The sequence below is a fragment of the Plectropomus leopardus genome, chromosome 5 (genome assembly GCF_026936395.1).
Source record: "Plectropomus leopardus strain MGB_pleo_1.0 chromosome 5, ASM2693639v1, whole genome shotgun sequence".
In the NCBI taxonomy this organism is placed as follows: Eukaryota; Metazoa; Chordata; class Actinopteri; order Perciformes; family Serranidae; genus Plectropomus; species Plectropomus leopardus.
Genome location: NC_142180.1, coordinates 12,949,549 through 13,237,906, shown reverse-complemented (window position 1 = coordinate 13,237,906; position 288,358 = coordinate 12,949,549). Strand labels below are relative to the sequence as shown.

The following is a 288,358-nucleotide window of genomic DNA, read 5'->3' as shown; positions in this document are numbered from 1 at the left end:
TAATAAGTGCTATTCATCCTCTATTATCAAACACCATTAAAAGCAGGGTCCTCCATGTAGTAACCATTTGAGCACCCTTCTGAAACAGCTTTGGAGAGAAAATATATCATAAAAGGCCTGAAATGTTTGAGAAAAAACAATGACTTTAAAGTGTTTACACTTGGACTTAAAGCTCAGGCATTTAATTAATATTCACAACCCTCATATATGCAAAAAAACGTATAGAAAAACACCTAATTTGCATTCATTAACACTCGAGTAAACCACAGGCGCACACAGAGTGTTTCACAAACATGTCAAGCGGAGCTCTTAGACAGCAGGCGGGCCTGTGCTGGATGTCAGCTGAATATGCATCAGGTTTCTTTCCTGTGCTGTCTAAACATCGGAAACCTCTCCTATTCAGATTCATGAGTCGATCATTGCTGTGTGCAGACGCTCAAGTGTGAGTGCTTTCAAAAGAGCGAGAGAGAGAGTGAGAGAGAGAGAGAGTTCCCCAAGGACATTCACAAGTTTCTGGTATGTAAATGACGAGCGGCTTTGGTGGGAGAGGGAGAGCAGTGTTTTCTGTTTTGATGTATGCTGGAGACATACGACAGCTCCTCTCAAAGAAGAGTCTTCCACATGGCGTCCCTGCTAGAACGGTCAATCAAAATGCCTGGTTTGGGACCTCATTAAACACTTAACAACATTCATATATTCACATTCTCAGCGCGGGTGAGGTGACAGCATGTCATTTGTATATAACATATATAAGTGAGACACTTTTGCTTTTGCTCCAATTTTTTGCAATTTTAAATTAAAGATTTAAGACTTTTTTCATGCATAAATTTATTTCTCTCAAATTGTTTGCAATTTTTTAATATTCCCTTTAGTGAAAACATCTCCTTTTTTCACTATAATCCATCTACCTGACGTGTGGCACATCAGGATGCTGAGTATAATAAGCATCATTATCACACAAGTGTGCCCTTGGGGTGTTAATCACAAGTTTCATCGCGATACAGTACCATGAATCTTTGGACAATGACACAATACTTGCTGATATCACAAAGTCTGTAATGATGTGATTTCTATTCAATTTCATTCAGGGGCCTCCGATTGATATGAGACAGTATCAGGAAATAACCTTATTGTTTTTTTCCTCACTGCTTACTATAATTTGCCTAGCTCGAGGCGCTAGGACTGTTTGAATGTTTAGAATGGAGGTGCACTTGGATGGAAATGGTGACACAGACTTGCCATGGGAATTTCAAAATGTGCATCAATGTTTGCACTTTGCAATGATAATATTTGATCATTGATTACTAGGTCAATATGTCAACTAAGAGTGTTTCATTGTTACACCCCTCGTGTGCTCTGTGCTGTTCCCAATAAAAGTCCACTGTTTTAAAAAATGAACCTGCAGAAAGTGCTGTATGCTTTATATGTATACTTTATTTAACAATAGCATTGTTGTGTCTATTTATTGTAATACACAGTATATGATGATGTAACAGAGTTGAGTTTCAATTAATTGGCTCAATCAAACTCTGGAATTTTATGGTGTACAAACCATAAAAAAATGACTGTTTTTCTTTTTGTTTCTACAGTCAGATATATTTAATTTGTTTTAAGGGAGAGACCGCTCACATGATATACACGGTGAATATCCAGCACATTGTCATATCAATGAACCTTATCACACATGCAAGCAAAAGAATGTAAACCAACTCACAACTACCTGTACAAACACACACACACACGCGCACGCGCACACACACACACACACACACACACACACACACACACACACACACACACACACACACACACACACACACACACACACACACACACACACACACACAGGTTCCTGTTCCCACAGAGCTCAGTATCGGTCTAAGAGCCCTTTCACACATAGACCAAATAACACTGTCAGATTAACGTTTCCGGAAAAGGTAAGAGATCTATTTCAAACAGGTTTACAGCTGCTGCATGCTTCTCTCAAAGGATTTAGTTCTGTATCCAAATACGGTTATACATTTATGCTGAAACTGTCTAAAACCTGGACACTGTCAAAAGTCCAGTGCCATTGTTTTAGTAGGTATTCACCAAATACCTGTTGTGCTGTTGTAATGATCACTTATTTGACTCTGTGTGAAGCTGATTTGAAGCTTCACACAGATTTAAGGAGCAGGAGACAAAACCTGATCCAGTAAAAATCATCCTGCTTAAATATTACTTTGTGGTAAAAAAAATAAAATCTGTCAGATTTAATGTGTCTGGTGTTTCCGAGTGTGGAAAAGTGACGATGTTGTTACTGTTATCTAACATAACAAGGGAAATGATCTGTGATATACCAAGCATGTATGAAATCTTAATTAGCGGCTAATAAACTAAACCAGCACTGACGCCTAACACAGAAATCTAAAGAAGATTCGATACGTCAAAAAGGTTTGAATTAAGTAAATGTGGAAAAAAGAAAACATTTTCTAATGCATTATCGCATTTTCTGGAATTTTTCATTGTAACATTTAATAACATGGAAATAAGCAAGTTCCTTAAAATGTAGGGAAAGGGCTGAATGTGTAGACGGCTTCGTCTCCTATTCAGCTGCCAAGAGATGCCAGCAGAAACCCCAGCTGTCTGACGGTGCCAGCACCAGGGCTAGACAGACAGACAGAGAGAAGCTGGCATGGGACCAGGCAGCCAAACCTGGCAGTGAGCAGGCCCTCTGGAAAGAAAAGAAAGTCTGGGAGATAGAAGTTTGGAAGGATAGCAGGGACTGGATATAATGTAGGTTTCTTGTAGAAATGCTTTACTGTGTGTCTGCTGGAGAAAGGCATAATTGAAAGCTTAAGAAATGAGACCGAGCTGCTTGCTATGCCTCTGGCTGAGCATTAGACCTCTCAGCTGGACTACCAGTGCTGATTTCAGTAGGCATACACGCACTCACGCACGCACGCACACACGTGCATGTGCACGTGCGCATGCACACACACACATTGGCAGTGGGGGTTCTTTTGGACAGGAAATATGAGGATGAAACGGATCCTGCCGCTGCCAGAAACATAAAAACACATATTTTCCTTGGTGCTGGAGATTTATCCTTAAAAAAATGTGATATTTCAGACAGCATCATTAATTGTTAACTGGGAGAAACTAATAAAAGGACTAATTACTGGTCTTCACAGGGAGCCCAATGCATGAATCAACAAGGTAATAAACAGAGAGCCCAGACGATCCTATCTGCCTATTTAACCAAACAACCAATTTTTTTTTTGTAACTAATCAAACCAGAAAGCAACACAAAGAGAACCGGCGCACACAGACTGAGACAGCCACAGAGAAAAATCACCGAATGAGAGGCCAAGATGTAAAATGTGCTGCAAGATGATTTCAAGACGGTCCCTGCGCAACAAGAGCAATATGTTTTTATGAGTCTGGGACCCATCGTGATGCATTATATGGTTATCATTTCGACACTAAGCTGAATATGTTAAAAAGCCTAAGGACTTAGTTATCATGTCTCACCTAAATGAGCTCTTTTTACTGCCAAGTGACATCCCACTGGGGAGGAAATCTCCACTGTGATGCTGAGTTGCTGATTGAGTGAAGAGTCAGCGAGTAAGTGTCCAGACTTTTTTGACTGGAGTGGCCCAAATGGGGCACTGACCTATGCCCCGCGTGGCATGAAGTAAGTGTGTAAGCATTTGTAAACCATTTCTGTCTCCACCACTCGTATTCATTTTGATTACTAACATCACCGTATAGAGGTGTAACAATACATGTATTTGTACTGAAGCTTTTCAGTACAAGACATCACCTGTGTATCAATGAGTGCAACTAGATGAAAACAACGAGCAAAACAAGCTACAAGCTAAGGTTATCACAGCATTTACTTAATCAAGCAGGGAAAAAGATGGTTAGATTTAAAACATTATATTTATTTATTTAAAATGTTTGTTAAAATCAAGGGAATTTATATGGCTTTTATCCTTTTTTGCTTTATTGAAAACGTACCGAAACTGTGACACTGTCATGTGGTATCAAACCAAACCGAACCATGAATTTTGTGAACCATTACACCCCTACTACTCTATCTTTCAATTACTATGTTTAAAATTTAAATTTAAAATAAAAAAAGCACCCACAAATCACAACACAACTGAGTGGCACCATTAATGTAATATAAAGCTTCCATGCTTCAATCCTGAAGTCCACAGAAAGACATTGTACCTCCAAAAGTAAGTTAAATATAAAAAAAAAACAATTATAAAGTAGAAACAAAACTTGAATAAATAAGCCTGTCCAGACAAAATATTGTTTTGACAACACTGTGTAGAACTTAAACTGGGTAAAACAACAACAAAATGCAAACAAAGGTCCCACCTTTGACCGGGCAAACAGCCAGTCATAAGGTTTAGGATGATGGACCACTGCCTGGTCTCGCCCCCTTTTCTGAATCTCTGCATTGCAAAAATCAATATTAATTCTGTCAAACCCATAAAGTTTTAAATAAACTATGATGGAAAGCATCTGGAGTTATGTTGACATGCCATCAGGAGAAAATGTGTTGAAGCGACTTGGCTTTCCTAATGCTCATCTTCCATTACTCGTGAGTCAGTCCAGATCAAATAAGCCACTTGTTTGGCAGAAACAAGTGGCTGAGCTCATAGACACTGATAGCTAAACACAGCTGTAGCTGCTCCGTACATTTGGCTTTACAAGAGCCGGTGTTTATGTGAGATATGTGTGTGTAGGTAGAGACAGAGATAGTGTGACATCAGGTGTTTACACATGTTTGGAACATTCAAAGTGTCTGAAGCAGTCTTCCAATTTTTTATCTCACTCTCAAAAGCCCAGACACTCCTCCCTGTCTCCTAATTAGCAAGCTGTATCACATTTTCCCCCTTTGCCTTTTTCTCTGCAAGAATAGAAAAAAATAAAAAACACTGCATCTCTTTTCATCTTCCAAGCCAGCCTCGTCTGACAGAGACAGAAGCAGAGAGTCAAAGTTCAACTCATTAGCCCGGGTCGCTTCCTGACTTATCTTCAAAAGAGATGAACCAGCAGAAGACAAAAGGTGCAGGACAGTTTCACATACAGTCGCCGGAGGACACAATTACGCTGAGAGATGGGAACCACGAGCAGAGAAGATGAGAAGATGAAGATGGAGAAAACAGACAAAAGATTAACTAGACAGTGCAGACACCGTCAACCTCAAGGTACAAAGAAAAACCAAAAGGAACAGAAACAGGTGACGATGGTTTATTAATCTCTTATTTTAACTTTATAGAAGATTTTTTTTCACTATGAAAAGGAGGGAACTAAGGATGGGAACTTACAAAGCCAGGGTAGCCATTCCCCCCTTGCTTCTAGCCTCTATGCTAAGCTGAGCTAATCACCTGTCAGCTTCAGCTCCATACTTCATGAACAGACACAAAAATGGGACCGATGTTGTGATAATGTCTGGGGGCAGCGAGGCCACAGTGTAAAAATATTCTTTAAGTGTAAACAGACAACTTTCAACTCCAAAGTGATATGCAAGTTCCCAGAATTTTTTTTATAAAATCAAGTGGAAATTTATATAAAAAATGAATAAATAAAATAGCTTCCTGAGGTTTACCGAAATAGAAGTCCCACCCATGCTGACACTTTCTTTGCACTTTTTAACTAATTAATTTAATCGTTAAGATAACGCCGGCACAGATAATTGGCAAAATGCCAAATATGGGCACCATCAATAAGCCAGGCCGACATAATCTGTCAACCCTAATTTTGACTATTACTTGTTTTGTACTGTAAATTTTAAGCATTTTTAGCAAACAACTGTGATAATCTCCGGTAGAATCAGCACTAAATGCAATCACCTCCCATTGGCTGCAAGCAGATACCAGGGGAGATCTTCCGACACGGGGGTAAGTTTGGGCTACTATTCTCCGAGGAGACATCAGTGGTGCTGGGGACGGCAGAAGCAAGAAACCTGAGCTAAAGGCTGACACAAATGTCCACTTTTTCAACAAGATAGACGAGCCTGAGACTGAGAGAAACAAAGCATCCATTGTTTTCCACTACCACTGAATAGATATAGTAATTTTAATTCTCTGTTTTTGGCATAAAACAGTACTATATTGAGTTTTAGTCATGCGATCATATCATATCGTTTTGCTGTCAATGAGCCCATATCGTTCTTGTATCATGTCGTCAACCATGTCAAGTAACATGCATTGTCTCATTGTTAAAATGTATCAGTACAACCCTATTATATAAGTCACCTGTAACATTTTATTGAGGCTTAAAATGACCCATATATAAGGTCGGGGCCACTTGACTGACAGGCTATCTGTGAGGCGTCACTACAGTCTGAGTCAGACTCCCCCCTCACTCATCCACAGCTCTACCCTCTCACCAAAACATGGTCACTTCTTTGTTTTTCTGCTTTCAACTGACCAATGTTAGTTACATCACATGCTGCTGATCTGTCTGAAAAAATACTCCAAATCTCTGTTCAAGCCTCCAGGGGCCAAAACTTCCTCTGTCTTCAATTTGCTTTTTAGCAACTAATCCACAATTCAGAGTTTGAAGGAAAGTAAAAAAGTACTCCAAAACAGCAGGAGCAAAACTCAATATCCCAGCAGCCACTGAAGTGACAGAACAGTGGCTGGATGTTTTGTGCTTATCATTACTTACTGCAACCAGCTGATGTCATTACGTTTATGAATGGCCGTGTGGACAGAAGTTAGACTAACTCAGCTGACCTCCACAACCCTGTGACTCTACAGCCTGAGAGGCGGCGTGTAATTCCTCCCCATCTGAGACAAAGACGCAAACAAAGTGTGTGTTTTGTGTATGAGACTCCACAATATGAGAGACCTGCTATTTCTTGGCTTCAACTGAGGCACACAATCTCTTCCAGTCTTCCCTCGCACCCTGAACAGCCCTTTGCCTCCAGGAAGAACCCTAAAGCTGCCGATTACATATCCACAGTCACATCTTTGCCCCAAAAATGCACCTACCCAAATACATAAATACTGCAAACAGGCATAAAAACATGGATGGAAATTGTAGACAACTTCCCAAACAACGCTTCCCAACAACTGTGAAGTTTGGGTTTACCGCCAGTTTACGTATGCAACCCAGAGCCCTGGGAGAGAGGCATGCACAGAGAGGAGAGGAAAAGAGAAAAGAGGCATGAAAAACAGTCTGATCTGCTTCTCCACAGTAGGAGCTCCAACTCTCTCCTCATCGAGAATGCAAAGCCTCTCCTGCAGGAGTGTGTGTGCATGAGTGTGTGCTCCACGAGGGGGATGGGGGCCTTACAAAATGGATGTTGTCTGGGGGAGGGAACTGGTCCCTCTACTCTCCTTGCCCTCCCAGTCGTGTATTTTGCTCACTGCCCCCTTGCCTTCACCACAAGCCCCCGCCTCTTTCCTTTCCCCCCTTTTCTCTCTTTCAGGGAGAGTTCATTTTGAGTCTTGCCCATTGTGGTGAGTGAAGGGACTGACTTGCTAAGGGGTGGCCTGGGGTCCCTTGGCTCACACTGCCAGGTCAGCCCTGTTGGAGCTAACTAAGTAACACTGGCAGGAATCTGGAGGAAAAAACACAAAGCCTGGATCACCAATAAAGATCCTTTTCTCTCGCTCATTGAGTGCATTTGTTATCACTTTGTGTGTGTGTGTGTGTGTGTGTGTGTGTGTGTGTGTGTGTGTGTGTGTGTGTGTGTGTGTGTGTGTGGCCGAGGGGGTGATAGTGAATGGGAGATAAAGAGTGAGCGAGGTAATGGAGAGAAGGAGAATCATTTTTTTTTAAAAAGTGAGAATGAGCTGATTAAACACGGCCAGTTAATTAGCTCTCCTCCTTAATAAGCAGAGGAAGACTTAGCTACTTTCTCTGAAAACCTGGAGGGTTGGTGCACAGGGCTCGGTTTAATACACAGAAAATGAGTGCTGAAAGGATGAGATGATTAATCAGCAGACTGAAAACCAATCAACAACTCCTTCGATATTCGATTCATCATTTAAATTCATTCGTGACACTAAAATGCCAATTATCTGCAGTGAAGATTGCTTTCTAGTTACTCTTTTTATGCCATCATGCAGTGAATATATTTGGGTTTTATGGCAATATGTGATGCCATGTTTCACTATTCCACTATTAATCAATTAACAGTAACAATCATTCAGTCCTTTGTTGTGATTGCAACAATCAACCGCAATTCAGCAGATCCCTGCAAATTCTGTGGGAAACACTGAATGCTAATAATGAAAAGAAGAATCCGACAGCACTGCAAATATTTTTCACTTGTCCCCTCAATTTCATTGCAAAAAAAATTGCAACAAGCATCGCTTTTTTCCTTTTCCTTTTTTTTTTTTTTTTTTTTTTTTTTTTTTAGAAATGCTGCTGTGAAATCAGGCATTTCTGGCCACAACAATCCCAAAAACAGCTGGCGAAATCCTGGAGGGACTGATCATTAGTTGCAAGTCTACAAAATGGAACAATGAAAATGGAGCAAGCAGACAAGAATTTCATCATAAATAAATTATGGGAATCAAAACTTGCCTTTGGGAACTGAGAATAAACTGCTCAAAATCTACATACAAGTTCCAATTATGTGACATGACTGTGGCTGTTACAAACTGTTGTTTTCTCAACTGATCGTTCATATAGACTATGAAATAAAATATCTTTTTAAAATCATATAATGCAATATAAATCCTTAATCGGTCTCAAATAGCTCAAATGATAGCTGCCCATCCCAAATTCCTTTAAATTTATACAGTTTTACCCTGATGACTTGAAACAGATAAATGCAGCAAAACCTTAAATTTAAGAAACTAAAACTGGTGAATATTTGGCATTTCTACTGGAAAATGACAAATGATTAATTTTAACTAATTATCTAATCGTTTTAGCTCCATACATGAATATGATACCCATGCATGCGTGCATGCATGTGTGCACACCTAAATGGGCTTCCTGATGTGTATCTCAGTTAAACTGAAAATAACAGGATGTTTACAGCTGGAAAAAACATTTGTTTGTTTTTTTCCCCTAATCTGACCATGTTTAATTATATTGAATTTAGATAGGAGCCGGGGACATGTTCAGACTAGATTCTCAACAGAAGCTGTAGAGCTCAACATGAGTTGCAAGCAGGGAGAGATCTAGAACGAGCAACAGCAGAGACAAAAAGGCAAAGGCTGAGGAGGCTGCAAATCACTGCAAAACCGATTTCAGTCAAGGCCAAACAGAGAGAGGCCTTCTTCAACTGGGAAATGTGGGAAACAGATCAAAAAGCGGTCAGATAAATGATCTGGCCACGACAGTACGGACAGATTTAAACCACAACAGCTGCTGCAGAAGGGGAAGAACATCAGTTTTATGCTTCGTCCCGACCGCAGTCCAGCAGGAGCCAAGAGACAGTGCACTAGGCTGTACTTACACAGGCAAAAGAAATTAAAGGGATTTGATTGAAATGAATGGGAGACATGTTGTTCAAAAGCTCTGGAGGGAAAAAAATACATCCCTGAAAATGTTTTTCTCCACAAGTCTTTCTTCCAGCAGGCTTTTAGCACAAGCGGACTGCAGGTAGATTCAAATAAAGATGGAGCCAGACTCCAAATGATGCATGATGTCTGTTCAGGTCTCTGCGGAGGTCATTTGGAAACTGTTAAAAACGGACATGGCCGAGTCAAAGAAAATCATAAATTGAAATTTCACAAACTTAACTCAAATTGATCCTAAAAGCCAGATATCTGACAACACTGCACCCTGCTGTTAACGAAACTAGTTTTTAGGGGTAGGGGAAAAATTGATTCAGCAGAGTATCATGATATTTTGCGTGACAGTATTGTATTGATACACAGACACTAAGTTAAGATTTTTCATTGCTATAACTTTTGGTAGCCTACTAGAATAATAAAATCAATTGCTTTAGAGACATAATTTGTGGTTTAAAAAAAGGTGATTTTTTTCAATATACGTAAATGCAATACATATTATTGTAATATCCAGCAAAAAACATTTAAAACAGCAATAATAATATTAAATTGTGACTTAAGTATCGTGATAACATCGTCTGGTGATTCCCACTCACTGCATTTAACTTTGGATAACCTTGACCTCAAATTAGGTTGTTACTGAGGATTAAATCTTTATAAACAAGATAAGCTGAGCTGGCCAATAAAGACAAAGAACAAAATGTAAACATCTTTTGGACACAAGTACAGTATTATTACAGTATTTTTTTTGTAAGATAGCAAAAATGACAAAAATACATGTAACAAGGCTGTGATCGATGGTGCAGTGGAGGGTATACAAAGATATACAGAGTAGCAGCCTCTTTTTCTGTTTGTTTATAGTATACCCACCTATCAGCAAAAAAGCAATTGGAGTATAGAGAGGACTATGCTCACTTCCTCTTCGGTGACCTGCTCATCCATCTAGTAGTGAACCTACTGCATAAACAACCACTACACCACCGGTTGTCATTATTATGCATATTCCTGAAACACAGATTATTCCACACAACTATGGTAGCAAAGGCCTCAACTAAGTAGCGCACAGACATCTGTCTAACAGCACATCAGTCTGATATCTGCAGACAGCTGGCTAGCGTTAGCTACCCTGCAGGGACAGACAGTCAGTACAGTCCTCTTTTTTTCTGTAACACCTCATCGACAAACATTAAATGAGAAACCTCTGTCCCTCTTGTTAATGTGACCATTAAATTCACTACAAGATAGCCAGAGCCAGCACGTCACCTGGAGTCACAATGGTCCCGTAAACTGTGGAAGGTGTGGATATAATTTAACTGTTCATATCCCAATTAACAGGACTCCAAACTAACGGTAAACAGATTATTGGCCTGGCCGGTTATTGGGGCCAATATTTGGAATTTTGCCGATTATCTGTGTCGGCATTTTATTAAATAATCACTGTTAAAATTAATTAAATTAAAAAGAAAGTGTCAGCATGGGAGGAACTTTTACTTTGTAAAAACACATGGAGCTATTTCTATTTATTCATTTTTTATTAAAAATTTCCCTTGACTTTATAAAAAATAAACAAAAGTTGCTCTAAACTTGCTGTATATGATATTGAATTTTTCGGTTTCGCTTATACATTTACTAAAGGCATTTAAACAAAGTTTTGTGTCCAAGTTCGTTATATTCCAAATTCTAAATATTGACAGACAGATTCTCAGAAAAAAAAGATTCTCTTCAGAAAGATTTTTATTGTAAATGCACATTGGTTCCTCATATCAGTTATTAGTCTCAATAACCACTAATATCAGTATCGGCCCTGTAAAACCAATATCGGTCGACCCCTACTCAAAACAACTAATCTAGCTGACTGAGTTAACCTTTCTTTGAATGTGTAATAACTGCACGTTGTCCATCTTGCAGAAACAACATATTAAAATATTTATGTTGGATCCAAAAATCAATGAGAGTACAGTAGAAAGGGCTAATCACACTCTAAAACCAGACATCCCTTAACTCTAAGCCCTTTGGCCCACTGTTCTGACTCTGGTTTTCTGAAGACCTACTTTCTATCAAAACATTGGTAACAGACCTTGAACAAGCCCTGATACTTATACCTTTCAATTATATTTTCATTAAATTAATCTGATGTAGAAGTTGCCTTTCAACATACCAAAGCTCACTTGGCCACCTAATGATGCCTTATATTAATTTAAATATCTAGCACTGACGAATTGGAAATAAGGTTGTTTTTCTTAAATCCGGATTCGACGAGGTTTCCATGCGAGAGAAGCACTTAAATCCCCAGTTTTGTCCAACAAGTCTGGGGACGTCACCGTGTCTGATGTGTGTTCACTTTAGAGGTTGGAGACACTGTTGGATACGAGGGGCGCCTGAGCCTCTCGGTGCCTGGACTTAGGCCAAAACATACAAGCTGCTCCACATTTAATGAAAACGTGGCCCTTTGCTCTGTTCTCTCCTGCATTGTGACGGATGATAAAGGTAATGCTCAACAGAACTGGGCTGTTTCCCCACGTTTTGGAAAGGCCAAGAAGTGTGGAGACTGATATCCAAGTCATTCCAAGTTTTAAAACATTGCAGATGTCGCTTTAAGACGTTGCAGCTGTAGGCAGGGACTCAAGAAACACAATTCTTCATTTCAATGTATCGATTGAACTTTTACATTATAGAAAAGTTTAGCTTGGAATAAAGTCATGCACACCAAACAGATTATCACATCAGTTACCATCTTACTTTTCAATTTAGCATTGGATAAAATTGAGAAACAAAAAGCATACCAAAGCACATACACAAGAAACAATAAAATTTGGAATTTTAAGTATTCCAGTATCAGCCACAAGTTGGCACCAAGAATAAATAACTGCGTGTGAAAGTGTTAAAAAAATGTTCCCTGCAACAAAAGTTTGGAAAAAAACGTTAAAAGTGGAAAAAAACGAGAGGTGCAGATAGTTCAGCACAGGCTCGTAAACCACTAAGGCACATCACGATTTACGGTTGGACTAAAAAGGAGCAGTTGTGCCGTCACAATGCAATATAGGGCAGACTAATGCAAAGCACCTGTAGCTCAGACAACCTGAACATCCCACGCAAGAAACAGAAGGAGGAAGAAATCCCTACAACATTTTTAAAACCTAACAGACCTTCAATACAGTGAGACAGCATTTAATCCAGAGTGGCTCCTGATGTCTACCACCACTCTCAACATGCTCAACTTTGATATAAAAATTTAAACACAGGTTATTAGATCTGCACTAAACTGTTCAATTAAAGCAGCTATAATAAATACTTTTAAGACGGTGTATGAACTCACCCTGTGTTATGTGAAAGGACTCAGAATTATCACTCAGTTGTGCAGCTCAACCGTTTTAACGTCTTTTAACTTATTGTTTTGATTTGAACTTCACTGATAAGGTTCACGCTTTCTCTTGATTTAGGTGAAAGAGCTCGAAAAACTCGATGTACACTACCTGCCTATCAAACAGAGGATAGAAAACATTGCAATCAGCTGTTGAACATAGTGAAGCATCGATTTTTGCATTTCCAACTAATTGCTCTCACCCAAAAGCAGCCAAAAAATTAAATTCATATTATTTCTGGGGGTTTTGCATTTGAAATTTGAGCAAATTTAGAAAAGAAATCCTTAAAAAGTAGGCTACTCCAGTTAATCAGAACCAGTATAAAACTTAGCAGCCAGCCACGTGAAGCAAAACATCACTGTTAAGCACATATAATCATACAAAATCTTGATGGGGTTGTTTAGCAGTGATATGGAGACCAGGGTCTTGAGCATGGGTGGATTATGAGACAGTGGGTCCCTGGGCACAGATACCCAAAAGGCCCCACCACTTGTCCTACATAGACATGAAGACTTTGTGGTTATTTTGTTTTTGTATTTTTTAGTTGGTGTTTTTTTGTTTCTAATATCAGAGGTGGATGTCACCAGAGGCCCCACAATACAATATCGCTGCGATATGCCTTGTACCATCATATCATGATAACATATGTTGTGATACACTGCAATTTATTACATTTTTCAACCTCTAAATTTTTCAAAATCTGTTTTATCAAGTAAGATACAGTCTGTTTATCCCACTTCAGTCATCACTGCAGCAAAAATTACCTCATTACCTCATTCTAGCAGGCAATCAAAAGATTAATCTTGGTTTCTAATGTTAACAATTAGGACTGTCTGATAATATCAGCACGTCATCAGTATCGGCAAATACTGGCTTTAAAATGAAATATCATCGGCTAACCGGGTGATTTCTGCTGCTAAAACAAACCAATACAGACTTCATTTTTTCTTATTTTCTTTTTTTCTTCTTCTTTTTTTCTTATTCTTTCTTATTTTGCACAATAAATTAATATTACAAACACCGAAAAGCATTGTATTTTATGTCTCCATCAGCTGGGAGGCCATGACAATGCATAATATGATGTTAATTTCAGAAAAGACTTGATGATCACTACATTTAGGTGGGGAAAAAAAGTGATTATATTGATTTCTGTATCGGTTATTGGCAAAATTAGTTGTTATGTATCGGCATATCAGATCTTGGCAATATGCATCCATACCTATTAATAATTTATCTATGCTGTGTCAATCCCCCTCCCTCATCATTATTCATCTTTTTTATAATGTGTACTTTTTAGTTGTTTTGTGTCTCTTTGTGGTTTTTCTGCCTGTTTTTTGTGTCACTGACCAGGGGGGCCCCTCACACTTTGGGCCCCAGGGCCTGTGCCCAGTAGGCCTGTTCAGTAATCCATCCACGGTCTTGAATTAAGCTTAAACCAAAGTTTAGCTCAGTATTCTACATCATACTCCTTTGAGCGTGAAAATGATAAACACAAGACAAAAGAGAGTATCCATCCTCCACTCAAGATATGTTTCTATATCCTATGATTTGAAATACTTGACTAGCTGAGAGGGAATATTTGGTTACGTTACGAAACCTCTCCGCCCTGAGGGGTGGGCAACAAAAAGAGCCCCATCTCATCCTCAACTAAAAGTGCAGGAATGTGCTCGGAGATATATTTAACACCTAAGTGTTCATTTGCCCTTTAGATGAGTGTTATTGTTATACATGTGCTCTTCTTTCATAGACTATAAATCCTAAAACCTGCTACTCAAGTGAACACACAGCCCTATATGGAGTGCTTTCACATGCGAGACTGGAGCAGATCATACATAAATTTAGCTTAATATTATTAATTTAACAGAATATCCTTGGACGTGAAAAATGTTGGACCACAAAACAAAAGAAGTAAAGACTCTAAAGGAAAAGAGAGAATGAATGAGAGATTGTAATAGTCCGACACGTAGCAGAGGGCCTGTGAGGCTCTTGGTAACCTTGACTGTTTGAGCACACAGCCATGCAGGCAATGCAGTAAGAAGTAACAGGGCTTTGAAGCCGTACTGCAGAGAACCTAGCATGAATTCTGATGTCCTGCTATATATCCGCCTCCTCCTCCTCGTCTGTCTCTGCAACTGATTCAATACAGAGTAAGGCAAAGAGAAGAAATACGGCAGCTGAGAGACACAAAATACAAAAGGGCAGAGAAGCAAGATTCAAATAAAAGCAGGTGGAAACAAAGAGAAACAGAAGAGAGAACATATATATAGATATGTTAAAAAAGCCCTCAACAAAAATATAGTCTGAGTGAGAAAAAGCAACAAAGCAGGGACCGGGGCTCTGTGATAGCCCCTCAACTGGTGTTGCCCTTGGACCAAACCCAGCCCAGAAAATCAGGGCCTAATGATAGTACCGGAGCTGCACCAATTTTCTCTTTTCCTGCACAAACCTCTATTGCCCTCAAATTACTATCAATATTCAATTAGGGGGGGCCGGGGATACTGGACGAGCCAGCCTCAATAACAAACCACACTTCTCCAAGGATTAAGGCCCTTAAAACTAACAAAGTGAAATTCCCTTTGTAAATAATCAGCCAACAGTGTGTAAATAGCCTCCCAGTAAAAGAAAGTGGGGTGGACCTTTCACACAGTGATGAGTGATCTCTTTCTGACAGTCTATGCACAGCAGTTTACTCCCAGCAGTGAACAAGTGTGTGTTACTGCAACTGTGGCTGGAAATATGCGCCATGGTCCTGGCTCTAGCCGTCTAAAGCACCAACCCAATGTTTAAGTAACATGGATTAAAAGAAAGGAGACTGAATTTCAAATTTAGATCCGAGATCAAACTGCTGTGTAAAACCCTCCTGCTTTAAGCTGCAGAAAATCTGACGTTAAATGCTCATTAGCTGCATATGAGTGAAGATTGTCTCCTCTCGAAACAACCACTGAGAGGCGCATGGCACAAAGCATTCAGGTATAAAATCGCTTCCTAACATCGGGGGATATTCTGTACCTGCTGATTTACACTCTAAGAGACAAAGCCAGAAGTTACAAAAAAAGTATGCAACAGCAACAACTTGACATAAGCCACGCTGTTGAAAATAAATAAAAATAATAAACAAGTACAACAAAAGACAGACCATGTCAGTGCTGGAAATTTAATGCAATACACTTAAACTGTTGTTTTAATGTTACAAGAGGCTACACTAATCAAGATACAACATCTACAAATTTACTGACACTGTGTGAAAGCGGATGATTAGAATTAATGCATTATTATGAACCTGTCGGTAGAACAGAGCTGAAAATAGACATTTATTTTCAACTATTTTGACATGTGATTCATTGACTTTTTTTTACTTTTTAAAAAAAATAAAATGCCACAAACATTTACTGGTTCCAACTTCTCAAGAATGAGATGTTGACGCTTTTCTTTGTCATTAATGACACTAAATTTCTCAATAGAAATTACCATGGAATATGTCTTTTACATATTAAATCTTACTCTGATCCGTGGACGATGGTATTTTGCTCTCATGTATGCCTAATGCATTATGGAAGTGACAAATAAACCTGATTTTGATGAATATCAATATGCAATACTGTTATCAATACCACAGCAAACAATACCACTGAGAGAAGACAATTTTAAAAAGTTCATCAAAATTCATAAAGTTCATAAATATTACAAGGCTGTATCACAACAGCAACGACTGTAACTGCAGTGAAAACATTATATCTTAATAAAATATATCTGTGATAGGTCAATATCAGCCAATAGATCAGTTATGCTTGGTTTGAAATTTTGAATGGGCACAACTGACATTTTATTGACTAAACCAATGAAAATTGAGAAACCGACAGAATAATCAATAACGAGAATAACAGTTAGTTGCAGCCCTGCAGCAATCTTTACAGTGTGCCGTTGCAACAATCAGATTGTAATCAACCAATTAAATAAAAATGACTAGACCTTAGTGCAGCAGGTTGAGGCAGAATACCTTTAAAAAAATCTTTAAACCTCACAGGGAATTGCCTTTACAACATACCTGAAAGAAGAACATCCTCTGAAAAGTTGACCTATCAGCTTAAACAGAGTGTCGACTGTACTCCCTCGTGTCCCCTGATAATAGAGTAACTCAATGACAGATTGAACAAGGTTGACCCAGTGACTCAGGAGCACTGACAAGGAAAGCCTCAAATTACACATCTGCAAGAGAATGAGGGGTGGAGCGGAAGAGGTAGAATTACGTTTTAAACTGAGATGCTGGGATGCTGGCTTGATAACAAAACCCTTTAGATCTTCACCGAAATAGTACAGCATAAACTTTTGCATGTTGAAGTCTCTGTGCAAAACAAGGACAAAAAAACTACCTCAAAGAGATAATGAATGAAAGCCGTGACACCAGAAATCCAAACTTGAGGGCAATGGTGTTGTTTGGATATAAACTCATTTTATGTGTGGAAAATCACTGCAAAGGCAAAAAAAGGACAAAATACCAAAGAGACAGAAAGATTAAGTGAAATCCAGTTCAACAGACACACCTGCAGACGGCGAGTCAGACCACATCTGAGCATCAGAGCAGGTGTCCACACGGACAGCATAGCCGACAGATTGCTGCAGTTGTTTTCACGGGCAGATGCCGACTATTTTTACTGGATGCACATCTCTCACATTTGTGGAGCGAAACCACTCTAACAAATCCATGAAATGTACCGCTTCAATCAAACTCACATTAGCCTCATGCCAAGTCAGATTTTCACAGCTTGTACAACAACATGATTGCCTCAAAGCGGTTTTCCCACGATACAGGGGGATGACGCCGAAATCTGTGCTTTCATAAATAATCTCAAATAGCGTCATTAAAAATAAAGTGAGTGAGAGAAGCCAAAATAATTCTGCATTAATTACATCTTTGCAGCTGATAGAGCAATTTTACACTGATATGAAAATAAAGACAGAAGGAACAAAACACAGAGAACAAGAAGGGCGATTATTTGGACTGCGTGCACCAAGAAAACAGGATTAATACAAAGCAAAATAACACAGCTGAGAAAATGATGGAGAGAACAGGAATGAGACACAAACTGGAGCTCAGGGAAGGATGAGCGGTGACAAAAGGCGGATCCAGGGGGATCAGAGGAAGTCCTCAAAGGCGACTCCCAGAGCCGGGATGAAGGCGGCTCAGTGTGGAAGCAGAGAAGATGAAACACCATTTGGGGGCAGGGCCCCCCCGCTGCCTCGCCTCTGTGTTCAGGGCCTGTGAGCTCCTCTGCCTCTGAAGTGCTAAACAACCCCCCTCGCACCCTGCAGCACCCAGCACTGCACCCTGCACCTCCTGCCATTTGGTGACTCAACGCAGGTCTGAATGCATGAACGTGGCAAAGAAATATTGCAGTTCACACGTTAAATACATCAGGGCTGCAGCAAAACATTATTTGCATTATTGATTAATCTGCTAATTATGTGCTCGATAATTACTTGGTCTAAAAAAAATGCCAGAAAAGAGCGAAAAATTTTTGTTTGTTCAACCGACAGTCCAAAAACTAAAGCGTTGAGTGTATGATCAAATAAGATAAATATAAACAGCATTAAAATAAATAAAAATGAATGAATTTAATTACTCCAATAGATGTAGCTTAATTTTCTGTTCAAACAACTGATTGATTCATTGACTTATCTTTTCAGCTCTAATTCAAGTCCAATTATTATCAGTTTACTGTCATGAAATACTAAGAAAAACAGCAGATATTAACATTTTATGAGCTAGAAACTGCTTCTTTTTTTTTTGCACATTTGCTTCTAAAATTCCTGAACTGACTGACCGTTACAGCTGTAAAATCAATGATCAGTCAAGGTTTACGTAATCTAACATGGGGACACACTCATCACCATAATAGGGTTACTGTTTGCTAGAAGAATGGGTGTTGTGTCTCGAACAGGGAAGAAAAAAGGCACACAAAGCATCTCACCTCTAATGAAACACTCAAATCATGTCAGCTGCAAGCAGAGTTGAGACAATAAATCGAGTGACAAAAAATTATCAAAATTTTAGTCGTAATTTGATACCTCTATCAAGCAAAAAAAAAAAAAGGTATTCTATTTGCTGCTTTTCTCCTTTATCATTGCAAACTGAATATCTTCTTGGATTGCTGGTCGAATTTAACAAGCACCGGACAACTTGTGCTTTTTTACCAGTTCTTCCACCAAGACTCCAGTTAAATCATGAGTATATCAACTAATAATGACATAATTGTTAGCTGCAGCACTGACGCTATGTTTCAGTCTAAATAATGTGCTTCACAAAAAAATGATTTATTGTTAGTATTTAATCTTGAGCAGCATCAGTTCTCCTTGAGTCCAGAAGCTGGTTTTCTCACTGGGTGTGTGAGCTGCAGCCAGCTCAGATCAAATGGATTTATTGCTGTTATTTGATTTATCAGGAGACCTACATAGCACATATTCTCAGACACACTGGAAGGCATGTGGACTTATAACCAGCTTTTTTTTCTTCATGTGCACAATGGCATGCGTGCATGTTTGTAAGCAGGCATCAGTGTATTGGCTTGGATGAGGGCCAGTCTACAATGAGATGTTGCTTCATAGCTGATTCCTCGTGATAAACATTACAGGTGACAGTTGATTCACCTGTTTTTAGTAAACACACACAGTGAAATGTGTTGATATGATTGCTGTTTTGTAATAGTTGGTCTTTTTGAGCAGATTAGGTGTGAATAAAAGGTGAAACACAAGCCTCCCAAAGCACAGCAAACCTCCAGCGTGTTGATGTCCCAGATAAATGCATCCCAACTTCAAAGCGCCTGTTGTTGCACTGCGACCAAAGAGCTGATTGTTTCGTAACACTTTAGCATTTCTGACAAAAAAAAAAAGTTTCCCTCTGTGATTATCAAATTATTTTTGACAATCCTGTTTGTGCCAGTTTGGATCTTTCAACTCCTGAACTACCTCCGTTTTCTATCACACAAGCGCAATTAAAAAACATTTCTCCTCCACGTTTACCTGCATCGTAAAGACTCCCAGCTCCTGAGAGGACAGCTTCTTCATCTGATCGGCCAAAACTTGCGCTTCTTCCAGGATGGAAAACTCCGTCTCGGCTCCGCAATATCCACAAGAAAGAGCCGAGCAGATTAAAACGAAGATCCAAGAAAAAGCCAACAAGCCCCTGTGAAAGTGAAGGTGTTTATCCCGGAAAGCAGCGCATGTATTCGGCGTCAAAAGCGGAGGTTTCTCCGCCGTCCGCCTCGCCATGATGGCTGTGGGTGTACAGGCTACAGAAACACCGAGTCTGAGCTGGTGGCGGAAAAAAAACTTCAAGGGAAACTACTTTTACAACTTTGCAGCGTAGAGGACGTGTGCCCTTTCTCTCCGGTACAAGTCTCCAACATTCACGGCAGCGCGAACCATTGCAGCTCCTTCAAACCCCTCGAGAGAAGAAAATAGATCCATGCGGAGAAGAAGACACGGTTTTATTTTTCTTTCTTTTTTTAACGTTGTCTGTGTTCCGTCTTCGGTCAGTCGTCCCAACTCCTGGAAGTCTGGCAAAGTGTGTGCGAGCCGGAGATTCACCACAATGGGGGTGAAAGTGGGAGGCGTGGAAACACAAGAGTCCTACCGGCGCCTGGATCTCCGGATCAATGGATCAGGCTCTCGCGATGACTTCAAGTACTGCTGGGAAAACAGCAAACACGAAAAACGGACGACTATGAGTGACTCTAAATGCACAAATTCGTCAATTCATTGTTCTGGCCTTTAATGTACTGATATGTAATACGTCTATAAAAGCAGAATTCAGCGGGACCATAGAAATTATTTCTTAAAAATCCGAGAAACTTCCTCCTTCAAACACTATTGTGAGCAGGCACCGAAAGGAAAGTCTGAAAAGTTACAGTAAAGTTTCTGCAAATGGTTGGATGCGTTTTTATTCATTATGTTAACTATATGTATTTCAGAACATAAAGGTCTGAATGTAGCTTAAAAGCCTTCACAGTGCAAGGAATACAAATGGTAGCAAAATAATAAATAATAAATAACACAACTTATATTTATTCGATTTATTATAAACATACCAACAAGGACAACAGCTAACGAGACATAAATTAGCTTATAAACATTAATAATCAATACACAACAAGAGAATAAGGTATGTGCAAATTTGCAAATTTTGTCCACTTGTTTTTTTTTCTGCAACCCCTTGTTTAATGCATATGTGTGTGTGTGTGTGTGTGTGTGTGTGTGTGTATGTGTGTGTATGTGTGCATGTGTGTTTATAAAAGAGGGATACACAAAGAGGTAGCCTACATTTCAACTGCTAATTGTGCCTGCCTGTGTGGCTTGACAAATAAAGAACATTAAATAGAAAATTAATAGAACATGGATAAATTGCCCTCAAAATTAATTTTAGTGACCTTTATGTGATTTCTTGTATTTTCTTTCTTTTTTTTTTTTTTTTTGCACAGGCACACAAATTAGTGGTGTATGGGATATCCCATTGTCGGTTGTGGTGAAAAAAGCAGCAACCAGCAGACTCCACTCCTGTAAGAGTCCAGTTCTTCTTTTTGTTGCAACTTCAATTTCACCTTGGCTGAGCAGCCTCGAGAAGGAGCAGAGGCTTATGTATTTGGATAAATCACATTTTGGTTTCTGACTGCAAAATAAAATCATACATTAAAGAATCTTGTTGTCAGTGATGTGAGGTTTTGAGGTGTAACAGTACTCCACCCTGTCCAACAGCTGGCCTCCAATCAGTGCTCTCTCAGTGTACATTGTTGGATTGCAGAGTGTATTTAATTTGCAGCTGCACAAGTTGGCCTCTCCTCATCCTTCACACTGCTTTTTGTAACTTTTGGGGTATTTTCTGGTTAAACATTGATTTGTTTTCTTGAAAAAAGTACACAATTTTGAATTTAAAACATTTGAGGACTAAAGCAGTGAAACTGATATTTGCTGTGTGTGTCACATGAAATAAAGTCCTAAAAATATTCACTCCTATAGGCAGACATGTTCTTGTTCATAAAGTTAACCACATAGGTAATAGAGTCAGTTTTTAAAAGTAGATGCCAAAGTTGATCTCAGTGCTTTGCACCATCAAGATTTTAATCAAAAAAGTAAATCATTCTTTACCAAATCTATCTATACATGTTTAGACAGACAGATGTAATGGAAGGTAAGCATAGGCGATCTTCCATGCAGTTCTGTTGGTCATTTAATAAGATTCTCTGCAGGTGGTGTCGTGTTGCTTGCTATGTATCATTCGCACTGGAATTGACAGGAAAGTCTTTTCAGGTCCTCAACCCATCAGCTCGTAATAAATCATCATCATCACAGACAGTCAGGGAAGGCTTTTGAAGGAATTTTTCAAAAGCTTATCACTGATGTAGTTGTGAAGTGCAAGAATAATCAAACACATTTCTATAACATAAAGGTTTTAAAAGTCTTTAAAGGAGTGGTTTGATTTTTGTGGAGTGGGGTTGTATGAGGTCCATTGTTAGTTTATTACAGATAGATGTCAGTCAGCACATCCCCAGTTTGGAGAAGCAGGCAGGAGTCCAACATGGATGCTAAGCGATGTACAGCGGAGGAGGGGTAAGCAAAAAAAAAAAAGGAAAGTATTTTAGCCGTCTAATAAAAGTCCCACCTCAAAAAAACCCAATATCAGTATAATTGTACACTATATTTAAAGTATTTACACAGTTACCCCTGCCATCAGATAGCAATTCCAGACCCAAAACTGAAGCTGGTACGTTGCTCTTTTCAAAGCCAGACTCCACTGATAAAAACATTGATTTAATATTTCCTTTGTCGTTACTGTGTGATTTTGGCATTTAAAAGGGTTAGTTTGGATTCACCAAAGTCACACAATAACACAAACTGATTGAGCAGAAGTAGACCAGCAGCTCCTGTGATCTGCGATGTTAAATCACTGGTTTCCTCAATGGAGTCTGGTGGCTTTGATGAGAGCATAGATTGAGAACTGAAGCCGTTAATGGCTTGTTGGAACGGGCTGTCTGATGGAAAGGTAAAGCAGTGAAAATATTCTCAAAGTAGAGTATACTTAAACTGTTACAGTTCTTATAGGTGTGACTTTTTTAGGTGGCTAAAATACATTTTCTGATGCATCTGTCCACAGCAGTACATTGTAAAGCTTTCCTATCTATTGTATGTAACACACTGACCAAGATTAGTACCCCATACAACCCATGAAAAATCCAGACTATCCCTTTAAGTTTGGTTTGAGACCCTGACAAGTAGCTAAAACATCTGTGAACTCGTTCTAGCATCAACTGTGAGATGGTTATTTTTCATTTTCATGTCATGATGCATCCACTTTCTGCAGAGTCTGCAAATATATATATAATTTTTATGTTTTAGTGAGTCAGTCAACCATGTTTAGTCACGCGTCTTGATCATAGTAAGTATAGAGCAGCCTGCCCACCATGATCGTTCCACATGGGAGCCAAAATAATTTCAATGCCTCTTAACTGAAATATCGCCTGTCAAATAAAGATGCGTTTTTGGCCTGTGGTGTCTGACAACCTCATATTGTTAAATGGGTTGCAAAGAAGTTTAGTATTGCAGTGGAAGAAGTCAATTTACTGAATATCCTAAGCTAACAATGTAGATGATGTGAATGATTTTTTAAAGAAAAACTATGATATTATGACCACCAATTGTATTTTTTCTGCAACTCATAATGTGAACCATTTCTTTCTTTCACCAAAATTTGTTTCCAATTGTCCTCTCAAGATTTAACTCATATGGATGGCTCCTCTTGTGAAATACAAGTGTGATGGATGCAGTGCGCCAACACCAGGGATCTGCAGCAGGAAAAGAGTTCCTGCCTCCAGACTCTGCTTGGCTCCTGAATGGCTCGTCTGTCTGCATCTTTGGCTGCAGACGCCATCAGATGTTTGCGTGCCCGTCAGTTTCTTTTAGACACTTAACAAACACAAGTGTGTTTGTTGAGTGGTCAGATGTAGTGTGTGCACCACATACATTATCACTTCCCCAGAAAAGCCTTGTTTTCTAGTGGTTTCACCTTCAACTCTGAGTTCAACAGGCAAAAGTTTATTTGAAAGCCGTTTTTGATTTATAAGGACACAAATGGAGACTGTGAAGCATGTTCATTTCCTGAATTGGTTGTGATATTTGCACAGGAGAAAATATATAAAGCTCCTTGTGCAAACATTAGAACGAGTGTATGAATTAACATAATCTGAAGCAGACTAAAATAACTCAAAGTAAATGTTAAATTCCTTTTTAAAATGATATGGTCAATTTCTCCTCTCAGCCACAGAGGCCCAGCTGACCTCATCAGAGTGCTGCTGTTGGTATTTATTAATTTTGACAATTTCTAAAACCTGTTTCTCTCTGCTCCACACCTGTTATTTGTGTGTGTGCGTGTGTGTGCGCGTGTGTGTGTGTGCCTGTGCATGCATGCGTGCGTGTGTGTGTGTGTAGTACTGCCACAAGATTTTTTGTGCTCTGTTCTGCACAGATCTTTCAAAAAAAGGAATCAAGGTCAGAAAAAGACTTGACATATCGACAGGCCCATTTGCACTCTAGATTTCCATTAAGACAAGGGTCCGTTTGTTAAATTCAATCCAATCCAGTATATTTATAAAGCACATAATGTGGCTTTTTTTTTTTCTAACCTGTCCTGTTCGGCAGCTTAGGCATGCAGTATGAGAGGTCTGGGTGCCTTGAGGTGCCATAACAGATTTGCTCTGCAATGTGGCAGATGTGGTGCAGGTAATAAATACATTTTTGAATTCAGTGATGACAGAGGATGCAATGCTATAGTTTGTAGTTTGGCAATGTGATTATAAAAATGGTGATAAAGCAGACTAAAATTATTTCTACATTCTACTTCTACATTTCCAAAAAAGTTTCCCCACACGCATGACTACGCACATGCTGGTTAGATCGCAGTCAAACAGGAAACAACCACTTGGATATTTGTAGGACAGAATACATAATGTGGGGCTAAATTACTGAAACACTTGCCCCTCTATCACCTGTTTCGTGCACCTAGAGAGAGCAGTAAAGGTTATTAGTGCATGGTCCCTCACTGGCTTCCCACCAGCAAACAGATTGCATTCCTTGAAAAGCACAACCAAGCCGGAGGTACTACTGCTGAGACTGTGGGCAGGTGGTTAGCCTCTCCACCACCGCGGGCTGTTCTCATGCACTGTACCAAAATTAATCCACCAAAATTCAAACACATTCCACATAATCAAGAGCCAGCAAATCATGTACAACCCATGCATTTTGGAAGGCTGCCATCACATGACCAATGCGCTGCTGGAATAAAGAGGGAAGCAGTCTCATAAGTAGAGGTGAGGGTAGTAGATGGATCACAAAATACAGGACTTTCCCCTGGAGACCAGTGTTTGGAAATATGTGGACTCTGAGTCATTTTAAGGTGTGTCGACATTATATTTTTTTGCCTACACCTAACCACGGTAACTTTACTTACCTAAACCTAACCTCTGTACCTTTATGTTAAGTTCATAACTTTACATTAGGTAAGTAACATAATTTGAGCAGTTGTGTTTGCGTTTTTGTAGGATAGCACACAAACCTGTGAATAAGGTTACATTTACCACCCATGTGCCATTACCAATATTATTTTCATCATCCTGCCAGGTAAACCTGTGACTGTGCCACTTGCTTTCAGCTTTCCTATTTAGAACCATAAATATCTGTTTAATTCAACAGCTTCACAAATGACAGCTTAGAAAATAGCAATTATGTTCAACCAAACACCCTCATGTAATTCTCAACAAAACCTGAATATAATAAGCGTCATGAAAGGTACGGATTATTGCAGAGCTGTTGAACTGAATTGAGTTAGCTACATGCAAAAAGACATTGCAGACAGAAGACAAAGAGGGAATTATTTAAAAATCTTTGATGGTATTATAGCCCAGATTTTTCATAGAAGTTAGTCATACACCTCACCAAGACAATAACAAAAAAAACTTGTGTTTTATTTATGAAAATGCACCATCAGGTATGATGAATACAATCAGTCTTTTCCTACAGAGACTGTTGGCCCGTGAAGCAGTAAAACACAGTATATGGCACCAGTTGGACTTGCTCTTATTGTTTTTATTTCACTCTATCTCTTGGATCATTTTCAGTCTGCAGCTCAGCCAAAGCAACACGTCTGTCTGCAAAACGACTAATCCTGACTGGCTGTCTTTCTGCCATGTCTCTGCGGAGAGAGCGCTGTCGGTTTATTCTGAGCAAAATATTTCATTACACAAGAAAGTGGGTAGGGGTCTTCATTAACACAGACGGATGGATTTGTTTTACAGGATTACCCCATTTGCATTATTTTAATTACAGCACTGACACACAAAGCCACCTGGTTTGGGAAGATAAAGGGGAGAAAGTGAGGCTGATTAGTCCAGGATTTGGGTTTTTGAATATATTAAATGAGATTTTGGGGTGAGATGCAGGGAGGTTCTGTTCAAAGCAAGAGACAGGAAGACTGGGGTTTCACATCTGGCTTCAAAGGCAGCTCTGACTGAGAGCCATTTTTATTACACGTGAACAGGAAATATTTGGCTTGAGATCTAATATTAGCCATTACCTGTGGAAGTCGACATTAGATTTGAAGCCAGATTCAGCAAGGTTGTACGGCTTCTGTTCGTGAAACTGTCTCTGTGTGTAAGAAGGAGGCAATGCTACAACTGGAGTTTCTTTTGCTGTGTAAAGAAAGCCAGATGCAACTGACTGAGTATGACAATTCCCCACTGCCGTAATCAGGACACATAGGGGTTGATAGTGACACATAGAGGCTTGTTAGGCTTTTACAGCAACACTCCTCCTGGCAAAACAAGGCCCTAACATAACACAGTAGGTATAGTACATAGGTAAGATATGACAGGTAGAAATAAACAGCGATACACAAGAAGCTCACCGAATATCTGCTGGAGGAGTCACTCTTAAAAAGAAAGAACACAAATTCTGCTCTCTTCAGGGCGACATAATTTTGCTTATGTTCTCTTTTCATGGTTCTCTAATACCAATTTCCCACCAAAATTAGCACGTGCACACAGGTTTTTCAACTACAGGTAAACCTGCTAACAATAGGCTTTAGACTGCTGTCCCATTGTCAGTAGAGCAGAGTTGTGTACATGGAGCTAGAGCAGATGAGTGTACCTTTTTTGTATGTGTGTGGCCTTATTTTGGTGTGTCCGTGCGATGTCATGGACAAAATGGAGAACATGTAAACAGTAGAAAGCAGTTCTTTGAAAACTTAAAGGTGGTTCCTTCTCTTTATATATCTCTTACTTATTCAGTCTCTCTTTCAAACTCAGTTCAGACTAATTTGAATCTATGTTTTTGCATTGCTTAGGAGGAAAAGGACAGTAAGTAGTGGCACCACGTCATGGAATCTTGCCGAATGAGGAGCCAGAATTAGTGTATTCACCCAGGTGTTGTGTTCCCATCAACTGGCTATTGGAGCTGGAGGCGACAAATCCCTGTGACTACTGCAGAATCATTTGATCTAGGTGTGAATGCTAATTGTACTCATTCCCATTGCATTAAAAAGCCAGATGTTAGTGGTTGTTAGAAGTTTTTTTGTGCAATGGGAATGAGGTATAATGTAGATTCTTACTGTTGGAATATTACTTTAACTCTGGCTTAATATTTGTATCTGTTGATCAGTAGGTGTCGTCCCTTTAAAGGTTGAGTTTTTAGGATTTAGGGGAATATATTGAGAACAGATACAGAAATGGAATATAATTAGGGCTGTCAGCATTAATGCGTTAATCGCCATGCAATTAAGGTTCATCCATAACGCGTTTTTAAATTTTTTAAAATCACATTAATTGCTGGATAACATTTCTGTCTTTAAGAGGCTGTACAGGGCTGATACTGGTGCCATGTTTTCTTAAGTGTAAAATCACCTGGAAATGAACATAAATGTTACCTCAGAATGTTTCTGTAATAGCCCAGAGTGGACAAGAAACTGTCGAGGTATGATACGTAAACCCGTCTGGTATTTGGAAAAGGGCATTCTGAGCCGTACTCCTGGACATGCATGCCGAAGAAACAAACGTCCACTCCATCTCTTTCCTCAAATGCAAAAAGTGCTTTGGTTCTGTAAGGGAAGCTCTCCACCATCTCGCCTGAGTTTACAAACCTAGACTTCATGCCAGGCTTAATCTCAACAGTTTTGTCAGAGCTGGCCACCACTCGTACAAATACCTCACCGGCCTCTGGGTGGTTCTGCCTTTTCAAGTACTTATTTACTCCACTGGCTCTAGATAGGGCAATTTAATTGCCCTATCTAGAGGGCAATTTAATTGCCCTATCTAGGCAAAAGCTTCAGAATAACACTGATTTTTTTTTTAGAATGTGAAACTGCTTTATTCAGTGTTTTCACCAGTTTTAATCACCGGCTCTGCTGGTTTTGGAGAGGAGGAGACCTCTGCAGATAATCTGGCTCATGGTAAAATCCTCCTAAATGTCTGTATCAGAATTAAGATGAGAATACATTCAGTCATAAGAGAAGATAGGTAAGCATATATTTGCAGATGCAATCTGTGTCATGCCAAACAGCATTGAAGAAACACAAATTTGCCACGAAAAACAGCTTTATTCAGTGTTTTTACCACTTAAATCATCTGGTCCTTTTGTTTTAGAGAGGAGGAGACCTCTGTGGATTATGTGGCTCATCCTGAAACCTCCTGAACAATGAGCACTGAGGAAATTCTTACCAGGAGAAGATTCAGCTGGTTGCAATCTGCAATCCTCACCACTAGATGCCACGAAATCCCCCTAAATCTTATATGCTGTTCCTTTAACTGACCAACAGATGAAAATGTTTCAGCAAAAACTGAGATGAAACATTAAACAACACTCAATCCCTGTGTGCCTTCCTGTATCGCGAAATTTAGGTTTTGCTCTTGATTGACTTTTTGCTCTTTAGATGTTGATGCTGTAGTCTTGTTTGTTACTATGTACTACATGTGGACTACAGCCCCACAAATATCCCTTTGATGAAGAGTGTCTGGTTACTTTCCGTGTTTAAACAGATTAATAACACAAGTCACACCTTGTGGCAGTAAAATAACATAACAATCCGCTATCTGTTCAAAGCTGGAACTATGTTATTTAACACTGAAATCATTGTTTTCATTAAGTGTTGGTAAGATTTCTGACTTGGTTGCATGACATTGGTTGCGATGCATTGCATGACTGTCCTCACTGTTTGCCATCTCTTTCTTCCCAGCTGGTCCTGGGTCAGCCTCAAAACCACTCGGAGGAAATGTTTTGGGTACAGCTGCTCCTAATACTCCTCTCTGGTTTAGACAACAACATTATCATGTTGAGGGAAATCATCATTCATCTTCTTTCAATGTCTAATTAGAGACAAACAAAGGAGAACAAAAACAGCACAACAAACCAGAGAGTTAGAAAAAGTTCATCTGACTTATCTGTGACATACAGTCTCAAGTGACAGCAAAATAGATCCTGACTGACTAAGCTGATTTTTCTTTCTTGATTACCGTGGCGCCTCGGTTAAAACTGAAATCATTTTAGATGTAAACAACCTCCCAGTTCCAAGCAGGCCCGAACTCACTGGCAGCATCAGAGCTTCAGATGCAGAGCTCCAGGGACGTATCGGCTCGATCCAGTTCTTCTTAATGCATGACAGAACCCACTGATCGCACGGCCATTGAAGAAGGACAGAGGCAGAGGAAGGAAAAAAAATGGAAAGAAATGGATAATAAAGGCAGACTCATTGTTGAGGGGTAACACAGCTGTACATTAAGGTTATTGACCCTTGTGACCTTTACAGCGTGACATTACCGATGGCCACCAGGACAATAATGCTAATAAAATTAGATTTTCATCTTTGAACAGGGTTGTGGCATTCAAATTTCGGCCCTTTGCACAGCCTTTCTGCCCCCCTTTACCTACTTAATATGTTGATTGACAAACATGTACAAATAATATAACTAAAGGTTATTAACATCAGCTTTACTGGCTAAGTATGTGTACACATAAAACAAATATAACTCTGGTTTGAAGTTACTCCCTGAGTACTTACATACATTTCGAAGAACATTTTTTAGGAAGATAGAAACAGACACACAGCGGACAAAAGACAAATATATTCAAAATAAAAGCGTCATGCGATGTCTCTATACAAAAATTTCTGTAAATCTTAAACTAATTAACAGTTGTCAAAAGAAGTAGTCAAAAGAAAACACATGCACCGCATGGGAATTGTACCCAGGTCATAAGAATGGCAACAAAACATCACCATAATGTACAATTAGTATGTAATACTTTTACGGTGAGATCTGGTTGAAGAAATATTAAAGAATTATTATAGATCATTTTCCATGCTTGTTTGATTCTGTATTATGCTTTGACACAAGGCATAAAAAGATATTTTGCATACATCTATGTGTGGCGAAATTATGGCTTATAGTAAAGAATTGGGTAAGTTGAAATTTGGATCTGACGTTGATATAAATGTCTATAGTGTTATGCATCACTGTGCTTAATGGGGAACATTCATTAAATGAACTCATGTTTTTGGTGAACAGTGAGTGAATTTTTGTTTCCTAAGATAGCAAAGGCACGACCCACCCTACTCTGACTTAATCTGCATCTGATTTATAAGACCATGTGTGCCGATACTTGTGTGCACGAAACACCAGCAGCAGTGACAGGCACTTCAGACAATGCAGCTACAGGTGATGCTAAAGCCAGTTCATGTGGATATTTGAAGGGCAGTGATAAAAAACAACAACACAGATTTCAATAGGAAAAATCTCAGATCTATATGCAAGTTATGCCCGTCAGGAATCTCAGTTAAATCAATAACGACTTTGAAATGGCACATCAAGTAGAAGCATCCAAACAGGAAATATCTGAGTGAGTGATGACTACAAGATTTTAAAATCAAATCAAATAAAATAAAAGGAACACATGATCATAAACTACTTCATTTTTTGGTGTTGTATACTTAGTTCAAAATTCAAATAGTGAATTATGAACATGAACTAGTTCTTGTTAAATCTGTATGAACTAAACTTTGAACTAGCTCTTGTAAAGTGCAAACGTGGACAACACTGAACGTCTGTACCAAATTTATTTAACAATAGATTGAGATATTTCAGTATGGACCATCCAATTTATCAAATTGCCCCAAAGCAGATCAAATAAATCTAAATGAAATTTAACCTGTTCACTCAGCAGCTTCCTACCCTTGGTACTTTATCTCGGAATGTTTAAGTTATGCTTAAAAAATCCATTGAAATGTCAATAAAAGTGAAGCAACACTTACCAAACTGAGTCTACACAAACATAAAAAACGGAAAGACGGACTGGGACATGGATCTGATTACAACTGGTATGAGATCCAATATAGCAATGAAGTGATAGCATGTCGTAATTACAGGGAACAAACCTCGAAACATCAGTACTGAAAGATACATGAAGAGGCTTTCAGATAAGACTAAACCATTCATTTCACACAAGGAATCTGAGGCATTTGCTGCTAACCCTATTGGGTTTTAATTAGCTGCAGCAGTGCCCATCAGTACACACATCAATATGATGTGTGCTGGATACGTGAAGAAGAAGACGACCACAAAGAACAAAGACAGGGATGGAGATGGAAAAATATTAAAGTACTAGGGAGTAGCACCCAGAGCACACTGCCACCAATTTTTATGAATACATTTGCCTCAGTACATGTATGTGTGTTTGAGCGCACGGGGGGGTGGGTCTTTAGAGCAGGCACCATACAGTTACCATGGCAACGTGAGTCTTTGAAGTTTTTTTGCCCCTTTTTTTTTTTTTTTTTTTACAGCTGGATATAAGAACCAGATCTGCTCTGTTCTCCCCTCAGCCACCCCCCCTCCTCCTCTCTCACTCTTTCACTCCCTTTGCTAAATCAAAATTTTTCTCTTTGAAGACTTAAGCCGATTCCAAGTCAAACCCAATGCTATTTCTGGCTCTATTCAAGACTGGGGCTGTGGCTTTGTGCAGTGCTGTGTTTGACATCTGGGTGAGACAGAAAAAAATATGACTCAGTGCGCTTGTGTATGAAATATGAGTGTGGAAAACAAGAAGAGATAGGTATACGTGTGTGTGTTTTTGCAGCACAACACACATAAACAAACTGTGTGATTACAAAGCCGCCTGCTGGCCGGGACCGATAATGAGAAATGTTGTTTCATGTGTGTTTGACTGTGTGTGTGTGTATGCATGTGTGTGTTAAATGCAAGTGCAGACACAGACTTCAAAAAAAAAAATCAAAAGGGAAGGAGGGCAGAGAGGAGATGAAAAGAGCGGGGGGGAGGACAGGAAGAGGGAGATGGGCGGAGGTGAAGAAAAGAAGAGAGGAGTACTAAAACCGTGTTGTGTCACCGTGTTCTCACAAGGTTAAGATAAAATATTAATCACAACATCTATATAAAGCTCACACCAAACCTATACACACAGAAATCTCTGATTTTCAAAGCCTGGTGTCATTCCTAGACATCAAACAAGGCCCGATTTTATTCAGAAAGCCATTCAGTGTTCACAGTAAAACAGTACTAATATATAGCTCAAGCCAACAGTTTATAGAATGAGAAAATACTCAGTGACACAGCAAAAATGCACATGTAATGAATTTTATGGTTTAACCCTTTGAAACATGGAGCGACATAACCTTTCTTAGACATCCTTCACAAATGTATAAACCCTTACATCCTGAGCAAATTTGGGCAATTCCTTTCAAAAAGGGCAACAAGTAATTTGGAGAGAATTGTTCCTAAAAATTGCAAGAAATTAGTAGATACAGAAAATTATTTAACTTCCTCCTGTGCAGAAGAAAATGCCACAGTCCTTTTTTTCTTTTCTCTGGTCATATGGCACCAATATCTATTGCCTTGTTTTATGAAAAGACCGTCTTTACAGCAGGTAAATACTTTATAACACATTACATCTTATCAGTTTGATCTGCAAAAAATACAAAATGTAACAAGAGACCATCTGGTGATGGGATCACTCAAGCTGGGATACGGCAAGTCATGACTTAAAATGAATGTGGGCACAGGGCGTAAACCACTTCACTACTTCCTATCCATCTACTTCCAGACCCCTTGCTCAGACTGCATATTTTAACTCAGCTTTCAATTTTATGTCACCTGCAAAGTTTTGTGACTGCATCTTGCATTGCTATGATGTTAATGCAATGACAAAATCTGTCTAACACCTGGCAAAGTACGCACAAGAGCGAGAATAAGCGTATTTCCCGAAATTTCATACTATTCCTTTTAGAGTAACACAAGACTCTCTTTGAACACTGCAAAGACATCCATTCACACCTCCATCACCAGGAAACGGGAAAGCGATCCTAATCACACATCTGATCTCAACAGTGATTCTGCACAGTGGGGTTTAAAGAAACCTTGAGCCTAATGTGCACAACACACTCGCCGCCTTTAATCCAAATCAGGACTTTTCCACAAAGGCAGTTTTGTTGAGACTGCAGTATCGCGTCGGTCACAGTGTAAGAGGGGAGATAAAAGAAGGAGCATTTCTCAGAGCACAGCACTGTATGGACGTCTCAATGCCAGCTATACAAAGCAAAACTTCCCTCAAACCATTTCTTCCATTAATTTGCTAAAATGGATGACTTCTGTTGCCACACAATTACTGCAGAATTCCACCCTAAACAAAAATGCCCATGCACATTTTTCATTAAAAATTTAAACAAAGGCTGATGTTGAAGTCCAGCTGAAGTTTCATCATCATCACAGTCTCAACTTTTCCCTCTCAGGCTTCATGTAAATACTTAAATGTTCAAAAGCTCAGACTAAAGTGAAGAGGAACATCATGATGCGGCATTCAGTTTTCGGGTGGATCTTCACTTTGATGGCACTGGTGCATTCCTCCACCATGACAAGATGTATTATACTGTAAAATCTCCTGCAGAGTTCGGGCTGCCCACTATACAATTAGTCTTTCTTTCATCACTGTCATAGTCCACATGCCACGTGTAGTCTCACTGGGTGGCCTCATCAAACTGCTATCATGTATTGTACAAGACCAGCAAATTTATGAAGCTTTTATTTGGACAAAAACCTGAAATTGAAAAAAGAATTTGGTTTTCTGCATGCAGCTCACCCAGAGTAAAAACAGCATTGACACTGCATGCTGTAAAATGCTTAAGGTCTGTTAAGTGTTTGTTTATGCAGATTAGGGCAGCAAACATCGCCTATTATGGAGAAGGGCGGGGTGTCCAAAAATGGTTGAAAAAAATAAAAAATTAATACATAAAAAACAAAATTTTTAAGCTGAGAACTGTAAAACACTTATTTTGTCTGATCAATGGGTCAAAATCACAAGATATTTCATTTACATGGCATAAAACTGAGAATGACAGCAATTCCTCCCATGTGAGAAGCCAAAACAGAGATTGTTTGATATCTTTACATGATACATGACAAATAAATAACATACAATCACTGATTTATTGAGGACTTTTCAGGTATGATGGGAAGTAACACATTTTTTTCACAGCTGTATGAAATAAAAGCAACAGAGTAAACAAATATTAAAGAAATAAAATTTGCAGTAAAATAAACTAGACATTTATTAATGTAAAATATTCAAGTAAAGACAAAAGATAAATGATTAAAATACAAAGGCCATGCAGTAAAAGTGTTTTTTTAAGGTGAAATTCAAAAGACTGAAATGATTGACTTATCAGTTAACTGACTTAAATTGACTGATTGATTTCATGAGAATTTTAGATACAGTCAGTATGTAGACAATAATCCATGGAGTCTTTTTCAGTGTGACTGTTCTTTTCTCTAAAGGCCAGAAATCCATCCAGAATATAATATAACCAGAGAACAACTTGTGAAAACACAAGGAAGCTTTATGTGTTCTTTTTGTATTATATGAAACAATTTTTTTTTTAAATACCATTTCTCTTTTTGTTGTGTTAGGGTTAGGGTCTATTAGAGATAAAATATCAAACAAAAAGGCAAAATTGGGTAGTTTAAAAAAGGAAATAATGCACCTTTCTGTTTTTCACATTTGATACAAAAGTATAGAGAGATTTAAAAAGATTAAAATTAAAATTTAGAATAATTTAATTAAATTTAGAATAATTTAATTAAATTTAAGATATTTAATTACAACAATTTCCCATTATTTTTTTTCTAATAATCCCCCCCCCCCTTTTAAAGCAGCTTTTCAGGTCATATTTCTTGTCACCTTTAACTGATTTCTAGCATTTTTGGGACATTTCTTGCCAAGTTGTTAGTTGCCTTTTCCGCATGTTTTTTAAAGAAATTAAACCACTTTGCTCAGGTTTCAAAAGGGTTAAATAGCTTGCGAAAGGCATCTGAACGTAGCACAAGAAAACTGATGTTGATCCAGGTTTTAAAGGGTTAAATATCTAGTTTCTAATCTGAGGATAGTTAAAAAATGTTTCATTTTGTTTTGCTTCTATGATTTGTAAGTGATGTGGGCCGGGAAACTTTACGTATGTGATTAATTGACTCATTCACTCATTTTAGAGTGACCCAGAATCTCCAAGATCCAGGGGCCTGGCCGACCTCTCCCTGCTGCCTCAGGCCAGGAGGGGCCCCAGCGTGGAGAGAGATCTTAGACTTTAAGGCTGAGTGGAACCAGACTTGGAGGTTTTGTTGGAAAGGAGCTGAAGTGGATGGGGGGGGGGGGTATAAAGAGTGGCAGGCCTTGCCCTTGGAGCCCCACCACTGACGCACACAGATGGAAAGCATTAGAGCACCATTCCAGCGCAGAGATGGATGGATTATTAGATAGAGAGTCTGCGTGGAGTGGGAAGAGAGGGGAGGAGAACAGAAGAGGAAGACGAAGGAGCGCAGGGTAAGAGATTGAGAGGAGAGTGAGGAAAGAGTGAAGGGGGGAGGAAGAAAAGGAAAAAAAAAAGAAAGGAGCTTTTTCACATATTGTGTTGCTAATTGAATTTCTTTAAAGTGCACGCAATGAATACATTGCAGATTTGATGATATGGAGGAACTGACATTGTCTAATTTTCTTAATTGTCAGTGAAGAAGAAGTAAAATTCACTGCATGATTTACTAGCTAAAAGTTCAGCAAATAGCAAATAGTTTTGCTCCAGTTTGAGTAGTTTTTTGGCTATCTGTGTTCGGCTTTTCAGCGCTCTTTTGAATTTTTACCAGCATGGCATCCCTTCATAGTGCTTTTTTTTTTTTTTTTTTTTACCCGAGACTTTCCTTTACTCAAGTGCAGGAGAAATAGCATCAATAACATTTGTAATTTTAGAACTAAAATCATCCACAAGATCACTGACTGAGACTCAAGCGGCAGCAGGTGTAGAAGAGTGAGACTGGTGGTGCACAAGGTCGAGGTCAAACGATACAGCTCAACAGGATTCCAGTAATATATTCAAAAGCAGCACATTTTCCAAAAGACATCTGCTTTAGCTAGAGAGAATTATTAAATAAAATGTCAACTCCACATCATCTTTTGCTTACTCTGGTTTTGCTCATAAAACTGAAGTTAGGAGGGGTTGACTCAATAAGAACCGCCACACTGTTGCAGTTATAACATACAGATTGTGTTTGATAACTAAACCACTAATTAAAAATGTTTTGCTGGCCAAGTTAATGAGTTTAAAAGCATTCTTTGCCAATTGAAATCTTTTTTTGTGAAGGGTGACTGTGGCTGACTGATAATTGATATCATTTTTTGATAAATCTGCAGATTTAGTTGGGTATTCGCTCGTATTTATCAAAACAGAAATAGGGACATGAATAACAGAGGAGAAGTCTGTTTCTTGGTTTTGGTAGGGATCACAGTACAAGTCAGGAGGTCTGTGCCCAAAATGAGAAAGAGGAGGCATATTGGGGGTAAAATAAGTGTTGCAAGACCCTGACTGTCCAGATTTTTTTTTTCCTCCTGTCTGCATTGATGCCAGGCAGATTGCCTTTCTGTTGATTTAAACTGCTGTAATTTTAAGATGCAACTTTGTGGCATCCATTTAAGGCATTGTTTGCATTTTTTTTAAAGTGGGGCTGTTTGGAGTGCAGAATTTCTCACACATTCATTTATATGAGTTGTCCCGTCATGTATTGATTTTATAATATCGGAGCTGGACTGGTAATAGGAACGCTATTGAAATATATATGCAGTTCAAATATTTATTTCACTCATTTCACCAGACTCTCAGAGCGCAGGGCGTATTCTGGCTATAGATGGAGCAGCAAAACGGCAGGCACAGTGAAAATGAAACGTTCATTGCACTGGGTCTAAAAGTTTGCTCTGAGACAACACAACCCTCTAGAGTGAGTGCTCAGCTGACAGGCTAAAGGTAATGGATGAGGGCCTACCTGTAAACATGCTGGTCTTCCCCAGATCAGATCACTCAGCCCGCTCTCCATGGTGCAGCCCTACTTAGCATTGGTATTCCATTGACAGTTTATTTGTAGACATTAAACACACGGACAACAACTTTAATACACTAGGAAAGGAGGAACCTCCAACTTGTCTTCCTCGCAGCTCCCAGAAACATCTCTCATCAACTGTGGTCCTCCACCTGGTCTGAATGTATCTCTTAATTACTTTGGCACACCCCCTTTTAAACTAACACAGGGGCTGCGGTCGAATACCTCTTTTTACTTAGGAAGGTTCCTAACTGAGTGAGATGAACCAGAAGTACCTGAGCGGCTACCATGATAAGAGCTGTTTGAATTCTTCTAATATTAAGGAAAGGTGCATCAATGCTTCCTTTATAATCTCCTTTAGTATAGGATACACCAGACCATCCAGAGAATCCGCCCAAAAATTCTTTGCGGCAACAACTTTTAAAGTGACGTGCAACATCTACCGTTATCTGGGGAATCAGCTGTTTCATGACATCAAAGATCCACAGTCTGTATGAGCCCAAACAATACAGTGCACGGTAGAGCTGCCCTTTTGCATAGGAATATAGATGTTGAGAGTTGAGAAAATGTAGCACTTAAGGAAGGGGCTGTCTGACAGGTAAAGGGGCGCAGATATTTTCATTAGTGTCCACTTAGACTGATACAGATTTTTTAGGCAGGCCTTTTTTTTAAGTAGCTATAGAATGTTTTACTGAGAACCCTCATCCACAGGGATGCTTCTGGGGTGCGAGTCCTTTCTGCTTCTCCAAACAGCCATCTACTGTATGCATTACACTGATTATAGACAAGCACCTCATACAGCCCCACTTCAAAAAAATCGAAACTATTAATTAAACATCAAATCCAGTTTCTTAATCTCTGATCTTAATTTGTTAGACATATCCCTAAGAGGGGAGCTGGGAGTGGGGACTCATGAGGAAAACGTTTTGTTTGCATGTGTGCAGGTATGTTTTTTCCTCTTTGCTCCACATGAAATTTTCATGTATTTTTTGACTTCTCTCTCTGCTGGCACTCTTCATAATACTCCCATGTCCTCATTTATCAGAGGCCATTTCCAATTCTAGCTCACAGAGATTTATTAACGGTTCAAAGCTGTTTTCCAGTTGTAATGTCCAGGTGATTGCAGTTTGTGTTTATGCCCATTTGTGACCGTTTGTCTGAGGGGGGCAAAGTTGGCTGAACAAATCCATAAATTTTGCCCTCCACGAGAAAATAGTGTTGCATTTATCCTCTTTATCCCAGCAGGTAAAAATCCCAATCACAGTACGAGAATTCACTGTTTTAGTGTCAGTGAGTCTTAGAAAGGTTATGGTGTCATATATTGGATTTAAATCTTGTCAAGTTAAATTCTGATGATTTCAAATCTTAATTGCAGATTCAGTATATAAAAATACAGTATATATGTACAGTACATAAAAATATATCTATATAAACTAAAAATGTGCAAATCGTTGAGATCATGCAGCAATGATTTTTTTTTTCCGAATCTTGCAGAGAAATATATGTACACATCACTCTTTGTGCACATGCCCCATTTAAAGGTATGGTAGTTGCTGTAGGCTATTTATGTCCTTAATCCCAGAACTGTTTATACACTAGCTCTCTGTATATAAATAGACGCACGCGCAGACACACATTAGTACCAAATACCCCAAGTCTCAAGATATCCATCTCTTAATTCCTAACAGAAGTTTGTTCTCTGAGTCTGCATTATACACACACCCAGTCTAACAATCCACAAATTCTCTCAAGTCATTTAAATCTCATTAAGGTCTAATACAGTTTTTGAAGATGTTCCGAGTAGGAAATGATCTCCATTTAGACGTCACTAAAGGAATCACACTTACTCAAAACATTAAGCTCAAGTTAGTGCCATTAAAGTAAAGGAACACGTACATAAAATAATGTACAGATATTGAGTATGCTGATGTAAGAGCCAGTTTGCTTAGCAGAAGCTTGGCTCTGTCCAAAGTTGAAAATAATCAACAAATTAAAAAAAAAAACCTGAATTGTAAAAATATATTAACTTTTGTCACAGCCACCTCTAGCTGTATACATATCATACAATAAGAGTAATACTGATCCTTTTATATAACTAAAAAAAATCTCAAAAGTCTATTTTTTAAGCTTCATCCAGCAGGAAATTCAATTTGAGTCTTTTCAACTGAGCTGAAATAGTATCCATTTACCAACATTTCATTGTTATTAAATTACAGAATTAATCTCACCATTTGCTTCCCACTCCAGTACTCATCAGACAAAGTTCATTTTCATGTTAAGCTGATATGACAAATGTTATCGCTGCACACTGGCCACTTTTTTGGGGGAGTGGTCATGTGATCTCAGACCTGTGAGGCATGAATAGAGAGAAGGAATGCGGATCCATCTTTCACTCGATTGTTCTCCTCCAATGTTTCCAACTCTGCGGCCTTTGGAGTATCTGTCTGACAATAAACAGGACTGTTAATGTTTAAAACAGCTCAATGCTTTCCACCCGAACAATGAGACTCAGCTGTCAAACCTCGTACAAGGTCGTGCTTCAGCACTTCAGCAGATGATGTGACTGACAGGGAGTCAGGGACTGAATATTATGTATGCAGCCTTACGTGACTAGTTTTCAGACACAGCAACAGTGTGGCTCTGTGGATGGCAACGTCCGTCTCTCTGTCCACCACTTCTGCTCAGACTACCTTGAAATTTTGAGCATTCATCCTGAGGATGAATCCCACTAACTTTGGTGATCGCCTTACTTTTCTTCAAATGCAATCATCTGATCAAAATAGTAATTTCTCCAAAATTATGGTTTTGCAAATACCTGCAGAATTTATGACATTGCATACTTGGGTTTAATTAGAAAATCTTAGCATGCAGATGTTAGTATTTAGCTTTAGAGAGCAGCTAGTGTGGCTGTGGACTCTTAGACTTGTTCAAATAAAACTGTCTTTAAAATAAATGAACCTAAGATAAAAAATAGATCAAAATTTGAGATCTGTTTTTGGGTAAAAGCCACTGGGTATATTTGTTATGGTTTCTGTTATTTAACACTTTGAACTCCAGGTCGAAACACATTTTCTTGTGTTGCATTCAGACACCCTTCAAAAGTACATAAACCTTTGAACCCTGAACAAATTAGTTATTTCAAGACTATGATAAAAGGCAATACGGACCTTGCGAGAAATAAGTAGATTTAGAACATTATTTTAATGTCCAGCAAACTATATTTATTATTATTATCATAATTATATATTAAAATTCTGTCACAGCATAATTACTATTTTTGAAAGAAATCAAGTCAATTTGCTTAGGTTTCAAAAGGTTAAAGCCTTGGTTAAGTACAACAATGGGTGTCAAAATGAGATTTAAAAAGCAGATGAAGAAGTGGCAACTTTTTATTTCATTCAAATAAATAAAATTTTCAAATTCATAAATTTACACATATATCAATAAAATATGTGTCAAATATGTTTCTAATAAACTTAAAACAAACCAGTGATTTAAAGCCACAGGGACAAGAAACATTTTAGTACATTTCTCTGGGGAAACAGTTTGCATGAACCAGGCAGATTACTGAAGAGTCCATATGACCTATCTCAGCTGTGTCGAGGCCCGTGGGGGAAATTTAACAAGGCAGTGACAGTTCACTTGACGGCGTTCAAAGGCTTCACTACACTTCCTCTCTTCAAGGTCAGTGTGTGGCAGCACGGACAGCAGAGGTCAAGCGCCTGTCAGCCCCTCAACAAAAACAGCTCATGTTCCCCAACAATCAGGGGCTTGTTGGAGGTTTCCACAAGCGCTGCCATGACAGAGCGAGAGGACGGTGAAACTGTATCCTCCTCTCTGCCGCTCTCTCCCTCAGACATCTGTACCCTTCCTCTCAATCATCGTCTCGTCAAAGTGGAAGCCTTCATTTGATACAACCAGGAGCTTTCTGCATGAGTAACTGTCCTCAAGTACAATTTTAAAAGACCTTTATGACACTCCACTACATTAATAAGACAGCTGCATTGAAGTCACTAGTTCCTTTTGTATCCAATGATTTTACATATGATGAAAACATAAAAGATTAAACTACCCAAAGGAATATAAAGAAATTAAAAAGTAGCTCCACTACACTGATGCATTAGTATTAACAATCAAATAATGTCATATATATCATATCATATCATATACTAATATATCACTCACAGGACCCATTCCTCTGCAGAAAAGTACTTTGATACTTTAAGTATACCTTGCTGATACCCAGCTAGCAGTGAATGTTCCCACAACATGGGCTAACGTTACCTAGAAGTTACAATAATGTTTTTTAAAAAAAACATTTTGTATTCGAAGAACATTTAAAGGATGTTTATCATTTCAAATACCGTCCCTGTAAGGTTAAATGTTGGTGATGTTGAGAGGTGACAGATTATAGAATGTTCTTTTATAAACATGCCCACAATGTTATATGAGAACAAAGGAAGAACATTTTAACTTACATTTTTTTTCATTTTTTAAATGAAAATTTAATTACTTGTGATATGTTAACAAAATGAAATTTAAAAAAAAATTAAAAATTTTTTTTTTACATTCTTTAAAAAAGTTTATAGAGAATGTGACTTGTAACTTTAAGAAGAACATTCTGGGAACTAAAAAAAACTTGCCGCTGAAAACATTACTAAAACATTGCATGGGTTGCATTGTACCATTCTCAGAATGTTTTTAGAACCAAAAATTGCTAGCTGGGAATACATCTGTACCATTCTGATTTTAATGACAAATATCTAAATTAAGACTCACTTGAAATGGAAAATTGAGCTTTTCTTTCAAGGTAATTCCTTCCTTTTATGGTTCAAGAAAACTCACTCAATAAATCATGTAAGTGTCACATGGAGTTATAAAAAGTACGACTCCTGCAGGAACAGGACAGCACCTCACATTTCCAACATCACACCAGTCCTTATTCGCCATAAAGCATACGCCTGTTCTCGTTCTCCTGCCAGAGACCTCTGCTCTGTCAGATTGGCATATGGAGAAAGAGCCTCCTGGCAGAAAGGCACTGTCCAGGATTTAGCCAAGTTCCAGTGAATCAAAGCATACTGAAGCTCCTAATATTCCCTCAGAAAATGATGCAGCATGGAGGTCATCCAGTTTATTTCCAATGTCTGTATAATCGCTAGAAGGCAGTTCAGCTGCTTTGCATCTTCTCCATCTTTTCTTCTATGTTTACTGAGGTTTACATTTGGAAACCTCAAATTGGCTAGTAAGCAGAAGTTGGCAGAAGGAGAGTTCATAGAGAGTTGATTTTCTCGTCCTGATTAGTGACACACAGCCACACGCCAACATTGTCTAAAGCCAACCACAAAAAGCACCACCAACTCTAGCAAAACATACATGAAAGCATAAATTCAATCTGAATTTAGTGGAACTGACAGAGACACAACTAGTAACATCCATGCCTTCAACTGCCTAAAGCTTCATGTTTTTCTTGTTTCATGAAACCTGGGGTCTTCTTTAATCATATTCACTTTGACATTTGTACCTCAAGCCTCTGAACATTTCACATTCACATCCATCTTCACAACTCTCTTGTTCCTCCCCGTGAGCCCAGATGAAGCCAGATCCCACTCCTCCCTGACTTTTTACAAGTTGTGTCCAATAAAGACCTCACAGTAAAGCTGATACATTTCACCCCGATGACCCCTCTATACTTTCAAGTCACACAAAATCCCTTGCAGCCATTCAGTGCACTTTACCTGTATCGCTCTACTTCCACCCTTTATTCATCCATCTCTTTCTCTTAAAGCCAAATGCACACTCATTCTCTTCTTCGGCCTCTCCTTTACTTTCAAAGCCCATTACAGCCCATTACACCCTGAACTCAAGAGGCTTAATGAGGCTCCTTTAGCAGAGAGCGCCCTGGGGCTCTACTGTCATGGGAGTGGTCGTCCTCAGTTACACCTTCTGGTCGCAGGAAGTAACCCCACATTTCAGCATTGAGACAAGACACACCCGTCCCCACTCCACCTATCATTCAGAGTGAGAGACTGGTCTGCCTATGATCATCTAAGAGTGGTGGAAAATAACTCTAAGTACATTTACTCATCTTGTACTCAGTACAATTTTCAGGTACTTGAAGTGAGTATTTCCATTTTAATACTTTCCAAGTTTCAGAGGAAAATATTGTACTTTATACTACATTACATTCATCTGACAGAAAATATGAGATTATAAAATGCAACACAAAATCACTTTGGCTTGTGTTCCATTAAAAAAAGCAGCATCTATTAGCTCCAGCAGTGACTTCCACTCTTTACTTCTCATATGATTCTAGTACAACAGTTTGAGGCAAAATCCTAGCAAATTTCACAATGCAGCACAACTTAAAGAAAAATGAAAAAGGCTTAAATCTAAAAAAAAATGCACCATGTCAGCTTTCACACACAGTAAACACAGGTGATAATCTGCCTTGGTATACCCTCTGTTCTCTTCAATTTGCTGTTATACTGCTGAATACCCTGTTTGCATGCGCTGTCTGTTAGGGTAGTTATGTTTTGCACATTTTCACTGTGTTGTCCTGCTGCTTTTATGTTTGGTAAAGCTTTCATCTAAAAAAACAACAACTACCAGTGCTGATCAGACTTAATCCAAGATTCTGTTGCTGCGTTGCTTATTTCTCGCCTAAAATATTTTCAGAGAAATATTTAAGCTTACCGTTTAACTGCAATTTCAGATTGTTTGCTACTAGCTGGCTGCCATGTTGGTTCCTGTGTCAAAATGGACAAACATTACATCACCCACTGTTTTAATTGGTTCGCTGTGATGAAGTGCATTCTGGTAGCTGTAGTTTTTCTACCTCGAGCAAAAGTGAATGTCACAGCCCCTTTTCTCCATTTTCTCTGTTCATGTAGCACCAATTTCAAAAGAAATTGCTTTTTATGGCATAAACAGTCTAGTTTAATGAAAAGACCATCCCTCCAGTGTTAAAATACTTCCTTGTTAGCTTTAATAAAAGAAAGTGAATATTGAGTTTAGGGGAGCTAACATATCCCAGATATAAACCAAATCTGGCATATTCTGGATGAAAAGCCTGACCTTTTTCATACGATCAACTTACATATGATTTTGACTTTAAAAGATCTTAAATAACTCAATGTACTTCATGTCCTGGACTACACTGAAATAAAGCCTTGAGCTGAAATAATTAGTCAATTAATTGATTAATCAATCCACGGAAAATGAATCAACAACAATTCTGATTACTGATTAATCCTTTCATTAATTTACCAAGAAAAACAGACTTAGGCTGTTTGCTAGATGTATGTGAGAGAAATGGAATTTTTTTCTTTAAAAATGTTACTTTGCATTTTTACATATTTATTACTTACATTATAAATACAAAAACATTTAAAACTGACAAATGAATCAGTAATGAAAATGATAATTAGCCACAACACTAATACAGTAATTTAAAAATTGTGAAATAAAAGTTGTATGTGAGCTAGATCTCTACAAACTACATTTAGGTCATTTAAAACCACAAGTCTTCTGACCTGCAAATTTCCAAAAGTTCAGATTTTCTATCTGACACAATCTGCTCAGCCATGACAAAAAAAAAAGCAGCAGCAGACTCAGTTTCAGTGCTGGATGTGAATGTCTTCCAGGATGTGAGTGACTCCGAGTGTCTGACATGATCCTGACAGCTCAGATCAGAGCAGATGTGTGTCTCTTGCTCCACCAGTCTATCAACTACAGATGCCTCCTTTTTCTTCTCCTCCTTCTTCTCTCTCGCAAATTATTATAGCTCTTGCCTTGGGAGAAATTATATCCAATTGTATCAGAGCTCTACGTCTGTAATGAGCAAGTCATGAGATTTTACTAGCCTGCTGCTGCTGCTCGCAAAACATATTCATAATACAAACTGTTCCACAAAGGCAGCAGAAAACTCCAGGAGTTCATTCTGTTTTACTACTAACAGCTTCTCTAGACTAAAGTTTTGCTTTTAGACGCTCACACAGAACTTAATTACCAGAAGGTCCTGTGCACAAACACCCATCTCCACATATGTACAGCAATTACATCTTTTTTGGCATGTATACACTGTACATACTCACAGCCACTCATGGTTCACTTTAAGCTGTTTTGGCTCATTCAATGTACAAAATGAGATTTTGAGCAGGAAATGAGAGAAAGCACACACTGACACACAAGCATGACTACACTACAGTCATTTTTACATTTTCGCCCAGTTTTTAGCTGGACTAATATTATTTCCAGCTGTTAGGAAGCTCATAATAAAGCTACACTATGAGGCTAAAGGGCACCACCACCTGGTCAACAATGGTCCCTACCACTTTAAGGCACACAAGTGACAGAAAATCCACAGAAATGGTGATTTGGTGATACCCAGTGGATACATGCTGCCATTGCAATTCTGATCACTAAGTCAAAGCTCATTATGAAAAAAACAAATCAACAAAAACAAAAGACAAAACAAACAAAACTCAAGAAAATTCCCACAAATGAAAGATCATATAGACTCCATCTTTAACCAAACGACATCATTTAATAAATGATTTTGCAATACAAAAGATCTGTGCAAAAATGTTCAGACAAAATACAAAAGACAAGGCCTCTCTTGGTCAAAAGGATAAGCATGTAAACCTTCTGTCATGGGTACACTGTTATTAAGAAATAAATGCACTTGTATTTTGTTTGTTTTTTAAATGGATCTAGAATTAAAAATGCCAAAAACAAAAAATACCTAGACTTGATTACGATTCACAGTCTTGTGTACAAGTGGTTTTTGCACTGCTATATTAGTACACTTAAATCCTTTAATGCTGGATGGAACATGTACAAACTTAAACGCAAAGGTAGCTCGATCTGCTTCAGAGGAACAAAAAGATAAAGAGACAAAAGACAGCAAGATGACTGAAACAATTTTGGACTAGATTTGACACGAGGATCAAACCACAATCTTTTCCCTTCATTTTGCTAACGGCAGACTATCACCTTCTTTTAACCAAAGTTAGTTTGAATAAATTATCTCAGGGTAAACTAAAGCTATAGTCTAAAGTCTAATGTACATTTGATTGATTTTTTCTGTCTGCAGTGAACTGAAGCTGCTGCTCGTCTTGTAGTGACTTAAGACAGTAGCCGGGATTTGAAAGGTTTAAGGGAACATGAACTAAATACTGAACAGAATACAGACTTGTCCATCTACATTCCACAAATGTCAACTCAAATAATTTTACAATTAAAAAAAAAGCAACACGCCATCTTCGCTGCATTTATGCTCTTCACATCCATAGTGAAATATTATCAGTGTACCCTTGTGTCATACTAGATTAGCAAATACAGCTCACTGACCGTTTGTTAAAGGAAAAGTGTGTAAGATTTTGAGGGATTTAGTGGCACCTAGGACTAGAAATTGCAAACAGCTGAAACTTCTCCCAGTTAGAATTCCTGTTCTTTGTTAGGAGGTTTTTAATGGGAGCCGAACTTTCTGCAGAGGTCTCTTCCTCTCCAAAACAAACTCAGGTGATTGACACCACTAAAAAGAATAAATAAAGCAGGGTCGCGTTACAAATCAGTGTTTCTCTGACGCCGTTTGACATGACAGAGACAGGCTACTATCCTCGCAACTGCTAATGTCATGTCCATACATTTTCTCTGACTGCTTAAGATTATATCCATAGAGGTCTCTTCCTTTTCAGAACAAATCGACCTAGTGATTTAAACCAGTAAAACACTAAACAAAGCAGTTTCTTGTTAAAAAAAAAAAGTTTATCCCACAGTCTTGTCATGGAAGGGCTGTGAATTTTTTTCAGCTTATGCGAAACTGCGAAAATATGAATGGCCTTATCTGGAGCCAGTGTTTCGTTTGTCCGTTCTGGGCTCCTGTAGAAAAATGGCTGTGCAACATGACGATCTTTGTAGACTCCTTATGTAGATAAAAATGGCTCATTGTAATGTTACGAAAGCACAACACATCTTATTTTCAGGTGACTATACGCTAAAGAAAATACACTTATTACAATACATTTGAATTCTGCCAATAAATCCCCCTAAATCCTACACACTGGATCTTTAAAAACAACAGAGTGCAACACCTGGGACATTTTTACGACCTTTTAAACGCAACGATTGTCTACTACACAGAAAGTATCGGAGAAGGTCACCAAAATAACAAACTGTTCTGTTACTGCAGCTGTTTCTGTGGCTTTCTTTACATAGCAAAAGCTTCATATTTAGCTGTGCTTCTAATCAGCTATCGTCAAATAATAACAGATAGCTGAGGCATCATTTGTGTGATTAAAGGACTGAGAATCAATCATCATTTACCAACATCTTCACATCAAAATGACATTCTTGTGAATATACGATTAGCTGCTGCTGGACATGTTGACATATGAATACAGCTGTAATATTAGAGTCTCACAAGGGAACAGCATGGGCATATTCATTGTGTTCTTTTTCTTTTAAAGCTGCACTTGACCATTCACTGATGTAGAACCAATTTAAAGCAACATATAACTCTCTCTGCACACAGTGATACAGTCTGTACTCAACTAATGAAATTGATCCTTATTGTAGGTCTTCTGTTCAGGCACAGAGTGGACATAAATTTAAGCACCTCAAACATAGTATTCATCATTCATAGTAGACATAAGCCCTTTAGATAAAATCTGTAAGTTCCTTCAAAATTAAAATACTGGAAAAACTCCATATCCAATTTACAATAAAAATGTTCTTTTGTGAAGGTGAAATTTTAGCTTCATATCACTGACAGTAAAATGACCCCAGCCCTTGCGTGGTGAGTAAAGTGCCCTGAGACCGGTACAGTTTAACTGTGGAGGTTATGAGCGCTGCGTGGTTTGATTTGTAGATCTGCAGGGGGTCGTCTGTGGCCAGCTTTTGAAGTTAAATGCCATGTCCACTTGGAGGCTGGAAAACGGTGTGAGAGGAGAAAAGGGGGTGAGCGGGAATGATAAAAGGATTGCCTATGTAGGTGAGAGGGGGAAAGATGGAGAAGGAAAGGCTCTATTGTCCAATAACATTTATGTTCTTGTTTCTCAGAACAACAAGTTGTTGAAGTTACATGCTGAGATTTGAAAATAGGAAAAGAGGCTTGTGTCCATGTTATAAAAGTCGCAGATTATAATGTTCCGGTTGCACAAAAACATTCAGGTGTCATGTCTGAAGGAATTTTGTGTGAAAATGCTAAATCTCAGTGCCTGGACAACTATTTGTAGCCAACTTATCATCTGTATCTGTTTTAATTCAAGCTGCTTTGATGTGGAGCTGTCACACAGTTGTAGCTGTCTGCCTGCAAAAGGCAGGCCACCTGTACCCCTCATATGCTGCTGTACGTGAGCAGATCCGTGCTGGTTTTCTCAGTAAAAGCTGCTTAACTACTGCTTTGTTCAGTCTCCTTCCTTTTTTTGCTCAATCGATTATTGTTTGCTAAATGTTGTATCTTTTGCTGTATAAGCAAATGTACACACACACACTGCTGTGTTCTAATACGTCCAGAAACAAGCAAGTCACATCACTGCTGAAATGCATCATAAAATCATGGTATGAGTGTCATTGTTTCCTTCACATCCTGCATGAAACAGTCTGTTAACTCGATTGTTGACACAGGAACTCATTGTCAGACTGTGATACAAACGCAGGATGGACTTGCTGCCTTTTCACCTTTAAAGTTTCTTCCATAATAAAAAAGTTCTTTTGAATATATATCTTTGTATTTCACTCATTCATTCAGGACTTATGTACCGTATTTACAAAGAGGTTAAAATAATAACATTTTCACACCATGGTGGTAAGTACACATGCTTTAAACAATAAGGCATCAAAGAGTCGGCCGTGTATATGCTCGTGTAGCTGCGGCAGTGTTTCTTGCACACTCAAATGTGCGCACAGGCCAGTCTCTGTTGTAGGTCCATGTGACCAGAGTTGTTAGACTGGGTCCCTGGGTGAGAGGCTACACCTCTAATGTGGGTCCCAAGCAGTGAGTGTATCTATCTATCTATCTATCTACAGGTCTGCAGTGATGACCGAGTCGTTGTACATCAGTACGTCAGAATCAGCAGCGAGCAGTGCCGTTTGTGATGCGTGGTCCAGCTGTCCCACTCCCTTCTGAGAAACTTGTCCGTACACCTGAACCTGCCCTCCCCCACTCATGATGCAGTGAGAGAGCAGCGGCGTGTTGGCATCATGGTTGGAGCCCGTGGTAGAGGGCACCCCGCTAACGTGACCCGTGCTGGTGGAGCCGCTGGCGCTGCTGGGTGAGCGACTTTTGGGAGGTGGCAGGTGGTGCTGGATGACCCTGGTCGGTGGGGCCGGGGGAGGGAAGTGAGCTGGGAAAGCTGCGTATCCTGGCGGAATGGGGTATCCATTGACAGGGATAAAGCGCTGGTGGGTTTGCGTCACAGCCATGGGCGTCCAGGCTTGAATCGGGCCCATCTGGCCCGGTGAGGGAATAGCCTGGGCCGGGTAGAGGTACCCTGCAGCTGCGGCGGCAGCAGCGTAGCGGGGGTTGCTGAGGTTGCTGACTGGGCTGGCACTGAGCGAGGTGGTCTGGGTGGTTGCATTTCCTCCACCACCAGAGGGCGTGCTGGAGCTGGCGTGGGATGACAGCCCCTCCCAGGCTCGCAGGCGGGCGTGGATGTCCTTGAAGCGTGTTCGACGTGACGGTCCCTCCTGCCAGCATTCAGTCATCAAAGCATAAAACCTGAGAGACAACAGTGTTAGTTATCAGGCAATTGTGTGGATTTATTAAAAAGCCTGTTCTAATTTAATAAACTAAATTCAGTAACTAAAACTGTGAATACAGACTTTTATCCACATTTTTCTACATTTATTTTCACATGGGTTTTGGGTAAGGTGATTGAATACTAATAAAATTCAACATTATTTCACAAAACTTTGTAAATCTGTATTTCTGTTTCAGTGTGACAAAGGCAGAAGTGCCCTCCCAATTAAGATTTTTTAAAAAAAGGATCTCTGAATGTAATGGTAATAGTGTTAAAGTACTCGTGCTTTGCTTTTTTTCTTCATTTAAGGCTAATTTATGCTCAACATGGACAGAGCCCTCTCAGTACTTTGCATTGATTTCCTCCGTATTTGTACACGTTTTCTCTGACATGAACTTAACAGAGTAGTAATGATGAAGAAGAAGAAGAAGAAGATAAAGAATGTGGATAAGAGCATTTGAGGGGGAAACTGCTGGCAAAAGTTGTTGCTGAAGCAAAGCACACTATAATAGCTGTGGCCTTTGAGACTCAACAGTGTAAGGGCTTTTGAGAGGAAACTAAAGATGGAAATGTGTTGCCACGCTGGCCGTCTTAACTTCAGAAAAAGCTGAAGATACAGTGCAGAAAATTGTGGGCTTTGTACTACAAGTTACACCATGTATGTATCACCTCCTCATTTTATACTTCATACCTTGGCGGACAGTCCTCGGGGCAGGGCAGCAGCTGCCTCTTTCTCACCATCTCCATCACTTCCTGGTTGGAGAAACCGTAGTATGGCTGCAGACCGTAGCTAAAGATCTCCCACAGCACAACTCCGAATGACCAGATGTCAGAGTCTGTGGTGAACTTGCCATAAGCAATGGCCTCTGGGGGCATCCAGCGGATGGGCAGCAGAGTTTTGGGCTGGATGCAGTAGTAGTCTGAGGAGTAGATCTCTCTGGAGAGACCCAGGTCTGAGATCTTGACGTGGAGCTGATCACCTACGAGGATGTTCCGAGCAGCAAGGTCTTTATGGGTGTAAAAGTGGCTGGCCAAGTACTCCATCCCAGCAGCCACCTAGGTTTGATTAGTCAGAAAAAAACATTAATTCAAGGAGGAAGTAGCTATGAAGTATGTTTGCTGTAAAAATAAATCCAGAGATTCCAGAGTTACAGCTGCTTTGATATCCCACCTGTATGGACATATGCAGGAAGTCTCCATGATCCAGGCTGGATTTCACCGTGCCATCCTCATCACTGCTGCAGCCAACATCAGAGTGTGGTGAACGCATGATGAGGAACTCATGAAGGTCGCCTAGGGGTAAAAACTCAAACAGCATACAGACAGGCTGCTCCTGGATCACTACACCCAGAAGGCACACCACGTTTGGGTGCTGCAGCTCTGTCAGCACTGTGGCCTCCTGCGATGGAAACACAAAATATATCTAATTAGGAGCTTCATTTAAACAAACATGACTGGGGAAAGACTTTTCACATGCTGGTACCATTAAGTGATACTCCAGTTTAAAGGATCAGTGTGTAAGATTTAGGAAGATTTAGTGACATCTAGTGGTGAGGATGGAAAATTGCAAACAGCTGAAACGTCTCCAGGTTATTATTCCGTCAGCGTTCGCTGTTCATGAGGTTTTAACCACAAGCTGAATTATCCACAAAGATCTCTTCTTCTACAAAACAAACAGACCCAGTAATTTTGGTGGGTGAAAAAACTGAATTAAGCAGTTTCAAATTACGAATCAGTGTTTCTCTGATGCTGTTTGGCCTGTTGGAGACAACCATCAGCCCAGCACCTGCTAATGTTTGTTCATCCTGATAACTTAAGATCCAGATGTTCCAGAGGTCTCTTTCTCTCTAAAACAAATTGACTCAAAAATTAAACTGAATAATGTGGCTTTACATAAACACAATCAATGTTTTTGTGACACTTTTGTCACAGAGGGAATGCAAAGCCCTATATAGAGCCAGTGTCTGGTTTGTTTGCTCTAGGCTACTGTAGAAACACGGCAGAGCAACATGATTGCAAATTCTCTATGTAGATAAAACCAGCTCATTCTAAAGTAATGAAAACATTATGATTCTTATTTTCAGGTTATTATACACAAGAGAAAACATACTTATTGGGTTTGGGCAGTATCATGGTTTTACAGTATACTATGGTATTAAGAGGAGGAGGTATGTTTTTTAATACTTACTATTTACTGACTTACTAACTAGATTAGATTATTAACTAGACGAGTAATCAAGACGTTTCTGGTGAGTTTCATTTTGTTTAAGCTCTGAATGAAGTGTATTTTGTGATGAGTTTAGGAGGCAATAAAGCCTCATCAGTCTTCCATGACCGAGAGAAAGTTAATTCAAAATGTGCATAGTTGTATTTCTCTGTTTAATAAGAAAAACAAGTGTGAACATATTACTTTTCTTAACATTACTTTCCTGGATAAAAAACACAGTGGCTTTGAAAACTGGCTGCAGGGGTTGAGTGTATTGAAATCAAAGTGATACAACCAATTTTGGGGTGTATCACTTTAAATGCTGGCAGTTCCGGTCTGCCTTATTCTCTGTACATGGAAAGGTAGGCTTATGTTTTTATAAGTCATCTGTTTTAATCCTCCTCAACATCTAAATTTACCTGAACAGTTTATTTTTTGATCTATTTCAGGTGAAAAATGTGACTTTTAGCCATATACAGTCTGCCATCACCCACCATGTTTCCCTTCTGTGAAAATACAGTCATGCTTCAGGTCTTGTGGGAAGAGGGATCTTTCCACTGGGAGAGTCATCCCTTCTATTTTAAAGCAGCAGATTATTTCAGTACCATATCCACACTCAACTGCAAGTTAGAAGCCTGTCTTGTCTAAAATGATTTAGACTTAGAGGTTCCATACAGGTCATACATGGTTGACTTTTGAGTCTGTGTCCTGTCCAATAATATAAAAATATGGGGTGTTTTTTAAGCTTTGGAGCAAGGGCTCTGCTCTGTACCTGCTGGAAGTCGCTCCACTGTTGAGCATTGGAAACATCCTTCAGAGTCTTTATAGCCACAAGCTGTGCCTGGTCCATGCCTGGCAGGTACAGGTGACCCTTGTAGATCTTCCCCAAAGGGCACTCTCCTAGCTCCTCCATAAAACGCACAGCTGACAGGGGAAGCTCTTTGGCCTTACTCTGCAGAGAGAAGAAGAGGAGGTGGAAAAGAAAAAAAGGAAGAAGTGAGATCAGTGGGTAGAGAGATGTGACAGAAAAAATTAGATCATTATTTTCTTTGTACTCTTTCCTCGCCATTATCCTTGAACGGAAAAGTGAAATGTTGACATGAAGCTTACACTGGTGCGCCTAAATCGACGCAGGCGAGCTGCCTAATGTAACATCTAATATGTGTGAGTTGTGAAAAAAAACGGATAGCCCAGAGAGTTGATAATTGTCATAATCAGACTCAACCCATTACATCACCTCCTAATGACTCTCTCTAAGCCTTTGGAACGCGATGTGGGAAAATTGTGAAGTCTGGCAACACATTCTCAGCTTAAAAATGCCATTTTACTGACAGGTTAGCAGCTTTTAGGAAGACTTAGCAATTAAGTTTCCTGCCAGTAAAACTGTGAAATCAGCTGCAGAAATAACAGAAAGCCGCAGCTGTCTTTGTGAGTGGGGACGTTTTAGTGTTTTATTCTTACTGAGGAGGACATAGACTGGTGTTTTTTTTTTGAACAGCTAAATCCAATGAGACAAACTTTTTATGATTTAGCTGAGCTTGATGAAATCTATGTCTTAATTAAAAAGCAACTTAACACCTTGTATTAGCTTGAATGCACCCTTGTAAAATATTCAGCACCGGAATTCAAACCCAGACTTTCTGTATTTATGGTTCTTTTAATGGACACGATAGACTGGGACCAGCTGCAATTGATAGTATAATAAAGTCACTTACTAATTATAAACAGGTGAATTGGATGTGAGGCTACTCTTAAAAACTAATGTAAGAGAAGTATTTTATTTGATTATTACACAGAGGTGGGACCAAGTCAATGTTTTGTTTTTTAAATCCTGAGTTCTAAACTTTGAGTTTCAAGTCCTAAACAAGTCACAATGCGCTCGTCATTAAATGTTATGCCATTTTAACAACAGAGTAATAACACATGATTTTTTAAAAAAAATCCTGAATACTTTCTAAATGTACATCTTTTTGTTAAACAAGTTTGTCAAACAAGTGCAACTAAACTTAATCATAAAAAAGTGGTGCTGACTTTGTACTTTCATACCACAACAAATGTCTTGTTGTATAATGTAAACATAAATACTCTAAAACTGTAAACATAGTACTTTGATGTTGTACTTTTTAATCTTTGGGCTTCTACAAAGTTATTACGTATTTTCAAAGCAAAACATTCAGGTCCAAGTAAAGTCATGAGTCACTGGTGTTAAATTCCATGTCGAATTGCAAGTCTTTGTTCAATTTTGTCAAGTCTAGTCTAAAGTCATTAGTCAAGTTATGACGCCAGTCTGACTTGAGCCCAAGTTATCCGACTCTAGTCAACATCTTTGTTATGAAGTCATAGGAAATAATGATGCGGTATATGTGAGCATCAATGAGAAAACTAATATGCCACTGTCAGTGCAAAGTCAAACACCCTTATACAATAAAGACTATATATAAATGCAATTAAACTGACTTACAAAGTTTTTATTTACTCTGTAACAGATGCAAAGCAGCAGTAAATATTCTAAATAAAAAAGAACCTATACTATCAAGAGATTGCCACCAAACTCTCTGCCTGTGTGTGTGTGTGTGTGTGTGTGTGAGCTTAAATAAGTGTGTGGAAATTATTTGTCTTGTTTTGTACCGTTGTTTACCCTTCAGGACTTTAGCTAAACTCCAATATCATCGAGCTGCCCAAATGATCTCACTCTTTCTGAGATCACCTGGACTGCTCTAAGACATGAGAGTAGTGGTATTTCTATGTATGTGTGTGTGTGTGTGTGTGTGTGTGTGTGAGTGAGAGAGAGAGAAAGATGGAGAGCTACAGTAGGCATGTGCATTTCTGTGTGTGTATGTGTGTGTGTAGCTGTAGTTGAAGATAAAAGGTGAAGTGAGGTTGGCAAAGTTTTCCAGATTCCAGGAACTCTGAGACGAATAATGAAATTCCTCTGTGAGCAAGAGGGAGAGACACACAGGTCTGTGTGAGCTCTGAGGGGGGTGGTGTGTGTGTGTGTGCGTGTGTGTGTATAGAGCAAGTATGGGGGCCTGCTGATGTTATGAGAGGCACAGATGTTTTTAGTTATGGGTTTGTTTCACCCCTTCTTTCCTCCCCACACCCAAACCCTCAGATCCTCCTCACACCACCGCGGGTTTGTGTGTGTGTTTGGTGTATGTGTGTCTAAATGGATTATCACGGGCGATGGCCCTTGGGTGACCCTGCAGCAAAGCATGCTGGGTAACAGCCTAACCAAGACAAAGTAGAAGATAAGAGCGGTAGGGAAGAGTGACAGTCAGTTTTGCAATAAAATAGTGTATAATTTGAGGTTTAAACACTAACTAAAATGGTTTTAAAGGATAGAAATCATAAACAAACCCTCACTTACCTACATTGTCTTGCTTCCAGATTAGATGCATGCACCAATGTGAGAACTGCATTTCTGGAAGAGCCTTTTATTTTTTTGAAAGGTTAAAATGGATGGTGATGGCATCTGATATGTGTGAACCATATTTCAGGCGCTTGTTGTCCACAAAGACCATTTAAAATTCACCATATAATGCCATAACTGCATGGTTGTCACTCTGAAGAGATTTCTTTGATCTCCTGTTTTCTTCACTCTTTGCAGATACAAGGCAGTCATATAAACACAGCCAGGAGAGGCTCCCTTTTTCAGTCGGTGAAACATTTTGTTCCATTGCAAAATAAAATCAAGCCCAGATATTAATGGCTTCTGGCTCTTCTGTAACCCTATTATACACATCACCTTGAGCATCGGCCTGCTTTGCTCAGACACACTGTCTATAAAACCCTCCCACCACCAAAATTATGTGCAAAAAGATAAACAGACATGATATGACTGAGTGTACAACCTTGAAAGAAATATGATACAGATCCTAGTGTGAACTATGTGTTGGCTGGCAGTGGCTCGATGATCTACATTACAAAGAGGTTCTGTGACAGAGGGAGGAGAGGAAGGAGAGAGCGAAGGAGGTGAAAGGGATGGAGGGAGAGACAGAAGAAGAGCAACAAAGCGAGATGGATTAAGTGAGACGGAGAGATGTGGAAAAAGAGACAGTGGGAGAGAAATAAACAGAGAGGAAAAGAGCTGCAGTTGAACATTCCTGGACCTGCTGAGCTCAGATGATAGACATCTGAAGCTCTGTCTGAGACAGGTCATTTACACACACACACACACACACACACACGAACTGAAGCCAGTAACCCCAGCATGCTGCAACATATCCCAGTTGACACACACCGGGGTTGTGCCAGTGTTTTGACTCCTGCCTCAGTGCTCTCATGACTTAAAAAAGTCAAACACAGCAACAGAACACTGATATAGATTCACCACGGGGGAGTTCAAAATGCTAGGTGAGTATATGTAAGTGTGTTTTAGCTGAACTAAGGCAATGACATGATCGTGAAAAGCCTTTCCTTCAGATATTTTCTGCAAAAATGCTGCAGAAAAGTGATAGAGAGAGCAAGGGAGAGGTGGACGACTAACATCTCAGAGGCATTTTTTGCAAAAATGTACTTGCTTAGTTAGTTTGGTTTGTGATGACTCTGATGTAAACCGGACAACTGAACCCTTCCATGTAAACTCTGCTGTGTTTTATGTGGCGTAAATACAAACCAACAACATTAACTTAAAATGTGAAATATTGCTGAAATTATCTGCTGATTGTGAACTGAAAAGGCTTTTTCTATAATACATTAGAGTGAAAAGGAAACAAGAGTGTGTCCTGCTTTTCTTATTTTGACAATCCTTGTTAAAAAGTGGGTGAAATGTACAATAACTATCACCCCATCATAATATAAATGTAAGATATAAATGTTTCTGTCTACTTGTCTTTATACGTGGCATACATTTTATTCATCCATCCATTTTCATTCGCTTATCCAGGGCTGGGCTGCGGGGACAACAGATGCTTCAGATGTCCCAGCAACATTTGTCAGTTATATATAATCATATATAATCCCTCCAACATGTCCTGGGTCTGCCCCAGGAACTCTTACCAGTTGAATGTGCCCAGAAAACCTCTTATGGATTGCACCCAGGAGGTATCCTTATCAAAGCCTAAACAGCCTTAACTGTCACCTTTCGCACTGCCATACGGCAAGAGGTAACCCGGAGGTAATCAATCATGTCTTTCTGAGCTCTTGTGATTCCAAAGAACATTAAATACACACATAAGAATCATAATAATACCACATGACTCTCAGACCACAGGACTCTCTGTCAGTCTCAGGAATTCGATTCATAGATCCAGCGCTGATTATGCAGTATGACATGAAATCAGGACTACCTGTCAGTCCATATTATTATTATATATTACATATTTCAAATGTTATATATATATATATGATTGATTGTATGTGTCATCCAATCATATATACTCATACTATTTATTTATTTTCTTGGAATACGGAAGAATGTATGTTTGTTTTTAGCCTAACTTCTTCCTTTCGTTATACAAGCATGGGTGCAGAAGGTAAAAGCACATAAAAGGGATGAAAGGGGAGGGAAAATATGGCACCACCCAAAGTGTCAAGTGCTGTGACTGATCTACCTTTGGCTTGTATGCAGTCGTGAGCATGGACATCTCAACGTTCTGTCCTCGGACCGGTTTGGGCTGGCGAGGTGCAGGAGGCCTGGGGGATTTCTGGTTGTTGCGGCACACGCAAATAAAAAAGAAGAGTAAGGCGATGGCTAACGGGATCGCCACACTGGGAACCAGGATGTACAAGATCTCCATGTTGCTGCCGCCAGACTTGTCTTTATGGTCTGTAGAAATAGATGGAGACAGTGAAAACATCAGCTTATTGTATGACTGGGCAATAAAACGTGATGAAGACAATCCCGAAAATAATCATCAGTTGCAACTCGATCATTTTTGACAACTTCAATGATACAGTGAGAATGATAATCCAAAAAAAAAGGCAAAAAGAAGAACTTATAGTGGAAAAACAACATGTTACAAAAGATTTTGCATAATGGCACATTTGGACAGCAGATAAAGATCTTAAAATGAACATAAAAGCTCTAAACCTTTTTAGGAAACATATTCCAGTCTCTTACCACAGACAGGTATGTCACAGAGCTCCATACGGACACCCTCGTCCAGCGTGAGGCACCAGGGGGCCTCGAGTTTATTCCCAGGGTTACGGCAGTATGAGTGTCCTCCGTTCAGCTCCGGGTAGCGGACGGCCAGGTAAGTGTGGCTGTGAGGATACTGCGAGTTCCACGGCTGACACTGGCGGCCTGACTTGGTCATACTGACTGTCCCTCTGTAGTCCGCCCCGCTGTTGTTGTAACACTTGTGATCTAAAGGAAAGAAGGACGTGGTTGGTTAGGACTGACAGAGAGTCTACACGTTTGATTACTTTTTTTATATTAACTTTTAAGCAGACTACCACAAGATCTGTGTCCTATTTTTACCAACCACAGACAACTAAACTTTCACAAGAATGTCTTTGACAAACTCCAGCTGCTCAGTGGGCCTGCGCTCGCCAAGTCCTAATCAACCCCCTGCAAGGCAACCTTAAATTTCTTTCCTTTAGTCATCACCATTTTCTTTCACACGTGTACGCACGTGAACACACACACACACACACACACACACACACACACACACACACACACACTTTACTGGATAATTTCCTAGACACTAATAAAAAGCTGATTTCTAGTCATTCTCCTAACAGTTTGTTTGTGTGTATGAGTGTATTGAGGTTTTCTTTTAGAAATATTTGTTATTATGGCATATTATTACAATGAGACATGTCTGATTGCAGAAATACAGCAAACCATTTTCCAAAGGGCACTTTTTTTTTTATAGTTTCCTAAATTAAAGCCAAACGGGTTATTTTAATTCATATATGTAAACAGTGAAAATTAACTTTGAAAGATGAAACTATGACTTATCTCAAGTAAAATAAACTTGCTAGAAATGGAAAATGTGTTGCAGGGAAGATTTACTCTCTCCTTTGTTAAAGTGTTAAATCTGAAATGTGTTGGACGGATTCAAAAAATCTTTGTTGTGAAAGGGTCAGTATGAATTCTTACATCATGTTTTCTACTCTGCATTTAAATTTGAAATTTGATTTGAGCTGCCATGATTAGTTGATCCATAAGAAATTGTCAACTATTTTGATAATCAATTAATTGAATAAGACAAGTTTCAAGCATGCCTGTCTATTCCACAGATGACAGTAAAATAAATATCTTTTGTTTTTGAACATGCTGTTGGACAAAAATAGCAATTTGAAGGTGTTTCTTTGGGCTCTGGGAAGTTGTGATGGATGTGTTTTTCTCTACTTTTTGGCATTTAAATGACTATATTATTTCTAAATAATTAAAACACGAGGAGATTAATCTATAATAATAAAAACTGTAGTTGCAAGCGAAAGTTTAATCACACTTTACCAATTGTTTCAATATCGCAGTGTGGGTGACCCAACTAATAAGCAGAGTTATCTAAACAGCTCCTGTTAGCACTTACATACAGCTTACAATAGGGCCCAAAGGGATTCCTCTAATAATTAGTTCTATTAGCAGTGATGATAATAATAATAATAATAATGATGATGATGATGATGCAATAAGCAGGTGACCATGTCTTACTCTTGTTTATGGGCTCAGCCATGGGGATGCCAATCCTCAGACAGTTGGCAGCCTCGGGGCTGTCAGAGGCGGCCAGGTCATCACAGTTGGGCAGCTTCAGTCTCTTCAGGATGATGGGGTTTGAGCGGGCGATGATGTACTCTGTCTTACACAAGTCGTTCTCCAGGATCTCACACTCGTCCTTACACAGGTCTCGAGGTTTGTCGGTTCCAGAGCTGCGGTCACACGTCGGGAAGGCAAAGTGGCAGAGAGAAGGGATGGCAAACTGGGAGCAACGATCAGACAAATGGTTTGACGTCCCGATCATGGTGAAGGCCGCTGGAAGGAGAAGAGACAAAGAGTAATCATATAATAGAGATTTATTTCAAACAACACAGTCTGGCATTAATTCATCAATAATTTGGCATTGATATGAAGGTTGTTTAAGCGATAGGACACTGAAAAAAATAAATTATTTCATACATTATTCTCTTCTTTCTTTCATTAAAAAGACAAAAAAAGACAAGGGTTTAAAACATTTCTTTGCCTATGCTGCTAACTTTTGAGCATCTAAACACATGGAAGATCAAAGAGAGAGACTGACAATGAAAGCTGTAGCTGTTAATGTATGATTTATGGTCATACTGTACAGTTATTGTAAACATATGCGTTTCTTTGGCTGTGATTATCAGTAAAGCAGCTCTGTGGGGGGTGAGGAAGAAGACAAGCCATTAGAATGTGGATAACTTCAGTTGGCTGTTATCCAAATGCTCCTACAGCACATGTTGCGCGAGTAAAATGAAGATTTGAAAATCAAGATAGTGAATGGCTACTGAATGTGGATGTCCGGGATATGAAATGTTTGATTTACACTCCAGCTGTGGGCTCATTATGACGCTGTGGCTTCATAAATCTTAATTATCACTCGTACTTGATGTTTCCGATTAGAGTCGCAATTCAGGGCCTCTTTGTCCCTGAAGTGCTCAGGGGAGACGCTGACAGCTGCATGGATGTAATCAATAACATCCACATTAAACTGACCTCTAAGGACATGTGCATGCAAACACACACACACACACACAAAAGCACAGAAGCAGAGACACGGACATGTATGAAACAGTATGTGGGCCATTTGTGCTCCGAACAGAGCGGTGACCCTGCTGAACTTCCTCTGAACCCCGTAAGTAACGTCCTGTTTTCTTCCTACAACACAGTATCAATTAAGGTTCCCGATTTAAACAGTCTTTATTCACAGGAGGTTTTCATTGATTTAGTCGAGGCAGAGAAGGCAGCTTTACAAAGGCGCTGTATCAGCTCCGGGTACTGAAGAAATACAGTATGTGAGCAGGGTTTGGCTCGTCAACACAGAATTGCTAAGTGGTGGTTGAACTAGTGAACTCGCTGGATGAAAGCAAGCTGTCAGGTTTTCCCGGGCCGACAGACACAAGAGAGGGAAAAACGCGTTTATCCTTAAAAACAATGTAAGGCCTTGCTGATCTGGCAGCATTCAATATACGTAGATGTATGCAATTGTAACTTAATGTATAGATGTTTTTTGAAGTGAGGTTGCATGAGGTAATTATCTAAAGACAGTATTTTACATGCAGTAGGTGTTAGTCAGCATGACTGGGTTTGACATGAAAGCTACGCAATGCACTGCTGAGGACAGGAGCAGACACCTAAAACAAGAATATTTTCACTGCTTGACTTTAATGTCAGACAGAGATTTACACTTGGAAAATGTTATATCGCTCTCTTTACAGCCAGACTTTATTTAGAAAAACAGTGATTTCACTTTGCGAAACACAGGAGCTGCTGGTCTACTGCTGCCTTACACAGTTACTTTGTTTACTTTATCTTGTGACTTTGGCATTTAAAAGGGATAGTTCAGATTGACCAAAGTCATACATTAATGCAAACTAACTGATCGAAGCAGCAGAAGGCCAGCAGCTTCCATGTTCAGCGAGCTGAAGTGACTTTTTCTTAATCGAGTGGGGTGGCTTTGAACTGAGGCCAGTAACGGCTTCCCCGATGGAATCTGCTGTCTGACAGAAAGGCAAAGCAGAAAATACTCTCAATATAGTCTACACTTAAACTGATACAGATTTTTTTAGGTGGAAAAATTACGTTTTGTTGCAGACCTCCATCCACATAAGCTTCCGTATTGGACTCCAGCCTGCTTCTTCAAACTGGGGGTATGCTGACTGACATATACCGCATGTATCACACTGACTATGGATAAGTACTCTACTCCATACAACCCCACTTCAAAAAACCTGAACCATCCTTTTAAGTGAATCTTCACCAAAAGCTTTAGAAAATGTATGGTATAAATGAATGCCATCTACTGTAAAAATGTAAGTATATGTAGACCTTTCTTAAGATTCTACGGTGTGAACAAAATTGTTTTTCTGCAGTCAAACCCACCTCTACACATCACCTGTTTCTCACCTGTTATCTGGGTCTCGATCTCACCCTGCATCTGCAATGAGTCAACGAAGATGCTGCGGTTACCGATGAAGCGGGCGCAGGCTATACCTCTGTACGGTTGGCAGAATCCCTCGTCATCAATATCATCCCTGACACACAGAAACATAGACACAGAGACAGAGGAAAGAGTGTAGAGAGAGTTACAGTTTATTTAAAGAGTTTCCCAACAGTTAAAACACTTATACAGTACATTTTTGATCTTTGTGCAACAGAACTAGATGAAAATGTAAAAAGTAAAATATAAAAATATGTGTTTGTGCTCAAGCCTTTACATACCAGAGTTATGTATTGTGCTACAATGCACATGTTTTCATTCCTTAATGTTCTTCTTTGTACTCTCTTATTATTCTCTATGCTATATATCAGAGAGTGTGTAAGGTATCACAATTTACCCTCAGGGATCAATAAAGCACTTCAGATCTGATCTGATGACTTTTGCAGAGAGCATTACAGAAGCCCAAATGTAATGCAATACATACAACTTCCACTAGAGGGCAGTCTATGTTTGAATATTACACAGGACCAACAAGTTGCACTTCAGTGGAAGAATGGGACTGTTTCTTCTTGCTGGTCCTAAACCAAAAAAGAGGTCTCCCTTTGCTTGGCTAAAGATAAATCATATGCAAGTCAAAGGCAGATCTCTCTCTCTCTCTCTCTCTCTCTCTCTCTCTCTCTCTCTCTCTCTCTCTCTTTCTCACACACACACACACACACACACACACACACACACACCCCAATTCACAGCACAGATGTAAACCGCATTAGGAATTAATGTTTGGCTGTTTGACTTTATTCCTGTTTATGGCAGAGAGATGTCATCATAAGCCCTAATCTGAAACATATGTGTAGAGAGAGAGAGAGAGAGGGAAAGAGAAAGAGAGAGAGAGAGAGAGAGAGAGAGAGAGAGAGAGAGAGAGAGAGAGAGAGAGTGTTGATGACACTTTCACAACTTTTCCTTCCTTTGGTGACTATTGTTTTCTGTTCTCGCCCTTCTTTTCAAATCCATTTATCTCTGTCTCTCTTTCTTGTTCTGCACCAATCTCCCACCTTTCACATTCCACACACACACACACACACACACACACACACACACACACACACACACACACACACACACACACACACACACACACACACACACACACAAACCACATGCTGAGTAGCAGGCGATTTGCTCAGTGTGAGATCACTGTGTCATGTGCTTTAAATTGTGCCATATGGGGACTTTAAGACCAGGCATAACCACAATATATAGGGGAGTGCATGATGCCACTGCGCATGCACGCACAAAACCAAGCAGAGAGGAGCCATATTGTAGCTAATGCCTGATTGAAAGTCCTCATGCTTCAGATACTACTGGTTGAGTAATGGCAAACAGAAGCACTCCATTTGTTACTGACCAGACTGTGAAATTTGGAAAATACTTGATACATTCAATTATAAAGTGGACAGATGCTGTCATCGAAGTAATCAGGGTTTTCCACACATTCATTTATTTGTGGCAGGTCACCACAATCAAAACATCTGCCACCATAAATAGATTTTCTTTTTTTGGAGTTGGGACGTTCATTAGGAGCACTATTGAAATATATATACTGTTCGGTTATTGATTGCATCAAAATCTAAAAGCGCAAAGCACACTCTGGGTACAGATGGAGCAGCAGAATGTCTGGCACATTGATAGTGAAACTTAAGTGTTAATTCTGCAGGGCCTAATAGTTTGTATTCATTACCAGTAGCCACTCTCTCACCTATTGATCTGATCTGAGCAGCTCTGAACAGATTGCCAGATCAATTATCCACCCCGCGAGTCACAAACTGCTGCTGAGGAAAAAGAAACTCATGGAGAGCTCCACTGATTTGCAAAAATGTCCAAATTTAGAGAGGGGACACAGAATGATAAAAAAAAAGGGACATACGCGTATTTAAGAGGAGAAGAAAAAGTTGAAATGACAAATTAAAGTTTGCCATCACTCGCCATGTTGTCAGCTACCACCAAACATACACACTAATCTTGTGGGAAACACTGTTAATGATAACAAAAATACTCTTTGTATTCTGTATGTATTTTGATTCTGCCCTCTTAATATTATCATTGTGATTTACATCATTGTTTTCAAGTAAACTGAACAATATTCTACTTCATTTAAAACAAAAAATGTTCTGATACCATTTTATAAGAACACACCGCTTCATCTCACTTTGTGTTTAACTGTAAAATAAATCCTCTTGAGGTTTAATGCATCATTATCATTCAACCATGCAAGGCTATGATTGTGAACGAGAGTCAGGTAGTTTACAAGGGACGTAACAACGTGTGAATTACACTAATTACTCTAAAACTGCACTTAAAAGCTTTAAAGATGCAACTAATAACAAGGTGACAATGACGCATGCACACAACACAAACACACACACATACTGTACATAAGCAAATAAATGAACAATGAACAAACACACAGTCTTTGTAACGCCAAGTGTGTGTAAGTTTGGTGGGGTCATTAGGTTCCCTCTCTCTGAGGAGTGTTAAGTGACTGAAGGGCCAAGGTCAGCTCTCTCGCTCTACCCCTGTCTGTACAGATCTAAATGGGCTTTCCAGACATGGACACACACAAACACACACACACACACAGAACTACACAGCAGTGGCCTGCATACTGCCGATTCCATGGAGATATGGTAACATTACATTTACTGCTTAACACAGGTTCAAGCAGATTTTATCCTTGCGATATGTAATTTCCTACTAAATGCGGAAATCAGTAATAATGAGTTCATGTTGCGGTGTGCCTGCAGACGGCTTAGCACCCCTTCATCAAGCCACAAACTCACAAACTGCTACATCTTCAGATATTTTTCCTTTGGCAAAGAGCTTCATCTCTTTAGGTGAAAATCATATTTGGCATTAACGCTGTAAGAGGAGTCTTTAAAGAAAAAAGCTGCCACTGAAAAGTTTTGAGGCGATTTGAGGGATCGATGATTGATTGGGCTGCAATGAATGAAATGAAGCAGAATATGAAAAGGCAGAGCATGAGAGAAAACACACACACACAGGATACAAAGTGAGGCCTGGAGTGTGTCCAGGCGGCCGAGAGGTTAGTCTGGTTGTGCGTCACAGGAGGATGGCGGACACACACATCCACACAAACGTCAAGCCACACACAGACAAGTAAATGACAAGGGAGAGAAGACGATCCGCCACAATGCAGCCGGATCCCCGCAGGCAAATTACAACTCTGGCCAGTCAGAACGGCCTCGACCGAACCAGCTAAGCCCAAAGCAGAAATCGGCCCTTGCTGCTTTCTATATTTTAATTCCATTTCACTCAAGTCGACTCAGATTGAAAACCATGTCTAAGAGGCATGTTAAAGTGTCTGTATCCTGTCCAGTACAGCAGAAATGACTTATGTCCAAAGAGAGTAGTGGGTAGGAAAGACACATCTACAGTAACATAATTGCTGTGAGACATTTGAGGTTTTCCAAAAACCTTGCTCAAGTTTTGTTTTTGTGTATCCGTTTGTTTCTGTGTGTGTTTGTGTGTGTAAGCTATCCCAGGCAGGCAGAGCCAAGTGCGGTTGCTATTTGTGTAAACAGTGGATGGCTGTTCAGGCCTTTTATTTTACACACCAACGCCACGGGCCCTCTGTGTAATGTTTTATAATAGTTAATTACAAGGAGAGGCTTTTCCCTCCGAGACCCGATATATAATCCAGATCTAAACAGAAAGGCGAGCCTCACCGCAGAACTTAAACAAGGTATCGAGGACATTGATTCATTGTCCAATTACATTTTTTCCAACCTCATTATTTATTCAGAGAAGCGCTTGCTAAGCAGCCATGCTCTTTTTCCAGCACCACCCTGATTCACATCCATATGGTTGCATACATTCACACCTGGGTGGTGCCAGCGCAGTAAGAACCAGACTGCAGCTCCAGCGCTGGAGACACTTTCAATGCAAGCTGTTTTGGAGGAGATGAAAGAGTAAGCAAGCCAGCAGGAAAAGTAAAATATAAATGCTTTAATGTGACTTTAACCCTTTGAAACCTGGATGAACATCAGTTTTCTTGTGCTGCATTCAGATGACTTTCACAAGCTGTATGACCCTGGAAACAAGACACTAGCAAAAGGTGACAAGAAAATGACCTAAAAATTTGTTATGAAAAAGAGGGGAGAATGATTAGATAATGATCAAAAAATAGGGAAAAAATTCCAGATTATAATAATTTTATAATTAAAATTATGTGACAAAATGTGATATAGTATATCATATATATATATATATATATATATATATATATATGTGTGTGTGTGTGTGTGTATATATATATATATACACACATACATATATTGATCTTCAGCACTTTTTAGGTCACCTTTATTCTTTTTTTTCTATCCATTTTTATGGATTTTTTTTCCAGGTTATTTTCTTGTAACCTTTTCAGAAATTTCTCACTAATATTTGGGCAGATCTTGTTAAGTTGCTTGTTGCCATTTCCACATGCTTTTAAAAGAAATCAAACCAATTGGCTCAGGTTTTAAAGGGTTTAACTCAGGTTTTCCTGATTTGATAACTTTAAAGAAAGTCAAAAAGACAAGTTAGGGAACATCTGAATACTATCCATCCCACCAGAGATGCACATAAATACAAGATCTATAAAATTTTCCTTTGATTCATGTGGGTGTTGATGGAGAATAGAAAAAGGCCTGAATCAACCCAAAGATAATAAAAACCTAGATAATATAAAAATTAGAAAAAGTGAAATATATCTGCAAGGTACCGACAGCACAGTATTTAGTTATCTGTAGGCCTTAAACTCACACAAAACAGCTGTATAAACACTAGCTTGTATATTGCCTTATTTACTTATCATATACACACATGGGCATGGGCACAAAAAAGAGGCTAAGACGGTCAACTGATAACCCAGACACTAATGACAGGACGAAGCAGGCTGATTTGAGTGTGTTTTGACTGCAACACTGAGACATAACTGAACATTTGAAGATAGCTCTATGTTAACAGTGTTGTAGTTCTCAAGATCAGCTTTGGTCTTACGGCCACGTTTTGAAGGTCTTGGTCTCAGTTTTACTCAGTCTTGTCTCGGTCTCAGACAGAGAGGACTCTGGATTCTATTTCAAGTCATGACCACTACTGTGGGGATATCACTAAATCCTGTTTGAGTGTTGAATTAAGGGGTAAATTTGATTTTATGGAAAATTCCCATACATAAAATTAACCCCTGCAATGTCTTTTGATGATTTTATCAAGACATGTCTCAGGGTGCACTTCTACATACACACATATGTCAGCTACAGTAGGGCAATTACAAGAGAAGCATGCAGAGGAATCTTCATTTGTTTTCTGTGAGTGTTTTCATGGGAATGTGGATCTTTCAGCTCAATTTCAGGAGTGCCTATGGTTTGCATGTTCCACATTTTATCAGAAGTGTGTCATGCAGTGTGGGACTCACACTGGTCTGGTCTTGGTCATGACTTGGTTTTAGGTGGTCTTGACTGCAACACTGTTAAAGAAGTATTTCACTGCTGGAAAGATGATTTTTATTTTCATGAAACTGGACTGTCAATGCAGTAGAAAGATGTAAATACTTAAGAAATTGGTGCTACATGACCAGAGAAAGCAGAGAAAAACTACTGAGGCGTATGCTTTTGCTCAAGAGGTAGAAAACCTACAACTACCAGAAAGCATTGCGCCACACAGGACCAATAAACGCTCCCATTGCAAGCTTGCCAGTTTTGATAGAACAAGCATCATGGTGGCCAACTGATGAACAACAATCTCCAGTTACAATTAAAGGGTAAGCTAAAATAGGTTTCTGAAAACATTTTGGGCAAGAAATAGGCAATGCAGCAACAGGATCTTGGTTTGTATTTCATCAGCACTGCTTAGTTTTACAGATTTTAAGAGAGAGAAAGAGAGAAGGGCAGCTCTTTTTCTCTTTACACTTCTATTCTTTGTGTCCGTGGTGGCGCGCATGTGAAAATGGGAATGTACAATCTGTAGTTCAAGCAGCAGCCTGAAAACAAGTTTACTGGGAAGTTTACCACAGTTCATTTACACATTCTACCCACACTGTAATAAAAGCTGGTTGAAAATCGGCAAAGTAGTCCTTTAACTAAAATACTTCTTTAATGTATACACAGAAACAGACACTTCGACACACACTTGCTTAGAGAAAAGGTTTGAAGACTCTTGACAAATGAATCATTCACAGGAAAGGGAGAGTTTTCAGGGAAAGTGGAGGAGGTTGAATGTTGAGCCCACAAAAATGGATGATTCATTCAGAGTCTAACTCTACAGTTAATCATCCTCAAAAAGAAGCTCAATTTGGCAAAAAGACTGGATTCCTCTGAAAATCATAATCAATCAAAATGATGAGTCTCTCTTTTCTCACTATTTCTCTGCAGGGACTGTTAACGCTTCCCGACCCAACACCTTCCCTCGCTTTCTATCCATCCATCTGTCTCTCAACACAAGGCTCTCTCCTGCATATATGACTCTTTGAAACCTTCTGACCGCAAAAAAGGAAAGACAAAACTTCTACATAAAGAAAAAGTAGAAAGAGAACTCCACAAAGCATCAGCTTTGTGACAAAGTCTATGATTTGTTGGTTTATGCCAAAGCATCCACACTTAAAACAAAATGAGGCATCATTGTTAAACTTAAAGAATGCAGGTAAGAATTATTTGAAAGATGTAAAAGATACAGAGCACATTTCCTAAATAATTAAGCTATTTGCATCTTTAAAAGTAACTTAAAATACCTTCAACAACACCTTTAAAAGTGTGAAACATTACCATTACAGCGCATGCTCTGTGTATCCCAGAATAAACAAATGTTGTTTTAGGATTTCATTGTTGGGTTTATTCTTTGCTTCATGTTTTGAGGCTTTCTGCATGTAAACTGGGGTATTCCTCATCAAGAAGCTGTGGGCTGGGATGACGGGTTTGTGTTGAGTTTTGGGGTTAAAGGGATGTGAAACTCAACGCTCTTTGTTGGAGGGGATATAGAAAGGATGGGATTTTAAGGGTGAGGAAGCAAGGGGGTGGATCCCGATGACATTTTAGATTTCAGGGTTTGGTTTGCAGGAGCTGCTGTGGGTGCTGAGTGAAGAGGAGATGAGCTGCCGGCAAGAGGAGGCCACAAATGTTGGATCCTGATGGGGGATGCCCCTCAGCGTGTGCTATATGTGTTTTGATGTTTGAAACTGTGGTGACTTTAACTAACAATGAGCTAGGAGAGAATTTGGGAGTATGAGGGCACTATGCAATACTTAAATAAAATCAGGAAGTGTGGTTTTTCACAGGACCCTGCCAGTGGTTTTGCAAGTTTTAGCCCTAAAATAAAAATGCATGGATGAAGTTGTACTGTATCATTTTGTTCATGATACCTACTGTGTTGTTTACTAATAATTTTACAAGATTTGTTGCTTTAGTCTGTTTTTAGGATGCTTTTCTAACATGTGGTCAGGAACAACAGATAGAAATTGGCTCTTTGAAACTGATCAGAATTTCCAAAAACAAAATGACCATAATGGCAAAATATACATGATGTAAAGGTAAGGTGATGTATAGCGCATTCGCTGAATGTGCAGAAACAATGGCATATTTTTGAGTACTTGATGTATCATTTTACTGTATGGTTATTTTGGATACTTTTTATATATTTTTTTGTGGTGAATATTTCCTGAGCTCAGTGTCTAAAAGAGAAACTTCACTATTGCGCCTTTTTCAGAGAGTATTTGTGAACATGTGTACGTTGTTAGATGGATTAGATGTGTGTGTTTACAGGGAAGGTGTCCAACAAAACAAATCAAAGACACTTGTAGGTCTGGAAAGGAGTGGATGGACATGGGAGGATGAGAGGAAGAAAACAAAAGACAATCGTGCGGTCCCTATCCTCACGAGACCACATTTCCTGCCTGGAAGTGAGTCTGCCACAGATCATAAAAAAAGACAATGAGCTAACAAAACCTGCTCAGCATTATTTAGCCTGCTTACAATTACAAAAGGCACCACAGAATTAGTTCTCAGCAAAACAAAAATACAACATGTTGCAAAAGATTTATCAGAAGTAATTCTAGTGAAATACACAGTGATATTTTGCAACAGCCAGCAATAACTGCGGCTTTGTGATTTGTACTGGTGTCCACTTCTAGACAATGTACTTTAATTATCATAGGAAAATTGCAGGCATGTGTGGTTGCAGTGTGCAATGATCTCTTGCTGACAGAGAGCCAAAATGGCCACCAGAGGCTGAGGTTGACTGGGGTCTGTGGCTGCCAGTGGCCCGTGACCGCACTGGGAATGAACAGCGAGCGAGGGCAACTAGGCACTGCATCAGGATACAATGGAGAAAGAACAAGCCCTCCTGGGTCGTCGTGTTACTACTGCTCACCGACTGCAACAATAGAGGCTTCTGTCAGAGAGGAGGATGGACAGATTCAAAGTGTACTGAAAGAGGAAGGAAGCAAGAAGGGATAAGAGATGATATTTAGAAGACATCATGGGTAGATTTAAACTTTTCTAATTTTTTGAAATCTTTTAAAATAAAACTTTTTTATCATGGCAGTATCTTTTTATTAACTTTGTTTGTTAGTCTTCCTTGTTCTCAGTGTTATGCTTTCCCCGCTGCATTAAAAAAAATCTGCTGCACTGATCTGTGTACTTTGCTTCAGGTAATGGTGAGAAGACATAAGTCTATCCAGGAAGTCCAGTTTACATACAACATACAACTACTATGAAAGCTTCACAGTTTACTACACTACAAAGTATTATGACTAAATGAAAAGTTATCAAATCAGCAATTATTTGTCTTCTGGAGAATAACTACATATTTCAATGCGTTTTGGGGAGGCTGCGTTTGATGTCGTGCTGTTGTTGGTCTGAACACAGTCTGTAGTGGTGAAAAGGTGACAAAAATGCTTTGGTGGGGAAGTGATGCCTTAGTTAAAAGTGAGAAGCTGGCCACCAATGTTGTTATACATTGATATGTAGTTGAATTTAGGTAAAGATGTCAGGTGACCAAATTTTAATGTCAGGACAACAGCTAATGCCAACATCAATTTGATGTACAAAACTGACTACAAATGATGTTGGTTTTAAGTTGTGTTAAGGGTGGCTATGGCTCAGAGGTAGAGACGACCTGTCTACTTATCGAAAGATCGGCAGTTTGATCCCCGGATCCTGATCCAGTTTACATGTCATAACATTCTTGTGTAAGATACAATATTGCTCTTGATGGCTCTGCCATGTGATTGCCACGTGTGTGATTGTTTATGAATGTTTAGCTGTGTAACTGGCACCTTGTATGGTAGCCTCGGCAACCAGTGTTTCTGAATGTGCATGTGAATGGAAAGTGCAAGTCCAAGTTTTTTCATTCAAAATCCAACATCGTCTAACTGCCAACATTATCTTGACATTGAATATGAAGATTTAGTCAGAGGGAATGGAGAATGAAACCTCTGCAAGAAGTCATAATATTTACACACAACTAATCCTAACATCAATAGACATTTAAAATACTATCAACACAATTTTCATTCCATCTAAAATTCAACTTTTGTCCAATGTAGGAGTCCAACATCTTTCTGATGTCCTATTGACGTCCAGTGCCAGCTGGTCAGTCTAAGTGAAACGTGCATTAGTTTGAAAGTTTATCAGGTGCCAAACAGCCCAAAACAGTTTAAAACACAACAAGGAAGAATTCTACTGCTCTGGAAAGTTACCACGGCTGGTTCAGAGTGTTTGCAGGACAATCCTGTGATTTTCTTTATTTGGTCTGAACATGGTTTACAGTCATGGTGGCTCTCTCTGCCCATGATAAATGACTGTTCTTGTATCTATTTCAAACAAGATATTGTTGCATCACTTCCTGTGAGTCTGAGGCATTTTCTCAGAGAAGATGGAGCAGACATGGGTTTGTTCAAAAAGTAAATGCTAAATTTTTTATGAAACTGATTGTGGTTGAAATGCTTGATCGAGATATAAAGTAAGCATACTGTATATTAATGTTGGCATTTCACTGAGTGTAACTTTAATGCTAATCTTAACGAAACAGTAGAATGCCTTCAAGATATAGATTCTGTCGCTGTACTCTGTTGAAGTATTTGTTGTACGGCCCTATCTTTCATGACTGCGGATACTACTAAAGAGTTTTAATAATAGGGTTAACACATACTTGGTGAGTCGACATGCAGGGAAGTACCCTACATCAATCCCATCACTCCTCACAACGCCCCTGACCTGGTGACATCACTTCCCCACGAGAACTGCAGATATCGGAGGTGAGGGGGGAGGGTTTGGGGAGTATGGGCGTCAATTAGCAGGATAAGGGGGGCAACGTGTCTTTTAAAACCTAACATAAACCCAGTGGTGTTTAGACAGACACATACACACACAAACAATGGAGCACAGGGGTTACACAGTGAAATCCATTGCTAAAGAGGTGAATTAGAGGAGGAGGAAGAGGGTGGGAGGGTTTTGCTTGACAAATAACTGACCCACTGGGTGTAGAGGTCCCTGGAAAGAAATAACAGACTGAAGCATAAAAAAACAATAAACTGAAAGTAAAAAAAATGTAGGAGAAAGAGGAGGGAGTGAAAAGTTAAGTCAGAGAGAAAACTGGGAGGAAGAGAGATTGAGAGATAATTGAGGAAAAGAAAGTTGAGGACTGGAAATAGTTAGGAGCTCTGGGCATTACATCCAACTCCTGTTGAACAATGTCATATGTGTGCAGCCCCAAAAACATTGTTATGCAAAAAAAATTATTGATCAAGTTCATCATGCCTCAGTTAGGCAGGGTTCAATTGGATATGAAAAATACTTTGATTTTAAATGCTGACAAAGGAGTGTCACAAATGTAGCGGTTTTTGATTTATTTTTATACAACTTTTGTTCCCCCCCTGGAGCAGTATTACAAACTCCAAGCTTGTTTTCCATTTTTTTGTGGCTGTAAAAATTCCTGCCTTTAGTTTTTCTTATTAGCATTCCTTGAATTGACTCCAGGCTGCCTTGAAACATCCGTGTGGAAATAATAATAACAGGAAAAGCAAAGAAAGCACTAAAGAAAGAACATGGGAAAGAGATAGCCGAGAGCGAAGCTACTTCTTCTGTGATTTAGACAGCATGTAACCCCCCAGCCCCACACACGCAGACACACACCCACGCTCACACACTTTCCTGCATGATTTACGACAGCTTATTGCCTAGATCACAGATCCCAATCTGAACACACAAAGGCAGACACTTAAAAAAGACAGGAGGACACATGTTTTGGCTGACTGGCTACTGACAGTACTGAAAGGACAAGAATGCACATGTTTCAACACAAGCTGGGTTTTCTGAGGAAAGTAGAATAATCCTTGATGAGAGTGATTAAGAGTCACTAAAGGCATTCATTGTGGGGAAGGAAAACACTGTCGCATGATGGAGCCCATAAATAATCCCTCTTTACACATACTGCTGTCAAAGGTGTCTGTAGGACACAGAAAACAAACAAAAAGGGATCAAGTCTGATTAAGGGATATCCATCTCAACACATTCACAGAAACTTTGTAAATAAAAGATGACAATATGCTCATATGTCTTTGTCCGATGATCAAATTTCGGTTATGTCAAAGTATTAGTGAATAACTTTGATGCCGGTGGGTGAATTTCACGGCTGTCATGAATTCATCCATTGTCAGCAGCCTCATCATACCAGAATGAAATGCAGCTGCAACTTACTGATGACTTACTGATGACTATACACTAGCTAGTCTTTTTCACATTAAACCCACATCCGACATTCAGAGAATTCAGCCGTGTTGTGTGAAGTTTCTGGGGAATTTGGGTAAGATAAGTTGCTTGATGAAGCTCAAACAGAAATGCCAAGCTGAAGGGATGTGGGCACAACAGAAAGGTAAATCAAAAAACTCAACACCCCATAGTGGAACTAAAGAGTCCTAGAGACAAGGCTCTGGATCTTCCAATAAAAGATAATTTACAGGCTCCTGCACTCTTAAAAACGAAGGGGGCTAACTGGCACATTATTCAGTTGTAACAAGGACCTGACATACACTCTCAGAGTTGTCACCGCTATTTACAACACAGACTATAAGTATGTGTTTATGTTAAAGCTGCTCTTCTGTGTATTCATTGACTTCCTGCCTAGAGTCGTCTCAGAGTGGAAAAACTGCTGTAAAGTGATTGCAGGAAAGGAAAAGAAATACAACAGAGGGATGATGATGCAAACTGTAAACTGAAATTACCACCCTGCAGTTGTATGTCTCCAAAAACCAGTCCAGTTGCAGATACAGTTTACATCCAGATGCACATGAAGCCATGACAGTTGCTTCAAATATGGATGTTTCTCTAAAGAAGCTACAAATTCTAAAACATGAATGCTTCACACAACATACTCAATCTGGCTGCATAGAGGTTCTATACAGTCAGCACAAGGTGGACAACCGAGATTAGTGTCACCAACTAAGTATCTGACCAAACGTCTGTCCCTCTGCTGCTGAGTTATGGCATAGAATAATGGCCCACAGGGTGCTTTTGCAGAACAATATGTCACAGTGAAGTTGACCTTTTGGATATAAAATGTCCTCATTTCATCATTTTATAAAATTAGACATTCATGTGATATTTTGTCATCATTAGCATATGAATGAAGTATTGACCAACACAAGTTTTTTAAGATCACTTTGACCTTTGACCACCAGATTTTAATCATTTCCCTATTGAGTCAAAGTGAAGGTTTGTGCCAAATTTGAAGAAATTCCCTCATGGTCTTCTTAAAAAAATCACATTCACAAAAATGAGATGGACGCAAGGTCACAGTGACCTTAAACTTCAACCACCAAATCTAACCAGTTCACCCTTGAGTCCTAGTGGACGTTTGTGCCAAATTTAAGGACATTCCCTCAAGGTGTTCTTGAAATATTGCATTTACAAGAATGGGGTGGTGCATGGATGTATGGATGGATGGAGAACCCAAGAACGTAATGCTTCCAGCCACGGCTGTCGCAGGCGCGGAGGCAAAAAATTTTTATGCCATCAGTATATCGGCCTGTTGACGTGTTTGATTGACAATGGGTCTTTGACTGGGAAAAAAACAAACGAAACAAACGAAACTAACTAAACTCCTTTTGTTTAGCTTTTTAAGGTTTCTTATGCTACAAACTTCTGGTACTTGACAGAAGTACCTGGCAGAAGTACTTGGCAGTTTGTTTGAAGCTTGAAGTTCTTTCTCGTGTAAACACGGTGGGAAATAAAAAAAAATATTATATTCAAGTATAACATTAACACACACACACACACACACACACACACACACACACACACACACACACACACACACACACACACACACACACACCATCTCCCCTTCAATGCACTCTGTCTCGTTGCCATCATTTGATCTGTCCTCTGGTTGGCCGTGTGGCGTGGCGCACAAAGTGCAGGACCTTTAACCAGGATTCACATCCAGAGTCCTGTCTTAGGTGTATTAAATGTCTGTCTATATTATGTAATCAGTGTTTATCCCATTTTTATTGTTAAATTTTTATAACCAATCTTCATTTGAGCTGTTCAGTTTGGTTTGAACTTGATATCCAAATGTGTTGCTGGTGAAATCTTTCTTTAAAGAAAAGCTGGGAACTAAATTTAGATTACTGACTTGCTATATGCTTCCACAACCCAAAATGTCCTCTAGTCATACTGTATGCATGCTGTTTGGTAGGCCATGATCAACACATCAAACTGCATTGATCCTGTTAAGCTCTACAAATTGTTCAACATCCCCTGCCTCAGACACACAGGATACAAAAGCCTCTATATATACCTGGAAATACACTCGGTACACTGTGCTTCCCTCTGTTTCTCTCACACTCCCGACATCACCATTAAAGGCAAAGAAAGAACACTTTCTGTGTGCATGTATGTGTGTGTTCTTTTTCTATGCAGGAGTGTGTGTGAGTATGTATGTGTTCATGGGAGGTTTGGGGCAAAGTTCATGGAAACCCCACAAACCCCATCTAGGCCTTCAGGGAGAAACCCTGAATCACACACACATACACACACTTTCTTACCAGACCTGACCTTGACCAGACCTGCCAACAGGATCACCAACAGACAGACACAGGGGATTCTGGGAAACAGGAAACAGGAAGTGGGCCCTGTCCAAGCTGAGTGTGAAAGCCTTGTTCATAATGAGTTGTGTATGAAACTTGCGGTGTGCGGTAAAGTGTGTAAACACAGACTTACACCCATACTAATGCCTAATAATGTAAATTGCTTAAATGGTTTAAGCCGACTACAAATCATGACAGTCTCCACGAGTGTGTGTGTCCACATGTGTCCGCCTGTATGTGTGTGGAGCCGCCCGAACTGTTCAGCATTTAGCAGAGAGGCATCCAGGCTTGTGGGAGGGGGCTGCAGTGGGATCTCTGATTTCAAACAGTGTCAGTGCCCTGGGACCAGGCCGTGTCAAAAGGGCCTGTCCCCAATGAGCCATATTAGGGCCCTGATCCCCAATCAATCAGCACTGCACTAAAAAGAATCCACAACAAGACGGCAATTAAGACCCACCAAGGGCTTAACTAAACACGTGTGAGAGATAGGGTTTGTAAGAGTAACTGCGTGTGCACTTCTTTGTGTTTTATGTAGATCTGCAAGTGTGCATATGTGTGACTGCGTGTGGGTAAAAGCCTTTGGAGACAGAAGGGAGAAAAAAAAAAAGCCCCAGTCTACTCCGGACGTGCAAAGTAACAGAGGACAGAGGTGAGGAAAGTCTCAGTAGACCATCTTTGTTTTCACTTGTGTATCAGTGAATGTAAAACACTGACAGAATGCCCTTTTTACCTTTTGCCAAGAAGGTTTAATCCATTTTCCATGTTTGGCAGTCAACAGGAATGCTAAGCAATTTGGGAAGACTAAAACAGTTATTGCTGTTGGTTAAACTACGGGTTGAGAAAGCTCCACTGGTGCAGAGCCTGTTGTTGGCAGGTCCGAGTAGTGTCTGAGAGTTCCAGAATTAAATATATTTTCTTTAACTGGATCCCAAATTGAAACAAGTTTAGCAAACCCCCCCTGCGTTGGTCTGATGTAGAGTGCTCAAGTGGATCAGTATGTGGCAGAGGAGTAGTGCATCCAAAAATTGAGTGGGCCTGTCATCCCCTCAGTCTGAATGGGTACGATGCTTGTGGTGCAGAGCAAATCATCATCAATCCTGGCCAGCATCTGAGAACCACAGCAGTGTTGACACTGGCACTGAGGTGAGGAGAAGTGAAACCAAAATCCAAAGTTTCTCAATACAGCGCACACAAATTCACAGACTGAGCTAAGAGCCTATTGTGACTAAAACAGCACACACTGTACGCTGAGAGCAGCATTGCAAAATGAGAGGAGAGATGGGTTTTTAAGTGGTGGACCTGCCTGTAACCTGCACATTGCTTTCGCTAAAGCAGGGCTATCCAAGGTTGGTTTTTTTTTTTGTTTGTTTTTTTTTTAATGGGGATCAGATTAGACAATGTGAAAACACCTGGCATCAACTGGTTACTTACAAAAACAACAACAACAAAAAAAAAAACACACAAGCAAATGAGACAGCTGCAATTGTTTCATCTCGTAGTGCAAAAGATCACCAAATTCTAATCAGTTCATTCCTGAGTTCAAAAGGATGTTTGTGCCAAATTTGAGGAAATTCCCTAAAGGCCTTTTTCAGATATCGCATTCATAAGAAGGAGGTGGACACAAGGTCTCAGTGACCTTGACCTTTTACTTATAACAAAACAAAGTCTAATCAGTTAGTCCTTGACTCAGAGTGGACGTTTGTGCCAATTTTAAAAAAAGAGACCCTTAGGATGTTGTTGAGATATCACATTTACAAGAATTAGACAGACAGATGGACAACCTGAAAACATAATGCCTTTGGCTTCAGCGATCACCAGCGCTTCTCTCTCCCCCTCCATGCCAAGTCTCCTCTGTGCCGCAGCTGCTTGAATCACAAAGTAGTTATAAAGTCAAGAGCACTCACTCTGCAGCAAAATTCGACTGCTCGACATGAAGTAATCTCAGTTGACAGAGGAGTCTCCACCTGATGATTCAAATCTCCGACTTTAAAGGGGCAGCCCCAAAAACGAGGTTCCTTCTCATCTAACTTTCAGTCAGAGAGTATTTTCTAAATCATCAAAGTATTTCTACAAAGAGCGATCAGGGAGAAATGAGAGAAAATAATTAGTTTTTCTAGTGAAATCATCACAAGCAGGTGATTAAAATATGTCGGTATTTGAAAGGATTGTGGTTGGAATGCTAAAATTTAATTACCTGCAATTTAAAAAGAAGACAGTAGATAAAAAGTGAAGTCACCACAAAGAAGACTCCAGGGGATCCGCACTAAATGTAAAAAAAACAAAAACTAAAAAAACAAACAAAAAAACAATAATATAAGGACACAACATTTGTCAATAAGCGACATTGTTTGTACAGGGAGCTGTGCTTATGCGCTCATTAAAAAAATGTTATATTCATGTTATATTCATTAAGCAGCTAATGTACAGTAGCAATCACCTTAAATCAATAAGACAAGTACCCTGCAGTAACCTGTAGCTACTTATGCCACACAGTCAGATCAGTCAGCGTGTTAGTTTGCCCGTCTGTCTAGACCCTAATAGAATATAGCTGAGAGCAAAATATCTGCAACCCTAAATAATTATCTCAGTTGAGAGCTTAATTGCAGTTGAAGTTAATGCTTTGACATGCTGTTACTTCATTAATGAGGATTTTGGATGCTTTGCTGATGTTTGCCAGATAAAACCTTTTGACGGCATCCTTTCATCCTGCTACGCTCACACCTAGAAGGCAGTCGGAGGCACTGCTTGTGCAATTACCTGACGTCCTAATAAATCAGACGCTAATCACACAGACATGATAAGTACAAGCCTTCGACAACAGCTGCTGTAGAGCAGAAAGGACAAGAGAAAAGAGCTTTCAGGGTATCAATAAAACTTTTATGATTACTGTAAACAAGTATTTCAGTGCCTGATACTTTTGAGCGAGCCCGAGCAAGCATCGAGATTAATGTAGAGGGACATCTTCAAGTCATTATACATTGTGGAAATGACTTCCTTGAACTAATTTGTCAATCAACCCATGCTGTTTTTAACTCTTTTATGTCTCAACTGTAACTAAATTACTGAGGCTGATGGCAGCATGGGCCTCGCGGTCCTGTCACGTCAACTCAGGTCAATTTAATCCAGTGTGATGACAGCTGGCTTATTACACACACACATACACACACAGACACACATAAAAGCACACACACACACACACACACACACACATTTATACAGGATATACATACACAAACGAGTTGCAGGAAAAGTTATTAATGTTGGTGTGTTTATACTGTATTAAAGTTAAACATGCTTGATTAGAGTAACCACTGTGTGTCATCAAATTACACCCAAACACTCAACAGGCATATTAACTTCAAACTTACATAAAGTATATAAAGGTCTCACTGTAATGCAGATGTAGACATACACGTAGAGAGAAACATATAAATCCAAAAAAGCAGCAACTTCAGACACATGCAATTGTTGGAATTACTGTCAACATTGGTTTGAATTAGGGATGCACAATATAAAATGGGCTGAGAGATAATTAAAGGATGAAGGGAAATTTATATTATTTACTAATTGGCATTTTTCACAGTTTTAGAGGAGGACAACACAATTGTGCCTGGGGTCTGAAGGACCACTGCCTTACCGGCAAATGACTGCCCCGTTAACTTGAGCTAACACAGCAGCAGCGCCTAACATCCATAACTGTGCTCTTAAACGGTCCCAAACCACGTCGACAATGAAATGGCATAACTCGTTAGCCATGTGATGCAAACAGTTAGCCCTGTCACTGTGTGTATGTTTGTGTGTGTGTGCTATAAACTTTAAAAAAATAAATAAAATACAAAAACATGAAATTGTCACTTGTCTTATTCATATCAGTTTGGCTGGAAAGAAAATCCATATTTTGCATCTGTAGTTTGAATTAACATATAAGAGTAAAATATTGCTGTAATAAGGTCTTTTCATGTTAAAAAGGAGAATAATGAAGAGAAGAAAGCTGGAGAACGCCTTCCACCAAATACTGACAATCGTCAATTTAAAAATGGGGAATATGTCGAAGCAAATGACAGGAAGACTGAAGATAAGCAAGCAACAGAAAGGTCACCACATAGATAAAAAGAAGCCAGAAAAATTCAGTACAGAGTCAATCTGTTCTTTGTTAAACCTGTCCTCTTTATTCTCCTGTGCAGACGTCCAGAGGACAGAGCAGAGAGGCACGTCGGAGGGAAAAGGGAAGGAAAAAAAAAGGCAGCTATTTTTGTAATTGCTTTTTTTTGCCAGTGCTGAGAGAAAAGGGGGGAAAGTTTTGAGAAATTTAAACAGCCTTGACAGCCAGGGTGTAGTGGTATTAATCTTTTCAAACAGGGAGAAAACCCCTGTATTATAAACACAGACAGAGATTCAGAGATCAGCGGCAGCATTGCATAAAGTCTGTTTATTGTTGCTGACAGATTAAAAAAACGTACATATCCAGAAAGTTTTTCAGAAATATAAAAACTGCTGGAATTTTTTTTTTAATTAAATAATAAGGTTCGGCCTCCATTTTTGGCAGAAACAAGCCAGGAACACAACACTGACATATCGCTTTTTAAGTTGATGTTGCCCATGTACAAACTCTGCAGACATAAAGCAACATTAGCATTCAATAAGAGTGTTGTTTCGGACACCTGTTGAATGTAAGTCCAGTATTCACTCTCCTTGTAGCTCTGCTGCTGATCTCCAACACCAGAATGTAGCTATTTAAGTCTCACAAAGTTTACCAGATAAGACAAGGGAGCATACAGAGGGTGTATCAGAGCTTTTCCACTGAAACAGCTGCCTGCTGCGGCCAAAAATTACAACAGAAGAGCAGATGGAACCAAAACAGTAAAGTTGTGCTGCAAGGCAAAAACAATGAACTGAAAGACGCTAAAACTCTGATGCTGAACAGTACCAAAAAGCGGTTCTTTGGCTCATAATCATAATGGAACCTGTTTTTGTGCTAAATGGCATCCGGTCTTTTCAAGGTGCTACACAGCACTTTGTCAAATATAGAACCATCAGAGGTGCCATTGTTTTTACATTTCTTAGCCTCTTGAATGTTGCCAGGTAATATAATGGAGGAGTCATTATGCTTCTAAATCACTCTTAATCAAGTCAATCTTAAAATATAAATAGTTATTCATTATTTCTAATGAAATGTTGGCTTAAAAGATTCAGAATCTTGTACTAAATGCCTACTTGGGAAAATTTGTTCTTTTTAAACCTGGAATATTTCAGTGCACATGAGGGCATAAAGTCTGTAAGCAACTGCTTTTAATGTGTTATCATCTGGAAATACTCAATTTGCAGGCTGTTTTAAAGTTGTGCTTTTATTCTTTCCCCAGTAAAAAAAAACAATCAAAACTAAACTAAAAGACAGGTAGAGAACCTCGAAAGAACTACACAAGGACAAAAAAAAAGTTCTCTACTGTTCCTTCAGCTTAGTTTCATTACTAAGGAAAGAACCAGCAGATAACCTCTAAAAAGTTCTTTTTGTGGCAGTGCTATATAGCACCTCAACTCACACCAAAGAATTGCTAAGGGAGCAGCAATTTTCTGTTTTTATTAGTAAAATACTAAAGCTGCTTTAATAATATATTTGACACAACACAGAAGAGGCTTTTGAAACCCGTGGACCATGTGTCAAATTTTACCAACTCCCAACATGAGTACAATATCCTACTGTAGTGCTATATTAAAGTTATCAATTAATTCATTTTCTGTGATAGGTTTGCTCAATCAAACCGCTCTAACAGACAGAAAGAAAAAACACTCAAACAAGTGATTTGAAGTTCAGCTGCATATCAAAATTGTTTCTGATTAAGAGCTAATTAATACTATTGATTAATTAAATTGAAAAAGGACTCTAGGAAAAAAATACAGAAAGAAATAAAAGCGTGTAATTTAATCATGGATAGTTTTAGGCTGCTCCGTGTGTTTGCAGTGTGCACCCAGGCCTCAGTTTGGAGTTACTGGTTGCCTTTGCTCTGAGCACACAGCCAAACCTCCAGTCACACAACCAATCACACCTGAACACCGCCAACCCTGCAAGAACCCGGGAATCAAAGAACAACATGCAACCCAGAGTGTTAATGGTACCATCCTCCTCCTTCTCTGCTAACACTGTTTTTCTTTCACTCCCTTCACTCTCCCGCCGTCTCCATCTTTTTTTTTCTGCAAATGAAGGAAGTGTGGCAGCGTACAGAGAGAGAGAGAGAGAGAGAGAGACGGGGAAAGTTGGGGGTCTAATTTTGGCAGGCGAGACTTTTTCCCCTCACCCTGTGTTTATTTTGGCTCTATTAAAACATCTCCAAGGAGGGGAAGGGAAGGAAAGGGGAATACGGAGGGAGGAGAATGAAGAGGAGGAGGACGGGCACAGTGTTCACAGATCTTTCTCTAAGTGAGTGATAACTGGTGGCACACTGATGAACTTTGGATTTAAAATGTAATTGAGAGTTGTAGATGTGACACTCTGAACTAAGACTTGAGTCAGACTTACATAAGTCACAAAAATGGGGACTTGTGACTTGACTTGCACTGCTGTAAGTGTCAAAAAAGTGTAAGTTTTACAATTCAATTTATGGATTAAAAAATTGGGGCATATTGTGTTAAATAATGAACTTTAGAGGTGCTAGTCTAAGGATTTTATTCCTTTGAATAGGGCCAGGCTAATGTAGCAGTTTCCCCCGTTTTTAGTTTTTATTCTGAGCTAAGCTAACTGGCTTCTCTCTCCAGCTATTATCTTCTCATTTAACTCCCAGCAAAAACATGAATAAGTGTACTTCTGAAAATGTCAAACTATTTATTTAATTAAAACTGAACTTTTTCTGCACTAAAGTCTTAAGTTTTGTATTGACAAGAATGAGATGGACGAGAGGTCACAGTGGCCTTGACCCTTGAACACAAATCAAATCTCACAAATCTCACTAGTTTAACATAAAGCCTGAGTGGACGATTGTGCCAAATTTGAAGAAATTTCCTCAAGGCGCTCTTGAAATATTGCTTTTAAGAGAATGGAATGAGCACGAGGTCACAGTGACCTTTGACCACCAAAATCTAATCAGTTCATTGAGGAGTCCCAATGGACATTTGTACCAAATTTGACAAAATTACCTCATGGTGGTTTTGAGATAATGCATTCACAAGAATGACAGACAGACCTTAACCCTAACCCAAAAACACAAGAATAAAGTAATTAAAAAAACAGCAACTTGACTTGAAATCTTAGGTTTAATCTTGTCTTGAATGACTTGTGACTTCAGATGCATGGGCTTTAAAAGACTTTTTAGAAACAGCAAGGCGGAAATACTTGGAGATCCAAAATTGCCTGTTCTTAAGGAAAAGTTCATGCTTCAAACTTTCCGCACATCTCTTCTGTCCTCATCCTCCTATCTCCTCCTTCCTGTGCTTTTGCTCTGCTGTAGTTTTCTGCTCTGGTCTTAAGCAACCACATTGGACACAAGCTGGCTGAATCGTAGTTGAAACCTCCGAATTTGCCTGTGGCTACTCTCAAAAACCCAACCCTGAGGATATATCCGAACACACACACACATACACACAGTGTAATGTCCCGCACACCACAGAGTGTATACTTAAGCCCAGTGTAGAGGGAATGGAAATCAGAGCACAGACCGAAGCAAAGACAACACTGAGGACATGAAGTTCATGTTATGTTCAGGTTCAAGGTGGGTGGCAAGAAATTTTCCCCCAAATTTGTGACTAACATTTGTGGCTAATTTATCCCAAGAAAACGGAAGTCACTGGAACTCTCTGTAACGCGCTCTGCTGAACAAGGAGATGATGGGAGAGAGTGGGAGGTACAAGAAAGTATATTTCACTTAAACTGACAAGCGTCTGAACCAGATGTCTTTCCGAAAACTTTGAGTCAAGGAACAGAAGTTTTGGCGTTTGAACAGCTGCAGCATGAGGTAAGCGGGTTGCAGGTCATCACGTGTCATCATTAGGTGACCCTGTCTTCTTGACGGCCTGCCACCATACTTTACGGCTAATAAGTTTGCCGTGGCACTAATGATGAGCAGCAGTGACGATCAGCCCACCACCACCGCAGCACTGCCGCTGTCAAAGGAGGCCCCTGTCTGTTTAAATGAAGTCTGTAATGACTGTAATGAGACTCAAGATTGTACGCTGGTCTTCGGTTGACTATAGCACTTTTCTTTACAAGTTGGCAGAAAGAAGGAAAAAAAAAACACAAGGTGAACTTAATTTATCCGAACTGACAGGGTGTAACGTCTGGTGTGTTAAAAGCTGTGTGTCTCAATAAGTTTCAATCTTTCAGATTTTTAAATTAAAGCAGTACTAATAACAAGGCGAAAAGCTTCTGCTGGGTTTAGTCAGCTGGAGCATCACATAAATCATCAGCCAAAATTCATCACGAAGATGAAGAAGTATCAAGTTCCATTTCAAGTCCCAAGTCAAGACAAGCAAATCTCAAGTTAAAGTGCTTGTTATGACTGACAGGCCCCTAGTCAAGTCCCAAGCTTGAGTTTCGAGTCCTGAATAAGTCATGATGCACTCTTCATAAAATGTAATGCAATACAAACAACAAATCATCAGCAATCATAAATACCATTAATGTAAAAAAATGTATTTGTTAAAGCAAGTATGACTGAATTTAATTTTAAAAAATTGCTAAAGTAGCCCCTTTATAGCACACAGAGTCATTAAAGAGGAACAACAGAATGAATTTTGTATATTTCTGTCCTGTCTTGTTGTATTTAACTCATCTCATATTGGAAACATGTCTACAACTTTCTCTTCCCAAATTAGCTTCATGGAAGCAAGTGTTTTCAAGTTAAAAGGCTCAAGTCCAAGTAAAATCACAAGTCATTGGTGTTTAAGTCCAAGTCATGCTGCAAGTCTTTTTTGATTGTGTCAAGTTGAGTCTTAAGTCATCAAATTTGTGACTTGAGTCTGCATCAAGTCCAAGTCATGTAAGTCCAAGTCATTTATGAAATCACACAGGCTTCAAAATTTCCAGATGGGGTTGATAGAAGGAATCTGGGAGGTGAGTATTGAATCATGTTATATTTTAAAACTACTACTACAAAAAAAATTGGATTAGCAATGTCATCCTGGTAATCTCTTACATTGCCTACATTGCTTACTTTGCCAAAATCACATCCTCACATTTTATAATCTTGATTTTTTTTTTCCATTTTAGATTATTTCCAGTGTTGTGGTTTCAAACCTCTTTGATTTTTCCTTTTTATTTATAACTCCCTTGAGAAAATTGTGATTTCTTTGTGAGCCAACTGTCTCGTCTATGAAACAAACTTCCCGAGGAAAAAAAAAAAAAAAATCACAACATGTAAACAAAGGAATGGCAAAAGCAGATGTTTGAAACAGAGCACGCGTACACTCAAGTATGTGCGTATGTGCATGCAGTCGCCTCAGTGTGTGAGTGGATTTAGTAAGTGTCTGATATCCGCTCGGTGCCAGCAGTTTTGATTCACAGAACGCCGCATGGAACATGGCAGCGGGCCTTGCCATAATGTCACTGGGGAAAATCATCCAGCTTAACTCCTTTGATCCTGCGAGAATCAAACGAACTGAGAAAGCTCTTAGAGTTTTATCCCACAACACTGCGGAGACGTCAAAACAAAGCAGAGGAAACTCGCCAGACTCAAACTAAATTTTGATTTGGGCAGCAGTATTGCTCTTGCCAAGAACATGAAAATGGTTGACGTGAATTTATTTATGGATACTTTCTTAAAACATTTTGTATCGTTTGGTTTTATTGGCTACTCTCAGTACTATTTTATTTGATGTGCATGGTCATGTTAAGAGATTAGGATTGTGGTTGGTTCTGCTGTACATTCAGACAGCTGGTATCTAATTATGTGACTATAAAAGGTTATACAACAGGAAACCACTGAGACAGATGTACGTCATCTTTCTATACTCCACATTTCAGGGGGCAATATTTTAGGCAGACTTAAGTTAATCAATTTAACTCACTAGTAGATGCAGAGCATTCACTCTTAATTATAATAATTTCATTAAAGCAGCAAAACAGATGAATGTCTCATTATTGCCCTAAAAATAAATGACTTGCACAGGTTTTAAATTCGTCAACGTTTCCAGTTACGTCTTGTTTTCTGATTAGAATTGGCTGAAAGTAAATTAACCCTGTTTCTCCAATATTATGAGTATCGGCATGTTATGGACACTATGTAGTGTTTTATAGACGTCAACATCTGCTTTTAGATTGGTGAACAGTCTTGTTCCCACCCAACAGAGTCCACATGGTTCACATTCACAACTGTGGCCCACGGCTGAGTGTACACAGTCCATATTCAAATGTGAACCATGTGAGCTGTGATGGTTGTGAAGAAACAGCAGCACAGAGCATCAGACTTCAGGGATTTAAAGGCTTATATTAAATATTAATTCAGCCACATTGAGACCTGCACCAATAAAATGGAAAATTACAGACCAAGCCGTGTTATGATGTGAGATATTACTCAAATGAATATGCTGTGGAGCACTCTTAAGAATAGTGGCTCTATGCAAGCAGCAGTATAAGATAAAAACAATGCTGCATTTTCTGGGTTTTTCAGACTGTATCAGCAGAAAATATGTCAACAAGCATTGGAAATGTTGTTACATGTATAAATTCTGTTCACCGAACTGCAACTTTCTCTTTAGGTTACCTAAGAAGACATGATGTTTGTATTTTCTATAATGAAATTTTGTCAATTGTGCACACTGGAAACAACCCCAATGATGAGAATCAGTAAAAATAGAAAATCTTAATTAGCTAGTTATCTCTTTCTCTGAGTGATCCGGGGTAGAAATTGCAAACAATTACAAACAGGAAGCTGTTATTTTGACGCTTGGCGAAAATAATTGGAGCCCAATATTATTGTGTTTACGAGGCTGTGGCATACCTATTTTTTAAGATAACGCAAAGGCGGTGGTATCTTATGAAACTGGATAACCTTAGGCATCCATTAGAATGAACCATGTAGGCATAGCAGAATATGGGCAGAATAAATGCTTCAAATTTATGCTAAATTTTGCCAAGGGAAAAACTTGAACGGCATTTTCAAAGGTGGTCCCTTGAGTTCTCACCTCAGGATATCTGAATGAACCTATGAGTCTCCCCTAAACGTCAGTAGGCTTCTTCACAGTAAAAGTTTTGATCCTTACAATCAGATTAACCCTTCAAATTAAACTTATACATAACATATTAAAACAGGGTTGTTGCAGAACTCAGAATCTTAATAGTACTGGTATTAGACTATGCACATCAGATAATTGGTCATATTAACTGTAAAAGAAAAAAAAAAGTATTGATTTCTTAACTGACATATTGACATTCAACTAGGCTAAATGCTTCAACAGCTTAAATCCCTGAAAATAAACTTCTTGTCTTTTGATTACGGTTTGCCACCTCAAGAATTTCATTGGCCCCCTCTGGACACCTCTACGAAAAATTTCTTGGGGCACCACTGGCAAGAGCTCTCTTGAATGTCCTCCATGTTACTTTCCGGTAAAGTACAGCATAAATAGAATGACAGTGAGAAAAATGGATGGAGGAAAAGAAACTTACGTTGGTCTTCCTGGCAGAGGTGTAGGGAGTGGATCTGGAAAAGAAGACAAGGGGATTTCTTTTTACAACAGGATAAACAATATTGCTCCCAGATTTTTCTCGGCACAAGCTGCCAGCTACAAGCGAGAATCAGCAGAGAGGAGAGTTGCTGAAAGGATCCAGATCTCCAGTAGGAAAAGATGAGTCGGAAAAAATGTCTTTGTTTGTCACAGTAAGTGCATGAAACACTCGTCACAAAGCCACTTTATTGTGACATCTGCATGCCACTAAGTTTTTAAATCCTTGGCACATGCTACTGTCACTACACATCTCCTCTTACCAAATTTGACAAACAGCACGCCTGTCGTGGACACGGTGCCCTGGGTGTTGGTGGCCATGCACTGGAAATAGCCCGTGTCGGTAGTGTCCAGGTTGCGGATGCGGAGGCGTGATCCATAAGGTGTGGATCTGTACGAGACCCGTCTTGGCTCCTGCACCACGGGGGCGTCGTTCTTCAGCCAGCGCACAGTTGGCGGCGGGTTTCCGGACACACGGCAGAAAAGCTCGGCTGTGTGGCCCAGAGAGGTGGTGATGTTATTCATGGGAGCTTCGAGACGAATGAAGAAGGGCCCTGGAAGACATAAAAGAAGAGGAGAAATGAGGGAAATGAATACAAGTGAGTTTAAGAAAGAGGAGAGGTAGGAAAAAATACTTAGAAAAGTGGGGCAAGTGAGAGGAAATGTCAGGAGTGAGATGATTGAGAGAGAAAAAGACAAAAGGAGAGCGTATTACACAAGGCCAAGAATAAGACATAAATCAAACAACACTAACTGCACTACATCAGAGCAAGATATCAAAAAAACATGCTGCTGTATAAAAATAGTGGTAAAACAACATTTAGACACACATATTCAAAGCCTGGCTTTGCAAGCTATTTTGTGGTTGCCACTGCAGTGACACTTAATTTCACTTTTCATCACGGGTGTATGTTGCCAGAGGATTTTCCCCGACTTGTGTATGAGCTTATGAAGCAACGTCACCTATGTTGTGGGTAGAAATTTAAAAGAAGCTGTCACTGTAATAGGCTCAGATGGTGTTGGAAAAGACAAAGCGAGACAGTTTAGTATGATTATCTCCAGGACCACGTTTTTTTACTCAACCTGGTCGGGAAAAAAACAATCTTGAGGGCCACCTAAGAGTTTAATGTGCAGGAAAAACATTGGTGTTAATGTCATGAAAAACTTCTGGAAAGTTCCTCCAACCCCAAAACCCATCTTAGGTATGCAGAAATGCTCCTGGTTACACGAACCAGCCAAAACAAACAAAGGAGGAAAAACACATACAGGGGAATCTCATACACTAGTCAGACAAACTTCAATTTGTGTGAATGAAGAGGCTGAGGAGTAAAAATAGAGGCGCACACTCACATATGCAAGGACACCCACACATTTAAATCTTTACTATGCCATGTAAATTCATTAAAAAAGTATTTCACTGCTGGAAAGATGGCCGTTTAATAAAACTAGGATGTGTATCCATTAGAGGAAAGGTAAATACTTTTGAAATGTGGTGCTACATGACCAGAGAAAATAGAGAAAAAGGATGTTTTTGCTCAAGAGCTAGAAATACCAGAATGCACAGCACTGCAACAGACCAATATACGGCCATGCTGGCGGACAATGCAATATGAACTTGTTTGAGGAAAACAATGGCGGCTGGCCGGCAAGAAATGATCTCATATTCTAGTTAGACTGTAAGCTAAAATGTGTTTCTTAAAACATTTTAATAGGCAGTGCAGTAAAATAATCTTGATTTATGTTTAATTGGCACTGCCTAGTTTTACTGTTTGATCGGATTTTGGTCCAAGTTTGAGAGCTACCCATATTGTTTTGATACAAAGCTGGTTGAAAATCTGCAAAGTATCCTTTTAATTTGGGCTTTTCTACACTGGATACATTTTATGTTTAAGTTTTGTTTTTGTTTTTTTACCCAAATCAAACTATTTAGCTTTCTGATTTGTCGTCACACACACGTCTGATAAAGTCAAATTACCATTCTGGTAGAGTTGTTGGAGGATTAACACTTAACACGACAAAAACATTTTACAGTTGCCAGCTCAGGCAATGCTGTGTTTTCCAAAGCTGCTCTCTGTCTTGCTCTCTCCTCGTATAACTGTTTATCCTCTGTTGTTTATTAAGACATACATAAAGTTTATTTGAGACAGAAAATTATTGCAAGTCAGCAGGAAAAACATAAAAACTGCAAGATAATCATTATAAAGGAATGCAATAGTTTTGGTAAGAGGAAAAATACAATTCAGATACAATCCTGTTACAGCAAAATAAAAATGCGTGTGTGAAAGTATCTTTAATGCTCAGAATTAGGCCTGTTAGGCAGGTATCCCTCTCAGTCATGAGACCGAGTGACTGCTGCCTGAGAAGAAAGATTTGGGGCAAAGAATAGACCTGAAAATAAAGTTTGATTTAGTTTGAGGTGACATCCTAACAGTTTTGGTGTGGCAAAGAAATTGTTGCACTCGTGCAACGGCGTGAATGAAAAAAAAAAAACGAGTCTACATATTTTCTTGCTTGCTCACAGCTGGTCAATCACGGCCTGAAGTCGGCTCTGGAAAGTTACAAAACTTGTCGGATGCAATCTTCTAATTTTAATGTAGGAAAAGAGTGGGGTGAGAGGTTTTAGACCATTTGACAAGCACTTTGGCTGGAGCATGCTGGTGCCCTTACTTGATACTCTCTGTCACCCTAGCAACCCTTGTGGTTGTGTGTGGAGTTCATCTGACGCCAGCATCTAACACATTGTCATGAGGGGTGTAAAATAAGGGCCTGAGACATGTTTGTGAAAAAGAGAAGTGGGCACATTTGTCTTGGCATACAGCCTCTGTGTGTATGTGTGTACATGTGTGTGTGTATGTGAGTACTCAACCCTCTTATGGAGTGCACAACAACGCACGCACTCACACTGTCCTCCCTAAAGCCCCAGGCTTAACATAGCAATGTGGTACTAACAAGTGTGTGACAATATGAGGAGACTCCCACCATTGACCGTACCACCTCCACTACCACTTTTTATCTGTCCTTCTTTCTCTATATACACAACAGTCTCCTGTATGTGTACAGTCCTGTCTCTCCACATGACACCCCTACAGACAGAACAAAATGTCAAGCAGGTCAATGTTTTAGTTAATAATGAAATGATATTAATTAAAACATCTGGACAGGGATATCTGTGTGTCTGTGTAAGACGTCATGCGTGTACAAGCCCCATAATTTATTCTTATATTATTGCTCTTCTGTAGAGTCTAAGAGCGACACAGACCCCGTGTCCCCTGTTAGCTTTAAAAAGAAATAGATTCTAAAGGCAAAATATAATGAAATGTAATTGGTGGTTTAATGAGCTGTAGCTACCTGATAGCCAGGTCACTTGGGGTGTCTTTTTTTAATCTTGTGTGTATTCTTTTTTAACCATTTTGTGTCCTCCTTTTTCTCCTGTTTGTGATATTAACCCACTCAAAGTCCTTACTACATGGACATTTTACATCTTACATCTACATACAAGTGTGAAACAGTCTGCAAGTAGTGTTCAGTGAATAGACATGAATCCAGAATCTAAATCTTTTCAGGAATCCCCTTTCACGCTTGAAAACAATGTTTTTAGACCTCTGATAGGTTTCTCAAAGGGTTTTAGAAATCTATTTGGTAGGGCAAATTTTCTAGAACCATAAGGAAGCAATTTTGGTATATTAAAATACAACAAAAAACAATTTCTTTCATGCCACATAGCTCAAAACGTGAGAGGGTAATCTTTTTTTTTTTGCATCACTTTACTTCTTTTCCTAGCTTGAACTGAACTGAATTCCAAAATGCTCCTGATGGTCAGGTGTGTGTGTGTGTGTGTGTGTGTGTGTGTGTGTGTGTGTGTGTGTGTGTGTGTGTGTGTGTGTAAGGTAAATTATAAAGCTCTTTTGGAAAAAATAGCTATATTAATGCAGTGCATATAGAAGCATGTCATCTGAAAAAGTGAAAATCACCAAACCTGAAGGTACATAGTTTTAGGTCTGCTCCAGGTGTGTGAAATGTGTGACTCAACCTGGAGAAGCTCTGGTAGGAAAAAATGTTGCAACACTCTCTCATAGTCACAGGTCATCACCTCTTGTAACCACACACAAGAAAAACAATCATGCTCAATATGCTATGCTGACACCAATCGCAGAGGCACGCAAATACACACCGGTAACACCTGAGGTCATTGCTACTGGTGATACATTTGTCTTAATGAGGGTGCATGGCAGTTTGTCTGTGCATGCTCACATGTGTTTTCATTTTGATTTGACTTTCAGAGCATCAACACAAAGTCATGAGGGCTCTGTTGAGAATCTGTTATGAGAGCAGTGGACCAAATCTGGCCTACATAGCTGATGCAACGCTTCACAGGCTTAAAGGGATAGTTCAAAAAAATTTTTAGTGGGCTTATATGGGGTATTTATCCATATTTAGTCTATTACATACAGTAGACTTGTCCTTCCTTTCTTTTTCTCCCCCAGTTAGGAGAAGCAAGGAGGAGTCCTTCGATGTAGAAGCTAAGCAATGTATTGCTGTAGATGGGGGCCTAAGACAAAAAAATCTATAGCAATTAACGTCTATGCTATATTGAAAATATTTTCCATTAGACAGTCTGTTTCTAACAGGAAGCCATTAAGGCTTTCAGTTCCCAGTCTAACAGTAAAGCAGTGAAAATACTCTAAACGTAGCATAAACCTCACCTGACTTTTTGTAGGTGGTTAAAATATGTTTTGCTGCTACCCACACCCACTGCAGTACTCTGCTGAGCTTCTTAATGTTGGAACACGGCCCGTGTCTCCAAACGGGGGTGTGGCAACTGACATCTACTGTATGTAATACACTGACTATGTAAAAGTACCTCATACAATCCCAATTCAAAAGACATAAACTAACCATTTAATGTGCCAGTTGAGTCTGACTATATTATCTAATAACAAAAAGTACTTTATATATTAAACGAGAACAGACTCGCTCTTAAAAACATGTCTGTTCTGCCAAAGGTACGAAGGTCACACACAAACTGAGTCACTTTATCACCGTCTCATTAGCTGAGTTGATGGAAAAGAAAATGGTTTTTGGAGCTGTGTGCCTGCACACTTCATTAGCTGTTATAATAACTGACAATAAAGCAGTGGGGAGCAGAAGAAAGAAAAAGAGGAGACAAGAGGAGACGTGAAGAGGAGAAAGATGTCCTTCCAATGTCTGTGTAACAAAGCCGCTCTGTATGTAATTGTCTTGTGGTGAGTGTTGTGGTATTTGGCACTGGGGACACTGTGAAACTCAAACCATTGCTGCGGACTGTCCCTTTAATGTGGCAGGCGACTAAACGGTGCCCTGTCATCAGCGCACATTTGCTTGCAGTGGCTTTGTACAATCAAACACTCACACGCAGGCACACAAACGTAAACACGCGCACACCCACACAACCGCAACGCACATAAACTATACATGTCCCAAGTTACACAATACCTTTTCATCTCGCCCGAAACAATGTATTTTTATATGTGGATATATGCCTACATTCAATTACATACACACGAGAGTAAAGCTGCACTTAGGAAGTTGCTCTCAGCAAGACACAGGCGCAGAAACCTGAGTGGCTGCACAGCTAACTAAACACACTCGGCAGATACGCTGAGGAGCTGGGACTGTAGCATTGCCAGCTAGAGCTAAAGGTGAATTTCATTAAAGTTGGGTCCCTCTCCAACAGAGAAAGAAAGAGAGAGGAAGTAGAATGGATAAAACGGAGCAGTGAACAGAAGAATGAAAGAAAGCCCCGGGGAAAATGACTTCAGTAAACTATCATCACCCCTGATTTCAGCCCAATAATGAGCCTCTTTCAGCATGATAACTTCCTGCTACTGATGCATACTGATAGAGCCACGCTACCTGAATGCTGTCTGCTTGGTCAATCAAAACCATTCCCTGCCTGCAGACAAAACAAGTGGTGCAATCACCATCCATCCATCAGATAAGAAACAGATGTTAGTCATGGGGTTGAGCTAAAATTGACACACACACACACACACACTGCTACAAACACATGGGTGCACACACACACACACACACACACACACACACACACACACACACACACACACACACACACACACACACACACACACACACACACACACACACACGCAAGCCTTTGTAGGTTTTTATATTTCATGTTGTTGTGGAAAAATAAAGCTGTCTCTCTATGATTTGTTTGGAACTACTCCTCATTGTATTTATGACTTTTTAAACATCCTTGATTGGTCACCATAATCATTATCTTGACTTAACTCCTCAATCACGTCCAGAAACTACCGTCTTCGTTCTTGCCATGTGTGTTTAACAATGTCTGTTTTTGTGTACACAGAATCTGCTGTGGGGCGGATGTTGTGGGAGATTCAGCTTTGCAAGAGATGACTTAAATAAACCAGACAAAATGAGAGAGCAAAAATAAAGGTCAAGTTCAATAAAGTCTCATGTCGAGGGTCTTCCAAGTCAGGGTATCTTTGTGGGGGATAATGCGGATGTTGGCTCTCCTAGCACAGGGGAAACGGAGAAGAGGGGGCGAGATTTGACTGATAACTCTCGGCAACAGTGTTCAGAATATATCTACAAAACCTTCTGCATCTGACTCAGCTATTCTTCCAGCGCTGACAGGAGAACAGCAGTTTTAAAAGCTTCCTCCGTCAAGATCTGCTGATCTAAACCTGGGCAGCTCCAGGAGAGGCGACCATCCTCACCACAGAATAAATCATTTCACTAAACTGGAAAGAATCCTTATTGATCGAGGAAGGGAAGGAGAAACACGGCCAAGTCTATGTGGGCGAACCAAGCAGGCTTTTAGCCATTTTAATCTCCATATTGCATCCCACAGACAATTTCCTTGGGGTTTTGGACCAGGTAGGGTGCATGTCAAAACTGACTTGTTGACAAGTTTGTTTCCTACAAGCTTGTCAAATGCAGAAGCCATTATTGGACTGTTTCTGAGCACATCAGTCAGTGCAGGTTCCTGTGTGAGTGGGCAGCTCTCTCTTGCACATAGAAATCTTGGTGAAACAAATGGAAAATGCCACTGTATTATTTTAACAATGAATTCATGTGTGCGTGTCAGCTACACTATGTATCCAGTGTTCCTTTGAAATGTTGGATGTGTACAGTGTGAGAGCACATAACTGTTGATAAGTGCTGTAGGCATGAATCAAATCAAACTCTTTTCACATAGCACCTTTCATACAATAATATTAATAATATCTGGACGTCAAGCAAGGCCAGCAGCAAGCAACAAAGAACAACAACTGATTATTAGTTATCAGTTATGGAGAAGCACTCTGATGTAATAATAAGGAAAGCTTAGTTTTAAATGACTGAAACTCTGCCACAAATCTTTGATCCTTGCAATCCATTTGATTGTTTGATCCATTCATAACCGGTCTTTTAAAGGCATTAACAAAATCAACACTGAGCAAGCAAAGCATTCTGCTTCTGAAATGCTCCCAGTATTGAATGTTGGACAAACAAAATGGAGTCAAAGCCATGGCAGCCAGAACATGGCGCATATTGGGTATGGATTTTATCTGCTGATGCTCCAGTTCAAAATGAAATTTTTCTATATCAGTTTCAGAGCCACAACAAATGCCAACATGTGGCTTGCACCAAGTAAGGCTTGTTGATTTTAGCCGAGCTGATTTCCAAAAAATGTAAGTTAAGAGTCAGCAGTCAATGACGATATAAAACAGACAATAAATCAAGTTTTTCAACAATTGTGAATCACCACAACCACAAAAGGTCCTTGTGCATAAAGTCATAAATGTGCACAAAAAATTTGAGGCTGAGAGTAATTTAGGATATTAGCTGTGGACAGACGGATATACACACACACTCACACATGGACACGCTGAAGGCCTCATTCCCACTGCATAAAAATACCGACCAATACCCGCCAACATCTTGCTTTTTAATACAATGGGAATGCGTACATTTTAGCATTCACACTGGAGATTTACACTCTGGTCAAATGAGTATTTATTGCCTCCAGCCCCTATCAGCATTGATGAGAACATAAAACCTGAGTGAACGCACTAATTTCAGCTCCTTAACTGGAATGATGCAATGACGCACAGACACCAATGACCCTCCGTCTGCTCCTACGCAGTTCTAAAACATCAATCCAAATTAGTCTTCTCCAAGTTTTAAAGACACTTTTTAGTGGGAAAAGAGTATGATACACGTAGCCAAACAAAAAAACCATCGACCGTTGAGATCCAGTGATCTTTGCTGGTCATTTTCCTGTACTGGAGAAACAGTCAACCCATCAAAGCCTTGTATGTGGGATTAGGAATGGGGAAGTCATCCTCCTACATAGCTAGCTACCCAACTTCAAGTGGCCACAAAAATGACAATAAGCACGGATGACGGTGATGCAGCTGCACTAGTTGTTGTTAATAGATTTACAAGAACAACAACATAATCCTCGCTTGAATTAAGTGAAATTAAATGCTGGTCTGATTATCAGGCTAATTCTGGTGTCGGCCAGGAGTAATGCAGCCCTGATCTGCCCTCCAGACATTTTATAAGGCACATTTATGATCAGTGCAATCTGTGTTACTCTGGACTGTTAAAAAGCAACTTCTGTGTGCTGTTTCAGAAGGCAATCTGAGAAATGAAGGAAATTCCTTCCCGAAACAGAAAAACAAGGAGTGTGCTTAATCGACTTTGTGAAAATTCTGCGATTATAGCTGCATTACAGTCTCGCACATGTGATCTGCTTCTGCAGATTACAGTTATTCTGTCAAACTGAGCAAAATAAGCGGGTCGCCGTAGAAGTCAGGCTGAAAGATGAATATGAAGCAAAGTGTCTGAAGATGTCGTGAGAGCACCAGCGCATTTTGAAGGTCCACTGTTAGATTTTGCCTAAGAGAGGACTAAAAGTAGGTCAGTGGAAATTAGGGAAATGCAGTGCACCTGTGGTTGTATTCCCACATGTTGAGTAGATCAATGTGTAACTCGTTCCATCAATTATCCTCCACAGTGGCCTACGCTGGGACAATGGGTGTTGCCTGGGTTGCTGAAGGTGACTGAGGATGTGTAACTTTTAACACATCATTGAATGTAATTTCAGACAGCACATGCAGGGTTACAGTTCAGCGCACCATGTGTTAATTGCACTGTGAACATATCATCATGTAACAGATGTGTTCACAGCTATAACACAGAGCCCTGCTTTGTGTGTGTGTGTTTATGTGTGTCTTTACCATCACTAGAGGTGTTCCATGAAGTGGTAGCTATCACACTGGGGTCTTGGGGAAACTCAGACCCTGTAAACAAGAGGAAATGGAGAAGACTATTAGCATCTTTCTGACTATTGGGCTCTACCACTTTTAATTTTTGTTTCACCAGCTGGATCATGAACTGTTCAATAATAATAAATGTGGAACAGCGAGTGAAAAAATGGCAAGCTGTGAGCTTCAGCACCATTCACAAATACAAACACCAGATACGTGACAAGATACCATCCATTGTGAAATGAATCTTAAATAGACTACTGCTGCTCACAGAGTCAAAAGCGGCCCAGTGGTGCTAAGTGGGAAAGTTGGGAAAGGTTCTCTTTATGCAAATGTCCTCTGATACAAGGAAATGACAACCAATCGTTCTGATTAGTCTAGAGCTGTGATCTACCAAGCAACTACTTCAAAACCTAAAATAGGAAAAAAAAACCTGATTGTTACGAGTCAGGTTTTCATCCAAATGTAGCCCGAATTTTAAATGATTTTCAGAAAATTGGCTGAATAAAATCTGAACTTATACGGTTTTTCACCCACTACTTTTACATGAATACTGGGAGTTGATTCAAGACAATCAGTAAGTGGGCTAATATAGGCTACGACTCAGATGCCATTATACCACTGCATAAAACGAGGGCACAAAGTAAGATACCAATGGATGTATACAGGAGTGCGCAAAAACATAATTGAGAATTTCGAACAACTAATATTACATTATTATTTGCTCTTATAAGAGTTCTAAGCCCTAATAGCCCTTTGTACAGACATACGTGTGGTAAAAGCCACGCAGACACAACAGAGTAAGTTAGTAAAAGTAAGTTATTATTATTTTAAATTTACTAATACTCAGTAATAAATATTGCGTAAAATTTTTCATCTTCACCTCCCCATTACTGTTTCAGTGTAAAAGACTGCAAACACAAGCACACACTGCTTTAAGAGTTATCCCATCTTAAATCTGGTGGTAGCATTGTATTTGCTGGTGCAGATCAAAGGTTTGAATGTATAACAGGCAGCCTATCAGTGAGCCATGTGGACCTAATGCTGCATTATTACCAGCTGACGACAGAGCGGCTCTCTGCTTTTCATTACAGGAGAGAAGAGACAGAAAATGGGCTTCAGTGTGCACCGCCACAGGTCACAAGGTGAGTCCTGACAAATGAAACAGCCTGCAGGACTTACAGGACTGACATGGATGGGACCTGAAACTGTTTTATCTCTACTGATTCTTTGGAAACCAGACAACTGACAAACACAGATGTGTATTCACGGATTTACAATGAGTTGTGCTTTTCAAACTGACCCAGTGTGTGTGTGTGTGAGTCTGTGTTTTGTGTGTGTGTGTGTCTTAATGCAGGCTAGGATAGTTTAACATGATGAATGAGCAAATGCAAAGACTCAAGCATGTGCACTGATGCAACTGCCCACACACATATTTATCTCTAAAACTTCCCGGTACATACTTCACTTAGTATGATTCAGAAACAAATTTTAAAAGAGTTTCTTTATGAATTCACAACTTGAAAACATTGTTATGTGTTTGGCGTGCAGGGTGACAGTCGGAGAGAAAGTCTGCAGTCAAATAAGACCAGGCGCCTGACACAGGGTCACGCTAATTGGGTGATAATGTGTTGTTTCACACGTGCTGTGTCAGGATGGTAACGACTGTGTGGTGGTGCTTGTGAAATGAGCTGTGTTAATGAGCGGCTCTCTGGGCCTCTGCACCTGTTACTGTGGGAGTCTGGAGGCTTGGCAACAGTCTCACAACAACAGGCAGCCAGCTTTATGAGTTCGGGTCAAGATTGTTACAGATATGGAGCAACATAAGAGGGGTGATCTACAATTAGCGTGTGTGCTCCTTATGTTATCTCTTTATCAAACTGATTTTTATTTTCCTTTTAACTAAGAGTACTACACTGAGATTCTGACTTGTGTTACTGGACCCAAAATAACTCAGTCGGTCATTCCAATTTGAGAAAATGTATTTTTCATGAATAGCAGCACCAATGATTTTATTGGCCTTACCTTTCCAGGTGAGACAGTTTTCCAACTAGACCAGAGGTTATCCCCTGTAATTATTCTCCTCTTTCTCTTCCACTTTATCTATTTTCTATTTAGGTCACATCTGTTAGTTCTCTTTCATTGAGACAATCATCTGGAATATCTGCAATGAACTGCGAGTAATTTTGAGATTAGCTTTCTAATGTTTCTCAGCAACAGAGGGAAGCAATTGTGTAAGGCCCACTTGTTAACAAGAGCCTAAAAATAGGCACCTTCACAGTGCTTGTGTCAGTTTAGATCAATGGCTCTCGCTGTTGTGGGTCTGGAACCTTGAGTGGATCATGATCTTGATTCTGATGGCCTCCTATATGTTAACTGGATGTATGCATTATATAAAAGATGCCCATCTGGCAGTGCACAGAAAAAGATCGAAGGTTTAGATGATGGTAGAAAAGGGAAGAACTATTGCTGTGAATTCAGTCTGAGCTGAAAAAGTAACTCGTACTTGCACAAAGTGTTCAACAGAGAGTCTGACTTTGACTCTACTGCAACAGTCAACACTAGTGTTTTCCAACTATGACCAGAACATTTGGCCAACCTGACCCAAGCAGTTCTAGCTGCCTTAACTCTACCAAAACTTTACTATTTTGAGGTGGTAGACCACAAAATAATCAAATATATTGTTTTTTATAAAGTTAACATGGGTTGTTTTTAAGGTAACAGACGAACCACTATATTTTAGGCAGATAACATAATGACGTATGAGCACCTTTTAGGAACATCACCCTGCTGATAGGGTCGCCACACTGGAAAATGCTCATAGGGGTCCATCTGGAAGGCTCCCAACTTAGTTTGTTATTTAGGTAAAATGACTTTGTAGACTCAATAGTATACTAGCTCCAATTCAGATGCCCATACTGTATTCATAAATCGTAAAATAATACATTCAAATTGATGTAAGTATGCAAGTTTATTGAAAATTCTGGGCCTTTATCCTTGCATTCAAATTTTGGCACTTTTTTTTTTTTTTTTTTTACTAGTTATTAGTTATTTTTTACTAGTTTTTAAAACTCTGCAAGACTTAGGACCACAATAAATTTCTAGTGTCTTTAAATGCTTCATGGTTTCAAGAGAGGTAGCGTTTTTTCTATACTTGTATCAAAGTAAAAATTCCGGTATTGAGACAACCCTGGTGTCAGTCTCGTTAAATAAAATCAGTTCACGTGGGAATGTGTCCCCTATTTCATACTGGCTGTTGATAACATTACTGCCATCACTTCATATGTATGTGGTTCACACCTGCAACACCCCCTGAATTTCCCATTTCATCACATTTTCTTAGAGAATTTATCAGCACCGGTCAAAGTCCGTTTCGTGCCGTCTCTTCAGCCAATAGCCAAGGTACCTTTAACTGCCTGTCTGCCAATTCACATCACTTCTATTTTAACAGCTACAAGTCAGCTTTCCAGGACTATTAGCACTCTGATACCATCTCTGCCCAATGGTTTTTATTAAAATGACGATTATCTCAACTGTAAAAAACCCAAATTTTACAGTCATTTCCAAAGAAAAGCAATATAACCTGGATCACAGAGCCGTGCACATATTTCCATAGCATGTCAGGAGTGATATGCTGGATGGATGTTCTGGGTGTTTGACAATCATTTATCATAGTATCACTTTACCGCTCTTGGCCAGTTTTGCATACATCTGAGAGTTTTGGAACTTCTTGTTTGACACTCAATTGCCATCCAAGTGGCAAAATATACAGAAAATGCTGAACATTTAGGTGCCCTCGAGAGGTCCAGACATCAGATCTCCACACAGAAAGTTCCATGAGAGCAGCCTCTGATCCTCATCCAGCTGTATTTGGCTTATGATGATAAAAATCACGCAGGGACACGAGCTTCACCCCTATAAAGCTCTGAGAATTTGGTGTGACTTTACTGTGACAGCAGCATGTGGGAATTAGTGCCGAACTTCAAACTCATGGGAACGGGAATGAATGAGAGGCCTGAGGTAAAGTAAAAGGGGAAAGTGAGAAAGAGGGAGCCTTAGAGGGTAAAGCTGAACCAAATCAGAAATGTTCAATTTGAGCGGTTATGCATAGCAACTAATATGCTGTTATATGGTCTGGGGGGCTGTGTTTGGAGCCAGAGTGGTTGGTGTGGTGAGTGAGACTGATGTATGAGCTCTCCCGCTCTGTTATTAGGGCCTCTCCCAAGGTCCTCTTCCATCCCTATTAGCTGGAAAACTGACCTAACTCAGGGGTTATCTGGAAGAACTGCAAACCCTCCATTTTCACAATATAGCTACAATTCTGTTTTAAAGAGGTGAGAGATTGATATGCATAGAGGAGAAAAATTTAGAAATGATAATAATTTCCTTTTCCAATTTGTCTTCATCAGATTAATCTTTCCATCCAACTAGTTTCTTTTTTTCTTTGTGTGTCCTTGCATGTTTTTTGTATAAATTTAAGATCTTCCTCTTAAGCTTTTAATGAAAGAAAAAAATATTTCTCAATCCTGCTTTTCCAACTAACCCACATCCCATCTTACTTCCCTCCTGAATGCTCACCTAAAGGATGTAGTTTAAGTATTCATGTAAACATCTATCCATCTTGTATAACAGATTGGGCAGTTACAGACATAGAAAAAAGTGAGATAAGCAGCTAATGTCCCTCTTTTACATGCATCCAAAACCAGACAAAGCACCATATAGGGCTCAAGCTGATTTAATGAATTATTTGCGCAATTAGGCTCAAGATTGGAAAACGAGTGGAAAGTTATAGTCTTGGCGAAAGGATAGAGATTTTAGAAAATAAAGATTATTTCATGCCAAGAGTAAAAAGAAAAACAAGTGAGGGAAAGTGAGGAAGGACTGCAAAGGAGAGGGCTTTGAGATAAATGGAGGGAAGAAGATTTGGAAAATGTGAGAGCGCAGAAAAAAGACAGCAAGGGGGAGAGAAAAAAAAGAGACATACTGAAGACACTCGTAAAAATCTGCTTTTTAAGAAGTGGGCTTCTGTCCCACCAGGCAGAGCGCCGGTTTGTGTTGGCAGGAGAGTTTATTCATTGTGTCAGCTGTAAATAACTCTTACACTGGTCATACATGGGCGTCACAGATTCACGGGACTGATGGACAGCCAAAGGGAAAGAAGAGACAGAAAATAAGTAGGTAGATGGTAATTCTAGTAGCTCAAGTTTATGAGGTAAAACCTGCCAGACTTATTTTATCATGGGGTTTATTTTTTATTTTTTATTTTTTATTTTTTTTAGTTTTGTACATTTCAACAAGATTCGATGATATTGTATTTGCCAAAGTAAGAGATAGTAAGTAAGAGATCTGGGAAAATGACAACAGGCTCTACAAAAAAGTCTTCTGGGCAAAATATGCAAAAGGTGATTTGAAATATTGTAAACACAGCCCACCCTTACTCCAAAAAGCAGCCGTATAGGTTGTCTGTGCCAGCAGCTTATTACAACCCGTGTATTGTTTAATTATGACCATAGCAAAGAAGGAAGTAGGTGACATATCAAGAGCAACAAAGTCCATATAGGTGGTGGACGGTCAAACATATACAGGACTTTTACCCAGGAGAATTCTGTTTGTGTCCTGTGCAAGCAACAGTCAACACAACAAGCACACTTATTTTAACTCTAACTAACTAACTAACTAACCAACTAACTAACTAACTAACTAACCCTAACCCTTACCACATAGTTTTGTTGCCTGACTGCAACCATTTAACAATGGTAACCAAATCTTTAAAACTGCGAACATTAGTATGTATTCCAGTCACTAATACATGGCACTGGTCATAAGTTGTTTTGGAAGTCATTGCCATGAACAAGCGTAAAAAAGCTGGAAACATTCATATTATCTTAAAAGTCAGAAAAATGTTTGTGCCTGCATAACTACACTAAGTGAAGTAGATAAAAACAGGACCCGAAAGTTAGTCTAGTAAGCAAATTTGCATTTCCTAGGATAGCGAAGGCATGACCCACCAGACTCCCTCTGATTGGCTATAACTTGTTGCCTTTATTGGTTGGTTGGTCAGATGTAGTTAAGAGTTTTGAGACTGGTTAAGATAAGTCAATCAGAGGGAGAGTAGGGTTAGTCATGCCTTCTCTATCCTAGGAAATGCAAATTTGCATCCACTAAACTGTGGTGGAGGTAAAACATACTGTTGAAACTTTGGGAAACAACTGTTTGCCTTTGTTTTCCTTTCAAGATTTTTTAAAATGCATGTGATTTTCTAAATTCCAATCTAAATTCTCTGATTTATAAACTACCACCAAAATTGCACTAAACCTGAGTAGAAATAAACTGAAGTTATCCTTTAATGAGTAAGACAAGACTGAGAGAGAGGGGACAAGACTGAGAGAGCTGAAAGAGCTGAAAGAGGATAATGACGGCTGTGTCTGAAACCACTCCCTTTTTACTCATTCTCTAAAGACACTCTGTAGTTTACTCTATAGTGAGCAGTAAATCGAGATTTCAGACAGTAAATATAATGCAGTATGTGCTGATGTGAACCACCTGTGAATGTTTGTGTGTGCATGCTTTTAAAGCTGCACCTGTGTGTGTGCAGGTGTTTGTTCCCAGGCTCAACTGGAGCATATAGAGGAATAAAAGCAGGCCCAGTTCGGGGACTGAGTGTTCACCTGAGGACATCATGGACCAAAGAACACAGGAACCACTAACACACATACACACCCACAGTCCTGTATCGCCTCAGAAAGTTCTGCTCTGTAACCTTATAAGACCACAGAAGGGGGTGAGTGAGAAAGAGAGAGGCAGGAGGGGGAGCAGGGGGGAGAGGGATGTGAGCAGGATAGATGACAGGAGGCTGCATGACAAGGCTCTCTTTTGGATCAGAACAATAGACAAGAGAAAGAAAGAGCTCAAGTTGCAACAGACATTTGCTCAGACATGAAAAAGCACATTTAAAAAAACAAAACAAACTTTGCTTCTTCTCCAAAAATCACACACAGCTGAGCAGGGAGGATGTTTTATGCAATTTATACATGTTTTGTAGTGCTGCATAGCATTTGGAACTATAATTTGGCTTACTTACAGTTGTTTAGTAAATGTTGGAGGAAACTTTGGAGCTTTAGTGGTATTTTAAATCATTTTTTAGATATAATGGGGCTCGATCAAGGTACGTACTTTCTGAAGACACTGTTCAGAGACATGGGCACCTTTGGAAGTACATCATGTACGCTTTAACCCTTTGAAACCTGGAGCAACATGACTTTTCTTGTGCTGTGTTTGGATACTTTTCACAAACCCTTGAAACCTCAGCAAGTTGGTGCTATTTCTATTAAAACACAGGAAAAAAAAAGTGTTGCACAAATTAAAAGAAATTGGTAGATTTAGAAATTGATTTTAAATAGCTAGGAAAAGATGTCTGGGGAAAAAAGAAAAAAAATCCAGGGAAGAACTGTATACATCATTATCATAATTACATGAATTAAAACAATGTTACAGAATTATCATTTAATCATTTTTTTCCAGGTCAAACCACTGTTATTGTTTCTTTAACCTTACTTTGAAACTTTTACTTACTTTTACTTACTTTTTTTTTTGCAACTTATTTTCAGGTAATTTTCATGTACTTTTTACTAATTTCTTGCTAATTTTGGGTCGACTCTTTTTTTTCGTTACCTATTGCTGTCTTCCCATGTTTTTGACTGAAATCAAGCCAATTTGCTCAGATTTTAAAGGGTTAAATAGAAACCAAACACTAATTTGAATATGTAGCTGAATTATAGCATAAACCTACTGAAAATTAAATCTGAACGCATAACCACCCACAGAGGGCTTTTAAACTGCTGCAGCTACTTCAGAGGAAACCTGAGTACACCATGAATAAAGCTGACACAGACCAACAAGTGCGAGAAGATTCCTTCATACAGCAGCTTGTCACTTCCCAGAAAATTATCTCACAGCGTCAGGCTCACACGAACAACTGTCACTACCCAGCATTCCTCAGTGCATGGTTGGTGACGTCCTTAAGAAAGACACTGAATCTTTATAACCTCTTGAGATGCTGGTCTGTAGCACACTATGACCTCTGGTTTCACTCTATCAAAGTGAGAATTTCCATAGGAGGCATTAATAGGGATTTTTTGTGTAGTTTTAATCTAAACCAGTAGTTCAAAGCCATCTCCCTGTCTCCACTACCACGCTGTCTCACCATATGCAACACAAACCGAGGGCAGGGGTTCTCTCTTTACGTGCTGAAACCTTATAGTAGCTTCTCTCCGCCACAAGACGGAATTTAGGAAGCATAGGTTACACTGAAATTTATCGTGATCATCCATACCAGTATGAAGGCTACATATCCTTTAACATTTATACCATACTAAGATATCATTTAAGTCTGCACAAGTCAATATTAGGCTAATTCTTGACTTTCAGTATAATTTTATTAACATGATATGAGTTAGTATATATTGCGTTTTTATTTATTAATTTATTCATTATCCATAACCACTTATCCTTTTCAGGATTGCGGGGGGCTGGAGCCTATCCTTGCTGAAGGTTGGACAAAATTCATCAAATTTAACATTAGTGAAAATTTGCCATATAGGGATTTACATGGAAATTACGAATACACTTCCTAAAATATTATGATATTATTTCAGCCACATAGGCTAGCTGACAACTCGATAACTGCTAGTCGTCTTACTGGTCAGGTCCACTCACACATTTATACTTATGAGCAAATTAAAGTTTCCACTCCACCAGACTACTTGCATGTCTTTGAAATATGGGAGGAAACCTGAGAGTGCCAAGGAAACCGACACAAACACACAGAGCTGGAGCTTGGGAATGAAGTTCAGTGTAATGAGGGTTTTGTGGATTTATATACAGTGACGGCAATTTCCACATCTTTTTGCTTGCAAAGGCTTGCTATGTGTTATGAATTTCAGTTTATATTAAGCTACAGTCTATCGTACACATTTGTCAGTTTCATCATGACAGAAACTGTGCTCATGGAGTAAATTCATGCTGTGCTGATGGCTCTGCAGAATCCTGCCGTGCCCGGTTTGGCCCTATACGTTTGGCCTCGTAGGTTCAACAGGCTGATGCACAAGCCCCCCTGCTGTCCCTGCGCGGCTCTGCAATGGAAACCACGCTGATGTAAGGCCTGGTTAGCCCATTTTGGGTGAGGCTCCCCTCAGCTCCTGTTACCAGCGATGTAAGCAGACTAGTGAGGAATGTGCACAAGCATGTTACCACCTACTGTGCAGCTCATCTGTTTTCACCTGACAGGTCCAGGACAAGTGTGTGTATGTGTGTGTGTGTGTATGTGTGTGTGTGTGTAAGCGCTCAGCTTTCGGGAAAACCTGATCGCTTCCAAGGAGATAGACTGAGCGCAGAGACCTTGACGTAATCTGCAGAGGTAGCCGTCTGTCTGTTCATCTGTCTGTGGAATGTGAATAGAGTCATCACACCTGCATGTTAGTGTGTCATTTTACTGCAGAGGATGTGCTAGTTAAGAGTCCTGCAGAAATTAAACATAGCATTTAATGATGTGAATATGGTGCACGTTAACATCTGTGTTGGGGTCTGGCTGTGTCATGGGGTCAGGTGTGGAATGTAAGATTTAAGACCTAAAGCCAAAGTCAGTCAGGCTGTCTGTGTGTGGTGACATGAATATAGTCATCTCGCTTGGCTTTTCGTACGTGACTTTTCTGTAAATAGTGTATCATGTGTGCCAACAGTGTGAATAAGACACGTCATGTTTGCATGCCTGCTGGTGCTTGTACGTTGGACAAAAATCTGTGTGTGCGTCTGCTCAGGTGCAGTCAGGGACACGTACACACTCCATAAGCTTACTGCAAGCATTCCCAGATTCCTCAAGGATGACAAATTCAAAAGGAGAGGCCCCAGCAGATGGAATCTGGGAATGCCAGGATAATGCTGCTGAATTTCAAACGTGACTCGGATTTAGACATCATGTGACAACAGTGGAGCTGGGCGCCATTCCAAAACCATTCTTTATGTCTGTTGGTATTTCCTCATTCGCCAGGCTGAATCTCGCCTTGTCTGCAGGATCTATAATGACCGAAAAGTGCTGGCAGGCTAGATTAAATCAATGAGAACATTTAGGCCAGACACTATTAATGAAACTCAGAGCGTGACAAGCTAAAGATGTTAAATTTAAATGACACGTCAAGCACAGCGATGGTGTCATTTGTGTCATTTTGCCCGTCAGGTCAGAGTTACTAAAGTTTACATCTATGTCTGTGAAAACATGGATGCTTCACACACATCTTCGACCCGGCAGCACAGAAAATCTATACAATCAGCACAGTTTCAAGGTGGACACCCCTGTTTTGTGAGGTCACAGTGACCTTTGACCTTTGTGCACCAAATTATAATCAGTTCATTCTTGAGACCCAGAGGACATTTGACTTTAAGAAAATTCCCAGAGGGCCTTCTTGAGAAATGGCGTTTACAAGAATAAGACGGATGCAAAGTGATAGTGACATTGACCACCAAATTTTAAACAGTTAACCCTTAACACAAAGCGAATGTTTGTGCCAAATTTGAAAATATTTCTTTATGGTGTTTTGAGATGAGAGAATGAGACAGACAAGGTCACTTGCGACCTTTGACCCCTAAAATCAAATTAGTTCAAGTCCAAGTGGATGTTTGGCCAAATTTTGGTAAATTACCTCACGGTATTCTTGAAAATGTGACATATATTTGTATGGACGGACAACCCCAAAACATAGTGCCTCCAGCCACATTTATCGCTGGTGCAGAGGCATAATAAAACAAACTGTCAAAGTATTTTAAGCTCCGTAAGAGAGTTTTCCGCCAAGAACTCCATTCATACAACAACTGTGGTTTCTCTTTACTTCCACTGTTCTTACTGCACTGACTGACCTGATGTGTAACACAGGCAACTATTTACTGGCTTTAACTGCACAGATAAACTGTGCTGAATAACTTTGGGATGCTTCTGGGAAACTGGGTGTGAGACATCGTGTCTCCATCAACTCATGACTCTAGCTTTCAGCGACTGACGCTGTAGGATAGAGTACAAGCCACAAGAAATCTGACTCCAGGCTAGAGAGAAATTGCAAGAAAGAGAGAGCAAGAAGTGGGAGAAATGAGAGACGGGAGATATACTGTAGAGACTACAACAGAGAGAGTTGAAAGTGAGAAAGGAACGCCATGCACTGAGAAATATTCTTTCCAGTAAAAATGTCCCGTGTTATTCTTATTCTTTGATTTTCCAACTCTATACTGGAGACCAAGTCTGGGCTGCCAACAGCGAGACTCTGAAGCAAACAGAGAACCTGTGAGCCTTTCCAGCACGCTTCCCTGTCAATCACACCGATGCTCTACATGAACCTCTCCTCATCCCAGGTTAAGAAAATAAGCATCAGCATTCCTCCACTTGTTTAGAGGAAAAGGTAGCTGGCTAATGAGGAAGACAGGAGGATGGCAGAGAGAAAAAGACAGGATGAGGGAAAGATGAGTGGTGGGAAGGGAGAAGTGAACGCTTTGTGTCCCCAAAGAGAGAGCTGAAAACGAGCCAGAGACAATCCCACTATGTCGGCGTCCAAAACACTTTCCGCTACTGCAGAAAAAATTATCTCGAGTCAGGGAACTGGACTGAAGCATTTCAACATACCATACCACAAAAACCTGATTCAACATACATTTCAGAATGTGCTGAGATATACAGAACGATCTAGAGTTCGCAAACACTGGTCGATAAATGTATTTAACAAAACTGATGGGAACCATTCCAGATATGACATGCCTGACACGACTTAAGATAGAACTTTTTTTTGAACACTTCAAAGTAGTAATGTGCAGTGATCGATCTGTAATAGAATGTATTAACACACATAAAGTATATTGATGTTAATCTGTAGTCACATCTAGAAGTACATCTAGAAGCAAAAACACATAAAACAAATACAAAACATCCAAAAAAGACCAATAAATTACCTACAGAAAGATGTCCAACGACTAATGAAAAATGCAAAACACAAACAAAAGAGGCAACACCACCATAAAGTCTTTGTGTCCCGCTCCTGTGTTTAGAAATGATATGCTTTTGCATATCAAGTACAGTAACTACATTCAACTCTGGCATCTATAATGATAAAGTAAAAATTATACAGACTAATAAAAAAAGGTAGAGGAATGGCTGTAGTTCTGTTGGTTTTCTCATAAAATATCTCTAATTGTAGATCTTCATTATTTAATGAGCTGTTCTCTACTATATGGGTTATATTTCTGGCATAAAAATAGTGAGACAAAAATGAGCTTTATATATATATATATATATATATATATATATATATATATATATATATATATTTCAAGACAGCTCCTAAAATACTATGACTACTTGGTAAAAAAAAAACAAACTCTATACAATATGTTTCCACTTTCCACCCAAAGCGAAATTAGTACAAGATTTCCTTGGTAAAAATGGAAACACTGTGTTATTAGCCAAGATGGGGAGTCCAGCACTGTCAGTCAAATCTGTATTTATATGCCGTCACAAGGAAATTTTGAAGTCTGGTTTGCAGAACGATTTGAATATTTCACTGAATTTTTTACAACAGTGCCAACTAATGACACTAAGTTAAACATAAATAAGCAGCAAAAAATGAATAGGAATACAGCTTTTTATACATTTGAAGAAAGATTTAGGTGATTCAGGGGCCAAAAGGTCTCTGTCACTAATATGGATTTGTCAAAAGGGATTCTGTTATATTGAAATGCTCATAAAGTAAAGAACCAGATGAACCATACGTTCAGAGGGGACTGAGGAGGAATGGGGAAACACCTGCTCTGAATCTGCCTCGGTTTGGGGAAAAGAAAAAGGCAACAGTATGTAAAATAAGAACAAAAGGGGAAAAAGAGGGAGAAATGGTAGGCAGATGTAAGCGATGAAAAGTATGGAGATGATAAAAGGTAAATTTGACATTGTCAGAAACTCGTTGAATGGAAACAGACTGGAAGGTTTTTAAAGTGTATGTTGGTAATCATCAGCGTTTGAGGAGGAGAAAAATAACGTTTGAAGAAAAAAAAACGGAGCAATGAGAAGACAAAGGGATGAGTGATTGAAAAAACACCAAGCGAGCTGGATGTCGGTCTAAAGAAAAAAATAGTAGCAAAAAAAAAAAAAGAAAAAGGAAAACAAACAAACAAACAAAAACATGAACAAACAAAAAGCAATGGTAAAAATGTATATAAATCTGGCTTCACCCTACTAAAACGTGTGGGAAGAGCTTGATTTAATCAGCAAGCCATAAAAGTGGATAAATTGTGCTTAAAATGTGAATTATTTTTGAGTACATTACATAATAAAATACACACACCCATTTTGCAGTTTTCTGCTGAAACCCAAAGTGTAAATCCTGTTTCAGTACGTTTATCTTCTTCCCATTTTTAAAGTCTCATTATTTGCAGTTTGCACCAAAGGACTATTTATTATCATATTTTATGATGCATGAGGCCTCACAGACACAGTTCAAAACAAATATTCATGCTGGGTGGAACATCATGCCTGATCTCACTTTTATTTGACGTAGTTTCATTGGCTGCAACTGTGTGTTGATTATAAAAACACTTCCACCCAATGTCATCTTTGTGGATTAAACATGGAAGACTTCAAAAAAGGTTAAGGAGTTGGGGATGGTGGAGGGATTACGAAAGCCTGGATTTTATTAAAGTGGGCAAAAATACAGAAAAGAGCAAAGAGTGCCAGTGAGAGAGACACAAAATCATCCATGAGAAACAAAGACGATCACAGTTCCTCTCACATTTCCAAAGCTTGTAATTTCCATCTCATTTCACCAGATGACTGGTGCGGGGGCTGACTAAGCACACCTTGTAAAGCATCCCAGCTTGCTTCTCCAAACAGAGTCTCACCTCACCTCCCATAAACCCTGTTCTCTCAAACACACACACCATAAGCGATCCACCTCCACCCCAGACGATGGAAAGGAGGATAGGCAGATGGTGGCGCAGAGAAGAAAGAGGTGTTAAAGGACTACTAAATGCACAAAGATCTCGATTGTATTACCTCATTTCCTGTTCAGATGCTTTCAGGTTGCAGAGATGAAATCTGTTAGATCCCTCTGAGCGCAGGATCTCACAGCCTGCTATGCACCTTCATATGTTATTTCTGCTCCTTACTTCTCAGCAATGTGCCAGACCTTTGAACCCGAGACAGTTTTTTTTTTTTTTTTGCTTTGTTACTCCTTTTTTTACAGACAGCAAAGTCACTTCATATAGGTACTTTCCCAGGCTACCTAGAAATTGCATTATTTATCATATCATTCAGTGGAACTAACTAACATTCAATTCAGTTTTTGTTGACTTTTTTTACATAATGTTGATGTCAACAAGTTTCTCAACACACAAGTATAGGGGACAACGAGGTTGGCTGTCACATGGGTTACATGTCGCATTAATTAGACGTCACTCAGGGCACTGTTGAAAAGTTCAGGTATAAGGCCTAACACGAGACATGTCTAGCTGCAGCCACACTCCTTTTGAAGCCTATACATCATGCCCCCTACAAACCGCACCCACCACTGGTATAAGACAAACCCACTACTGCCACGGTTAGTTGAAATCTACTATAACACCAATTCAAAGGACTAAATATGAGGCCAAACACAGTAACAGTCCGCTTTATCCTTTTACTTTACTCATTATACACAAAGACCTGATTTACCCAGTGTTTCCCGCAGAATGTCAGTGTATGTGTGGCATTTCTTTTTCTTTTTAAGCATTATCATATAATCATATCGTTCTGTGGACTCGCTCTAAACGTCATTTTAACGCCCTGAATGCAGCTTAGCAGGCATGAGTTTCTCCCCTCCTCCACATCTGTCATTCGATGGGAGGATAATTGATCTGCTTGCATCTGATCAGATCACATCAATGGGTTAGAGAAGCTGTTTGTAGATTTTGTGAGTGAAAGTAAAGTTTTGAACAACATTTCACTTTCAATGCGCCTGATGTTCTACTGTGATGTCTCTGCCGCAAGTGCACTATAAAAAACAGAATGGTATATATATTACAGAAGTGCTCCTAATTAACAGTCCAATTCCAAAAACCTAGTTGTGTCGGTGGATGAGTTGGTTGTTGCAGTCTGACGCAAATAAATGAATGTGTGGGAACTATGTTTTATGTAACAAGATTTAAGTCTTACCCTTACCATAATCTTCAACTTAACCTTAACGCTTCAGAGCTAGCTTAACACTAACAAAACATTTTTTACAGGACCTCTGCCTCTGCAACACCAAGCGGAGGGGGCTGATCACTGACTGATGGTAGGCGAGTCATGTAGCTTGTGGACGGCTCAAAACACAGCTATACGTACTCAAGTAAGACACTCGACATTGAAGTGAGAAGAATGTTTTTCATGTTAAAATGTAAATATCCAACTCCTCTCTTATTCTCTTCTAGGCTTTTGCACGATGGGTTTATAAAATCAACAACCATTTCCATTAAAAAAGTACAGAGGGAGAAGTATAGTTTAAGTTTTTCCTTTGCTGGCTACAAAATGTAGTTTTTAGCTTAACTGATACAGCAAAAAAATCCCAGTAGGGGTTGCTTGTCACATTCTCTTTGGGGTTGGTCGTCACATTAATTGTACTTTATACTGTTCCATGATGATAAATACAGGAGATGTTTTAGTTTGTTCCATTTCAAAGAGAATTTTCAATGAAATAAAGCATTATGAATTATTTTTTACGATTCCCTCCATTTTTTCATTTTCCGTCCTTAATAACATAAGGACAATCAACAACTTTGTGTGTGACCGCCAACCCACAATGGGTTGCTTGTCAGGAGTGCACAAGACGTATTTGCTAGTCCGTATCTTTTTAACAGAATAGGCTTACAAAGAGTGGGTAACTCTATTTCTCCATTCATACCTGACACTATAGGTGTCCATTACACATTGAAAGAAAAACTATTAAAGATACTATTTTTGAGGTATTCAAATAAAAGTAAGAAGTGTGACAACCAACCCTGTTATGTCTGATACATGTGAATGGATAGGATCTTAGTGACACTGATAGAACAGCCATTTAATATATTGATTGTATACAAACGAGATTATTCAAATTCTGTGCTTGTCTTTTCCTTATTTGTGGCATGCAAACATTTTTTTAACTTTAGCACCCCCAAATGTATGTATACATGATGATTATGATTAATTAGCATGCTAGGTGAAGCAAACAGGAAATACAATGTTGCCATGAAGTCAGATGTTAGATGTGGGCTGCAGATTTTATTCAGCGTGAAGTTGTTTACACTTGCACCAGGATGAGTTACGCTACGTTGGTTGTTATCCGTTTCTGTTTGTACTGTAACCATGGATGTGCAGACAACACTCAACTGAGTTTGATATTTTTGTAGGGAAATCAATTTGGTTAACTTTTAAGTATGGATCATGAGCTGCAGTGACAAGTAGATGAAGTTTTCAAGTTTCTTATTTATTATCGATTTTTATGAGACTGCTTTGGAGGGAAGTTAAAGAGAAAGGGTGGAGCAGCAAAATGTGAGCAATATAAGCTTTCAAATGTGGTGAGCTGTGTGAAGGCTCTCGTCATGAGCAAGCCTCTGTGTGTGTGTGTGTGTGTGTGTGTGTGTGTGTGTGTGTGTGTGTTAGAGTCATGCATGTGCAGTGTCTATGTACGTGTTAGAATTGGCAGCAGGTTAGGGTACTCTGGCCTTGATTAGGCGTCTCTTTCCCGTCCACCAGTCGCTGAGTGAAGCAGTGAATTACGCTGCCATCTCAGCGGTGTAATTGGGGACACATGCAGCCTTAAATCCCTCCTATCTCCCGCCCTCCCTCCATCTTTAGGTCAAAGCAGCAGCAAGATCAAATGCTCTCCTCAGTGGAGCATTCCTCAATAAAACAACAAGCGGGCAGGAGAGAAGGGGGAAGACAGACAAGGAGTGAGAAAAAGGAGAAAGAGAGGAAATCAAAAGAGATGGGGCGAGACAGGCAGAGAGCAGAAAAGAAGGAGACAGAGGTGGAGACAGTAGAGCATATGGAACATGTTTACAGTAATATCGCTGGGCCCTGATGTTATCGTGGCGCTTCATTTGGTGGATCTGAACTTCTCATCAAATTGCAGTATCGTCTGTCCCTTCCTCCTCCCCACTTCGTCACTTTTTCTCTCCTCTCTTTGCAAGAGACACCCGCAGACACATACTTTATTACCTTTGCAGCAATATCCCTTTTTCTCCAAGTCTTTCCTACCAGCATATACTGTACACTGTGTCTCTCTTCTGTACGCATCACGCAGTGCCCCTGGTCCTTGAAGCAATAAAGACATGATGGGCTCGGGTCTGACTCATGCCAACATAAACAATCCTCCCTCCTCTTCAAAAAGCAGCTAGAACGAGAGGTTAAGAAATAGGCTGATAGGCTACTGAAAGTCCACTCACTCGAGAGCCGCAGTGACAAATGTGGACACAGAAATAGTTTGGATCAAAGCAACTGCGTAGTTTGTGAGAGAACGAAACTATTCATCATGAGTGCAGGACAAAGATGGAGGAATTTTCTCCCAGTTCTATCCAAGTCTTTGATGATACAGTTAGTCTAATGACGCACCCAGTTCTGCAATGTCTGACTGATTTCACAGGTTTCTTTTCTGTTTTATGAAGGGCATGAAACTGATGTCTAAAGAGGAGGAAGCCATTAGGGTATAAACTGAACCAAGGCCTTGGATATCAGGATGATAGATTGTGAGATGGTCAATAGGAGCAATTGTGTAAAAGAAAAAGACCTAAAAACAGACAGAGAAAGATGAGCAATGAAGAGCTAAGCTTTCTATGATGGAGTAGAGCGATATAATTCTACTGTTTCATGTCTGTGTGTATATATATGTTACCCGCTAGTGAGTGTGTGTATTGTGTAGCTGCAGGCTGCATACGGACAGCACAGAAACTGGAGTGTGTCAGACTCCACATCTGGTGGATAGGCTCTGTTAGCTCCATCTGTCTGCCTATTATTATATAGTATGAAGCCTTTGAACTGAGCAGTCACTGCTGACAATCACCAGACTCCAACCCACCGGGGTCATTCACTGATTTTAAAAAGGGAGACTGAGTGCAATCCTTTCTCACTAAGTGTTTTCGTGCTGTAAAGCCACAGTACAGTATGTTCATTTTCCTTCAACGTCAGAAAATGTGACAGCCGAGAGAAAAGTAGCAGGATTGTTTGCTCATTTTCTGGAAAAGTTTCTCAGTTTCATACTGTATTGTGGAGGACAATCCACAGTTTACTGCAGTTTCCAATGGAGGTAGGGGAGACAGAAATTTAAATTACTGCCTTGCTGTTGAATGCCTCCACAATTTAATCAAATTGTAGTTAACATTCATGTCTGCCCAGATATGAATATAAAATGGCATCACTTAATCTTATTCAATTAGACATTTGTGTGAAATTTGATCATAATTATCATATGAATTGTTTGAACATGTCTGGTCACAGTGACCTCTGACTTTTGACGGATCATTTCATTCATGAGTTCTAGTGGACGTTTGTGCCAAATTTGAAGAAATCCCCTCAAGGCCTTCTTAAAATATCATCTTAACAAGTATGAGATGGACACAAGGTCACAGTGACCTTTGACCATCAAATTCTAAACAGTTTATTCCGCGAGTTCAAGTGTGCGTTTGTGCCAAATTTGAGGAAATTTGCTTGTGTTCACAAGAATGAAATGGACATGTGAGACCTTGACTTGTGAACACCAAAATCGAATTACTTAATTCGTTTCAGCCAAATTTGAGAAAATTCTCTCAAGGCCTTTTTAAAATAATCCCGTTCAAGACAATGACACAGATATAAGGTCACAGCGACCTTAACCACTGACCACCAAAATTCAATAAGTTCCAAGTGCACATTTGTGCCACATTTATTAAAAAAAATTCCTTGAGGCCTTTTGAGATGTCACATTCACAAGAATGAGACAGATGGACAAAGAGACATACATAAGGATGTAAAACTCGATAACACAATGCCTCCAGCCATGGCCATCGCTGATGCAGAGGCCTACAAAGCAGGCAGTTAATTATCCTTCAAACTAACTGCAATATTGTACTACAGTTGTGAATGAAAACTGGAGGGGAAAACTGTTGCTTCACAAAAAGCTGCTGACCAGCTGGATACAACAACTATTCCTTGATGTGCACCTGTCATCACTTTGTATGGAATGGCCTTGATATATTGATGAAGTGCCTCCGCACATTTTGATACACACAAGGCCTCCATCAGTCTCTCTCAATGGGAAACTAAAGGTGGTGTTACTGGGTGGTTCAAAATATGGAGGCATTCAGTTCTTCCTGCTGTTTCTACAATCAGTCATTCCCCAATGACAGTTTACTTACTAGAACTTTAAGACCCACCACCAACATTTCAAAGACTTGTTTCTGGTGCTGACAAAGAATTTGAGAGTTTAAGTTTAAAGATGTGTCATTCAAAAACCACACACAGAGAGATCTACCAAAACTAATTTTTTTTAGTGTGCTGCCCTTTATGTGCTGCCAGTGTAACAGTCTGGCTTATTCATGTTTTTAATCGTTTTTGGAGAAAAGTGAAGGTAGAATCAAGGCTCCTCCCGATGACTGAGCACAAAAGCTATGTTAAAAAAATTACTGGAGAATCCAACCAGTGCTGATGACATTAACAGCCCCACTCTGTGTTTTAGAGATAGCAAGAAACTAAAAACTACAAATATCATAAAAAAGTGTCTCAGAGGTTTACTTTATCCACATGCATATCATATATGTGTACACTCCTATGTGCACTGCTCAGCATGCTTACTTTTGGGTTTAACAGGTGAAGTAATATCAAATAGCAAGTGTGTATGCTAAAATCCTGCAACCATGTATGTGAGGGAGCTGTTACATTACTCAGTCAGTTTAAACAAGCAGAGCCATAACAGCAGCAAGCAGATCACCCTCAGAAAGCTGTTTTATGTTGTTTCTTAAGGTAAGATTAAATACAATAAACATACAAAAATACATTTTAGAAAACAGTAAATTAAAGGATTAAAATGACATCTATAAAATCAGAATTTTGTGATAATTAAGGGCCTTGGTAACCTGTAAGGCACTTTGTAGCCTAATTAAGTTGTATAAAGATAATTACTGTTATTTTCACTTTATGTTTGTGTTTTTTTTCTTTTATATGGTGTGTTAAGCTGTAGATGCAGTCAAGGTACATGAAAACTAAATCTAAACTGGGAGCTGACATTCAGTTCAGTCACTTTTCACTAGCAGCCAAAGAGTAAGGTTTATATACAGTATATATATATATACATAATATGCTTACTTTGATATGAAACTAGATATTGTTTTAATATCTTAAGTGTTGTTTGCTGGTATAAATGATGGATTACAGTAATGTAATTCTATTAACGTACCAGACTGTTCTAGCTGTTCTATTATTTCCCTTTACCCGCTTAGTCATTATATCCACATTACTGATGACTATTTAGCAAAAGTCTTATAGTGTATATTTTGTATCATCAAGCTCTATATTGAGGCATTTAGCCAAAAATATAGTGATATTTGATTTCTCCAGGTCCCATAATAACTATGTTGGCATTTACTAACATAACATCTTTTGTTGCACCAGTGCAATCTGTGCCTAATCACACTATCCTTTCCCAAATCAATATAATTTTCAAAAATTCTCTAACATGTTAGAATCTTCCAACAAAGGACTACAAAATGTTACTTTTACAGAGGCCTCCTAGTTTAGCCCACTAGCGCTTTGACATCGGTTCTAAACGGTTGACATCATCTTAATTTCTTTTACCATCCTGACTAAAGCCTTTTACAGCACTCAAAGGGAGCACCTCACATACATGAACACAAACAGAATCTCACATAGCACACATATAAGATTTACCATATCCTACAATAGAGAGAAAAGAATACAATAGTACCTCTAAAAACTTTCAAATTCAACGTTTTACTCAAAGCTACCAAAAACAATGCTTGTTATTATGCATGCTTTTACTCTGTAATAGTGGAAATGAAAACAAAATTATAGAGAGTAAAGTTTGTCAGCTTCTAGTTTTCAGCTGATTACAATATATCTACAGTCATTTTTTTTGGAATAATCCAGTACATCACAGTATTATTTCCACATGTGCAGGGATGAAGCTGAACAGAGTTAAACTGAAATCTGAAAACAGTTTACTTGTCAATATCACCAGCCAACCCCTCCAGCTGTAGTTCTACACAGATAGTTGGAGGGCAGCATATGTTTTTCTTTTTTGCCTGTCTGTATACTCACACAACCTACCACACCAGGTCTAAGAAACCATATAATGCAGTGAAATGACTGTGAAACAAGCACACGCAAAGATAGAAACACACACGAACTTGGTCACACGAATATCTTTGGATAACAGAGCCTTTATTCCTCCGCTTGCACTACATACAACCGCATACACAAACTACAAGCGCCAACACATGCATGCACACGAACACACAAAAACCCACACACCACACTGTATTGTCAGCCCCCTGATTTAAATCACTTGCAGGCTTTTAGTTTTCCTGCTCTCGAAATGCCTTATTACTCCTCCTTTGTTTGACTGGAGCGTGATTTGAGCTCAGGCCCTTTTTACATTCTTTCATTACTCTCCAGTCAACACACAGGCATGCCAGAGGGACTCTATGATCCACACTTCACTTACTTTGATTGTTTTTGGTAGAAATTGCTATTCTGGCTGGCACTCTCCTATTGGTGTAGCACGCTCGGGGTCTGGTGAGTGGGACGGTCTGTGCACGTGGAGGTCTGTTCCAAAGCGTATCACTGTTGCATGATGAAAACCTCCTCAGATTTTTGTGATGGTTGTATTTTAAACTAAATTGTAGGATTTCATGCTTCTCTAAAAGTAATAAATTCCACAAGCCCTTGGCCTATTAACATAAAAGACTGCTTTTCTTTCAAGGCTGTTTCTGAAAAGATGATATTTCAGTTATGTGACACTTTTAGGCATGCTAAGCAACGTGGCTCTAGGGTTGTCAATGTCTGTCTGTCTGCTGGACCACCACATTAGTACAGATGGAAATATCGCAACACATATTAGATGGAAGGCCATGAAATTTTGTAAAGACATTCATAGTCCCCAGATGATGAACTCTACTGACTTCAATCATCCCCTGACTCCTCTAGCACCAGTAGATTATATTGGCATAAAACGTTGCACAGGCATTCATGATTCCTAGACCATGCATAATAATGACCCTTTACTTATCCCCTTACTTTCCCCCCAGCGCTACAGTGAGGTTCGCATTAATGGCTTTCAATAAAATAACTATTGGATGGTATGGTAAATGTACCTGCATTTGTATAGCAAATATAGTCATTTTAACCACTCAAAGCACTTTCAGACTACATGTCACCCATTCACAAACACGTTCATAAACTGGTGGCTGAGGCTACCATACATGGTGCCACCTGCTACTCAGTTTTTATATATTTACATGCACTCACACACTGATGGAACAGCCATCAGGAGCAATTAGGGTTTAGTATCTTGCCCAAAGATACTTCGACGTGTTGACTAGAGGAACTGCGGATCAAACAGCCAACTTTACAATTAGAGGAAGACCCGCTCTACCTCTGAGCCACAGCTACTCATGGTTTGTCATGACATTTAGTACGCACGTGTCCTCAGAATGAATTGCAACAACTTTGGTAATCCATTAGCATTTTATTTTATTACTTTATTTTCCATCTTGCAACATCATCAAACCAAAAAAGGCTCCAATACTTTGGTTAATGCTTGAAAACTAATTGCATTCCCATCAGTCTCAGCTGTAGTAGTGTAGTGTTCAGTGTTAACACTTCTTAACATCATCATGCTTACATTGACATTGTGAGCACGTAGTGTGCCATTGTTAGCATCTGGCATAGCCTCAAAGACCCACACTGCTCTCCATTCTGTGCCGATGACTATTTATTATCAAAGCACATTCTCACTTGTGTCATTGTTGTAATATTCTGTGTGTCAAATTAGAGTATTCAACCCTTCTTCATTTAGTTGGTGGGCCCCATGAGGCCACTGCAATAACCAAAGAGCTGTCCAGCTGGACTGAGAATCCAATATCTGTCAAGGTCAGTGCAAGGACAAACCATTACACATTGAGACCCCTGGTGCTCTGTTTTTGCTTTCAGAGCAGATGACAAAACAGCAGATATAACTGTCATCTGTAAAGGCACAATGGCAGTGACTGTACCATCCGTGACCATCTGACCTTTCATTAGAACCAGAGAGACAGTGAGGCAAGACAGCTGGGCAGAGAGGAGAAAATGAGCAGTCACTCAGACCATGAATAGACCTTTGTGCCATCTCCATCTAGAGGAGAGCAATTAGGTAGATGAAGATCTCAAAAAAGAGAATCATAGACAAGTAGAAAGGAGAACAAGGGGAAAGAAGTGGCCTGAATGGTGTTAGCAGATAGTAGGAAGGTTCTCCAGAGTCTCGTTTAACCAGTTGGGATCTGAGGGACGCTTACTGCTGTAAATCCACTGGAATTCCGAGCGTACCCGCTGCCTAGAAAACAAAGTTTGTGTTTTCCTTCGGCCCTGTCGTTTAATCACTTGCACATGAGGGGAGGAACAACAAAGCTGCAACAGTGGAGGCTAAAAGACAGAGAAGAAGAAGGGAAGCATGGGGATGAGAGGAGGAGGCCACTAGGGGCTACAGCCTTTGATGCCCTCCATGTCTTTGAAGCTTTCCTGTCGCGGAGGACCGAGAAGAAGACTAGCTGCACAGCAAGAATAATATTGCAAATATGGCAAAAGGGACAGTGAATTGAAAGAAACAGAATGTGAGATCATCTTTAATAAATGATACAACAGTAGTCTCTGGACTAAAGGCATGCATAGATACTGTATCCCCTTGGCTAACTATTGAGATGAACCAGCAAACTTCTCAACATGTTGCATCTAGAACTGTCACCTTATTCTAACACTGTCCCTATAGTATAGCCTCTCTAATTAAATCATGAGGTGAAATTTGCACGACCCTGAACCCCCAACTCTCCATCATGCACTTCTTAAATAATAAAATTGTGTATGGTAAACCTGAAAACAGTCCCTGTGCAGGGGTTAAACACTGCAGACTATAAATCGACTCCACCCCAGGAGATCTCATCCCCCTCTGTTCTTCCACAACATGTAACTCCTACTTTTTATTCTCACTTGGCTCCCTCCACTCATATCTATCCCAAGGATAACATTGCAAAAAAATAACAAGCACAGCAAACCATGAACATTGTCGTGCTTATCGGGTTCATTTGTCATACTTTACTTTCTTTTCGTCACTTATTAAAACTTGGGTTTTCTTGTTCTAATTGTGGACTGTTTTGTTTCACTGTAATGCAGTGTCTTTCAGCATATCTATTTGCAAAGTTTTCTCTTTTTAGATGTTTCCCATCATCATGACAAAGTGATGAAGTAAGTAATGTCATATCTGAAGGGAATTAATTGGACTTGACATATCTCAAAAGAAGCGTAATGTGTATTTTGTGTCATGTTTTCAACTGCAGACATAAAGGTCAGATTCGTTTTTAAACCTGACAGTTTAATTGATTGAGTCAACTCCCAGAGGCAACTATGGCGCAGACTGTATGTGAATTTGCAAACAGGAAGCAACTGCTGCTGGCTACGACTGGTGGTGAAAATACTGCACATGTAATGTGTATTTAAAAAACAAAAAAAAAGAAACAAGTGAGCAAAACTTGCACTGTGAAATAAGTTTGAAATACTGCAGTTGGAATACTAAAACGTGGCTGTAACAATGAATTATAACTATATTGTGTTACAGTATTCCCTAAACACCTTTCAGGCCTTATTTCTTATTTTATTTGTGTGTCTGCAATGCCTCCTCCCCTCTCGTTGCAATAATCCACTTAGGAGGAGTCTCCTTCCATTTTTATTACTATTCCTTCATTATATTGGACATTTCACTCGGCACTTTTGCAAATCGTCACCTTACATGAAATTCTAGAGAAGCAAAAGTGTAATTTATAATGGCAGTCCACCATAATGACAAGAGCCATGGTCCTGAATTCTGGGGAATGTGAAAGACTAAACACAACAGCTGAGGCTCAGAAATGGATTTCATCTTCTCCACACACGCAGACACATAAAACATCTCAAATATTCAACCCAAGCTTTCCATTGCGCACACACACTTTATTACTTTTCATTATCTTTGATGGCTATCTGTGCTGCCAAATCCAGCTCTGTGTTGTTCTTTTGGCCGTGCAGCACAACGCTAATCCAGTCTCTTGAAAGATAATTCCTCCAGCGATTCAGTTTTTACTTCATCTTTTATTTCACTTCAAAATAAATGTTTATGTTGAGCAATACAAGCCAAAATTATGCTCACAAACTGCCACTTTCTGTCTCGCTCTTAATTCAACATCACCAAGAACTTTCTTAATCAGTCATAGCCTTGCTACTACTTCGAATGATGAAAGATTAATGCCACTAATGGCAAGCTAAGTAAAATTCATCAACAACGAGGATTAATACATTTCACCGCATAATTTGACTGCCATTGCATATTATCTTTCAACTATTTCTAAATAGTATAATGACTACTTAAAGTCCTAGTTGAAACAGCAGCCAAGACATTCAAATCCAACTTCTCTTCTGACCCAAACAGGAAAATGTGGCATGCCCACTTCATGCGATAAGGGATTTTCATGAGGGCTTATCAATGGGTACTGCATTCTTTGTTCATCCCGATGTTCCTAAGCCTTCTGTTTGTTTGAGTCTTCAGTCCTCAATCCCCATGGAAAATGCTCTCTCCGTGGGTAGGGTGGGATGTTCTGACACTGCATCAGAGGCCAAACTAGGCCACTGACCGGGGCTGAGCACGCCAGCCGTAACACTAACAATGTTGGATTCGCACCATTAACCCTCCTCAAGTGCAAAATGACATTGTGGCCAATAAAGCAAACTTGTCTTTGAGGAGCTTATCCAGCATTATTAGAAAGTAGTCAGCCTTGGCCTCTGCCCTGCTGACCCATTGTTCTGGCAAAGTCCACATTATCCACCACTGCTGCATTTATACACTTTGGTGCGCTTGACCGCAAAGCCTTATTGTTCCTATTAGAGAGATGGCCATTGTTCCACATCAAGCATCTGTGCTAAATTAATCCTGCAATCCTCCATTAATACTCTACTTACTTCAATGTGTTTTCTCAGTGACATTAAGTTCAGTGCTGCACAATATCCGTACTTCAATGCCTATTGAAGGTCAAAGAACAAAACATCCGTCCCTTTATTATTTATACCTGCTCATCCGGTAAAGACTTTTACTGAGACAAATTTGCCTTAATATATTTTGTACTGACAGTGTCTAGGAGTTACCACGTTCAATAGATTTCATTGGTCTATGTTTCTATCTTACAGCTGTGCATAAAATCATTCACTCTTCTTCCATAAGATAAGCATGCTGAGGCCAAACACTGACTGAAAGTAACAAAGGGAGAGATCAATCCATCCATCCATTTTCATTTGCTTATCAGGGGCCGTGTAGCAGGAGGATCTCAAGGTGTTACTAGGCCATGTGAGATATATAATCCAACCAGTATGTTCTGGGTCTCGGGGCCTCCTACCAGTTGAACGTACCCAAAAACCTCTCAGAGGAGGCGCCCAGGAAGCATCCAGGGCGGATGTCCGAACCACTTCAACTGGCCACTTTCAACGCAAAAGAGCAGTGGCTCTTCTCTGAGCGGCCTCTGGATGTCTGAGCTCCTAACCCTATCTCTAAAGGCCATGACACACAACCATCAACCATCGACTCATGTTGGGATGAAAGCAAATGCCTCGGCCCTCATCGCTACAGTGTGTCCCGCACTGTTGGCCCTCGTCATCCCTCATTAGCCTTTGTTTGGCCAATTCAGCAAGTTGAATCAGTGGCTGTGGCCGTGGTGCCTGACAGCGAATGAAATCACTCTGATTGGCCTTTCAACTCTGTACACAAGAAGAAAAACACAGAAGCGAAAAATGCAAACAAACAGCGAAAGTGAAGAGGTAGGGAGGTCGAAACAAACTTGTCATTTGCGGTAAGATTGTTTTTCTTTAGCCATTGAGCTCTTAACGGAAATGTTTCTTGATGGTTTGTGTTGTTGTTCACTGGCGCACAGTAATTATGTTTTATTCTTTTAGTTTTGGGTTGTGCCGTTAATGTGCTAACTGGCTAACTATCGTTAGCTGGCAAACAGGTCTTACGGTTTCCTGTTTTGAATGATGAATACAGACGACTGCTGACTGCTGGTATGGAGGCATATTTCGTCTCATACAGGTGCACAATATACGTGCTGGTTGGGTATCGGTTTGGTGTGTTTATGTGCAGCTTTTTGGCTAAGGCACTTCAACATAAGGTAACGCAGCATAGGGCTTTCGTCGCTGCTAGTTCTTTGATGTTGGCTTGGTGTATCGCAGCATTGAGGCTGAGCCCAGCTACCCACCCAAGTGAACTCATAACGTAGAGCTTTACATTCTTTTAGGATTACACCCCAGACCGCTTTTATCAAGTCAAACTAAGACCAAAGCAAACAAAATTAAACTTAAAAACCAAACAACAAAGTAAATGTCTATGTCTCCTTCAAATGTAAAGCTGATGCCTTGCAAGACTCAACTGATGAGCAGATCTCTGTGAGAGCTCTAGACAGTAACGTCAGTGAATAAATCTATGGATTTTGGAGTAGTAGTGGCTGAGACAGAGAGGATTTCAAGACAAACCAGACAAACGAGTGAGACAAGTCCAAAACTTAAGAGAAAAGACCCAGACAGGGTTCAAGTAATATAGTACCTCTGCACTACAGCTTTCTGTATGTACAGTATCATAAGCAACAAAAACTCCACATAATGAGAGTGCTGCTGTAATCTACACCCAATCGTCTACCCACCCATAACTCTTCATCCAGTAACATTAGAAGACCTGGACCATTTAAAAGCTAAGACCTGATCTCACTATTTATGTATCTTTGCCACTGCCAGATGTTATGAGGTCCTAAAAAAATCCTTCAGCTTCCTATGTGATGTTGGGTAATGTGGATTTTTGACGGGCAAACACAGGTAGTTAGGCTGTAAAAAAAATAGTCCAAACAACAGAGCTGGGGCCTGTGGAGCATATTGTGGGCTGTTAATGTTGCTCATAGGACCTTTCTACCCTTTCGCCCCTCGGATGGTGCCCTGGATATTTTCTGGTGTTGCTGGCAAAGTCTTACAATTCATGCCCATTTGTCTGGGTGTGGAAGTGAATGTCTTGTTAAATTGTTTAATCTTACAATACGCTGTATTCATAGCTGTATGTGAGTATAAACATCATAAAGTTTGTTCTGGTTTAGTAATATTTTCTTATTTTCCATTTTGCCTCATGTAGAGAGGTGTGACAGCAACGAGCCTCGAGTCCAACAAGGACAGTCCCAGTTCTCAGCACAGTCCCATAAAGAGAGGTCTCCTAAACTTTTACAGGCTGACAACAGCCTGGCTTCCACTAGCAGCCACCGTCAGGTTTATACTATTTCTATGCAACAGTTTCAGCAGTAACTTCAGTGACTATAAGACCAAACTGAAACCCAAAAATCAACTGGTAGAGCTGTCTTATCAACACCACAAAAGCACAAAGTGAAACCAGGCTTGTGCAGCACCTTTTGGAGTTAAACTGTAATGCACATTAAAACACAATACACATTACCTTAGATGCCGCTGCACTAGCAGCTACTTTACACTTGAGCTCCTGCTGAGTAGTAATAATGATTGAAAATGTGCCACTCCAGTAGAAAGACCTATAAAAATAGGACATAATCACCAGTCTGAGTCGCCTAACTTGTGGAAAAGCACCGTCTTTCAGGCCGCTGTCTAACAGATCTGGCATCGCTCTGCGTCCGTCTGCTCAGACATACAGCCTGGCAACACTGGGCAGCATGGAGCCAGATCCGATTGCAGGGTTTACGCATGTTACTAACATTGTCATTATCCCCGGAGGCCTTCGGAAATGCCGTGCCCTGGAATAACTGCAAATAATAGGCAGGAATAACTGAGAACGGCTGGTCATTCCTATGGTGATTTATGAATGGCGGTTGACAGTGTGTGCCATCTGAGGGTGATTGTATATCCGTATTTATAACTGTATTTTCCTAGCTGATCAACACGTTGGCCATCTATCTCTCTCTCGGTCTCTGGGGTAAAGTAGAACCTTGAGCAGCTCTTTGATGGGAGCTTTTCACGTCATTTAGAGCATCTTGTCAAAAGGTCGGTTTTCATCCAGGTTGCGTACTGCAGAGTGAATCATCTTGGTTTAATGGGCCGTTGAAAATGGGATCAGAGAATTGAGACAGAGAGAAATCTGAACTGTAAACTATATCAGGGGAGAACAGAGCAAGAGGAGAAAGTAAAAGAGAGAAACAGGCACAGAGCACAGAGAAGATTGTAATGACTAATCAAACCGAGCTATGTGTCACAAAGCACTTTCATGCTCACAGCGGGAGATGGAGAAAGCAAAGACAGAAGCATGGAAGAAGGGGGTAAAGAGACCCAAAAGAAATGTAATAAAAGCAGCATGCATCTCTTTAATTTTTGCACTCGCCGTGACTTTTACAAGCTGCTGTGGCAGAGCTGGGAAGCGGGTGAGTAAATGGGGCAGGAGCAAGGCCCCAGGCGCCAACATTGCACTGTTGCAGCACACCACCAAGCTCAGGCTACGTGATGTGATCACAGGTGGACGGTGGGGAGGGGGGGTGGCAGGTTCATTCCTGAGCAGAAATGATCCAAATGCAGCAATGTGTAAAAGCATGTGTCATTTTTAACACTTCTGCAAAGAGGTGTGTGATGGCTATGACGTCAATACACATGCTCGTGTTAAGAACAACTAATGAAGACATGGAAAATGTGCCTACCTAAAAATTTAGCTTATCTCTTAATGCTCCACTTGATCTACTCTTATCAACAAAGAGGACATGCTTTTCCAATAAGCAGGCATCCCTGAGCTGAGTGTGCAGATGCTTGTAGCTGCGTGTGTTGGGAGGTGTGTCAGGGTAAGTAGATTTTGTGAGTGGGGGATGGCGAGTTGTGTGGTATTTAAGGGAGGAGTGTGTGAGCTCATTGAGGTTTGGCAGTGTGATTTGATGTGTTTACAGGTGTGTGCATGTGAGAGAGAAAGAGAGACGGGCATTTGATTCAGATGTGTGTGTGTAGAAAACAGCTCTCTGTTCTGTTGATGATATTCAGTTTTAAAGTTGCTGACTCAGAATACCTTTCTCTTGAATAACCTGCAATTTCATGCTCTTAAAAAAGAACATTACAGATTAATTTGGTGTGTGTGTGTGTGTGTGTGTGTGTGTGTGTGTGTGTGTGTGTGTACAGCAGATAAAGAGAACAAAAGCTTCATGGATTGTGTGTGCATGACTGCATCTAGTTATGTATGACTACCTTTCTGTGAGATAAGAACTACTTCAGGAAAAAAGCCTTGAGGCAGTTCGGGGCCCATAAACCAACGCGTGTGTCTGTTGGTGGTGTGTGTCAATCTGAGGGCTCTTTGGTGGGTGGAGGATGAGACACTGATGTCAAACATGATACAGGAACAGCTGGAAAGTTCAATCTACCTCCGCCCTCTGCATGCTCTCTCTCTCCCTCACCCGACTCCCCTCGGGGCATTTGTTGAGGTTGGCATGTGGCTAATTTGGCAAAGTTCTGCTGTCCGTCTGCTTTTCAGCGTGTGCGTATTTCATGTGCGTGTGTATGTTTCAGTGTGTATTTTTATTTTATTATCTCGGTACCTTCAGTGTACATCAGGGCTATTCAATTACAGATTCATTCGGTCCAGATTTTAAAAGCAGGAAATGTAGATGGGTCAGGCATTTCCAGCTGCCTATTTCAGGGTTTCCGACACATTAATTTACTTGTGACTGGCTCCCATGATTAAATGATCTGCTGCCACAAATTAGTTTTATACTTTCAGAGCTTGACCATTCATTAGGAGCACTACTGAAATAAATACGCCGTTTGGTTATTGACTGCACCACACTCTTGGAGCTAAGAGTGTACTCTAAGCACAAACGGAGCAGTAAAACTCCAGGCGCAGTGAAAGTGAAATTTAACTGTTCATTGGAATAGATGTAAAAGTTTAGCAGCAGCTACTCCTCTCATTATTTAATCTGATCAGATTACCTCTGAAAAGATCAACAGCTCAGTGATCAACTATGCAATCCACACACTGCTGCTGAGGAAAAAAAGGACTCATGGAGAGCTCTACCTGCACTGTGGTCATGGACTTGCAAAAAAAGTCCAAATTTAGAGAGAAGAGGGTACACAGAATGATACAAAGGCACACACAAGCATTTTAAATGAAAAAAAAAGTTTGCCATTTTCTTTCCTTTACACTTAATAATTTAAGTTGGCAGTTTTACACTTTCAACACACTGCAGTTCAAATTCAGCACATATACATGCTTTCTTTTCTGGGTGTGTTCAGACACAATAAAATAGATAATTACCTCTTCTACATGAGTTAACTTTGGACATCATTACCTTCATGTGTTTTTTTCTGCTGGACCCCTTGTGAGAACTATGGGGAAATCCAAACACTATGATGACACAATACCACAACAACGTTGTGAAAACTGAGCTGTTTCATTTGATTTGTGCATGATGAAACCTAATTAACACCCATAATACAATTTTAAAAAACTGTCAATCTTTCTTCTCTTTTTTTAAATTTCCTCTCACTCAACAATGTCTAGACATCTTAAGCCACTTTTTGGTGACCAAAGAGCCTTACAGACAAAAACCAATCAGACAGTTATTTACTGCCTTGTTGGGCTTCTCCTCACCACCACTCTGCTGATACCGTTGATAAGTGCAGGTGGAGATATCACTGGATTCCTCTTTTATCTTCACTATCTCTGTACATCTTACAAACTACAGGGCAAGCTGCGTCTCTGAACTCTGCTATTTTCTGCCACTCCTTTATTTAGTCTCAGTGTCTACTTAAAGAGTTTAGATCAAGGACATCCTGACAGACTGTTAGTCGACCGTCTACTCATTTAAAGATCCAAACTTGTGACTACAAGGTGATACAATGATCTCTGTTGTGGAATTCACCCGTTAGCTATTATGTCTAATCTATGTACATTTTCTACCTATTGAGCCGTTGTTCATCTCTTTGCTGCTCTTCAAGTCTTCCCTCTGTGTTTTCCTTTAGGGGAACCCTTGTTGCTGTCATTAAAACCTCCCACCCTGATGAAAACCTCACAGGACCCAGCAGCAACATTCCTGTTTGTTTTACAACCGTCTTTCGACTAATGGCTAAGTATCCAGCTGCCTTCAAATTGAGCCTCTGTCATTTTCACCCTGCCTGCCGCTGCCATGCACACACACACACACACACACACACACACACACACACACACACACACACACGAACATAAAGGGTGTAAATGCAAAAGAGAATTTACACACCCTTTTATTATCTGTGTGTTTATTCTTCTATCTTTTCTTGGCAAAGCAACTTATTATTAATTGTCAGTCAGGGTTTTCTGTGTCTTCTACATAGGAAAAATGTACAAAAACAAGATGGTGTTACACATCTGGGAGGTACACGGTAATTTATATGGAAGAAAACAATAGTTCTTCTTGACCAGTGCATACACTCAGACTGGTGACAGCAGGGCTGGAGACTTACGGTTGAACGCAGCCCAAAGATTACAAACCAACTTGTTGTTACGTAAAGTTCAGTATAATTAAGTTAAGCTGATGTCCAGCTAATGAATCATCAGATTCCCAACTTCCCAGCCGATAGACTCGCTCAGTGTCCCAGAACAATCAGTTCTTTATTCGCTGCATTATTGTCACAAATCTGTCTCCAGTTTGCATTAAACACTGATGGAGGAGGCATTCAAATACTTAACATATCTCAAAGTGACAATACAACATGAGCTGCAGCAAACAGTAATTTTTTATTGTCCATTAATCTTCCAGCTATTTTCTCAGTTTAATCAGTCTATTAATTGTTTAGTTTTTTTTAAAGGTTATGTAAGCGACATTCAGAGAATAAACATAGCTGCAGACTAATGTTTGCTGTGTAAAGATAAAGTAAAGTTATGGTATCTTGAGCAGAGACTGAAGTCACGCTGCCTCTGATTGTGTGTGTTGTAATCCGAGCTTCTCTGTTCTTTGTTGTGATAATAGGTCCAGCTACATATGCAGGGCACTGGCTAGCTCATCGCTGCTGCTTTGCACTACGCTCATACAGCTGATAAAAAAGCATTACGAATGCATAGTGCCCACACTCTGGTTCCCCCTTATTAACACCATTAACTGTGACAGCACTGTTGCCGTTGTTTAGTGCTGTTTATGGAGTTAGCTGCTGGCTGCCATCTCAGCTGTCTTCATTTTTAAAACCACATGCAGAGAAATCGTGCGCTCTGTATTTCAGAGTCCCTCTCATCATTAGAAAAACTTAAAAAACAAAAAAACAACTTACAATATACGAGAGCTAAAAGGTCTGTCCAGTAGTCTAAAACATCAACATATTACATTTATTAAAATGTTAAACCAAAAAAGGCAGATGATGTTCATATTTTAGAACCTGTAACTAACCTTTTGGGTCTAATTTAATCACTTAAATTAAACAAATAATGGATGATCAAAACACGTGCCAATTAATTTCCTGTCGATAAACTCATTAAAGCTCTAAATACCATAAAGACTTAAATATTATTATTACACTACTATAGTTTGATCATTTGAGTTACTTTTCAAGTGAATGTTGGACATTTGCTGGTTCCAGCTTGGGTTTTCTGCTCGTCTTTGTTTAGTACAATAGTAAAATAATAATCTGGACTGTTAGTTGGAGAGGTCATCTGAAAATGTCAGCCCTAAGAGGACTTAACTCTTGCAACTCCTATGAGCTCTATTTTAACAGACTAATTGATCAATGCCAGGAACAATGCCAACTTTCAATTTCACGCACACAACTTTGAAGCATTATCAGTGTCACATGTGTCTTCTGTTTCTACTTGCAGAATAATTCACATCAATGTTGTATATCATTATCTAAAGAAGAAACGGTGTGTCTCCACGGTCACAAAAATACTGCAGTACAGATGACAATGTTTCATTCTGTCACATACACTGATGCACACACGCCCACACACACATGCACACACACACACACACACACACACACACACACACACACACACACACGCACACGCACACAACAAAGGGCCTATTGAATGCAATAAGGTAACAGCCCTTCATAATAAAGGCAAGCTGGAGCAGACTGAAAGAGAGAGCACACAGCCAGCTCGAAAGTCTGCATGAAACTGGACATTCGATAGCTACTCGCGGGGCTGTTTGTGTGAGATTGTGACACTGATACCTTCTAATAAAACAGCCAACTGCATCCATGCATCCAGCCAGTCGAAAGGTCACTCCTAATAGGTCAACCTCGGACAGATGGGCATGGACACGGGGGGGGTGTCAGTGTGTGTGTGTTTAGGGGTTTATTCCCACAGACATACTACACTCCACCACACTTCTCTCCATCTTACTCCATTGCTGCACACTGATGTTGAAGGTTACACACCTTGTTAAGGAGACCACAGTCACCTCTGATTATTACAAGCAAAGAAACAACAGGGGAACCTGCAGTCTACAGGGTTGATGCCTGTGTCGCAATCTTAGACTTCAAGTAAAAGGTGGCTGTTTTGTGTGTGTGTGTGTGTGTGTGTGTGTGTGTGTGTGTGTGTGTGTGTGTGTGTGTGTGTGTGTGTACACCATGTGTGTGGTAGGTGGGCAATTTTGAGCCATGCTGCGTTTACCATCTTTTCCTGGACTGCCCGTGTTTGTTCCTACGACTTGGTTAAATTACTCCCAGATTTGGGATCAGTTCAACACACAAACACACACACACACACACACACACACACACACACACACACACACACACACACACACGCACACGAACACACAAACACAGCCCTATGTACAATATAGCATGCTTGGAGAGGGTGTGTTATGCTCATCCACATCCCTTTGCCAAGTTCTGAGTGGAGATATATATCTATTAAATCCTTCCATGGACTACGCCTGGACTTTCTTTGCGAAATGAGAAGAGATGTTGCTTTGAATCGCATATTTTGCGAGAAGGGAAGTCCTGAATGCTTCAGCTGCCTCTACCTTAAGATATGCATAACTTGAGTTGCACGTCATGTCATTTATTTTACATATGCTAAGGAAGAATTTATATAACACACAATTTTACAATTCTCCCATGAAATGATGCTTTTAGAAAAAGAATAAAGTACCTACACAAACTAGAACACACACACACACACACACACACACACACACACACACACACACACACACACACACAAACACAGTTTTGTTCAACACAACAATAACAGAACAGGTGGGAGGTTTTATCATGCAACATACCCTAAAGACCAAGTCCAAACACACATGATACATGTTTTTGCCTTGCCTCACCACACCACAGGGTGCCCTCCACCTCATCGTTTCCCCTCTTCATCTTAGTGGAGCATGAACGAATGATGCTGTGGTGGAGGCAAGGGGGGCGTTTAAAGCAAGATTTGGTTCAGGTGGAACATTTCGCTGGAGTGAAGAGCGCTATGGCAAATTACACATCCAGAAAGACTGGAGTTTGGGGTAAATACCGAGAAGGGAGAGAAGAAAAAACAGAGGTAAGACAGAGAGGAAGAGGGAGTTCTCCACAGGGAACTGTTGCTCATTCTGACAGGGAAGCTGCTTTTTGTCGTTAAAGCCAGAGAACACCAACATGTTGACTCTCTTTGTCAGTGAAGAAATACACATTCAGAAGAAAGTCGCTCTCTTACTTTTGCATGTAGGTGTAGTCTGTATGGGTACATTCTTCTATCATGGTAAATATGTGACTTTATATGATGAAAGAAGGGTATGGCATTTTGAGAAATGGTCTTTTTTCTTTAAGTTCAATTGAAACATTTTTTTCAAAATAAGAGGATAAAAATACATGGTTCTGTATCCAAATTTGTATCAAACACCCATTAATGCATGTACATATAAAACCTTTTTGCAATAATCTCTTACTAACTTAAGCTAGGTCCAAAAAAAAAAAACTGCACTGTTCACATTACACAATTTGTCTTGTAATCGGGAGTCTTGAAGTCATTGAGGTTTTCACACTACATGACTGAATGGCAACACACCACAAGATCTTTCACCAGAAAGAATCCCCAGTGAGTATGTCATGTGATGCCCGGGTCAAACCACATCCTGAGGTTGGAGGGGTGCTTACTAGAAAATACCACAGTCAAAAGTGTCAAAGCAGCATCCCAAGTATGTTATAGGCTAATAACTTACAGAAACATGGTGTGCAATAGTCCACCTTCCATGTTTTTTCTCTCTCTGTCACTTTCTCTCTCCATCTCAGACACTCACACCATGGGAAACATCGCAGCTCTGCTTCTCTGCTCTCTCACTGGCTGTAGCTAGCCAACCAGGTCCCCAACAGGTCCAGATATTTAGCCTGCTAGATATCTGAGGAGCATTTGTGATGCACTGGGGCCTTGAGCACCAATTTGTGTGAGTGCCATGCCAAAGACCATTGGTCTGTGATCTGGGGCTTTTGTTTAGGAGCTCCAAAAATTGCTGACAAGCAGAAAATCAGGGCTAAAGTCATGTAGTGTGGACTAAGCATAATATAATTTTGTGTCTGTATGTTAAACAAGAATACTTTCACTTCTTACACTTGAAAATGCTGTTTTGACTTTTGTCAAACACTATGTCTCCTTTCCACCTTCCCCATTTTAAAAAGGACCAAACTAGCTATTCAGAATACATACAATGTCTTATCTGTTGGGTCATCGTGAGCAAAATTATGGATCAGTATGCGCTTCAGCCACAGCTAATGCTTCTGGGGACATGAGTCTAGAGGGATTTCAATGAAACAGATAAGACAAATCTTGAACATATGAACAGAGACCATGCCTTTTATCTCAATACACAAGGTCCTCATAGTAAAAGTGTGTATTATCAGTTCTCCATCTCCACGTACTTTAAGACATGTTCTGGCAGAGGCCTTTGCTGATATTATCCTCTCTGTCGAACCCCCACACATAAACAAATGTGTGAAAAACCAATGTTATGTTCATGCACTGCACTGAGTCGACTAAAAGACTAAAAGAACTGAATTGAATACTGCCACACTACTAATGGCCAAAGACTTCCTTATGAGGATTTCACTTCTCTGAAAGCCAAAGCTCAAAAAAGAACACAAGGACAAAACCCAAATTAAACCTTCAGTGAGTCACTGTAACAGTACAAAAGATCTGACGCCACTAACAAGCCCTGCTAGATGCCAAAATACCACGTCAACACAATCACATTACCAGTTTCCAGCACCTTAAACAAGCTAAAAGAGAACAGCACACATGGACACATAATGTAAGGATCTATTAAAGCCCATCTCAGGTTCAAGAATGGGCCACTTACAGCACCATTTGGCTGGATGAGGTTTTTGCAAGCGGATGGGGCAATGAGGCATTTTCTCTGTTGCTGGCTACGGTCAACAAGCATCTGGTTGCAAGCAGGCAGAAAACCAAGCCCTCAGAGCATTTGAATGCAGCAATGACGTTCAATTAATTAAAGGTTAATCGTTCCCGGATCTCTCTCTAGCCAACCTGTGAGGGTTGAGGAGAAGCAGGAGGATGTGGGTTGGCTACGGGGGGGAGAGTAAACGTGAGGAAAGGAGGAGGCAGCAGTTAAGGGAAAGATAAAGTAGAGAGAGTAATGCAAGAGAACACTTACGAATAGAAAAAGATGGATGAGGAAATTCTTAGTATCTTCACTGGACAGTCGTAATACGCCTTTAAAAGAACACTATTCACTTCTGAATGCAGGTGGTTGAATGTATGTGGGATCTAAACAATGTATGGGAAAGTTTCCAGGTAAGTCCAGGGCCAGCGACCGTGGCAGGGCTAGTCTCTCGTGTCAGCCTGCTTCAGTCTGGGTCACGAGTTTAAGGCAAAGGTTGAACGTTTCCTTTAAAGACCTTATGGAAAAAAAATGTTGGGAGTTGTTAGACTGTGTTTGTACCTCACCATACAATATTTAAAAGGTAGATAAGGTTACTCTTTACTTTGTTGCAAATGAAATATCACTATATCATTGTTGACAGAAATGTATACAAGGATTATAATTAAGTAAAACACCATTTTACACATTTTTGTGATGTTTGGAACACACACATTTATACATTGCTTTTGACTGTATGCCTGTGTACCTGGAGAAGGAACACAGATCTGTGATTACATTTCTATGCGCGCATGTAAGCATCATATCTCCACTACATCTTGGCATGCATGAAAATATAACAGTTTTTGTGTCTCTATATTGGGATGGAAAAAAAGCGTGCTCAAACGGCACCACAACTGCAAAGCTGACTGAAAATAATGTGAATGAGCACTAGATTGCAACAAACAAAATACTTATAACTGTTTGCTGAAAGACAATGAAAAAGCATAACACGGTGAGAAAAAACACTCATCATCAAGACATTTATAAAACAGTCATGACACGACTATTTTCATCACACTGCTGGAGTGGAACGCAGGAACAAAGAGATGCAGGCTAAGAACAAGCAGACAAAGATAAAGACATTTCAAAGCTTTCAACTGCGAGTGCCGTTATCTGCTCATCATATCACAGCCCAGAGCAGCAGGACGGCTTCAATCACATACACAGAGCTCTTCTTCTCTGGCCTGCATGGACACGGCATACCTGGGATTCCTTTGCGCTTGTGTTTGTGTGTGTGTGTGTGTGTGTGTCAGAGGAGATGAGCGAGAGCAAAGATAAAGAGAGAGAAGGAAACAAAAACAGGGAGATGTGTTCCTTCAGGACATTCAGGCTACAACTAATTATGTTTTTGTCATTATGGATTTAAATCATTTTTATTTTTTCAAGAATCAAATAGTTTATATTATAACTTCGTAACAATGCAAGAAGTAAAAACATGGCAGCTTCAAATTGCTTATTTTAACATTTCTGAAGCTGGTAGGCGCAGCTTTTGGGAATATTTGCTTGAATGAATGACTTAAATGTTTGATCCAATATTAAAATTGTTGTTAATTAACCCTTTTATCTCTGAAACAGAAGTGGTCTGCTAGTGTCTACATTGGGGTTTTTTTTCTTATTGTGGTGTCATTTCCTGGAAAATCATCAATTGCGTCATATCCCTAAAATCTGTAAAACCTAAGAAGGTTATGTTAGTCTATATATCATAACAATTGATAAAATTAGTGAAATTGCGTCAATAAAAAATAATACAAACACTGGACACGTTAGACTTTATAAACTAAAACCAAAAGAAACAAGTTGTTAAACAAGTTATTTCTTAACACTACAAGGCATTCGATCTATAAACATTCTTTTTTTGAGATATGCTTAATTTTATGAGCAGAGTGTAAAGGTGCTGTGATGGATTCATCATTTATTCATCCTCTCATCATTATAGCCTTTGCTATTATGATTCTTATTTTAAACAAAACAAACTGGACGTCCGTTTTTAAATGGTTTATTCTAGGGTATGTGCTGATATATTTCACCAGGTCGGTATTGGTGTACTGCAATGCGGCACTGGCCGAACACAAGAGATCCACATCTATTTTTTTTTGTCTTAGGTAAATCTTAAATAGCTCTGTATATATGCGTGTTTATGTTTGTGTGAAAGCCAGAGGAGAATATATGCAGAGGCTTGTCTGTTACACCTCTCAGATGGCACCTGAGGGTCGGATATGATTTCTCACTAACACACACCTTTGATTTACTGCTCCCAGACAGATTTCACAGATTACTCGGGCAATATACAAATCTTCCCCTCAAGGTTTTAAACCAGGCAGAGTTCAGTGAGCGGGAGGTGAAGACCATGTCATAGCACTCATAACCAAACATCAGGAACCTGGAAGCTCTTAAGACGCTTCAGGCGAGGAACACATGCCAGTTATCCTGCATGGTGTTTGAGATTTTAGATGTTGCAGATGTTTTATGGGTAAAAAGAAAGAAAATCCTGTAGGCTTAAATAGAACACACTCAGCTCTGACATCTGTGGTAATACATCAGACAATTCAGAATACATTTTGTAGTAGGAAAGTATTTTTTAAAGGGATAGTTACGATTTTTTGAGCAGGGCTGCGAAGGGTACTAAAACAGTGTATTACATACAATAGAAGTCAGCCAGCAGGCCCCCAGGAGCTGCTGGCTGATTGGTTTGTTAGTTTATGCAACTGTGTAACTTCAGTGTTTAAAAAGGATTAGTTCAGATTCACCAAAGTCACACAATGAAGTAATAATAATAAACTAACGGTTCAAAGCAATAGAGAACCAGCAGTTAATGTTTTCAGCAAGTTAAAAATACTATTTCTGTCAATGGAGTCGCTTTGATGGCAAAGAAAACAGTTACAAGAAGTTTTGTTATGTAACTTTATATCATAACAAATTGCAATTAGAGCAAGTGATAACATTAAGTCACTGTTTATCTCTCACCTCCAACTGTTATTAAAGATTTAAGCACCACATCAGTACAAAACACCTGTATTGTTTTTCCTTTTTCTCCCACTTTTGTTTACAGTAAACAAAATACTTTTGTGAAAAGGGGAACTTTGAAAATGTTCCAGGAAAGAGATTAAAAAACACCAACTGGGCAACAATGCAAATGTACTACTGAGTATGTACCAAAGTCTCTCTGAATGGGCAAAAATTTAAAAAAAACAAAAACTCACCCTTTTATCATTTATTTTTATGTTGTCCAATTTATATTTTATTATTAATTATTTATCAAATTTGACTCATTTTCTGCAGGTATTTTAATATTCAAAATAAACACAAATATTTCCTTGATTTTTTTTCACCTTAAGCATAAGTCCTTATCATGTTCCTTTTCAGTGTTACTCCCTCTACTATCCCTAAACCGCAGCCTGACATTGGCATAATTAGCACAGTGAAAATACATTAATCTAAACCTCAGAATTCCCACATGCCCATGTAACTGAATAGGTAAGCACCAAACAAAAGGATAGGGTTTTCCACTGCAGTGCTCCATCTGTGGCGCTCCACAGAAAACCTGAGACGGGAAAAAGTGTGGAGGAACAAAGAGAAGGTGGAAAAGAAAGAGTGAGGGAGCGATGAGGGAACAGAAAGACGGAGGGAGATGAATGGTTGTGTTTTCGCTTAGAGTAGAGCTTTTCCAGGCTACTTTTTTTTTCTTCATTTTTTTTTTTTTTTTGCAACTGTGGTGTAAGGTATCCCGCTGTATAATCCTCTGGTGGTGACAGACACAGAAAGATGGAGGGAGTGAGGGATGGAGGTGGAGGCGAGTGTGTGTGAGTGTGGTTGTATGTGTGCGTGAGAGTCCACATGCTTGCAATAATGCTCATTTGTCACCGTGTGCCTTCTGTATGTCGATACAGCATGTGTACATGAGTGTGTGTGTGCGCGTGCATGCATGATTTGACAAGCCATCTATCCCCCTCTGAGAGTAAATTAGTCTTGTTCACCTTCAGTCTCCTGCTCTCTCTCCATTACACTGTAAAAGCCATTTACACTCACTCTGCACTGTAAAAGCCTCTGGTTCAACTTCAAGTTTTGCAGCTGCACAAATACTCTATTTAAATCACTTGTGACCGTAAGCTGATTAAGTGGTTTTTGGAGTCTAAGTACACCTGGGGATATCATGGCTGGACTGACATGGCTATTACACTGAGGATGCATCTCCAAGATGGATAACTTTATCTTTTGGTTCTGGCACAAGCATGCACAATTCATGGCATGATGAGGAGAGCAGGTTAAGTCAGCTGAAACAAGCTGTAGATTCAAAGTGTTAACTCATATGACTTGCATTTAATTTATTAAAGGAGTGCTTCACCTGTACATCACTTAGTCATGCTGTGTGACCATGAGGTTGTGGAGAATTTTTTTTTTCAAATGCCTCCATAGAAAATGGCAAACATATTGATTTATTTTTTGACTGATTGGGGATCACCTTTCAGAACAGCAAAACTATATCAAAACATTCATTTACAAACTCTCACAACACTTGTGTAGTAAAATCCAAGTCTTATTTATCCAGTTGTATGCCCTGTACACCCAAAACACATGCATCTTTGCCAAAACCTTACTATTTAAAACTGAACCAAAAGTAAAATCTATCAATGGAGGGGGGGCATAGTCTTGGTTAGAATAATGGGAAACACTGCTGCTGTAAATTTGGGCGTTTTGACAAGAGGATCTATAAGCGTTTACTCTGTTTTGGAGCAAGCCTGAAGTGGCCATTAGATAAACTGCATTTTTTTGGACTTCTGCAGTGGCTTCATTTTTCAGCCTCAAAGGCTACCGCTTGGGCACGACTAATTGATTTACAGCTGGTCATTGTGTGAGTGAAGTATTCCTTTAGGTGGCCACTGCTGTATTTCTTTGGCTGAGATATTTTTCCATCAAGCAGTGTATTTCATGATGTGATATCAGTTGTGTTGGATCGTTTTAGAGTCATCAAGATTATGTATCAAATTAAGTGAGAAATCAAAGAAATGTCAAAAATGCTGACAAATCCCCACTATGGTTTAATGGAGGTCAGAGTGATAGAAAAACTACATAGACATTAAAACACTACATGGACAGTGTCCTTGCAAAACCACAAAGACTTTCATTTATCTGTGCCTTGTCACCTTTTAGGTGACCCCTCTGCTTCCCACATCCCATCCATTCTGCCCCAATCTATTGTGCCTTTATCTCTGTGTTCTCCCCAGGAGACGTCAATCCCACACAACTGCCAGTTCAGTCGCCTCAGGACTAGGAGCCTTATTCAGTGTGTCTGTTCACAAATGCAGCAAGTCACAAACTTAGCAGGCTCCTCTGCACTATCAGCGAGTGTGAGGGGGAGGGGGGATGGCCAAAGGGAAAGATCGGAGCCCTCCAGTTCTGTGAAGTCTGCCACCGCAGGTTAGTCGGGGTCAGGGGGGACAAATTGTCAAAGACTTGCTGCTCTCAGTGTCTTCTGCGGGGCCTGAGGCATCTTGCCGCTCCACTGAGAATCTTTGCAGAGCCAAAAGGAAACAGCAAAGTAGAAAGCTTTTCCTCCCAATGCTTCAGCTCAAATGGGGTGGGGAAACAGCAGATGCAACAGGCGCCAATATTAACCCAGGGTTAGGGTTAGGGACAGTCTAGATATATATACTTTAATATCTATACTTTAATTCAAAAGAGGAGAGTCATAGCTGGTATCCTGGATGCTTTTTTTTTTTAAAAATGCAGCTGATTGTACAGAATTGATATGAACAGAACTAAAAAAGCATTTATCCCAGCAGATCATTTCTGGTGTTTGGACACAGACTCTGCGGTGAATCTCTATTTATCCGTCTCAGGTTTGGAGGTAACAGGATCATGGTAGACACTGATATTCCATCTGCTTGTCTGTGTTTATGTGTATGCTATGTGGTCTATGTGTCTCTATGTCTGAAGTGTGGCCAACAGGTGGTCTGGTATTCTTTAACTTCAACCATGGACTGAGAAACTGAAAGCAGTCTCTACCAGACTAGAGCAGGAAAAGGACTGAGACTTGTAAAAAGTGTACTTTGTGTACTTTTGTTGTTGTACTTTTCTTTAAAGGCCCTAATAAACTATTTTCTCAACGGGCTTCTTACTATGAGAGAGAGAGTCGTGAATAAAAACAGTATTTTCTAGCAAGGCTAAAACTGTTTCTGTTATTTTACATTAGAGATTTTTGCATTTGTACTTTTCTCAGAGCTTTTTTTTGTAGGCAAAGGTGACGTCACAGATCCATGTGCACTTATCAGAATTGAGCAACACTTGAACAGTTAAACTTTTAATTAACAATGCCTATTGGTTATTTTGCCATTTCAGGTTACAGATTCCAATTAATATTGCGTTTTCTGGGGCTTCAACACAGCAAAGAGGACAGAGGAGTCTCTTTTGTTAATCTTTACTTATTCAGAACAATGCCAAATGATCCGAAGATCTTAACAGTTCGCTTGAAGATCAAAAATTGAGTTTATTACATCTGGTCAGAGTGGGTCGATTTCAGAGGATTTTATACTGCCTGCAGCATTCTGGGCGTTTAATCTCACCCCACATCACTAAGCAGACATGCAGCAAACTCCCAGACTACAATCCCATCTCCATTAAGACTGCGCTTTTTTTCTGAATGGGTAGAGGAGGTGTACAGGACGGGGGCATTAATCACTGACTTGAGCACGGAGGTCAGCAGCAGTTCACTGTTAAGAGAAGATCGAGGAAGAAAGGAGTACGGAGATAAGGAAAGAGGTAGAGAGTGAGCGTGAGGCAGAGTGGATTAGAGGTCGACAGCTTCAGACGGAGCAGCAAAGACAGATTTTAAAAAAGTATAGAGCAACATTAAGCTGTTGGGGCAAGAAGCATGAGCTGATTTTAGACTTCTAAGGAGTCTACAGTAATTACATAAATCCAATAAAATAAGTAGACCTAAACCTTGAAAATTGCTTGTAAATCTGTGCCTCTCTTGCATGCGGCACTCATACACAGTCAGTATATTACATACAATACAGTTCAGTTGGCACACCACAGTTTGGAGAAATGTACTGCTGTGGATGGGGGTCGGCAACAAAACGTATTTTAGCCACCTTAAAACAGTCCCACCTAAAGTAATCAACATCAGTTGAAGTGTGTGCTGTGTTAAGAGTATTTTTACTGTTTTACCTTGATGTCAGACAGTGATTTCCAACAGGAAACTGAAGTTGTTATATTCCTCTCATCAAAGCCAGAATCCACTGAGAAAAACAGTGACTTAACATTGCTAACAGGAGCTGCTGGTTTACCGCTGCCTCAAACAGTTATTTCGTTTGTGTTATTGTGTGATGTTGGTGTTTAAAAGGGTTAATTCGGATTCACCAGCTTCCCTGTTAGAATGGGCTGTCTAATGGAAAGGTAAAACAGTGAAAATACATTTTATACACTGACGTTTTATACAAATACGTTTTATACAATGTATGGTAGCATAAGGCATAGTTTTATATTTTACACAGTTTACACACTCAGCGCAACTTTTTTTTTTGTAGCACATTCTGTTGCTGACCCCCATTCACAGCAGTATGTTGCTTATCTCCTCTGTCTGACTCCAGCCTGCTTCTCCAAACTGGGGTCATGCCGACTGACATATTCTCTATATCATATACTGTCTAGGATAAGTACTCCATACAACCCCACTCCAAAAAATCTCAGCTATCCCTTTAAAGTGTGGCGTCCCTGCACATAATAAAATCTACAGAAGCATGCATGCATGTTTGAAAATGAGCTGTATTTCAAAGCATGGTATGTACAATGGAGAGAACCATAGTAACGCTACTGTAGTATGTCTGATATGTCAGAGTTGCTCTAAACCACATGTACTTCTCTGCAAACACACACACAGACACACATACACACACAGTGTGGCTGAGAGGGTCCCTGTGTGTCTCCTCTCGCTGGTTTGCTATGAGCTATCTCCCCGCTGAGGTGTATTTATTTGTTGGTTCGTTCCCAGAGTTCCTGTTTGCCGAGGTGAAATTCGGCACGCAGCTCTCAGAGCAGCACTGAGGATCTACTCACACAGCCGGCTGTGATTTAAAGCAGGATAAGAGGATGGCGTCCCCTTGTTAGAGTAATTTACTACATGCACTCTCCTTATTTTCCAGAAACTAATTTTAGAGAGAAAAAACTTTTCCCTCCACACCGTTTTTCACCTTGTTAAACGTGAGAGCAAAGCAGCCTGGCTTTGTGTTTTCCTGCACAACAAAGGTCGCCAGGGATAAGTTATAGACCTGTGAGGGAAAATCATATACAGTATCAGCAGTGGAGGTTATTTGGTGCTGCTTTTCTTGTTTTACTGCACAAAGATTTTTTAGAGAGAACACCCTACTACTATACCTGGAGCATGCTTTAAACTTTGTATGAGATGAAATGAGTATGTTTCAGGCAACTGTGCTTTAGTAATCCTCCCCCGGGAGTCTGACTGTTCCTGGATCAGTGACCATAGCAGACTCCATGAGACCAATATGAGTGGGCTATAAGTTAGAGTGGAGCGGTGGGATTTCTCTGTACAGTCTGAAAAATGGCAGGGATAAATATGAGTGGAGCCTTTCTAAGTCTGACGCTCGCAGACGCGCGCGCACACACACACACAACACAGGGCAGGGCTGTCCATTGGTCTGTGCTGGATCAAATTAGGCTTTGAGCACCTAGATTTATCAATATATGAACCATAAGACATTTGAAAGAAAACTCTGACAGGTATGTCAGACTGTTCCAGATCCAGGCTCGCTCAGGCTAACTGTGAGTTGAGGAGCTTTCATTGTAGAAAAAAGCTCAGAAATTATGTCCAGTAAATAAGTGAGTGCAGAGTTAAGGCTGGGGGAACTACAGTATACTCAACCTGGCTTAGAGAAGAAAAAAAGACAATGTTTCCATATAGATAGTGACATACTGTCCCAAAATGCACTCAAAACATGTAGCTTTTTACTGTATATGTAGAAAAGGAAACGCCAGCTAGAAAAAGTTATATCATTTTTAAGCACAAGTACTTGAATAATTGTACTCTCTACCACTGCTACTCTGTAAGCCAAAAACATCTTGAATAATGGATGAGGATGTAAATCAAACTGCAGAAAAGAGGTTAACTATAAAAATGTGTTCAATTACAAAAGCTTTACCTACACACTTAAGTTCTACTAATGCATTTAATATGAGAAACACCTGCTCTCGTTTCATTCACGTTACCTGCCGGAGCCTTGATGAATGAGTGTGTGAGAAAGTGCTGGTCAAGCGGACACTTGCTTAAAACAATGGATGGAAAAAAGGGGGGGGTGCGCTCATATTTAATCTGGTATGAATTAGACGGGAAGAAAGCGGGGTGAATGTGTGTGTGTGTGTTTGTGTGTGTGTTTTAAAGGCCAGCTGACCCAGCCTGAGGCTTTGGAGCTGGGGTTGACGAGGGGAGCAGAGCCCCGGAGAAGAGAATCTGGATGGCTACAGTATGCAAAGGTTGTAAAAGAGCCATAAAACAGGGTCAAACAGAGGGGACAACTAGAGGTCTGGGAAAACACACCCTGACACACTCCCTAACTCCCTTCTCCACTCCTCAGTCACTCATCCACATCCCTACGCTGTCTCTTAGTGTGTCTGTCTCTCTTTCCCTCAAACTGCTGCATCTCTCATCATCCTAGCTGTCTGCTTGCACTCTGTCCATCTCTCACTGTACTCATCCGTCCTTATTCCTTTTATTTTACAATGCCAGAAGCCGGATTAGTGTTTTCTATTTAGTCATTTGGATCAAATGCTTCCAGGTGGATTAAAGATGTTTCCAGGCAGATGTTTAAAGAGTCAATACAAAAAACCAATTACAGCCCGATGGCCTTAGTATCATATCAAATTGAGATGCCCTTCTATCAACAAAATCTATAGAAACCGAACCTGGAATGTGCTAAAATACCAAATATATGCTTGTTTCAACTTCTCAAACTGTTGTTCTGTGTCTGTCTGTCTGTCTGTGGTCTTTTGTATCTCTTTGAGGCAATGTGTCTTTGTGGTTGTTTTGTCTCTCCGTAGTTCCTCTGTGTCTTGTTGAGGTCATTTGTGTCTTTTTCTTTCCTTTTGTCTCTTTTTGGTTGTTTTGCCAGTTTTGTCATCATTTTGTGTCTCTTTGCAGTTTCTTTGCATCTTTTTTGTGGTCATTTTGAGTCTCTCCTTGGTCCTTACATGTTAATTTGAGTGACGTTTTGCAGGTGGAGGCCGGGGGGGGGGCTGAAACTTTGGGCTCCTGGGCCTTTGCCTGGAAGACCCATTCAGTAATCCATCCATGGATGCTGCAAATCTAAAATGCGAACTCAGTTTTCTTTGGCTAAAGCTGAGAGAAAAACCTCACTGGGACGAACCCTGACCTCTGTGTTGCCTTGTTCACTCACCCATCATATTATGTGCCGTCCCTCTCTCCCTAAATCCATCTTTCCGTCCTCTCCTCCCTCCCTCTCTCTCTGCGCCTCCTTCCCATATGTAGATCCAGAGACTGATAAATGCTGCTACTCCATTATCCCTGACAGCCCTTTCTCCCTCTCTTCTTCCTTTCATCCCTCCCTCTTGCATTCCTTTCCCACTCATCCTCAAGTCTCTGTCCTGAAGCCCACTCTGATTACCCATAATCCACCATATTCCCCGTCCGCCCCCTAGATGATGTGTGGGCTGCCTTCAGCCCAGTACTGTCTTAAGTCCATGTTGATGAATGGTGATTTGACATCACATCAAGATAAGCAGGTAAAAAGATGCCAAAGGAGGTGTGGAGTGCCTGACTCAAACCTGCCTGCCTGTCATGGATAGTTCTTGGATGACAGTGCGGGCCTGGATGTACTATAAAATGCATGTGTGAGTGTGTGTGTGTGTGTGTGTATGTGTGGATTTAGTCTGCTTCACTTCATTAATCTCTCCTGTGATTCTATTCAATCCACACTTACTGTCTGTTTTTCCAGATATCTTTCTCTGAATATGGCTAAATAATCAACCAAGGCTTTTCTCTGCTGGCTTGAGTCAGAACTGACGACTTCAGCTTTACACTGCATTACATCACACACACAATTTTACACCGTCCCACATCTTTAATAAACATTTACGATGCACCATACCCACGTATACAAGCTTAGCTTTCAAAGGTATGGACCTGGAAAAAAGTGTTGAGCTGCACCTTCAATACAGACATTTTTTAACAGTCCCAAATGACTTTCCAGCAGGGCAATAAGCACATATAACCCTTTTTAATATTATAAAAAAGACAGTACGTCACTAGATGATAACATGGGAAACGGAATTGTAATGTCAGTTGTCACATGCTCCTGATAAGTCTCCATGAGCTTTTGTTTCTAGTCTTTATTCGCAAATCTCTAACCTCTGGGGCTGAAAAATGACGACAATGTTTAAGTGCCAAACACAGTTCCTCCGACAGCCACTTGAGTCTGGCTCTAGAAGTGAGTGAATCCCCATGGACCTCCATGTTAAAATGCCCAAATTTACATTTGAAATAAACATGTTTATACTGGTGCTAAAAGTAGTTTTGGTCTCTATAGCTAATTTTAACATTCATGACAACTGTACAAAGAGTGAATTTTTATATAACGCATTCGTTTACATTTTATTAAGGCTTAAAGTTATGCATAATTGAGGATGGGCCACTTTGAGTGACAGGTTGTCTGCTGTATCCATTATTATGATCAGTCTGAGCGCACATATGCACATGCACATGCATGGAAAAGTGACAGATGGAAAAGCTGCAAAAATAAGCTATACATTAATCTCAGCTCCTTGTGATAATTCTGCTCCTAACAACCAACTGGAGCCAAAGTTGGACTGGACAAAAAATGTATATCAGATAACATTAGGACTGTCTTACTGACCTACATTTATTGATATCCCAGTTATTATTTAATGTCAAATTCAACAATGGATGACATCAAACCAGAAGTTCAAATAATAAACTAACCAACCAGCCAGAAGCCTCCTTTGACTCCTAAACTCGTATCACTGTAATTTAAAACAGCAAACACAACGGAGGTGAGCCAAAAGTAAATGTGTTACACTTAAGCTGCATTACGAGGATCACTTTGGTTAGAAGAGCCTTTCCAACAAACCACAAGTTTGGTTTGTGATTAAAGGTTACTGTGAAAACACTGGAGGCCAATGAGAAAAGGTTACTCTGCAGCTTTACCCCAGCACCCTCACATAAGACGCGGTGAAGTTGAGTGTGCTTATTTTAGCTCTGTTTATTTCACACGCTGGGATCTAAAACTGCTACTTAGAAAGTCCACGGCCGCAGTTTTGGAAAGAGCTGACACGGACACAAATCTTTGAACGCTGTAACCGTGGGGAAAGGGACTGAGGGGACACTTTGGCTGCACCAAAACACTCACCCAGTAGCTCCCACCTGCCCCAGGTGGCCTTCACCAAGAGACGGCGCGTTCAGCACACAGTCCTGCTTTTGCCACCTGCTTGAGGAATGTTCCATGTGTGCAGCTGTGAATGTACGAGGCTCTCTAATTGGTCGGCACCAGCTCAGATTGGCTTGCCGAGAACTCTAATTGACTGTTGTAGTGACCCTGGGGTGGGGGACTGAAAGTTCATTAGTCCCTGAGCACTACTGGCCCCATGACCTGACAGGGCCAAGCAGCTCATATGAGGCACTGATGATAGAAAATACACAGACAGGGACAAATACAAAAACAAGGACAAGGCGGACAATATTACTGTGTTCCATTCTGGTTTGCAGCACACTGTTCCAATTTTCCATTCATGTGAGGTCTTGTGTCACTGTGTGACTTAATTTTGTGTAACTCTGTATCCAAGCATCACATTTCTTGTTTGTTTTTTGTGGGGAGTTTGGTAAAAGAAAAGCATTCACATTTTTTTTAAAAAAAAGTTCCTTTTCAGTGACTTTAACTGTAGCAACTAGTGTCGGGCTCCGTTAGCCAGATCTTTTTTTTGGATTTGGTTAGAAGCAAAATAACCAGATTTGTTAAGCTCAGAATTTGAAAATCAATTTATTTTTTTTTAGCTCTTTGCCTTTTAAATGTTTATTTATAATTTTTGTATAAAGTTGAACATAAATGCATTTAAAATAAAGAGATTTGAAATTGTTAGGATTTGAAACACAGATTCAACAATGCAGCCAAATTCAATAATGATCCAACCTAAGTAGCCACACCTTTCCAAAACAATATCTGTTTATTATTGGTATTGTTGATTAGAGAAAACTGAAGTATTTTTTCCAAACTAGATCCTACTTTTCAGGTTTTTGTGTCTAAGTGACTAATGGAGCCAACTTTTCATACCGGTCAAGTATTGAGAGAGTGCTTTAAGCCAGCAGCCGCTGCAGTGTAAACACTCACAGCAATTGTGCACCATCAATGCCCCGAATTGGTGACACTACAGCCTTTTCACAGCTGCTGGCTTCAGTGCTCTGAATACTGGACTAATTTCAAAAGTACCTGTCTCCATTAGTCACCGAGACTCAAAAAACATGGGTGAATAGGGTCCAGTTTAAAAAATACCCAAGTTTGCCTTTAAACATCACTTTGCAAGCCGTCTCACTTTCATATCATTTTTAACTTCTACTTTTTCTTTGGAAACAAATATAAATATATATTTAACTATCTACAAGAGGAAATTCAAACTCATATTTCTGTTTCATTTCTTCCTCCTCTCATCATTCAGCACCCAGGGGCCACACTAACCCACTGACGTCATGCTGAAAGCCAGGCTACTTATTCCCATATTTCTTTCCTTGGGGCTCACCTGCCTCATTACCACTGATAAAATGCAGACTCTCCTTGTACCATTCAAGCAAATAAATAATTAATGCAAAAGATAATGATCACAGCTTCTGACTTCATATTCTGAGACTTAATACAATCCCTCAGTGTCCCATGGCTGGACCCTCACCATATTTAACTACAAAAGCAGATGCAAAAAACATTATAACCCACCGATATCTTTATATACTCACACAGTTCTTCAGATTCTAGCTCGACACTTGTGCATCATAAAGGGCTGAAAGCAATGCATCTGTGTTAACCCTAACTCTGCTTAATGGCAATGTGTGTGTGAATGAGCCAACCTGTGAGGAATGTGGGTCACACATGATGCAAGTCAGCATGCAAGCCTGAGTGCACACGCACACGCACACACACACACACACACACACACACACTCACTTCACACTCTCTTTTCACCAACCCACAAACAAACTCAACCCACAAGTGCTGTCGACCACTGGATATGCATGCGCATGTGTGTGTTCAGCCTATTTGTACTTGTATGAAGTGGGTTGAGTTTCATATCGGGCGCTATTTGTAAGCCATCCTGTTTTCAGCACTTTGAATTTGACATGCTAACTAGATACTTTTAACTTCTATGCTCCCCGCCAACAGCCAGCTGCTGAGTAGACCGAGCCCGCTGCCAGATTTAGACTCATTAATGACAGCTGTCACTAACACCATCAATAGAGGGAAGGAGCGAGGGAGGCGGGAGTCAATGGAGGACCCAAATGTAGTGGAAGAAAGAGAAGTTGATAAGAAGGAGATTAAGTGGATGCATAAAGGGGGAGTAGAACTAAATAAAAAATAGGACATGGAAAACTGAATATTTAAAATAGCCTTTTGAAAATCCAATTTAATAACTTGTCTCTAGTGATTTAAGTCAGGAAATTGTCATAATATCTTCCTGTGGAAAACAAGTGGACATGTTAAAAAGCTAATTGCCTTTGGGCCTGGCGGTTTTCTGAGCCGGGACTTAGAGGAAGGTAGCGGTGTAGAGGAGTAACAGTGCAGCGCAGAGAGGGACAGAGAGCATGAATGGACACTTTGTGGAGTGTGCGCTCAGTAATGACATGCAAATACAAGGTCCAGGCCACAAAATGAGAAGACAAATATCCTCCGTTTGCCTTACGCCTACTTCAGCTGTCCGTCAATGCAAGTTTGTCTCATTGCTTAAATCTATCACAGGAGGTGTCAGCAGGCAGGTAAAACGCCACTCTTCATCAGTGTATTGGTTGATGTGTCATGTTTTAAAAGTCTAGAAACTTTGCCCATCCTTCATGAAAGGGCTCTGATAGGTTTGTCATGAACTCTTCAAAAACAAACCACAGCACACTTGTGTTTTAACTCACACTTTTTGCACCACTATATTCTATCTTTCCATGCCCCCCCACCCAGAAATGATCGATCAAACACACAACCACTACAGCTTTAATCCTGGATTTTCCGACATGTTAAATTTCTGTGGCACATGAACAATGTGAATGGCTTTTAATAGACCTTTTTGCTGACAGATAGCGGTTATGTGCGCTCTTTTATGGGGCTTCTGTTGGACAACGCACACGTTTGTGACCAACACTCAGGAGGCCAGGAGGGAGCGGGAGGACAGATGACACCCCTGTCAGCGCTGCCACCACAAACACTATGAAAATACACAGACGACCATCGTACTCCCACAGGCTTCCCCTGTTCTACGTTTCACATCTGTGTTGTTCTGTGCCGCGTAGAGCAACTCCCATAAAAACAGAGATATGGAACATGTTAAGACCTTTGAGACTGTATTTTGGGACTGTATTATTTTCCATTGCACAGACGAAAAACACAAAACTGATCGCGGCTCAACATTTTACGATTTTGTATAATGCAGCGAGAAAAACTGGTTCCAGAAACCATCGCCAAAGGTTTTTTATGCTATTTATTGGGGAACTGGAAAAGTGAGCGGAGGGGTGAAGTGGTGGATTATGAGGGCAACCAAGAGGCCTCCGTGGTTACATAAGAGACACAGGTACAGTATGCGAGGAAAGAGACTAGTAGAGTCAGATATTATGTGTCCGGTGTGGTGGAGCAGAAGCTCTCTGGAGCTGGGACTGAAGATTAATAAATGTGCTGACAACTTGTGTGAAAACAAAAGATTTTTAGTACTGTGGTGGTGAGATCACGGACACACTGTGACTTGTATGACTTAATTTTTTCCAAAATTGAAATCAGACTCAAAACACAATCTTATTATTGGGTTAAAAAAACGACAAAAAATGTAATCTTTTCATTCCGGTAACAGAGGTAGCCTTTACCATATCCCACCTTTCTTGTAAAACCAGTCCTTAAACATACATATGAGAGAAAGAATGAGCAACTCTATTGAAATGCGGTTTGTACTGTTGCTTCCCAGCCAGATTCTCACCATACAAGAAGTTTTTATCCCTTAATATGGGGGCTGTTAAATTTTCTCAGCCTGAGACTGAGAGGAGACACTTAGTCTCTTGCCTTCTGTCCAGAACCATGAAAGCATATTTCTACTTGTCATGTGTGGAAAGGGACCCGAAGAAGGTAGGCCTGTGGCCAAGTGTATGTCTTCAACCCAAAGTTTCAGAAACAGCATTCAATGCAATCCCCTGTCTGTCAGAGAGGAAGTCTGCTGAGGCAGTTAATGTTCAATATCAACACATTTACTTCGAATATTCCAGCTTTCTTTATGATACAATGTGTTTTTCAGCTATTCTTGCATCTCTTAGTGTCAACAGATGTGCAAGTTATGTTCATTGGGGATCAAAACCTTCATCCAAGGTTATTTTTTATTTTATTTATTTTTTTATTTTTTTGCCTTTTACGGATAGCTTACATTAGAGAGAAGACAAAATGAATACAGATAGGGCGGATAACATCCAACAAAGGCCCCTGCACTGACTCAAACAAGATATGTTGCAATAACAAGGTCAGAGCATTGATGTATTAAGAGGACTGGACACTTAGTTGGATCCAGGACCCCATTCATTCCTATAAAAGCTGCTCAGTGACACATACAGACAGTGAAATCTGTCATTTTGTGGGAATTTTAATGCTCAAAAAAATGTATTTACTGGATCGCAGACGTCTCATTTACAATATAAGTCGATGGGTAAAAGTCTTTTCAGCTCAGTGGCATCATTTGTAAGACTGAGGAGTTGTAATTCCACTTTTTGGCCATTATGAAATTCAGCTTCAAAACCAGGCACACTTCCTGGGGGCCTGGGTCAGAGTCTTCACTGTTTTTAAGTGAACATGTCTACACACAGAAAGTTGATACCACAAACCTAACCACATCAGCTTACGAAAATATAAAAAACTCTAAAAAATAAATAGTAATCTTCCCGGAGTGGACTTCCTGGACTACCAACATCACGGTCCAGTGTGGCCAATAATTTAGTTTTGGTGTGAATCATTAATTTATTTAACAGTCTGCCAAACCAGGAAATACTGTGCCTGCCTGCTTTGATACAATCCTTCTCAATTGCAATCTCCTAATTTGTGGTCATTACTTTCTATGTCAGTATGCTTTAGGATACATAAAAAGCTGCCAACACTTTGTAAATTTAGTCTGTATTAAAAAGTTCACATATACAGATGGATTAATGTGTGCCGTGTAAATTGCGTTGAGCTTTAGTTCCCATGAGCAGGAGTGGCCTCCTGAAGCTCTGCTCTCATGTGAGCATGGTATTAGAGGTTCATTCCCCAGCGATAGTCCTGCTCGCCTCTCATTAACATCCCATCCATCAAACAGCCTGCTGTCATCCTGCGCTGCCACCCTGTCATTTAGCTCACAGCAGAGCTAAAACACACTCACACTCATTACTCCCTTTTTACCAAAGCCTGAAAGTGAAAGTGCATTTTTGGACAGGCGGGTTGTGTTTTGTTAATCACAGTTTTGGGAACAAATCCATGTGGAATTTGTGTATGTGTGGTTTCTAAAGCATACTCTCACTTTCATTACATACCTTTGCAACGATAACCTCAATATTGTCTTAACCAAAAAGAAGGGGAAAAAAAAACAGGTTGTATAAAAACAACTGCTGGTAAAAAGCCCAACGTCTAATTCATGGAGAATGTGAAGCATTTTGAAGTGGCTTGTAAATGTGGTCATGTGTGGTTTATGTGAGCGAGGCTGCTTTTCCCCTGTAAAGGTTGAGGCTTCGTTTAGGTTGAGCAGAGTAAGGTGCTCCCCATGTGTTCACGCAGATTTCAAATCCAGCTTATGACCTGTATCGCATTCCTCCCTCCCACATCATATTCTCAATCATACTCAATCTGATGAAACACACAATAAAAACACACTCCTTTTCTCTGACTAATGTCCTACAGTTCCCTTTTCCCCACACAGAGCACAGCCGTCTGTGTCAAGGAGAACGTGTGTGCGCCTCTTCGACTAAGTTGAGAGTGATATAAAACAGAATAGTGTGATGGTGAATTAATGCGGGTCTTTTTCTCTACAACTCCGGCCAATAAGCGAGTTAAAGAATGATCAGTCTGTATGGGAGACCTCGTCGTGCTCTCTGACCGAGACAGGAGTGAGAATATGGGAAATCACACACACATACACAAGGTCAGGCCTATCTCACTCTCACCCACACAAACATTCAGGGACACAATGCACCTGGTCTCTCTCTCTCTCACAGTGACACACTGCAGGTCTCAGACTCCAAAGTCCAACAAAAACAGCAGTGTGTGTGTGTGTGTGTGTAGCAGTACACTGTGCTGTGTAAGACGTGCACAGCAATGTCAATAAACTGCGAGACGATGCGAAACCAAACAGAGAGGGCTCAGATTGAATCTACAGTTCAGTGTGTCTATGAACCTCCGAGAAATGTCTCAAGACTGAGCTTCGTCACAGTGTCCAGACTCAGGCCAAACACAACCTATTACATTTTTTTCTGTCTAAAATAATACCGTAATGTCATATAATTTGCATCTGATGCCAGAACAGTAAAAAGAACAGTTGAAAGGAAAACACAGTGCAGTTTGTTTATGAAAACATATACTTCATGTATGTTTTGGCATGTCTCTCTTCATTTTAATCAACACATAAATCATTTTGTCCACTTGCAGCTATGAGGAAACTTTTTAAAGAATACAGAAATAAGCAACACTCAGGTAACTGAGATGCATGTGATAGTGGAAGAAGGTGCTGAGATTTCACTGGCCAGAGTGACAAAATAAACAAGGTGACTTCCAAATATACAGTATATTCCGGACCTGAGCCTCCTGTAACGCTGAAAACGCCAGTGATGCATGATTCTGCAGAAAAGTGCATCCAAACTAAAAATTGGGAGTAGTTTAACTTTTGAACTGCAGCCAGAGAATACCTGCAGCCAATCAGTAAAAGGATGGACCTGCATTTGTATAGAACCTTTGTACTGAAAATGTACTTACTTCAATCTTTTTGAGCAAGTTCCCAAAAAGGTAAAAGCATTTATAAAAGACATGGAAAATGCAGGCCAAGAAATGAAGTCACAGCATGCAGTTAATGTCAATTCTTTTTGGTCCTATAAAACATTTAGCCACTTACGAAACACCTGAGAATTAACAAAATACTCTGCGATTTAAATAAAAAAAATCTTTCTCAATCCTTACTCACTGTGACTCTCAACAAGTATTCAGGATGACGGAGGGAATAACTTCCTTCTGAAACACAAATATGACGCCTCTTCAATTGAAAACAGTGACAGATCTGGAATACACTTGACCCGCTTGTGTTGAAAATTGTTTTATGCCTTTTAATGTTGAAGCCAAGCCCCTGTGTCTTTTTCTCTCCCCCCTCCCCTCTCTTCATGGTTTCAGTTAGCCAGAGATGCCTGCATTTGATTAGAGCTTCAATGTCAATAACGCCTGTTTTGAAAAACACCCTCAAAGGGCCCTGGAACAAAGATGAAGAAGAGGGCAAGTGGGTGAGAGGGAGACAGACGAGAGGGAGGTTTGAAGGCAAGAAGAAACATAATAAGGTATTATGACTTGACATTCATGTGCAGTCCACATGCTGCTGTACTGTGTTTGTTTGCCCCTCAGCGTGATATGACAGCTACTCTTGAACTCCTAAAAACACAAATCTTTAATGACTATTGTCATGGAAACGAGGAGAGACAGAAAGTAAAGCAGAACAAAAAAATCGATGACAGATGAATAGTGTGAATGACACATTTCAATTTACAAATGAAGTGCAAAGAGCTGTATGCACAGAAGAAGTTGTCTTTCACCACTTTTAACTCTTAGATTTCAAGTACAAGGTCAAGTACGTAATTGTCTCAGTGTGGACAAAAAATGCAACAAACTCCTATTCCCATCTTTTCCTACAGCAAATAGAAGCCTCTGTGGCATTATAATTATGATAAACAAGGTAAACAAGAATTGTTGTAAAAACAAAAAAAGTCTTTTATAGAAGACAATTTTATTCAAGATGTTTGTGAAAGTTTACTAATTTTATTTCGATTAACAGAAATCATCAAATCCCCCATCAGCTGAGATGGAAGTGCCAAAAACTGCAGTTCATCTAATGACTCCATGACCCCCATATTTAAATACCCAGTTTTACAAGATAAATAAACATGTTTACAGCTTGGTACAAAAAACAGTTTTGATCTTTATGGCTAATTTCCAAAATATCAAACTTGAGGCTTCAAAACAGGAGTCCACAAACCAATGGTTATCCCTCATGGTAGCTACATCCATGTTTTTTTACAGTCTTTTGACCTGTCACAGCCTACGTGCAGGCATTTGCAGCTTAAATACAATCAAAACTCGCCTGCAGCTGAAATTAGAAGTTGACAGCAATTTAGATAATTGGTTCTCCAATTTTGCCAAGCAAAAATGCCAGTCAGTCTGTGGTTTCAGATTCTCAAGCAAGAGAGATTGTTGTTGCCTATTTTTTATATATATGATAGCAAACTGATGATATTTGGATTCTAGACTGTAGGTTAAATAAGACAAGTCAAATTAAGATGTCAACTTGGGCTCTTATAAATTAGAATGATAAAGATGCATCTCCAATGATGTCACATTTGGCATTGAAACATTGAATCTTTTTAATAATGTTTGTTGCCTCTATAGTTTGTGAGCTCCGGTACACTGTGAACCTCTAAAGTCTCTCCTGACACTGCCCTGTAACACTGGACCGGCCTTCCATTCAATGTGAGGCACCAAACCTTTTCATTCCTCTAAAATATCTATTTTCTGAAATTTTTTACAGAGAGAGAAGAAAGAAAATAATCAGCAGATATTTAATAATGAAAATAATTTGTAGATGAAGCCTATTTAAGACCGCAGTCAAAACAGTCAACCCTTATTACTTCCCATTAAACGTGCACACTCACAACTTGGCAAGCAACACCTTATGGCACTCAGATGTTTTGACTTGTTTGTTTTGTTTCTGCGTTGCGTTGCAGTGATGCGACTAGCCAATAATGGCCCACCCTGAAATAAATCTCACTGGTTTTCAAATTTAGTAATGGTTGAACGCTTTGCAGCTAAGAAGCACTGCAAACACATGCCAAATGTCTGCATGTAGGGTCACGCTACAGTGTGCACTTGGTCTGCCAACAATAAGTGAGCCAGGCAGTCACTAAGAATCAGCAGTCACCTGACTGACAAATACTGAACACAATGTTTAGATGGGATTGTATGTTTGAGTGTATGATGTTGTATTTGGGACTCACATATCATGTACGTGTGAATAGACATAATGCATGTGCCTGCATGTACACAAGGGACACCGTCTCCCTTATCAAAGTGTGTATGCTTGTCTAAATCAATGACGCAGTGGAAGTGTGTGTGTATATTCATGCCAAAAAAGAATATCCTTTGCATGGTCCCATATGAGTGGCTGAGACAGACAGAGTGTGTGTTTATTAAAAGACTATGGGTGGTCCTGTTTCTTTCATTCACTGTCAGATTAAAAGCTTGTCACTCAACCTTGTGTCCCTCGAGGAAAACCCTATGACAGCCATCACGCTGTCACTAGAGCTTTATGTATCTTTTCTCCTAAAAAGAAAATTAATTGTCATTATCAAGTCATTGATGTTACTTCGAAAAGTAGTATGTTAAATGCATATTAAGGAAAATTAATATGTGCCTCCTCTGGGTTGGGAAAACAACATATACCATAAATGCATTATAGAAAAGACTTAACCTCTTCTTTGAGTTCAGCACACATCATGACAGGCGTTCACCCTCGAACTAAACATCTGCAAACATACAGCACTCTTAACCAAACCCGCAACCTCCAAATACAGCCGTGGCTGGCTTTGATTTCTTTTTTTTACTCCACTACTGAAAAAAAAAAGCTGAGTAAGGAGCAAAACAGCGGCCATGTCCACATCTCAGCACCACGATTAATCAGAATCACTGTCAATGCAACCAATAGGGCATTAGATTTAACGCCAAGGCATGTTGCATTGTGGGTACTCCAGAGGGTAATCCATCATGTTGGTAACAAGGCACAGCATGTCTCATGCACTGTGCTAAAAAAAGATGTATGTTACCTACTTGCATGAAAGAAGTTTGCTGTTGATGCTGTTTTTAACAGAAGTGATAGTCTGAGCACATTTGAATTTCACAGGAAGGTTAAATCCAACAACAGAAGACTTTGAACCAACAAACAGCAATGAGTCCAGCTGGCATCAGAGGTCTAGGTCAACGAATTGTCATACAGGGTTCGTATGATATCCTGTGAATTTGAGTCCCATGAATTAACTTTATGTACTTAACCTAAAGTTACAAAGGTGAGGTTTAGGCAAGTAACGTCACTGTGGTTAGGTTTAAGAAAAGCAACATGATGACAATGTACCTTAATATGACTAAAAGTTCACTGTAAGTCCACACGGTTCTGGCACCAGTCTCCAGTGGAAAGTCCCAGGGGCAAAATCCCTTATTCTGTGACCCATCCACCACTCCAACACTGCCTCCTTACAACACAGCTTACCTCTTTATTCTTTACCTCCATCAGCACATTGGTCACATGATCAATTTCTGCTCATCATTATGAAGGGTATGCAGGAATTTTGGTGCATTACTTTTCATAGGATGTACCAACAGTGCATGGGACCAGCTTATCTAGGTAACTTAAACATGTTCAGCAGGTTTAGCGCACAAAATCATTCAGCACTTTATAGACAATCATTTTTATGATACCTCTGTTCCTAAAAGGCCACAATGTTATCTACATAAAGTGAGTTCCAATTATTTACTTTAGGATTTTTCATTTACTTACAAGTTCATAATTAATGACTTATAAACTATGATCGAATGATGTGTGAGACAGGACGGTGGAGAAAAAAAACAGTGGGGGGACAAAAGAAAAACTACAGAAGCATCAAACTTCGTCAAAGCTGCTGGATCTTTCTTTACAGACACCCAACAGCAGCAATGACCGTGAAATATGGCAGAGAGAACTCACGGCCTTTAATACTCACAGAAGCACACACACACACACACACACACACACACACACACACACACTTAGAGGTTGGGGGGGGTAACACCCATGTCTCCCCCAATAACATACCAAATCCATCAAGGTGCCCCTGCATCCACTCCTGAAGGCTGCCACTGCTGGAAGCACAGAGGGTTTAATAAACAGCACCAGAGCAAATAAAGGTTTTGTGGATTAAGGCACACATAGAGTGCCAGTCTTCTTGTGGGTTTGACCCATGATTATCATATATAATCCCTTTAATGTCACATGCTCTTTAATGCCAGCCTTTCTGATGAATGACAAGCACAGTACTGTATATCCAAAAGGGAAAAATGTGAAAAACGTTGAAAACATGGAAAGTTTTATGAGCTATGATCATATCTTATGTCAAAAAAACATTAAATTTTCACAAAATGACACTGGAATGGTTCAGTCTATGTGATAATTATTTCTATTTTGAAATACACTCAAGCTGACCGTAACATTTCTCCAACTGCTTCACAACTCCATTGTGAAACATTCAAAAAGAGTAAAATAAAGCAGTGAGGCAATACGGAGAAAATTATCTGCCGGTAATTCAGACTGTCCAGCTACGTAATCTGTGCCATTTTTGCTCCCCCCCCCCCCAAAAAAAACAAAAAACACCCAATAAACTTTACATAAATGCATGAACACACGCAAACACTACTTCATTTTGTATTTGGAAGCACATGCCACACCACACAGCAGCAGGCAAAGAGCAAACCCTAAAACGAGCTGCACGCAGACAGGAAAAAATGTTCTCAGTGTTTACATAACCCACAAATCAATTAAAAAGAATGTGGCTCTCGTGTAATTAAAAACAAATGAGATTACTAAAAGTCAGTTCACTTCCTGGAATGTGGCTGAGCTTGGCCGGGTCAGGCCACTGGACCAAGATCAGCAGAGCAGTGGGATCCAAACAGCAATGGCACATGGAAGATGCGGAAAAGGGAAGGAGAGATTTACATATGAGCAAGTTCTTGGATGATGCCATTCATGTTGCTGAGTTCCATTTTTGGCAAATGGGAATATGAACATGTGTCTTTGCTTTTCTAGAAAAAAAAAAGCAAAAAGTAAGAACGGCTGAACAGAAGTGAAGTAGAAATTTAATCTAAACAAAATACAGGAAAGGTAATGCTGAGAAAGATGAAGGGGGAAGGTGAATGCGTGTGTGTGTTGGCAGAGGACGAGATAGAAAGAGAAAGAGAAGCCGGTGAACGAGGAATGTTCCCTGTTGGTTTTAATAACTGACCTCAAGACTGAAGCCTTTATATGACAAGCCAAGCTCCTCGAAAGAGCGATGAGAGACGATGATAAGGATAATGTACACTACCTCAATGGTTCTTCAGTTGATAAGGTTTCCATGGGGACCTCAGTTTCACCTCAGATTTGACAAAGTGTGACCCAGTGTCAAATGAACTGTGAAATCTGTAAGCTTTACCCTAATAATGAGACTAATAACATGAATCATGACAGCTATACTGTGCCGTAAAACAAACTGAAATTGTCAACATGTCCTCATACCTAAACCACAGAATAAGTTGCTTAATGACTCTCTAACAACATACAACCAGCGGAGACAACCAGCAGAAGTGAGTTACATCCTGTGAGTACTACTTAGAGTTGTGAGATGGTTGCAGTTTGGAAACACTGACGTACCAAACGATCTTGGTTATATTTGGGAAAAGATCTTGGTTTCCCTTAAAATAATTTTGTGGCGCAGTGTAGGGATGTTACATACATGACAAAAGTTGCGTACCTTACGTGAGTTCAGTTATACTTAAGTTTTGGACCTTATTTGTGTGATGCAAGATATGTACTTGACGTAAGTTAACTTACATATGACTTTTGCTTTTACACTGGGCACAAACAGCGGTCTCCTGGGTTAAAGTCCATTGCTTTTTTTGGGCAAGGGGATGGGGTGGAGGTTCAACTTTATCTGAAGTGAGAAGATTGCCATTTTAGTCAGGCTTAGTAGGGCTTGCTTCATGATTATACGATACCCTAAGGTACTTTTACTTTTAGCAATATAAGCATGTTTTTCTTCAAAACCCTTTTAGTAAATGCAAAACATTATCCAAATACAGTTGTAACTACAAATGCAGTTGTACAAGAACTTAACCCAAATAAAATAGAGTCAAATTAGTCAAAAAGAAAAGGTGGTTATAAATCTGACCTGTTATTTGATTGCAACTTTAGGAACAATTTTCAGTACTGTGCACTACAGAAACTTTTCTTTGGAAGCAATTCAGGATGGAGGTCAATGTAGCTTCAAAACTAAGGGTCAATTTGGGACTTACTGGACATCTATCACTTAAATCTGAGGTGTTGAAATCTTCCTCCTGCAAAGAAAATACTGCACTTTGAGGGATCAGCTGTTAATAAGCCACTGCTGTATCATCCTTGAGGTAATTAAAAAGGGCCGGACACCCCAAAGAGGAGTTCCATACTGGGTTTGCTAGTCCAGGAAAAATAAAAATCATATTCTGTATAATTATGTCTTGTTACTACACATAAAAAGTGACATTGATGCGTTACAGTTGCTCCTCTGTTTTCTCTATAAAAGGCGAAACAAGTTAGGCAACTGTGTACAGAGCAAAATCCTACAATAAACATGTCAGCAGATGTGGGAATTTAACTTATTGTAGCTGTTTGGTGGATCAGTCGGCTTATTCAGGCTGCTGGTGATATAAACAAAGGTCTGCTTTAACATTTCCTACTGTCAACCTTATCACATCACGGCTCCATCATTACACACACACACACACATGCACACACACACACAGGATGTCTCACTCCTGGAAACTGATCAGCCTGCTATCCATCAACAAGTCCTCTATTCGCACTGACTCAACTGCTGTGAACAAACACGTAAAAACACGCAAGGAAAGGATTCCAGTACCTAAGCACAAACACACACATCACCACACTACAGAGACCCCCCTCTCTCTCTCTCTCACACACACACACACACACACACACACACACACACACACTGAGGCATCTGACCTGTCTGCCTGTCAGCACACCAAAAGGAACCTTTTTCCTTTGATAACCCTTGTCCAGCCTCCTCTACAGGAGGCTGTCTCCCTGACAAGTCTTGCCCATGGCAGGGGCTCTGAGCTGGCTGCAGAGAACAGAACAATGCCCTCACTCCTGGAGAGGGACAGTTCACACAGGGACCTATAATGAAATCTGTGTCTCACCAATCTTTCCCAACCTCTACCAGCCCCCCTTTCTCTTCCTCTTCTTTCTTTTCTTCACTTTCTCTGCTGATATTACATTTCCTCCATACTTCTTCAAGTTGATTTCTGAAAATATAACATCCAGAGGTGCAGCCCGGGCACCTAACACTCAAAGAATAAACCAAACATATTGCAGAGGACGAACTGCAGTCTCTTTTCAAATCATGGAAACAATGATGAATTCACTCTCCTTTTCCTGCCTAAGGGTAATCGAGAGCAAGACATTAAACAATCTTTTGGCCTGAGGCAAGGAGAAGGCTTTAAATCATCTGGCCTTCTGGATTTGAATAAGACAAACTTTGTGAGCCAAAAAGCAGAAAAAAAGTGGTAAGAAAGGCAGAAATTAAAAAAGACAGGCAAAGAAGAGACAGAGGAAAAGCAGAGACAGCAGAGACAAGGAAATGCTGACCTCTGTTTTGTGTGAGATGGGTTGTGAGGAGTGAAAAGTGGCAGGATCATAAAAATCCTGCGTTCAGTTTCCATCCGCTGTGGAAATCCGTCTGGACCAGTCACCACAACAAACATTCAACTGTCCATGAATCACATTTCTCTTCTTTCTCCTCTCAGTTGATCCTTTGAAACTTCACTTACATTCAAAAGTGAGAGATAAATCAGCGGGTAGTTGTCTTTTTTCGGATTATTCTTCCAAAGGAATACACAGAATGTTTCACACGCAGTAAAGATGATGCCAAAAAGCATGTTGACAGCTTAAACTGAAAAACAGCTTATGCCATTATTATAAAAACATGTTTAAATACTGACAAACTAGCCAAAAACAACACTTGTCTCAAAATTACCATTTATTTGACCATTTCCTCTTCAAAAGTTTGTAAAAGATGACTTTACTTATTTTGAAGTACAAAAAACTACTTGCTCAATATCACTTCCTCTAAATTGAATTCCTCCATCTTCTCCTCTTAAACGATTTGTCCTTTCAGCTAATTTCAAACTCGCCTCCATCCCAAAACCTCTCGTCGGTGACAGAGGCCTTCGTGTTTAATGTCTCTGTCAACACTTTAAAAGAGCTGGCGGTGTTGTGAAAAATGAGCCAGAGCGTATAGCGGAGGGAGGTGATTTCCCCCGAGCCGCTTGTAATTGCTTCAAGCTTGGACCAGACAGGACGAAACCAGGAGGCCTGGCGCAGGAAGTTGGACAGGAAATTGTTGAGATTCAGTCGGTGAGGCAACATGCTGGCTTATTATAGAAGTAGAGCGGGTAGATGTATCATCACATTGCCATCTTTTATTGTATCTGTAATATCCCTTTTTCCACTCAAATTTGCGCTTGTTTTCAGGTTTTTAAAATGTATTAAAACACATTTAAAAAATTAAATGAAGTGCTTTTCAATTGCCAGTAGACCAGAGACATATACACGACACAGCCTTGGCATTTTTTCCTGGTGTGTCACCTTTGACATCATGGACGGGCCAGAAAACATGTTAGTAAATGGTAGAAAGCAGCATGGAGGCCGGTGAAAATGCCATAGCGGTAACTTCGTTTTTAATTCTCTTACTTATTCAGTCTCTCTTTTAAACTCGGTGCCAACTAACTTTTGAGCAATGTGTGAGTGCTGCTTGGACTAATACAGACAGAATTTTGTGTCACTGCATTGTGAAGGCAAAGGAGCTACAATTAGCACATCCACCTCGGTGTTGTATTTCCATCACTGCCAATCAGAGCCAATCAGAGCTGGAGCCAATAAATATGTGACTACTGCAGTCATTTGATGCAGGAGTAAATGCCGATTGTAACCTTTCCAACTGAATGCAAAAGCCAGATGTAAGCAGGAGTTAGTGGGCTTTTTTGTCCAGTGGGAAAGGGGCTACACATGGTGCTATCGATTAATATATTCATTTTAGCACAAAATTGAACAGACAATATATCCACTACTAAAATTAATTTTCCAACATGTTCAGTTACTTATAAATGTGCTTTCTAGGTATTTCAAATAAGTCAGTTCATGTTCACATAGCTCAAAGTGGTCTGGTTCCTATCTGGGGGTCAATCTGATGCCGCAGCACTCTCCAGCCTTCATACGGAGGCTTTGAAGATCTGTCTTAAATCCAAAAGGGTCAGACTCACTCTGTCTCTTCTCATGCTTGGATTGAAAACATAACTGCTAATGCACGCTGACAAACACAGCGGAATAACTGCACAAATTCTTAAAATCTTTACGGGCCCATGTGCAGAAAAATATAAGTTACAGATGCCTCTTAGACTTGGACATCTTTTAAGATTCTCAGAGTAAACTACTAAATATGCAAAAGGAATCCTTATTGATTTAATCTACTGAAAAGGTCTGAAATCCTCCATCCAGTCATAAACAAAACAGTCTGAGGTAGGCATTTGTTTCAATATAAATGGCCCTTGAGGGTGAAAATGGCATTACTCACTCCCCTCAGGACTAAAAAGACAAGTGAGCACTGGGCCATACAGACGGAGAAAAGCTGATCTAAAGGACTTCACCTCTCAAATAGTACAGCTGTCTCATTAACTCCAAATGCCTCGATAACTGAACAGAGACCAGTTGGACCACCAGCGAAAAAGAGAACACCCTAAAGCCATAGAGAGAAAGCAGGTGAAAGTTAGATAGAAACTCGTGAATGGGAAGAGGATTTTTTCTCAAGCAACCCTTTCCATTTCTGCCCAAACCCTGAGACCTTCTTTTACCATCTTATCGTCTCCTCCCTCTCTCCCTCGCTTTCCACATTTTCTCCTTTCTTCAAACTAGGATTAGCTCAGCAGGACACCGGCATTCCTTCTCTACTGGTAGTCTTTGTCTTGACATTCCCACTCCTCCCAGTGTCCTCTGCAGCCCTGCGTCCAACCAAGAAAACCAACTGTTCCATAAACTGGCAACAGGTTTTTTTTTTCCGACTGTGTTTTTGTGGCCAATTTTATCTATGAATTAAATACAATAATTAAAGGATACATTGATTTTTGAAGAACTTTTAAAAACTAGTGGGTTGTTGGTGAATGGTAGATCTTAACTGGCAAACATCCACACACAACAGTCAGAGAGGGTCATGCCTACAGAGCTGCAGCCTGGCTCCATTCACACTCGAGGTTGGGGGTGCCCTTGCAGTGACTTTGATCTGGAGTCAGTTTTGCACTGGCGACTACCTGTTGGGAGGTTTTGTGCGGGGTAAGATAACTGATACACAGTTAGAAATGGAGGGGAGCTGTACTCTCTACCAGTGTTCCCCACCAGGGAAGGCCCCCATACTGTCGCAGCCATGTGCTAATCCTATTACTCCAATTTTAGTGTTTGTGTTGAACTCTGAATCAAAGTTTAGGCTTCACGTTCTTGTGATTATTGCATTTCGTCATTCAGCTTTTTCAGTGCAGTGCTGTTCAGCACCCCTCTTTTCTGGCAATACATTTCAGCTCTAAGCTCTTTAGTGTGTTGCTTTTTTGTTCCAAAGTGTTTTGCACTTCAATTCATTTTTTTTTTATTTATACAAATCATTTCTTATTCAGCCTTTTCAGGAAATTCACTTATTTTTCTGCTTTTGACAGTAATACAGTTTATGTCCCAGCTTGTGTCCCAATGTATTTCAGGCCTGCCTTCTTTGGGTATTCAGTACTGCTTCCATTTCTGTAAGTTTTACAGTTTAGCTTCCAGGCTATTCAGCAGTGCAGTCGATGCATTGTAGCCTTCAGATTTTTCAGGCAATTTGTTTGATATTTATGCATTTCCAGCAATGCTTTACGATTCATTTCAGCTATCAGAATTAAGATGCATTTTCTGCATGTTCTATTCCCTCTTTAGTCGTCAGCTAAATGTCTCTCTCTAACAGAATGCAATTAAATCAGTTCAGTTCAGGAAAAGCTATATTTAGAGATCTAATAAGATATTTTATGCAACATCAAACAAAGGCATACTGAGCAAATGTAATAAGTTTCATGATCCACAAAGTATTCCCCCTCTGTGACCTCAGAAATCACCTTGAAAAACATCCACTCCAATGAGTGCCAGAAGATATCGAAAAAAAAAAAAAAGATTTCATTGCTGCATATTTCCATCCTGCATCTAGACCTCTTCGCCTTTTGGCTGCAAGTCTAATTGTCATTTTTTTCCCTGGAAAAAGGCTCGACTGATTTAGCCAAACTGTAATGTTTAAAGTCTCTGTAAGTCAGAGGCAGATTTCTGAACAAGAAAACTGTTTATCAGGGACATCTGGTTTTTCAACATGCATAATATGATGATATTTTCCAGAAGATTTTTGCATGATGGCGCTACTGTAACATTTCCTTCACTTATATTGTAATTGCAAGCTGTTGAGATCTTGCAAATAAAGATTGGGGGAAAAACCTAATGAGTCAATTGTCTTTGACAAGAGTTTCTTCTGCAGATAAATAAAAATCAATGATCATTAGGTCAGTGTGGCTCGTATGATTATACACTCTGCAATGATCGTATCATAATGCGAGGAGATACTAACAGCTGGTGAGGTTGGGCAAGCAAGGATTTACATCAGCAAAGAGGATGAGGAGAACACAGGTATAAGAACCAGCTGCTCTCAAGGAAGAGGCTGCATTACAACAATACGACAGATGTCAGCAATGATATACCAGCTAGATTCCACATGCAAATGCTCTCACACACACCTGAAAAGCACATGTTGCACTAAAAAAGCACAGAGATGGTGTGTTTTAGTTTCATTTTCTAATCCTGGCTGAAATCTGTGTATTCACGCTACTTGACCTCAGCACATAAAACAGACATAAAGAGGGCAACAGGGAGAAAAGACATGGAGTGGGAGATCAGATTAAAGAGGCAGATATGCTGTAGCAAAATGTGGATGCTGGAGAATGGTGAAGACTAAAGGCAACATGAGAACAAGCGGAGATGACAAGGAAGACAGATGAGTGATGGGGCGCACCAAACAAATGCGTGTACTGGCCTTGGGCCTTGACTTGCCACTGCTAAATCCTTTCACCTGGTCTTAACACACACACACACACACACACGTCTTTACTGCAGACAAAGACAAGTATGTTGTTCTTGATGAAGGTACACGAGCTCTTTGTGTTTAATAAGAGAGTGGATAATAGTTTTAATCGTACCACTGATTCTTCCATAGGCTTTACTCCTTAATCTCCATGGTGATTTGGCCTTGCTGCAGCATGAACACACATTGCTCTGTGTGTGTGTGTGTGTGTGTTAATTACACAGACAGAACTGTTCATACACCGTCCACGTCCCAAAAGGTCCTGTGTGCGCGCCGCTCTCAACCCGCCAGCTTAGTTTACACAAGAAGGTCATTTTAATCAGGTGAATACCAGGCCGCCTAATCTGCGGGTCTTTGCCTGAGCATAAACAGAGGATATCCCCGGGCTCAGCCGGGATCACATACCTGGAGTCATGGAAAAGTCATTTCTGGAGCTGACCGGAGCAATCCAATAACCTCCTGCCCTCCCGGTCCTTTTTGCTCTCCCCTCCAACTCCGTATCACAATCACCTCAGGTGCAAGCTCTCGTTCTCACGTCTCGCTCTTTTAGTCCATCTTTACCTTTTTTACCTTTCCCTCTGTCTCGCTCTCTCTCTCACACTCACTCTCCTTATTCCCCGGCCTTGTGTAACATTATTGTAATGGCTTACTGACTGACCCACAGGACCTTGGTGTCAAATTCATACAAATATAGAAGAAAAAAATGAGCATTTACGTGTGTGCAAAGTATGCAATCTATGTCTTTGCTGGGATTACATGCATGGCCTCACACCTAAAAATACACCACATAGTCATCATCTATGATTTCAGTCTCAACAACACACTGAATCTCAGATGACAAACTCTATAATATACTATTTGATGGCCAGTTTTGGTTAAACTGTCCCAAGACATTCTGGCATCTGGTCAAAACTGAGGGTCTTGAGCCTGAGAGAATTTGGGGTGAATTTAGTTCTTTGTAATGCGGTCTGGACATAAGTATACCGCCTGGCTCGTAATAAGGTTTGACAGGTTAAATCAAGAGCTGAAAAACAACCTGAAAATAGGAACACAACAGGTTTCTCAGGGATGGCTTTTAAAGTGAAGAGAGTCATCTGGGGGAAACACCCTCACATCAGTGCTGCAACAAACTCTACGACACGGGAGGCCCCGCTAAGTACAGTCAAGAAGCACTGTGACTAAATTATTGTTGACCATTGCATAATGCGTTTTTCCAGCTCCTCTGTAACCACTGCTGTCTGGCATGCTGCCTCTCTTCCGGCAGGTGATAACATATCAATAAGGTCCGACTCTTTATCACACAGGCACAGCAGTTAAGGTGGTCAGGCAGCCATCAAGTGGCGACCTTGTTATCGCAGTCTGATTTGAGTTGAAGTAGACAGACTTTTCAACTTGTGTGCGTGTGTGTGTGTGAGAGAGAGAGAGAGAGAGAGAGAGAGAGAGAGAGACAGACAGACAGACAGACAGACAGACAGATCAATAAAAATACACTTTATCTCAAAAGCTTAACCTTTCTTAAACAAAACTGAAAATCTTAAATGCGATTAAAATCATTGTTTACATTCACTGCAGAGACAAAAACAAATGAGACGTCTTTCTGGTAAGGATTAGTAATAAGGAACAGTAATCAATATCAGATCAGCTGTTACTAATGACATTTCACCGCTTGTTGCAATTGGCTTTAAACACAACAATACATGCCGCTGGTTGATGGTGTTTGCTGACTCTGGGGACGCTTTGCTTTCTTTTCAAGTCTTTAATCAGGACCAGTGCAGCAAATTGTTGTGGTTGTTACTATTCTGGGTCTGCCTCTTATCCATGTGTGTCTATCAGTGCTGCTCTCCTCTGGAAGAGACTGGAGCCTCTGAGAACCCTGGCTGTGACCAGTGTAAGTATTCAGAGTAAGTAAGCGTGAGGGTTAGTTGCTTTAAAACACTCTAAAAGAAACTGCAACCTTCGAAAAAGCGCATGGATAAAGAAAACCGTACTGAGAGGTATGTATGTTGTTTTATAGTGAGGAGAGAGACTATAAGAGAGGGTGACAGAAACAGAGACACAGACAGAAGGACGCTCAGACTCATTCATTTTAGCAAAAAGAAGCTGTTAGTGAAAGAATATGAGAAGTGGGCCGTGGGTATGGGCTGCTATTGGTGCTTGATGATCTAAGTGAGAGTGTGTGTGCATGAATGTGTGAGTGTGTGTGATGATAAGTGGTGATTCAGACAGTCAGACCAAAGAAGCAGCCAAATGTCTTTCTTCCAGATGTTTCACTGAAGCTGACGGCTGTCTCTGAAGTTGCTCAAGGACACAACAACAGAAACTAGTCACCGAGGGACTAGAGAAGACAGTTTTTAAAAGATTAAAATATCGTCCACACTAAATGATTTGACCGACTAGAGGACACGCACTTGTCAGTCATGACAACTCTGCAAGCATTCCTGTTATCCTGAATGTGAACACACATCATTCACACAATAGACGCTCTTGTGAGTCAGACTTAAAGGCGAGGGGTCAAAGAAAAGCTATGCTGTCTGCTATGAAGAATCATTTTGACTCATCTGTCCAGAGACACTTTATAATAACAATAATACAGTTTTTTACGGTAAGTGAGACATGAATCAGTGATGTCACAGATGTCCGTAAACTCAATTTCATAAACCTCCACATTTAAGATCTCATGCTGGGATAGATTTTAGTGAGATGACATTTTTTTATTGATTTGGTAAGTACAATATATCAATAAGAATTTTGTCACAATACATTGATATTAAAACATTTTTAAATGATAATACTCTTTTATGCATGAATTACATTTTAATAAAACAATAAAAAAAATAATCTATAAAAAATCTCTAATCTCTAAAATCTCTAATCTATAAAAAACAGAATAATGAGTTATTGTGTCTGACCTGTGGAAAATAAGCTTAATTTTTTAGCGCCCATTAGAGCCAACTGGTTGAACTTTTTTAGAAGGAGTAACAGCACATACCATTCCACACAATTTCATCAAAATCTAATCAAAGTCGGAGATGTTGTGCTCCCGCCTTAGAAAAACCAGAAAAGGGCATCTTAATCATTGCGCAGACTCAGCATATTAACCTATGAAAATGTGATAGTGGCATGCCAAAAATAAAAGCCACTGGAAAAGATGCTAACTGCATTATATTTAAAGGGCAAAATGTATAATCACAGACTGATTTAATTTTGTTTTACAAAATTACAAAATGACATCAATCAAGCGCTGCCTGTTTTTCCAGCAATCAAAAGTGGATTTGTGTACTATTCTGCTCGAGTCCTGAGCTGGAGTTTAACAACCGCTGGAACGCGATGAGAGAACACCATTTCTACGTCAATCCAATCTAAATTAATTTGCCAGCTGGGTCAGGCAGAGTGTAGCAGTGGGAAAGCTGTCCATCTGCTTAAAGCAACAGGAGTTTTATACGATTTCAAACCACAAAGCCAGGTGGTCCAGCAGCAATGGGGAAAGCACACAGAGGAGACGGTGGAAAGAAACCTGGGATTAAAGGAAAAGGGGTGCAATTTGGTAGGAGAGATTAGATCAGAGGGATAAGGTGGTTGGATGAAGGCTAACAAAAGAAGGTAACAGAGAAAGAGGGAAATGACTAACAAGTGTCTGTTTTTGGGCTGGTTAGCCGTACTCTCAGTGGACCAGTGTCTGTGGAGGGAACCGGGGTAAAGGAGAGGTGGGGGGTTGTAAGGTTTGTCATGGAACACCTGCCTCCACTTAACCCCTCTCCCTCTCTTTCTGCTTGAGCTGCCTCTTTCAGCCATCTCCTCTCCTCCTGTCCTGCCACCCCCCTCCTGCTCTGTCATTCATGCACGGAGTATCCTACAAGCTCACAGGTCCAAGACCTCTTCTTTTCCCAAACATGGGAGGGCCCCACAGCCTGAGCAGAGCTGCGGCCTCACAGCCAACCACCCAGTGAGCAGAGCTTTTCTTTAAAGCTCCAGCAATTATTAGTGATATTAGCACCGATTCAAATCACTTCTTGTAATTTACAAAAAACTCTGAGGTTCTTTATAGCTTTTTAGCTCATTATTTCGGTTCATAGGTCTGCATGCTTGTCTCCCAGAACGCCATGAGAGAATATGCACGTCGGATAGAAACACAAACTGCATTTACACACACAATCCACAAATTCACCATTGTGAGTGAATTGTTGTGATTGTGTGTATTTTCTCACTTTCACACAATACACCCAACACAACACTTAATTTCACCTGGTAGTTGTACCAATTAAAGAGCTGTGTTAGGTCAGGAGTTATTCATTTGACATTAAAGAGGACATGGGGTCCCTCTATTCAGAACCACCACAGGCATCAACTCCACCTCTCTCCTCCTTTCACCCTGTTTTCCATGCCTCAGAAAAGATTTGCCCCTGGCCTCCGCAGTTACTCTCCCCTCTCGTGTTTGCTCCTCCGCTCACTCATTCTTTCCCTTTCACTCGTTCTCTTAACCTCTTCAACTAACTACCTTTTGTCGATGTTCTGGTATTCAGTGAGACAGTCAATGGATCAGATGAATATTTAAATCATTATCAATAACCATCTCTCCCTTGTCACCTCATTTCCTTTCTTGTCTGGCTGCTGCCCCCCTTTCACCCTTCGCTGGCCTCCTCTCTTTTCTTTCCATTCATGGATGGTGACTAAAGATAGAGCTGGACACTCAGCCATTAGCGCTTATATCTATAGAGCTGGTCCACTAGTCTTGTCCCATTGTTTCTGTTCCTTTTTCAGCTATGGATGTGCCTCACATGAGTCTCTGCACATACACGCACATACATGTGCACGCGGTGAGCACGAGGGGTCACTGACCGTCAACAGTGTGTTTTACAGTAGCTCTCCCAAAGGTCTTTTACTTAATGCAGCATTCAAATGAGAGACACAAAGATGCAGTCAGTCTGTTTAAAATGCATCACTGCCGAGCTAGCGGTCCAGCAACTTTTAATGTTCTGTGAATCTCTCACTTCTTCCCTTTACAACACCAAAATTCACAAAAAGACAGACAAATGGCAGCTATGTAGGCAAGAATTACTGTGATCTGGGGAACTGTAAAACATGCCTGAAACATAGATGCCAAGTGGAGTCAAATCATAGCAGTTTTTTAGCTGCGAAAAGAGATCAGTCAGTTTAATGTAGTCACCTGACACTTGGATATTTGAGACAATAACTGGTGTTTGGTTAGTGTTTGTTTTTTTCTTTAATGGCACAATAGGTGGCTGTGTTTCTTGGCCTTTTGACTCCCCGTGTCCTTAAATAGCTGCAAACTTCCTGCCAGGCCTTCTTAGTGTAGGCAAGTGTAAGTAACAAGTTAATTGAATCCCAGAGTATTTACCAACATAGGTGAAACTTAGGTCAAAAGCCATGTTTAAATGGGAATACATTTGGAGAATTTAATCAAAATAAATTATGGCCTTAATGTCAATGTGCAAAAGAAATTAGTGTTAAAAGAAGGACAGAGGTTAAGAATGATGTGGGGCGTCATGTAGTTTGTGCTGTAACTATATTTAACGTTTAACTGGGGAGTTAACAGGAATAGTCTCAGGATTTCTACTCCAGTCCAAAGGGACTTATTTTAACACATCTCCTGTTTAAAGAGTCCAGTGAATTCTTGGTGGTCCGATGGCTCTGATGGGACCAGGCCAAGTCAGATTTTAAGGAAGTGTACAGATTTGCATGGCTTACTTTATAGATCCCAGTAGGGACATTTGCATTTCATTTTCTCCACTCTACAGGGACGTCAGAGTGCGGGGTCAGTTAATGAAGAGCTCTCCAAGGGCCGGCAGGCGTTCACTGTCTGATTTAGGGACACTTGAAGGGCGTGGGTGTTCACCAACACACACTCTTGAACTCGGGCCCTGTGGTTAAACAGGGGCTTTCCTTACTCACTACAGTGCACCACAATGATGTCTTATGATCTATGCTACTTGTAGGGGATTCAATTTAAACTCCTAACAAGCGGTGCAAAGGCAAAACACATCATTTGGAAAAGGGGACCACAGCAGATTTGTGGCTTTTGTGTGAAGGGTACAATGACATCAGGACAAAGCAGAGATGAGGGTCAAACTTTGGGCACACGCAGTGTCTATGTTATAAACCTAAATATGATTCTTTTGGATGGTTGGGGCGAGACACACAGACTTAGTGGCGTTTTTGGGTTTTCTTTTGTTTGTTTTTTTTGTTGTTGTTTTCTGAGGGGGATGGTGATTTTTGGCTTTGTGTCAATTTGTTTGTTTTAATCATTTGTGTCTCTTTAAGATCATTATGTGGCTTACTGAGGTATTTTTGTATCTCAGAGGTCATTTGTGTATTTTTGTTGTCAAATGTGTCTGTTAGGTAAGTCTGTGTCTTACTGAGGTAACTCTGAAGTATATTTTATGTCTTTTTGGTTGTTTTTTGCCTCTCTGTAGTCGCTGTGGGTTTTTGTGGTCTTTTTGTGTCTCTTTGTGGTCATTTTGAGTCTCCTCCTGATCGATACATGGCATGTGTCTAGTAGGCCCATTCTGTAATTCATCTTTGAAAGTTGAACAGAAACATTTCAGAGGATGAACTCGGCCTCAGGATAAGGGGTACTGTCAGAAAACACACATTTGTGTTCTTAAGTAAAAAGAATATTACCAGAATCATGGGAACAGATAGAAACTTTGTAAACAGTTAAGTATATGGTCTTATTTTGGTCTAATAACAAGATTACAGTCACGGTTTTATGCATGTACTGAATGTGTCAAAACCTTAACTATATGAACAAAGCACTGTTGCACATGTTCTCGTAACAGTAGCTGCTGTGTGTCAGCTGCAGTTCTATTTTAATGTTTATCCAGTGCCAAACTGGTGCGAAAACTGGAAATCCTGAAATGACGGGTTAAGAATGTAAGGCGGTAAGCCTTCTAAATCTCAGTCGTGAGCCTTGCTTTGATAGACATGGTGGCTAAAATGACTCCCCGGCTACAGTAGCTTTTCTTCCTGCCCGGGCAAGAACGTATAGGAAGAGGATGAGAAAGGAAATGACAAAAAAATGCCGAAGAGAGAAGGAATGCAATAATATGACATGTAAGCAGGGAAAGAGAGCTGTTTTTAGTAAGAGGGCAGAGAGAGTGAAGGGTGCAGATAGCTGCTGAAAGAGGCTCCCATGTCTGGATTGTCAGTGCTAAATGGTGCGGTCCAGGCCGAAGACAGAAAAGTGATAACGTATCGTGGCTTTTTCTACATCGTACCTCAGTGTATAAAGTGTGCGGACATGCTTGATTTACACACCGTTTGGAAGTTCCGACTGAGATTAGAGTTTAAAAAACCTCTCTTATTCTGCCTCTTCCTCTCCATTAAACTGTAAACCAAACCCCTGACGACCATTTTTTATAAGTCAAGGTCATCATTAATCTACAATGTAAAAAGTCCACAGATTTATATTACTGTTCGTGTTTGATCTATATCCGGCGACAATTCTGCTTTGTTTACTTTACATTTCAAGTCTTTCATCTTGTTGACTTTTACCTCCCTTTTCTTCTCTCCCTCTTTTTTTCCCTCTCCTGTGTTTCTAGTCATGCCGTATAGTTTATGGTTTGCTGATAGAGCAGGCAGGCAGAGGTCTTGAAGGGTCGCCTGAGACAAAAGCTGCTTTTCAGCTCTCGGGGCAGATACCTCCCAGCTCTGCTCCCTTCAGATAGCCCAAATATGCCGGCTGGAGGTTTGAGGTAAGGCGTGGGAGGGATGGATGTTGCTCCTGGCCTCCTCTTCCCACAGCGGCCGAGGTGAAAATGACTTTACCATGAGAAGAGGCTGTGGTCGCTCCCGCTATGTATGTAGCCCTGCCAAACTGTCCTTCATGTCTTGTCTTAATCTGAGTTCTGAGGTTATGCTAGGACAGAAGTACAGAATATTTCACTTCGGAGTGTGGTCATGTTTCACGCCAGGTCACATGCGCATGTTTTGCTTGTACACCCTTATTTGGGCTGAAAAAGGGATGTATATTCAGAAAGAGATTGTAAAAGAGGCAGAGAAAAATGCAGTGGGTTGCTTTAAGACAAGAGCAGGTATGGGACAATATGAAAATTTCAGGTCAAGTATTGTGGCCAAAATTGTTGTGATTCATGATATTCATGATTTTTAATATTTTTGCAGATTATCTTTTATTGTTGGTTGCCCTGAAGCATATGAACCATATCCACAATTAGCCCATTTATAGAAATTCACTACGATCAACTTATTGTAGGGCTGGACCAGAATATTTGGCTTTTCGAATATTCATCATTTGGGTAGGTGTTTTCAATTTCAGGACTTGGATATTCCTTTTTGTTTGATTTTGCTTTGTTTTTGTTTGGGTTTTTTTGCAAAGGGCAAATGTCATTTCAACGTTTGTGAAAAAATAAATAAATAAAATAAATACATCTTAAATCTTCATATGCTTTGCTTCTGTTTCACATGGTATTGTCAGGTTGTTATGACTAGTTTTTAGGTCTACAATAATTGTCCATGATGATAAGAAAAAGTTATCTTGTATGTGCAAAGAATGACTGAGCAGTATATATCCTAACAGTGCTCCTAGTGTAATGGAAGGTCCAGCTCTAAAAATGTAAAATCAACATGTGGCGGCAGATGTTTTAATCGTGGAAGGCCACCACAAATAAATGAAACCCCTAAACAAGAGTTTCTGTGAGTGTGTGTGTGTACATCTACATGTTTTTTGGACAACAATGTCAAAGAAGGCAAGCTTGGTGCTAAAGAAAGTGTGAGAGAGAGAAAACAAGGAACCTAGACGACTCTACACCAGGTGAGCTTTCCTGAGGGCAGCTGGGAGTATTTTTCCCCTCATTTAGCAGTTCATGAAAAAAACCACAAGCTGCCAGATGTGACAGAGGGCACGCACCCTGCTCACACACTGTAAACACACACACACACACACACACAAAACAAACCTCACACGCACACATAGAGAGAACTCAATCTAACCCAATGTGAATATGTGTGGCACTGATTTAACTGTATTCCAGCATAAGTCAGAGGCAGATTTCTATCAGGGGGAATGTCCGTCTCATTAAAATGAATGTCAGATGAAGTAAACGGAGGGTGAAGACATCAAAGAGGTCTGCAGGGAGCTGAATAAATCTGGGTTTAAACTCACTACAAACCCACTTACGCCAGGAATCTGACTATGAACCCTACCGAGAACCTGAAAATCACTTTACTTGGAAGCTTCAGTTGAAAACATTCGTTTATTTCCTTTATATTTAGTATTTGGACAGGTGATCCATTTCATTTCTTTTTGGATTCTACTGCAAATTGTTATGGACCATTGAGACACAGTCATGTTTGTGTTAAGAGGTTAAAATAGAGCTAAATTAGCTTTGAATGTATATCTCAAATACCTAGAAACATAGAGAATCACTTTTCCAACGTCTTAATATTTAGAAGTAAGTACACATTTGCTACAGAAATGCAATGGCCACACCATGTACCTATGGCTCGCCATTGACCTACATTCTCTTTTGTTATTCCACACATATCGGCATTGTGTAAAACCGCTGGCTGCTAATTGCTTTCACATTACAGAGCAGCCGGGTGATCTTGGTGGCTTTCCAAGACCACCAACACCGGGATGTGGGGCGTGCACATTTGCAAATGCATACCACCAATCACTGGCTGCATTACAAGCACAGTCTGAGGGCAAGCATGAAGGCAGCTATCTGCGAGGTAACCGGCACTAAAATACTTCTCTCCTATTGTGTGAGACCATCTTAACTACTGTTTTTATTTAAGTTTTATTGCTACCAAGCCAGGGATGCCCATGCAACTTAGATTAAAAAATGCATGCTTTTCACATTAAAAGTAGGGAGGCTTCACTACACACTTCAGAAGGAACCTTGTGTAAACCACCGAGTGATGTAACTCATTCAACAAGCAGCAGATTGCTTGTTTGACTTCCTAAACACATTTAACAGGCATGCAGTACACTCATTAGCAATGGGTTATTTGTGTCAATTAAACATGAAGGGCAGTGGGCAGGAAAATTGTATTTCCCTTATATAATCACACAGCTAACATTGTAGCTGTATATACAAGTATGACCTGATGACAGAGTGACATTTTTCTCCCGTGCTGTGTTTAAGTGCACATTACTTACATTTTCATCAAATCTGCTTTTAAACATAAACAACAAGACAAATGATCGAAGCCTTGGACTTTAGCCTATTCCTTTTTTTTAAATACATACTGAAAACATTTGTGTGAAATAATCTGTTTTGCATGATGCATGTAACCGAAATAAAATTATTCATTCATTCATTCATTCAAATCCTTAAAGCTTTATTTGGTCATTTTTGTAATGGCCTCACTGAAGCTGAGGAGACTTTAACGCAGCTGTCAATCATGCCAATCATTGCTTGTGTACTGCGGTCAAACTGTCAAACCAGGCAGCGCTGTCCAAATATAAATGAAACAGGATTCTGTTACAAACGATTCTTCAAATGTTTTCAGAAGCATATTTTTGTGTACTGTTTGGCTGTAAAATGAGAAAGCTGGACTGGCTGGTGGGCATCGCTTGGTGCGTTGCTCAACTATTCCCAACATGGTGGCTGGGTCAAATAGTTTCTCATTTTACAGCTAAACAGTACACTATTTTTTAAAAATGTTTGAGGCAAGAAATAGGCAATGTAGTCACTTAACCTTGATATGTGATCAAAGCTGCTAGTTTGACAGTTTGACCGCAGTTCACAAGCAGTTTGACAGCTGCATTAGAGACTAGTTGACTCTGACTGGTTGTTTTCAGTGAGCTGCAGTAGATTCTAGCAAATTCCATTAGAGGCAATAAGGGGAGGAGGAGGGCCATAATCATTTTCTCAAGCTATCTGTCGCATATAATACTTTGTATATGTAGGTACCATTTCAGCAAAGTCATTTTCATGAAACTTACTAACTTTGAAAGGTGTTATGAGGCTGGTTTTCGACAGGATGTTTGTTTGTTCTCCCAAATCAGCTTTATTTCCCTGCAGTGCTAAAACAAACATTATGAACCACAAAATCTACCAATATCATCCCATTTCCCATTTCAGTGTATTCCACTTACTGGCTGAAAAGCTGCACAGAGTTTCCGCAGTTTCTTGTCTTATTAAAAATGTTAAGCACAACAAACAAAACTATCCTAGGACACACAAAAATAAACAGACAGTGGGATGTTACACTGTTGCTCCTTTGGTCACCTTTGGTTTGATGACAGAGAACATAACCTTCAACAGAACTCTTTGCATGACAGAAAGTACATTAAATGTTATGAATTGCTTTTGGTAGCTATAATTACTATTACAAAAAGCACATCTTTACTTAGAATTTGTTAATTTTTTGGAAGACGCACATCTTTGTCCACACATATACACACCAACACATGTCAAGACAGAGGACAATGTCCACCGCTGCTTCTCATTGCCATCATGAGTCGAGGTTTAGCAAGCCAGCTGGCTGGAGTTGAATCAGTTTTAAATTAAAGAGTAAATGGACTAACAAACACTAGGGTGCAATGCGAGGGCAGTGGGGGATGATGGGTCACTGCTGTCTGGTCATGGACACACAGACGATTAAAGAAGACACAATAACAGGGAGCCAGGACAGAACATGCTCCAGGATAGAACTGGAATAACTGAAATACAAACACTTTTCATAACAAACCTCCAGCTTTGGAAAAGTTTCCATCCGAGGATGAGAAGAAAAAGGAGATGGACAGCAGATAAAGACAGTGGGAGAAAAAGCAGGAGTAAGCGTAAAAGAAGGAAAGCGCCCGCCCTGCCAAACTCTACCACAAGTCCCTGCCACGAGCTGACAGTAGTCCAAACTGTTGAACAGTACCAGCAGGGGAAACTTTCGGACCGACTCCACTATTGTTTGAACTTCCACTCAAACAGTCATGACTCACAGCGATCTGTCTCGCTCCGAATTATCAGCGCTGGCCCATTTCGAATCAGCGCTTCAACAGAGCATGTCAGGAATAATAAGCCCACAATGCCCATAGCAGGGATTTGTTTCTTTCTTTTTCAATTTCACTGCAGCAGGACCCTTCAGGCTGCATACATCTACAGGGACGGGGCCCCCGCCTTGTTGCAAAACATCATTACACAATGCATGCAACAGTCTAAACAGTTGTTCATCTCAATGAAAAGCTCAATAAATATTCTATTTAAGTGCAGTGGAGTTGTGGCTAAATGTGGACAGATGCTGAAGCTGTGCCATCTCTCCTTTGCTCCAATCACGGCTATAATGACATGACAGGTTTTATGTTCCAATAAAGATGACTGCGGGACAGTGAAATGCCGGGAATCTGCTTTTTTCTGTTAGGATATAATATGGCTTGCATGCATTGCTCAACATTTCCAAATGTAATCATGAAAAAGTTGCTATTTTGCAAGCTATGTGTTGACATGACATGACTTGTATTGTAAGCATTTTTTTCGCAGTCGTATTTCAGCATGAAGGGTTTAACAGTGTCAGACGCTCTTAAAGCCATGTTCCAGTCACTGCGACGGCTGGATGAAATAGTGAGAGAGACGGAGGCCTGAGAGGTAATGAGCTCTTGTGGGTGAAGCTTAGCACGGCCGAGGCAGCCACGCAGAGGTTAAGCAAACAGGCAGAGGGATCACGCGGGCCTAAGCCTCTTATACAGGCCCCTCTGAGGAGAAGATCATTGACTTCTGATAGAGGGATGAAGGTCAGGAGTCGTCAAAGATAGAGGGGCCACCAGTCCTCGACTAGAGGTGTGTTTAAATTAAGGCCGTCAAACGATCGTTTTTTTTTAATTGCGATTAATCACAGAATTTTAACAGTTAATCACAATGTAGTGCATTTTTTTAATCTCATGTTTTCAATTCCATTATTTTAGATTTCAAAACAGTGTTGCATTTTAGACAAAATAAGGCGATTCTTAAAGATTTTCTTGATTAGTAATGACATGACAACAAAGAACTGCACAGACTAGCATCAAGGCGTGCCTGTAGAGGGGAGACTCATGAGTGCCCATATAACACATTTTCATGCAGATATCACACAAGTCAAGAGACGCCGGTGAAATGACCATGCCGTTTTTCCATCGCCATAATTTAGCCTACTGTGGAGCATGTTTTAGCCCCCTTCCTGTGCACATGGTACCACTAGATTCCTCGGGTCTTCTAGTTTCATATGGTACCAGCATCATCCCTGTAGCTTTAAAACTCAGCCCAGTACAGCCTCTTAAAGATGGGAATTTCAGCCGGTGATTAATGCAATTACTCATTCAGACCTCAATCACGACACGATTAACGCATTAACGCTAACAGCCCTAGGTTAAATATGTCAGCCTTCTGATTGATAAGACTTGCTACGAGTTAACTCAAGCCTGCTGTCAGTCAAACCTCTCTATAAAAATATTTTCTCATCTCAATATCGTTGTTGGCACTCCTGGTTTCTCCTGGCCCATCCCAGTCTATCAATCTTTTCATCTCTCTCTAAAAAAAACACTAGTATTGGACTTCTTTTACTCGACGAACCTCTTCCTCTTTCCCTCAGAGGGTCCCCCTCTCCTGCTGGGAGTCGCAGGGCAATGCAGTTTCATTTCCTGCCCTGCTGAAATCAATGCTTTCTGTCTGAGAGACGGAGGGGAGGGGAGCAGGGGGAGAGAGTGAACTGGGAAGAGACAGAGACAGATATATAGAGAGACAGGAATACAAGAGTGAGGTGTGAGAGGACTGTTGGCATGCAGGACACAACCGCACTAGTAAGTAAACTTAAACTTGACTGGGATCCAAGGCAGTGTCAGCTTTGATAAACATCTACCGGGAAATTAAATAACTGTTTAAAGTGGGAATATGAAAAACAGGGGGGCTGCTTTAACGGGTAAACTCAATTTTCCCCTCAACACTCCTCGTACTTTTTTTTTTTATTATTATTCGCCTCGGAGAGGGAAAGAGCGGCATTCAGCATCCCACAGGATAAATGTATGAATTCCTGGGTGGGAGCGTCCCATTTGAAGAGATTCCTTTCCGCCCGCCCGGGTTAAATACAGAGTTCCGCTATATGAGCTTAAGTCTCAGAGCGAATGAGAGGGAGACGGTGATGATGAAGATGGCATAAATTTTGTCACAGTTACTCAAGGACAGATTCCTGCCCTATGACTATTCCATACCCATCTATTACCATTCCTGCACATTTCCCCACAAAAACCAACTGCCGCTCAGACTCCAAACGCAGGACTCCCTCAGTGATTCTACAAGCCTCTGGTTAACACATCTGGACAGTCAGTAGCGCAAAATGTCTGGCTGCATCCTTCCGTCCTGCTATACTTTTCACTTGCTTGTTTCCATTTAAAAAAGACCCACAATTCTGGATAGTTTGACTGCACAGAAGTCAATAACTTTGCCTTCGAAAGAAGCTGCCGTATGGTGAGGCCATCAAGAATAAATGGATTTAAGAGGCTATGTGGGTATGGTAACGGCTTTTACCCTGACTGTGAGAAAGCTTTGAGGTTTTGCCAAAATGTTGGGTGTTGAGACTCACAACTTTAGTACCTGAAACAAAAAGGGGCGGAGTTTTGTTTTGTTTTTTTTCCTTACACTAGCATTTTGAGAAATCCAAATGCAAGAAGCAAATTTTTACCAAGACACTAACTGCATCATTGAAGCTTTTTCATTGTGGCCTATCACAAAGTCTGATTAATGAGACAATCTCTGACCGTGTCTAACGCCACACAGGGGCAATGATTTCTCGGTCAGTGCTGGATTATGCAGATGGTTCGCCAGCAGTGGTTTGCTAGATGGGCATTTAACTCACGGTACTTCGGAATTACAGCCAGGGAGACCTTTAACTTTGGATTCCTCGGTCAGTGTGGTCAACACAGGATTAGAATGGATAGAAAGGGAATTTCCATTTAAATTTATTATGGTGTTTTGTGCTTTTCTATTTGTGCAAAGTCACTGTTTTTTTTTTTTTATTCCTGTCACAGTTTTTGTCCCTAAACATTATCGTAATTTACAGCCGTGCTTGACATTTAAATAGACTTGTTTTCAGCAATCATACCAGTTCTGTCAGCATAGTCTCAAAAGGAGGACTCGTCTGCATAATGTGAAAGTTTGAGATCCCCTGAACAACAAGACCGAGCCACGAGTTGAAGGCAGTCCCTCTTGAGTCTTTTGTGTGTGAATGAAGTGGTTGGGTAAACACTAGCTGCTGGTTAATAGGGAGCTTGTTTAGAGAACAATGTGGCAAAGCCTTTGGTTAAACAAACATGTTAAGGTCATGTCCACAATCATGCAGATGAATGTTAAAACACAGTTTGAGACCATGTCAACACTGCCCCAAAATTCGTGTTTTTAAAAAGACAGCTTACTCTCACTTTTGTTGTTGTAGATCAGGATTTCTGTTTGTGTCATCATAACACTGATGCCTTAGCAAGCATAATGTTGTTGGGTGGATTTCTGCAGTGTAGCAGCACAGGAAACACTTCAATTTCAAGCTACTGTTAATGAAGTCATACCCTCATTAACTACAATTATGGTTATTACTTTTCACTGGAGCACCACCTAACGCAAGCCTAAACAGCATGCACCTCAGCTGACAGTGTTGCTGCTGGCCTTTTTTTTTTAATTTTTGGCTTAGCAAAAGTTTAAACATATGGAGAAATTAAATGGAAAGAAAAACTTTAAGTGATGCAGCAGGAAAAAGAAGCAGACAGAAGATGAAGAGAAAGATGAAGGCAGAAGGATCGTTGTTTACGACTTACCATAAATCCCATATAATAGTAAAACAACACCTCAAAGCTGAAACACACACAACTCCAGCCTGCAAAACATTTTCAGTGAAGCAGAAAAAACACATTGCACAAACATGCAGTCAGTGCCCACAGCAGACCGACTTCTCTCATGGGAAAAGGACAAAAAGTGGGAGAGCTTCATCTTTGTCCCGTGAAGGGAACAATAAATTTAAGATCTGTTGCAACACTGCAGACTTCCCTGCTTGCACTTTACTATTGTCTGGAAACCTGCACACAGATGGGTGGCTGAGGACGGACATTGAGAGCTGGATCACAGAAGAATCGCACCTCTTTGATAACACAACATGATCTACACACAGTCCATAGAAAAAATATTTTTCCGTGGGCGATAATCTACGTGAGATATGGCCTACAAGTGTCCAGAGTGTAAAATTTAAGGCGATTTAGTGGCAGCTAGCTGTGAGGATTGGAGATTGCAACCAGATGAAACTTCTCGCAGTTAGGATTCCTTAAGTTGTCATTGTAGCATCTGCTGATCTGGGCTCCCCTTTTTTCTCTAAAATCCATACGTTTGGGAGATTTTACTGGGAGACAAATTATCCACAGAGGTCTCTTCCTCTACAAAGCAAACAGACTCAATGATTTAAACCTAAAAACACAGACTTAAGCAGGTTAACAGGGAAAAATCTGTGTTTTTCTGATGTTCTTGTCATGGAGGGGCTGCTAACTACGGTGGCAGATGCAAAAAGGCAGAAAGGGTGATCGGCCCTATTTAGAGTCAGTGACTGATTTGTCTATTCTGGGCTACTGAAACAAATACAGTGAAACATGGAGGACTCCGTCGATGAGGAACCGCTCCTTATGTAGATATAAATGGTTCATTCTAAGTTAACAAATACACGATTCTTGATTTCAGGTGATTATATAATAAAGAAAAGATACTATGACATATGCTATGACATTTCATTTCTGCCAATATATCCCCCTAAATCCTACACACTGGACCTTTAATCAAACAGATTCAGCGTGTAGGTTTAAAAGGAGCTCAAAAAACATCTCAACTTTGAACCCCTGCTGAAAACAATGAAAGGAAAAAAGGCTTATACATTCACAATCTTGTTATTACTTTAGCAGATCCCCAAATCTATTTGGTGGCCAATGTAGACTTGTTAAACTGGCAGCTTTGAACTAAAAACCCATTTGCAGGAACTAATCTTCAAAAGACAGAATTCCACAACTTCAGACTACAACAGGATTATAGTTTCTGTTGCTACTGATTGTAATTAAAAACCAATAAAAGCCAAAAACAGCCAAACAAACTTCTCGCTGTATGTTACACAAACAAAAACACTTCCTGAACGACTAAATGAGAGGGCGAACCACAAATCAGTCCTGAGCCCTGCAAAGCAAATCCAACACTATATATACACACACATTCAGAAAGGGTTCAGTTGACTCAAACTGAACACAAATCATTAGATGCCCCGTAAAATTCAATTTCCTGCAGTCCAAACATATCTGGTTTAATAATTCCACAAGCAGACTGAAGTTTGTATTCAAAAGCATTTTCCACATTACACAGCACTACAGCAGAAATGTGCTATTTACATTATTTCTATGTGTAGGTTAGAGGCATGAAAAAAAGACAGACAAAGAAAAAAAATTAATGATGTAGCTGCCAAGAATCATTTTGGAATCACACAACTGTGAGAAAATACATGTGATGATGTTGTATTAATAACTGCAGAGTGATAAGTTTATACAAAAGTCTCAGCGGAGCTGATGGTCCAATGGTTTCGCAGCGTAACCACAGCACCACGTGGGCGAAAGAGCAGCCGTGGAGACACAAAGACATATCGAGACTGATACTGAGGAAGCCAAATTATGACTAAACATCCTGTTGATAATCAGCACATAACTGTAATGAATGAACTTAAGTGTTTCTGCACCCGCTGACATCACAAAAGACGCCTCCCGCTCCAATCAAAGATGCTAAATACTGACGAACCATTACCGAAGGCCTGTGTGAGTCGTTATGATTGTGTCTCCAAAGAGAGCGGGAGCTGGTGTGGAGCCACCCCGCTCTCAGTTATTGTTGAGTAAACACACAAAGCGTAGCCAAGAGCAGCATGTCAGTCAGCCAGGCAACAAGGGCCAAGTGGAGGAGCCACTCGACAGCCAAAATGAATGATACAGACAGAGAGGGAAAGGGACTGTGTGTGTGTGTGTGTGTGTGTGTGTGTGTGAGAGAGAGAGAGAGAGAGAGAGAGAGAGAGAGAGAGACAGAAAGAGAAAGGCAAAATATAGCCAAGAAAGTCAGAAAGAGAGAAAAAAACAGGGGGATAGTGCCAGCATTTGTCTCATGCCAGTCAGATAAGAAGAGTGCCAAGGAGTTTTGATGGCATGCTGATGGTAGAGGGGTGACCGAGGGGTTGACTATCCTCTGATCCTCTAGCGGGCAGAAAGTAGGTCTATGAGAGCAACTGAAAACATACTTTGCAGGACAATTTCATAAACAAGTTTTCTAAACGCATATCATTTGTATCCAAAAACAGCATGGACTTGATTAGAGTTTCTGACCTTTCATTGACATTGAAGTTATTTTTTGGAGGCAGGGGCACTATATGTCCTCTTTTCATTCAAACTCGCTTAAATCGTACTGTAGAATAGGCACAGGCTAGGTCTGAATGGTGCTGAAGAAAATCTGATATTGTGATTCTTAAGTTATTTGAAATATATGTTGCAATTTAAAAAAAAAAAAAAGTAGGGAATAGCATGTAAGATTTAGGGAGGTTTGGTGGAATCTAGCAGTGAGAATTGCAGGTAGCAAACTTCCTTGTCAGAATGTCTTCAGTGTTTATTGTTCGGAAGGTTTTTTACCAAAAGCCGATTTTTCCCTCCAACACAAATGGACTATGTGATTAAAACCAGCAAATACACTGATTAAAGAGGTGTCATGTTAAAAATCAGTGTTTCTCTGATGTCGTCCGGCACATCGCAGACGGCTCACTTGCCCAGCAGCTTCTGTGCTGCAGCTTTTTTTAGCAAACGCTAAAGTTAATGATTTTAGGTGTGAGTGTCACTAGACTTCGGCAGACTACTCAGCTGCGTACTTTCTGTTGTGAAAAAGATGACCTGCTGCTGCTGCAAAAAAAGGCTGCCTTAAGACATTTTGGGGGATAAAGCTAATAGAGTGACAAGATCGTCCATTATTTGATAAGCTATGCATATTTTGGGGGGGAAAGTAAATATTTTTGGTGGACATAAGCACATAAAGTTTGGGGTATTTAATACCTTGGTAGGAGCGTGGCGTTGTACAAAGACCTAATTGTGGCTGGACGGAGATCTGCCCGTCTGCTTGCAGTGGGGGTTTCTGAAGTCCTTAATGCAATGCAAACATGGCTTAAAAAGATTTACTCTGACACATATAGAGGAGTTTAAAAAGCCATGTTTCATCCCACCCCCTATTAAATGAAATGTAGCATAATCTCTGTATATTAATACCGGCGCATAGCTAGCTAGGAGGACACTAGCAAAGTAGTAATTTGATAAAACTGCAATGAAGAGTGGTCTCAATGAAATTTAGAGCTCTTTAAGCCAGCTCTATTCCCCGCAGTCCTTGACATTAAACTGTGCCAAGTCCATATGGGAAATTGATATGCAGTATGTGTGGCTTATTCCATTAGACTCATTAAAGTGTCACTTTGTCATCAGCATGCTCTCGCACTTACAGCTTGCCTTACAACTGCAGCAAAGGACTCATTGTGTTGTGCGTGTAAAGTACAGCAGAGAACATTTTTTATGTGGCGGGTGTAATTTGTCTTCCAGACAGCAGTCGAAAGACATCAACATAGAGAGTATTGAATAGGAGGTATAGAAAGCTATTTAATTTGTAGTCCGGCATACAGAACAGGGGCAAGTATAATTTTAGCCTATTAATGTACCATGCACTTTGACTAATACTTAATGGTACCTTGCTGCAGCTTTGTGCAGACTGTTAAAATCATTGAAGTGCCACACTGTCTTCTACACACTGGCCTCTCAGCTGCAGCACTAAAACCTGAACCAATGTTTTCTGTTCCCTTTGTTAATCCGCCGCTACATTTCCCTGAACCCTGCAGAGGTTTTTCTCCCCCTAACAGACTGACCTCCTGTGCAGACACTAAATTGCAGGAAAAAGGGTTTTTCATGCTTGGCTACAGTTTGTAGTGGCAGAAACTTTATCAAACGTCTCCAACGAGGATCTGAGCGAACTGTGTTTAGCCTTTGATTAAACGCTGCCTCTCAGAGGGACTCTGACCGCTTAAAAGTAAGCATGCTCCACAGAGTCTGTTTTGTGGAAATAAGAGCATTTTTCTGCCAATATTACCCAAATGCAGGAAATTTACACTTCGTACCATTCACAGAAAGGCTTTTGGCTGACTTGGCAGCAAGCAGATCCACAAAAAAAAAGAAAAATCAGGCTCTCCTTTCAAAATTCCTCTGTCAACCAAGCATTGACGACATATTATCAGAACATTCCAGCCAGCAACTCAATGGAAAACAACGGTACCATTTACTAACTTCACACAGGGAAACTTCATATCTTGTGAATTCTGTAGTAATCAATGAGGTAGTCCTGCTAAAGAAACAACAACTACAACAAAAGAGCGATGACAAAAACTACACAAGTTGGGAAAAAAGCACTGAACATTAGTTATTTGATATCTTTATGCTAATTAAATAATTTAAAGGTCCCATATAGATATCACTTTTAGGTTTATACTTGTATTTTGTGTTTCTACTAGATAATGTTTATAAGCTTCAATGTTTAAAAACACTCTTTTTTCTCATATTATCTGTTTGAATATACTGTACCTGCATTCACCCTTTGAAATGCTCTGTTTTAGCGCCTGTCTCTTTAAGTCCCCCCTCCCAAAACAGTCCAGTCTACTCCAATTGGTCAGTGTTTCTGGGTCTTTAACATTCACGCTCTCTGCGTCTTTGTACCTTCATTGCAGCTGAGAATGACTGTTACAGCAATTTAGCAGCACTTTTGGCCTCTATATAGTGTAATTGTGATATCACAACTTCACAGAAGTCGTTATGGCTTGTTTTAAGACAAAGGTTTCTGAAAACACACTCTGCGCATGTCTCTGTGGATTGAGGTTTTGACACTTTCACAGTACTTTCACAGTACACCTATGCTAGTTTTATAATAAAAAGGGACATGGAAATCTGACTTTTTACAATATGGGACCTTTAAAGCAAATTGTCCACTGGCTTTACATCAGTTAAACAATTAGCACACAATATTCTCCAAAGTGTTTGCCCTATGGCAACACTGAGGAACGCCGAGCCTTGGCAAACACATGTGCTTAATAACGAGTGGGAAGTAGGTAATTGCCAGTGCACGACGTGGTTTACACACTGATGTTTTAAATCAGTGACATAAAACAGAGTTGGAGCGTATGATTTATGGCTATGTCCTGATTAAATTAATGTCCAAGGCTTTCTCCCCATTTCACACGCTCAAAATGGAGTTGAACTGTCTAAAAAAAAAAAAAATCCACCCCCCTCCTCCGAGAAAAGACCATACATCTGTTTCACACATACAGTTCCTGCCATAGTCTTCTGTGTCTGCCAAAGGCTTTTAGGGATGCACACCACTTGATGCCTGAGTTAGTGCACGGTGCAGAGTGGGAGTTGAGTATTAAACACGGCGGAGTCATCTATCTGGAAGATGTACCACTCAGACCATGATGGAGACCAACATTCCCCAGAGCATCTGGATAAAATACTGCCAAACTGAATATAGTCACACATAAAAGAAAAATTAAATCAATATTGTGATGATGAGAAGCACTAAGCAAAGCAAAAATCATTAAGGGAGGGTCTGATTTGCATTTGTTTTACAAGGATGCATAAAGAAAGTGCTACCATAAACTTTGACATCTCTTTCAACTCCTTAAAAAATGCTCCCTTAATATGAGTCAAAGAAATGCCAGAAGAAATATAACAGTACAGATAGACATCTCAGTAGCAGGGAGAGCAGGACAAGCTCCTACACACTCAGTCTGCAGCACTGAGGATTTTTTCCAGGGGTGAAGTGCCTTTAGTGTCAACAGTGTGTCCTGTTGAAAACTGCACTGAGGCAGTTCCACCCAACATGATTTATAGCCTCCCTGAGTGTTATTAAAAGGCTAAATGCAACTCTAAACACATTTCACATAGGCGCTGCCCTGCACAGGACCTTTTATGTTTAGAGGTGAATGTCCTATGTTCAGAAACATTTACACAGTTTATATAGCTAGGAAACATTGCCGTCAATTTCTTTTTATGAACATGTCACAGATTAGTACTTTGGAGCTGAAAAGCAGGGGTCGAGAGATGGAACGACAGTGACTACTTTGAAAAAAAGATGCTGTGCCTATCTGTTTAAATACATGGTGCATTTACTTGGGCTGTGGAAATCTGATTTGTCGCTTTCAGCAGAAATATGACTTCCATATTGCAAAATCTGGGTTCAATTTCAGGTTAACTGATTAAGAATAAAGCCAGTTGGCAAAGACAGATTCCTGCTGGAAAAAAAATGCTCAGGCATGTCGACCTTCGTGTGGGTTTTTCAGTTTTTTTCCAATTGTGTGCAAATGCATGGAAAAGACCTCCAGAGGCGGATGGTTATGATTTGCAAGTGGAGCATTGCCTATAAAATCTCATGATCTGTACATTAAGCCACTGAGAGCAGAGTCCCTGAAAATACATACACCATACATGAATGTATATTGTTGGTTTACACATCCTTTGTCAAGTCTGTAATGTAAACCAGTTCCCTTACTATGGTCAGGGGGAGTTTTGATTGTTCTTGGGAATCCTGACATTTCAACCTATTAATCATGCATCATATATTACAAAAAGTTATGCACACAGTTCGTACAATAGCTTATGAATTAGCACCATGATGCCTTGTAAATCAGCGCCCCCACCAGTTAGGTTGAGAAAAGGAAAATAATCATCATTGGGCATAATTTGATGACACGATGACGTAACGCAAAATAACACTGTTATTAGTTTCACAGGGGACACAAACCCTGGTCTCCTGGGTCAAAGTCCTGTGTTTGTTTGACCCATCCACCATCCTGTCACTCTTTAAACTACGTGACCTGACTTCCTCTTATGCTCTTGTTAAGGAGGACAGCCTGCAGTGCGTAGATCATGTTATTACAGTCTCCTGGCTCACAATTCCATGGGTTTCATATCAATTACAGTGAAATACTTTTCGTAGGTATAATTATGAACAGTGAGTGAGAACAGCCTGCACATTTGAACCGCAGACACAGAGACGTGACCTCTGACCTCTTGACTGGACGCTCACAGACTGACAAGTAAACTGTAGGGCAGTAAATAAAGACAGACAGCCACGCCTTTTAGTTTCTTACTCCTCATGTTTGCTCAGATGCTTCAACAATACAGTCTCATTATGTCCACTGATCACATGGTACTGCACTCTTCACATTGACTCCAGCTGAACTACACTGTTGTTCCTCTCTGCCCATTCCCATTACAGCAAGCCAAAGGAGAGACAAGACTGCCACTGTTATCATCTCCCAACATATCCTGGAGCTTCTTCATTGGTGGCGAATACAAGATTAAGTTTGTGGATGCAACGTCAGAACAAAGCATCTTGAAGGAATCCTTCACCCCTAAATGATCTCTGAAGAATGAAGAATCCATAAACTGAGAACATTCCTGATGAATTGAGGTCATAGGGATCCACATTTAACACCAGCATATCTATCCATCCATCTCTCACACAACGTCTGCAGTATGATCAAAGTCTTCTTTATTCAGTCGTATGCCCGGCGCTTCCCAAACACATGCATTTTGATATTATTTAAAACACTTCTGCATGAAGTGCACAGACGCGCTGCTGGTTCATGCCTGAGACTGTTTATTTAGTAATATTTTAGCAAAAATGCTTTTGGGATGTACTGAGGGTCCCCCTGGATAAATGAGACTTGGATTGAACTGCATGAGTTGTGTGAGAGTTTGTAAACAGATTAATTGATATAGTTTTGCTGTCCTTAAACGCGGCCCCCTATGACTTCAATTCATAAAGAATTCTTTGCATTTTTTGATTCTTTGTCCACCATTGAGGCATGAGAGAAAAACATTTTTTTAATGGTCTCAGCCTAACACTGGGTGAATAACGGATATACAAATCATAATTTCAGGGTGAAGAATTCCTTTAACTGTCATTTTCTTGTCCATGACCATTAAGGCTACAATAAAAACACAATTATTTGAATGTAGTGAGAAAGTCAGCATCAAAATCATTATACGGAGAAGCTGCAGATCATCTCTGAGAGACAGAAGCTCAAGCTTTTCAGTGGGAGGGAGTACATACGTATTAGCATATGAAGTGTAATTTTCAGGGTAAATGCTGCCTCTATACTCTGGGAGTCACTTTTATTTCTCTGTTTTCAGATATGAAGTAGGGGCTTGGCTCTCCTCCGCTCCATATTCGATCATGAAACTCCATTTGAAGAAGATACAGCGGACTCATCCAGTTAAGTAATGTGGATTAACATTCCTCCCTGCCTCAGAGCAAGAGAGAGAGGTAGAAAGATAAAGAGGAAAAGGATGGCAAAATGGCATTCGCAGAAAGCTTTACGCTCAACGCAGCATTTTCTGTACACCTCCATCATAAATAACAGCCAAAAGGATTTAAGGAGGACACAGATAATCCAAACAAACCCCAAAAAACCATCCGGAGATAATTCATCACTACCCATCAGGAAGGGGAGGATAGTTTTATACATACTATACACCTAGCACTGGAAAAAAGCTAAGACGCATTTCACGAGTGGCTTCATAAACAATTCAAATTTAATTCAAACTGAATTCAATCATACTTATATTAGTCAACCAAAGGCCAGTTACATATACCATCAGGCCATGCTTTCTTTAATACCACACACTCAGCTATGTGGAGGAAAAGACGGTGAAAATATGGTTATTTTGATTGTTGAATGAGCAAAAATGAGTAAAAATCAAAATACAGTAGGCCTAATTATTTATAACCACAGTGGGCAGACAAATAAAACGACACAACTGTAATAAGAAATTAAGTTATTTCCATAGTCTGGCCTTTGTTTCCAAAAGTTGTCCATGCATCATGGTACACCCTGCCACAGCCATTACTCTGTTACCATCAGTCAAACCTAAATGCTTCATAAATGTTTGCCTTTCAATTAAAACGTTACCCATCTCTTATCTTTGAATTGACCCAGAATCACTGAAGGGGGTATTTGGGAGCACAATAGCTCTCCAGCTGACGAGTTAAGAGCCTTTCCATTGTGTCCCAACGGAGTCAAGTCTTTCCTCGTGCAGAGGCTTCACAATGACAATAGGAAGATAATCTAAAAACCAAAGATCATTTACATGAGAGGGGAGACTGAATGATGGCAAACACCTCTGCATTACATGGATGGAGCAACACGTTGAGGGCATTTGTGAGATGATTTCAGTTGCAAAAAACAAAAACAAATGAATGATCTTACAAATAAATTAACATACACATGCATGACTTAAACTGTGTGATAAAGTCACTACAAAGCTACAACAGGAGCGCGCTACAAGAATTTTCATCATGCTTGACATGTTATATTGTCGAAATCACGCGTGTTGGGATGAACCGCAGAGTGAGGGAAGCCAGCAGAGGAGCAGGGGGACAGCAGGGACTGAGCACGGAGCGAGGGAAGAAGTGTTGAGACTCACCGGACGCGCTCAGGTCCTGGACGCTGTGGAGGAGCAGGGCGACCCAGAGAGCGCAGGCTGGACATCTCCAGAGACGCCGGCTCGCCGCTGCCCGACTTGGATACATTCCTCCGGCTCTGTGTTACAACCTTCGCCCGCTTTTCACATCCACTTCTCTCAAAAATGTAATGTCGAGCCCCTCCAAAAAAATCAAAAAGGTATCTTGATAACTCTTGTTTTCAGACGTTTTTTTCAAAATGCATCAAAACGCTCAAAAAAAAGTGAGAGTGGGGCAGAAAGTTGTGTCCGTGTCTCCTGGTGTGTGTCTCTTTCCTCCTCGCTGGAGCCCAGCACACTTTCCCCCTCTCTGTCGCTCTCTTCAAACTGAGCAGCAATCTTTCCTACAAACTTCACCGGAGAGGCTCGTGCCCACAGCAGCCACATGGCTCTGATTAGCCACGTGTCGCCACCCTGTGGTCACTGCAGGAACTGTCAGAGAGACGTTTAAACATTTCATTCAATAACTCATCTTAAAACCCACTTACAGACCTGCTTTTATGTGATCTCTATTTTAATTAATCTATCTCAGTTTGTCTTCGGATTTATTGTTTATTCTGTCTTGATTGCGTTTAAATCAATTATTTATTAGTACAATTATTTTCGTGTTTACTGCTAATATTCTTTGAATTGTATTTACTCTTATTGGTGTGGGCTGTTGTTGTTGTTGTTGTTGTTGTTGTTGTTATTTTTGTTTTGTAAGGGGCTATATGAATAAAGTTATTATTATTATTATTATTATTATTATCATTATTATTATTATTATTATTATTATTATTATTATTATTATTATTGTTATTGTTGTTGTTGTTGTTGTTGTTGTTGTTGTTGTTTAAATAAAAAACATTTAGCTGATTTGAAAGTGTACAGGACCCAAAAGTCAATAGCATTTTTTGGTGGTCCTGGTATTGTACATGCTGGCTCACTGTAAGAGCTTACTGGCACACTTAATAGAACTGAGCCATCATTAATGTTATCAATTTCACCTGTGCTTTTCCTACTAAGACATGCCAAACTGTCTGAAACAAGTCCATTTGGAAGTCTAAATCTGGGTTTGTTTGTTTTTTTTCAGATGGTCACGGCATACAAAAGCTTCAGAGCAGCTATTGAATGAACATTAAGATGACCAGCCTTAAGTGTCAAGTCTTTGCACTCAAGTCTCAAGTCAAGAGAGGTACATCCCAAATCAAGTCCCTCGTACTGAACATTGACAAGTCAATAACACATCATGACAAAGTTGACTTGAAAGTTGGACTTGAGTCGCTGTGGCTAATTTGTAAAATTTGTTTTTTGTTGGTAACAGCATAGTTTTGGTATTTCAATGAAATTAGCCTACAGTAGGTTTATTTTTTGCCAGCCAGTCCTCAGTAATGTAACATGACACTGTTATTGCTCCAATTAAAGGACAATGATATGGTTTCAATTTTACAAGACCTTCAATGGATAAACCAACTAGAATGAACACCACAAGATGATATGACCAGCTAAACCAATAAAATCAAGCAAAAACATACCTTGAGCTGGTCAAACAAGCTGGTCAACCAGTTTTACCATTTAAGCTGGCAAAGTTGCTTTTTTTCAGCAGGGGTGCATCTTCAAATATCTAAAGTATGATCAAAGTTGAATTAAGTAACCTAACAGAAAGCTTGTCAGTTCCCTCAGGCAGAGGGGCTCTGAGCAGCCACTTTATTTGGGCTGTCTCTGGTGCGCATGATTTTACGAGGTCTAGTATTTACAGGGAGGAAAATATTCTCCAATGAAAAAATCAGGGAATGTGACTTGTGAAATCAGCATGGCTGTATACTTTATTACACTAGTGATATTTCTGAAAATGTATACAGACTTGACTTTTCAGTAAAAGTGTACAGGATCTATTACATAATTTATTAGACTGTGCATTTTGTAATTTGGTATCTGGTTTGTTGAGTTGTATTGAAACCAGTATGATGCCATTGCGTTGTACCGCTGTACCGTGACTGACCAGCACCACCCAAGCATATGAAAGCAGGCCTGTTTTTAACCATATTCTCATTTGACTAAACACAGACCAAAGTGATGTACATTAATCATCAGCTGTTGATGGAGCTGAATTAATCTTTCTGGATTATCTGGTAATGATGCATCTGATTAGATGATCTGACATTTTGATAGTGACTTAACAAGTAGATCTACCTTTTTATAATAACTAGATGAATTAACCACCATATTGAAACCATATCAAAATATGTAACACAGAGAACATTTAATTTCTATCCATGCATTACATTTACAAAGACAGTAAAGATGGAGTGTAATGAGAAGAGAACGATCACGCCTGCAAACATGCTGACTAAAATGACACACTATGCACACAAACCGTTACACAATTATTAATTCCAGAGCCTTAAAGTCTTATTAACCCACCTCACCTTCCCCTCCATAACTCCACACCTTGTTTCATTTTACTCTGCTCACTTCTGGGTTTTGACACACACTTTGTCTCTGCATGTGTCTGCACACACAGGCCACTTTGACAGACTAATACCACAGCAGGAAAAGAATGGTAGCAATTTAGCATCTCCGGTTCTCCCATATTGTGACCTACCCCAGCTCATTAGAGGGAAATATCATCCTCTCTGAAGTATGTTTTGATTTAACTGTTACAGAGAACAGGAATAGCATGTATGAATAATGCTCTAGATGGGATTACTTTCGATTGAAGATCTGAGAGAGGGTGTAGCGGGCTGCTCACAAGTGTCAGGACTTCACCTCTGATTTCGCTTGTCAGGCCCCGGGGTCCAGGACTTGGTTCATAGCTGCGTCCTTAGAACTAATCAAAACCTTCCTTCCCGTCCTCTCCCTGCACACTAACAGTCATCCCTGGAGAGATGCTGCTAACCACCGCTTCGAGATAGCACTGCACACGCTTCCTGCAACCACCAGATAGCATAACGGTGTTTCCAAATTTTGCTCAATAGACTTCCGTATTGGTTCAAGAATTCTTGTTTTACTGTATACTGTATGTCAGCACATCTTTGCAGTGTCCCTGGTCCACTGTCAACTGAGGAAATTAAGAATATGGTGATTGTGAGAGTTGAAGGATACAAAGCAGCAGTTTTACGATAGCTGCCAAAAGCTCTGATCAAAACCATGGCTGCGGCCTATTCAAGCAATTCAACACATAAATAGAGACTGCAGTTCAATTGCTAATGATGATTGAGGGTTCAATCTCACTTTAATGGGTTGGACGTAACAATTCTTTCATACCAGAGGTTGTGATTTTGAAAAAGTGGCATTTTAAAGGTACAGTGTGTAGGATTTAGTGGCATCTAGTGGTTAGGTCGCAGAATTGAAACTCCTCCTGTATGCCAAAGGAAATGGCCCCATCTAGAGCCAGTGTATGATTTTTGAGTTCTGGGCTACTGTAGAAACTGATGGCAGACTCCGTGGAAGAGGACCTGCTCCATATGTACGTATCAGCTCATTCTAAGGTAACAAAGACACCATTCTTATTTGCAGGTAAACTAATGAAATATATAATTTCAGCCAACAGATCCTCCTGAATCCAGAAGACCAGACCTATAAAGAACAGATTTTACAGGGCTCAAAAGTAGCCGTTGCCCATTAGTGACAAACACTTTTTAACATACAAAAATGGGGACAGTAAACATCAAAATTTACACCCCAGAACAAATATTTTTAAAATCTTTGTTGCATTAGTGATATTAAGACAATGCTGCATGTACGTTTACGTATTCACCCGTGTGTTCACAGACATCTAATTTGGAGACAATGGCAAAGCAAAGTAGGTTGTTTGACTGAGGGGTGAAAAGTTCACAGCACAAATGAGCATTGCAAAAGAATGTGCAAAGTGGTTCAACAGACAAAGAACCAGAGGAACCTAAAGGAAAAACAAAAAGGAAACCTGTGAAGTCTTGAGAGCCAAAGTGTCCCGTTATCTTTGAACTGGACAAAAAATGTATCTGCAAAGCTTGTAAAATGCATGCAAAGTGTCAGATGAAACACAGACTACAAAGAATTTTTAATGATAACGCTTCCAAACTTTCTTTAATGTTCACATTTTCATTATCAAGCTGACATAAGTTACTCAAAACATAAGCTGACAAAAACTGACAACCATATTTACAGTTGCGGCAATCAAAACCTGATGTCTGGTTGCCAGACTGGTGACTACTTTTAAAAGTTAGTGTCGAGCCTAGTTTTTTCTTGATTTCATTGAATTTTGAGTAATAGACCTAATATTGAAACATGTACACTCATAGTTCTAATTTCTTAAAACTGCAGTCTGTAACTTGAATGACTGTCAGTGGTTTGAGGGGCTCTTGCTAGTTTAGCTTTTTTTGGACTGCAGAAAAAAGGAGGCATGCCAAACGTGTGTAAGATTGCATGTGCAGACATGGCATGTGTATGATTTCACATAACATTTCAATTAAGACAACAAAGGGCTTTTGTGCTCCAGCGATATCACGCGGAGAGAAAATTCAAACAAAGTAACTCTAAATAACTGTCAAAGCAAATGAAATTGGGCATGACTGATTGCAGTTTGGGGAAACGTGTGAGGTGATGCACATCACATGTCAGCTGAGGCGCCCCTTTAAATTTGCTGTTTAAGCAGCCAAATGAGTTTAAGCTAAGCTGTGTTTAGGTGGTTGTCTCTGTAATAAGGACCCTCAGAGGAGTGGAAGGAGTTTTCGGAGGGGGGAAGACCTCACCACTGGGCCGATCAAGTAGCAAGATTATTTCTGACGTTGGCCTATTTTTCCTCCTTGATGTCTATCGACTTCATTTTGCCTAAAGTAGGATATGATTATTAAAATTGCAACCATGCATGGTGAAAGTCATCTAACTTTCATGGTGGAGTGGATTAGGGTTCTGAAGGTCTCTTTGAAGAGCAGATCCCCGAGGCTTTCTCCAGCGGCCACAGCACATGGACAGGGAGGCCCTTTGTTACAAAGCTGGCAATGATGTCTGAGTCAATAAAAGAGAATGAAAAGATGAGGGTGATGATGGCCTTTCTGCCACATCTACTCAGCGTTTTTAGGTTTCTCCACAGCTTTTGCTCTGTCTCTGTTTCCTTCACATCCTCAAATGACTGATAATATGCGCTTCAATCTGATTTTCCTTGCCGTCGTCTGAAAATGTGCTAGCATTTTGCGCATTCTTTAATCAGTGAATAACTCAAGACAGTTTCCATCCCAGTTTAGACATCATTAAATGGCTGACAGATAATGTTGGCCTCAATGCATCCTTTGTACCTACCCATCTCCGTTCAAATCCCAGTTTAACTGTACTGCATATTGCATTTTTAAGGGCTTACCGTTCAAATGCCTGTTGCACTGTTGGGATGTCTTTTGAAACATATTGCAGTCAGTGCTAATAAACAACAAATGGAAAATGGAGGAAACTCTTCCTGGCCAATACTGAAGAAAGAAAGGTAATCTTCGCTGCAAGCAGGCAAAACTCATGTGTTACACTTGCAGTTTTGCAGAGCAAACATAGAGCACTGCAAAAGCAATTCAACTTTTCAAAACCTTTTCAAGAAAATAGGTAAGTGCTTCCCCTTAATGGTCTGCTCATCTGCTTGGTAGAGCACATTTTGACTCACTACATCAAAAGGCAACTACTATAAGGCAATGACCTTGCTGCAGTGGCTGCGGATTCGACTCCAACTCACAGCTCTTGGCTGTATGTCATCCCCTCTCACCCCCCCTTTCACGGTATCAATCTTCTGTTCTATCTAATAAAGGCAAAAATGCCAAAAAAATAATCTAAAAAAAAAAAAGAAAAATGAATTCAACCTGACTGAACTATCTCTACCATTTGGTTTAGGTACGTTATGCTAGAAAAATCCTCTAGATGTCGCTGTGTGTTTAAATAATTTGCCTTTTCAGTTCTAGGAATATTTCTTGAAATGTTAAAGTTTCAGAGGTCTTACTGAATAGATTTATGTAGGGTCTCTTTTGTCCTTTAATGGTACAGGTAGTGAAGCTAAACTAATGAAATTAAAATGGACTATTTACTAATACATTTTTAAAAAATCTGACCATTCATTGATGTGAAATCATATATTTAATCTGATCCATTACAAACAGTGAAATAATTTCAGAAGTAAGATTTTTTGTTTTACTGTCGAAAGCCATGCTCAACCAAACAGTTAAATGTTACTTTTATGGTTAAGGTAGTTATGCAAAGATAAAGATAAATTAATATTTTTTATGAAATAAAAAAAGATGAATATACATTGTTGTGAATGTTAAATTGTTAATATTATCCCATTATATGTTTTAAAAAACATATGAGACATCAAGAATAAATACATGGAAAACATACCAGTACTGGTAATACTTATCCTATGGTAACAAAACAGTGAATGGTTTGTTATTATTTATTTATTTTTTCTATTTTACATACACCATAAAGGGACATCCCAACTGTTTGAAAGAGGCCTGTCATTCTTTCATTCTTCTCCCATTCTTCTCTACAGGGCCTCCAAATATGTGAAGTTTCAAGCAGCAGAACAATAATTGCTTGCAGTTGAACACATGTAACACACAATACATCGCTGTGTTTGATACCGTACTGCATTTTTCTTCTTTTGTTTATATTTTTAGTGCAGCACATATGGAATGGGGATAAATAAGGCGAGAACAGATTTTTGTTGTTTAAGATTACATCACGCTAACAGGACAAAAACACATTGCCCTGTTGCCTGCCGACAGTATACAACGGATTAGAAAACGGTGATAATATAAAGCCTCAACATCCAGTTTCTCTTTCATCTCAAATCAAAATGGTCTCTCCATCAAACACACAAAGGACAATGGGCCATAGAAGTGTGGTGTTTCCTGGCATAATTGTCTTTATATTGACTGGGAGCCAGGGGAAGAATGAATGAGAAGCTACGAAGCGCCTTGTGGACACCAGCCAGCCTCAACTCCACGCCGCTCGGTTCAACTGTGTGGTCAGAAATGTTCACAGTCGTCTCATCCCGTTGCTGAGCAGTTTTTATGGCCTCACTCATCATCCTGTACACTTCTGCCCCAGACCCTGAAAACTGAGAGTGTAAAATGGTGATGACTCATGCGGAGCCTCTACATCCATTAATGCCAAGTTTTTTTTAAGGTTTGCCTCAGACTTTGTGAGTCTCACACACCCTGTCAGAGCTTGTTCACGTCCAGCGGATGAGTTAGAAGTGATATCTTGTTTTAAAAAGAGAGACTAGTTTAAGTTCTCAATTAGCTAAACATCATTCAAATTTAAAAACAGCACATAAAAAGTCCAAATAATAGATTGTGTCATTTCAAGTTGAGTTGCATATACTGATTTTCACCTGTACAATAAATGGACACTTTGGAGAAAAATCACAAAAAAGTCTACCTTTACTTTTGAGGACAAACTGTCTCATTTGAAGTAAACATGATTCATTTATGTACAGGCAGGAAAGCAACATCATTGTGCTTTAGCACTACAAATGGAATGTGCTTTTAATTGGGACTATGTAGATATGCTAACCACTAGGCAGGGACACGTTTGTTATCAACGCTTAATGTAATGTTGAGGTTTATGTATTGTAATGAGATCACTTTTCACCCACTCTGTTAGTGTATTTTGCTGTTTCAAATACAAGGTAGATTTATTAAACCTAGTAACATTAAAAAGCATTACAACACAGTTACATAAAAGCCTTATTTACGATGTCTTCATGAGATGTTCACCTGATGTTTTTAGTCTCACTGGAGGTTGGTTGGAATGGCAAACATCAGTCCGTGTGTTGAGTGGACAAACTGGTCCATGATGTCTTGGATCGCTTGGATTGAGGTGGGGGTGAAGTCCGCGGCAGCAAATGAACAAAGCAGGCAACTGCCCCTCAGTGATGGATCATTGTATCGTATATAAGGAAACCACAAAATGGCACACAGCTGTGCAATGCGTTTTAATATTTATGAAGCATAATATCAAAATGATAAGGACCTACAGATGGTCCCAACTTGATGGGAGGCCCTGTGTGAGAAACTAATTTTATGACCTTCAATATTTCTGCTCATTCTGTGCTTACTTGGTACATAATCCTAAATACAAATGTATTTTACTCACACAGCAAGCCCAAATTTACTGTGCAAATGTACACAGCGGGTGTACCAGGGGCCCCAGCAGCTCATGAGAAAGCTATTTTCAACCATGACAACCATCATAACTTCCCGTAGAACGATGTTGTAATCCTTCTAACTTAGTGTCCGATCGTTATTGGCCTCATTCTGACGGCCATTAAAGTTCTCAAGTGATGACATTAAATGAGAATTGACTTATTAGTTTTGGAAGAGACAAACTGCAATGAAAAAATTCAATGTAGTGAGGTGCCATGGAAGCTTTCCTAACTCCAATACTGTATCACCTGACACAGAAAGTTGTGCATAAGCAAAGAAAAAGACTTACAAAAACAAGAACCAGAGGAACCTGATTGCACAGAGTTCTTGTTTGAGGACTCTGAGAATGATGTCTTTGTACGCCGCGTTGCCCTCTTCTTGCAGGAGAGCAATGAACAGGCCGCTCTAAAAACATGAGGCTCCATGCCAGCTCCAGAGAAAGCCATTTGGACATCTAATAGCTACGGGCCAGGCCGGCTTAATGTAAGCTTTATTGTGATTACCTGATGTAATGACAGCCAATCCAAATACAGCCTGTAAGCTATTACGTGCAGAACAAGAGGAACACATTATGTATTGCACTGTGTCAGCCTGACAGGGTCTGAACAATGCAGCATGAAAAAGTTTCCACCCTGTTAGTGCGACTCCAGAGGGAATAGAGAGGAACTGTTTAGGGCACTTATACATCCCAAATGCCACAGACTGTGTCTTTGAAGGCTTGCAATAAGTCTTAAAAGCCTTATCCCCAATCTTAATGTAAACACAGATAAAAGATTGGAAACATTAATTCTGATTTAGGTCTTAATGGCCAACAATGCTATTTGAAATATGTGTCTTGAAGCTTGTGTCAGTAAAACTAAGGGAAAGGCAGTTACTTCGTCATACATCAAACTTTTCAAATAGTTGTGAGAAAATACAACTTGAATGGTCAATTAGTTCCAGCTCAGGAACTTTTACTGCTTACCATGTGTTTTGGGGTGATTTACGCAAACAGGTCGAGCTGATTGTGTCTGTCAGAGTGAATGACACGTGGCAGAAATTGGCGAATAATGTGCCATCTGTGATTGAGGCCAATTTTCTCTTTCGTGTTCAGAGTGAGAAACACGGAGCGCTCACTGCGCTGTTCGTGGGTGCACCTGATTTTCCACCCTCACTCCTATTAACTTAATTGTAGCCAATTTGCGTCCAAATATGGGAGTTGTTTGAGGAAAAAGTTGACACCAATCCAGAACCTGTAGAGTCTCTAACATCATTCATTCATTCCCCCTGTGAAAAACGACATTTCGAAGCGCTTGCAGAAAAGAAATAAAAATGTGTTTCAGCTCTTGTCTGTTTGCCTTTAGATATAGCCTGTGGGATCCTCCGACCTCCTGACACTTTAGAACTGTAATCGTTAATCAGGATTATAGTGACTATCTCATTACACCAGAGGACTTGTGAGGGAGGAAGAAAATACATCAGTTAATGCTTCTCTGCTTGCCTCAGGAATGTCTGTGGAGAGGCTTTGACTTTTTTCAAAGCACTTTATTCTCCGGGAGGCTAGTCCTACGACTTGGCTCACCCGCTGCAGGACAGGATCTTTGCGTTTTGCGTTTATCTAGAATAATTTCTCAGTCTGAAAATAAGCCATTATTAATACAACCTTACACACTCTTGTTTCAGTCTCTCTTGTGGATGATCACTTTTCTAAACCCAGGTCTGCTAAGGTAATTACAGCTGGGCTGAACACTTTGTCAAGCACCAGCTGGTTTCTAGAAGGAAAGGTACAGTATATATAAATACCTCGATGACAGACATCAATTAATGCATCGATTTGAGAAAAAAACTGCCCTGCTGTTGTTTTTATGAATTGACAGATTATCTCAGTATTACCAGAAAAAGGTTTCATATTAAAAAAACTCTGCTGTTTTTCTGAAATAATGAGATAATAATCTCGGAAATTCTCATTGTTCTGAATTAACGAGATTATATAAGAATTACTCTAAACAAAAAAGTTATTTAAAAAATCTGTTTTTCTTAATTAACATGATGAAAATCTCGTAAATTTATTTTTTTTTTCTGAATTAGCAAGATTATTACCCTAGAATTATGAAAAACATTCATTAAAAAATCCACTCAGTTTTTCTACATTAAAAGATTGTATCAGAATAATAAGAAAAGCTTTCATGAAAAAAACTGCTAATTTTTCTGACATAAGTTAAAAATATACTTACCTCGTTAATTCAGAAAAATAGAGCAGAATTTTTTTCCAGATGAAAACCTTTACTCATAATTCTGAAATAATTTAGAAAAACAGGAGCATTTTTTGTCCTTAAATGAATGTATTAAGCTTCCTTATATCCTTGTATGAATTGAATGCATCAAATATTCAGCAAACAAAAATCATGAGACGGATTTAAAACATTACCACAATACTTCTTTTGTGTAATGTTATTTTATTAATGGTGTACGTGTTAGTTCTCAAGGCTTTAGCTGTGGGTCATGGTTAGGGCTGAGAGGCTATTTTGGTGGTTCTGGAGAACAGAGGGAGGGGAAGGCACCAGGTCAGAAAGGAAAATGTGGGGTGAGGTTGCTCTAGATTGCTGATTTATGGTTTCTCCATCTAACGACATCGTTTAGAAACAGATCTGGACAATAACATTTTTAAACATGGTTTCAGAAATTACATGAGGCACACTCTATTCAAGTATTTCAGTCCATTACTGAATCTTTAAATGTTGTTTTCTTTAAATCACATTAACAAAATATTAATGTGTGACAATGTCTATATATCTGGCAGGTCACTTGAAATATGTCAAGATAAATTATCTGACCTCTCAGACGAATTTCTTCCCTTTTTTTCAAGAAAACAGCATATTAATACTCCAGTGAAACACTAAACAATGGCAGTGGGTATATTTCAGTGTAACATATATCATACCTCATGAATTTTCTTGTATATAACCAGCATGTTGAGTTTCCCTTTTTCATCCAGCTCTGTTTCTAAGAGGTTCAGGAACTGAAGCCAAGACAGCATTCAAGGGCAGCTTCACCCCAGAGAGAGCGGAGGTATCCTGTTGCTGAGGGTGAGTGGAGGCAGTGCGGCGAAGGAATCATGTGATCACAGTGGGGCCAGTACGACCAGTCTTCTCTTGGAGCTGAGAGACTTTCAGGGCGATGTCTACCAGGGGAGCCAGCATCACCTGCAAAAAGAGACAACACAAACATAAAGAACATATGATTTCCCGCACAGGTCATGCTGTCCTCACAAATCCTGCAATTCGTGCATTTTCTTACAGCCTTGTATAACCTGTTACACTGTTTCACTGAGGGTCCTTTTTTACTACACATCAAGGAATAGTTCAACATTTTGTGGAATGTACTTATTCACTTTCTTGCTGAGACTTAGATGAGCAGATCAATGTCACACGTGTGCAGTGCACGCTAAATGTGAAGCTAGAGGCAGCAGCCAGTCAGCTTGGCTTAGCACAAAGAATAGAGACCAGAGGAAATAGCTATTCTGGCTCTGATTAAAGTAGGGATTCGCATGAGTACTCAGGTCCTCAAATACTCGTGTGGACTCATCATTTATTTAACATATATTGTATATATATATATATGGAAATAATCGTATGTAATTGTTGAGCTGCGTTCAGCATATTACTTTGCTAAGTGCCTCCCTACCCCACTGTTGCTCTCTCCTGTTTATCATTGGACACTAAGCAGACTACTGCTACAGGCATGTGAGCTTCACACCAGGAAACAGTTGGTGAGGGTCTGCCCGCACACACACACACACACACACACACACACACACACACACACACACACACACACACACACACACACACACACACACACACAACTGTCAGGGCCAACTCTTAGCATCACACTGTTACCTAACGGTTATTAACGGGTTTAACGTCAAAGTCAAGCCATTTGGGAGTCAGTGCGAGTTTGTTTGGACTGTTAAACCGCTCGGTGTCAGATGTTAAACACTGCTGGTGTGTTAGCTTGTGCTAACCGGGTAGACGTTGACCTGAATGTGAGGAATGCAGTTCCGGACCCTGGAGGTCCTCCAGCACCAAATCTAATCTATCTAATTTATGAGTTTGCTGATTTTTCTACAGTTAACTTTAAATGTATTGTTTAATTGGCTAATTGAAGCTTGGTCTTTTAATTAATAAATTTCAAATTGTATTTCTATCCATTGTTGGCCAATTAACAATTCTATTTTAATGTTTTTTGCAAGAACTCGAGTACATTGTAATAATTTAATACAAGTACTCTCATATGGAAGTTACGTAAAATGCCCATCCCCAGTTTAAAGACGACAAAATCCACTCATCAACACGTTAAGTTCACTAATTAACATGTATCTTGTTTGTTTCATCCATACAAGAAGTTTATATATATATATATACACACACACATACACACACACACACACACACACACACACACACACACACACACATACATATATATATTGTGTTTGTGTACTATTACATAGACAACAGAAACATGGCAAAAGCTAGCTTTGGAGACACTGGTACGGTCAACTTTATGGAGGTTTACACTAGAGGACTTTACAAAATATAATGGCCATATTTAACACACCAAAGCAAACCAGACCGAAGAAGAATATTCTGAACATACTAAACAAGTGCCATTGTAAGTGATGTGAAATGTTGCGCAAAGTGCTTTCTCTTTCCGTCACTACCTGCGTATATCTAAAGTCAACACTCGTAATGTGTAAATCAAGCCAACCCACAGTCAGCCAACTGAACCATTAACCCACTGGCCATTTATCTGTCAAGTTAAGATTCTGAATATGCTTCTTCTTATCTGTTCGTTCATGGTGTGTGTGAGCACTGAAGACGATAAAGACCTGCAGTAGAACGTTCATTCACCTTTTTTTTCGGTTTTGTCTCGCTTTCTTGTTCTACATCACCTCCCTGTCCTCACCAGTCAAAACGACTTTATGAAGTGTCTAGTTGGAACTCACGCGCTTTATTTCTCCCTCGTGCTATGTTTCCCTCTCTTCATTCTGGCCCTGATAATCTGCCATAACTCAAGACTGGGCCAAACATCTCCATCATCTCCCACGTTGAATACAAGCTCTGGAACTCGTTTTAGGAGGGCTCCACCCAATGCAAGCTGGCCGAGCCGCAGGTTCCAGATCATTCCAGCCAGCATGAAGGGTTCTGGGACCCATGTGAGCTAAACTTTGACCGCTTTAACCTTGGTGAGGTGTCACACTAAATTAATATCCTTATTCTTTTTCTGTGATTTTTCATTGGTGCTGGTTACACAAGTGTTTATTTTCCCATCTGATGACCTCATTGTCTAGTCTCTCTCGCTGGATCGAGCTGGAATAACTCCTTATTGTCCTGACCTGTGGGTCCTGGTAAATCTTCTGGGGATCCTTCTCATAGCTGTCTATGTAGAGCCTGATGGTTGCTCCCGCGCTGCCTGTACCGCTGAGACGGAAAATGATCCTAGAACCATCAGAGAAGATGATCCGGAGGCCCTGAGAGAGGAACAGAGAAAGACGGGGAAAAGATTATGATTAATGAAAACACACAGTAACTGGAAAACACGTGGAAGTAGAATTACGAGGTGCAATAACACCGTTACATGCTGATAGGCCACAATCTCTTCAATAAGACTTTGTCACATATTCATTCAATTTTGAATTCATTTGATACAGTTTTGCTCTTTCATTTTAAACTGTGCAGATTCACAGTGTGACGTGCTCCATTAGCTAAAAAAGCTGACCGAACAAGCATCCCTCAAACATGAGCTTGAGCACAACACTGTAGAAACCACTTACAGATCTCCATCTCAGTAATGGACTACATCTGCTGTTTGATGAAAAAACTGAAAGAACACAGAGTACACTTTGAATGTGCTCTGCCTTGCAGCCTCTCACCTGGTTTTTGGACACACTTCCGTCCACAGGGTCTGTGTAGGCGAAGTTGTCAGAGACAGCCACCTCATAAGTCTTATCGCCCGATGAGAACTTCTTGCCTACAAAGGATGGGTCAAACATCGCCGTCTCCAGATCCTTGATCATCTTGTTGGCAGCGTCTGAGTCGACCTCCTCATAGTCGTACCTGGATGTGAAATTGGACAAGGTTGATTTTAAAAATATAATCTGGCTTCTAACTTTCAAACAACTCACAATCGGTGATTTTTGATGGGAAGATAATCAGTTTAACTTTGGTTTGAGGTGACAGGAGTTATGGCTTTTTAAGGTCTCTGCAAGTTACAGTGGAAAGCGCTAGTGATCACATCTGTCCAGGTCAAGGTGATCACTCTTAATGTTTTCTTTATTTCTCATGCATATTATCATCTAATTGACATTTGTGTGTTAGTTGTGTGAATATAAAGTAATGAAACAGACAGCTTTGCTATTTACTGAACACTGACTATTTCAAATTACAGTATAACTGTTTCATTACAGGGACATTATGTGCTTGAGCAGTATCAATCCACCGGACAAGGGTGGCTAAAACCACAGGTGCTTTCCCCATACACACTTGTTGATGACTGTAACTGTGATCGCTATGAGCAGTTTCCACTTTATTACTTTGAGATTTTCCCTGTTTTCAAAATTAGACAAAATATTGATTTTGTCAGAATAATCAAAGAAAAATCTGAAACATTTAAAAAAAACAAAAAAAAAGAGCATTAAAACAGCTGTATGAACTGACTGACTGGGTTTTTGTTAGGCTGAAGTTCTGTTATTTGCCACTAGAAGGCGCCAGAGGACAATTTGATCAGAGGACATTCCTGCATCATTCCATTTACAACTGTTTGAACCAACCTTGGGGCCAGCAATATAGATATTTTTAAAACATTTGTTCCACAGGCAGCTTGAAACACTCCTCTTTCAGAACTCAAGCTCATGTTTCATGAACTGTTCCACAGGGATCATTCCTGACCTGGTGAAGAAGTTCCTGCCAAACTTCTGCCAGTGATCCTTCATGATCTCTTCCACGCTCTGTTTCCTGGTGGCCAAGATTGACAGCCATGCAAGCACCGCCCACAGGCCGTCCTTCTCACGGATATGATCTGAGCCTGGTCGGTGAGCAGAGGGAGAAAAGAGGGTATGAATGATTGAGTGAATGAGGTGCGCTGCTTTCGTTCACTGGAGTTCTGGCTACATAAATATGACAACAGTCACTCACCTGTGCCGAAGCTCTCCTCCCCACACAGGGAAAGCTTTCCAGCATCCATCAGATTTCCGAAGAACTTCCAGCCAGTTGGAGTCTCGTACAGCTGCATCTGCAGAGCTTTAGCCACACTGAAACAGATTGGCACACACAATAAACCGCATTAGAAAAAGCTGATCTGTAACTGATCTAGAACAGCAGTTTCTCGGTTTACCATAGAAGGAAAACTTTAGATTGGCTGTTATGTTGTGTAGTTTTTACTTGTCAAGGGCTCCACTGGTGGGCATACTGCGGGCCAGTCCTTTGACCCCAGTCTTTTGGAAGTAAGGGATGCTGGTGATGTTGGCAGCAATGACAGCCACCGAGTCTGAGGGGTTCACGAAAAAGCCGTGTTTACCCAGCACCATGTTACGGTCCTGCGATAGTGACACAAACAGGGGTCAAAAATGGGAGATAGAAACTGTGACATTTATTAGTTTCCTGAGCTGAAGTAAATGGTTATTAATTGGCAACAGAAAAGTTTAGAGACTGCCCCCTGCATTTTTTTTTGCAGGAGATATTAAATCCCCATAGATGATGTTTTATGCCTGAATCCACGTGGAGGCAAATGCAATATTCTCCAAAAATGGTATCTCAAAAATCACAAACATTTTCTGTCTCATTATGAGTTTTGAAGGTAGCAGAGGAATAAAAAATTACTTAGTATGGCTTAATGATTTCAGCATATTTTCCTCTATTAGCAACCCTGTTATGTTAAAAGTTGGGCTGTTCCTCTCACTGAACAGATGAAAAGCGTCTGTGGGAAAGCTCGAGGGAAAAAAAAAGCTAAATCAAAACATTCTCTGTCCTCATTAAATGCTGTGCCAAACTCAAAATCAGTTTGATTTAGTTTCACTCTCGGACTCAGGCCCATTACTTTGGCCTGTTAAAAAAAGAGAAACTTTTAATTAAAACTTAATAGACCAGAGTTTATTAAATTCACTTTATGTGAGCTGACATCATGGATTCAAATTCAGTTCAAGAACTTCACAACCCTGTTCTCACCCCTCTCCAATATACTGTCTGATTAAACTGCTGCAAAATAATCTTACTGCAAAAAAAAAGTTGACTTACGCCATCACCATCGAAGGCGGCGCCAAAATCATATTCTCCTCCTTTCATGGTGTTGACCAGGTCAGCAGCGTAGGTCAAGTTGGGGTCAGGGTGGTGGCCTCCAAAGTCCTCCTGAGGGACGCAGTTGACTGCTGAATTGGCAGGAGAACCCAGCTCTTCACAGACTATTTTCTTCACATAAGGACCAACCACTGAAAGGAGAAAGACAGTCTTAAAAGAGACCAATTAAAGAATAAACAATGCAACTCCTTTATAAGATGTTTATAGTTTTTTGCTGTTTGTAAGAAATATTTCCTTCAACTTTTTTTTTAATATGGGGACCCCAGTGTCCACCATCTGAAGTTTAAGTCCAAACCTGTCTTTGCAATCTATTGTTTTTCTGCCAATCAAAAAAAGTCTGAAGTTGTGCTGCGCTGTTTCCTACCTCCATGCATAGCATCCAGGCGGACATTGATGTGATTGGCTCCAGAGAGAAGCTCTTTCAGTGCAGCAAAGTCAAAGATGCCCCTCAGCATCTCAGCATAGGCCTCCACGGAGTCCACAATCTCCACTGACAGAAATAAAGAGGAAACAGACTACAATTAGGATCGCAGTAGATGTCAAGATAAAGACTTTGGGGTGGCTATCTAACTTTCATCGCATCCTGGTAAAACTTGTTCTATGGGTGTTTGACAGATTCAGAGTCACCAGCGGCATTCATGCATTATTCCAGATTACTACATCATGTTTAAGAGCAGTGAGGAAGCTGTTAAGACAAACTAACACTTAACAGCACGTTGCAAGTATTTATTTTAAACCCTGACAGCAAAGAAACTCTCATCAATAAATTGTCTTTCAGGTGAGATCAGGACTCTGTTCTCTATGCCACTGTACCTGTGAAGGGCTTGAAAGTATCAACTTCAAAGGTCTGTTTGCCGATCTTGGACAGATCCACTTTCAGCTCTGGACAGATGTGATACTCCTGCAGATTTTTGCTGATCTCAAATATTTTATTTGTGATGCCTTCTGGAGCAGGTCCTGGGGACAAAGTCAAAGGTTTGTTAGAAATTAAGTAACAAATATACTGTATCAAATACAAATGATGATGTGCCCAAAAAAAGTTCCAAAAATGCCTTAATGTTCATGTATCCTCATTGCTTGAGATGAAACATAGTAGAGAGAGGTCTTTTGGGTCTATAAGCTCATTGGCTGCACAATGCAGTGTCCATTTACCTCCACTGGAGATGTTGTACTTAATGCCAAAGTCTCCATTGGGGCCTCCAGGGTTGTGGCTGGCTGTGAGGATAATGCCACCAACGGCCTTTATCTTGCGGATCACACAGGAGACAGCAGGGGTGGACATGATGCCATTCTGACCGATCACCAGATGGCCAATCTGCAGGAGGGAAGATACATACACAGGGACACACAGATTAATAAACACATGCATACACATAAAGATGAAGAGAGTAAAATGAAACGCAGAGAAATGCTGGGCTAAATGTTGGCAACCGAACGAAAAGATTTAGGGTTAGTGAACTGAGCCTTTCTCTAATCGCAGTCCTTGATTCAAGTGTTCGAGTATGCAAGGGCTCTATTCCTCGTCCCTGGCCATGGCTTACCATTGATGATAGTACAAAGTATATCATATCTTTACCACAGCTACAGTCACCGTGACAGTCTGTAAATCAGAGTGGAAGCTATGACTGAGATACTGATGCAATCTCGTGTTTGTAATAATAATAATAATAATGCTTTGTTATTTTATATATATATATTTGGGAGTATCTGTATTTATATATATATACACACATATATTTGTCAACTTTCACTTTTACTCCCCAATAATTCCTAAATGTGTCAACAAGTGTCAACAAGTCAGAATCTAATTTAAAGATGGAATTGCTTCATTTTCTTCTAAATATAGGCACATAGAAATGAAAAGAAGGGTTACATAATAGGGAATAAGTATATCTTCTGAGTGTTTTTAAAATTGTGCCACTCTCTCAGCCTAAGAATTCCTATATTTAAACATGCAATGGTTAGCTTTGTGCAAACATATGAACAGAAGTGCCCCTGTCTGTGCAGCTTTGGCAATGACAGTTTCTCCACAGCTTCATTACCTAACATTAACCACTTGTGGAGAAACTGCGCACAATAAAACATCTTTGTGCAACTTCAACCTACTGGCATCAATGTCAAGTGTTGCTTTGCAGTAGTTGCAAAATAGACTATCTCATAGGATATAAGAATCAGTCTAGACAGCAAACATTATGTCCTGTGCAAATACCATGAGGCTCCTTTATCCTTTCAATTATATATACCACACATGGGATACAGGGTTAATATTGGGCCACAGGGTAGTAAAATGTGTAAAATGTCCAATTAAACGCAAACATACTGTATGTGCTATCGCCCCATCTATGCTACACACATATGCAGAGCAACGTGACTGGCTGCACGTTGCATGTCACGCCCCCCTCTTGGCTAAAATCGTGTCAGTAGCATCAGAGTGAAGGCAGCCAGTAGCATCTTAGCTTATTATGAAACAACACAACGTTGGGCTATTCTTCATTTTGCAACAACAATCAAACATGTTTTTGCTCATTTACATAACTGTGAGGGACTAAATCCAGTAAATCAATACTGTCATCCTCAAGCTGAAGCAAATGAGTTGTCGTTTAGTGTCAGTATGCAGCAGTAAATGTCAAAGGTAATCGTGGCCTCCTTCATGCACTTTCTCCCAAAGATCACTGCGGTCAAGCTGGCATCGGAGACAGTGCAGGAAAAACCAGACGAGTGAAAATGACACCTTTCTTTTTTGCATAGCCTTAAAGGTCCACTGTCCTGGACCTTAGGAGAACTATCAAATAGTGTTTCATGAACTCAGTCTTTGTGACATTTAAACAAATATCTAAAATTGAAACATGACAAATGGAGGGAGGGATGCCAACGCTGCTCCAACATTGTTTCTAGAATGCGGGAAATCATTTTATAATGGCGCGCCGCCTAAATCATTAAAAGTTGACAAAATGTGTTTGACCCCTTGGCAAATTCTTGAATGCGGCTAACGTTAGCATACACCTATGACCGCATGCAATACCGTACTCTGACAATAATACATAACATGTTGGTTATTACTGACTTTTTTGAGTAATAACGGACGTTACGTTACAATTAGCTAACGTTACAAGTCACTCGACGTCTCCTGGTGTGCTCATTAAAAAGCCAACACTACGCTAACCCATAACAGTACAAAAGTGTCGATAACTAATCAAGTAAATCCGAGTAACTTAGTAAGAATAGTAACGTTACTGAAGACTACAGTTGTCAAACCTGTCAATGAGCTTGACGTAAACTTGTTAGCTGACATGCTAACCAGGGGTCTGCATCTTAGCTAACTTTGGCTAGCGTTAGCTAACGTTACACACACAGGTATGGGGGGCAGCAAAGGTGGACAATGTTGCCTTCTCTTACTGACCCCGTTGGCAGCAGCAATCTGAACGATCAACTGAATCGCGTCTTTCATGAAAAACCTCCCATCTCCTCCCACCACCACAGTGGCAGCCTGGCGCTCGGCAGGCTCGATGACAGAGATAATGCTCTGAATGAAGTTTTCCGCATAGTGCTGGTTCTGTTGAAACACCGTCACCCTCTTCCTCAGGCCGCTCGTCCCGGGCTTTTGGTCCGTGTACGGCTTGGTCTTCACTGTCGTTATTTTCACCATTTTGACCCGCCAATGAGCACCTCTGGTCGCCCTGTGTGATCCGCAGTCTGTCCCGATGAGGAGGCGACTGCAGCGGCAGAGCAGCCACACGTACACACCAGACAACTCCCCCCTCATAGACCCGCCTCCTCAGTTTAAAGGGCAAGAGGAGCCCATGGAGGATCTCCCCATACTGGATAACATGAAGGTCTCACAGATAATTATGGTTTATTGTGATTTTTCATCCGTATTTGGGTATCGCAAACAAACAAACAAATGAATAAAACATTTTGCAGCATGGTAAAGTAATAGTACACAGGGCCGTAGCCAGAATTTTATTGGTACTGAAGTCATGTCTGCTTTCGACCCCCCACCACCCTCAGATATTTTTTTTTAATAGGCCAATATTTATGGCAGTTTTGCTGACATGAGATGGTAGAGAGGCCCTCTATTTATTTGAATGAAGCCAGTCTGTCCTCACAGTGGAATTTGTTGTGCGTATTCTTGCATAACAAAGTTTTTAACTGGAAATGCTTTATTTAGTAATAGCGAAAATAGTTATGAGGCCATGACTGGATTCAAGACTCAGATAATGCAGCACACAAATTTTCAGCCTTTTTTGTCTTTTGTTTGGGTGCCTTCAAAAGCAATATAAAACATTTTCTGAAACCATGGAGAGCCTAGGGAGGTGTATACTATATAAGATCCACATTTTTTGTGGGGTGAGCTATATTTTAAGTGCCCCTGAGCAAGGCATTGATGCCCTTACAATCTTTTATGGTGTGTCACTGCAGTCTTGACCTCCATACAGAAAATCCACATCTTCCTAATCCAGGATCTGTGTGTCACATTTATTCCTGCTTGTGCCGACTTTTGTACCCTTAAGGTCAAGTCCCATTCACAGAAGGGTCAATGACTGCAAGGCTTATTGTACAAAACTTAACACAAGCTAAAAAGTCAGCATTGAAAGTAAATATAAGCGCTTATTCTCTAAGAAGTCAACACTATTTGCAAAGCCACTCTTAAAAACACTCAAGGAGAAAGGTGTTGTAATGCCACGCTATATTTGAGTGAAAGAATGAATTAGTGAGGATATTGTGAAATAGTTCACTTCAGGCCACTGCTGTTTGCCTGTTGCGTCACCATATGTTTGATCATCATAAACAGAACAAAGTTTAACGTCAGACCTTCCATCATGAAAGTGTGTTGTGTGTATATGTGTTTGTGTGTGGAGCCTGTTGTTCCACCTTAATATGTTGCTCTATATACAGTGTATATGTGCACACATTTATATCTCTCAACAGCCTTAAGAGCAGAAGAAATGCAAACATCTATCAATTTATAGTATTGGTATAACATACACGATATTGACAGGTGATTGATACCATATTCCCATGTTTTGCTTAAATTTTGCTTAAATGTCTGGACATTATGTCACTGAAATTATACTGAATTAAAAGTTCTAAAGTAAAATTACAGCATGAAAAAGACACAAAGTTAGAAACTGGTTCATAAACCCTGAACCTCAACTGCCCTCAGCAGCCAAGAGTTACTAAACCTCTGTGTTGGGAAAGGAAGAGCAGACTGAGGCTCGGGACATTAAATACATCTCACATGCCATGTGACATTTACTTAGCTGGCTCTACTGTTTCAGCAGAGAAAGTCAAAGGGCAAATAATGGCCTGAGAGATATAAATAGAAGGTCAAGATGGCTGTCAACTGGAAAGGCCAAGGGCAAATAAAGTTTAGAACTGAGCGCAATGCAAAGGAATGCATTTCATTGCCAATCCCAAATCCCCACAGCCTCATACTGTATTAAGAGTATGGAGTGTTGACCAATAGCTGCACATTAAAATTTAGGCTTTAATAGACTGTCTGTATTTACACCAGGGCAAAATCCTTTATTTAAGTGCATAATAATATTTAGAAAGCATTGATTTGATGACTATCAGGTCAAAAGATGTCTTGGTTAAAACTAGACTGGTTTAAAAAATGAAAGTTTCTTTGGACATCAAGGTTACACATTATCATTATTTCAACAACATTTACAAAGTTTTATTTCAATGTGCAGTAATTGCATGTTCAGACCAGTTTTGGGCTGGGCATGGGTCACACCCATGAAATACCATGGAAACAACTGATATATGTCGCCTAAATGTCTAAAAGACATACATCTTCAGCTGTTTTTGCAGAAAAATTATTCCAACTACATGTTCAAATCCACCATTGTTGCTGTGATGGAGGAGAGCTGAAAGAAATCCAGGTTTCTCAAGATATTATGCATCCAAATCTACAGTAGTGACTTTCCACGGAAAACAATCCAAACCCCTAAAACTTGCCTGATCACAGGGACCTGATGTCACAATGAAACTGCATCTGCTTTTGTTTCATGTATTTCCTGTTGAAACAAGATGTTAATGTGGGTGGAATGAAGGGTGGCTCTCAAAAATGCAAATCAAAGAGATAACAAAATCTGTGGTAATAATAATATGTAATTACACAGGGAACATGATATAGTACTTTTCAAAGTAAAATATAAAAACACAAGAGGTTTTTTTTGTCCGCATTTTGTTTTGGCCTTTATGATTAAATCTGACTTGAAATACAAAGACTATTAAAATATGGCAAATAACACTCCATTACAAAACATTTTAAATTACTATGACAAAATCTATGTTGATATTACATAAGTAACAAACACAATAACAGACTTCGTTGGAGTTTTTTTCTTTTTTGAAAATTGAATTAAATCTACTGTCACTTCACCAAGACCACAGCTTTCATTTAAAGGATGAATTATGAAATATGTAGTGTCATCTTGGCAATTTAACCCTTTATCTAAGCATTGTGTATATGTAAAATATGAATTATTGTTAAAGGAAATTCTATCATATGTAAAAAGACACAACAAAAAATGTAACAACTATTTCTAGCTGGAGTCTATGACTCCAGTGATCACCTCTTGCTGCCATCACTAGTAAACACCTCTGACTCATCCAGTCACTGAGTTTCTGAACCAGCCTTCTCAAGCTTCTGGCCACAAGCAACCAGAGGATCTCAGCCCCTGACTGACATATTGGGTATTATGAAACTCACAGGTTAGCTTAAAATTGGCCCTCTAGAAGTGAAAAGGATTACTTTTGGACCTTGTTAATTTGTAAATCACCTTTGCTCATCACGTCTCTGAGTCACTAGCATGAGAGATGGGAGTGCAGCTTTACGTGCAGGGTAGTATGGTCTCCACACAGTTGTAGGTCCAGTCCTGTCTCTCATTGATGGGTAGGACATGTTGGCACACCTGGAAGACAGTACACACATCTTTGTACTAGTATTCAAAACACTATATAGTAATTTCATTACATTGTAGCATCTAAAGAGATGTTGTTCATCAGAATGAAATTTTAACTGTATGTGTGAAATCCATAATGGAATATTTTAAAAGTCATGGTTTATTATGTTATTCTTGTCATTATAAGAAAGACAGGATTCTCAGGTAGACTTCGTACCATCTTAGTCCTGGCCGGCACCTCGACGGCAAACACACTCATGCCTCTACTGCTGCAGCAGTTCCTGCTCTGCTCATTGTTGACATGGACAGTCACTTTCTGGTTGGTCTGAAAAACAAAGGCTATTGGTGACTTTTATGAACGGCCTTCCTAATGTAAAGTCATGGAATACACAAAAATTGGCTGCAACAGCAAAATGAGAAATGGACTGTGTTAATATAGCTCTTTCTACCCTCTCATTCACTCATTCATATACACACCCACCGAGGGTGGTGAACATGCCCATTGGGAGCAAATTGGGGTTCAGTGTCTTGCTCAAGGACACCTCGACATGGGGACAGGGGATGGAACCACCAAACCTTGTGAATAATGGACGATCATCTCTACCTCTTGAGCAACAGCCGGCCACAAACAGACATTAGATGCATTATTAGGACCCCAATGTCTAAAACAAGAGCCTGTTTTTCTTTCTATTAATAAAAAGGGGATTTATGTGCTTTATCAATGTAAAACTATTCATGAACAGATAACCATATATCCATATCACAAACTGTTGCTAGGTTTAGACATAGCTTCAGATTATGTTGGTACTAGATGTGTAACATTGTACTATACCCCACAGTTGAATAGAGTAAATATGAAACAAAAAATATCTTAATTTTTATGAAGAACAGCTAAAATCTGTCCAAATGTTACCATTTCACTTTTCAGTAGTTCCTTTGTATCACCAGGTCATTCTTTCTGAGTAGCCCCTGTTGCTGTGAGAATCAGCGTGTTGTACTGCATAACAAGTACAAGCAGGGTGAATGGTCTTGCAACCATATATTGTAGAGAGAGTGTATACAAACCACTTTCTTCACTTTATTCATGAAAAGCACCTCATAAATTCAGACAGTAGCTAATTCACTGAGATCTTTACTTAGTTATTCATTCAAAGTTGGACTAAAATCCCCCCAAGTGGCCATTAGGGAGAATTGCAATTTGACACTCACATTGAACTAGGAACTCGCCTCTTTGCAAAACTGCTAAAACTATGAAGGCAGCTAAAAATCTATGAACCTGTATGTCCTCGTGTCACATTTTGAATATCTTAATTTGAGAATTAAACTCCACTTGCACAATCAAATGACCACTCCTGAACAAAGTTTGTTGTCTACCTTGTTGGCTATGAGGGAAGAGATCCTGTGTTCTCCTCGGCAGGTGTAGATGAAGACGTTGTCTTGTCCCCTCAGTGCTTTGGCCCCTGTCCTGGCTGTAATGGACTTCTGGATTGCCTGGTTCAGAAGCTTGGGCCCTGAGTCCAAACTGAGTGGCTGGATGGATGGCTGAGTGCCTTCACAGTGTACATCTATCTGGAATGGACAAGCCTGACCAAGTGGGAGGTAAAAGAGTTGATTAGTTAGAATGACTTAAGCAAGATACTGAAACCTGGGTGCCTTTTTCCTTTGTATGTGTGTATTATTACTAGTGCTGGTGCAAATGTGTAAACTCACCTCTACTAACTCCAGCCCTTTATTGTAGCCCATAGCTTCCAGGGTGACCCAAAGGTCTGCAGGGTCTCCATCTTTCTCTGTGGCCTCCATCAGGTTCAGCTCCATGAAGCCCTGCTGTGTCAGCTGGTTCTTTCTCATATCAAAGTTTTCTACAAGTCACAATAAAAATAATCAGAGCCCAAGTGGACCCCCCTGTCCTTCAATACATTGTTGCATTCATTTTACATAAATGCAAACTGGCCATCCCATGTAGCAGTGCCATAATAAAAGCGATTACCTTTGCAGACAGCCCAGGCATCCTTGTCACATTTCTCCCCGCTGGTCCTCAGCTCAAAGAAGTTGTACTCCTCCAGACTAAGCAAACCGTTCCCATCCAGGTCTATCACCTCAAAGATGCCAGACAGCACCTCCCTGTGGCACAAAGGGAGCGACACAGGGAAAAGTCCCCAGACAGCCTCACATGTTCATCTTTCCACCAGTCAGTGACATTCGATAATTAAATATTCTCTGTGCAGTGTTATCATACTCAAAATGATGACAAAGAAGCAGGCAAGTTGTGCAAGTTGTCTCTCACACACACACACACACACACACACACACACACACACACACACACACACACACACACACACACACACACACACACACACACACCTGAGCTCCCTGGTGAGGTCTAGTTCTCCAGTGTCAGTCCTATAGACGAGCTCTACAGGTTTATTTGAAAGGCTCTTTTTGCTCCTTTTCTTTAGTTTGCAGCCACTAGTGAAGGGCAGCAGGTAGTAATTCCCAGCATGCAATTCTCCTTTCCAAACATATTTCTGTGGGAGACAAAGGAGTAGCAAAGTAAGAGGAAACATGCATTAGCAAAAGTTATTGCATATGTACATGTCTCAAAACACAAACAAGCATACTTCTTTGTCTTTTGACTCAGTGAAACACACTAAAGTTGAGTCCTCTTTGGTTTCACCAGCTGACAGGACAAAAAGAGCTGTGTCAACGGTCATCCATGAAGACGGCTTGTCTGAAAAAATAACACAAGATACAAGGCTTTTGAACATGTTATTATACAACATTTTGTCTGTGTTGTGAATAAAACAACAAACAAATACAATACCACATATTTAATACAAAGGTAACACATACAAATCTTTCATATAATGTATAGTATAAAGACAAAGTACATATGTGGTCTTTTCTGATTGGCTGTACAAGCTGTTTTCAGCTTTTATCTTTGCCTTTAATAAAGCACATACATACAAGAGAGACTTTTCGCTACCTTCATCATTCCACCAACTGCTATTGCTTGGTCCAACACTATGCACTGAGCTGCAACTTCTTCTTGTTGTTTGTCATAAATTAATGTGCATTGAGCTGGACCACTATCTTACAGACTTCCTCCAAAATCTGACCTGCTGCCACAAAATGTAACATATGGTTTAGAGATGATGATTCATAATCTGAAAATAACTAAGGTGGTACTTTATTCATGTTACGTCACAAAAAACATCTTTAAAACTGCAACTACACAGTGTGCCACTAAAAACAGTGGTGAAGCAGTGGTGGAGGAAGCAGTACAGCAAGAAAAACAAACACAGGACTGAAAACTTTAAACCCTGGAGGACTGAGGACCAAATCCAGAATTTCTATCAGCTCCAGAGGTGCTGTCCTGTTCCTGACCCTTATTTAAACCCCCCCAAATCAGGGGAGCAAGCAAACATATAATCCATTGGCCAATGGAGTAATCACTTTTTAACTTTTTTTAATGATTGTTGTTTTTGTGTTTGATAAAACAGTGTCAGTACCTGGTCCGCGACTAAGGCTGAGTGGTTGGATGGTTAGGTAGACGTTGGTTGTCTGGGGGATGTGGAGCTGGTACTGCAGAGAGCCGATACTCCCGTCATCCTCCAAGAAGAAACAGCCCTTCATGTAGCTGTGAAGCCACTCCTGGAAAAATGGATAACATTTGTGCTTTAACAACACATTCATACAAACTGATAAAGTGTGGCTAATAACGCAGGAAGTTTTATCAGTTGTTTGCCATTTGTATGCCCTTATAAAACATCATACAAACAGTATATAATGCTATGTGTACACTTATATATTTTATGTGTGGTCTCTGACACAATCCTCACAAACTGTTTTGCAGCTTGACAACAAAATGCATTTATTCATTCAACAGAAACCAAAACTAATTTGCAGTTCCTATTAAAAGGGGGATTGATCTTGTGACAGGGGAAGTATATTTTGGCATGAAAAAGTGAATTGAGCAGTCAGTCACAACAGTGGGGTTGCTCACTTGATTAACAGAAACCGCCGTTGTGATAATTACCACTCCAACCTTCGGGGGGCATATTCATTATTACAGAGTTTATGTCAGCTCAGCAGCAAGTAAACACTTGTTATACTCCTGCTGATCCAGAGGAGGGCAGGAGTGTCACGTTGTGTTTCTGCTGAAGGCTGAAGTAAATCTCCTTCCAGGATCTGATATGGCAAATTGGAGTCCATTTAACTTTGATAAATACAGCCTTTTCAATCTTGGGCCAGCGGTCATTCAAAACTACCAAGAGGATACTTTGGCAATATTTATGAATCCTAATATTTCGCTCATTTTGAAATCATGTTGTTCCTTTGTCTGGCAGCACAACTGAAATGAGGTAATAATTTGAAATTGAACACGAACATCAAAACAAGGAAGTTTTCCTTCCACTCATTGGAGACACATTAAATGAAAACACAGTTGGTGTGGACACACAATAAGAGGACACGGAGGGCCAAGCGAGTCTGGAATAGGCCATATATCCTTTTAGTGGACAAATAAATCACCAAGTTAAACAAAGAAAGTACCATAAAGACGGAGCATGTCACTCCTTTAGAGAAAAGCCATTTTCTCAAAGTATTTATCTTGGACTGTGAGAGGCATAAAAGATCAAACCATAACACTTCAGTGGTTTGTCCAGACAATATTAAATGAGGGAAATTGCCATGGGCACCCATCAACTGCTTAAAGACATCAGAATTAATGCCCCCATAGAGAGAGGGTCAGCCTGCAGACTAATACAGGCGCTGTCACCCGCTCTGGCCACAGCTTTGATTTACTGTGACGCAGAGGGTCGCAGGACGCCGAACAAGCTACAAACATAATCACACACACACATTTAAACCATGATCTTCACCTTATCTTATCATTCTTTTAATTTTAACCCGATCTTAAAAGAAACCCTAAAACAAAATTGTATTCCTTACTGGTTATGTTTGTATTTAGATGACAAATTTGCATCCCACGGGGCACACACACACACACACACACACACACACACACACGCAAACACACACACACACACACGCACAAACACACACACACACACACACACACACACACACACACACACACACCGCTACAAAAACACAGCCTGCCCTCCACCCACCACCTCCCAATTATCAGCCTGTGGCAATATAGCAGCCAATATAGCGTGCAGAACTTCCCTCAGAGGTAATCTCTGGACACACATTCTTTTACTCCAATGATGTCTGGCCCTTTCCAATCTCAACACAGGGCCTGGACCTAAGAGATGGAGCAGGGGACTGTTATTTGTATTTATTTATTTATTTTTTCTTGCTGTAAAGCAAACCAGCCGAGTTTAAGCCCAAAAGAGTGAAAACAAAGAGCGTGGGATCAATACAGTGTATATCTATCCACCCTGGGTTAACTCGCCCATCAAAAGCACACACCGGGTAACAGTGACACTGGAAAAGCAGTGGGGCTGCAAGGTTATCATGGAGTCTCTCACTGGAGCACACGTACTAAGATTTCCAGGTTTTGGCATTGATGGTACACACAATTAATCTTTCAGAGTCATAATGTAGCATATGGCTCATGTGCTGCAAATAATGCACAGATAAGTTATTACTATAAATTACTGTATTAAATTCAATTTATTGTCATGAAAGGGATAGTTGTGATTTTTAAAAAGTGGGATTTTATGGGCTGCTTACCCACAGACAATATATTACAAACAGTAGATGTCAGTCGGCACGCCTCCAGTTTGGAAAAACAGGCTGGAGAATGAAATGGTTGCTAAACAATGCACTGCTGTGGAGGGGTCAGCAACAAAATGTGTTTTAACCACCTACAAAAAGTCCCACCTAAAAGATTAATATCTCTTAAAGCATGCCCTATATTATAAGTATTTTTACTGCTTTACTTTAATGTAAGACAGTGATTTCCAATAGGAAAATAAAGCTGTTATATAAATCTCTTTAAAGCCAGACTCCATTGAGAAAAACAGTTATTTTACTTTGCTGAACACAGGAGCTGCTGGTCTGCTGCTGCCTCAATCAGGTGCGTTGTTTGTGTTTTTGTGTGACTTTGGTGTTGGAAACGTTTGGATTTACCTAAGTTACACAATGACACAAACTAACTGATCGAGGCTGTGGTAGACCAGCAGCTCCTGTGCTCTGTAGCCAAAATGACTGTTTTTGTTAAGGGAGTCTGTTTGCTCTGATGAGAGCATAGATGGTGAACTAAAGCTGTTAACCGCTTCCTCCTTGGAACAAACTGACAGAAACGTGAAGCACTGAAATACCCTTAATACAGATTACACTTTAACTGGCATTGCTGTTTTAGAGGTTTTAGCTTTTTTTAGGTGGTTAAAATACATTTTGCTGCAGACCCCCATCCACAGCATTCGAATGCTTAACTTTCGCGTCAGATTTCACCCTGACTGACATCTACTGTATGTACAGGTAAAATATTGACTATGGATAAGTACCCCATACAACACCACTTCAAGACAATTTAAATGTCCCTTCAATCAGATTTTATAAGCAATGGTTTATAGGGACTAAAAAGAGAGTTATGATTAATTATGTCTAGTATAAAAAGGGGTCTTCAAACTTGGTCATTCATGAGAGACTGCAAAACAAGCTCAGAAATACAAATAGGGACAATATCGATATACCTGTTTGGTTATTCTTATTAAGAGAACCTATAATACATCATCAAAAGGTGAAAGACAGATTGATTATTTAATTAGGTGATTGAAAGGAAATTAATCTCCAACAAGTTTAACGAATAACTGTGTTAAAATGTTTTAGTTATTTTATCAAACAAAAATTCTTTTTTTCTTGTATAAGCTTTTTAAATTTAAACCCAAACATATTCGGGTTTTGGAGTCTTGATTGAAATACCTTGTGATGAGTATTTTTGACAATGTTTTGACATTCCACAATAATAGAAAAATATTTGACAAATTAATTGATAATGAAGATAATCATTAGTTGCTGCACTACATACACTGTAACTATATGGAGGGTTACCTGTAAGCCTGAGGGCTCTGGTATTTTGCTGGCTTTAGTGCTGCTGGATGTCATAGTGATTGAGTTCGACAGGGACGACCGTCTGCTGCGAGCCGAGGAAGGACGGGAGGATGATCTGCTGTCTGAGACACAGACATAAAAAGTCATATAGACAAACACAACAACAAATATGCTTACAATACATCCAAAGTTATTATAGATAAATAAAGTTCCTGCAAAAGAACAGAGGATGCTCGACTGACAGATTAAGTACAGCCCTCCTCTCCTCGAACAGTAAACACACATTGAAAAGAGAGATGAGGTGCACAACATAATTGACACCGTAATCCGTCTTCTCAGAAGTGCATTCCCAAGTTCAAGTGAAGACTTTACATTTGGCTTATAAGAAAGTGTGATCTCAAGTTCAGCTCCATTTTAATTAATTATGGAGGCCTTTAAATCACAAATGGCATAACAGCACCCTCTCAAATCCATTAACTCGCACAACTTTTTTTCCCCTTGAACTCTAATTGAAGCCTGAAAATATCAATTCACTAATTAGGGGTCTGATTGCTTCCAAGCCTGGGAAATCAAGATGCGAAGTAATGTGATGGGCTTACAAGAAAATTACCGCAGCAGAGAAACAAATAGACCCGCTGTCGTGTAATTTGTGATGGATCTTTTTTGCATTGATGGCAGTATTTTTAATCTAGAAGACCGAATTGTAGCTGTTGTGTGAATGTGGACAGAGATGCACTAAAACAAAAGCTTCAGTGTGAGTTTACACTGAATGTGAGTTTATAGCCAGTATTGTTTCAGCACTTGTGGTTTACTGCTGCCGGAAAACTGCAAGGATTGAACTTAATAGACCAATTAACAGAGAAACACCATGACAGTTCATCAACTGGTCTAACTGTTTGCCAAAACCTGTTAGACACATAACACCTGATGCCTTGACGACTGATAATTAATCTGTATCTCATAAATTATTTGTAAAACAACTACCCATCTCCCATTCAGTTATAACATGTATCTCAGGCTAGTTCTGGTTTATACTGACAAATGCAGGCCCAAATGAGCAGTCAAAACAGTTTTTGAGCTCCAAGAATAACCCATTCAACATGTGCAATCACGTCGCATCTCTTGCTAGAGCCTTGTTAAAATGTAGCGGGTATAAATCAATACGTGGGAGAGACACAATAATGTGATAATCCCGACAACTATGTGGGAGCTCATTTGTTTTTGCAGTGGTGGTCGACTGGGCCCTCCTCTCAACCCGCCGTCTAATCCCTCATCATCTCCCCAGTGAGAAGTGGTGGAATCCTCTAAATCAATAACATGAACATGGACTGACCACTTAAATCAACCCCATCTATCTTCCCTCTGTGGGCCTGTCCCCGGCTCGCTCATCCAGGATCTTTTCTTGAAATTTTAACCGCAAAAAGTGGATTTTAACATCCACCTTCCACTGTTTCGAAATGCTGTCAATTGCAAATAAAAGCACTGTCGGTAAATTATCTACCTTTGCAGAAGGGCGATGTCGGACTTGATGCCAGTCTTTGTTTTAGCTATGAAAACATATTTTTGGCAAGAGCTTTAACTCCAATGCCATAGCTGAAAGGCAGCATTTTTCATCAGCGTAGACGGAGCTTTTGTCAATCTCCTAATGGCAGAAGTGATTACCCAAATAACAACGCTTTACAGTCTCCTCCCTCCAAACAAGCTGCCCTAATTGTGTGGCTATTATGATGTATGGACTGTCTTAATGAGGTGATTTGTCATGGGGGGAGTGAAAATTCGATCAATAACAGAGCTATTATTTATTCATCAAAACTAATCGCTGAGGCGTATTTGGGCAAGCGGTGTGCATGGGTGTGTATCTATAAACTGAAATCTGAAGTTGCCATTGGCTGTTATGTTGGACCTGTAGATTGTGCCACAAAAAATGCCATTATGTTCTGGAGTCATAATATATTAATAATAATATGTTATCATCTTCATGCAAAAATAAAGTCTCCCCTGTAGATCTTCTAACATTTTTAATTTTTTGATTTTTCAGAGCAAGCATGAGACGTCATTGATCGTCTTAATCTTTGTGTATTGTTGCTGGTCTGTCATGTGGTCTTATCCTGTTTTCTTTTATGTTTGTTAATTCATATTTGAAACATTGATGTTTAAATCAGGACAGGGATTTTAATGAGACGTACGTTAGTAGATATAAATATGTGTCAGTTGTATGCTTTAGATGGAAAGAAGATCACTCTTGAGAGAGAAAAATGACAGAGAGTAAACATGTTCCTTGTGGAATTGCTCTTCATGTATTTAACTTTCAAGAAAAATGCATTAAAAACTAGTGTTACTGCTTCCCTACTGTATACCTCCATGCAACGGTCGAGTTGCACTTACAGTTTACATCCATGTCTGTGAAAACATGGATGCTTCACATGCATCTTCCCCCTGGCAGCACAGAGGATCTGTGCAATCAGCGCAGTTTCAAGGTGAATGCCCAAATTTAGTGTAATCAATTTAGTATCTGACCAAATGTCTCCCCTTCTGTTCCTGAGTAATGACGGTGAGAAATGGCCAGAAAAGTTTTTACAGAACAATGATGTCACTGTGAAGCTGACCGTTGACCTTTTATATACAAATGTCATCACTTTGTCAATATAACCTATTAGACATTTGTGTGAAATTTTGTCATAATTGGTGTATGGATTCTTGAGTTATGGATAAAAAACCCTGTTTGTAAGGTCACAGAGACCTTGACCTTTGACCTCCAAATTCTTATCAGTTCATTCTTGAGTTCAAGATGCCATTTGTGCCAAATTTAAGGAAACTCCCTCAAGAACTTCTTGAGATATTGCATTCACCAGAATGAGATAGACATAAGGTCACATTGACCTTGACCTTTGAACATCAAAATCGACTTACTTCATCCTTGAGTCAGAGTGAATATTTGTGCAAAATTTGAAGAAATTTCCTAAAGGCATTTGTGAGATATCATGTTCATGAAAATAGGATGAAGGAGCAGAAAAATGGACAAACCCATAAAACCTCCAGCCAAAGCTCTTGCCAGCGTTGAGGTATAAAAATACATTTTATACACGACTTCTATAATTCAGTGGCAGCCACTTTTATCATATATTATATATTATTAAATTTTTATTTTACTTCTACCTTTCTTTAGTGTCGTGTCTGATTCTGCCTGTGGCGTTTCTGGAGGCTGAGGGAGAGTTGCTGCTGCTTGTGGTGCTGGTGCTGATGATGCTGATGACACTGAGTTTTTCGGAGGGCTGTATGACTGACTGCCAAAGTTCTGTCTCTTCAGCTTGGCGTTAGCCTCGAGCCTCTCCAAAGCAGCCGTCTGACACTGCTCCACTGTAGACACAAGCAATCTGCAGAACTGACAGCAACAGGAAACCAGCACTGAGAGCATGATACATGAGGATGTTCTGAGGCAAGATAGAGGGGTCAGAGATGATTATATCTTGGATGAATGAAGGTAAACATATGACATCAAATAAAGACAATATTGCATCAAAAGAAAGAAGGACATTTTTGTTGTTGTTGTTGTTGTTGTTTGCATTGTTGGATTTTCTGTACTACTTGGCACTGCTGACTCTTCTGGGGCTTACGTGAATTCAATTTAACTTTAAAGACTTTTAAAACGTTGGGAACAAATGACTTTTTATCCTTGTGTGGTGCATCTGAACTGGCTCAGAACAATATCTATTATTTGTAGGAAGTACCAATACAGGTGGAAGACTGCTAAATCAATCCCATTTGATATTGTTGGCATAGTTTTACGATATCCAATTTTTTTTCACCTGACTGCTTGGGATAGTAGCCTTTATTCTGAGGTGCACTGAGATGTTAATATGATAAATCAGATGGTACATAATCTAATACACAAACTTACAGCCTGATATAAACTTACCTCTGCATAGTCCAGTTTTCCATCTTTGTTGATGTCTGCTAATGAGAAAATTGCATTCACCTCTTCAGTAGTCATTTTCTCTCCTCTCTGGAAGATTAAACATATTTACGTTAGAAGTAAAAACACCAGAGCAAAAATATTACATAATTTGAGCATTAGTTGATTTTTTATTTTAATCAGTTTATTTTTAGGCAATGAACATCTTTAATACATAAGTGTTGCTGTTGAAGCTCAGTTGGCTGATTTTAAAGCATCACTCAGTAGACTCAACATTAACAATTGTGCTCCAAACCTAAATATTATTCTTAAACAATAAGTAACATTTTTTACTCACAGTGGTCAGAGCCCTCTCTAGTTCACTGTGTGAGATGTAGCCATCACCGTTTACATCCATCTTTTTGAAGGCTCTCATCAGTTCTGACTCCTCAGTTTTCTCCTCACTCTTGAGAATCTCACAGAAATCATCAAAGTTCAGTTTGGATGTCCTCGGGGTCCAGTATTTATTGAGAGTTGCACAGGTTGGATTTCTGCCAGCCTGCTGCAGAGCTGAATGTGATACATAAGAAAGAACATTGAATCTACAAAATGACAGCTGACTGTAGCACAAGCACTGCTTTTACCTTCTTTGATATAATATGTACATCATTCAATTTAAAAAAAAAAACACAACTCACAACGAGTTGCTTTTTAGCACAATGTAACATCTGTGCCTCTTAAAAGTGCACCCCTAAACATGCACTTGCCCCTTTTGTTTCCTTTGAAGTAAAGGTTAGAGACTGGCAAAACTAATTATATTACACACTGTCTCAGATGGTATCAAAGCTCGTCATCACAGCTATTTGGTATTTACAGTGAGTAAAAAAATAAAACATAGGACTCCCTGTTCTAATTCTGTCAAATATAAATGTTTTAAGTCCAGTCTTATGCATCATTTTATAGTCTTTGCTACATATTTTTGGAAACTTCACCTCTAGATGTTCTGTGGGTTTTATCAATGCTTAGGTGCAAAGCGTGGGTTTGTAATGACTGATCCACTATCACCTCAGCAGATATTCACCCTAAAAAAACGATACTTTCCTCCTCCAAATACATTGGGCGTGTAATCAATCATTAGACAACTGTCTCTCTGAGCTGGAAAGCATCCATAGCATCACCTGATACCTCTTGTGGGATGGTTCTGAATTAGCAAAGAATATGGGATCCTAGAATTTGTGAAAATATCACATCAAGTCGAGTTGAAGGCTATACAGTAAAAACTGCAGGTCAAAATACCGTATGTCTCAGTGACATTCTCATGACTGTTAGTGTTAAAGGAGTCACCTTACACTGTGGATATTTGTTTCCAGTTGACATAATTATCCCCATTGACCTGAGCTGACATTATATATCATAGAGTATGAAGTATGAAACCTATGGAAGGCGGAGTTTTCTTTTATAGGCAAACCTAAACGTGGAGGTAATCTAACGAGCAAATTCCTGTATTTAAATGCTCGTAAATAGTTTTAGGTTGACTTACCACGACACAGCTGCTGTTTCGAAGAGATATTTGTCAAACTAGAAGTAAACACAGCTAGGTACGCGGCTCTGCATTGCATGTAGAAAGCCTCCTCTTCATCAGAAGGACGAGGGGACTCTTGAAAAGACATCTTTGGTTTTCGTTAGCTAGCTAATTTAGCAGAGACCAGACGGCAGTCAAATGTGGCATCTAACCTGGGCTAAATGCTTTTACTTTAACTTGTTCATCACACTCTAACAATTATCTAAAAGCATGCTGGGTGCATTTTATTGAATATATTTCGCGTTAGCAGTGACATTAGCCAGACACCGTTGCTATCTTACGCTCTGTTGCCATGCAAACAAAACCTCATCGGTGTTCACAAAAAAGCGACACGGACGAAACACAATGAACTTTTCCCGTTCCTGTTAAAAACTAATGTAATGCTGTATTAGACACTAGAAGTGATGCAAACAAACACATCTTTTAGGATATAAATAGTTATTTAAATTTTACTGAGACTGTTTGTTGGGTTGTTCAAGTCGTTTTGCAGTACCGGGGCGTCCGGAACTATAATAGGCCAGGCTATGTTTTACTCGAGCCGGTTTGAGTGTAGCAAAGGCGCCAAATTCAGAAATCTGTCACAGGCAAACTTTTGCTAAAACACTATTAAAATGCTGTGAGTATTACTCTTTTTGTCTTTTTTTATCTGCGGTGTTGTCGTATAAATTGTATGACTTGTATCTGTCGTGTTGTCGTCGAAATTGTATACATTTTATTTGTTGTATTGTAGTATAAATTGTAAGACTTTCTGCATGTCACCAACAGATGCTTCCCTGTCAGAGACAAACAGCACATAATAATCACAGATAACTGTTAACATTATTGTATTAGCCATATAGTTTGTATCTGACTAATGTGGTTTATTTGCTTATAAGGGACTTTTTTTTACACTCTTATTATTATTTTGGTTCTCTTGTAGTGTCACCACAATATTTCCAATAATTTAATTCTTTTTTGCTCTTTGCTAATTTTGTTGATGTGGAAAAGGCAGTTGAAATTTGCAAGTCCATGTACAATGAAGATTTAAATAACAAAGCATGGCTTAGTTGTCTAAGATAAATTAATTGCATTAAGTAACACAATTCATTGAAACTTGACTTTTTTTGATAGAGTGAGAAGAGCTCTGCACATGGACAGTGCCCATCATGTAAGTAAGTAATAGACCTTATACCAGGTGTATTGGCGATGTTAATTTAATTAATTTACACATTACCTGTGCTGGAAATATTGCTTATTTATTTTTGTGTAAAAAAGGTTTTAATGTTCCAAAAGAAGCTTTGGATTGTATTTGTTTTAGTGTTTCATAGCATGTTTCAATCTAATTTTGTCTTTCTCTGTCCTGAATAGCATCCAGCTTCCAAAATACCAGTATCTGCAAGAAACCACATGCTTGTAACTGGAGCTACCAGATCTCAAGCGGGTGTGTAGAAAAATGTCTCTGCAGATCACTAAAGACATGTCTGTGTACAAAAGATGTCCCAAACCTGCAAAGGCATTAGCTACACATGGAGGCACAACAGATGACTTTGGGCTATGTCCATACTAATGCAAAATTGTCCTTGATAAAGCAAAGAGTGGCACTGACCTATTGGTCATTGTTAGTGCTATGTGTCATGCACTAGTCCATTCAGTCTGATCAGATCGGTTGAAATGAACATTTGTATATCTCAACTTACTGCACTTGACCACGCATCTCAGTCTTTAAACATAGTTCTATGTGCCTTTTTTTCGCCATGACAACTTGTGAAGATTAGTGTCAACAAGTCTGGGGCGACTGTAGTGTAAAGGGTAAAAAAATGGGCTTTTGACAAGAAAGCCAGCAGTTTATTCCCTTGGACAGGGAGTTTTTATCCTGGGTGCTGAATGACCTTTGTCTAATAATTTAAGAAAACATTAATGAATTGCTGAGCTATTAGTCCTTTCAGAAATTTATTGTGTACCCTTACAGCAATTGCCAGATAAATGAACAGACAACTATAATAAAACTGACAATAAAAACAGCTGACTGCAATTTTTTTCTGTTGGCTGCACGAAAAAATACCTCAATCCACAAGCTCTGTTATCTGTGCACCTTTAAAAATGACATCTGTGAATACTCTGCAACTGCATTTTAGATTACAGAGTTGTGGTTAGTCTTTAGGATTATTTGAACTATCACTTTTAGTTTAAGTCATACTGTGTGTATTGTACTCTGTATGTGCTATATTGTAGATAGCACTGTCCCCTCAGTCCAAAATGCAACGCTAAGTATTCTACATTGTGTTATTAAAGGGAAATACCACCTAACTTTAAAATTCCAGTATGTTACTTCAATGGCCTAGGAAAATTCAAAAAATATTTGTGAACGTTAACTACTCTCTCTCAAAGCCAGAACCCAGAGAAATAATTCGCAAAATTGTGATGTCATGGGGAGTTAACATGACAAATTTGAGTTTCAGCACCATATTTTGGATTTGGGAGAGAGTTGTTCATGTTTACTTAGGCTATATTTTCGGACTATCTTGGACCAGAAATAACACATATGAATTTTGAAAATGGTGTAGTTTCCCTTTGAGGATTTTGGGCTTCATCAACAGGCAAGGCCACAGTGCCAGTCACAACACATCAACAAGTTGTCCCGCAGACAGAGTTGGAAAAGTGACTACTTAAGTCACAGCTTTTCCAGTTCCCATATTATAGGAAATTATTTCATCAATCAGTTATACTGTAGGCTGCAAACTGCTAACTGTCTATGTACAGAAAGCCAAAGTAGAGCACAGAGTTAAAGGGTTACAGAGAACTCCCTTTTACGAGTTGCTATATTTCAATTGCCACACTTTCCTGATGGTCATAGTGACATATCAGAATTTAATGACAGGAGACACGGAATGACGGAGATCCATCACGGGCCAAATTATCAGTGATTTACATAGCACTAAAAATAGTTGTATAAGAGTCACTTAACTCAAGAACCATTTCCTTAGTCAAGGCAGACATTCGGTGTCTGGCACATCCATCAAGACAAGCATTAGTTTTTAATTTTATAGTGCTGTCACTAATACGTTACATGAGCTCGATTTACGAAACATTCATAACACTCACTTGGTTATGTCATATTAGGGTCATTTGAGGCACAGCAGTGCTTTAATTTATTGTGATTTTTACAATAAATTTAATTGTATTTGGAATTTGAGAAGTGGAACCCCACAGACATATACAAAAATAAAGATACATAATAGATACATAATTTAATTAATTAATACAAGATTAAATATTATTATTATTAATAATAATAATGATGATGATGAAAATCCTAACAAGAAGAAAATAACAATAATAATAATAATTCATTTTATTTATAGTACTTACTTTATAGTATTTAGTTAGAGTACTTTTCATGGTACTCAAAGACACCCCATATAAGTCAAAATAAATAATTGTTATACAACAGGGTATTTTAGACATTTGTGAAGATCATTGAAAGTTACCATTTTGAAATAAACGTACTGCGATTTGAAAATGGACACACAATATTTTTTTATTGTATAAGGCCAGGATTGTATATTGTACATACCATTCTTTTGAATTATCTGCCATTCAGTCTCTTCTTTAGGCTTATTCAGACTCCACCAACTACCTACTTTAACCCACTAGCTACTGATCAATATATATAACTGCCAAAACAAAAAAATAGTCCATATTAGTTATGTGTTGTCCTTTTAAGAGACAAGATCTACATTTTAGGCTTTAATATTATAGTCAGTTGTTTTCCAATAGAGTCAGAATCATATTACAAAGACCATGTCATTGTGCCTGTCTAATCCCACTCTCTTTTGCTTTGACCAGATTTGACTCCTTGCGATCTAAACTGGAACACTCAGTGGATCCATTCATCATGGCCAGGAAAGAGCTGGAGGAAATACTTGTGAGAAAGACTTTTTCTTTGGTCTTAAATCTTTACAATAGGCGGAAATGTCTCTGTCTTCATCACATCTAGAGTTAGAGAGATGATGGGTTTTTATTACACACTGAATATTCACTTCTGACATGGCTTTTCCTTTCAGAATACAGCTGTTTTTAAACTTTTTCATTCATTCCAAGCTATTGTTTTCCTTTTCTTACTTACCATGTGCTTGGTTAGGGTTTTTTGTGGTTTTCCTTTTATCCTATTGATCCTGGGTTTTTAATTGGTCAGCAGAGGGCAGCAGTGATCAAGGACGGTTCTTCATTGGATCTTATCACACTGAGCTAAGGAGACACCAAGCAGAGTGAGTACTAAATATGTCTATTAGAAAAAAATTAGGTTGAATGAGAATTACTTGCTGCATTTTTCACAGACAACTGGATGTTAAATACATAAAACAAGTTGCAGGAAATAGAAAGCACTCATTGTCTTTGAAACTCTCTGTTTATGCCCCCTTTTAAAGTAGTTAGTCAAGCATCACAGCTAAGGTAATTTATCTATTCATAAATCACACACATGCTTTAGAGTAAGCCATCTTTTATCGTTTAACATTCATGTGCTGCATTTAGATCATACACCTACTTTACATTACTGGAATTTTAAAACACTGATCACTGAGAGGCTTTATGTCCAAGTGCCAAGTGGAGCTGAGTGTTGATCAATATCTTGAGATATACTGAAAATGAAAGATGACACGTGTTTGAAGATAAGTGTAGAAATTCAACACATATTTTATCAAAGGCCAAATTAGTTTTGGTCTGTTGGACGACTTGAATGTTTTAACAGTTTATCGTGGATATCCACCTGAAGTTATGTGCAGGATGTGAGGCTACTGTTACCTCATATCAAGACAGTTTTTCACTTTATATTTCCACGGCACCCTTAAAAATGGCTCTATTCAGACAGTTTTGATTGTGACCTTATCTCTGGGTCTATAACAGGCTGTAAGAAAACAGTTTAGTCCCACTTGTATGGTTGATTTCAAGATGAACAGGAAAATAAATGTAGTCACAAGGCCGAATAATTTCCAAGGACATCCCCGAGTGCTACCACTTTACTGTTTGATTTGCTGCATCTTCCTTGCTATCTTACATCAACAGCATAAATGGATGCTTGTTTCAGTTGTCCAGACAATCGTGCGCTCACGACCTTTTGCATAAAAACAACATTTTGTTATGGTTTCACAAACAAGTCAATGAGCAGATTTCCCGGGGATAGAATTAATTTGATTATTTTAGGCACATCTTATGCCTGCAGCAGAGCAATTCTTGTGATCCAATCATACAATGGCGACTTGTGGAAAATGAATAGCGGGTATTGTCAGGAGGCGAGCTTGTTTTCCGATAAGGTTGTTAGAAATTATTTTAATTAGTTCCAGTAAGCGAGCTGGACATACATGATGCATTGTGGACCCACACCCCAGGAATGTCACATTCTTGTCACATGGTGGATCTGTGAAATTTATCAGTTTTGCATGAGCCTCCTTACAACAACAGACTTCACAATGTCAGGGCAGATAGATGTGAGAGAGAACTGGCCCTCTATGTGTATCGAGACACACATTTTAAGTAAACAAACTGTTATTCAAAGCTGCTGAAGAGTTCTGGAACTATATCCGCTGGGAGCGTGAAATGCAGACAGATGATGCTGATGATATCTTGAAGCATGATTCTGCTCTAGTGTAAAATGTTTGTTTAGATTCGCTGCTATGGCCATAGGCTTTTGGGCCCATGTGCTGAATACAAGGCAGGGGAGTGTAAGAGACTCTTTGGAAAAGACTGAGTGCTTTGTGAGGACGTAGCATTACACAGTATGTGCTGCTTGTTCTCTTATCTTGACACCCGTGGGAATCATATACTTACATATATTATTCTGTAGTGTTGAAGTTATAAGAATAAAAATGGGTTTGTCATACCCACAACCGTTACAGTAGTGTATTACTATATATAAGAATATTATTGTCTTTTTATGGGTATGTTTATGTACCATATAAAGGCACTCATATATACATACTTTGACTTATTTCCACCCTGCATTGGAGATTTTCTAAATTTTAAATAGTAAAATTATTATTATTATTATTATTATTTAAATAGTAAAGTAAAATTTTAAAATTGGACTGTCTCACTCTAACATTTCACAGAAACAATCTGTAATAGAGGACTTGAATTAAAGTGAATGTGGTCATACATTCACTTACTTAAATGAAATTTGCACACTTTTATGTGGATGTCCAGTGAGTGTTTATGGTAATTGTAGTCAGTTGAATCAATAAGTTTGTCAGTGTGTGCTGATTGACTGAGAAACTCCTGCTCTCAGAGCTGTGCTGGCGGTGCCTACATGTACCAGGATGCATTGCACATGAGGTCAGGGTTGGTGTCGGCAAAACCATCCAACAAAAACTGCCCATGCCAAAATTCATTGCAGCACAATGACTCGGTTCTGGAGGCTTCCTGCTGGTCATGTCCTCTAGCACGGCTCATGTTGTCACAGCCTCTGCTGCATAATAAGGCTTGATATCCTAGTCAGCCAGAACACTGTAATATAATGTATCCTTGTCCATAACATCCTCTGCACTTATGTTTTTGGGATGCCATTTTTGCTGTTGGAAAAGTAGCTAGTTTGCAATGCAAGTGAAGAAAACACTGAGGCTCTGTCTTTTAGCAACATCGAGAGCATGCCAACTGGATATGCATCCAAAATGAAAAAGTCATTTTCCTTGCCTCAAACTACATCACTGCGTCAGTTGGTGGCGCTCGATGGAGGAGGAACTGATTTTGCAGAACTGGTGGGGCAGCTAAGGGTGTGAGGACAAATCTATCACTAATCTAAGTCACTACAGAGCTACATTGAGGATTCTGAGGATGTTTTAGGAGCTACAACATGATTTCAGGTGATCATTACCTGAACCGTACACATGAGCTGTGTTGATATGGCATTGGTTTAGGGTACAGTATTTAAAAGGATGGAGAGACTGCACTGGTTTGCAGCATCTGTTTTTTCTGCTTTCAAATTAAGACTGCAATTCAAACCACAATTGATTGCTGTGAAGAAAAAAAATTGCTGTTTGTCCCTTGAATTCGGGAAGAACATGATTCGGGAAGAAGATGGGCAGTCAACAGCAGCACAAGGCTGTGTCAGAAATACAGACTATTCAAAATAGCATAATGGACAACCAGAACTCTAGAGGCTGTAGCAGTAAAACCAGCAGTGAGTATTACAGTTAGTAAGGGTCATTTTTTAATAGTTATTCATTGGAAAAAAATTAACATTTCATCATTCATTACATTGTCTCGCTTTAACACTATAAATGTTGGATCCTTGTGTCTGCGCACAGAAGTATGGTAAAAACAACTCTTCCATGGCAGCCATTACACACCAGCTAGAGCCCATGTACAGACTCTGTACCCTGGACTCTTCAAGGTGCCAAGCCTGTAGCCCCCCAGCACCTCCACCCTGCCAAGGCAGCTGAGCAAATCCACGAGGACATTTAAACCTTGAAGGTCAATCCTCCAATCTTCTCCTCCTACGTCTTCTTCCCTGCCACTTTCTTTCCCTCTCCCCCGTTTTTCCTGCCGTGTCATACCCTTTTCTGCTTTACGCTGTGATAGTTAAAACCACTTCTTCCCTCAGAGTGAGAAGCGCTTACGACCGTCCTTTAAGGTTAACAAAAGTTTCAGTAAGCATTCTAAAGAAGTCGCTCTTGGTGAGCAATCAGGCTTGGGGCAAGCATAAATCCTCTGGGTATAGTCGCGGCATTACAAATACCCGCAGCGCCTGTATGTGCTGATGACTACAAAATTGAAAAAGAAAGGCCCTAATAATTCTGAAGCAAGTTTCCCTCAGCAGTGGGTATTGATTATTTGTGTGTGGTGAGAGATTTGGAAAATTCAATTAAAGGAGTTGTGCAAAGGATTCATAAATTCAGCCCCTCCAACCCGTATCGAGACATGGTTATGTGCTAAATCAATGCTGCACTTCACAATATATTTTCTTAGGAACATAAAAATAAATAACATTTAAACAGTTCTGCTTACTGCAGAAACAAATTTTATTTTCTCTGAAGCTTTTTAGAAACAGCCTAGTACTGACTTACATCTTCAGGGTGGTAATGTATTTTTATTGCAGTTTTCCCATAAGAAAATCCTATATAATATGAATTTTGAGATGACAAAATGAGGAGAAAGGGGACGGCTCAGCAGTGTAAAAATTGATCAGGCCATAGACGGGGCCACGATGGGGAAGATTTGTATGTCAGCAGTAATGGGCTGTATTAAAAAGAAGATTCCTTAAGATGTCATAAAAGTGATGGGGCTGTGTCGCAGGTCGTGGGCCGCCAGCCCGGGCGGCTCCTGGACTCGGGCACATCAATCCTAACAGACCTCACGGACAGATGCCACCTACCCACCGGGAGTTTTATGCTTTCTGATTGAACACACGGTTGCAATTAAAGGGGGGAGTTGTATATTAGACTGTTTTGGTCCAAGTGAAGCCGGTGGCCTTCGATCGACACCGTGGGTTGCAGAGTTTGCAATCTTTCCAGGCGTGAATTCTGATTTAGTGAATGTCATTGCAGTTCTTCTAAGGGTGCAAAAAATATTCTTCCATGTTTCTTTGAAATATTAACATAGTGAGCAAGGACATATTGTTTCATTAACAAATGTATCTGAGGGTTGAATGAAAACACGTTATTAGTGTCATCAAAGGATATGAATTTTAGGACTTTACATTTAGTGACTTCTGTTTTTATTTAAGAAAGTTTGTCCCTGCTATAGCTTTTCTGAATTTGCTTGCTGCTTGTCATGCTGTGAATATTGCCCAGATTACAGTGTGGAGGAACAGTATGTAAGATTTAAAGTGATTTAGTGGCATCTAGAGGTCAAGATTGCAGGTTGCAACCAGCTGAAAACTTCTCCTGGTTACAATTCCTTGTGTGTTCATCATTCAGGAGGTTTTTCCCAGGAACTGACTTATCAGCAGACATCTCTTCCTCTCAAAAATAGAATGGATCAGGTGATTTAAACCAGAAAAACAGTGACTAAAGCAGTTTAATGTTACAAATCAGTGTTTTTCCGATACTGGTAGGCATAAAGGAGATGGGTCACTAGCCTTGCATTTGCTAAAGTTTGCTTACCTTTTTTCTCCAAAAACTAAATAAACATACATTCATAAACTGGTGATTTATATTGGAAAAACACTGAATAAAGCAGTTTCACATCAAAAATGAGTGTTTTTCCAGCAGGCCAGTGTGAAAAAGCAAATGGCCCTATCTAGAAACATTTTTTGAGCAACTGCAGAAACACGGATGTGCAGCATGATGATCTCCGTAGACGAAGACTTGCTCAGCGTAGATACAAATTGCTCATTCTAAAGTAACTAACACACAGTGACTCTTATTTTCAGGTCATTACATACTAATGAAAAACATACTTGTTATTTTTTTTATTTTCTGCCAATATTTTCCCCCAAATCCTACACACTGGACCTTTAAAAAGTAGGCATTTCTTTATACATATTAAAAAATATATACTTTTTTTTAGGTTTCATAATTTCTTTTCTTTTTAGGAATTTTAAATGTGGGTATCCCCCATGAGATTCTAAATATTTTATAACCCCAACTCTACTTTGTAAAAATGTATAATAAATTTGATTTGAAAGACTAAGGGAAATCCATCTCCATACATCTTTGCATATGGAAAACATGCCTATTGTTAACTCTTTAAAAAAAATTTTTTATGAACATCAGGCTTGACACTGACTGTGGCGTGTGTGTAATATCACTGGGTGCCAATGGGGTTACAATCATGTTTTCCTCTCCTGTATTCCCCAGGTTTTTGTTAGCAAGGCATTTCGGCTGTTGACAGCAAATGAAATTGCTCTTCACCTCTTGTGCGTATGATCCCACGGAGATAAGGCAGGAAATGAATGTGGAATCTGTGCTGTCAGTTGTGAGGCTGAGACGTCTTGGAAGCCGTCATTTATGTGCGGGAGTAGTGTCTGAAACAGTGCGAGCGAATCCTCTGACATGTTAGACCCTGTCTACTCGCTGGAGCTTCTGCCTGGCAGCTGACAAATGTTGATTCTACATTAACCACAATGCTGCAACGCTGTGCAAATAATGTTCTTTCAGATGGCAACCCTCATCCCCTTTATGGCTAAAACTATGCAATTCTCCCCACCTGTGCAGTTTAACACCTTTGAAAAGTAAAGGTGGGGGGCAAACTGTCTTGCACAGCACAGTAGTCTCTTTATTTGGCAGTGCCTGGGAAGGCCAAGGCCTCTCGCTGCCCGAGTCGACCTAAGCAACAGCTGGTGTTCACAGCAACATTTCCTATTTCTGCCTAAGGTGGATCGTGTAACTCTCACTTTATCACCCTTAGAGGCCACGTGAAGGACAAAGTCAGCACGCTCATAAACAAAACTAATGTTTTGATACTGGCCCCTTTGGAAATTGATAGAAGGGTCTGTGCTGCTTTTAATGCCCCCCTTGCAACCACTGATACATCACAAATGATCTCTCACCAACCAACGGTTTTCACTATAGCCCGGGATCTTAAACTATAAGCTCTTCTTCTTTTTTTCTAGTAATAATGTGTATTGATGATCTGGGCTCCTCAAGGGAGATTTCCTTCATCTTTCTGTTTTAGCCATAAGGTTACAGTATCTACTTCCTGTGCCTGCCTCTTAGTCAGAGAGTTAGAGCCACAAAAAGTGGGGATATGCATCCTGGATAACTAGTTGGAGACGAGGTGGTGACAGGAGCTTTATTTTCACTGTTGCTTGGAAATGACGAAAGGTCTCTTTCTGTTGTGTCATTATTTATCTTTTTTATCTTTTAAAAAAATCAAATTTAATTTTGTTTATTCATTTATTGGGCTTTTGCATTTATTTGAGAGGACAGCTTAAGCATGAAAGGGGGAGAGAGAGGGGGTGATATGCAGCAAAGGGCCGAAGCCAGAATCAAACCTGCGGCCACTGCGGCGAGTTCGCAGCCTCTGTACTAATGTCCCATACAATTTTAAAAAATTGCAAAATGATGTCTTTAAATTGCCAAATTTTTTTGTCCAACCAACAGAAAAAACACTAAAGGTACTGACACTGCAGTGATAAAAAATCAGAGAGAAGCAGAAAATCACAACACTTAGAGGCTTGAATTTTGAGATTTTTGCTTAAAATTGACTTGGGGACTGAAGCCTATCCCAGCTGACATTGAATGAGAGGCAGGGTACATCCTGACAGGTTGCTTATCACAGGGCTGACATACTCGATTGATCACATAATCTTTTTCAGCAGATACAGTTGTCACTGACACGTTATCGATTGTTTTTCAATTTGTCTTTGCACACAATTTAATTTGAATAAAGTACACCAGAAGTGATTATGTTGATTTTTAATATTTAACTCCAGCTGGGAAACATTGTGGTGCTACAGACATGCCCTGACCTACAAATCATAAACCAGATGTAAGGGAACATGCTTGTTTGTCACAGACCCGGCAAAAACCACAGCATTTCCATTTTCATATTTTTCAGTGAAAATAAAATGTAAAAATTACCATTCCTACAAAAATGGCAAAGCATATCCCAATCGCAATAGCTATCAAAATAATCACAATATGACTTTTTTTTGCATACGGTGCAGCTCTGCTTACTAGTAATATTGATTTACCATCCTATTGCAGAAGTGGGGGGTAAATTCCCATTTTATTTCTAAATGTATTGGCATGACTTTATATAAACATATGTAATAAAAGGGCAAACCACAGCCTTTCATACCACCTCTAATTGGCCCCTTGTGTTCATGTCCCTTTGTAGTAACAGTTAACTCAGATCTTGGGCTCCTATTTGTCCCTGTGGCTCATTATTAGCTGCCGGCCTGGAGCCTCAGATGCACAGGCAACCCTCTCTGACCTGATAACATTTATAGTTGTAATGGATTTTTTTATGCCTGTCATTAACTCGCTCAGAGATTGGAGAAAGAAATTGCTTGTACCTTTTTTTTCTGTGGTATTTCAACTTTATAGCATTATGTTCAGATATGTCACCTTCCATCATCTCCTTTTAAGGCCTGTCCTGTCACTGGTTTTGTTTTAAATGAACAGGTCTTTTGTGCAGGACCCTTGTAGTATCTAGGACTTGTAATGAATATTTAATGATGTTGAGTAAAAGCTTTGAAAGATATAATTTCTGTCCAATTATTGGCTCTGTCTCTGCCAGACTGTTAGGGGTGATTTAGCGGACTACTTGGTAAATGTAGACAGTTTATGTGAAGCTGCTCAAAATTAAATCATTTTAACACTGTGGGAATAAAACTGATGTTCACTTTAAGTCACTGAGAATTTTATTTATTTTCACAAATACTAAGTTTTTACAAAAGAACTTCAATGATGGCTAAAAATATACAGTAGAAAACCGTAAAAAAAAAAAGTCCACATGAATAATAATCAACTGTTACTGCTGACCTGAGTCCAGTCCCATCAGGTACGTCTTTTAATCACAATACCAAGGAGGTACAGAGGTTGGACACAATAACAGGAACACCTAACATTAAGTCTAGCACCACCACATACTACAGTTTAAAAAATAACCACAAAATTAATCAGCACCTCTCCCCATGGTCTTAACAATAACTGGACTTTACAACAGGTGTTCCTATTATTGTGGCCACTCGCTGTAGCTTGAGCATACAGACACAGAGGTACCTAAGGCCTGCTTGCGTTTCTGTGATTGGCCAGCAATAGTATAGTTGGAAAAATTAGGTATCATTGGTCCAAGCAAAGAAAAAAAAAATCAAGAAAATAGGCTTGATAACACAAATTACATTTTGGTAACAAATTGGACTGAGTTTGTGAAATTATTCGGTCCAAACTGGAGAAATGTCACTATCCTTTAATTTTCTTTTGATTTCACAGCTCCTCCCAGTTACCATTTTGTAGTACAATGATTTTTCAGCCCACAATATCCCTTCAATAAGCATTTGTGTAGGACTGCAACTAATGATAATTTTCCTTAACACAAATCTGCAAGTTATCTTCTCCATTAATTGTTTGGTCTATAACAGTTCAAAAACGTTCAAAATTTCTGATGTCATTAAATCACGTATTGTCTGAGCAAAGATATTCTATACTACAATACAAGGAGAAATGCTGAAAATTCTCACATTGGAGAAGCTGGATCCATCAAATGTTTGCCGTTTTTAACTTGAAAATCGACTTCAATAATCATTTACTGTATTTTGAAAATAGCTGCAAATATTTTTTTTTTTTGATGGACTTATGATTACAGCTCTAGATTTGTGATATCTGCACTGGGGGCTTGATGGCACGAGTGAAAACCATCTAGAATGTAAACATGTCCCACGGTATAACTCTGGCTTCCCTGAAGCAAAATTAGCTAAAAAAAAAGATCTTTTCCCGTGCCCATCACGTCCTTTGGCACCATTCAGTTGTTCTTCTTCTGGCTCTTTCTGCTGGGCGGCTCACTGAACTGGACGATGTTGAAGTATAGAAATGTTCCCAAGAAATGCACAAAAGCAGTAGTGGACACCAACACAGGAAACAAGTCAGGTAGATGTGGTGGAGGAACCAGAGCAACAGTCACAACGCTCAAAGCAGCCATGGCAGCGATGCTGATGTAGAACTGCAACAAAGACAAGAAGAAAGTTTATCAAATGATTTAAATGAGAACAGGACCAGAAGATCGGATAGTATGTTGAGTCATAGTGAAACGTAAAAGACTTCAAAAACTCAGGCTGATGGGAAAAAGCTGTGGTCGGGCGCTACTTTAGAGAGCCAAAACATTAGCTTAACAAAAAAAACATCTTAACTCACGGCTGACTGGGGGGCCTTCCCTTAAGCTTTCAACCACATCTCACTGTCTTCATCATTAATGGAGCTTGCTCAGTTGTTTTGGAGATGTTCCAGCTGTCATCATGTGACCAAAGTTTGGAACCTTGATCACATGATAACAGGTGGCCGTATATTCGTGGGAGATCATAACCCATGTCTCTCAAGCAAACTCTGTTAGCGGATGAATGGCGTGAGATGTGGTTGAAAGCTTCAGAAACCAAGTAAGTGGATCTTGAGTTTAAATTAATATTGTCAAACTGCCATTTTCAAGGTCCAGGATGACCTTTATTGCTCAGTCATAGATTAGTGTTTGCTCGGAATAGAATATAAAGATGTTGCTTCTATAATAGTGCATAATATTTTTTTTGTTTTGTTTTGCTCTTTGGTAAAAGAAACGACCTGAAATCAGGATGTCATTACATTGTTCTTGAAATCATCACGTTAACTGTGATACAGCATGCTTGATAAGCTCTCACCAACAAGAGGGAGACTTATGAGGGTTGTTAAAGGTGCACTCTATTTAATCTAATATCTAATTTACACATCTAGATCAGTATACTTGTCATGATGAGTAAAAACATATATAAAATCTTCTGTCTCTGGAAGGAGCTTTTAAAGTTTGTGGAGTTTAAAAGATTAGGTTTTTTTACCATGCAAGAAGGATCTAATGAAACCTTTGTTGTGTTAAGCACAGGATCCAGTATTTTTTTAGTTTAACCTATTCTAGGTGCGAAAATTTAGGATATCTCAACTTCTGTAAATTACCAAGATACCCCCTTGAATGTAGACAACTCTTTTCTGACAACTTTTTTTATGATGACGGAATTGATATTCAATACCAGAGACTCTTTCTCATAAAAAACAATGAAGAGATCGGGCACCTCAGGCCAAGAACAAACTGTTAGCTTTTCCTTTAATTTTAAATGTAACTATAATATCAAAACCAATGAATGATTTAATTTGAAAGAGCTCTCAAATCACATTGCATATTCATCACTGGATGACTCACATCAAATTGATCGTTTGAGAGGTGCTATAAAGAAAATAGTATCACACTGCCTAACAGCCACTTTAAATTAAGGCCTACGAAACTACATTTCGCCTTGTTATAAAGTTGCACACAGAACTGACGACGAGCTCATTCATGTGTCTGTTTTGCCTTTATGAGCCAGAGATAAGTCAGAAAGTAAGATGGAGGAAAACACCTCGTGCCCACACCCGCCCTGCCGCCCCAAACCTATGAAACCTTATCGCCGTCATTGGGGCTTGCTATTTATGCTGCTTGTGTAAATAAATATATCTAGGCAAACCTGTGTTAATGACACGCGCTATAAAAAGACACCTTCTCGTAATCGCTGACACCCCACTGGAGGCCCTGTCGCTGAGGGGCTGGCGGTGCAGCCCCTTCAGATGCTGTGGAAACCTAAATAAGTGATAAATAATTCTTCGCCTGGCAGCGGCTTTCATCCCCGCACAGCTTACACAACTTACAGCCGCACATGATCTTTATTTATACAGTCGGTGTATCTCCTCACACCGTTGCGATTTAGGTATAGTGCCTCTTTCAAAGAACAGGTCACCTGGGAGCCTGAAATCAGCACCCTTCTTGTTTCAAATGCATCAGCTGTGCATCGTCCTTGTCCCGTGTGCAAGAGCAAACATGAGCTACTAACTTAATAAAGCAAGCAGCAGTATCTTTACTTTGTTTACTGTTTATTGAGCACGAGCCTCATCAGAAGCAAAACTGACCACGCTTTGAACTTAATGCCCCGTGACTGGAAAATCTGTGATTCTGGCGACTTCTAGTGGCGGTGTGAAAAAACACACAACAACTTTTGCAAACTGACCCGGTAACAGTGAGATGAACGGGCTGAAGCAACACATAGACCACACCATTTTGAGTCGATTGAGTCATCTCTCCACAAACAAAACATCATTGCATTAGAATTATTTTAGAGATGTTACAAACAAATATATATTCTGCACATAGTAGTTTAAAATTACTGTCATGTGCCAATCTGTTGATGTAATACTGCCTCCTCTACCTGTGTTAATAGGTATTAAGTAATCTGCATGACCTTTATTTTATTGGCAGGCAGTTAGAGCTGCAATCACAGTGACAGAAGTTACCACCTCCTGTACAAATCTCTGTGTATTGCACACTGCAGCCTCTGCCGCTTGACCTCCAACATTTCCCTGATAAAAACCATTTGCACTTAGTTAATATACTCTTTGCCCTCCCAAAGGACAGGATTGTTTTGACTTCAGCAAGACTGGGACACAAAAGTCTTTGGTGAATATTGTGCTTTTACAATTGGACAAAGGTATCAGTTATGCAACGTAGTATATGTTTCTATGAAGAGTAATAATTTGTTTTGTCTACACATACTCAGCAAGGATGAAGTTAAAGATTTGCCAGGTAAAAGATGTTTATACATCAAAACCTGGGTCATTTTGAAAAGACAAAAAAATTTGAAAGTTTTGTTGATATGTAGCTTACATATAACCTTCCCAACTGGCACCAGATGCCAAAATGACATCAGAAACATTTTGGACACTTGTGTTGGACAGATGTTAAATTTTGATTTGAATGACAATATAACAAATATTTAACACTGTTAGAATTTCACATTGTGTGGATGTTAACATTGTGACATTTTTCAGACATTAGATTAGTTACTTAATAACATAACTTGAAACCAACAAATTGTCAGCGTCATCTGTCGTCAGTATTCTACATCAAATTGACCTTGGTATAAGATGTTGTCCTGACATGGAAATTTGGTCATCCGATGTTAAGACCTAAATTCAACCAAATCTCAACTTCTGAAGATGCTGGTGGGCAGTTAGGGTCTCTTCAACATCATTAGATTGCTGTATTTCTTGGACTATGAGTAATATATTCTAACTAAATCTAGCAATCTAGATGCTACTGTAACACTTACATGGTACCTAACATCTTGTTTTTCTTAACCAAAGTTTGGCTCATGTAACGTGGATGTGTTTTGACCTGCAAATTACAAAATGGGTTTTCTATTGTTAGTCATTGTGCTAGGGCTGGGACCTCACTGACCTTCCATCGTACAATCCAGGCCATGTCCAGTTTTGGAAGGAAGAATAGCAGCTTATGGTAGGCTCCCAGTCTCAGATCTTCCTCTGAACAGTGCTCCAGTGCAGACATTAGATAAACGCTGAAGAAGAGGAACGCCAGCGAGGTCACAACATAGGGCACCAGCAGACCATCCTTCAGAAACAGAGGCAGCATGCTGCACAAAGTGACAAGAACAAGAACAATAATGCATTTACAGTTTAGAAATGTGGCATATTTTGCTGATGTCACTGTCAGCAGTGATTTACAAGTGTAAGTAAGAGTAAGCAAAAATTGCATGCGGCTTTACTGTACGTCTCTTCCACTTTTTAGCCTCAACGTGCAGCTGGAGCTTTAATACACAAGTGTACAACAGAATCTGTTAATAAACACAGCATGACGTCTTTTTAATGGATTTTTATATTCGTCAAACAGCACATTCAGTTCAGTATCATGTTTGGTGAGAAGATGGCAACAGTAAACCACATAGCTTTTATCCAGCAGGTCTGCACAAGCAGTCTGTCCCCTGGGGAGAGATGGCTCTGACATTCATGCCAAGCTTATCTTAGTTTAGCAGAGGGGCACAGACAAGAACAACAGTTGACTCATAGTAAATCGCACATCACCCCAGCTTGTAAAAACCCATCCCCTCGCAACAAACAACTCATTCTGATTTTTTACTCTGACAAAAAAGCTCCATTCAGCAAGATAAATGTTTAACCATTTGGAAATACATACTTCGTCAATTTAAACAGACTGGCTGCATTCTGTCCTCTTACAATTGCTATGGTTGAGCATCTATTCAGCCAATTAGGTTAACAAAAGATGTATTTCTTTAAGTGGAGTGTGTAGAGGATGTAGATAATGTGAGAGTCCGAGTCAGACTGTACTGAGAGGCAGCTACAGAATGACCTCCTGTCCCCACACAACGCACACTTAGACGGCAGGCATGCAGACTATGCCGTGTAATCCCCAGATATCCTTATACTAAACCACACGCACAACAATTAGTGCTGCCGGAAGAATTTAACGACAGCTGGTGAAAGTTAGACAGAGCATTTGCAGCACTACTTGTCTTTTCCATTCATGGTCCTCAGCTCAGACCAGATCGTAGATCCGTTTAGCTTGTTAGGGTTGTTTCTACAGCACATCTCGTCTGATAGCTGACAGTAGAGAGAAATAACGAATGCTGACATGAAAATGAAATGTCCGATTCAAACCCTGGACATGGCAGTTATGTGTTAAGGGCCAACTTCTTACCACCCAGATGCATCTTTTCCCAAAGTGAGACTTTGTAACTTTTGCTGAACAATGACTTCTGTGGCCACGAGTGACACATATGGATTAAGGATAAATGTTAAAATGTAACGTAAAACGAGCTCATGTAGGAAAATTTGTAATGTTATAAAGCAATGTGTAACTTTATTTTGGTAACAAATAAAGCTGGCTTTAGTTTGACCAGAAATGATCGATTCAGAACCCAAAATGTTGGCTCCAGGTTGGGACTAGAAAATAGCAAGTTTTCCTTAACCTGAGACGCAAACCCTGCACACACCAGTGTTTGAGTGTCATTTTGGAAAGAGAGGATGACTATGGAGAAGTAAAGTGAGAAACCATAAATACAAAAAAGTGCATGCAGTGGTCTCATTTGTAGCTGGTTCATGATTGTTTTTTTGGATAAAACCAAATATCTGGAATAACAGAGCAGATGGTTGCAGGGAATCAAAGTGATTCACCATCTTGCTACTACTGTTACCTTCTGCTGTGCATTGTCTAGCAGTATTTATTGACGGCACATCCTTGATTACAATAGTTCTGCTTGAAACTGGTGGAAACGCAGACTTGTCAACCAGAAAGAACATTGACGGTAGCTGATCTACAACAGGGTTTCTGCATACAGAAAGTATGCATGATAGTGCGCCAGCTGTTGAGCCTTTGGGCAACTGCACACTAGCTTTCACTGCGCATGTGTTGTACCCTGACAGTGTGACGTAATTTAAAACCGTGACTTCTCCTCTTATGACCCTCCTTGGTTTCTGGTCTTTGAGCTAAGCTAAGCTAACCACCTGCTAGTGGTGGCTTCATAGTTGAAGATTACTTTAAACAAACAAAAAAAAAACCTAGAAAACATGTAGATAATATGAAACATCACAAGTCGTGGCTTTAACACTTTGAACCGGGGCAAAATAGCTTGATTCTTTCAAAAACATGGGAATAGGGCAATGAGCAACTTAAGAAGAAAGGAGCAAGAAATTAGCAAAGAAATGGTAAAAAAAAAAAAAAGAGTACAAGAAAATTACCTGACAATTAGCAGAAAAAATAACTAAAAACAAAAGAAGTTTTAAAAAATTATAAATAAATGAAAAGAAAAAAACTAGGAAATTACCTGCTTAAAAACTGTAAAACAAAATAGTAAATACAATTATGATAATTATATATATATATATATATATATATATAGTTCTCTTGACATTTTTTCCCTAGCTTTAAAAAAATGTTTTAGACCTACTAATTTCTTGCAAATTACGGGACATGACTTGAGAAGTTGCTCTTTGCCTTTTTTACTCATGTGTTTAAATAAGGCAAACCATTTTGCTCAGGATTCAAAGGATTAAATACTTGTGAAACGAGTCTTAATGCAAAGAGAAAACTGATGTTGAACGAGTTTTTAAAGGGTTAACTAAAGGTAAAGATTTATAATGCTTTTGTAAATGCCCAGTTGTTCTCTACATGGCAACAGCAAAAAAAAAAAAAAGTAATGCGCTGAAGAGCTACAAGGCATCTGATATAAACAACAATTAAGGCCCAGCTCTTATCCATTTACAACCTGTGTGTAGTTACACTGGTCTTTCTTCCACACAGTCTTACCTAAATGTAGAGACCTGCAGGAACCAAATACTGATCAGGGGGAGCTCATTCAGCAGGAGGCAGACAGGCCTAGAGAAGATAAAAGTTGGTTATACTCTCTGTTGAACACACTATGCAGTAAGCACCATTAAACATCATTTTACAGTCAGACAGGAAGTGGGGCCATGTTAGGTTGGAGCTGGATGTGAACTGATGTCATGCGTGGATAATGTTAAAGCAACTGGCCCGACAGGACATCCACATGAATCGATTACTGACAGTCTCTCACAAGGCAGTCAAGTGTTTGTTGTACTGCATTATGTTATATTTGTGCATGCTCTTTTACTGTTACTGTGCAGCCATGTATGGTACTGTACATCCTTCAGTAACAAAATCAAAAATCCAACTTTTACATGAATTAAGTATTTCATGTGAACATGAAAAGATGTGTAAATGTTTTGCCAAGAAAGTAAAATAATGACCTCATGGCGCGTATGTGTTTCCATGTGTCAGTTGAACCTGGTTGCCTGCGTCATTGCTAGCCAGTGCTAGTTGTGCACTGTGCTCCGAGGGGGGCACTTTCCACCGGTCCCTGAGCCCATAATTACAGCCAGTGCTCTTTGGCGATCCTGTTACAGCCCAATAATTGATCCTGCGCAAACAACGCCCCGAGCTGCCGCCTGCCATTCTTTCCTAATCCCTGGACATGCATTACTGATTGATTCGGGGGGACAGGTGGGAGATATAACTCAATAGTTAATAAAGCAACAATCTGCCCTAATCTAGATTAATAGATGAGCCCAGATCTAGGAACCAAATCCCTCGCTGTCAAATCTATGCCAGACTTCTCTCTGTACCTACACAACTTTATACATATGGAGGTAAATGGTGATGAATCACAAACACACACACACACACACACAGACACACACACACACGTGCATATTTATTCTCACATGTGCACATACTGCACTTGTTCATATCATGATGATGGAAGCTACTTTGAAGTCTGTGCTGCACACAGTGTGATGACAGAGCCCTCAGTTAGCAAGTCTGTACTTAAATAGATTGTTCCTCTGCAACTGTGGGAGTACAGCAGGAGGATGATGTCACTTTTACAGAGCGCGCACATCTTCAGCTCATTAACAATCTACAGGACATAAACTGAGATCTGAAGTGGGCCAACGGCTCCTTTGAGAGCAAAAATTAAATCTATACTCATGAATATTTGAGGTATCACTACAAGATAGAAAACGTACCATTAATGTTTGTCACATGCCGACAAATCACCCAGCGGGACAAAACCTCGAGAAATATTACCTCTGTACTTACAAGGCAGCCAGGAGGATGGACTTCTCGTGGACTTGATAAGAGAAGAGGAAAAAAGCCAGGGATGAATTGGCCTGAAAATGACATTGAGATTATTAGTACAACAACTACTACTGCTGAATAAAAATGCTGTGGATAATAGAGCTGAAACAATTAGTTGATGAATTGATTAGTTCACTGCCAAAAAAGAAACTGGCAGCTATTTTGATAATCAAATAATCATTTTAATGTTAAAGCAAAAAAACAAAAAGCAAATTTGGGTTATTTCCTGCTTCTTTAATGTGAGGATTTGATGCTTCTCTTTGTCATACATGATGATGAACTGAACAGCTTTTTGATTTTTTGACTGTTGGTCAGATATAAATTTGAAGATGCCACTTGGGCTCTGGGATATTACACAGTACATACCTCACTGTTTTATATTTTTATTGACCAATTGATTCATCAGGAAAATAATGCGCAGATAACCAATAATGAAAATACTTGCACCCCTACTGGAAAGCATACTTTTTAGTCAAAGCATAAATATTGCTTAAACTGCAGTTATTGGATTAATTATTTTTTGATTAATTATTTTTAGACAGTAAAATACAGAAAGTTGCTTTCTGCAAAATTATCAAATTCCTGATATTAGAACCTGTGTGTGATTGGTTAAAAAAAGGCCTTGTTTCTCTGTATTAAAAGGGTCCGTAGATCTGGCTCGCTATTGTTTTACCATCAGTAACTACTCACCAAGGCCACTTTAAACTGCCAGAATGTGGGCTTCATCAGAAGTCTCAAACAGGAAGGTAGGACTGCCAGGAGCGTGCAGGCTAAACTGAAAAATAATACAAACAACAAGCATTCAGATGATGTAATATCAGCACAGTTATACAGAACATGCACAAAATCCTCAGAGGGAGACGAGGTTACTGCAGCAGGAAAAAATAATTATACAGCAGAGGACATGTAGAGTATGAAATCAATTTGTAGTCAATATATGATGAATAACAGTATTTGCAAATAATTCCAGGCTTACATATATTTCTGTTATGTTGATGTGGCTTTACGTGAAAACTGATAATGACCACAGAACTGAAAAGCAACTAACTATTTGGCAGTTTTAACTGTATTTCTATTTCTGTGTATGTGCATTAGGAGTAGAGCTGGGCAATTTTAAGAAACTCACATTTTACAATATTTTTGACCAAATGCCTTAATATCAATACCGCGACAATATTGTAGGGGTTGACTTTTGGTGCTTTCACAAAATATTCACATGATGAGATTTTTGATAGCTTGGCCATTAAAGCTGATTCTGAATGATAAAACACAAGCTTCATTTTCAGCCTGTAGCACTAGATGATCTGATTTTGATGTAAAATGCAAACAATCAACCTGTTGAACCAAAATGTAACCGTGGATTCATCTTGCTGTTTCTTTGGACACCGCCTGCTCTGCAAACTAAGACCTCTGCTATGTGGGAAATGACCAAATACTGGCCCCTTCTTAGGGTTAGCAGGCATTAGTTTAACCCCTCAATTGTCACCTGCTGGGTGTGGAGGCACCGGAAAAGAGCGACTATGTGTCAGTGTGAATGTGCTGAGAGGTCGAGCAGCGGGTTCAAGTCGTGAGGGTAACAATGTGTTTGCATTACGACGCAGATAGATAGAGATAATGGTAGTGGTAGATGTACGGTATTGATAAAAGACCAGTAAGTGGGCATTTGCTGTGTGTGGCAGTGAGCGTGTTATGCGTGTGTTATGTGTAGGGTAGGGTTTTGCGGTCCGGAAGGACATGGATCACTTTTCACAGCTGATCCATTCTATGTACACAGTACGCCCACACCAGAGCATTTAGCAATCTGCCCCCTGTGCCAAAAAGACAAGAGTGTTTTTCATTTGTTTGAAATGCACTACAGTCAAAGAAGTCCAACTTGATCCCCTGACTTAGCAGTCTGGCAGAAACGTGTTCATGCTGCAAACATACGTCCCCTATATTTAGTGTGCTGGGTTATTTAAGCCGGCTTCACCATGACACAACTGTTTTCTCATTGTGATTGGACAGGCTCTCAGATTTTAGTCAGAATAACTTATCTAAATACTTCCTGGTGGGGAACTCGAGTTACATGTTTACGACATCGTCTCTGATAGCATGGTTGATTTGGCTTGCACCGTCTTCACTCTCTAATAAGGCACATAACTCATTTTTTAACATTTTTGAAAAGCAAATCATAATAGTTATAATTTCATTTTCAGACGTTTGTTTCAAGATGTTTCCTTTAGATATGATCTTATTTCCACCTCGCTGGATCACAGCTGTCATTCCCCTGGGCAAGCTCTGCTTTTCCAGTAAAACCAAGAGACAGGCAAAGAATAGAGACAGAACGATATGGCTAAAGAGAGAATGAAATGATGAAAGATAGAGAAGGAAAAAAGTGAGAGCTTGTTAGATAAATTGAGGGATTACCTGAGGTAGATCTGGGAATCACTGGACAGAACGAATCTGATCTTTATCAGGATGTTCAAGCTGCACCATGTGTTGGCCACCTTATCCTGTACACACACACACACACACACACACACACCAATTAGTTAAATGAGAATTTATGTCAGATAAAAACACAAAAACATAATTAATTTCAGCACCTCTTAATGTGATGCCTGCTTATAAAATAATACATTCAGAATTCTATTTTAAAGAGAAAGCAGATAAGTGGCATATTTTTTTCCCTTCCTCAGGTACAACTAAAATTCCCTGGAGCATTCCAGGGGTACATTTGTACGTAACCCTCCATCATAAATTAACCTCCCTTTCAGAAAAAGCATGGGACTTATTTGTAAACTTGGGGACACGGAGTCAAGTGTCAAACCAGAGTAGTTTCTACATAACAAGCAGATCCAGACCAACCAAAGAGCACTGCTGAAAAATACATGTCAACATGATAAACAATTCTCTATATAATGAAATGTATGAAATTTTAAAGCAAAAATATATTGTTTTTAATTTAAACTCTACTAAATTGGGCTACAATTAACAATAATTTTGATTATCAATTAATCAACCAATTATTCTTATTTTTACATAATTGTATTATTTTTCAAACTGATCCATTGCATGTCTTCTAAAATGTAAAAAAAAAGAAAGGAAAAAAAAGAGAAAAGAATAAATAAAATCTAAAATTCTTCAAATTACTTGTATAGTACAGCCAATAGTCCAAAACCTAGATGTTCAATTTACAATTACTTTTTAAAGGCAGAAAACCGTTTTTGGAAAGCCGAATACAGAAATAACTAATTCATTGATTACCAAAATAGTTGCCGAATAATTTTCCGTCTATCTACTAATCATTTCAGCTCTAAAGAAAAACACCATAACTTTTTCTCTCATGTTTAACTGTATCGTTTTTATATTGTCTTTGTAAATAACGCAGAAAATCAGGTCTTTAAAGTCTGTGAATAATATGGAAGATATGTTACAGCCTTAATACCAGGCTAAAAGTACTTGTGGTTTATAAGAGATGAGGAGGGCGTTGCTGTGAGATTCAGTTGATTTAAGTGCTTAAGCAGTTGTGCGGGGATCAGATGATATTGAGGCCCGAGCCGCCACTGTGCACTATGATATCGCCCGTCACAGGGACAGCGTTCCTAGATCAGCTTTATGATTCCACTGTGAATGTTTTCAGTGTGTGGCCCTGTCTAGAAAAAAACTATTTCTGGCCTGCTCTCTCTCCTCTGTGCTACAGCTGCTCACAGCACAGCTGTGTGGATCTTAATGGCAGCCGAGTCAGCAGCACCAGGCCGTCCAGTGTTGTGTTGTCTCGGCTCCTTCCCTCTCTCTTTCCTCTTTGCCTCCCTGCTCCAAATAACCGCCATGGGAATGTTCCTGGACACCGCCTGAAAGGAACACATGAACGAGGGGGGGTCCTGGGCAAATGTAAAGGGGCGAGAGCAGCACGGCTCCTTCACCTATAAGCTAGCATGGAATTTCACAGGGAGAAGCATTTGGTGCCATTTTTGTGAGCAGGCGGCAACGTGAGACGCCAGAATGCAGCTCAGTGGGTAAACTTACAACTGCTCCCGCCCAGAAGCTGCCACGACCACCAGTCACTAGCCCTCTTCTTCCCCACCACCCCTTCTCACCCCTGTCCCCTTGTCCAAAGCTTCTGCTTACGTGCACAATTTCACAATTAGTTCAGGACGGCACGACCCCGCAGCCTCCCGTGCTGTCGTCACAGCAGAGTATAGTGTCTCTCACACCCTGTGTATTATGTTTGCATCATTTCGTTGAACAAATACTGCCACAGCGCATGCTGCCATCTGCTCCCCTGGTAGAATTTTCAATTACTTCTCACATCCGTGACACCTTGTGGTGGGTGCCACCTCGGGGAACGGGACAAGAGAGAGGATACGGGGTTTAAGAAATGAGAGCTGCAAACCTTGGCCTCTGAGCTGTCAGTCACACAAGCAAGAACAGAAACACACACAGTTACTTTACCTCTGCTTGTTCCATGACACCGCTCAACACCGCCAGCTGAACTCTTTGAAGTGCTCTTTCTCACTATCACTTTCTAACATCGTATTCCCGAGCCTCCTTTTCTCTTAGAGGCAACGACTGACCGACCACAGTATACAAATGTGTGCATGTGCGTGCTGTGAAACACTCTCATGTGAAACACTCTCAATCATACTTGCATGCTTTCCATAGATTAAGTTGGTAGCAGGCAACAGTTGTCGGATGTGCTCTGATACGCCTTTAAATGTAGCATTTGCCCTACTCATCAGTCCATATGGCCAGAACACGGCTCTGCTATGAAGTGCTGAAAACACCCGGGGCCATAAATTATTTAGATTTATCTATGTCTTCCTACTGTACGTCCTGAGCCCCAACACCTCCCAGAGAGAGTGAAACCGATCTCCTGGCCTTTCATAATTTTTTTCCCACTGTTTTCTTTGATCCTGTGGGCTATCCATTTCCCACGGGCTAAGCACTGGAGGGTGGAGGGGTGTTCACCATGCTCAGAGCATGGAGCATTTTGTAGAGCAGGAGGAGTGCCACACGGGTTGTGTTTGACTTTCATAAAAGCGCTGGTCACAGCAGGGAAGGGAAAGGTTTAGCGCGCTTCAGCCGCCTCACAGGGAATGGCAGGCCTGTCCGGTGCTCTCAGGGTATGGTAATCTTATATCAGAAGAGACTTCAGAGATTACGCCCAGAGTACACTGGAGCACATGGACTAGACACAAGAAACTTTATTGAAAGACTAACTTTTTTTGACGCTTGGTACGTCTTTATCAGAGTCAAACAATACTGAGACTCACATTCTCTCAAGTCACCTCCCCTCATTAGGAACTCTTTTAGCACCAGCTGGTCACAGCCTCATGCTGTATAGGGGTAAATTAAATTAAGTTTTAACTTTTTGAGAAAGAAAGAAAGAAAAACATAAATCTTGACTCATTCTGAACAAATACGCACAAACAAAACTTCTGAGCCAACACCAAGAATGACTATAAATCAAACAGATTTTTCTCTCTGTAACTGGATTACAATTTAGAATGATCCCTTGCTGTGTTATGTCTCGCAACAACATCCTGTTTCAACGGATATTAAAACAAATTAAGGGAAATAAAGGCACCGCTGCACAGGATACTCAAACATACTGACATTAAAAAATGCTAATTTAATCACAACGTGACTGATTAACCCTTTGAATCCTGAGCATGATGTATTTCAAAAACATGGAATGAATGAAAGGAATGAAATGAGTAAAAAACACAAAAAAAACCTACCTGAAAATGAATTTTAAAACACATACACACACAAGAATATTTAAAAACAAACAACAAAAAATGCCTTAATGCTTAGAATTTAAAACAATTTTGTAACATAATTATAAATGTGTAGTTATGACCATTTTAAATTTTACAGTTTTCCCATGATTTTTTCTTTTTTCCCTAGACAGTTTTCCCTTGCTTTGTAAAATTATTTTTTTAAATCTACTAATTTCTTGCAATTTGTGGAACATTTCTTACCAATTTGCTCATTACTTTTTTCCCATGTTTTCTTTTTTAGAAATTGCACCATTTTTCTCAGGGTTTAATGGTATAAATACTTATGAAAGGCATCTAAAAGCAGCACAAGAAAAGTGATGCTGAGGTTTCAAAAGGTTAATGGATCCAGTGTTGTGTGATATGATCATGTGAGGAGTCTAAAAACTGCAATAGCCTAAACCCTATATCTCAAAATAGTAAATATGTACATGGCAAACACTACAAAACGGGGACAATACAGCCATTTAGAAATAAAAGAGCTGATAAATAAGAAAGAAAGTTATTACAGCCGGAGGATGAGTGAGCCTAGAAGTAGACAAAAGTAAAAGAACCTCATCTGCTCTCCAGGAAAAGTCAAACCACTCCCTTCAGCAAAGAGAAAAACAATACATAACCCTCCCCCTTTTCTGTCCCTCCTCCCTCATCATAACTTTTACGAAAGATAAAAAAAAAACAGACTTCCGAATATTATGTTTAGTTAGCAATTACCCTTTATGCCTAAAGAGCAGCAACACACCAATGTCAAGCACATATGGAGTTATTGATACCCAACACAGCAGCAAGCTTTAGGGTAAACGGACACATAACAGCTTCTCTGTTGGCTCATATTATAACAAGATATGGCAGTACATATATTTTATTGTGGAAGCCATGCAAACAAATCCCTTAGGCTTATTGAGTCCACATTTTATTTATGCTATGGATGGAATTTGGAAGATCAGGACATTTGATTATGGTAATTGCAGTCACATTTATTCACTGGGATACACATCTTATGCATACGACCAGAACGGGGTGGTGAAGAGGTTAAACATCTGCACCGCCTCAAGGGCAAGTAAGGATTCAAAGGAACTGTTCATGTGACCTGTATGGGTTATCTAATCCCCAAGCCATGCTGTTTTAACATGTGTTAGCCTATGTATTGAGCTGTACTGATCTATCAGGAGATATTATCGTCTTCCTCTTGTTTCTTTAACTGACAATATGGGATTGTGAGTAGCTATTTTTAGATGCCTACCATGACAATAGTACAAATGCTTTTTTGATAAGTGTCTCAAGGGCAAGATCATGCTTCTCGGATGTGGGTTTACAGGCTGGTTTTTCATTCAAGAAGCTTTACTGTACCTCAAAGAGACCACGAGCCACGGGAAAAATCCTCCTGACCACCTGCATGGCCTGACCAGGGTCAGACAGGAAGGGCAGCCAGCAGAGGGCAAAAGTCACCAACACTGTTGAGGCAATTCTCGCCAACAGGAAAAGCCTACATGAGGAGGATCACACAAAAACACAAGCGTCATGTTTTAACATGAAAAAAAAACAACTAAAGGGGGTGTCCCTATTAAGATTTTTTTTGCCCCTGACACTGATACAAGTCATTAGACATTGAGTATCTGGGAATATCTGATACTAGTATTTACCTGGATAATACTGCTTCACAATGCACACTTTAAGTAGTTTAAAGTTATTCAAATCAATCCAGTATATATGCTTGACAGTTTAATAACTCTGCGGTGCAGTACAAGAAAAAATGTATGCATCCAAACAGTTACTATGATTGTATTTATTTTATTTTTTACAAAGTAACCACGTAAAAAAACTAAAAATATTTTCACAGGGCTCTTATCCCAATTCCACTTAGAGAAGCATTTTAGGGTTTTTTTTTTAATAAAATAACCAAGTAGACAACTAAAATGTCTAGAAACTGCTTGCAATTCAACTTAGAACAGCATTTGTTTTTTCAACAAAATAACACAGTAAACAAATTAAAATGTTTCATCAGAAATTGCTCTAAAGTCCACTTAGTGTTGCATTGTAATAAAAGTGCAGAACACTATAAATTAGTGATATAATCACAATTCCACATCAAAGTAGTGCTAAAGCTGAACTTTAACATTCCAAGTGACAACAAATAAAAATCTTATTACAGCATTATAGTAAAACTAATTCACTAAAAAATGCAGAACAAAATTTCACTTCTTCTTAAAGTGGTGTAGCAGCTTAAGCTGATCATTAAAAAAAATCTGTTTCTGCTTTATAAAGTGGCAAATTGTGCTCTGTGTTTACGACACCTGTGTGATGGCAGACGTAAACATATGATCGGACAGGGCACATGCTCATAATAACCTATCTTGATCAATTAAAAATGCATTGATCGGGCCCCAGACCGATCCTTCCCATCTGATTGGGACATCCCTAAATATTATCATTAGTGAGTTGCTTAAGTCTGTCGTTGTTTAGTGAAATTCCTCAAACAATAAGTACATAGTGTCTGCAAGTCCTAAATTTGGGATTTGACCCTTGTGTTGAGGAATGCAGTGAAAGCCATGCATCAGCTGAAAGTCTTCTTCGGTGTAGGTCAGGCTATCTTGTCAGCTGTAACTGTGAAGCTGCTGGTTAAGTTGCACACACAGCATAGCTGAGGAGTTTGGGCATGGCGAGAGTGTCATCTGGACATATCTCCCCCCCCGGCCCTTCTAATCCAGCTCTCCATTTGCTACTAAATGCCCTTGGTACATTGTTACTAGATAAACAGACACTGGACACACTAGTAACGGCATCCAATCTGATTACCTCAGTCATTCTGCAGCTCTCCTGAGGACACTGCTCGCTTATAGACTGACATTACGAATCCGCTTTGAGAACTCTGCTGACACTTCAATGCAGAGTGATAAAAAAAAAAAATGTAATCAAAACAATGACTCAGCTGACTAATAATAAGTTACAGGACACACAAAAAAATCCTTATAATACTTCTCTATACCCATGGTTGTTTTTATGAGACATAGTTTGTGATGTTAATTAATTGTGAGAGCGTAAACTTGGATGTTTTACTGTATCCTTCTTCCCTTTCTTTCAAAATGGCAGGATATGAAAATGAATAATCCCTTTGTTGCTCTTCTTATGCCCCTGCCATTTCCCTTCTGGCATTTCTTCTATAATTAATTCTTTGGTAACACTATGTTGGCGCTATGGCTTGAACTTTGAGTCTTTGAATTCTACAGTCAGCTTTTAACAATCACATTTGAGATTGTGTGAAAAATAGACTGAGCCTAACTTCCAGGATCACGATGTCTTGAATGGATTAGGGGATGACAGATTATCAGATTGGCCAATTATAGGGATAGGGAGCGATTTTTTTTAAAATTCATTTGTCATTTAAATTTTGAACATTTCAGTTTTGATTTAACATTTGCTAATGGCAGCTATACTATACTATATTTATATATGCTATGCTCTGAGTTTTTTATATTTCAAATTCTAAATATTGACAGAAAGATTTTCATTTTCATTGTAAATGCATATTGGTTCCAAATATCAGTTATCTGATTCATTAACTACTAATAATTGTTATTGATATCAGCCCTGAAAAACCAAAATCAGTCAGTCCCTAGTGTGGATTCATATACTCCACAGATCTACCACAGCTGCAGAGAAATACCATCAAACAACTACCTGACGCCATACCATCTATCAAAGGGGTATGATTAAGGGTACTTGAGCCAATCTGATTGTGCAGTGTGGGCATGCTGTTGGGGAACCAAAACAGAAGATAACTCAAAAATTCCTTAAAATTTAAAGAAAACTATTTCAAGTAAGAGGAAGAAAACAAGACGCAAACAGACTCACCCTCTCCCCATCAGGCCTAGTTTGACACTTTTCCCCAGCAGGTAGCAGAAGAAGGGCAGCGCATGGTACAGCTCCATTTGTTTGTAGTTGAGAGCCAGGCAAAAGGCCACAGAGCCCAGCACATCCCAGCCCAGACCCAGAGCCAGAACGCCCCACAGGGCAAAGCCCAGACTCACTGCGTTGTACCTGATTCAGTTAAGGCCAATATTGTGCTGAAAGCATGTCCCTGTAAAAGCTTAAGGCAAGTGCAGGTAAACAGCTCATGTGCTGGTATGGGACAAGTACCATAGAAAACATGCAACTGATCTGGTATCAGTTCTGATGCTTACACATATAATATCTGAGTTGTAAACAGTCTTCTATAATGTTGCTATAGAGAGAAATATGAGCTGCATACCGCCATTCAGGAGACACTCGTTTAGAGGAGAAAATCTAAAATAACAACAATCTAGTTTTCAAGTTGTTCAGAGAATTTAAAATCCTTCGAAAACTATGTTAAAAATCAATCGATACAACTATGGCTATGAGAAAATATACTTAAAATAATGCTATTAGGATTTCAACTTTAAAGTCAATGGCTGCAACTTTGAAGGACAGTATATTACAGGAAGTCATCAAAGCAAACTATGATATCACAGTGTATAAACAGTAGAAATGCACCTGTGCATAAAGGATACTGGAAATGCCCATAGTCGATGAGAATTAAGCCTGGGTATAAAAGGAAGGTGAGCACAGAGGATACCTGGAAAAATGTAATGGATTTTATGAAAACTTTGGACACCTGATAAACTTCTGCAGATTTTGTTTTCTGAGATAGAGATCTTAACAAAGTGAACTGTTTTTTTATTCATTCATTCCTTTTTTGTAACTGCTAATTCAAACTTAGGGTGATAAGGTGTAAATAGACAGTGTACAAACAAAGAGCAATGCATGCTGGTATAGCCTGTTCTAGCGCTGCCTTTTTTCAGACAAAGCTTTTATATGTCTGTTGTAGTTACTGATCTTGTAATATCTGTTTGATCATTTGATATATTCCAAAATATCTCTCCTTATTGATTGTACTGAAAATGTATTTATGCATGCATAACTCCGGGGAAAATATAATGTCATGATATTATATTGCAATAATGACTTCATAAGAGTAGGTTTCCTAGACAAGGAGGAAAAAATGTCTTGCTTGGGTTGAAAAAACTAAATTAGATGTAAGTGTGTTACCTTTCTTTTAGAGGATCCATCAGTGAGGTATAAACAGTATAAAACCACTGCAGGGATGTATATCAACAAATCTGCCACCAGGACTGAAACAGAACAATTAACTATATCATACCACATCTCATTTTTAAGTCAGTAAATGATTGTTAAGTTTAATGCAGATATGGATCATGAAGCTTTATGCTGTATTGTCTCATGGTTACTGTACCTGTAGCTCTCATGAATAACTTGTGGGCTGGGCTTTCATAACCTCTGGATCTGTGGAGCTCTATCCATTCAGGGTTTATCATCTTTGCTCTGCAGGAATATAGAGTTAGTATAGAAATTATAGTGTTTACAATCCTTAAGGAAGCATTAAATGAAAGGCAAGGAGACCTGCTTTTAAAATTACAGCGCAGAAGATATATAGAATAGAATACAAAACTAAGAAGAACAGCGTTGTATGCCATATTGATACTGACACAACACAGAAAATCCAACTTCCTTCTTCAATAAACACTGAAGGAGAGATGTACTGTAAAATGCACTCACTAAATATTAAGAATTACTCACACAAAGGCACAGATCAGGCTGTGGTAGGCAGTCAGAGGAGGGTAGTCAAGACCCCAGTAGTTCAAGTCATTCTCGGTGGTGTTTAAGTACCTGCATGAGTACAAAGATTACATATATTTATGTCTAATACTGTTGCTGGACAAATACTCACTAAAGGAGTGCAGACATCGGTGTACGGTAGACATGCTGGATTGCTCATAGATCCCTTTAACCCTTTGGAACCTGGATTGACATCAGTTTTCTTGTGCTGCCTACAACGGGCCTTCTCAAGTTTTAAAACCTTTGAGCAAAATGGTTTGATTTCTTTTTAACACATGGGAGAAAAAAGACAATAAGTGACTTTGCAAGAGATATCCCAAAAACGGCAAGAAATTAGTAGATTTTTTTTTTAAAATCCCTTAATAAAAGCTGAGGATTTTTTTTCAAAAGAATTATAGCTACAATTATCACAATTACATATTTAAATGTAATTTCTGTTACATTGTTGTTTTTAGGCTCCTTTTTTAGGTCATTTTCTTGTTTTTTTTGTTTATTTGTTGTTTTTGTTTTGTTGTTGTTGTTTTGTTTTTGTTTTTTTTACAATTTTTTTCCTAATTTTTAGGTAATTTACTCTTAAGTTGCACATTGTCGTCTTCCCATGCTTTTTAAAAATTTGTTTATTTATTTTTTAAGAAACCCAGCAAAGTCACTCGGTTTTGAAGGTTCAAATGCTTTATGATGCACAGATCATAAAACATTATCACTGTTATATACATCCAGTTTAAACTTTAATTCTGTCACTTTTAGGTGTTCTTCGGGGTCTTTTTTTTATCCCATACATGCTGTCTCTTGGGAATGTGACTACCAAGAATCTGGTCACAGCATTATATATACACTTTAATGTGTTTTGAGTCTGATTATTACAGTATTTCCAGTTGCTGCAAAAACCCAAAAAAGAGCTCCTACTTTTTTAGGTACCTGAATGAATTTTCTAACTTAAATAAACTTCAGACTGACCATTCCTGGACAGGGAGGTTGTATGTCACTTCTTGCCAGTGTCTTTGAGCTTCATAGTCCCCAAACATGGGAGGTTTCCCCGCCCCTAAAAAAAGCATTTAGCTGTTAGTCTGATGGGAAACTACAGCAATGACTGACAGCACACACACCACACACTGCTCGAGCTAGTGACCGCATACCGACAGTCACACTCTGCGTGTAAACAACTTTCTGTCAATAGAGTATAGAATAACAGAAGAGATACACTGAAATAAGCAGCTGTGTAACAAAGACTGTTATGACTCTGAATGGTGCAGCATGTTAACGTTAAACTCCACACTCTTCCTACCTGAATATGAATTTAACGAAACGCCCCATCTCACAACAACGCCAAGCAACACGCAAATTGATACGAGACTCCACGTCTGCATGATTTCGACCAACAAAATTGGCGTAAATAGGAGAAATAACAGCTAAAAACTCAGTCTGCTTTGAGAACCTGTCTACATTTCCTGCTTACGTCACCAGCAAGACCTCGTTGCGCACTCTGATTGGACTATGTACGATGACGAGGTTGCAGGGAGCTATGGGGCATTCATGAACATCTAGAAAAATACGACATTTTCCTTTTCTTGAGCCATCGCAGCAAAGTCGAGGCTTGAATGATTTTATCAAACGAGATGTTTCCGTAGCTGTAACAGCATTTCTCTTGTAAATGGTTGCATCGCTTGTGACTTTCAACTACTTTTTGTCAGTCGTTACAACTTTTATTAGAAATTATCAATATTCCCAAGTACGCTGAATGCAACATCGGTTAAGACGAGATTTATGACAAATTGATGGATATTGTGCATTATTAAAGGTCTATTTGTCCACTAATATCTCAGTGACTTATAGCTGTAGTTGAATTCACAGGTCAAAATGAAAAGGGGTTCTTTTTAATCTAATATTTCCAATAATAAAATAACAAAGTAAGCTATTAACATAATATAGGCTGTGGAAGAAAATGTGTAAATTATTATTAACTATTACTTCCCAGTCACCGATAATAAATTCCTCAATTGTCATATTATGGTCATAAAGCCAATTTCTGTATGTAATTTCAAAAAAGGACTAACAATAACTAATCATTAACTACAATATACATGCAACATTTATAACTACGCCTAAATATTTTTGAGACATCTCTAAAATAAAAATGTTATTATAGATGTAAACAAACGTGAGCAGTCTTTGAAATCCAAAATATTGTATCTAAAATAACAATGTTTACTGTAATTAAATGTATTCAGAATGAGTAATCATTTAACTAATGCTCAATATGTGTTTGTTTCAATCAGGAGCACTTAAATCCTTATTTTGTCCTCATGTGTGTCATCTGTTTTGAAACATCATGGCAATTTACCATGACATAGTCACATCCACTGCATGTATGGAGCATAGAGGATGAGTTGTCACATGTGTAATAGTTTGTTGTAACCTTCTGTACACAGATGTGTGTATGGTTATACAATTCAAGCCTCCCCTTGCCCTCCCTTCTCAATGTAAATCTCAGCCCAGGGGCATCTTCTCCTCTGTGACCTTTTCTTCTGTTGACGCCATCGTCTTTGTTCCCAAGGTGTTGGGATTTGTTGGCTGAGACATGTTCCTTGTGGTTCCGGCATCAATTATGCATAAATAATAATAACCTCGGACAACTGCTGATTTGCAATGACACTTTCATTACAACGGCAGCAGCCTATAACTCACTGGTGCCCATTAGTTATTAATGCCTGGCCACGCCAGCTTTACTTTGTCATTTATTGCTTCATCTCTATGCCTTTTTAAATATTCAGTAACTGCTGTACCTACATTTACTGTCTGTGATCTCCGCCCAGGAGAAGGCTATAGCTTGTGGTGGGAGATGACCTAGTTATTATGGAGGCCTGGGCCTTGCTTGCCAATGCCATTGTAGTCTATCATATAAACAGTCAAGTTCGCTACAGCAAGTCAGACTTGATCTTTTCTGCTGTTTTGTCAAGTGTTAACATAAGAACAAATTAAGTGCTGTTACTCAAAACTCACTCTTTTGGTAAAAAGAAATGCTTTCTTCCCCTATAATGACTTTATAAATGTGTGGGTTGCCTAATTTATCAATTCTGAAAACATGAGTCCGGCCATTTTTTTTTCTCTGGATGCTCATAATTGCATCATCAGCAATTTTTTGGGAATACTGCAGTATTTATCATGTACATAATGACACATTTCTGCTCTGCCCAAGGGTTTGAAAGTCCAAATTAGTCCCTATTTCAGAGATGTTTGTAAGTGTTTTTCAGTGACACTCAACATGCCCTCTCTGATACAAAGGTCAAAGTTAACACCCTTTAAAATGTTATTACCCAGATGTTTACAATCTAGCATGGGGCAAATGAACTGAGACTAAAAGCTGGAGCGTCCATCTTCATTAGGTGTCTCCGTAAAATGTACAGTTTTGACATGTTGTATTGTAACATCAAGCAATTTATTCTCCCATAAATGAATAAAACAATCATATGATACACTTGGACATGACAGCGGGACAGACAATATATAAATTTAGTTTGAAAATCAGTGTTGACTTTAGAAACTAAAGTTAGTTGACAAAAACTCCTCCTCCCGGTTGGCCTGAAAGTTGAGACTGGAGCAGATATTGAATCATTTATCTTTCCATGACAACTGGATAAACACTGTCTGGTGATAAAAATCTTATGCTTTGATGAAAAGCTCTAGGACAGTTAACGAGTGTGCCTTGTGGTGAGGTTTTGGTTAACTAAGTGTGCATGGATTTTTGAGATATACAGTATCAGTGGACTCATCAGCTGTGCTGGAGTCACTCTGTCATGCCACACTGCATGCATGCATGCACTAACATACAGTTCAGTTTGGTACTAATGATTTCGTGCATGGACAAAAACAAACTTCCAGCTTGTGCAGATGTTTGAGTCACAATTTCTACTTTCTACTTCAGTGTTCACAGTGTCCGGACAGGTATCATACATAGCAGCATACACAGATACATTAAACACCAGGCATGTAGGTCACTAATGCTTTGATATTGTTTTAGGTTGAACACCAAATCCAATAAGGCTTCAATAATGAGCCCTCACGAGTTGTTGTAATCCGGTCAGAGTGTTTGTGTAAAATCATTCCATTTGTGAGGAAATTCAATCTCGTTGAGAAATTAAGGCTGCATATAACCACGGCAACTGTAATGTAAACAGCTTTTGCGATCTTTTTTCTTTTGAGTTAGGTAAACTGAACACAGCATGAATCACATCATAATGAATGAATGCAATAAGTGAACTGTGGGTATACAATCCTAGCAGAAATGTTTACCTTTTCAGCAGTCTATGTGTTCGTTTTTCCTATTGAATGGACAGTTTTGATTGAACAAAACCAAGGGCTTCACGGTCAAGAGAAAACAGCATGTTTATTATTACAATATCTGTAACAGGCCATATGCCTGCTTTGCCTTGTGCTAATATTTTTTCATATTTTTCTGCTCCACTTTAGAAAAAATGTTTACTTATCAAATTAGTTTACTGCAAACAATTGTAACCTCATTTTTGTAACTCTTTGTGATCTTGATATCGAAAACTTTCCCTGTCAACTATGTTCATTTAAATGCTAAAACTAAGTGTTTTCAGTTTATTTTACCTTAAGTTCAGACATATCTGAACTGTGGTCATATCATAAATGCATGCTTATTAGAAAAGGGATGGTAATAACTTGAACTGTACCATATACCTAAATCAGTGTCCTCTGCCCCTAAAAATATTATATCTGTAGCCTTCAGTTAGTTTCTAAGAATTTATTTAAGATTAATGTTAATTTTCTTCCACTTGCAAACAAGTATTTGCAGGTGTGTCAAACACCCAAAAGACACATAAACAAAAAACTTTTTGTGATATACAGTCAAAATGCTCATCCAGCTCAATCTAGAAATTATTTTAAATCTTAATTAACATAAATAAACTGTCATGATAAGTCACGTTTAGAATAATTTATTAAAGCTCTGTCCCCCCTATCCGGGTTCACGTGGTGTTTAGATCAGTCAACCAACAAACTTACAATTCGGACTTCATTTATAAAAGACTGTCGCCTGAGTTGAGACTAATATAGACTTGCTGGTGGAGCTGTGGGAACCACAGTCCAGGCTTCTCTCCACCTGTGCTCAAGCACGTGCAGCTGCACAGGTCATTATCGAGTGGGGGCGTGTGGGCGCGCGCGACTGTTTCTCCTTAAATGGGTGTGTTCGCCCAATCAGCAAATTAAATTGGTGGCGACATAATTACGCAAAATCTGCGTTTGTTTAACGGGTTAAAAGCGTGCAAACAAACCGAGCGAAGTTTTATAGTATTAAGAACGAAGTTATTAATAGTATTAGTATATCTTTAAATAGTCTTTGTAATCATGGCCTCTTAAATCTGGATTATGGAGGCTTATTTTTTTATATGTCGCAGTTTAATAACTGATTCTGTCCAACTGAGGTCACGTAGACTCAACATCATCTGCTACTGAAAACTTAAATTACAACCTATTAAACATCAATAATTTCAGTATTCCTCAAAGACAAATAATATTCCCACCCGTCCTTACAATGTGTATACCTCAGTATGCTTTGAAGCATTGGATTGTAATTATTAAGGCAAATATTTCTCATATTTATGTCGCTAATAATTATTCAAAAACAAAACTATTGCCAAAAAATTAACCATTGAACCATATATGAATTCATTTCAGTTTTCACTCCTCAAAGTAAAGTCTGCAGTTAGGTACGCCTAAATATTCTAAAGTTTGCTCAACTTAAACCATTGGATAATTTTTTTTTAATTAAATGGTTTATGAATTTTTATCCTCCAACTTTGAGGTTGGTATGTCTCTTCTTAAATATTTCTTTGATTTTTGATATCCTTAATGAAAAGCCAAAGATGTTAATTATCGCCCCCTAGCGGCTTAAATCTTTTTTGAGGTGCTCAGCCTGCAGTTCACCGGTGCAACATCACACACGCAGACATCACATTTTAATGTTTTACTGCGTGAGAGTTTGGCTGCTTTGTGGAATCTGCATCTATAGCCACGCTTATGTTATATTGAAAATAAATTCGAAATTAAAATAACTGATACATGAAAACTATAATGATGTTAAAGTGCGCATTTTATTGTCGGTGTTTATATGCTTTGAGCTTTTCTTTAGGAATTTGTTTGTCAAATAACCCAAAAAGACACATATTGCTGCATGCTTATCAATATGTAAATTATATTGTCTGACTGCACTGTAAAAGTGACCTGTGGTGATGTCTGACTGGACGTTTCTTTCACATCCTCTTCAGTGAGTTGATATTTCAGACCTCCTTAAAAATATGACAGAAGTAATTAAAAACCGATCAAAGAGCCTGTCATTTCTATACAAGTATATGCATTTTTTCCTTTAAAATATTCTGTGTTTCGATCAGAGGAATAGCCAGCAAGGGGGGAAAGCCAATGATGTGCGTTAGTGTGACAAACAGGGTTTGTTTGGCAATAAAACGAATTCTATTATATAGTGATAATATACTGTGCATCACTAGTGGGCTAAGACGAGGCTGTTATTATTAATATTAATAACGTGATGCTAATAATAAAAGCCCAACAATGATAATAATGAATGAAATGCCGCGGTGACATTGGAGAAGCCTTTTGCATCATCAGCACCTTCTTCGGTGTCTGAAAGTGAATTGAAGCAGAGAGAGGCTCCTTTCTCTTTCTCATGGGGATCAGATAAATATAGCGCCTGTGAACACCACCCCCCACCCCCAACACACACACCAGCCCGATGCCCGATCACCATTTGCTGTTTGTGTAAAAGTGATTAGCCAGACACAACTGCGAAGCTGTTACCTTTATAGAAGCCAAGCCGCAGAATATATCCTGTAAAACGAGCCGAGCAGTGATGTAATGGTGAATTAAAAGGTGTCTTAACCGTGACCTCCAGTCAGAGATCACTATCAGGAAAACAACCATAAGTATAGGGTAAAAAACAATTAGACTCTTTTATTATTTAGCTCTAAATATTTGTAATTTTTTTACACCGTTTTTATATCTAAAAATATGATGTTAGATTTACATCAGCCTGCAAAGCTTTTTGCAAACGACTTTGGAAAGCTTTAAGTTTATTTATAGCAAATGTCTTCCCTTTTTTTAAAAAAAAAAAAAACACCTCTCCTTTTCAGCTATTCTTTAATTCTAAAATCCAAATTAAGATGTTATGTGCTACTATTTTTTTCTTAATTCCATATTCGTTATTTGTTCCCTCGCCAACAAATGTCATTTAATATATAGAGTAACTCCAAAAACATCACAATAAGATCTCATTAACTTGCAATAGAAGCTTTTTTTAAAAAAAATCTTGTACTGAAAAAGGTTAATATGATTGTTGACTGCTTCGCTGTTTAAAATATGGAATGCCATTAAAATACAGTTCAATTCCCCATTGTACACGGTGAATATAATTATAATAGTATTATTAGAAAGTGAATTAAGCATCTAAAGGCACATTTTAAAAATAAGGACTTTTAACATTTAGACAATTTTAATGATATTAATAATTACTACGCCTGAAAAATGGCAGAGTAAATTGAAGCACATAATATCACATAAGATATCTTTTATGTCTACACATCAAATTTAAATTCCTTTCTCTTTGATTTTTTTCTGTCTACACGTTATTCCAATCAAAATAATATTTTTTAAAAACATGTGTCTCGATAAAGTTGCTATCCAACAATTTAAGAATGTTAATAACGAAAAACGGATTTTAATTCTTTCTTAAATTTATTTACAAATAAATTCAGTTTACAACACAATATAGCTACATAGAATTACATATATTTGATATTTTTTTAAAATTATAAACAGAGCTTTTTCAGAGCTTTTTGTGTCTCGTATGAAAAGGAAGCAAAAAGTGAATCCAGTTGAGCCTCCAATACTACAAAAAAGAAAATGTAAAATAATTATCACAGATCTCAAACAGGAACAAAAGAAAAAAGGACAGTTAAAACCATTCTTTTTTTTTTTTTTTTACAAATATTTACAAATATTACCTGTACAGAAATATCCCCTTTTTCTTTTTATTTTCTCTGTGTTTCAACAGTCTTTACTACAGAGTCCAGTGTGTTGCCTATTGATTTGCAGTCCCCGCGTAATAATGTCTCAATAGAAAAATAAGAGTTTATTTTCTCTTGGTTTGAAGTCATTGTGAAGGCCATTTGGAAACAGCCGCCGCCGCTGCTGAGGGTAAAACGTGTCCAGAAATAATATTTGACGGTACGCTGAGGATGGGCGCGATAGCGGCTGAGGTCCGGGTCAGAGACAGGGACTGCGCGCTCAGCAGGGCCGACTGAACGGTCACCGGAGGCCGCAGGAAAGCGGCGCCCGGTGACACCGAAGAGGCGCTGGAGACCCCGATGATGTTCTCTATACTGAAAGACGGTCTGTTTGAGGGCTCTGATTTGATCATGGACGCTGTGCTCAGACTGTTGAGCTGAAGTTGAAGACTCGGGCTGAGCTGCGAGTTGAACGCTTTTCTGTTCAGCTCCGCCGAGGACAGCAGAGGGACGCCCGGGGGCAGCATGGGACCTACAGGGGGGATGTACGGATACTGCAAAGCCGCCGGATGGGAATACGCAGCCGGGTGGATCCCGTAGTGCCTCCCGTAGGGGCCCCCGAGGCTGTACGCACCGAAACTTTGCATCATGAGAGTAGTCTGGTCCCTCAGCATGTCCGGCTGAACTCTCTTGAATCTTTTCCTCCTCCTGAGGAAGCTGCCGTTGTCGAACATGTCCTCCGAGGCGGGATCCAGGGTCCAGTAGTTGCCCTTGCCCGGGTTGCCAGGTTCTCTGGGGATTTTCACGAAGCAGTCGTTGAGGGACAAGTTGTGGCGGATGGAGTTTTGCCACGCTGGGAACTTCTCCCGGTAATACGGGAAGCGGTTGCTGATGAACTCACAGATCCCGCTGAGGGTGAGCTTTTTCTGCGGGCTCTGGAGGATGGACATGGTGATGAGGGCGATGTATGAGTAAGGCGGCTTTACCAGGCTGTTTTTGGGCTTCTGGATCCCACCTGCCGCTGCGCTCTGATCTTGACCCTCTCCCTTCCCGGTGCCGGTCTCTCCCTCCCCGGAGCTCTCGCAGCACGGACTTCCTCCCCCGGATCTCATCTCCTCCTTCTCCACTTCGATCTCATCTTCCACCTCCTCGTCGCCCGCTTCTCCCCGGAGGTCGTGCAGGATGCCTCCCACCGGGCTGTCGCAGTCGCTGTCCACCCGCTCCATGCCCTCCTCGTCTCCCTCGCCCACCACGTCGATATCCACGTCCTCTGCCGTGAGTACAGTTTGGCCGGACATGTCGCTGGCTCTTTCGCTGCCTCCAGACAGGGTCATCTCACGGCTGACTTACACTTTTTTGAAAAAAGTCTGGAGCCAAAGCAGCCGAGCAGCCGGGTGTGATGGGCAGAGCGCGGTCAGTGCGCACACACGGTGGGTCTGCTGGACTTGTAGTCGCCCCTGTCAAGAGATCGGATGTCTCCAAAATAAATCTAAACGCGGCTGAAGCGGCCAGTCAAGCCAAAGAAACTTCAACTTCTACAAATATGTCTCCACTCGGTAAGTGAGCAGGCCTGCGTAAAACCGCGAGTCTTGTCTCGAAGCCGTGTGGAGACGATTTTGCGCTCCGACGTCCCTTCTCGGCGCGTATATTTCCTATAGGAGTGATATTTGGAGAACCAAGTCGAGATGACACATGCTGCTTTTAAAGGCCGGAGCTTTTAAAAGGACTGTCTGATAGATTACTTTTCCCAGTATAAGATATACTATCAGGACACGTGGTTTGGTGACGACAGACGCCCCCTCTCTCGTCTCTCCTCTCCTCCCCTCCCTCCACCCTCCTCTCCTCTCTGTTAAACCATGCAAACTGGAGTTGTTTCATGGATTTGTCAACAATGGGACATCAGCAATGCTGCTTTCCGCTGATTTCTGTGTTCGTCCGTCATAGACCATTTAACGGTGGCAGAGGGAGGAGGAGGAGGGGGGAGAGAAAATTGGCCTGCGTGATTGAAAGATCTGATGCGCATTAACGTGGCTGCGTAAAAACAATCCAAACCTTTAACTTCGCGAACTCGGTTGAAAGCTGCGGAATGAAAACGACGACAGCTAAGTTCTCTGAATAATTCTTTTATTTGTTAAATTGTGTTTGTTTGGGGTTTTTTTTAAATTGTGAAATTGTGCATGCGTGGATTTTTAGACTACTTTCCGTGCATGTTGCTTTGCGTAAAGTTAGTCAGTGCACAAGGATGAAACATTTTGTTTATTTGGTGCATGCCATGATATTTCCATCTTTACAGCCAGCCGTGTAAACCCAAGCTGCGAATGCAAAGCATGAATTCAAGTCTATTTATTCCCGCAGGATTAGCCGAAGGTGGGAAGAATATTGAGCAGCAGCGGCAGCAGCACCACCGGCGACAATGAATGGAGAGAATAAAGAATTTCCTTAAGAGTTTGGAAGAGGTGCTAACGACCCCAATCATTGCTCGATTTTACATTTGAAAAAAGTAGGAAATGCGGGCAGCGGGTGAATGCAAAGAGAGCATTTATTCACAAGCATGAAGGTGAGCGCTGTAGGCTGCAGGGAGAGGAGGTCAGATCCAATGCAGAGCGTTTCTTCCGCTGTGTGAGAGCATTTAGGGGGACGCGTAAAAAAAAGTTGGTATTTCCGAAATGTGCAGTAATTCAACAATATATGATTTTATACATATATTTGGATGCGCCGCAAGCGATTTAAACGTCCAATTGATTTTATCGGAAGTCTATTAGCAGGTTAATGAAAATATCTATAATCAAAACAGTTATTTGTGACAAAGCTTTATTTAAATAAATTAAAACATATAAATAAATGACAAATTAATATGGTGTAATTCACGATTTTTGCTCACATAGTTTCTATCTCAATTAAAAACACCACGAGACAGAATACATTTTAATTAAGCAAGTATTTCTATTGATATTATCACCATTCTTGCATTAAAATAAATCACAAGTGTCACGTATTAATGACATAATTACAATAAATTAATAATTTATAAAAACGGAACATATTTTAAAAACATTTTCTTGAGTTTATTTCATTATTTTTGCTTGAATCCTATCGGTGTTATTTTTGTATCTTTTAGTTTTGGAGAGTGAATTTGATCCTTTAATTGCCTCCAGCAGCGCACAGAGTAGCTGCTTTACGCGCCACCTCCGACACCTCAGCTCGCGGGATAAAAGTGGGATTAATCAAACGCTATCATTAATAATGCGCGTATGGGTCAAAGGAGGGAAACATGGCTTCCGATTAGACTCGCCTTGTGTTAATCTCTCGGTGACCTGTGTGATCTGGAGGTCCGTCAATACGGACTACTTAGCAGATGAAACCAGAGTCTACATCAACTTTTATCCTGCTTATCCGCAGGGGCGCGTGCGTATTTAAGGTTACATTTTCCTTTAGTTTGCCCTTTTTACGCACACATACCAGGATTTTTTAAAATTTTAGTTCAAGGTTGTTCTTAAGGTTTTTGCACAAATCGAAAACTGTTTTTTCTTTCACCTGTGCACTTATGATTGGACACATTTCATGCATTTTTCATAGCAGCAGAAGTCTATTGAACTCTGATATGAGTGACCTTAAAAAAGCCCAAACCTAATTTTTGGTGCTTTTTAAAAATGGCGCTAAAATGGTAAATAACAGAAAAAAAGAGCTTTATGTGAACCACACTTGGTTACCAGTTTTTCTTATTTTGGGGGGCTTTGTAAGCAATCAGAAGGTCATAGAGCCAGTGTCTTTACAAACCTTTCCCTCTCTCTCTCTCTCTCTCTCTCTCTCTCTCTCTGTGTGTGTGTGTGTGTGTGTGTGTGTGTGTGTGTGTGTGTGTGTGTGTGTGTGTGTGTGTGTGTGTGAAGAGACAGGTGCAGCCTCCTTTAAAAAAAAAATAAAATCCCAGAGTCGCAGTGTTGTGTGAAAGGCGGCGTAACTGCTGATATAACCTGACTGCAACAGCACCGAGAGGGGGTTTCAAACCCGTCCTTCCTGTGATCTTTTGAAGCCTCATAAATCCGCTTTTATACCTCCGCAGTTTGTTAATGAAATGTACGTTTTAAGCACACATGCACGGCTTAGCGCGACAAAACCTTTTAGTATAATAAGCCAACTCGCTCCAGCATGAAACCATTAGGGGGGGGACAGACAGAAGCGACAGCAGCAGCAGCAGCAGCACAGGTGATGATGGAGAGGAAACAGTCACATGTGATCACTGCAAACTACCAGCAAGGTCACCCAACAAATAATTGTGATCATAATAATGTGATGCTCCGGTGATTCCTGAGAGGGAGCCTTTTTTTCTCTCTCTCATGTGTACTCCTCATGCCTCACAGGGGTCAGAGGTCAGGGTCACCTACAAGGTGTCAGCTTGCTCAAGGACACTTCAGCAGGGTGGATGCTTCTGTTAAGATGAGTGAAGGTGACATATTAGAGATGCTAAATATTATTCATTCGTTTAATATTGAGGGAGAAATTCGGAAATGGTGTTGAGATTATCTCGCGTTTCCACTCTCAGTTGACTTGTTTCGATGTTCCGTCGTTTGCGTGACAATATTTGATGTCACTGGACTATTTGGACTACTGGTTTTTCAATTTAAATATGATAAAAAATTTCGAAGAAAATCTTCATAACTTGAGAAAATGCGCCTTTTAGGCCATAAGACCGAATATGAAGAAAATGCGAATTTTGGACTGACGTGTGGAAATTTTAGAACATTTTAAGACACTTTTATCGCAGTTTGTGCGTATGAGGATTTTTTGTTACGTATATATTTTTGATTGGATGTATTTTGACCATCTAATCATTAGTGACTCCTCACTCTTCATCCATTTAATCTTAAGATTTCTTAAAAATAGTTTAGCAGTAAATATGTGGCACAAAATTGGAATACCTCTGATTTAGTGTCATTTCAGAAAAGTTTAAGTCTTTGTTAATAATTAATTAAAATCTATTTTCTAGAAACATTCACTTAAAATTGATGCTACAAATGCTATTTCACATCACATATGCACATATGATGAGTGTTCAAAATGCAAACACATTACACCAAGACTAATTAATATATATCTATATATAAAAGACACATTCTTGTATCGAAATCAGCTGTTTGTAAGATCAGATTTTTTGAGAGGCAACTCATTTAATTAATTAGGTGTGCGTGCAGTTGGGGGCAGCAGCTAGTAAAACGATATGATAAATTAATGGCATTGTTAGCCTGCCCGTAATTACGACCATTATGTTAATTATTTTTACAACAGTAGCCAAATCTTCAGCTTGTCACATTTAATAAAAACAAAATGTTCTCAAAGAATGGTGGAGAAAAAAAAACTCACCATAACGGCAAAGCTGCGTGCCACACCACAATTATGTCACACACACAAAAAAGAATAAATTGTTGAAATGTTTTTGCTATAATTTAATTTTTCGTGGTCGCCAGTGTGCAGATTCCTAGAAGCCAGGCTGATTTTTTTTCTTCTTCCTCTTCCTTTTTTGGGAATCACCATTTTCAGCTCTTCTCAGAGAATCCACTCTATCAACCTGCGAGTTTCTGTCAAACAATATGATGGAGCCCATTTTTAACCTGCAGGATCAGCCGGGGAGGAGAGCAGCACATCTCTCCCACACAACAAAGCACAAAGGGCCCCAAACAGGCGACACTGATCCACGTGTGTATGTTGAGTGTGTACGTGTCTGTGTGCGTGTTGGACGTCCCATCTATTATTAAGACACCATGCAGCAGATCAGGCTGCACAGTTACAGCAGGTGACGGAAAAGGATTCATGTCTTCACTCACTTTAGCTTTTCGTTTCGTTCATTTCTGGGGGTCGGATTATGTTGTATGAGCTTTGAACTGTATTATGATAATAGCAAGTTTAAAAGAAAAAAAAGAGGCCCATCTCATTTATTGTTTGCAGGTGTTGCAGCTGAACAAAATATATAATTAGCCTAAATTTAGACGCAGACTGAGCAGAATCAGAAGACAACTGGACATTTGGGTCAGACGTTCATCTACCAACAGATATTTTACTGGCCAGTAATACATTTCTGTCATGTAGTCATCAGTCAGAGGTCTTCGGGCTCATCTACGGCCTGTTTCCTCGCCTAGGCTTGTGTGTGTCACTATTTGGAACATGAAGTTCATACATTTGTTTCTTCGGTATTATTCTTCTTCTTCTTCTTCTTCTTCTTCTTCTTCTTCTTATTATTATTATTATTATTATTATTATTATTATTATTATTATTATTATTATATAAAAGTATTTGCATTTAGGCCTACATAATGCGGTGATTTTGTGGTTAAAAAAAATTAAAAAATAATAAAAATTTAAATACAGACGGTACAATTAATTATCAAATCTTAAATCATAACAGAAAGTAATTATGTAAAAAAAAATGTAGCTTGTTCTGACAGCAACAAATTTATCTTGTCACAATAAATGTCAGTGTAAGATCTTGTCAAATGTCTCCTGATCACTTGTAGAGATAAAAGTGTTGGGAAAAATCAATTTGCATCAATTCAATAACCCCAATTAACACCTTATGCTCATACTGGTTCATCAGCAAATCCTAAATATGTTTAAAGGACTCAAAATCCCTCTTTATTTTTTTATTATCGTGGAATTATTTTCTACTAAAGTCAGCAAAGTTGAATAATTTTCAGGACACTTGGAAAAAAAAAACCACATTGTCCTGATTTTTTATCAATTAAAAATGTTACTTTTATGAGTCCAATTTTGCAAATCACTGACAATACACTGCAGCGTCTCTACGCAGCCCCTCCGCCTGTCCATCGCTCCTCTCCCCCGGCCGGCCGTCAGTCAGTGGGGAAGCCCCCGGGGGAGGCTGCATGTTCCTCGCGGGTGCTGGTGGGAAAGTGACACCTCCCGCTAAATGCAGCCGGATTACCATGCCAATGTGTACTTGTTAAGTACGTGCAATGTCACTCAGTTTGTAGGCTTTTTGTCATTGAAATTTGTGCATGCAAAGTTGCACATCAGTACCGTGTTGTGCGAGCGAAGCGATTCAGGCTGTAAACGTTGCAAATTGGCCCAATGGCAGGCATTTAGCACGGTGTCAAGACACAGACTTTGCACCAAATCATTGTCTGCATGGAACGATAGCAAATATTGTGCTAATACAACCAGAGGGTGTCAACACACAAAAGTCGCCAGAAATGTGTGTGCATATCTTAATTTTTTATTTTTTTAAATTTTTTTTAAAAAAATGAGCAAAATAATGTATATTTAAATAATAAATAATTAACCAGCAATTATTGCCACTTGTCCCCAGACACTGAATTATGTTCTGGAAGAAAAATATTGACATTGTAATGAACTGATTCTATCCAACAGGAAAAATTATAATTTGTGTAAAAATAAATAAGTTAATACATAATAAAAATGAATCCACAAAAAATGCATCATGGTTTCCAAAAAAAAAAGAATCCAAATTGAAAAACATGTTGTTACTGTCCATGCACTCATCTTCATGTTTGCATGTGAGGCAGCTTTCCATATAATTGACATTAAAAGGAAATTCTCACTCCGTCCGACCCCTGAACTCAATATGCTCTTGCCTATTGATGCATACATATATGTAACATCACACTAAATTACCTCCTACATCCCTGCCTGCCCTGCCCATAATAATATTCCTTCACATAATCTGTCAAGTTCCTCACAAAGACACTTTACCTCTTCTCGAACCCAATTATTGTACAAGAAGAAGATGATGATGAGGAGGAGGAGGAAAATAAAGCTTTAGACTCGGAGAGGAATGATGTTTTGATTTTATGATTGACTAAAATGTATGTTTATGTCAAAAAAGTGCCTATTTTACAATGTATGATCAAACTGATACCGCTAGTCTGTCATATGCTTTATTCACATGAAGGCCTAATGTTATTGCTTTAAGGCAAATTATCTAATTCATCTTAAAACCCTACTATTTCTCCCCTAATGTGTGGTTTGCACTCCATCCCCTTATTTGCTTTATAAAAAATGTCCTTGTCTGTTAATCCATTGTGGAAGTGAATATCCCACATCCTAATCAAAGTCGTTGTGCTGTCTCTTGAAATTAAGGACTGCACCTTTAAATTGTCAATTACTCGGAGGTTAAGTGGACTGAGTAGACCCAATGATTCAAATCAGGTGTTACAATTTACTGCACATAGCTATCTGACTTCATTTTGGCCTGAATTGCTGCAGACATTGAAGTGATTTATTACACAAAGGAGAAATATAAAGGTGTATTTGGTCTCACCTAATCCATGATTGTTTACTAAATCACATATTCTTATATCATTTTTATAGAAAGGCTTCAAAAACACACCAATAGACCTCTATTCTTCATGACTGATTTCAATTATCTTGAGATCACTGGGTCAATATGGACCCAATTTTGGTCAATATAGCACCAGTGTCAATAGTGGGTTAACTCCACCAATAGGCTGTTTGGACCCTGTGTTATTTATATTTATTTATTTATTTTCTTAATGTTACTGTTGGTATTTGGCAAAACTAAAACAGGATTATTAAGTCTACATTGTACTATTTTTTATGTTATAGTATTTTTAAATTATCTTTGTCATATTTATAATGTAACCTATCCACCCATATTAATGTTCTTAGGTGTTGCATTTCTTTGCCTTATTTTTATTTCCTCTTGATATGTTTATATGTTTAATCTTTGCACCAAAAACCAAAGCAAATTCTTTGTAACTGAACTTGGCAATAATGTCCCAGAAAACCATTAAATTACTGTTTAGTTATTTACTCAAACTAAAATAGGCAGTTGTAGATGCAAACTGTTATAATATTTCTGTTTTTAAATGTATATACTGTTAATAATTTGTGTATCCTTAGACATTTTGAATGCCATATGTGCAATGCACTTGGACATATTGCATCTAATATGGGTCAGAATAAAATCATGAATGAGAAATGATCAGAATGAATCAGAATTCTGATCTGATCACTTACATTAATGTGCAAGCAGCATTTTTCTGTTGTTGATTTTTTATTTATATACCAAAGAGCTGTAACTAAAACAAGTATTTTCATTCTGGATAAATCTGCTGGTGTGTTAAACTTCAGAAGACCACATTTACCAAGAGCCAAATTCAGTTCACTGTCATTTCAGACCAAGAAAAGCAGAAAATCTTCACTTTCCAGAGGCTGGAAATATGAAATGTTTGGTATTTCTTGCAAGAAAAATGACCAGAATGATAAATAAGTTATTAAAATACTTTATTAATAATTAATAATTATATTAATAATTTGTTGATTGACTAATCAGCTAGTCAACTAATCGATTCAGCTCTTATTTGATATGCTGTTGGATAGTAATCTGTAACAATGCATCATGATTTATAAGCTCTTCATATGTTTCACATGTAAAATCTTAACTGGTAAAGAAATACTAGCTTTCAGATATATGTAGCAAGGTTAAAAGTATAGTATATCCCTCTGAATTACAAAGGAGTGCAAGTAAATACTTAAATACAAGTAACCTCAAATTTGCACTCAAGCACAACACTTAAGTAAATGTATGGTAATGCAAAAAAATAAAACTAACAGGGGCAAAACAACACGTTGGTTTTGGATAAAGTTAACCCACAACGTAAAATCTGATCTCACTTCAAATAATGTTGGAAACCGATTGCCTTGAAAAGGGAAATATAACTATTAATCTATAATTTATGTTTACTTAATACCTACTTGTTAAATTTACTTACATTTTAGTTGTATTTACTTATTTTGTCAAGCTGCTTCAGCTTAAAAATGACAAATTACATTGTTCTTTTGAAGTGTTGGCAACTCCAGTAAACCAAGTTAGTCTGACTTAACTTGATCATCACAAAGAGGATTTTGTCAATGATGAAGTTAGGAGATCTGCGAGTTCTGTTTTGTTAACATGTTTAAGAATATACAAATAGACTTAGTTTGCAACTATAGCAGAATACAGATATACAGCACAGTAAACTTGGTTTACTGAAGCTGCTAAAACTTTCTTTAAACTTGCCATTTTTAGGCTGCAGAAACTTCAAAAGATTGATTAAATGTAACTGCTGTATGAACCCAAAAAGGTTACATAGTGTGTGTAATTTATGGGATTTTGCTCATATTACAGTGTTTACAATTTTTTAAAAGTATAACATAAAATGTGTTTGAATAATAAAGTGAACAGCCAAACAGTGTTAACACCCAAACAAAGTTACCACCCTCACACCCATGCCGGGAGTCCAAAGTCAGCCACACAAGCATCAATATTTTACATTCCCTCAAGAATCCTCTTTAAAGATGCAATCAATGCCTCCTATTCATTATCCATGTGTATGTCTTCTAGGTATGGCCTTTGTCATTAAGCAATAATTCTCCCCTCCACAGTCCCACATTACTCCGCAGCTCCATACTTTTACAAATGCCTCGGGGCTATAAATACTAATGAAATCTCTTTGCTTAATTTGATTTTGCTGGTACACTTGCAGTTATGGCTGAACTTTCCCACGAGAGAGGCTGATTGAACACTTTCAAGTCCTTATGGAAGCAGGAAAACATTCCAAAGAGCTGGGGAGATCATTTCCATAATTACCCCGATTGGCAGCCTAATGACCTTCTGTGACAATAAAAAGATCTCTTGTTAATTCCATTTCTGTCGCTGACATTCAAGAGATTCCTATCTTACATGTTTGAGGGTTCACAAGATAACAAGTGTACTTTTTTTCCCTCCCGTTTTCAGCGAGCAAAAGAGCAGCCACCATTCAGTTTTGCTCCCCCCCGTCACACTGCAGTGCTGTGGCTCTGCTCGGCTCTGAAAGGGATCTGCTTGTGCCTGCACGGCTCGTCCACCCTGCCCCAAAGTTGGATAATTTATGGGCCTGGGGGAGATTATAAAGATGGATCTTTGAGGCAATCAATTCTCATGTTGCGTTTTGAATGGTAGGATAGAAATGAAGTGCAGAATAATTAAAAAGATCACAAGTCCCCCCTCGCATGTAATAATGAGTGACTCCAGAGGCAGTGGGCTCTGCCACAGTGCCGGAGGAAAGCGCCTTTGATTTGACTGAGAGGACACCCGGCCCGGTCCAACACACCACTGCACAAAGGGGGGGTTTCACCAGTGCCACACACTGAGGCTGCATTGCAAATCTGTGACTGTTTGAGGACCGTGTGCTTGTCCACTGGGCAGATCATAAGCAGATACTGTTGTCAGAGGAAACGGAGGAGGGATGGAGAGGGGGGGGGGGTCTTGTTGCTTGGATGTCAGGATGACTCAGAGCTGGCATGAAAAGTGATGGAGGCGGTTGTTTGGAATATGTTTCACAGTGGCCACAATGCTCAGAGTGTTGTGGGATGTTAAAATAAAATCTGTCCCGTCTTTGCGTATGAATCAGTGTCAAAATGTACCATCAGCCCTCTGCGTGCACAACTGTGAGCTGTTGTTCTTTGATAAATCCAAATGGTAATCTGAGGCCTTTTTATACCTCTGAATGTATTAGACTAAATGTGAAATGTGCGTCTGTTATTTGCCTTTTTGCGCACTTCTTAGGACAAGGTTTTTTGGAAATACATGTCTGATATCATGCTGTTTTGCACTTTGAAATGAACTGAGTATACTTTAATTCAAACATTTAGGAAAATAGTAATAAATATAACACAAACAAAAATAGTAGTGGACATAAATAACAGATTTTCTCAATAAATACTTCATATCTGAAAAGGAGTAGGAAGAAGCAAATGCTTGTCTAGTCTTACCCGTGTTCTACTCAAACCCAATCATACACAGTGATAAACCAGCTCTGCCCAACTGTCCATCCCCACACATAAAACACTCAGTTAATGCTCTTCATACATATAATCAACAACACTATCACAATGTAGAAGAAGAAAACCATTAACAACACTGTCACCATCAGCGTGCTTTACATTTAAGATTAACGTGTGCAAAACTTGGTTTCAGATTGAATTTTCCTCTTAACTTAAAACCCCCTTCTCTGTCCAAGAATATTTTTTGTATATTGCCAGGTAGTAGATCATTTCTTGCTTTGTACATTATTTGCTCAGTCTTAAATCAGATCCATAAATTTCAATGCATGTGACTTTAAAAACAAATTCTTCGCATGTTTCCGATATCCAGTATTGTTCACGATCCTTATGGCTCTTTTCTGCAGTGTGCATATTGATATTGCATTGCTAAGTACGTAAGATATTGTTCACAGGAAGATAAAGAGAATCAAATTTTGCTACACACACAACAGTAACTCAATTATGACGACAAAATAAAGTAAGAGGGACATTGCAGAGCTGGCGAGGACACCCTGGAAACAGATGGTGGCATGTGTGACTGCTTTCCTCTGCTGGAAGGGGAAGTGTAATGACACCTGGCAGCGGGCTCACATTGAATATCATTCTGCTGGTCACTTGGTCAACTCAACATTGGCACACTGCGCACACATCCAGAGACGTGCGGCGCTTCAGGCTGTAGTTAATTTAGAGAGGATTTCCCTGTTACAGGTGTTAACATCTCGTAAATGGTGGAACCATAGATTGATTTCCCCCTTGCAAGTTTGACCGGTGTGTGTGTGTGTGTGTGTGTGTGTGTGTGTGTGTGTATGTGTATATATCTCATGTCTCACAGGCTGTTCTGTATTATTTTTAACAGATGGACTTTGTTGTGTTTGACCTGCACATAGATGAAGGTTTTTCTGATACACAGATCTAGCACCTTTCCTAGGTTGCAAATATCACTAAGCTTGGATATGAATCAAAATGAGTGATTATGATATTTTTCAAATTGCCTGTTAGATCTTGATGATTAGGCTTACAAAAAACAAGCTAGAACTATTTCACAACACAAGCACAAATTTGCAATAACTGCAACCACATACGTGCATGTATCCAAGCATTAATACACAAAAACAACATACAACATACAACCCTACTAACATTTGGCCTTCATGCCACATTTCAGCCTCAAAGGGCAAAAACTGTTGAGAATTTTTTGTGGACTGACTGACCAATCAAAGGAACGAGTTATAGCGCTGCTGGTCATGGCTAATAATCATCCGCACACTGCCAAAAAAAGTAGAGGGGGCTCTTCAGATGCAAAATAATTCATTTCTTCCATGTCTTAAAGGTACAAATAGGAGTGAATAGACTTTCAGACAAACAGAAATGATGAAGATTCATTGGCTGAACTTTTTTGTCACATTTTTTTCCATCAATGTTTTCACAATTTTTTAAAAATGAGTCTACATAGTGGGTGGGTCCTTGTATAGAAATTGCCATGTTGCACCACTATGTTTCTACAGAAGCCCAGAACAGACAAACAAAACAGTGTTTTTGCATCAGCCACCATAGTTTTCAGCCTTTCCATGATGAGTGCATTGTAAAAAAACACAGATTTTTTTTAACGTGAAACTGCTTTATTGAGTGTTTTTACAATTTTAAATCAAAGGGTCCATTTGTTTTGGAGAAGAAACCCTCTGTAGATAATCCTGGTAAAACCTCCTGAACATCTGGATTGTTAATAAGGTTAGCACACATTAAGTTATGAGAGAAAGTGGTGAGCACACATTTGCAGGTGCTGAACAAGCAGGTCGTCTGTAATGTTTCAAACAGGGTAACAGTGATTTGTAACACAGAACCGCTTTATTCAGTGTTTTTACTGGTTTAAATTACCAGGTCCTTTTGTTTTTGGAGATGAAGAGACCTCAGTGGATAATTCAGCTCCTGCTAAAAACCTCTTGAACAATGAAGGAATTCTAGCTGCCTGAGAAGATTCAGCTGGTTGCAATCTGCAATCCTCAATGCTAGCTACCACTAAATCCCCCCTAAATCTTACACACTAGACCTTTAAATGTTACACTTATCATGTGATTGGCAGATTCATTTCAATTTTGTTTATATCGGCCCATATCACAAATCACAGTTTGCCTCAGAGGGCTTTACAACATAACACAGCCTCTGTCATTGGACTCTCACAGCAGTTAAGGAAAAGGTCTCCCAAAGATAAAGCGCTGAAAACACCTCTGTGTGTAGTTGTGCACTGCTGTCACATGGTGCATCTCCAAAAGCTTTTAGAAATTTTCCGATGATGGAAATGTCAATGGGACAATCAACTACTGTATTTCTCCTCCAAAAAAGACATTTGAGGGGCCCGTTGCTGGTAGATTTTGCACATTAAAAGATTCACCTTAATAGGTGAGTATTGTGATCAAAATACACCATTCTTAATTCTTTGCATTCGGTGCATAAGCATAAAGAGTTTTTCACTCATTACCTCACTGAATCACTTTTGTGATTAGTTGTGTTGCGTTGAGAGGAAAAAAAGGCCACTAAACTGCAGGATAAACTTTTAATTTTGACTTTTCTTAACTCCTGATTGTATACCAAAAAAAATGACTTTGTTCCAGCTACTGACTTCTGGCTCACTGAGGGAACTCGTATGAGTGAATGCCGTCATTTCAACAAGTTACAAAATCATCAAAGTGCTGCGGTTAATAGTCATTTGGTATTCTTCTTCTTCATGTCACAACCAAAGGGGAAGCTAAACGGATAATGGGAACATGTGACTAGACTTAAGAAAGCAACTTAGGACAGCAAATTCAATTATCATGTTAGAATTCTGCATGAAAACAATCTACACTAGAAATTAGAGCTATTCCTGTCAGATGACTCGTGTTAGTATGCCTAACATCATTTGGGGCAGCCTTACACCATCTTTGAATGTTATCAAATGTTTACAAAAGGGCTTAATGTGCTAAAATGCAATCAGAGAATCTGCTGGTTAGTCTGTGCCAGTATCAGAACTAAACACCGTGCCTTTGGAGTGGGTTGGTGATGCATTATGGGTAACAAATGTTGAAAAGATTGCCTAAATAGGCTGAGTGCAGGGGATGCAAACAATATAATGTTTTTATTTTTAATTGGCGTTGCACAAATTCACAGCCTGAGGTTATTATTTTGTTATCTGATAATGATAATATCTTATCATTGCTGCACCTTATCACATATGTCACTATGGTTGTGAACAACTGACAAAGAGCCACCACATCCTACTTTCATCCCCTTTGGCCAAACAGCAGTAGAATTTTCCATCAATTTTCTAATTTGGCATGGAATTATAGTGTGGCATCACTGATGCAAAGTTACTCTTTTTCTACTTTTTATGTACTTCTTCTGTTGCTTATTTATTGGGCATTTGTTCCACTTATGTAATGGTTACCAGTTTTATTTCCCCGAAAGGGAGTCGTCTTCCTGGGTCAGGTTTTGCTGCATGCTGCAAAGGGGGCCTTCAAACTTTCGGAGGCTCACAAAGGCCCCATTCTCCTCTGTGTTGCTCTTCTTCATCACCCAGCTCCAGGGCATGGCAGATCTGTTCAAAACCCGGTATTGTCTGGGCAAAACCACATATTAAATTTGCTCTGCATAAGCCATTTCATTGAGCGGCAGCAGGAATTCCTTTGCTGGGTCATTCATCTGTGTACATGGTTTGGACACACATTTGAAACAAAGCAAGCCAGTCAAGGATAATATTGAGGAAGTTACATATATTTCAAGCTTTGCAGCATATGTCATTTCTGTTTCTTGCTCTTTTGGCACCACGGTTCTTGGTGCAGATTCATGCAGCGGGAACATTGCAAGACAGTAGCTGCGAGCAATTCAAAATTTCTCCCTGCATGTGTAATGTTTTGCACTTCATTAGGAATTCTGGATTTTCCCCGTCAGGAATGTCAACTGAATAGAAAGAGAGGGAAACTAAGAGAGCTCTCTATCCACTGCAAACAATTAACAATGAATAATAAAGAGAAAAAAATCTGATTCAAGCCAACTGGTTGTCCTGTGGATAATTCATCAGTTCTGTATTGGAATAGTACATGAGTTTTTCTCCTGTTTGTTCATTTGAGCTATGAATACATTTTTACTCCGTTCATTTAAGTTGATCTCTGCACCAGTGCAGCATGCTTTATCACTTTAAAACCATGTTGATGATTTAGGTTGTGCTACTTGTCTTTACTATAATCACAAGAGTATTGGCAGGATCTTTATCAAACTTTGAAAAAAGGAATCTGCCATCAAATGTGAGATGCCTTTAAGATATAGGTTCTGTTGTAATTCAACATGTGAGGAATGCCAGTTTATGATGTTGTGGGCTTACAGGAGTATGATGTGTTAAAAAGATTAATCTCTGGGGTGCTCAGTAGCTCACCTGGTAGAGTGGCTCCCCACGTACTGAGGCTGTGTCCTCGCCGCAATAGCCAACTTGAGGCCCTCTGCTGCAGTCATCCCCTCTCTCTCCCCTTTCACGCTTAAACTGTCCTATCTTTAATCAAGGCAAAAGCCAAAGTAATAATCTTTAAATAAAGATGAATCCCTGGAAAATCTCAAAAATTTTCACATGGAGAAAACTATCTGATATAAACTGTATCCATTCTATATGAATTTTCAAACCAACTGACCATTTGCTTTTTGACAACTTCTTGTATCATGAGCTCAACACATTGCAGCACAAGAAAACACATGCAAATTAAGAATAACAAAACGTGCTGCAAATTCATAAATGCACTGAAATTGGCTACCTATCAATGGTGTTAGAAAAATAGCAATATATGTTTAAGTCTTACATTTCTGATTGCGTTCTGATATTATTGCACAGTGTATATTGTACAAGGGAAGTCATGGATTAAGTAGTTTCATGAGCCACAACCATGACAACAAGTCTCGTGTATTAAGAGTAAGCAGGATGGGAAAAGGTAGCCAAGAGGGCTTCCTTCCAGAAATCCCTTACTTGCAGAAATGTATTTATTTCAACCCAAACCATGATTTTCTTTACCCATAACTTTAAATAAGAAATCTCTTGCTGACAATAAGCCCTCCAGGCAAACTTCTCCCAGCAACAATGCTGTCTCTCAGCCTTGCTTCTTTAGTTTTCCCAGTGGCCACTAATGGTACTGCGGTGACAAAATCATTTTCTCCATAGACCAGTCATAGACCACTAGTCTATAAAACTTAGCACTCCAGCTGCAAAAAAAAAACCAGTTATTACTCTTATTATGAATTTTCAATACACAGAGATTTTATATTTGTAAAACTTTCCAAGAAATTAAAAACGAAAAATACCACATGCAACATTTTACTGCACAAGCTAGAAAACTTTTCTGGCTTATGCACTTGGCTAACAATTTTCTCTGGAAGTGACCGTGTGTCATTTTGAACTCTGGCATTCAGTTCTCAAGATACACGTCTTCAAGCCCAAGTGTGTTTATCAGTTTTGTTAGGGTTTGTATGTGCTGTCAGATTGGTGAAGATGCTTTCCTTCTTTGAATGTGTTTCATTTGCATGTGTGTTTTTCATTTGCAGTGCACAGAGCTCTTAAGGCCACTGTAGTAGGGCCACAAATTGGTGCTAAATTAATCAGTTACATAAAATATCACAGTGCATAGATGATGATAAAAGAGAGACCGGATATACAGGACACAAACAATCCTACAATTTCAAAGAGGTCAAAGTGGGAGTTGAATGCTATTCATTTATCTGGTCCACTGAAAATATCCATCACTTGTGCAACTGTTGACCTACTTCAAACGAGGCTGGGCCTCTTAGTTTACAGTGGACCCAGTGTGTGTAAACTTCTATGACCCTCAGTGATTGTCCCGAGATTCCTCTCAATTTAGTACATTAATCACTCTGTAAACATTTGATTTATTTCAAAGACGTTTCCACTTACCTTAAATTGTATTTGTCTGAAACCAAAGTCATCTGACAGGAATTCCTCTGTGCTGGTGCTGCAGTCCAAACACAACTCTAATACAATATAAAACTTCTGAGAGATGAGCGACTGCGGCTGACCATCATCATCTCACATGATGGGCGGCTTGCTGTGTTTGCAGAACAGTGGTGTTTTACAATAATTACGTTTAGATTTAAGACCCAACTTATTTATCACTGGCCAAGCAGTAAAGTAAATGTCATTATACTGACTGAGGCTAAACTTCAAATAACAGCTGTTAAAAGCTGCAAAAACATTACGGATCTTTTTGCTGTGTTTACAGCCTGTCCTTGACCAAAGCAGATTACGTGGCTATATTCAGTTGAAGTTGAAACTCAATTGAAAGAAGACATTCTTTTTGAGTAAAAAGTGTGACACCAAAATATGAATTTACCAGTAAAGAGATGAAAGGTAAAGGATACATAAAGCTTTATGTGAAAACAAGAGTCTGCAGCCATGCTAGCAGCTCTGTAAGGCTTGTATTTGCTGAACAGTGGTGCTTTGATAGAGCGGTGCCATTTGACGAGTTTGGAACGATAATGGGTTGGCATGTTAGCATTTAGCTCAGTGTTTTCGGCGTATGAGTGTGACACCAAAAGCCACCTTCTGCGTCCACATGCAATGTGCACAGATGTGTCAAATAACAACAAGGTCGGACAGAACCGGTGGCATTGTTATTGTACGCTGGCAGACAGAAGGCCAGATGGCAGCGGGCCTGTCAACATGCAAAGGGCGCCGGCGGCATCACTTCAACGACAATGCAGCCGAACGAAACTGGTTGCATGCGCCTGAAACGCTGATAGACAGCATCAGGTAATAATGCTGCTGGTAACCACGTAATATAGGGAGCGCAAGTGTGCCCATAGAGCTGGCAGGTGGGGAGGTGGATGGGTCCTACAACCAACTGACTTTAGGGGACTTCACTTCATGTGTGGATGTGTATGTGTGTAGGTTTTCTTCTACACCTTTCCAGGTGCCTCTTTTGCCTAAACCTAACCATCCATGGCTTTGTTGCCTAATCCTAAGCATTGTGACAGTCACAGTGTGCTGTTGTGTAAACATATTGACCGAACTGTTTCATCCCACCACGTTCATTTGTTGACATCACTGTAATGGTGTCCTGGAGTGTAAACAGCTGATGCACAAGGATGCCTAAAGCATCATAGGTTGATGTGGAAGGTCCTGACAGAGTGGCACCATGTGACGAGATTAGAGTGAGAACGTGTTGCACATGCTTTCAATAGCCCCTTTTATACAGCCTATTCAAGGTGATAATATGGCTCTTTTATGCCAGTTCACTGCTTTGTATGAAAGATACGGTTGTGGAAAAGGGGAACAATGCCAATTAGCACTAAAAGGAGGACATGAATGTTCATATGTACCAAAATTCATAGCAATCTATCTGATAGTTGTTGAGAGGTTGTGGTTTTACTTCAAACCACAACTTCATGGTAGCACTAGAAGAAAAGTCAGAGGATCGCCAAAGTCTGTACGTTTCATCCTGTGAGGACCACAAATATCTGTACAGAATTTTAGGGCAATCCCTCAAAGAGTTGTTGAGGTATTTCAGTCTAGACCAAAGTGGTGGACCGCTATCGAAGAGTGAAAAGAACAACCTTTACAGATCATCTTTAATGTCACACTTATTGCCAATGGTTTGAGCAGAGCTACTGAAGAATAGATTCAGAGCTGAGGAACACCCACAGCAGCTATCTGCCACCTTGCATCAACGCTAATGTCCTGTTCACTTAAAGAAGAAGTCCACTGGGGACTCGTATGTCCTCACACTAGTCGCACTGACATGGTCCATTCAGTTGGCATCTGTCCCATGGTCCCTCAGAGCCACAAAGTTCAGCCTGTTCTCGTGTCCGTCTGGTGTGTGTCATGATCTATGCCACTGTAATCCCAAGAGAAACTGTGGTCACCATGTGTGTGTTTTTTGTACATTAAGAAGTTACTATTCTGATGCCCTTTGTATAAAACTGTCAAACCCATCCCTTTACACCATGCAAGTACTGCTTTGATTCTCCTTTTTCCAGTGTGTGTGTTTGTGGTGTGTGGTGTATGGTGTGTGTGGTATCATCTCCCCAGTGTATTCTAGGCCT

The 288,358-nt window shown here is 39.6% G+C and overlaps 6 protein-coding genes and 2 long non-coding RNA genes across 10 annotated transcripts in view; 1 reads left to right on the top strand and 7 right to left on the bottom strand.

The window, feature by feature from the left end:
* Positions 1-20,473, bottom strand: part of cachd1 (cache domain containing 1) — a 104,508-nt gene extending 84,035 nt beyond the window's left edge. The window contains exon 1 of the mRNA XM_042483872.2: positions 19,862-20,473. Within this exon, the coding sequence (XP_042339806.2) occupies positions 19,862-20,110 (249 nt within the window). The 5' untranslated portion in view covers positions 20,111-20,473. The remainder of the gene's footprint in view (positions 1-19,861) is intronic.
* Positions 20,474-28,212: 7,739 nt separating this feature from the next.
* Positions 28,213-37,513, bottom strand: LOC148189537 (uncharacterized). The gene is made up of 3 exons (XR_015776526.1): positions 37,237-37,513; positions 29,463-29,543; positions 28,213-29,241 (listed from the first exon to the last, which is right to left on the bottom strand). It is a non-coding gene; the product is annotated as an uncharacterized LOC148189537 (long non-coding RNA).
* An 8,302-nt stretch (positions 37,514-45,815) lies between these two features.
* Positions 45,816-192,531, bottom strand: ror1 (receptor tyrosine kinase-like orphan receptor 1). 2 transcript variants are annotated; one of them, XM_042484153.2, is made up of 12 exons: positions 191,981-192,531; positions 97,347-97,409; positions 88,359-88,649; positions 88,040-88,073; positions 62,276-62,403; positions 59,846-60,163; positions 58,301-58,546; positions 57,792-58,006; positions 53,012-53,191; positions 51,205-51,432; positions 50,725-51,089; positions 45,816-50,011 (listed from the first exon to the last, which is right to left on the bottom strand). In XM_042484153.2, the coding sequence occupies exons 1-12, from the start codon at positions 192,084-192,086 to the stop codon at positions 49,315-49,317; spliced, it is 2,871 nt and encodes a 956-aa protein (XP_042340087.1). In that variant the 5' UTR covers positions 192,087-192,531; the 3' UTR covers positions 45,816-49,314. The 2 variants fall into 2 exon arrangements, with proteins under 2 accessions (XP_042340087.1, XP_087933666.1); XM_088077540.1 differs by lacking the exon at positions 97,347-97,409.
* A 10,044-nt stretch (positions 192,532-202,575) lies between these two features.
* pgm1 (phosphoglucomutase 1) lies at positions 202,576-212,220 on the bottom strand. The gene is made up of 11 exons (XM_042484072.2): positions 211,894-212,220; positions 209,646-209,808; positions 209,307-209,450; positions 208,858-208,983; positions 208,434-208,624; positions 207,582-207,736; positions 207,336-207,451; positions 207,090-207,225; positions 206,075-206,258; positions 205,538-205,672; positions 202,576-203,342 (listed from the first exon to the last, which is right to left on the bottom strand). Exons 1-11 carry the CDS (start codon positions 212,137-212,139, stop codon positions 203,253-203,255), a joined length of 1,686 nt encoding a protein of 561 aa, XP_042340006.1. The 5' UTR covers positions 212,140-212,220; the 3' UTR covers positions 202,576-203,252.
* A 1,659-nt stretch (positions 212,221-213,879) lies between these two features.
* efcab7 (EF-hand calcium binding domain 7) lies at positions 213,880-228,232 on the bottom strand. Its single transcript, XM_042483837.2, has 13 exons — positions 227,866-228,232; positions 226,684-226,895; positions 226,350-226,436; positions 225,590-225,815; positions 222,434-222,555; positions 218,920-219,061; positions 218,029-218,138; positions 217,772-217,935; positions 217,395-217,528; positions 217,118-217,266; positions 216,782-216,991; positions 215,625-215,732; positions 213,880-215,416 (listed from the first exon to the last, which is right to left on the bottom strand). Exons 1-13 carry the CDS (start codon positions 227,993-227,995, stop codon positions 215,336-215,338), a joined length of 1,875 nt encoding a protein of 624 aa, XP_042339771.1. The 5' UTR covers positions 227,996-228,232; the 3' UTR covers positions 213,880-215,335.
* A 224-nt stretch (positions 228,233-228,456) lies between these two features.
* LOC148189536 (uncharacterized) lies at positions 228,457-280,057 on the top strand. 2 transcript variants are annotated; one of them, XR_015776524.1, is made up of 6 exons: positions 228,457-228,523; positions 229,018-229,058; positions 229,255-229,327; positions 231,733-231,811; positions 232,085-232,154; positions 279,222-280,057. It is a non-coding gene; the product is annotated as an uncharacterized LOC148189536 (long non-coding RNA). The 2 variants fall into 2 exon arrangements; XR_015776525.1 differs by lacking the exon at positions 279,222-280,057 and adding an exon at positions 273,992-274,573.
* Positions 240,173-261,883, bottom strand: alg6 (ALG6 alpha-1,3-glucosyltransferase). The gene is made up of 14 exons (XM_042483024.2): positions 261,703-261,883; positions 261,375-261,459; positions 260,379-260,468; positions 260,035-260,123; positions 259,830-259,912; positions 259,292-259,356; positions 258,615-258,800; positions 256,113-256,248; positions 251,410-251,495; positions 249,694-249,778; positions 248,965-249,035; positions 247,654-247,722; positions 244,771-244,963; positions 240,173-241,488 (listed from the first exon to the last, which is right to left on the bottom strand). Exons 1-14 carry the CDS (start codon positions 261,782-261,784, stop codon positions 241,291-241,293), a joined length of 1,518 nt encoding a protein of 505 aa, XP_042338958.2. The 5' UTR covers positions 261,785-261,883; the 3' UTR covers positions 240,173-241,290.
* Positions 268,166-270,177, bottom strand: foxd3 (forkhead box D3). Its single transcript, XM_042483886.2, has one exon. It carries the CDS (start codon positions 269,788-269,790, stop codon positions 268,603-268,605), a length of 1,188 nt encoding a protein of 395 aa, XP_042339820.1. The 5' UTR covers positions 269,791-270,177; the 3' UTR covers positions 268,166-268,602.
* Positions 280,058-288,358: the final 8,301 nt, after the last annotated feature.

Bases quoted from the DNA above. Each gene is read 5' to 3' on its own strand.
- ror1 (XM_042484153.2), bottom strand. From the start codon at position 192,086: ATGTATCCAAGTCGGGCAGCGGCGAGCCGGCGTCTCTGGAGATGTCCA. The intron at 88,650-97,346 runs GTAAAGACACAC...TATGTCTTCCAG, and splicing joins ATGGAACACCTCTAGTGATG to GGCCCTTCTTCATTCGTCTC. The intron at 51,090-51,204 runs GTGGGATATCAA...AATCAAACCTAG, and splicing joins TCCTGCATATGTCCATACAG to GTGGCTGCTGGGATGGAGTA.
- pgm1 (XM_042484072.2), bottom strand. From the start codon at position 212,139: ATGGTGAAAATAACGACAGTGAAGACCAAGCCGTACACGGACCAAAAG. The intron at 208,625-208,857 runs GTAGGAAACAGC...TTCTCCTTTCAG, and splicing joins CCTGGATGCTATGCATGGAG to TGGTTGGTCCTTATGTGAAG. The intron at 207,226-207,335 runs GTGAGTGACTGT...CTCACCGACCAG, and splicing joins GGAGGAGAGCTTCGGCACAG to GCTCAGATCATATCCGTGAG.
- efcab7 (XM_042483837.2), bottom strand. From the start codon at position 227,995: ATGTCTTTTCAAGAGTCCCCTCGTCCTTCTGATGAAGAGGAGGCTTTC. The intron at 222,556-225,589 runs GTAGAAGTAAAA...TCTGTGTCTCAG, and splicing joins AGACACGACACTAAAGAAAG to ACAGCAGATCATCCTCCCGT. The intron at 217,936-218,028 runs GTATGCTTGTTT...TGTCTCCCACAG, and splicing joins CTGAGTCAAAAGACAAAGAA to AAATATGTTTGGAAAGGAGA.
- alg6 (XM_042483024.2), bottom strand. From the start codon at position 261,784: ATGCAGACGTGGAGTCTCGTATCAATTTGCGTGTTGCTTGGCGTTGTT. The intron at 256,249-258,614 runs GTGAGTCTGTTT...CTCCTCATGTAG, and splicing joins CTAGGCCTGATGGGGAGAGG to GCTTTTCCTGTTGGCGAGAA. The intron at 247,723-248,964 runs GTAAGTACAGAG...TATCTTCTCTAG, and splicing joins TCCATCCTCCTGGCTGCCTT to GCCTGTCTGCCTCCTGCTGA.
- foxd3 (XM_042483886.2), bottom strand. From the start codon at position 269,790: ATGACCCTGTCTGGAGGCAGCGAAAGAGCCAGCGACATGTCCGGCCAA.